Here is a 251980-nt window from a genome sequence, read left to right as displayed (position 1 = left end):
AACAATCCCTGTGCCTGTAGGTCACAGCTGGGAAAAGGACAACATAGTGCTCAGGGGCACTGGATTAAGACTTGGATGACTTGGAGCTGTGCCACAGACTTCCTGTGTGACCTTGGGCAAGTCACTTAGGCCGGAGTCCTCAGAGGTGTTTAGGTGCCTTGGATTCCAATGGGAGTCTTGGACCTAAATACCATTGAGGCTCTGGTCCTTTGTTCCCTGTTGGTACTGCACGACCTCAGGGGCTCATTTGTTTGCTGAAGGGGCCATTACATTAATTTAACAAGAAAAAAACAGCCCCAAAGACTGAAAATTGTTAGCACAGCCCAGTCACATGCTGGCATTAAGCAGTGTTAGGCTGTCCAGAGCTAAGTGCCCTCTAGCAGGTACCTATGCTACCTGTGGCAGCTCCATGCTGGGTCCAAGGGAGGGGACAACTCCTTGCCCAGCCATTGTACCCAACCCAGCGCCCTCCTTGGCCCTCACCCAGCCTAACCTAACCTGACTGGGGAAACAGGCATCCCACCCACCCCCGGCTGTGCCGCGGCTGCTGTGAAGCTCCACTCCCCTGTCTTCTAGCTGCCGTGTTGAGAGAGGGGTGGGGGTCCTGCACACTGAACCCCTCACTTCCCACCTCATCCCAGAGCCTACATCCCCAGCCAGAGCCCTCACCCTGCACCCTGACCGCTGGCCCTGGCCTGAGCCGCCCCCCACTCTCAGAACCCCACTCCCACCACAGGAATTTTGTTAAGGGCACCAGGCTGAAGGGGCTGCGTCACCCATCCCCCTCCATGTCAAACAGCACCTCCCCATTGGCGCACATCAGGGAATTGAGTCTGCTCAGGGATGGAAACATTACAGGCACATGGGCCTGGAAGGAGCTGCTGCAGCTGAACCTGAGGCCGGGCCAGAACAGCCGCTGCGCCGATATTAATAACCTCAGCTGGGGCCGGGGGGCAGCAGGACCGCCTGTTTGACCGTCCCATCTGATTGGCTGAGAGGAGTCAGTTGGCCTGCTTTTAAGCTCAGCACCAGCAAGTCACTGGCTGCTCAAGGTGTGTATCTGGTGCTGGAGCCACTCCTGCACCTGCTTTCTTGCAGCCCCGTGCCACCTGGCCCCGCCCCTCCAGCCCTGCCCTGCTCCAGGCTAGGCTAGGCTAGGCTAGGCTAGACTGAAGAAGGTCCAAGATCCTAACTCCTAGGAGATGGTAGCCATGGAGACCACAGTGACGATGTTTACTCCTTTCTCTTCTTTTGATCAGCTCCTTATTACCCCACCCTCCCCAGATCACTGCCTGAAGACCCAACAGGGGAGGAAATAGCACATCCTCTCATTATTTTTCTGATGCACCGATTTTGGTTACTTGCTGTCCACACCCACACATCTCTTGCTTAGCAGCTGTGCTCTTACACAGCCCTTGAGGTCTACATGGAGGCCTCTTTCTTTTGCCTCTTTCTGTCTCCCTTTTCTGGCCACCTTTTCCCATCTACATCCCTTGTTTCAGGTCATTGTGAGCCTGAATGACCGTTCCCTCACTTTTCACAGCTGAGCTCACAGTTAGAGCACATCTGGAGGTCCAGGTATAGAACAGAGCCTATACATTCCTTAGATGGGTAGATGGAAAACTGAGGTGGGGATGGGGGAGTGAGTTGCCAGCTTTATGAAGGGATCCCTGCCCCCAGTGAGGTTGACAAAGGTACCTAAGCACTACACACCACCGAGCTCATAAAGGCGGAAGAATAAAAAGAGTGTTTCAAAGACTTAAAAATGTCCCTGCATTTGTAAACTCTTCCCCATGTGTTATGTGGGCAATTTGGAATGACCTCAAGCCCCTGTGTGGGAAAGGGGCTGAGCCCTGGGATATAATCACAGAATCAATCATAGGGCTGGAAGGGACCTCAGGAGGTCATCTAGTCCAGCCCCCTGCTTCAAGCAGGATCAACCCCCACTAAGTCATCCCAGCCAGGACCTTGTCCAGCCGAGACTTAAAAACCTCAAGGGATGGAGAATCCACCACCTCTCTAGGCAACGCATTCCAGTGCTTCACCAAGCTCCTGGTGAAATAGTTTTTCCTAATATCTAACCTACACCTTTCCCTCTTCAACTTCACACCATTACTCCTTGTTCTGCCATCTGACACCACTGAGAACAGTTTCTCACCCTCCTCTTTAGAGCTGCCCTTCAGGAAGTTGAAGGCTGCTATTAAATCACCTCTCAGTCTTCTCTTCTGTAAACTAAACAAGCCCAAATCCCTCAGCCTTTCCTCATAGGTCTTGTGCTCCAGCCCCTTCATCATTTTTGTTGCCCTCCTCTGAACCTGCTCCAGAACATGCACAACGCAGGGCTGTCCTTTCTCAGCCTGCCCTAGAAAGGGCAGAGAGGACTCCAGCAATGGACGTCAGCAGAAATAGCCTAGATCCGCAATCCAGATCCAAACACAGGCATCTGTAGGATGCTGGTGGCTCCAGATCAGCTATTTCTCAAATGCTGCAGGTGTCGGTGCCAGGTCGGATTATTCTGTAGTTTGAGGTTGTGGGCTGCTAGGTGAACGCAAATGCAGAAGAACAGGATGAGGAAGGCGAAAAGCTTCCTCTTGCCTTGTTTCTCATTGGTAAGCTCCCTCTTAATTACACATAGTTGGTGTTTATGGGCTTGATCCAGACTATGTGATTCTCATGCATTCTAAGGGGCATCAGATCAGGTTCTCTAAACTTCCGTATCCACTGGCTAGTTAGGAGAGATGGGCATCTCTGTGGGGCTGGTCGCACGTAGCTCCCCGGGAGAGTTCAAGGAACCTCCACAGCAGCTGTGTGATGTGCTGGGGTAGCAGTGTCTATAATGAAAGTGAGGCCCTGGAGGTGGAATTACTCAGCATGTCGGAGGCCAGTACTAGAAACTCCCCCTCCAGCTCCACCTCCCTCGAGTACCTCCTCCCTCCTGGGACTCTATAAATGTCGGGGCTTCCTAAGTTTGGTGACATTCAGAGCCAGTTGAGGCTGTCCTTGGGTCGCCTGCATCCCAGGCTGCTTCCATCCGCCCAGCCCTCCTCGGCCAAAAAGGTAAGCGTGCACCTTCTCTTTTTCTAGTCCGTTACCTCTTTGGATGTGAGCAGTGAGCCGAATGGGGGGGACAGAGGGGGAGGTGCACATAATGCCAGTTAAAAAGCAAAAGCAGTGATGGAATCAGGTCTTCTCTTTGCTGCAGTCTTGTTTATTTATGGGGAACGGGCAGGCGGTGGGACACAAAGTCCTGTTTCCCTGCACACAGAAGGCACCGAACAGGAGACAGGTGCTTGGCTTACAGATCCAAGCCCCTTCTCTAGGCTGCTCTCAGGTTCACCTACTGTGCTTGTCCATACTACATCTGGCTCTGTGCGCAGTCACCTGCTGCTCTTACATGTACACCCTCCCCTCCCCTGCTCAAACAATGACCAGAGAGTCCCCCCAACCCAGCTCATTCAGATGTCTGGCCAGCCCTGTCTTTGCCTCTGTTTTGGGAGCAGCGTGTGCCTGCATTTTGGGGTTTGGAGGCAGCTTTTATTTCAGGCCGCTCCTCACATTCATCGCAAACAGAGGCTGATGTTGATGTCTATGACTTTTGGGGGTGAAGGGAGAAATGGGAGGCTATTGCAAACTCCTGGGGAGAATCCATGTGGAAGAGATTCACACTGGTCCCTGGGGCCAGTGGGAAGGTCCTAGCCATTGCTCCCACTCTGCACTTGTTTCAAATCACACCCCAACAGAGAAAAAAACAAAGCAGCCAATTACCAGCCACGTCCCCCTGCCCACCAACTCTGGTGCACTCACTGCCCTAATGCACTGATGTCGTCACGTGGAGCTCAAAAGGACCATATGATGTACCCGCTGGTCCTGTGATAGCTGTACGGGTTGGGTACAAAGAGTTACAGATGCATGCCAGACACACTTCGTTAACATGTTGCTTGGGAGGCAGTGCACAAAGGGGTGGGTATTTACCTGGCTGACCAGCTAGCCTTCAGGCAGAGGACAATGAAAGTACAATTACATGGAAGGTAAATGAAGCCATCCAGTTAAGCCAATGGAGAAGAAGGTTTACCAGTCGTCCTGGGAGACAGAATATGCCCCTCTAGGAAGTCTTCCTGGCCCTAGTGGCAGAGAGAGTGGACTTTGGATAGTCCAAGGGGAGCACAAAGACGTTCTAGTGATCCATCACTGCGGGGACATAGGGTATGGAAGCCTGTGTATGTTGGGTGCCCTAGTCAGTAAGGAAGACCACTGCTTTGGCAGAGATGGAAACATGCTACAATTAGCTACTATCAAATGCATTTTGTTCTGTTTGCAACCATTCCTCTCCTTTGTACTAGCTTGTGTCCCGTAAATCTCTGTTCTTGTTAGTTAACTTTTCCCTAGTTTCACTATACACCATCTCACTGCCATCATATTGCAGTGTGAGTCTTCAGCCCACCTCGCCAGCTGGTGAGCACACTGGCTCTTGAGTAGCAGCAGTGGACTTGATAATTTCTTGGCACATCCAGCGAGAGGGACTGGAGGCTGTGGGGAGGTGTCTCTGCAGAGCTGCCATTCACTGATGTTACCTGCATGGTCAGGCTTAGGCTGGCAGAGTTTCAAGGGGCTGTGGGTGAAACCCAGGTGTTGAAGAGAGGTGACACACAGCTTCCTCTCCACACAGTTCTCCCTTGCGGAGGCAGAGGGGTAAGATGGAGTCTTAAGGTTCTGGCTGTCCTGAGCAGAAAGTCCCGGTAACATAGAGAACTGAAACATGTCAGGAACAAGAACCACTTTGTGTAGTCCCAGACCTTCTCTGGAACAGGAAGGTAGGGTAGGTGAAAGTCCCAGGAGAACCCAGCAACGGGAAGTGTAATTTATCAGGGCCAATTCCCTGCCCATGAGATCTGGTTAATTACGGCAAGCCCATGACCTGGCTCACGTTGAACCCAACTCGCTCAGGGAATGAACATGCAGGGGAGTGGTCCTGCTTGGCTGCAGGAAACAATGGCTCTGACTAGACAACAGGCTCTCTGTTGTCTGTTTTGCGTGATTCACTAGGTACACACACGGCTAATCCCCCGGTAGGACTGAGAGCTCTTCACCTCAAAGTGTTTATTAATTGTGCTGCAAGGGTGTTTGCTTCCTGAGGCCCTCTGATCTCATTTCTGCCCCTCCAGCTTTGGGAGCTGCAAGTGAAAAGACAATCAGTGCTAATACAGTATTATTCATAGAGCCCTGCAAATCCACAGCTAACCACTTTATCTCCACGGGAATCCACATTGGCTGATGTCAGTGTGGAGATCTGCAGCTCATTTCTGCGGCTAGAAATGCAGCTGCAAATGCAATAACCAGGGGGCTGGCTTCTAATTAGAGCCCTGGCCATGCAGTACCAGGCACTGGAATTTCAATGTAGGGTTCTTGATGTTTCAAAATGGCTGGATTGCTCTGATCCAGAAGCATGTGTGTTTTGCTGTTTGCTGTGGGTGCTGGTAACTCTGTCTCCTCCTTTGGGGACAGAACACATGCAGGGTGGGACAGATAAGTGACCAGTAAGGGAACTTCTGCTCTCAGTTGTAGCGATAGATGAGCTCTGTTGAAATCAGCCAGCCTCATTCTGACCTCACAGGGGTATCAGGATAGACTAAATTGAATCAATAGGTCTGATTCTGAGCCCAGTATGCATTTATTGTGGTCGCATCTGGTGCCCACACTCTTGTGCTCGCAGTGGCTGCACAATCTCCAGCCAGTGGGGTATTGTCTCCCTCAGGTGGCTGGCTCACATGAGAAGTTTGGCAAAAAAAAAAAAAATAAAACAAAACCAAAAAAGCAGGCAGACCAGTAGCACCTTAAAGACTAACACTTTCATTTATTAGGTAATGAGCTTTCGTGGGTAAGACCTGCAAAACCACATTACCTAATAAATGAAGTTGTTAGTCTTTAAGGCGTTTTTTTTTCTGAAGCTACAGATTAACGAGACTATGAGAAGTTTGAGTCTCCAGAAGCTGCTGGCTTGTGGACTTTGGGCAATAGTTTTAAAGGTAATTAGGTACCTGAGGATGCAGACAGGTACCTCATGGAGTTTTCAGAAACACCAAGGTGCAGCTCCTCTGTTGATTTCAATCTTCACCACCTCAATGCCTTTTAAATGCTGGCCCTGTGTCCTCCAGCTCTTTGGGTAACTGCCCAAGCCTTTTGCTCTGAAGGATGTGGGTGCAAGTCCCACTGCTGCTGAAGTGGCCTTGGTTATGGGGTCCTGAACAGAAGGATGCTCTGTGTGGAATGCAGGAGTGCACAGCTGTCTGTCACCCCCTCTGCTTCCAAGCAGCCTCCATGCAGTCCAGTAGGGATGGCTCCATGCATACAAAATAATACTATAGGGAGATAGAGCTGGAAGGGACCTTCAAAGATCATTAAGTCCAGTCCCCTGACCTCTTGGCAGAGCTGAGCACCAGCCTAGACAGCTTCTTTTAAATCTTTTTGTTCCAGATGCCTGGATGGCCTCTTCAAGGATTGAGCCCACAGCCCTGAGCTTAGCAGTGCACTGCTCCACTCGCTGGGCTATCCCTGCCCCTGTAAGCTACCTGTCACCTGGCCATTGAGGTTCCCTGGTACAGAACAGCAGTGCATGCAAGGGTGAAAGTACCTTAAATTTTGCTATGGGTGCTGTCCTCAACTAAAAGAATGAAAGGCCTAGAAAATAAGACCTATGAAAGAAGATTAAAAGAATTGGGTTTGTTTAGCTTGGAAAAGAGAAGGCCAAGAGGGGACATGACAGCAGCTTTCAAGTACCTAAAAGAGCGTTACAAGGAGGAGGGAGACAAACGTTCTCCTTGGCCTCTGAGGATAGGACAGGAAGCAAAGGGCTTGAATTGCCACAAGGGAGGTTTTGATTGGAGATTAGGAAAGATTTCTTACCTGTCAGGGTGGTCAGACACTGGAATAAATTGCCTAGGGAGGTTGTAGAACTTCCATCACTGGAGATATTTAAGAGCAGGTTAGATAAATATAAACAGGGATGCCCTAGGTGGTGCTTAGTCCTGCTGAGAGGGCAGGGGCTGGGCTGAATGACCCCTTAAGTTCCCTTCCAGTTCTTGCCTTCTATTGCAGCCCAGGGGCTGGTCAGCTCTTTAACTAGCTCCTGGCCGACTTTTCCCAGAGCACCTACTTCCTTTCACCTCCGTGTGTGGGCTTGGTGGGACAAGGAGAGGCAAGGCCAGGGCCTACTGAGGAGGAGGGTTCCTGGATTTCCATTGTGTTCTTCCTGCATAGTACAGGATGGAAAGCTGCCCCCTCCCTCCCAAAATAAACAGGTGGGACTGAGGGGAAGGGGAGAAGAGCCAGAGGGAGGGCCTTGCTGTAAGGACTGGGTGCTTGGCTGTACTGCACTGGGTGATGAGAAGCCAGCCCCCCAATAACCCAGCGAGGGGGCCATTTGCGTGCACCATCCTCAGGAACCCAGTCACGTCCCTGCAAGGCCAGGAAATGGCGATGATGCCCTCGCTGACTGCTTTGCCAACCTCCCCCCACCCCAAGCCTCTCGAGCTGCCGTGGATTGGTTCAGCAGCTCAGAGAGATGGGCTCGCTTCAGTCCCGCCTTGTGCCCTCTCTCCTGCTGCTCTGCTGTGCTCCAGCCCTGCCAACAAGCCCTAATCATCACCGCTCACAGCGATAGCGGTGGCACAGTGGCTGTGATCTCTCTGCCACGGGTCCTCTGACCACAGGGCACTGGGAACAGAACCGCACAAGAATCAAGCCAGCGGGTTCAGTGGGGTCGCCCTGCCAGGGAGGCGGTGCCAGGGGAGTAAGAAAGAAGCCAGCGCAATGCCCTGCTCGCTGCAGTCAGGAAAGCGCTTGCTGGCATTGTTCGGGCTGGTGGGCTGCCACTGAGCTGAACAGCATCCTGTCAGAACCACGCGGCCTGAGCAGGAGCCTGGGAGCCAGGAGTGCCTGAACCAGGCTTCGGAGTCTGACACGGTCTCCCTCTGCGAGTCCCTAAGGGTGTCCAAAAGCTGCCTCCCTCCACAAGTCCCACAGCATGTCCAAAAGCAGAGCGGCTTCAGCCTTCTCCTCAGCTCTCATCACGGGGCACTGGGAACAGAACAGCGCAACAATCAAGCCAGTGGATGCAGCGGTGAGATCTGCCTGGTGGGGTGAAGTAGCCTCGTCCCACTCCAGGGGCAGCCCAGTAGGGCCCGGTTTCCCCAGGAGCTCCCCGGTGGGCGCGAGGAGAAGGCTGACTCTCTTCCTTGGCCAGGAGGGTTTGCTGGTGAAGAGAAGGAGAGGCAGCTCGCTGCACGTGGGGATGTGGGTGCTGCTTTATAATGGACTTGGGCACCTGTTCTTTGGCAGGAGCTATGGGCTGCCAGCTCCAGTGCCCTGGAGACTCGAAGGAGAAACGTATAACATGGCAGCCTGTTGTGCTTTCCATCCCAAGCCCCAAAGCAGCCCTGGGCTCCTGGGAAACGTGGTCCCTGGACAGCCCACCAGGAGCTGCTGCAGAGCCCTTGCATCCCCTGCCAAGACCCTTCTCCCCTTGAGCCTGGCTTTCAGGGTCACAAGTGGTGGGGGTTTCCTCAGGAAACATCTCCCCAGCCTGAGCTCTCAAGGGGCACAAGGCTCAGCCCCCTCAGCCTCAGGTATGGGCTTGTCACGAAGCGGGCAGCAAGGTGGACGCTTGGCTGCAAATTGGCTAGTCAAGCGCTTCACTCAGCTGCCAACAAGGGCCTGACAGTGCCCGCCATCCTCCACCATGCTGAGAGCTCCCATTGTTGCCAAGGAAGACCCCTCACAGAGCAGCAGAGGAGCTGGGCCCTTATCTTTGCAAGCCAAGCCAGGCTTGCTGCTGGGGTGGATGAGGGGCACCTGTAGCTGACCCACTAATCGCCTGCTGCTCCATGCAGTGCAGAGGACTGAGCCTCAGGCACAAAGCCCAGGGCCTGGTGGCTGTGTGGCTCTGCCAGCCTGAACAACGGGGGCTTTTCCCCAGGGAGAAACCAGCCAGGGAAGCACCTCCTGGCTGCACATTTCCAGGGGCACCTCTACCAGCAAGCAGAGCCTTTGTGCTCACACAGATTAATCACACACTCATTAACCAACCCTCAGCGCCAAGGGAGCTGCCTCTCCTGGCTTCCCTGCTGTATGGGATGTTGTGGAACTTCAACACAGCCCAGGCGGAATTCCTCAGCGGCGGCAGAACCCTGCTTCTTCCCCGGCTCGGTCAAAGAGGAGCAGCCCAGCCCCAGCTCTGGCAAAAGTACCCGGCTGGTGTGAATGGGAGCAGCTCGGTCACATCCATGAAGCTAGGCCTGCTGACGGCCTGGCCCAGATATGCCCGTGAGCAATTGTACATTAAATGCTTCACAGTTGTTTAGCCCAGCTGGACTTGCTACATCCAAAGCCCCAGATTCATTCTCTCAAGCCCTGGGCCTGCATGCGCTGTACGGCACCCGTCACTGCCGGGGCTGCTGCCAGAGCACGCGGTGTACTCTGTGACTAGGGTCACGAGCTCTCATTAGTGCCAACTGGACAGCATGATACCCAGAGTGTTAAATCAGCCACCCCTGTCGGAGCACGGCCCCCATGCAAACCACCCCCTGCGCAAACACCCCCACAGCTCTTGTCCTCCAGGCCAGCAGGTCTCACCTTTTCTGGACTCAGGAACAGCTTTCCCTGTAAGCTGAGCAGTTGGGCAACCACCCAGGAGATCCGGCAGAGTGTGTTTCTCATGCCGGTGCACTTCTGCACAGAACAACATTTATTCTGCACATGGATGGAAACATTAGAGCCAAGCTCGCTCTGGCCCCATTGGTAACAATTGATGGCCTGACCCCGCATGAGCAATAGGGGTGGAGGCCTGGGATGGCTTTGGGTGGAGCCTGGACCCCCATCCCCCACCCCCACAACACCCGAGGGGTTGGGTCCTGACTGACGCTCACCCCACAGTGTCAGCACCTGCAGCTCCTGTGGCAGGGGCTGGCTGGGCTAAGCACTCCGATCCGGGCATCCCACCCTGTGGGGGTGGCAGCCGTCCCCCGCATACTCCTGACTGTGTGTGAGTGACCTGCCACTGGGGGTGGCAGAGCCACTCACTCAGCTCTGGCCTAGCTCGGCTCCTGTTGTCATGGTAACAGGGCCAAGCCTGAGTGGTTCTGGGCCCCTCCACAGGTTATGGTGCCAGGAGGTGAGTCCACCCAGCCATGGGGGGCAGGAGCCAAGGGAACCACTCTTTGAACCTTTCTGGCCACTCAGTTTCAGGTCCGGCTAATGTGGTGAGAAGCCTTGTTCTCGGCAATGGAAGAGCATCAGCACCGGGCTGGAGCAATGCCCCATTAGCTGAGTGAAATACGTAGGACTGTGAACATTGGCTCAAGTTGTGCTGAAGCCCTTTGGGCCAGATCCTCTGCTGGTATCAGTCAGCCTAACTCCACTGCAGAGCTAGGCTGACTGACACCAGGGGAGTTGTAGTTGCTAATACCATGATGGATCTTAATGTCCCAGGTCCCGACTCTGCCCAGCCCATGGGGTTGCTTGGGGAAAAGGTGCAAATACGGGCAGAATTCTCTGCCTGTCTGTAGATCTGGGCTCTGACTCGCTACTGCGGGTTTCTGCTTGCCATGTTGCTAGATCGACAGGTTCTCAGGAGCCCTTAAAACAATTGCCCAGGCTCTGCTCCACAGCTATCCTGCTGTGTGGGGGGTGTCCCAAGCTGTACAGAACTGTCCCTGCACAGAACTCAGCGGGGAGTCCTTTGCAAAACTCATGTGCTGCCCAAAGTGAACCTCTGAGTCAGTGTTAACGGGAGCTGGGCTGCTGCAAGTTTGTACCCCACAAGGTGGTTTCTCCCAGCCTGGTACATCTGAACTAGATGCTGCCTCCCAGCTGGAGGAACTTGGCAAAGGCTTTCGGAAGCTCTGAAGAGTCATGTCACACATGGGGCTCCCTTCCCCTCCCCCCAAATGAAGAGGGGCTGCTAAGCTGTAACAGGTGAGATTTCTGAGTGCTCAGCACCCTAACTGGGGCCAGCTTTTCCAAGCTGTGACATTTTGGGTCATGTCTTTAAGTGAGCTCTGCACCCAAAGTCCTGCATTCTTGCAGAGCTAGCCCTGAGTGCCTAAGAGTTCAGCGCAAAAGATATAGCTGACTAGCACAGTGCAGTAAAAGACTTTATTGGCCATGTATTTACAATTCTCTGAAAGGGATGTTCCCTTACATCTCGTAAGGATCTTCCAAAGAGCTGCAGAAAGCAAGCAATGTACTTGCTGTTAGATTCATCTCTGACATTGCTCTCTTCCTTCAGTAGAACTGGTGTCTCCCCTGGTGCTGCCTGTTTGCCAGATGCATCAGCTTGAGCAGGAAGTCACTCGCTGAGCCATCCAGCACAGTCAGGTTCTTCTCCAAGGGCTCTTGACTTCTGTCACTATCATCATCCAGGCAAATGGTATCCATGGTGCAGCTCTCTTTAAAAAAGGAAATCAAAGTACCATCAGTGATGTTACGTATACCAGGGGATTCCAGGGATGGGCATGATTGCCTGTGATCCCATGCACTTTCTTAAACAGGCGGGACTTATCAAACAAGAAAGCTACAACTACAGCCACAAAAAGACTTCCACATGGTTTACGTTCTAGTTTAGTCTCCTTTGTTTACCAGGGATTACCACTTGTCAGGAACTCACAGCAGCAGAGACTTCTATTGGGTGTACACCATATTTCTAGCAACTACACTACCAATAGAGGTTAGGAGAGGGGAATCTGGAATTCGTAAGTTGTAATCATAGGTCTCACATTGACATATAGTAAACTCTTTCATATCCTGCACTCTATAATCCAGAACTCTCAAGTAACCAGCACTTTAACTATAAGTAAATTTTAGTTATGTTTGTAATAAGTACAGTATAGTGAAAGTAAATACAGATAAATACAATATAAGTTTACACTGTACAATACTACTGTTAGTAAATGAAGTACTCTGCATACTCTTTAGTTTGTTTCTTAATATCTAATCTTGGTGTTTTTTTCAGTGTTATGCATTGCTAGGTATTCCTCTCTATTATCCAGAATGCTTGACTATCTGGCAACCTCCCAGTTCTGGGGCTGCTGGAAATGGAAGAGTTTACTGTACTGTGTAGACTTGGGCAAATCGAGTCACCTCTTTTTTCTTTCCAAATGGGGAAACTGAAGCTAGGGTTAATAGCAATACATTTACAATTCTATCTTTGAGTCTGGCAGGCTCTTTAGAAAAGCAGTTTGAAGATATAAAGTGTATATAAGCCACAAATATTTGGGTTGGGTCAAATCCTGAAATCCTGACATGGAATATGGCCACTGAGGTCACTTACTCCACCCGGGGAATTGCACAAGTAACGACGAAGTCAGTAGAAATTTGTTTGGATTCCTGACTGAGCAAAAGCTAAAGATTTCAGGCAGGTTTGGTCCAAATTGTTACTTGTAGTTCCCAAAAATGGGCCAACCCGAGAGCACAGCAGTTGTGCTCGCAACATACCACCTCATCCATTATTCTGCGTCCAAGGGTGGCCAATTTCTGCCCCTTTCCCACTTCCCTACATCACAAGGTGTTAGGAGGTGAAGCATGTGAGGGGCTCGGCTACTACAGAAATGGGGGTGGCTAGGTACCCAGGAGAGGAGATGCGCTATGAGGCAAAGGCTGTCCCTACTGAGGTGCCCCCGCCCCGGCTGTACTTGCCCTGGATCAGGGGTGCCCTTCCATTACCATCATTGCAGCAAATGCCAGGAGCAGCGCATCTCCCTCCTGCACTGCAAGCTTTCCTGCCGGCCACGCAAGGGGAAGGCAGGTAGTTTTCTTCCACGCAGCGCAGGGCTTCCTCAGTGCCCATGTAGCAGCCAAACTCCTCTCCGCAGCAGATGCTGGGGCCGAAGCAGTTCCCTCTGTTCCCGGGGCCACAGGCTATGCACTGGGAAGACAGAGACAGTTCAGCATGTTGGGGCTGCCAGGCAGATAGGTCATGCTCAGTGGACAGGCACAGTATAACTGTGGGACCAGACCTGACCAGTGGGAATCAGAGGTGAGGCTGTTGGAGTTTGTGGACTAACCAGCCTGGAGAATCAGGTGCACAAATGGGAAACTTTATACCCCAGAGACAGGTCTGAAGGATGTGGGCCAAGTGCTGCTCCTCTTTGAAATAAATGGCAAAATTCCCATTGTTGAAGGGGATTTGATTTAGTTGATTTATGGGCCAACTCCTGCAGCCCATGCTCAGGTAAAACTCCCATGGACTTCCACAGGCATGAACTCGAACTAGGAGGCAGGGTTAGGTCTCTGAGATCACCCCTAAAACCAGCTGCCTGGTCACTCCTCTCCCCCTTTCTTCTCCACCCATTCGAGGTGATGCCCCAAGCTAGGCCTCCATGCTGTGGAACAGCCCATATAAGAGGCTGTGTCCCAGATGAACTGCACCCAGGTAACTACATCCTGTTCTCATCTGTAACTTCCCTTGAAGCTGATATTCTCCAGGAGCTGTGCAGTGTAGCTATGTGCTGTTAACTAGCTCCCTCCGCTCCTTCTTATTTGTACCCCACGCCCATCACTGTACTATCTGGGCATCTATTCCGTTTACTTAGACAGCTGCATTTCAGTGGGGGTGAATCGGCCCATTACATACACCTTCCTCATTGGGTGTATATACAGCTGACACCTACTTGTTTCATATTCATGCTCCCCTGGAGCAATATGGAGCTTTCTCAATGGACACATCCCTGTAAGGTTACCAATGTTGGGGACAATTGTTTTCAGTTGATACAACAACTGGGATCAGATCTTTTTATGCCAAGCAGATGGCATAAGTTACATTATATTATTGAGCAAGAGGACGAGCTCATTCATTCTCTCAACTCCTGGAAGTAAGTGCAGGGTTGAAATGTTTTGTGGCTCCCAGTTGCTTTAGATAAGCATTAGCAGTCAAAGCTTTCAGCCAAACACCAGGAGATAGAAATGGTCTACTGGATTGTCTGCGCTCTTGCTTAAGGCCATCGGAAAATTATGATTCCACTTCATCCAGTCTTCTTTTAAATGTCTCATATAATTTGGCTCCCACTGTAGAACATAGAAACCAATGTCATTAATACAGGTTGGATCTCTCTCTCATCTTGGGAACCTGACTGTTGCCAGGCAAGAGAATTTGCTGGACGATGGGAGGTCATTTTCTAGCACATTACCCACGCTTCCACTATTTACTGGGCCCTTAAAAGGCATTTAGAGGTAAATCACAGCTAAATAGCAGCACAGAACACTGAGAACCAGGACTGATGGCTGCAAACAAACTTTATGGGACCACAGGAAACTTGGCCACACCCATGATAAGTGGTCATCCAGCTAACTAAACTCATGCTGGATTATGGATGTTGCCGGTTGAGAGAGTTCCAGATTAGAGAGGTTGACCATGTAGATGGCAGTACATCTCCTGCAACGATGCCTTACAGCCTTAAAGGAATTACAGCCAAGCTGTAGAATGATGTTGCTTTCAGAGCTACATCATTTCCTCTCCCATGTTTAGAATGTCCCAGTCAATAGCATTTCCTCCCTACCAGGCTTTTCAGTTTATTGGGTTACTGCATTATAGGAAGTACAAGTGCTCTCCACATTACAGCTCTGCTCAGACGCAAGTAAAAGTCTGGCCTCTGGGCAGGACCTGAGAGGGGTTACCCTTCCTCAAAAGGAGGATGTGAATTTCCCCATTTCTCTGTCACTGTGTCTTGTTGTGTGCTCTTGTTCCAAGACTTTCTATCACCAAGCTATCAATGGAATGGAGCATTCAGTTCTGGGCGCTTTATTAACAGAATGGTATGCCTTCATTAGAAGCAGCTCAAAGAAGAGCAGCAGAAATGATCAGGAGCTGACAGGATAGTCTTGCAAAGAAAAAGGGAAAGGGTTAACTTTTGGGTTGGTTGGCTAAGTGGTGACTAGCAGTGGGAGGAGAGGCACGACTCTATGAACACTGAAAGAGGTCAGTGTAACCAAGCCTGGCCCAGTGCATTTTGTGTGTGTGAGACCACCCACTGGAGGTAACAGCCTACTGCTATTAACAGTAAGGGGTTTAGCTCAAGTGCCAGAGGTCAGCATTGCAGTGCTGAGGGTCTGGCTGATGACCCTTTGGGAGGGAAGGGGTGTGTGTCACACCATCAACTGGAAGAGGCTGAAAGGAAGTGCTTAGGGGTAATAGCTAGAGGGGATGGGGTCACCTGAAGAAAGGGCAGGAATTGCCAGCCTGGATCAGACCAATGGTCCATCCAGCCCAGCATCCAGTCTCTGCCAGTGGCCAGTACCAGGTGTTTCAGAGGAAGGTGCAAGAGCCCCACCATAGGCAGCTGCAGGGCAAAATGTCCCCACATCAGGTCACCTCTGAGTCTCTACACAGATTGGCTGAGCCCCTGCAGTGGGGATGGGGGGAAGAGTATCCCTTCCACAGTGTACCTCATTAACTCTTTTAGTACTAGGTGTTCCTGTCAGCCACAGGAGAGAGAGAGGACATGAGAGTTACAGCAAATAAAACAACCTAACAGCAAGCTCACTTTGGCTCTGCAGTGGCCCCTAAAGGAAGGGGGAGCCTCTCCATCCCCCAGATTTAGCCAAGGGTGAATGCTGGGCTGTGGTCAGTAAGGAATGAGCCTGTGTGGGCTGGAAGAAATCACTAGTGGACTAGAGCACTGGACAGGACCTCTGGACTCCTCCATTCAGTTCCTAACTCTACTACTGGCCTAGTAGATAACCTTGAGTGGGTCAGGTTGCCCCTTTCTGTGCCTCAGTTTCCCCATCTGTAAAATGGGAATAATGACACCAGCCTCCTTTGTAAAACAGTTTGAGCTCTGCTGATGACAACGGACACACAATTATTAAGCCCTGCACTCTGCATAGTGCCAACTCTCAGTTACTGTAGGATGTTTACTGTGGATCATTGCATGGGGGGGGGGCTAGGTTTTGCATATACCCTTCAGAATAGTTGGGAAAGGCTACTCTGTGACTGGTGGCAATACATACACAAGTTCCCCCATTTAATCACTGCCCACCTGCAGTGGGACCAAGGCTGCTACACAAACCGCAGGATAGTAACGACTAAGGAAGTTTTTGTCACGGAGGTCAATGATTCTGAGCTGCTCAGAGATTTCTCTGACATTTTCTGCTTCAGCTTCTGCCCCATACCTTGAGGGCTTTGCACCTCTTAGCTGCCACCACAGGTAGCTGGGGCTGGAGCTGTTTTTAATCACCCCCACAGCCCACTCCCCGCCCCCTTATTTTCAGTGAAAGTCACAGACAGGTCACAGGCATCTGTGAATTCTTGCTTATTGTCTATGACTTGTCCATCATTTTTAATAAAAATAATCGTGATGAAATCGTAACCTTTAGTCATTACCCTTACAAGCCCACCAGTCTAAAGTCAAGCACTGGGGATCCTATTGAAATGGAAAATTTAACGGTGGTCTAAAGATGCTTGCATTCAAACATGATGTTTTCTTCTTTTTGGTGACAGTGGACACTGAAATTCTGATCAGAAGCAACTGGTTTAAAATGCTGATCCCTGGCTCCAATTAATGAGGGCATGGCTCTGTCCATGGTGCTTAATTTGTCAGCTTCTTTAAGAGCCCCAAAACATTTGGCAGCAAATTTCCAAAGGTGCCCTAACTGGGGTAGAACAGAGACGCTATCTAAAAATCAAGTCGGTCATGATAGTAGGAGTCTATTGCATTAACGGGGTCTTTTAAAACCTTTCCTGCAACCTGCCTGTCTATAAATTGATATATAACTTCTCAGGCAGCTCTTAAGTTCAAATCCGCTCAAAAGGAGGCAGAACCCAAATGCAAGGGTGTAAACCACTTTGCTTTGACCGACATGGTTTAAATAATGAGCCAGCCGAGTTAGCCAGTGTTGACCACTTTTTTGTTTCGATGGTTTAAATAAGTATTAGCCTTGCTTCATGTAAAGCAAGGTGTGTTCAAAATGCTCTGGTACTGCTCCTTTTATGCCATAGCTTTTCTTTCCGACATTACTTTAAATACCTGAGTACTACTTTACATGCACGTTAAGGGGGACATCTAGATTGCAGTGAAGTCAAAAACAAAATTCCCGTTGACCGGTATGGTACCCATCCTCAATACCGCTAGAGAGCGGTAATATTTTTTTGCCTGTCGGCGTCACACAGACACTACGAACACTGGGGGCTTTTGGGAGGTGGGACAGAACCTTAGCTGGTGTTGTCATAGATGAGGATTGAAGATGATTTACACCAGCTGAGGATTTGGCTCTTCCAACTGGGCTCAGTTGTCCTCTGCAAGGGTGTGACTGCTAGTAACAGAGCCAATGTGCCAGTCTTTAGTAACAAGCCAAATAACTGTTGTAGAGCATGGCTGCACTACAAGGGTGGGAGGTGGCTGGAGGAAACCGGGCGTGCCAGCTGTTCCTCTTGGGAGGTGCAGCTCCTGTTTTAGCAGAGTGCCCATCATTTTACAAGTACCAGAGAGGCGGCCGTGTTAGTCTGTCACTTCGAGAACAACAAGAAGTCCTGGGTCACCTTATAGACTAACAGATATTTTGGAGCATAAGCTCTCATGGGCAAAGACCCACTTCATCAGACGCATCAGTGGGGGGGTGGTTTCAGAGGGGTGTTTAAAGAGTGGGGTCCCAGTAAGAGGGAGGGCCAGAGCTGACAAGGTCTATTCAGCAAGGTGGAAATGGCCCTTTATCAACAGTACTGATCAAAAGAGGAAAAAAGTCAGATCAGACAGGGAGATGTGAGCCTTTCTCAGAGTCTAATCATTTTAGAACTTCTCCCCGTCCTCCACTGTTTCCCAGTCCAAAGAATTACAATAGGTTTAAGTGTTGGCTCCCTGTTCTTCCCCCTTGCTTTTCTCTCAGCAGCTTTCACCGAAGGGACAAGGGGCAACCTTAGAGGCACCTTTCTAAATCAAGATTTTTTTTTCTCCCTTTGTCTCCGCACTAGCCTCAGCGCAAGGCTCCTTGGCTCTGAGCCGCGTAGTTTCATTTCTGCTGAGAAAGCTGGCACAAGCTTTAGAAAATGCCTGGCTGAGCTTCAGGCCAAGAGCTACCTCTGCCGGCCAGCCAGGGAGGAGTCTGTCGCTCACACCCCAACCTGGAATCAGCCTCTGACAGGAGTTTGTCTGACACACCCGGGTGTGGAGAAGACACCCTCATGCACGCCCCTCACCTAGTGGTGGTGGGGGGATTTTTATACACACAACACAGAGTACAAACCACCACTTAGTGAAGAACTAGCATCCTCCCACCAGGCACACTGCAAGCAGCCCCCTCCCAGGCTGTACCTGTCGGAGCTCTGCGTCGGGCAAGGCTCTCTTGCCTCCTCGAGGGCAGTTCTGGATGTAGCAGGCTGAGGACAAGGCGAGAAGGCAGAGGAAGTGGACTGGCAGAGAGGCTTCGGGCATCTTGCAGGGCAGTGCCAGACTCTCACGCACAGAGAGAAGCGTTGCTGCTTTCCAGCCTCCTGTTTGCATCTGGCTCCTCTCTGGACCAGGGGCTATTTATACCCCTCCCGGTGTCGACGGAACGCCTTTCTTGGCCTTTGTCACCACTTCCATCGGGGGAGGGGAGCTTTTTTTTTAAAAACAAAACAAAAACAAAAACAACCTCTTTGCCCAAACCAGAGTCGCAGTGGAGACTGTAATTTAGGTGATTCAGTGCAGAGGCACAAGCAGCCAGTCTGGGCACGGCAGCTCTTCTGAGCCTTAGCTGGGTGCTGATGAGTAATTCTTCCTTCCGGCCTAAGGTGAAATCCCAGCAGGAGGACGTGAACGGGAGATGGGGAGGCTGGGGTGTGTGCGTGTGTCTGGGTCAGATTCTAATCTCGCTCAGCCCTGTGCCATTCCAGAGGGACCCCACTGATGTCAATGGAACATGCTGGTGTGACCCCGAACCCAGCCCTTTCCTCCCATTTGGCACGAGGGGCCAAATCTGCTGCTGGGGCACTGGAAATAGTTGGCCCTGTGTTGAGCTCACACAGCTTATTGAAGCCTTTCCCCTCCCTGGGCTGCGCCGCTGGCTGCAGTCCAGCACTGACCCTGCCTAGGAACAGAGCGGGCAGCAGTAGCAGGCAGCTGAGGTCCCGTGTTTGGGGTTCATGGGGCTGCTTACACTATGAGGTGGGAGGCTGGGGCCTTGCCCTGTGAGTGCTGCCAGACTCCCTGAGCTTGGGCTGCTTTCCCTCCCACGCCGGCAAGCTGAGAATCAGATGCTCCGGGTTTTATGCTCCAGGGCCGAGCAGCTTCCCCAGGCGCAGCCCTTCCCAGCGGTGCCTGTTGAACACTTTGCACTCCCACTGCACAGATGTAAATGGCAGCGTGAGGTGCAAGGCAGTGGAGAATCGGGCCCATTGCTTTCCCACCTGCCTCCGGAGCGCTGGGCGAATACTGGACTATCAAAGGCATCCATAACTGAGCTTAAATATGAACCACGTGAAACTAAACCTGGCATGAATCACCCCTTTATCCAATACTGCTAGCTTATACTGTTTATGATTGCTGGGCTCAGGATATAGGGTCTCTGCTGTGCTAGGCGCTGTACAAACATAACTAGTGCGCACATAAGAGTTTAGGATCAAAATAAACAAGCCAGAGAGAGAAGCAGAGACACACAAACTTGTCCAACACACCAACAGTAGGCATAGAAGCCAGAATACCTGAGTCCTGCTCCAGTCACTTAACGAGCGGATCAGCCTCTTGCTCCTTCTGGGCCTTTGCTGTCCAGGGAGCATTTAACCACGGTGCATTGGGCTTTTGGTTCTGCCTGGTGGTAGAGTTGTAGCCCGGAGGGGAGGGAGTAGCCAGAACAATTACCTCATCAAGGTACAGCCCCAAATCATCAGTCAGGAAAAATTAAAGAGTCGGGTCCCACTGACTTATATGAATAAGGCCCTTAATAGTTTGTGTGCTGGTCATGAGCTCTAAAAGTCGACTAACTCCCTAGCCCCAAAGGATGTATTGGTCTCCTACTGGCCACAGGGAGAGCAAAGAGAAAGGCCACTGGATTAGAAACTTCCTTTGGCGTGGGTCCCAAACTTTTCACTAGTGTAGACCCCTAACCACCTCCAAACTGTTTGTGGATCCCAACCACCCCCCCCAAACCATTCACAGACCCCCAATCACTCCCAAACCATTCACAGACCCCCTAATCACCTCCAAACTGTTTGCAGACCCCCCCATCAAAGTCAATTCTAGCCACTACATACACTTCATTAAATGAAAAAGGAGATGTAAATAATGAACATTTAGAATGACACATGCTCATTTCCAACATCACAACGCTTCGGTTGCACAGCACCTCACAACAAATTACCACAACTGGGCCTACGTAGCAACAAATAATACGCTTTTGGCTCACCTAGTGAAAGCCCTGGTGTTGTTTAATTGAGTGCAACTTTGCAATTTATTTAAAATGTGTTTTCTATGATCATTTTATTCATTTTTTATTTTTCTCACAGAGCCCCTGAAATACCCTTGCGGACGCCCAGGGAGCCACGGACCCCAGGTTGGGCACCACTACTCTATTGTATGTTAATGTTCTATGTGTATAGTTCGCTAGTATAATTACAGGCAAATTATATTGCAGCTATTAAAATTCCAAAGTCAAGCAATCAAATCTTAGGAAATTGCAACATTTAAGGTTGCTCGTGCAAGGTTAATTTGGCTCTCGTGCCTATGCATTGTGACACAAGCTGTAAGTATGAGAACATTTATTATTTTTCCTCATTCACTACCCAATCAGAGCTCAGGCAATGCGCAGCCAGTTAGTATTTTAATTTTTCTTCATTGGTCAAGGAGTTGCCATGGTCCTTATTCACTGCACATGATTCAAACCCAGCCCAGCACACTGAATTATTCATTAACTTACAGGGTTGTCTGTGGGGTGGATCAGTTCAGTAGCTGAGTGCTTCTGGTTGTTTTTGCAACACCCTGGTGAAATCGGGTGGTTGCTGTAAAAGCAGGAGGATGGGAAACTGAGGCACTGGGAGACTGAGGTCAAAAGGGTCCACTAATTTTGGATGCCAAGTGCCAGACTTTTCAGAGTACTTAGCAATGGAGAGGGCTGTGTATGTTCAAAGCCCAGCTCCTACTGATTTCAGCTGCGGTCAGTCCTTGGCAAATTAGATCCCGGGTTCCCCAATTGGGCACCCAGACAATAAGGGACACACTATTAGTGAAATTTGGGTTAAGCGATCCGCCAGGAGCTCAGTGGCAGAGGCCAGGCTAGAATCTAATTCCCCAGGGCAGTATTTAACTCCTTGAACCATGCATGCATCCTCTTTTCCTACAATCCCTGCCTCATTCACCACATGCCGTCCAGCTTCTACAGCAAACGAGGCAGGGGACCTACAGACAAGACTCCCCACCCCTTGAGTACACAACAGGGATTCTGCCGCTGAGCAGGTCTGGCTTCTTCACTTGTGAGACAGGGGCCCTGTGAAAACCTGCTATGTGGTCATGCGATTAAAGACTGTGTCACCAGGCAGCTGAATTAAGGGTGCCCAGGCATTGCCTAAGTTTTGAGTTCTTGACTTTGCAACCTTACCAGGCTTTTCATGTGTATAATGTGTAATATTTGCAAAAAAAAGCAATCTGAGGAAACAAATTCCAGTGGGTGACATCCAATTGACACCCACATGGGTCATCAATGGAGTTGGAAACCTTAGTTCCACTACACAGACTGCTGGCCACTTTAGTTAAGTGAATGACTGGCAGCAGTAGTAGGTTGTCATCTTCCACATGGCCCAGCATTATGGGGTGGGGAGGGGGTGTGAGCCACATGCTTTGCTAGTAGGGGAATGGTGATACTCAGTAATTCTGGGTGATCCCCCAAGGCTGTGGAAGTGAATACACTCCCCTGGGAACAGACTCCTCTGCACAGACTCCTTCCCTCTGCGTAGCTTCTTCTTTCCCACCCCCTCCACCCTGTCCCTGCCTCACTCTTGTCTCTGTCCCAATACTGGCTTCTTAGCTCACCCCCAGTCTGCTTGCCCAGGCACCAGGCCTAGTTTCCCTCTCTCAGTTCCCAGTTTCCCCATGACCTTCTGTCTGTGTGCCTCCAAGCCCATCCCCCCGCCCAGGGTTCTCAGGGTTTCCTGCCTTCATTTGAATCAGGCAGCTTTCTCCTGCACCACGCAGCAAGGGTACCCTGAGGGTATGGCTAAACAGCAAAGTTATTTTGAAATAATGACCGCTATGTTGAAATAACTTCATGAGCATCTCCATGATGCAACTGCTATTTTGAAATAATTTCCAAATAGCAGACATCTTATTTCGAATTTGGTAAACTTCATTATAGGAGGAATATTGTCTATTTCGAAATAGGTATTTCAGAATAGGAGCCGCGTTTACAGGGAATAGGGTCTATTTCAAAATAAACTGTTCCAGAATAGCTTATTCCAAAATAATTCTGCTGTGTAGACATGGTATTTCAAATGAGAGCACCTTAAAGCAGTGCTTCCAGGGGCTCTGATCTCACATAGGCTCTATCATGTGCAGACACACTATTTCGGAATAAGTGTTGTATATTCGGGGGCTTCCCTGTAGTGGAGATGCATTATTCTGGAATAGCTGATTTTGGAATAATAACTCTGGAATAAACTATTCTGGAATAACCTTTCTGTGTAGACATACCCTGAGAGGCCCCTTGCCATCAGATCAGGTGCCTGAAGCAGACAGCGTGAGGCAGACAAGGAACATGGAAATTTCAGCTCAAGCAGTAAAAGTTTGGCAGAGTTTTAAGCAACTGAAAACAGGGCCTGTCCCTAGGAAGTCAAAGATAATCTGAATGTCAGCTGGTGCCAGTTGTAAATCGCGTCTTAACCTGCCACTTCCAAGCCAGGAGGTTAAGAAATAAATTATGAGCGCCAAGGGTGGTTTAACTACTATTGTGGACAAGGTTGAATCGCCAGTGGTCCCAGCAATATTCTGGAGTCCAGCTGTGTGGAGAGACCGAGGGATGGAGCCGGTTCAGTGTTATCAATGTGTGCTGTGAAGACCATCTTGGAATGATGGGGTCCAGTCGATGGGGGTCCAGTCGTTGCTCTCCTGTGTGTGAGGAGGCAGCTACCATGGTGATGGATGCAACAGGAGACTGAGCTACCTCCATGCTCTGGGGGAGGTCAAAAGAGGGCCTGAGGGAGGGGAGCTCTTGGCTTGCGCCTTGGCCTGACCCAAGATGTGACCAGGCCAGAAGTCCTTTCTCTGCCCATCAGCTGTGGGCTGCACCAGGCAACATGTGTGTGTGTGTGTGCATGAAGCAGATTCCTGCAGACGCTGTTGCTTTTTTTTTTTTTTTTTTTACAGAGCCGTCTGTGAGCTGCTGATGGTCCCTCCTGGTGGGGCAGGGCTGGGTTGGAGAGGGCAGAACACCACCACCTGGAGCCAACCCTGCTGTGTGGACGCAGCGTGGTAAAGGAACCCTCTGTGCCCGGCGTCTCAGAGGGCTGCATGACGAACACCGCTGGCAGCTGAATGCCTCGGGTGGCACTCACGACAGGCACGTGGGGCTTTTAGCGGCCGGTTTGACGAAGACGCCAGTTTCTGAGGAGGAGCAGCGTGAGTCTTGCAGGGAACAGGGTGGGTGGGTGTGTGGTTAAAGAGCTGGCTGGGGACTGGAGAGGCTCTCGGTTCATTTGGCAGTGCTGCCTTGTAGGCTCCTCCGTCCCCATCTGTCCAATGAGTGCACCCCTCCCTTTGCCTGTGTTGGCAGCAAGGTCCCGGGGACCCAGACGGCTGTAGTGCTACATCACCCCTGCAGTGGGGCCCTGAGCTCTGCTGGGCCCGCCAGGTCCTGCTGTAATAGAGGGGACCTAACAGCAGCACCGCTTCAGCCCTGGCAAGGAAAGAGGTGCTAGTTCTCTCCCTCCCTCCTCACAGCCTCTCGCCGAGCCCTGCTCAGCCCTCCCCTCTCCCTGCTCGCAGGGTCTGAGCCAGCCACGGATGGCGTCGCCCCTCTGAAGGCAGCGATGTGACGCTGTCACTCCTCACCAAAGCCAGCAGCCGCCCCCGCTTGGCTGGCTGAGCCGCTAGCTCATCCTCTTCTCACACATTCACCCCCTGCCTTGGCCAGGCTCGGGGGGATGAGGGGGCTGGAGAGCTCGGTGGGAGATGGAGAGCATCTGGGCCCAGTTGGAGACAGACCTTCTCCTGGCCTCACTCACACCGCCCTCCCATCGGCTAGCGGGAGGGAACACCGTGGCCACACCTCGGCGATGGGCCATAATGCTGCCTCCCCAGGCCAGGGCCCCGGGCTGTCACACTGCAGCACCGCACAACCCTGCTTTAGCCCAGCAATGGAGCCTCTGGAGAGGGGGAGCCACGTGCTGGAGGAGAGGGGCTTGGTCGTGGAGCATATAGAGAAGCCACCCCCTGCCGTAGGGGAGGGGCCCTGTCAGGGCAGCTGGGGCAAGACACTGCTGTGCCAGAGAAATGCCTCTCAGCCCCAGACAGTGAATCTCTGTGGGCAAAGCATGATGGACAATCCCATTTCCCCATCACGCTGAAGAAGGAGGGGATGAAAGTGAGGGGCCCTGTCCCACGAGTGAAGAGCCCTGAGTTTAACAGCTGCCTTTTCTGTAAGCGTTCTGTGTGACTGCGGCCAGTCACTGAGGCTCAGGTTGTTTTTACATGAATTTCCACACTGCCAGTCAACAGGATTCAGGTGCCTAAGTTCCTAAATCTGTTTTACAAAATGAGGCGGTTTTATCAGGGTTAGCTGTGCCAACCTTGAGCGTGGCACCACCAAAATACAGGAGGAGGAACTGCTCAGGGCTTAGCACACTGGTCTTGTAAGTGAGCGGGTGTGAGTTTGGCCCTGTGGGACCTCAAATGCATTTCATGAAAACAGCTTTCACGTACTGGGGACAGGTTAAATTAACATCTCTCAGGGATGATGTTGACGGTGCTCGGTCCTGCAGTGAGGGCAGAATGGACAGGACCATATGACACCTTCTATGATTCTGGTCTGTGCAAAAACACCTTTAAAGGGCTAAGCCTTGGGCTGTCTCTGGGGCGTAACACCCCACGTGTATGATGAGTGGAATAGTCCTGCCTTGGTGTACAATGGTGCGAGGCAGCTCACTGGGTACAGCCTGTGGGATGCTCAGAAAGTACAGGGGTGAGCTGTGGAGCCTAGGACTAGGTAAGACAAGGACAAACAGACAAGTAGGTCCTGGGCTGCCTAGCAACCTGCTGTCCTTTCTAACCCTGTTTCCTGCAGCAAGCTCCCCCACTTGATCGGTGTGTCTCTACCCCAGGAGATCGCTGTGAGGTGCTGGGTCAGGACCGCAAAGGGCTCTAAGAATGGACACAAGCAGGCAAGCTGAGCCCAGGGGTAAGGCCTGAAGTGAGGCATCAGGAAACCACCCTATAGCTCCAGCTGTGGCCATTCCATGCTGTGACAGCTCTGTGCCTCAGTTTCCCTGCTGTTGAACCGACGTAACACCAACATCTCCACAAAGCCTTTGGAACATCTGCAAGTGAAACACACCACATATGTTCTATCTGCAATTACAAATACCTATCATGCACCTGCCAGTGCTCTCCTGCTTGGTTGGCATGCATGCCTGTCGCTCGCCGTTACCATGTGTGGTGTGAATCCAACAGAGAATCACAGGAGAGACCTCAGGAGGTCGTCAAGGTCAACGCCGTCTTCAAAGCAGGACCAGTCCCAACTAAATCACCATGGGCTCTGAAGCCTCCACTGGCTAGGTCATAGAATCAGAATCCTAGGGCTGGAAGAGGCCTCAGGAGATCATCGAGTCCAGCCCCCTGCCCAAAGCAGGATCAACCGCCACTAAATCATCCCAGCCAGGACCAGTGCCTTTTTTGCTAAAAAAAAACCATGAGGTGCTGGTACTCAGCCAGCTCCCCTCTCCCACGTGTCCAACCTAGCCGTCCTGCACTGCAACTTGAGACCATTCCTCTTTGTTCTGCCAGCTGTCACTACTGAGAACAGCCCCTCTCCATCCTCCTTACAGCCCCCCCTTCAGGACGTTGAAGGCTGCTATCAAATCACCCCTCACTCTTTTCCAAACTAAAAACGCCCAAATCCCTCGGCCTCTCCTGACAGGCCATGTGCTCCAGCCCCCAACTCATTTGGTTACCCGCTGCTGGATCCGCTCCAATGCATCTCCAGGTAGCATCATCTGAAGCTCTTCCCCACTCATATAAAAAATTAGCCCACCCCCTAGGTATTTGCAATGGCTGTGGTGTGCAACCAGCAGTACAAGTACATCCAGGTCTTCACAAAGCCCTTCTGGGGTGGAAGGGATACGCAATGCATGTCGATCAGGGCTTCTCAACCTGGCTCATTGCAACTCCCAGGAGAAGTGTCACGTTCAGGTTTAGGGGGCCTGTAAGTGCATGGCTGGCCATGGGACCAGCACGAAGGGCAATTGCCTGGGGCTCTATGCCACAGGGAACTCAAGAAAACTAAGCTCCAGGCTTCAGCCCTTCTGCCCTGGGCCTGGCTGTCAGGCCTGTCGCCGGGCTTTAGCCAAGGCTCAGAAATGAAAAACAGGCTGGAGTTGCACCTGGAGATGTCAGTCTCTATAGCTACGTCTACACGTGAAGCCTACATTGAAGTAGCCTATTTCGATGTGGAGACATCGAAATAGGCTATTTCAATGAATAACGTCTACACGTCCTCCAGGGCTGGCAACGTCAATGTTCAACATCGACGTTGCGCAGCACCACATCGAAATAGGCGCAGCGAGGGAACGTCTACACGCCAAAGTAGCACACATCGAAATAAGGGTGCCAGGCACAGCTGCAGACAGGGTCACAGGGCAGACTCAACAGCAAGCCGCTCCCTTAAAGGGCCCCTCCCAGACACACTTGCACTAAACAGCACAAGATCCACAGAGCCGACAACTGGTTGCAGACCCTGTGCATGCAGCACGGACCCCCAGCTGCAGCAGCAGCAGCCAGAAGCCCTGGGCTAAGGGCTGCTGCACACGGTGACCATAGTTCCCCGCAGGGGCTGGAGAGAGAGCGTCTCTCACCCCCTCAGCTGATGGTCGCCATGGAGGACCCTGCAATTTCGAAGTTGCGGGACGCGCAACGACTACACGGTCCCTACCTCGACGCTGAACGTCGAAGTAGGGCGCTATTCCCATCCCCTCATGGGGTTAGCGACTTCGACGTCTCGCTGCCTAACGTCGATGTTAACATCGAAATAGCGCCCAACACGTGTAGCCGTGACGGGCACTATTTCGAAGTTAGTGCCGCTACTTCGAAGTAGCGTGCACGTGTAGACACGGCTTATGTGTATTCCAAGTGACTGATTTTTACAATTTTACGCGGAGTCACTCAGGTCTGTAACTTGATTCATTTTTGTTTTTTGGCATGTAAAAGGCAACCGAACATCATGTAAATCATCGCTCAGGCGTGAAGCTGGTGGGGAGGGGTTCAGTACACAGGCTGCCCCGGGGGGGAGGACTACCCCAGCCCTCTCGCACCATAGCAGCTGAGGTCCTCTCTATGGCCACTACCGCTCCATCAGAGCCAGCCAGGGCAGGGGTGCCCAGCTGGGCAGTCCAGGTTCATTTGCCGCCAGTGCCCCCCAATGAGTGAGGAAGGCAGCAAACTGCACTGTTCACTGACAGAGGGAAACAGCCAGCAATATTCCCCTATGAATTGTGGGGGGAAGGGACAGGAAGAGCTTCATAACCCCTGCCTCCCTAAAGGGCACCTGGAGGAGGGGAGGCCCAGAGCTGGGGCAGTCCTGGTGGGGGTGGGAGGTGGAGCCCCTCCCAGCCAGCCCCTTTCCCTTGACTGGTGAGTCTGTCTCTTTGCTGTTTGGTTTGAAGGGAAGCAATCCCATTCCAGGCACATCCCATTTCCCTGGCCCCACCCTACCCTGACCTGGCTTTAAGTTACGGCAAGAGGCAGTTGTTTACCGAATTTGATGTTCCTCCCTCTTACCATTTAGGACGAGATCTTGAACAAACAGACACACTCTCAGATATATCGTACAGGTCGAACCTCGCTAACCCGGCACCCTCGGGATCTGACTGGTGCTGAATGAGAGAATTTGCCAGACCACAGGAAGTCAATATTGTCTCGCAACATTACCAACACTTCCACTGGTTAGTGGGCTCTTAGAAGACATTTGGGATAAAGTACAGCACTGAGAGCCAGGACTGGTGGCTGGAAACAAACTTCATGGGACCGTGGGACTCTTGGCCACGCTCATGCTAAGTGGTTGTCCAGCTAACTGACACCATGCCTGATTACAGATGTTGTTGGCCAAGAGAGTTCCGGATTAGAGAGGTTCAACCCATAGATGGTCAAAATGAGCGTGCGCCTCCGTAGTTTTTCAGTGACTGTGTCCTGGGCCACACTTGTTTGGTTGAGGGCTGCTTTTGTATGCAGGTAGTTTGATAGTGAGGTGACATTTGGGACATGCAAGACAAATCCACCTCCTTGAAGGGCTGCGGACCTTGGGAAAGGCTGTGCACCACCCTGCCATGTGGCTGCCAGTGCTTTAAAAAGCTTTCGGTACCAAAACGAGAGTCAAGGCTTTGTGCTTCCTGAAGAAGGCAGCAGGGCTGACGGCAGAGCCAGCCCTCCTCCAGGACCCAGGCCATCTGCTGAATGAGTCACACCACGTGGTTCTTGGCCCTGACTTCTGCTCCGCACAGATTTGTTTTCAGGGGACTCAGGCTGGTTCCCTGGCAGCCTGAGCTTCTAAGCCCTTGAACCTGTGACACATTCCTGGCTGGGTGGAGGTGATGCTAGATGAATCGCTCAGTGGTGCTGCTGCAGCTCCCAACACCTGTATTGGGGTGGCACCTGGGTGTTATATGGGGTGGGCTACAAGTGCAAAAGGAGCCCTTGTGCTGAAGCGTTTGCAGCGTTGGCCAGGTAAAGAACAGCTGCAGTGTAACAGGTTTCCGTAACAGAATTGGAGCAGAGTAGCTTTGGTCGTAAAGAAACTAAAAACCTCAGCAAAGCACAAACCCACCAGAGAAGGTGACATTCTTGCCCTGGGGAGAGGCTGACCCCCGGCACTGACATCACTTGTGGCACTACTGGAAGGCTCTCAGCAGCTACTGAAAGGAGGCCGCATTAAGAATGAGCACTAAGACTCTCTGCGAAGATGACAGGTTCGTAGCCAGCCTTGTTCCCAGGTTTGCTCTTCTTTTCCCAGCTGATCAACTCCTCCCACCTCCCTACCAATGCCTCCTATCCACCCAGGTGCTGGGCAGGGAAAGGGGAGGAGCAGGGCTGGAGCATACTCAGGGAAGGGGTGCAACTGGGCAGGGAATGGTGGGAGGAGGGTGGTGGCTTAGGGGAAGGGAGGTATGGGCTCAAACTGAAGGCAGACCCTAAGCATACTCTGCAGTGTAGACAGAACCTAAGTCTTTGCCTGGGAGTCCTCCATAGACCATCCAGCACCAGGAGAACTGGTTCTGGAGATGCAGCACAGGACACTGATGAAAACAATGCTCCTGCAGGGTGCACAGAGGTGCTGTGAGCCAGCCAAAGCAGAAATCACAGCTCCTCAGCACCCCCGGGATTGGGGAGATGTGGTGAACAATTTGCAACCAGACATTTCCTTGGTGGGCAGGGTCTCAGTTTCCTCCCCTACCTGCCCGTCCGTTAACAGAAGTGTGGCAGCGTTCGCTTGTCCTTCGCAGCTGTCCAGTTAATGTTGTTTGGCAAATGGATTTGCCTCTGCACTGCTCACCGCTCTTCCATTTCTGATCGCCCCACCAACACCCCACCCCACTGCACTGGTCACTGTGAACTCAGGCCGACTGCTGACCTGGAAGCTCCTGCCCTTAGGAACTAGCTGTGAGGCTGTCTCCAAGGTCACTCTGGCTCAAATCCCTTTCACCTGAAGGCTGGTTCTGGTTACCCCCTTCCTTGGAGGCAATAGACCGGATGCTCCCCTCGCCAATGAGAATTAGGGGTGATCTCAGTGAAGCCTTGATGGGACAGAAGCGAAGGCCCAGTCGTTGTCAGAGGCCCACCCTTTCCATCCACCTCCCCGCTCACCGCCAATGACATTAATTACAGCCCCAGCCGAAATCTCTCTCCCTTGGCACGAGTTTTTTGTTTGGTTTTTGGAGGGGGAGGAAATGAGACATGGTTTATCTGGCTTGTTGGACCCATTTGTTTTTGTCCCAGTCCTCTTCCAGCCCCTGAGCCAGGCAATCCCTGTGGTGTGGGTCCCGGAGGGCCGGGCCCAGGGCAGGCTCCAGCAGAGGGTGACCTTAGCAACGTGAAATTAATATGCAGAGGGGAATCAACAGCTTAATGAGCACGTCAGCAGCCCCCCTTGGCGAGCGGCTGAGGGCCCCAGTGGACTGGCACAGCAGCCGCTTCTCATCCTTTAGAGGTAATTAGTAAAGGTCATTGTCAGAGTCTAATTAAGGGGGAGGGGGCCCCAAGTGCTAACAACACAGTTTGCAAGCCAGCAGCACCGAAGTAACAGCTGCATTTCGCTTGTGACCTGGGGGTGTGATGGGGGCGTTTTAGTTGGTGGGAAAAAGTTCTGGCAAATGGATGAGGTGCGGGGCGGGACTGGAGAGGCACCGGGTGGTCACTGACGGGCAGGAGGATGGAAAGAAGCAGGGACAGGCGCTTGGAAGAGGCTGAGAACCAGCTGGCTGGGGAGGCAGGGCCTGTGCGGGGGGAGAAGCCCGGGCAGGGGGCTGGAGGAAAGGGGCAGCTGGTGCAGGAGGGTTTGGTACAAAGGCCAGAGGTGTCTAGCTGTTTACTGGGGGGTCGTGGGGGAGGGAGAGTTACCCAGCAAGGCAGGGGGCTTGACCCGGGCCCTGACACACCTACAGCCTAGCAGAGGCAGCGATCACATGGGTCAGACTGTGAGCAGGCAGCAGGGCCTCTTGCAACAGGCAGGAGGAGGCATTTTGGGCTGAATTCTGGTGAAATCCTGGTGGCGCGGTGGGGCCAGGTGTTCTAGGCACTGAAACAAACAGCCAGGTGCCTTCCTCCAAGTAGGCGCCACTTTCGTTTCCAAAGCAGCCGCACAGGCACCACCTCCCCGTGTAGGTGCCTAACGCCCCTAGGGGGCCTCCATTTCCTACAGTCACTAGTTACAGACGCTGCCGCCACCCTGCAGCTACTGAGCCAAAGCAAAACCCCCGACGTTTCACAATGGGCCGTTAAAACAGTGTGCTTGTTGGGGGTGGGGGGGGGGTGCCAGCAAAGCCTGACTCTGCAGGACAGCGCTGAGCATTTCTAGGACCTGCTACCTGTCAGCCCCTGCAGCGGGCGAGCCAGTACAGCGCCCAGGTAAGTTTCAGAGGGGTGGCCATGTTAAGTCTGTAGCCGAGCTGAAGGAGTGGGGCTGACGCACGAACGCTCATTACCTAATACATAAATGTGTTGGTCTTTAAGGTGCTGCAGGACTGCTTGTTTGCCTCAGCAGCCAGCACAGCACCTGCATAAACAACAGCCGGGGCACAGGGCCGAGTGAGTGAGGGAGAGCCTAGTTCCAGCAGTTATGAGCTACCCAGGGGGCTGCGAAGGGTTAGGCACCGAACTCCGGAGAGGGTTTGCAGCTGGCCCATCAGCCAAGCGCTCCGACTGGGTCACCTGAGCCTGCACCCCTCTCCCATCCCCTCTCAGCAGGTCCCTGCTCAGCATGCTGCCTTCAGACCATGCCACCCCCCAGGGCCTAAGCTCTTGCCAGGCACTGGAGTGCCACCACTGGGGCTGGGCCAGCCACTGGGCAACAGGGCAGTTCAGTGTTACAACACCTACGTCCCTTTGTGCGCCTGCATTCGTTTGCCAGGGAAAGAACGGTTGTGAGATCAAATGCACACGCATCCTTAGGCATCTCTCCCCAGCCACAGCTGCAAACAGTGTGATGAGCCCAGAGCAAGGCCCACCTCACCTGCATGGCCGTTCCTCCGCCAGGTGGGCGTGCCCGGCTCGGCAAATGCCTTCGCAAGGCAGGTGCACGAGAACAGAATCCAGCCTCTCTGAGCCCCTGGCCCCAGAGCAGGGCCCCCGGCTCAGAGGATGATGTACCCTGGGGTGCCTGCCCCGCCATGCTGAGCAAAGCCACCAAGGGAAGCTGTTCTGCACTGAAGCAGGAAATAGCATAACCCTTGCAAGCAGCAGGCGCCTTTCCAGCAGTCAAGCCACCCCGCACGGCTAGGGAGGGGAAACAAGCAGCAGCACCGACAGCTGGCGTGGGCCCTGGGGCAAGGAGGGAGGGGGACCGGGCTCTGTGCCCCAGAAGGAGCGGAGCCAAGAGCCCAGACCGCAGCGCTGGGCCCCTTCCATCCATGCCATGCAGAGCGGAGCTACCGGGGCACTTGGAAGAGGCACACAGCCGCCAAAGCATCAGCCAGAGCTTCAGGGCCCTTTGAAATGCCGGGCCTGGACGCAGGCAGAGAACGCAGCGCCAGGCGAGGAGCAAAGCCTCGCCCCAGCTTCTCCAGCTGTTGAAACGTGCCTCCGCCGCCTGCGGTCAAGGGAGCTGGGAGAAGTCGCAGAGCCATGCTCCTTGCCGGGGAGTGGTCACCGGAGGCCAGTGTTGCACAGGTAGCACCAGGGTCTGAGACATCGCCAAGCAGCAGGTCAAGGCCCAGACGGTGAAGTGAACAAATGCCATGGCAAGGTGACAGTGGAGCCTCCTTCATCTCTCCTCCTCGCTGATACCTGGCTGGGCCGGGCCCATGTAGTTTGCCAGCACTGGGCTGAGTTTTGTTACACTCGTTCAGATTACCCTGCGCCTCATCCCCTCCGCAACAACACCAGCCAGCAGCAGCTGCTCACACGGTTTTTTTTTGACCCACTAAAAGGCCCCAGCTCATTAGCTCACATGCCAGTAGAGACCCCAGGCTGTTGGCTGCAGCATTACAGAGTCCTGGCTTCCAGCCAGCTTCCGGCCCCAGCCCTTTACACTAAGCTAGAACCAATGACACCCACAGTGCGGGGCTAGGGAAGTAGCTCCTCAGCCGAATGGTTGGGGCAAGGGAGCAGGTGTCACAATACCTGTGTTTGGTCCAGTGCTTTGCCAGCCATGCATGTCAGGACTCTAGCCCAGCTCCTCAGCCTAGTTAGGGGCCTAGCGCACCCCCACCCCTTATGTCAGTGGAGTTTGGTGCTCAAGTACCTTCAGAGAACTGGGCCTCAGATTCCCCATGGGGATGAGGCTGGATAGTCCCTGGAGGCTTATGACTTTTCATTCATTAACCTTTGTAAGGTGCTGTGGGATCCTACGGTAAGCGGGGCTGGAAACTGGCAAAAGGCTGGTCCTAATGTCAGCCCAGACATAGCCCAACTACCTGCCCCAAACCTACATGGCCTGGGCCAAACCCTAGTGCCACAAGCCCCATAGCCCATCCCTTGGTGCGGGGCCCCAACCCCCACTCAGCCCACCTAGGCTAGGTCTGGTCTTGGTGTTCCCCTCCATCAGATTCTATGTCAGCTTGGCCTTGTGATTAAAGCGCCGGTGTGGTACACTGGAGAGTGCGGGGGGGGGGGGGGGGGGGGTTCAGTCATGGTTCTGCTACAGACTCTTGGGGCCAAGACACTTGAATCTTCAGCTGCAAAGTAGGGCTCTCGTCCCTCCCTCTCACCCTTGGTTTCATCGACTCGGCTTGGAGGTGCTGCAGGGCTGGTCTCTTGGCACAACTGCCTTGAGGTGCTGCTATGGGACCATAGTCTGCGTAACGCTGCAGATAAGAACAAGGACAGCCATACTGAGTGAGACCAGAGGTCCATCAAGCCCAGGATCCTGTCTTCTGGGAGTGGCCAATGCCAGATGCCCAAAGGGAATGAACAGAGCAGGCAGTCATTGAGTGATCCCTGTCCTGTCATCCATTTCCAGCCGCTGACACGCAGAGGCCAGGGACACCATCCCTAACCAGCCTGGCTCACAGCCATTCATGGGCCTAACCTTCAGGAATTTATCTAGCTGTGTTTTGAACCTTGTTAAAGTGCTGCCCTTCACAACCTCCTCTGGCGAGGAGTTCCACAGGCCGACCGTGCGCTGCGTGAAGAAAAACTTCCTTCTCTTAGTTGGAAAGCTGCCACCCATTAATTTTATTTGGTGACCCCCTGAGTCTTCTATTATGGGAACTAATAACATTTCCTTGGTCATTTTTCCCCACACATTATGGTTTTATAGACCTCTACCATAGCCCCCCTTTGTTTCCCTTTTTCCAAGCTGAAAAGTCCCAGTCTTTTTAAATTCTCTTCGTACGACACCCTTCCCAAACCCTTAATTATTTTTGTTGTCCTTTTCTGAATCTTTTCCAGTGGCAAGATATCTTTATATATATATGCAGAATCCCAAGGGTGAGGAGCAGGGCCGTGCCCTCAAGCAGTATAGCTCACCCTAGGTCTGTGGAATTATGTTACTTTATACCAGCTGAAGAGTTGATCCGTGGTGTGTCTGGTTATCTGCACACCACTGGAGCTTAAATAATATTACTACATTGTGTTACAGTCCCTTTTGGGTTCTCTTCCTCTTAAAGCACCACAAATGGTAAAAAGCTGGCAGAACCTGAGCTTCAAGAACAGGTTAAAAAAACAGGGCAGGTTTAGTCTTGAGAAAACACGGCGGAAGGAGCACCTGAGAACAGTCCTCAGCTATGCTAAGGAGTATGATAAAGCTGTGCTTCATAGCCACTGAAGGCAGGAGAAGAGGCAATCAGGTTAAGCTTTACCAGGGGTGACTTAAGACAGTAGGTAAAACCTTCTAATGCTAAGGGGAGTTAAGCTCTGGGATGGGCTTCAAGGCAGGCTGTGGAATCCTCTTTGGAGACTTATCAGAACAAGTTGGAGAAACTCCTCTCAGGGATGGTCCAGGATCACTTGGCCCTGCCTCAGCTCAGCGGGCTGGACTTGATGACCTAACAAGGTCCCTTCCAGCCCTAAATTTCCATAATTCTAAATCTACCCTATTCCCCTTTTTGCCTCCTTGGAAGATTGGCCTCTGGTTGAAATGGTCATAGGGCGAAACAGACAATGGTGCTAAGGCAATTTATGCTAACTGTGGTCCTGTCTCTTGTGGGGTAAGTTACTTACAGCTGCCAGATGACCCTCTGACTCCACCACGAACACTCTCACTGAACTTCCCGCACAGCTCTGCATCTATGTGCATGAATTTCTGTGCTAGACCTGCACCTTTGGGGCAAGGCTGACATCCCTGGAGGCAGTGCAGCTGTGGAGTGACCTGGTCTGCTCAGCTCACTCAGCTGAATTTGACTCCTGGTGTGTAATGCTTTCCCAATGGAGGAAAGCTTTTCTTGTGCTGTATTCAGGGTCTTATACCCAAGCCTATCTTGGTGGCATCTGATCTTGTAGACACACTGCTAAGTCTGCATCCTGGTTTCACACGTGGATGTTGGGCTCCTCTGCACTCAATTGTTGGAAGGCCCATGCCAACCCAGGCTGTGAAGATGGGGGCTGTATCCTGAACTGTGAGGCGGAAAGGTGATTAAAGTGGAGAATTTGCTTTTTCAGGGTGGTAAAACCAACACCCATCAGCTTCCCACGTCGGCTGTTAAGTGGCTGACCGAGACAGGCTTGCTGCTCACTTTGTTACCGGTTACACTTATTTTATTCAATTTTCCTGGAATGACATATATCAGAGGATCATCTAGCAGGTTTTACACTTAAACGGCAGTAAAATACACTCCCAAGCTTGCAGAGCGCGCCTCGGCGGATAGCGTGTGCTAGGATTAAGATGCAGGAAATGTATTAATGTCACTGTGACCCATTCCCTCCTCCCGCTCCATCTTCTGCCCCTCAAACAAGGGATGTGGCATCGTTAGCTTCATTCCCAGAGCCTGAGACCTACATTTCAGGTGGTTCAAGAAAAATAATCAAGCCCAGTGGGGGAGGTACCACCCTGGTTCACAGCTGGGAGAAACCAAGGACCAAACACTTCAGGAGGTTTTCCTCACCCACCAGCTTTTCGTTCTCAGTGGGGCAAGTGAATGTACCCTTTTCATATAGGACCCCAATGGGAGCTGCGCTCTCTAGGAGAAGACATTCCACAGCAGTGGGTGCGGAGTGCTTTATGGCTTCCTGGGACTTGCACCAGGCAACCGTCAGCGGTTTCAACAGCAAGGCAGGAACTAGGCCCTAGCTGGCCTGCTGCAAAAGTACTTTGCTCTCAGTGTACATGACACTTCCTCACTTATATGTTGATAATTTAGGAAGCAGCATCCGAGGAACTGGGCTTTTACGTGTTGCAAGACCTGCAGCCGGTAGATATTTTTGGGCACCTACTTAGGTACTATTAACACCTACGTTGTCCCTGTCCCAATGGGTTCAGCAGCTGAGTCCGAGAAGTAAGCAAAACACACGAAATCGGGGCAATAAACTTCTTGTCAAAGAAACTCAAAATGTCATCGCTAAATTGGGCACTGGTGTTACACAGTCACGCCCATCTCTTCATTACTGTATCTTAAAATTACATTAGCCGGAGTGATCGGCATTCAAACGACTGTGTGTCTGGAATGCCAATGTGGGAATAGCAGCTGAAAATGTAATCACGCACTTAAAAGTCAAGGTAGGTTAATCACATGTTTTCTGAGTTGCAGAGGATTCACAGCCACAGGGTGGAATCACTTAATGGAATCAAGCGGAGGCTCAGAGAGGGAGCTACGGAGGGCAGGGGAAGGAGAAGAAATTGGAAGAAGCATAAGCTGCAAAAGTTCACGTGGATGGAAAACTCCAGATCAGCTGAAGAAAATCAGGGGGCGTTTTCTTGGGTCCATACCCTACCTTTGCAAGGAAAAGCATGAGGTGGAGACATATGGAAGTCAAGGATTATGTGGCCACTGCATATAACAGAGATAAATAAACACGGCAGGGGTTCGTATACTGGCTGTCACGCTGGCCAGGACCAGATACTTCAGAGGAAAAGGCAAGTAACCCCACCCCTCACCCTGCCCTTCTCACTGGGGGATCACTATGGAATAACATGACCATAGGATCAGAGGGGTAGCCGTGTTAGTCTGGATCTGTAACAGCAACGAAGGGTCCTGCGGCACTTTATAGACTAACAGAAAAGTGAGTCTGTGCTCATGAAAGCTCATGCTCAAAACTTTTCTATTAGTCTATAAGGTGCCACAGGACCCTTCGTTGCTGTGACCATAGCAGAAGTCGCTTCTTGCTTCCAGGCAGGTCATGGCTGGTTTGTTTCCTCATTCATTGGGACGCTGGTGGCCAGCAGCAAAGGTGGAAGACACTTCATCCAACTATACACAAATGCAATGGTGGAGGCTGCTTGATCGCTCCACTAGGTGGGAATGTGGGTGGCAGTAACACCAGCTGTGCCATGGCAGACAATATACCAAGTCAGTTTTTGTAAATAAAGCTCTGCTTATGATACGCCCATGGCACCTAATTACCCCTTGGCCTGCCAAACAGTGGTGATTGGCAGGGCAAGTCTGCTATCTGTCCTTAGTGGCGCTTGAGATTGTAGTGGGTGGGGGGCATTGCTAGCTCGCCACATGGTCCCCATTGTGCAATGCTGCACATGTGGGGGGGGGGGTAATGGCCCTTCCAGCCTCTTCATCCTGAGCTCTTTTTATCCCCCTCCTGTGGCTCAGGTAGCATTAAAAACCCAGCAAGTCCCTTAGCCTGCTCTTTTAGAACTCTTAGATGAAAGTTGTCTGGGCCATCCAGCCTCCCTGCATTTCCCCTTCTGGAGATGTGGGGAAGTTGGAAGGTCCAGACAACTTTCATCCAAGAGTTTTAAAAGAACAGGCCAGGGGGCTTGTTGGGTTTTTAATGCTACTTTTCAGTGCATCTTGGAGCACAGTGGTAGTTCCAGAGGACAGGAGGAAGGTGACTCTTATGTCAGTCTTACTCAGAGTAACCTGAGGAATGATAAGGCTGTTGGTTGACAGAGGACTTGATTAATAAAGAATTAAAGGAAGGTAATGCAATTAATGACAATCAATGTGGGTTTATGGAAAATAGATCCTGTCAAACTAACATGATATCTTTTATGCTGAAATTACAAGTTTGGTTGGAAAAGGTAATACTGTTGCTCTAACAGACTTCTGCTAGGTGTTTGGCTTGATATATTATTTGATTAAAAAAATCCCTAGAACCAAAAAATTAACAGGGAACTCATTAACTAGATTTAAAGCTGGGTCACTGCTAGGGCTAAGTATGGAGAACTGTTGTCAAACGGGTGTGTTTCTAAAAGGGTCCCACATGATTGGTTCTTGGCCCTATGATATTTAACATGCTTTTTAATGACCCCCCTAACAGCATCATTGATAGCACTGGTGACATTTCTGTAAAAAACGAAGAGCCAGTACTTGGCTGGTTTCCCACCCCCACCCAATCCCATGGCAGGGGCTGCTGAGGTGCCAGTACTCAGTACTGGCACAAAAAAAGCACTGGATAGCACCCTGAGTCCCCCATGCCCTCCAGCCCCCCCCCACACACCCAGCCACTGCCCCGACTCCTGAACCTCCTCCACACACCAACCCCCAGGTCCGAAGTCCCCCACACTCAAATTTCTTACAGGTACTGCTGTATTACAACTCCTCCACCCATGTCCTGAGGTCCCCCACCTCCAAGGAGGGTGAGTTGTGATAGGACGGTACCTGTAAGAATATGTTACTTTCACCACTGGGCAGGCATAACATGATCCCATGGCTGAACGTTGACACTAGACAAATTCAGACTGGGAATTAGGTGTCCATTTGTCACAGCAAAAGCAGTTCACTAGTGGAACAACTTACCAAGAGTCATGGTGGAATCTCCATCGCTGACCATTTTTAAATCAGGACTGGATGTTTTTCTACAAGATCAGCTCTGGGAATTACCTGGGAGAAGTCCTCTGGCCTGGGTTACGCAGGAGGTTAAAATAGAGCATAAATTAGTGGGCCTTTCCGGCCTTGGAACCTACGAATCTTTGAAAGAAACAAAGCCACGTCTGTCAATGATCCTCTACATCCCAAGTCCCCACTTCGTAATACTTCTCCCCATAGTTTGAACCCAGCCAGCTGAGCATTCATGGCAGATATTGAGTCACTGGCAGTTCCTGGTAGAAGGTGGGACACAGGTGTGTATGGCTGATGAGTCGTGTTACGAATATTTCTACCTGTGACGGATACCACACCACGTTGTATGGAAAATGGGGTATGAATATCAATATGCATAACTCAGAAATGCATTGGACAAGATGGGGCTTGTGACCTATCATTTTAATGCTATAACCTGCTGGGCTGTAAAGCCTCTTTTTTGTGCCTGTATCTTTTGTAATTGAAGTTATAATTGTCTCCGCATTTGTGTCCCCAGTGTTTCTCTCTAGGAAGACCTCCATAGGAGGTGTGGCTCCCCCTTTGTGAGAGTATGGCTTGTGAGGGGACAGCAATGCTTAGTCAACTTGAAGGCTGCCAAGGCGCATCAGAACTACTTGACTGTAAATGTGCAATCCAGAAGACAGGCAATGGCTGATTGCCGAAAAAGAACTTGGACAGGTGACCTGCTTATGTGACAGGCTCCATCTTGGAGTATAGTCTCATACCAAGAGCCCAATGAAATTCCTTCCACAGGGGAAAGGTATAAAGCGGACCCTGGAGTTCCTCCATCTTTTGTCTTCAGCCTGTCTTAGAAATTGCTGGACATACCCTAATCCAGACAGAGAACTTTACTGGAGACCCAGGACAGAATAACTTCATTTCTGGCACGAACCTGTCACTTGAGATAAGGACTCACAAGTAACTAGACTTCTAGGAGAGCAGAATTAGCGATGCGTTTGCTTTTTTATTTGATTTGGTAACTCACTTTGCTCTCCTTGTTCTGGTAACCCGAGTTTATAATCAAACCCGGTGTAAATTGTTATTAGCTGAACAAAAAAGCCGTCAAGTAGCACTTTAAAGACTAACAAAATAATTTATTAGGTGATGAGCTTTTGTGGGACAGACCCACTTCTTCAGACCATAGCCAGACCAGAACAGACTCAATATGTAAGGCACAGAAAACCAAAAATAGTAATCAAGGTTGCCAAATCAGAAAAAAATTATCAAGGTGAGCAAATCAGAGAGTAGAGGGGTGGGGTGGGGGGAGTCAAGAATTAGATTAAGCCAAGTATGCCAAAGAGCCCCTATAGTGTCCCAGAAAATTTGCATCCTGGTTCAAACTACGTGTTAGTGTGTTGAATTTGAATATGAAAGAGTTCAGCAGCCTCTCTTTCCAAAGCAGAGTGAAAATTCTTCTGCAATAAGACGCAAGCTCTTAAGTCATGAACAGAATGGCCCACTCCATTAAAATGTAGGCTGACTGGTTTGGGGATCAGGAGTGTTTTGATGTCTGTTTTGTGCCCATTAACTCTTTGTCTGAGAGTTTGAAGTCTGTCCAATGGAAGAGCTACCACTGTGCATGGCTCCCTTTCACTGAGTAAGGGGGCTTATCTCACATGCGCACACCGTGCAAAACTTTTCACAGAGAGACAGTTTTTGGAGGTGTTGAGCCCTTCTGGGGGTTGATTCCCTGGGTGCTGTACCTTACAGCTGCATCCACCCAAAGCTGTGGCTAAGCAGTGTCTGCATTGCTCTGCGGGATTGGGGGGATAACTCCAACTCTGTGCCTCAGCTGGGGGAGACCGCAGCACCTGGCTCAGCAGGACAGGGTGGTGGGGAGCCCCAGAAAGCAAGCAGGGGGTTGTCAGTGACCAGATCAGCACAATGGGGACCATCCCAAGGGGTCATCAGTGACTGCCCCCATCACACTACCCCACGGGCTGCCTTTTGCGCACGATGGACTTGCCGAAACAGACATCTACGGCAGGTAGACGGATCCAGATGTCTACAGGGGATGGAGTCCTTGGGAAGGCTGAAAGGGGAGACAGATGCTGATGCAGAAGGGTTGGCTGGGCCCTTCACCAGGAGATGGCAGCGGCAGGTGCCGGGTGAAAGCCAAGGGCATCCATTCTGGCATGGGAAGTGATCGCTGCTGCCCATTCCTGAGGCCTAGACCCACACAGGGAACTTAGACTGAGTGTCACGGTTATGCCACAGTCACGTGTTAGATCACGAGGCTCCCTAGCTAATGCACCAGGCGAGCGAGCCAGTGGGAGGCAACACGGTGGGTGGCAAGCTGCCTAAGATAGCCAGTCGGAAACGTCAAGGAGTCGGGCCTATGCCCCGCCCAGTTAGGGCCTAGGAACCTAACGCTGGGCAGAAGCAAGAAGCCCGTCTCCTGTCGCTGCTCGCCCACCTCATACGAAATCAACATCCATTGGGCCAGCATGACCCTAGCCCAGTGGGAGCCCCCAGGTCCCTCCTCTGCACTGAAGCACAAGCCGGCCACTTGCCAGGAGCCACCTGAGGTAAGTGCCACCTTCGCCCCCAGCCCAGTGCCCTTCTGCAGCCCTGAGCCTCCTCCCATGCCCAAACCCTCCCCAAAGCCCAAACCCCCCATTCTTGCCTTAGTCCTGAGCCTGCTCCTGCACCTCAACTGCCTCCCTCAGTTCAGAATCCCCCGTCCTGAACTCCTGCCTCTCAGCCCCACCCTGCGCCCCGCCCCAGCTTGGTGAAAATGAGCCAGTGACGGAGAGGCTGGGCCAGCAACAGAGGAAATGGGAACGGCGTGAGTGGGAACAGGGTTCAGAGATGGGGTGGGCAATAGCAGGGCCGAGGGATGAAGTGGGACAAGGAGGTTCAGTTTGGGTGCGGTTAGAAAGCTGGCAGCCCTATTCAGCTGGTTTGGCGCATGCCCACTGGCCTTAATTTAGGTGCCTAGGGGACAGCACCAGAGAAAATTTAGGGGCCATGGGGCTAGGTGGCAGCTGAGCTGGGATTTGGAACAGCTAAAATTGGATTTAGGTGCTTAAAATGTCACTTTGTACTAAATCCCTTTGTGAATCTAGTCTAAAGGGTAACCTTTCCAGAGGGGACTTAGGCACTCACCCCCCTAAAATGCTGTTCTCTTAATCTCAAATCTGATTCCTTGTCCTGCCTCCAGCAGCTAATCTGAGCAGGCCTAACCCTGGAATGGGGCAGGCCACATGAATCCCCCCTCTAACAGCGAATAGACAGCAGCCCTGTGGCTCAGCTGTGGAGGGGCCAGAGGGCAGCGACTGGGTCCCATTTGCTACTTTCTGCCACTTCCCCCTGCGGGTATTACTAGGCCACCGCACATGTGGCATGACACACTTGTTTACGTTCTTTTCAGCGGCTACTCTCGCCCCAGAGGGGCCCTGTGCTTCCGCTAATATTGTAACGACATGCAAGGCATTCGTTAAACACAGGGCAGCATGTAATTGGCGGAGTTAATTTGCCGGGGGGTGCTTTTGGTAAAGCAGTTCTTTGCACCACAGTGGGTCATCAGCGGCTCTGAAAGAAAAACCCGAAAGATTTGTGACGAGCTGAGCATTCGTTAGCTCGGGGAAGCGTACGGTTTATTTCTGTGTGCTGCAAACATTAACTAATCAGCAATCACATCACTCTTATGTAGATGGGGAAGTGAAGTGCAGAAAAGTAACTCAGCCAAGACTTTCAAGAACTGGGTCTGTGTCCAGCTTGGCCTGGGCTCCAAGACTCTGTCGGGTTTATTTTAAACTTCAAATGAATAAACCAGGCACCAAGAAGAGCGGTTGTCATGAGCCTCATGAAAAAACAGTTATTGACTCAAGAAGGGTAAACTGAGGCAGAGTCCCAGTGATACCCCCAGCCATGTGGGAGCACCATGTGACACCTGGAAAGGATGAAATTGACCATAGTGCAAACTATACTGTTCAAAACACAACTGCTAAAATAAGGACAGTGATTTTTTCTCATCTTGTTAACTGAATGGCTACAAGCCTCAGCACCTTCAGAGCAAAACATAACCCCGTCTTCCCTCGGTGGGAAGAATGGCTCATTATAGTAATACCAGCTTGGATGCTGCAGCACTTTGAAAGGTAATAGGCAAAAAACGTTTTCAGATTGAAGTGTCATTGATAAATTGCCCCCTGAAACGTAACTGGTCTGTAGTCACCCAGCAGGTCATGATGCCAAAGGCGAGATCCATTGTACTTGATAGGTGAACTAATGCTTCTTAATAGGACTGAGTCTCACCAGTACTTAGCCAGGGCTCAAGGTGCTTTTATGCCCCTCACAAGCGGGTCATTCAGTCACCACAAACTAAGCGTAGGCCACCAGTTAACCCTAAAGTGACATTCCACGCTGCCTGCTGAGACCCATTCTGTTGAGGGGCTTGTATGGAACTCCCGCCATCCTGCCAAGGGGCTCAGCGAAAGGCACCTGACCCGCGTACGGTAAACTCTTTTAACCGATATTCGATCTACTGGAACTCTCAAACAAGTGGTACCAGGTGCCATCCCAGCACCTAGGTCTCCTCTTCCAGGGGGTTGCACTGCTCACAGCCACCGCCCCATCCCACTCCTCTCCCGCCCATGGGTCACACAGGGAGCACAATCCAGCTGCCACCCAGGGAGCGGTGCATGCCTGGCAGCCCCCAGCGATCGGGCACCCCTGGGCTGGTGGCCCAGGACAAGGCATCCATGCTGAGGGGACGAACTGCATAAGCTGGGTGTGGTGGGCTGCTCTGGCTGTTGCAGGGCCCCAGAGGCCCCTATAATCACCGCTGAGCGTGTGGCTGAGCTGAAGCCGGAGGCGGCTGGAGAGCAGTGAGCTGACTTCAGGGGAGGGGAAGAACCCCTCTCTTCAGGGCAAGTGTGACAGGAGCAGGTGTGGCATAGCGATGCCCTGCCGGGCGCCAACCAGGAGAAAGCAGTGCTAGTGAAGGAGAAGGGCCGCCTGGCGGTGCAGCTGGTGGTGAGAGGAGCTGCCACACTGGATGAGCCAAGAGCAGAGCAGCTGCTGGCCCGCCCTGAGGCAAAGAAGAAAGAGCTGAGCGAGACCACTGCACTGCAGCAGGAATGGGACAGGCAGGCAGGCATGGAGCTGTGCCAGGGACTCAGGGAAGACACTTCTCCCCCATCCAGCACATTTGAATATCCAGCAACCTCCCGGTGCCGGGGTGCTGGATACAAAAGAGTTTACTGGATTTGCTCAATTGCCAAGATTACAAAGAAGACAAAAGTGGTTCCCTGCTGCTGTATTTTGTTTGGATTTGACCCACATCAGAGACTCCAGCCCCACATAACATTAACAACTGAGACAGCAGCTCCCAAAGAGTTTACAATTAAGCAAGTACAGTGTAGGGAGAGGGGTTCACAGCAACGTTCCCTCTAATTCTATCTATCCATGTGCCGAATAAGTTTTGTTATATGCCACCTGTGCAGATGTGCACCACCCAGAGAAACACATGTTGCCTGCTGTAGGTGCTCCACAGCAACTGCATCTCCCCTGGGTGGCTGCCCAAGTGCTCAGCTCACAGGGAACACTGGGCTGCAGTGAAAATGACTGCAGATGAGTCGTTTAACAAGGTGCTAGTGGGAAAGATGAGTGTGACACAGGAATCGGAGTTACCCGAGGCCAAGGAACAATACAGACATTAAGGACTGTAAATTCAAATGGAAGGTTACCATCCTCTGATCACACTTTCAGTGATGTGGCTATTGCAGAGAGGCTCTGTGCCGAAATGTGCCTAAAAATGGTGCCTGCTTCCTCAGGCCTTCTGCTTGGCCGCCTTCTGGCTGATCTTTTGACTTTACTGCCAAAAGTGACTTATGTGCCCCAGAGCCAACACAGCTAAGGATGAGGGTGCTGGATTCTGTGCCTCCAATGCTCTACCCCACTCCTCACACGTACAGCCTGGCACAGCTGTGTAAGCTGACAGGGATGGAGGGACAGGATTTGAGGACTATGCACTTGCAGAAATACAATTAAGAACGTCCTTGAACCTGCTGAAATCATCAGTCGTGGTGCTCTGGGATGAGGAAAAATCTCAACTTGACTCAGTTCCCAGGCTGAGTTCTCTGAGCTGCCAGGTGGGAGTAAAAAGGCCACCATCATCTTATTTATTAACTGACCTCAGTGAGAAACAATGAATACAGCAGCTCACCATGTCATGGGGAGCATCATTTTCTGAGCCGAGTCCCATTTACACATGCTTCATGAATGCAGTCTGGTTCAACAGGCAGAGCCTGGAAAGTGGGAGTGGGAGGTCCAGACTTCCAGGTTCCTTTCCCAGATCTGCCAATAATTCAGTTAGACTTTGGAGAAGTCCCATAGAACCCTAATGTTTCGATAAAGCTCCATGGGTTCTTTTGGTCAAAAGCACAGAGAGCCTTGGTGTGTTGGTCTCCTCTTAAAACCAAATCAAACCATCACATGCCCATTGCTTTGCTGGGAAGCAGGTCCTGAGCTGACCTGAAAGGGAAAGCCCCACTGATTAAAACACAACAGTCATCCCTTCCTGCAGCATGCAGGGGTGTTGCTTCAGGGCTGCAGCGCCTCCTGCTGGTCACACCAGGAATTAGCTCTGTCCATCAGAGCGCATCACCTCCTGGCTGGTGCCTCGCCCCGTGTTGTGCTGCAGTCTCCATCTTCCGGTGCTGGACCCTGCATCACTCCCTGGACCTTTGTGTTCTTTTCAGGACAGGACGCTGCCCTCTGGCAGTGCCTGGCATACGGTTCTCATGTGCTTCTAGTGGTATCAGCAGTCCTCACATCTGCCTGAGCAGCCAACGACAGCCCCAGACTCCAACCCTTTGCCTCAGGGGTAAGTCACACTCTGTATGAGCCGTGCTCCACTGTAGCCAGGTGTGATGCGAGGGGGTGTGGGAGATCCAGGCCCACCCACTACTCTGGGTCCAGGGAGCTTCTGGCAGCAGCCTCGTCTTGCCCTTCTTCACTCTCCTTGACTGCTCTTGTTCCCTGGGAGCCACTTCTCCATCACCCTTGCACCTTGTGGGCCCTGGTATTGACACTCACAGCCTGGCAGATATTATGGAGCAGCTTCTCTCCAGCTCCCCTGAGCCTGTAAAGCACTGCTCCACCTAAGGTGCTTCTTCCCAGGAACCAGTCCCTCCCCTGGGCTGGTCATGACTCACTTGCTCTCTCCTCTGATGGAGCAGTAACTTATAAACAGGGCTGCCCCAGCAAGTGCCCCTTTGATTGGCTCCCTAGAAGCCTCTCTCTCATTGGCTGTGTCTGCACAGGCTTCCTTTGCACTACTTTTAACCCCTCCTTTGTCACATGGGGCACTCATTGCACTATACAGCACTTAAAGCTTACCTAAAGGTCTCTCATCCAAAGCCTGGGCTTCCCAAGCATGGCACCTAGATATCAGTGGGTAACAAACAGGGGGTAGGGAAGAGTTCATGGGATCAGATCACCAGCCGGTCAGCTGTAGAGAGAAGTCAGACTCTATTCCCAGACCCAGCCACGCGCACAATTTGTGTAAAGAGATGGAAAACCTCCTTTGGCAAAGTAAAGAGCAGGTGTGACTATCTCTGAAAGAAATCCCCTTCTTGGGACCTGAGCTATTGGAAAACCTTGAAGGTTGGGCTGGTGCCTAATCTTATTAATGGCACAGAAACAGGAGATATTGAGAGCGTGCAAAGATATTTCCCATTTCCAGCAGGAAAATAGAAGAGACACTCCCTGGTCCTGGAAACATAGGCCTGCCCTGGAATATGCACACCTGGCACCTCTGTACCAGCAAATAATATTCAGTTATTGCTCTTCATTTCAGAAGGCTATTGAGTACATGATGCATGGGCCCAGGGCAGCAGGTGCTTCAGATTCCTGTGCTCCTTCGGGGAAATCCTTGGGTATGTGAACAAGCAGGGAAATAGGAACCAAGATCCAAATGAGCAGTCCCTGGGCCAGGATCCTGAGAGAGGGGCCCCTAACAAAGTGTGTGTGTGGGGAGGGGCTAGGAGCAGCTAAGTGGATTTGGGGGTCGGTTTGCTCTCAGAGAAGCAGGAACCACCCTCATCTCTTCATGGAAAGAGACTGGGGACAGACCCCACTCAGTGGACACGTTCTTTCAGCTGGCAAACCTGCTCCTGTGCCTTCTTGCCATTTCAAGGCAACATCTTGCTCCTGCAGTGAGTCACCATGTGGGTGCAGGGGGTTGCCCACCAGAGTTCATGCCTTGGATGATATCCATACAGCGCTTCAGGGAAAGTACAGGAACATGCTCAGTGGGCTTCATCTTTTGCAGACAGAACTGCGAACTTCTACTAATTTTGTCTGATGATTAAAATGAGCAATTTTAAAATGACATTCTACTTTAACATTGCTTTGCTGTTTGGTCTTCGGTGATGTAATTTAAGTGAAAATCCAGGATTATAAATGAAATGCCAGGTACCGATTACCAAGTATCTGTAAATTAATTTTCATGTGTTTAGGTTTAGGAAATGCTGAATAGCTACTGAAACTTTTATGTATTGTCGTTGAAATGAATTATGGCAGAGTTCTGTATTAATATGCCTAGTAAGTACTGTATTTGTCAAAAAATAGTTCCTGATTTTTTTTTTGTCTGTATTGTTACAGACATCTGTTGACAGCTATTTTGAAACAAACTACTGAAACTGAAACTGGTGTGAGTGTGTTATATGCAAAGTTTTATCGCATAAATTATTATATGCAGAATTTTATTGTATTTACACAGAATTTTGATGCTGAATTCCCTCAGGAGTAATATTAACTAAACCCTTTAATAGCTACTTGTTCCAACACATTCAGGGTAACCCACTGTCAGTGGCAATCTGGGTAATTTTCCCGAGTGCCTTTTCTCAGCAGATATCTGCAAGAAACCATAGATTCACACATTTGAATTTCAATTTGTAAAGTCTAGATCGACTGCAGAGTAAGATATTGTGATTCCTCCTGATCCCCCTTGAAAATATATGGCTCCAAAGAGAATACTCCTTTGTATTGTCTTGGGTTTTTCCTTCAGTTTTAGACTGAGGTCTGAAAAGAAACTCACTAGGCGAGATCATTAGGAAGACTCACAAAGAGACCCATTACAAGACAGAAGAAAGAAAGTAACTGACTTTAACCATAATTTTATTAAGGCTTACATGTCTACCAGCCAGACGGGAGCTGGTTCTGTCACATGACAAACAGAGTGACACTTGTGTAATGCAATGGCTTTTCTAGTTTGAATGAGCAGAATGAGATCGTCAGTGTTACTTATGTACTAACTCCAGCCGCTCTCCCTGTTAATTAATAATCTTCAGAGCAGGTGACCTGTGTGCTCTTAGCACTGCTGGGAAATTGCAGGGAGAGGGGGCAGTAAAGAGACATCAGATAGCTTGCATGGATTCAATCACAAGGACTTCACATGGCCCAGGATTGAACAGCTGCGTGTTAGATACTGAAATGGTTTTAAATGACAGGGAAGCTAAACTCACAGTTCAAAAGGCACCTATGCTAACCACTGAGCCATTGGAATGCTGGAGCGAAGGTGCATGACTGGATGGACGTCAGTTTCACATGACTACATTTTCCTTGTTAAAGAAGCGTATGGCTTTATTATCCTCGTAACGCTTTGCTCTGGGGCGATGCTCTAACCTCCCTGCTACTTTAAGCAGAAGACGACACAGTCCTCTCCAGCGAGCTCATTAATGGACTGTGTCCTTGTACTATTCAGTACAGGCAAGGAGAACAGCAGTGGCTCCAGCTCGCTTTGGGGCCTTGCAGCCAGCCATTTCGAGAGCCGCAGGCAAGAAGTTAAAAGTGGACCCTCAGCACATCATGAGCGGAGACTGACCTTTTACAATTCATGCACAGTATCGACAAAGACTTCTGCTTCTCAGCTAAGCAAGGACGACACAAGAGGTGGCCGCATGGAAGCTGGTAAACGGGCTCCGTTTTGAAATAAGATGAAAATGTTCTATTACAGGAAGCGCATCCTTGAACTGGGCTGGTATTGTGCTCTGGAGAGTTGAGAGAAGAAAGTTTTGTTAATGTTCATGCAAATCAGAGGATACTACAGCAACCTTGGCCAAATGGTACTTATTCCATACTGGAAACTCGGGCACAAGAGATTACATGCAAGCTACAAACCCAGTTTTGAGAGGTAAGGTTCATCTACAAGAAGCTAGAGCTGTGCACGTTATCTTGGGCACAGGCCCCGTTTTCCTCATAACAAGCTACCATGTCAAAACTCCAAACACATTTCTCTTGGGCTGTGTCTATAAGAGTCCCCTCCTTTTGGAAGGGGCATGTTAATGAGAAGAAGAAAGAAAAGAAGAAGAAAAGATCAATAAGAAGTGGATTACCCAGGAGACACTGAAGTTGGTTCAAGAGACGATAGCATTGAAGATCAGAAGAGATGTCTCTGAGACGGAACAACAGCTAAATAGGGTGAAATGCAACGAGGTAAGGAAAGCAGCCAGAGGGGATAAGGAGAAATGGTTAGAGGAGCAATGTGAAGAAGACAGAGAGGTATTACGGCAAATGTAAGACAGGGAGATGTATAAGACAATTAGGAATATTAATAGGAAAGGGCAACCAAAGCAGATGGCAATCAAAGATGAGAAAGAAGTGCTCATGAACAGGGAGAAGATCGTGCAGCGACAGATGAGATATTGCACCAACCTATACAGAGCACACTTGGACCCGAGCGTCTCAGAGAGACTGACTGAAGAACTGAAAGATATGTACACCAACCATCGAGATCGAGACCGATATTTTGAAGGAGGAAGTAGAAAAAGCAGTGAAACGAATAAAGAACAAGAGCCCTGGAAATAAGATCACAGGAGAGATGATCAAATACAGCAGAGAAAGCATGATTCAGGAAATACACCAACTATGTAATATAGCATGGAAAGAAGGGAAGGCCCCTAAGGAATGGACAAGATCTGTGCTAGTGACAATACCCAAGAAAGGAAGTCCATTGGAGTGCAAGAACTACAGAACGATTGCCCAAAAGAGTCATCTAGGTAAGGTGCTGATGATGATACCGACAGAGACTAAGATGGCAGAAAGAAGAACATACAGCAGATGAGCAAGTGGGGTTCAGAAAAGATAGAAGTACCATACAGCAGATATTGGCACTAAGACTGATAGCAAAAAAAGCTTGACAAAAGAACAAGAATGTACATCAAAACAAAAAAGCAGTCAAGTAGCACTTTAAAGACTAGCTACTTGACTGCTTTTTGTTTTGATAGCGTATAGACTAGCACGGCTTCCTCTGTTACTATTCAAGAATACATATGTGTGCTTCGTCGATTTTCAAAAGGCATTTGACAATATAGATAAGAAAGTGACTTGGGGGGTGTTGGAGTCATATGGAGTGGATAGCAGACTGATATGGTTGTTGAAGGATATCAATGACAATACGGAGGTAGTGGTGAGAACATGTGAGGAGTTGGGACGTTGGTTTAAAACAAGTAGAGGTATGAGACAAGTAGATCCAATATCACCAAGTATCTTCATCGCACATCCAGAGGGAGCGATGGACAAGATCAAGAAAGAGGTAGAAGGGGTATTTGTGCACGGGAAAAGAATTAACAACTTGAGGTTTGCAGAAGATATAACTATCATGGAAGAAGAGGAGGAGATGCTAGCAAAAATGGTGCAGGTGTTAAACGAAGAAGGGAAGCGGTACAGACTGATTATGAACAATCGATAAAACAAAAACAATGGTATTTGGAGATAAGGAAATAGGAAGGAAGATCAGGGTTGATGGTATTGAACTAGAAAATGTAGAGAAGTTCACATATCTGGGGAGCAACATAACGAATGATCTAGACTGTAAGAAGGAAAAAGCGACTAGAATAGCGAAAGCAAGAGCAAGTTAGAAGGTGATGGATAAGATCTGGAAATACAAAGTGATTAGCTTAGGAATTAAGCTGAGCGTCTTGAAAACATATGTATTCAGCAGCATGTTGTATGGCTGTGAGACATGGGTGATAACAAAAGATTTGAAAAGAAAAATATTGGTGTTCAAAAAGAGTTGCTATAGAAAGATTCTGAGAACAGGATGGATGCAGAAGGTCACCAATGAGAAATTATACAGAAAGATACAGCCAAAAGAGAACCTGCTGCAGAAGGTTATAAAACAGAAGCTACAACTATTTGGACATATTTGCAGAATGAACGACAAATGAAAAATCAAGACCCTGGTATTTGGCATAATGGACGGTTCAAATAGGAGGCAGACTGCACAGAGAATGGATAGATGATATAGTAGATGGGTGCGGAGCTAGTCTACAAAAACTAAGCCACTCCACACTGGACAGGGAAAGTTGGAAGGAAATAGTGAGAGGCATCAGACACCAATGGGCGCTGAGCCCATGGTTATTGATGATGATGTTAATGAGGGAGTTCAAAAGATGCTAATGAGGTGCTTCCATAAATATGCAACACCTCATTAACATAACAGCAGCAACAGCAATTTGAAAGGGCTGCTTTCGAATCGCATACCGCCCCTGCAGCTGGGGGCCTTTTGAAACGACCCCCCCCCCCCATCTTTGAAAGCCTCTTCTTCCCAAAACAAACGAGAAGGTGCTTTCAAAGTCCTTGAGGTTGATTCGAAAGGCCCCTGGTTACATGGGTGGTGCACAGTTCAAAAGCCGCACTTCCGAATCACAGTGGCTGCCATTATGCTAATGAGGCGCTGCATATTCCTGGTAATGCCTCATTAGCATCTTTCAAACTCCCTCATTAAGATACCCCTTCCAAAAGGAGGGGACTCGTGTACACACAGCCTTGCTTCCCAGCATTACCGCTTGGGAAGACTACATCAAGGTGATTTTTACTGAAGACAAAAGAATTCTCACTTTTGTCCGAGTTAAAATCGCCCCCTTTCCAAGGGCTAGAATCTGAGTACTAAACTCAGTCCCTGTCAGACATTTGCACAAGTTTCGTACTTCACTGTATAAAGAAGTCACACATTTCCCTAATATCACTTGGCTTTCAGGCCGACAATCCCTAGGGTGGGCTCATCAGATGCCATCTCAAAGGTGGTAGCTTTAAAAAAAAAAAAAAAACACACACCTGGTGTCCAATCAGTTCTGAAACAGTAGCCACTGTAGGGGCTACTGCTAAAGTGAACGAGCCACATTATTCTAAAAACATATTTATTGTTCAAGCCAAGTAGCTTCACTCAACTGGCCAAATAGCCATATATGGCTTGCGTGTTGGACACCATGGCTTTAAAGGGTCAACTAAAAAGCTTAACAGTACAACCCACTGCTGGTAAAACCAGCTCAGGTATATGAACTTGGTGAGAGTTGCACATGGCCTGCATCCCCTCTGAAGGCATAAGCAGCTGATTTCTCATGCAGAAATTAGCTAGCAGCCTTGTTCAGCTGGTGAGGAAGGATGGTCTAGTGGTTAGAGCAGTGACCGGTGATGCAAGTTCAATTCTCTACTCTGACAGACTTCCTGCGTAATGCTGGGCAGATCAACTAGCCTCTCGGTGCCTTGGCTCCCCAGATCTACAATGGAGGTAATATGGAGGTCCTGTGCCAGGGGCTTGGTGGAACAGACTCCGAGGTACTCAGAGGGTCACTGCTAGCTAAGGCTTTTGACAAGACACTTTGGGTAGACTTACCCTTCAGGTCAAAAGAAGAGGAAAGCATGTAAAAAGCCGTTGTTGTACAATCCAGCCTGTGGGACTCAGTGTTCTTACTACAGTAATGTGAAACCTGGAGCCCACAATTGCCGTATCCTTTTCTAGGGCTTCTTCATGCTCAAAGTGAAACCCCTCGCTGCCTTGCTGCTTACCAGTTAGGGCATTTGCATTCCACGAACTGCTGCAGCCCCCCTCACTATGCAGCTGCTGCTGGCCTTTTATCAACCTAGTTGTAAAGGACGGCCTAGAGCTGAGCGCAGAGGTCAAGGCAACATCCAAACTTTCCGACAGCTTCTGTTCATGCGAGACTGGACCTGCAGAGAGAAGCATGAGCTCTAGAAATAGCCATTTCGGAGGGAATGGGCAGGAAGGCACCAAATAAATGTTGCTTCACTGCTAATTATATTATTATTATTATTATTATTATTTTTTTTTTTGGAGATATTTAAGAACAGGTTAGATAGGTGTCTATCAGGGATGGTTGAGACAGTACTTGGTCCTGCCATTGGGGCAGGGGGCTGGACTCGATGGCCTCTCGAGGTCCCTTCCAGTCCTAGTATTCTGTGATTCTATGATTAAAGGGAGGGCCGTGGCATAAGACAAAAGCCCTTTTACTTCTCCTCTAAAGCTGTGCCTTAGGGCTATCGCATGGCAGGCCAGCTGGGAATCTAGTGCACCTGCGTGCTGCACACTAACATCCCACAGTGCAGCAAAAGGACCAGGCTGAGACACAAAAAAGGACTTTTCAGCTCCAATTTTCCTTTTTACGGTGTTATGGGATGAGCAGGTTTGCAGCCAGGTGATCTTGGTTCTGACTCTGGCACTGCGAAGGACTGACCCAGATACTTTAACTCAGTGTTTCTCAACCTTTTCCTTTTTTTAAAACAGTACCCTCTAAAAATATATAAATACCTCCAGACTTCTGTCATGTGTCCCTAAGGGTATGTGTACCACCGGTTGAGAAACAGGGACCTAAAATAATCTGAGGTCTTGAAACAAAGTGCCATTCAACCTTTCCAGATTACCGTACCTTTTTCAGCAGTCATTTTGTTTTGCACCCCACCAAGTTACACCTTACTTAAAACTACTTACAAAAACATGCAAAAGCATCACAGAAGACTATTACTGAAAACTTGCTGTCTACCATATTATTGTAAACGCTCATATTGGGCATGCTATCAGCTCAAATAACCTGCATTTTACCAGTATTAAATTTTAGTTACATTTTCGGTAAGTGCAGTAGAGTGAAAGTAGCAAATACAGTATACGTTTACAGTAAACGATACTTCTGTTGTTGGTAAATAAAGTGCTCTGTATATATTTTTGTTTTTTAGTATCGAAACTGGTTTTTCTTTAGTGCAGGGGTTCTTAACCTGTGGGATGCATCTCCCCAGGGGAGGTGCAGAGGGGATACAGGGCAGGCATGAGGTGTCTCCCAGAAGATTTGTTGCAATTGCTTTCTCACTGTATAAAATTCTAAAGTTTAGAATTCTTTATAATTAATATTATTAATTAAAATTAACATTAAATGCTTATTAATTAAATATAGGGGCACTTGGGGCGAGATCGGATACTTAAGAGAATAATGTCTATTTTCACCATTAGAGCTATTTGATCGTATTCCACCAAACTGCTTTAAACTGGTTACGACAGAAACTAACATCTTGCTAACTTACATTTTGATTGGCTGATGCAACACGAGGTGATATTTCTTCCTCAAGGCTGACACTTCTAAAAAATTAGGTCAGACACAATACTGCAACTTTGTAGAATTACGGCCATCTACACACATCCGGCACCTCGATAACGTCTGTTCAAGGTCAGGCGTATCACTTTCTCTTGCATTGCACCGTATTATCATGTACTTTGCCCACACACACACTGGTTCAGTTAGCAGTCTGTCTTCGGCACGGTTAGTTGTTTTTGCGTTTAACTCTACCACAATTAATAGTTTAGTTTACATTTTTGTACCCCCTCAAGAGGATGAGAAAATGTCAAAGAAAAGGAAATACAGTGAGGATTATGGGAAATTTGGGTTCACGTGCTGTCTTGACTGTGATAGAACTGAAAAACCTCAGTGCTTTTTATGTGTAAAAGTTCTCTGTAATGGTAACATGAGGCCTGCCAAACTCCAAGAGCATTTCACAAATGTGCACCCAGGAAATTCTGAAGACTCGCTGGAGTTGCTGAAGCAAAAAGAAAGCTCAATTCCACTCATCAGGCACTTTACCCAAGTTGGGTTTTAGATCTACTCAAAAGCCACTCCTTGAGGCCTCCTACAAAGTGGCATATCTCACTGCAAACAAAAAAAAAGCCTCACACCATCAGTGAGACTCTGGTCAAGCCTTGTGCCCTTCAAATGGTCAAAGGAGTCCTCAGAAAGCAACAGAGGAAACAGATTGCTGAAATACCTCTGTCAAATGATGTCATCAGTTGTCAAATTTTGGATATGTCATCTGATATTTTGGATCAACTCATGGAGGAACTCGAGAAAGTGACCCTGCCCTTTGGACTTCAATTGGATGAAACTACCGATGAGGCTCAACACATCAACTCTTGGTTTTTGTGAGATATACCACCAAAACGTGCAATCAAAATAGAGTTTTTGTTCTGTGAACCCCTGCTGGCTACCACAAAAGCTGCTGATGCGTATCAGCTAACTTAAGAGTTCTTTTAAAAAAAAAAAATGGACTGGACTGGAAAGCAAAATTGGGCTTCATATGCACTGATGCTGCTGCTTCCATGCTAGGGAAGAAATCTGGCTTTGGAGCTTTGGTGCAGGTGGAGGCCATCCACTGTTTTCTATATCATCATGCACTGGTGTCAAAAACTCTTTCTCCAAGACTGAAATCAGCCATGGATACCGCTGTTCAAGCAGTGAACTTCAGCTGGTCTCAAGCTTTGAGCCAGACTCTTCAAAATATTCTGCCAAGAAGTTGGAGCTGCTCATGAAGTACTGTTATATCACACAGAAGTATGGTGGCTTTCACATGAAAGAGTCTTCACTCGTGTTGTGGAAGTGAGCACTGAGATAGCCATGTTTCTTCAAGAAAAGGAAAACAAACTGTGTGAAGAGTTTGAAACCCAAGGTTTCACTGTGTCGTTGGCCTATCTTGCAGACGTATTCTCACAATTAAATGACCTCAACATTTCACTTCAAGCATCAGAAGTGACTGTTCTGGATGCAAATGAGAAGACTGCTGCCTTCCAGCAAAAACTGGCTCTTTGGAAGGGACGTGTGGCACAGAACAATTATGCAAATTTTCCTACTCTGGAAAATGTTCTTCTCTCTGGGGAGGGTTTGTTAGAGACTGTCCCAGATTGAATTCAAGGCAATATTTTGAGGCGTCTGGAAAATCTCATGGACTCTTTTGATAATTACTTTAATAAAGATGAATTCAAAAATGAGGAGTGGATTTGAAACCCTTTCACCTTTAATTTGGACTTGATGGATGATGCAGAGTCCATGCAGAAGCAGAACTTCATCAATTTGCAGATCAAAGCTCTGCTGAAGCAAGGATTCTCCAAATCAAAATCTTGATGAATTTTGGTGCCCTCAAATAGCTGCCTACCCAGTGTTGGCAAAGAAAACCCTTTCAGCCTTGATGCCATTTGCTACAACCTATCTCCGTGAATCTGGATTTTCAACATTGGTCAGTGTGAAGATAAAGGCTAGAAATCACTTGGATGCCAAGCATGACATGCGCCTAGCATTGTCCAAGACTGTCCTTTGAATTTCTGTCCCTACTGATCGAAAGCAGCAACAGCCGTCTCATTAAGGTGGTCCTGAAGAACTTTATTTATTTATTTTTATATTTTTTGTGTATGTGAGGAATTGGCTAGAAATAAAATCCCTTTATCATCTTAATTATGTCTTGATTGGTTCATTGATTAATTTGGGGAAGGGCGGGAGGTGTAAACATTAAGTTCTCTTTCAGGGGAGGTGTGAGGGCAAAAAGATTAAGCACCCCTGCTTTTGTGTTATGCATTGCTAGATGTAACTCTATTATCCAGAATATTTGAATATCGAGCAACGTCCCAGTCCCAGGGCTGCTGGATATGAATGAGTTTACTGTATTAGCAAATGAATTGGAATATAAATTTTGTACTTACATTTCAAAGTAAGGCAGATGAAGCAGTAGCAACAAATCATTGTCTGAATGACTATTAGACTGTACTGACTTTACAAGTGTTTTTATGTAGCCTGTTGTAAAACTAGTTAAATATCTAGATGAGTTGATGTACCCCCTGGAAGACCTCGGTGCACCCCCAAGAGTACACATACCCCTGGTTAAGAAACACTATTCTAACCCTCTGTGCCTTGGCTTCCCTATCTGGGAAGTTGGGATGCTGAGACCTCACCAAGCTAGATGCAAGGGCTTTGAGAGCTAGAGGACAAGCCCAATACATAAGCTAAGAGAGAACTAAGGGAGTTAGGTGCCAGAATGCCATTGAAGTGTAGGCCCTGATCTTGTACATGCTAATATGACTGCTTAAAGGCTACACTTCAATGGCATTCCAGCACATAACTCCTTTGGCCCCTTTTGAAAATCCCAGTTAGTCCCTCATCCCTTACTTCTGCATTTCGCTTAGTTTGGCCAGCTGAAGCTGGACTGGTCAGTTTCATTTTTTGATCAGTGAGCAATAGCTCAGTGCCATTGGTTTGGTTTCTAACGTTGCTGGGAAATGTTTAAGCCAAAAAGAGAATGCTGTTTTCATTTTCAGATGCAAACCCCTCCATTTACATTGAGTTTTGTACTGTCTGTTTTGGAAACAGTAATCTGAACTGGGGACCTACACTAGGTGGCAACATCCTGCCATCAGGGACTTGAACCCACTGGCTGCTTTGCAACATACGGCAGCATTTCTGCCCCCCCCAACATGGCCTCAAAGACCTACTTTTGCTAAAGACCATGTCTGGCATTCATACTGTGTGACTGGTCTGTAGCAGGAATTCTGTTTCACAACTCTCACAGGGGATATCCTTTGACTGTGGGAGCTCAGAAACAGAGACAAAGGCTACAGAAACACAACAGATGTGGAAATAAGGTCTTTGGGACAAAGATTTATTTACTGTGTACAGAGCCTCTAGAACAAAGGGTACAAAATATCAGTAAAGGCCTCTAAGTGCTACTGTAATACAAAATAAATCATCATGTTTTCTGCAGACTGACCTGAATCAACAACCCAGTATCTGTGAGAGCTCAGAGTTGACGTTTGGGACTTTGGCTCACCTGTGACATTTTCATGCACCGGCTGGGTGGAGGTACTTTCCTCATGTCACCTGCAGCTCAAACCCTGCTTATTTCACATTAAGCCACCGCAGAACATACGAAAGAAAATTTAACTTGGCTGTTCAGGGCAACAATTCCTCTGTGTTTGACAGACGTGCTGTGTGCCAGACTTCCTAGGCTTCACTGTGTCAGTGATGCTTCACTTCTCTTCATTTTCCTCCTGTCTATGTAGTCTCTTCCCCCTTTGCTATTCAACTCCACTTACCTCTCCTGTGTTATTAAATAACTCAGTTAACTACAATTATGGCACACAACTGGGGAGAAAGCTGTGCAGCCAAATGGAGTTGTATGCCTAGAAAAAGCTGAGTGTGTTCTGTAGCAAAGCCTGCGTGAGCTCATGTTCAATACATTTCAGGTATTTCTGCACAAACAAGAAAGGCGAGACATATACCAAGAAAAATTAATTCTTGTGCTAAGCTGCTCAACATAGCACAGAGAGAATCTGTCATTTGTTAGCGAATGAAAGAGCAGGAGCAGGTGGTCTCATTCTGGAGCAGCAAATGCATTTGTCTTCTGCTTTAATTACAAAGCTAGGCTTCCTCCCCAATTAGCGAACCTCAGCTGTCAAAAAGCTGAAGAGTGCTATCAATCCCCCATCACTGTTCAAGAGCTCCAGCACTCCATGCTCAACTATACAGGGCCAGGGAGCCTGTGAAGCTGCCTGTGTTACAGCCAGGACACCCCAGCCAGAGAACCAGATTACAACATGGCTATTTCCTGACCTGCCCGACAGTGACAGGCTGTAACACAGAAGGGAGCTAACCTGTGTGTTAAAGCCATGGCTGGTCATTGGGATGGCTCATCGCTCCAGGATGTGAGACTGGGCCCACCACTGGTGACATGACAATGGGCAAATGATTCATGAAAAGGAGCTCAAGCCCAAGCGGGGAAGATACCAGTGGTATCCGGCTCCTCCCACCCCCACATACTTGGAGCAGCCCGTTTTAGAGACTTTAAGGGCTTCTCCTTTGGGAATGCCCTTGTTGCTTTAATCACCCACAGCCCACGTGCAGGACCTTTCCCTCCAGGCTTTCACTCTCCTTGCCCTCACACGTTTGACTCTGACTGGATACAAACTCCATGCTCTTTCAGCTAACCATTGGTTCCAAGGCTTTGTGCTCCCTTGGCAGTGGTGGCCATCAACACAAGCCATTAGTGTAACTGGCAAGGGTTTGAGAAGCACGTCTAAAGCTGTGCTGAGGAAATGCCACTCAGGGGAGAACCGTTAGGAACATAAAAGAGGAGGAGTCATTAGGAGAACATCTGTGATTGCAGTGACCTGTGGGGGCAGCCCACATATGAGTCTACTAACCAGTTCACTTGCCATAGAGAAGATATTTGAAGATTTTCCCCTAGTATGGGCCAAGGATTGTGAGCCTGGGCTAGTAAAAGCTCTGTAGTCATCTTTTTGGACAGGCTGCAAGAGAGAGGAGTTTCCAGCACAGCAAAACTTGTTAATGAACTGAAGATGGGGGCAAAGGCAATAAAGGCTAATAGAAAACATTAAGTGACCTGACCCAATTATGCCCATGTAAAATGGGTGGTATAGAACAACAGAGGCAAAATAATGAAAACAAAACCAACATACAGAGACAGAATGTCTTGAGTAGAGGGAAAGAGCGGGGGTGGGGGCGGGGCAGGGAGGGGAATCAGATATGAGCGACAGGCTAAAGACATTTGCATTATGATGGGCAGGAGCAAGAGACAACAGCCTTGAAATGCACCACTACAGTCTGGTGTGACAATCTACTGGAGATGTGAGGATTAAGTGAAAACACATTTGGGATGGTGTATGCGATGCTGGTCCTGGACAACGGGGAAGGTGAAGAAACAATGAGAAGTAGAGAGGTGAGATACCTGTTGAGCAGTCCATCTGAGCCAAAGGGGAGTCACTCCCGGTTTTCATTTTTTTAGCACTGCTCTCTGAGGTAGACATGGCTAGAAAGTTTGTGGTAGAAAAATAGGAGGGTTCTACGTGGTTGCTGTGCTCAGGGCTTTGCTCCATGCAGTCCAGTTTCCTTTTCAAGGAGGACATGGTTATGGAAGAAGGTGCGACCATCCCTGAGGCCTGAGCCCTCCCAAGGAGGTTGGTGCCCGGGATGCTGTGCTGCAATAGGAAGTGGTCTATCCTCGCCTTTAGCGACGGGTGAGGGAGGGGTTGGGAGTGCTGGCTAAAGGCAACTCCAGTGAAAGGATCACTGGGCACCCTACCCCAGGAAGCCTCACTCCGGTTGCACTTCTCCAGAGTGCTCTGGTCTATCACCTTGCCAGAAGGCAGCAGCATGGGGAAGGGCATTATCTCCAGAGTGATAGGATCCAAGAACTCTTCTGGGATATCCTGAACCACATCGATCAGCCTCTGAAGACTCTGTTGTTCATTGTCAGAGCTGCTTAACGGCACACACTCACTTTCCATTGGCAACATGAAGCCAGTGCTCTGGATGCCCAAGCTCTGTGCCAGGCACTCAGAGGCCACTCGGAACACGCTTTCCGTCACTTCCTGTGGGCACGACTTGGCTGGCTGCCCCCAGACCTCCAGTTTTTTAATGCAAGGGAGGCCACCTCCTGCTACATGGGAGATGCAGATTTTTAAGTGCGATACATTGCTCAGTGAGGCAGGGCCTTTATTCCATAGGTCCTGAGATACAGAACCAGGATTGAAGGCAGCTTCCATCTGATGGAAAGGAGGCCGTGGCTTGAAGCCCCTGTGGCTGAACGTTACTTTACTTTGATTTTTTAGAACAGCTTTGCCCACCAGCGTGAAAATGTCTTTGTCCGACACAGGCTGACCAGCCAGACCCGAGAACTGAGGCTCGGGGCTGTTCCAAGAACTCTTGTTCAATGAGGTAGATGTATAAATGTCCAGTCCTGTGAAATTTTGACACCCGCCTGCTGAAATGTCTATGTTAATCCTGCAGATTTCTATGTTGAAGGGAAAAGAGAGAGTAACGTGAACTGGAGGCTTGATGAAATATTCACTGCGAAAGCCACGGTTCCTCTTTGCAAGGTCTTCGGAGATGAGGTTCTCAACTTCATAACCATCAGCAGAAATCTGTGTTTAAAGAGAAAAGAGAAGCTATTAGAAGCTGTTAGGAAGAAGTCTGTTAGAAGAACAGGTCTGTTCTGGTCTGGCTATGGTCTGAAGAAGTGGGTCTGTCTCACGAAAGCTCACCTAATAAACCATTTTGCTAGTCTTTAAAGTGCTACTTGACTGCTTTTTGTTTTGATTGTGTTCCTGAGTTGTTATTCTAAGTCTGCTGGGCTCTACACACCGATTTAGTACAATAGCATTTCTCAAGGTGTCAGAAGCATTTACCAGGGATGACCACGTCTCTTTAATTTAAGAGAATAAGAATTTAACAGAAAAGACTTACTTTATAGGATTTTGCGATAAATTCATTCAGGCTAAAAGATGGAGGAGAGGCTAAATTCAGCACTGATGTAAGAGGCAGGCAACTCCACATCATTGGAATCACCCTGTTTATATAGGCCAACAATGTATTCAGCTCTGTCTGGCAAGGGTTTTAAATATTGTATAAAAAAATGCTGACTTTCCACAGGAGAAAACCATGCTGCATTATTATTTTTAAGATGAAGGGGGGTGGGGGGAGGAGCGGAGGAGGGCTAACTATTCAAAATAGGCTTTGAATTAAGAACCAGGCAATCTATGGATTCCTAGGACCCAAAGGAAAACATGAAAGCTCAACTCCATATTATAATTAGTTTGGCACCTTACAGAGAAAAGTGGGAAGTTTTCACAGGGAATTTGGCATGGCAGAGAGAAGAAAGTATCTTATTTTGTAATTCTAAGTAAGTAGTTGAATACCCAGCTCTTACTATGAGGGGAGCGGGGGGGGGGGGGGGGGGGGGGGGGAAGGATAGCTCAGCGGTTAGAGCACTGGCCTTGTAAACCCAGGTTATGAGTTCAGCCCTTGAGTGGGCCTTTCAAGGATCTGGGACAGGTTACGTTAAATAAAAAAAACCTGTCAGGGATAGGTCCTGCTGCGAGTGCAGGGGACTGAACTCAATGACCTATCAAGGTTCCTTCCAGCTCTATGAGACGTGCATCTCCATGTTACAAGACTTTGCAAGCGTTACCTTTCATTTGAGGATCTCAGAACTAATCAATCCTCACAACTCCTCTAGGCGGTGGAACACTATTATAACATCATGTTACAGAGAGGAGCTTAAATGAAGCAGGGAAAGGATAAGGGCAATTTTTCAGAGCGACTGCCTAACGAGGGGGTTTAACCTGAAATATCAGCACGCTGATTTTTAGCAAAGGAGCACCCGCAAGTCCAGACAAAGTCAACAGGCACTGCAGGTGCCCATCACCCCAAATTAGCAGATGCAGAAAAAGAGGTCTTAACTCACCATCACACACCGCCTCTAAGCATGGCAATAAGATTGATGATTACTGAAAACCTGAGGGGCTTGCACACATAGTTATCAATTAAAAACAAATTTAACACCCCCACCCCCAGAAATTCCATCCAGTTTTGCAAAATTAAAAATTCCTCTTACGCTGTTGCTGTAACCTACCTGCCCATGCTCCTTTAAGTGTGATACCACAAAAGCACCCCTCTACACACTACACTGGATAATTCTAGAAGACATTGCTCAAGTGTTTCCTGAGGGATTTCGCCACAGAGCCTGGTGAGTAAAACTGGTTGTGTTTTCTTACAACAGGTTTGCTGGAGCATCTGAGAGAGCACTCCTACAGAGCAGAAAGAAGGATTCATTCTCTCCACCTAACCCAGGGATACCAGAGCCAACGCTCCATGATTTCAGTCACAGAAAACAATATGCATTCTTACTTTACCTTGTTACAGTGAATTCTTGGCTTGAACTGTGGGAGGCAGACGTTTATTACCATCCTTGCAATCTAAGGGCTCAATTTTCAAGCATCAAAATCGCTGGTAAAACTAAAAGCAAAACATAAATGTTAACAGTGGAAGATCGGAGACTTTGATGCAAACAGTTTCTGAATCAAAAAGTGAATTGCAAGTCTGACTGCTTACAAAATGCAGTTCAAATTCAAGTGAGGAAGGCTTTTGGCAACATAAGAGAAATCTATGCGAGTGTATCATGGAGATTCTGGGTTCAGATACAATTTAAAATAATTCATGATGCAAAAGAGGATAAAAACCACTTGAGAAGGAAGCACAGGGGATGAGTGTTTTTATGAAAAGTTCTCATTTGTAAGTAAACCAGTGCTGAGATCCCAGCTTTATCAAACAGGAATGTGTTCTGGAGAGCAGGGTTTGGAAGGGTCCCTGCTGTGACATCCATTCAACTTTGGGGAGATTTTCCAAAGTGCCTAATTCTCAGCAGCCTAATTCCCCTTTGTATCTTTGCAAGTAATCCCTGCTGAGAACTTGGTCAAATCACCTCAACTACTCTGTACTATGGCTTACACTTAGAAGCAGTGCAGCTTAGGGCGCTGGTCTAGGAGCCAGAAGACATTCTCGTCTTTGCCGAGTGACCTTGGGCAAATCATTTCACATCTTTGTCCTTGTTTCCTCTTCCATCCTGTGTTTGTCTTGTCTATGTAAGTTGCAAGCAAGCTGGGGCAGCAGTACAAAGCCCAGCACAATAGGGATCTGAGATCTGAGAGCTCAACTCTTTTGAAAAATGACCAGAAAACGAAGCCAGGAGAACACACAATCTTTCGCATTCAAAGAGCTGAGCAAGCTGGTTAGACCTGAATCTTTTTAAAAATAAGATCCGCTGTAAAGTAAGAATTTTAACCTTTTAAACTGGGCGTAAATGTAATTGTTTGAACAATCTTGTAATTACATACTTGCAACTTCTACCAAATAAAAAGGAACCCTTTAAATGATTTCCAATAAAGAGTATTCGCTCAGCCTAACTAGATTTTTGAAAGCTATTTTAGGTGCATAATGTTATTGTAAAATTAACTAAAATCAGGTGCTTCCTACACCTGTCTAGTAAACATGAAGACATAACACAGCCTGAACATCGATTAAGTGCAGATGTCAGAATACAGATAAATGGCAACATTGGCTCTAACGTCCAAATCGAACATAAAAAGTATCTCAAACCATGCACGGAAGAGTGACTTTGAATTGTATGTTACCTGCCTGATTGTTTTTGGTGGATCAGGCTTCGTGTGCTAAAAGGAAACCAGTGTATTCACATGTAATAAATGTCAATTTTGCATAAGGTAAACAGAGAGGCATTTTCAAGTCTCTATTTTTGAAATTTCTGATCTGTGATTTATAGCGGTGATTTGCTTGCTGCTGGAAATCAAATTTCTCAAGACGTATAACACTCTGTTTATCTGTCCATTCCTGAATGTTAAAGATCTCATGGAACTTCTAGTACACATCCAGCCCAGCAGTCCTACCTGGCAGTGACCTATATTAAATTATCAAGAGGAAAGCACAAGTCATTCCACAGTGCAGAATTACTTTAGGGGTCAGCTCATAAAGGAAGTTTCTTCCTAACCCCAGGCAATTTCTGGCTGGCTTACCTTTCAGGTTTACATCCATTTTACAATATTTTTTAGCCTATTCGCTGAGAATATCCATCGTACAATGTAAGTGCATCAGCCTTTTTTGAATTCTAATCAAGTTCTTGGCCTCAACTGTGTCTTGAACCAATTAGTTGTACAGGTTAATGATACACTGCATATAGAAGTTCTCTTGTTCAGTTAGCTGCCTTTCACTTCAATTGTTCCCTTGTTTTTATGATCACAGGATGTATATGTATATGACTGCCCAATTTGTCTTTGATCCGATTTACTAGAGCACTGGTTTCCAACTGGTGTTCCACGTCACCTTGGTGTGCTACTAGAACAATCCAAGTGTACCGTGAAATTTGGTTAATTTCCCCTCAGCGTATCTCTGCAAAGGATATAGTAGATTGGTGCAGAGCTGGTCTACAGAAACTAAGCCACTCCGCACTGGACAGGGAAAGACAGAAGGAAACAGTGAGGGAGGCATTGGACACCAACGGGCCCTGAGCCGCTGGCTGTTGTTGATGATGCAGGTCTGCAAAGAGCCATTGGAGGGGTGGGAGGGAGAACTGACAACTGCCAGCCAGCTGGGGCTCAGCAGCAGGTCATGTCCCGCTTCAGTGGTCTGGCAGGGAGGGGACCCCGCTATCTGGAGCTGCTGCTGCTACTGCCTCCCCTCCCCCGAGCAATTTTTAACATCCCATTTGATCCTTGTCTAGTTCGTTGTGTGCACCGTGTTGTCAACCTCTCTAGCAAAACCGTAACCATAGTAAATGTAAGTAAATGTGACGTTTATGAGCAACGGGTTGAGTTGAAAAAATTGGGTGTGCCATGGAATTGTTTGTCCGATTGAAGCGTGCTGTGTTACTGAAAAGCTTGGGAACCGTTGCATTAGTGTGTAGCTCTCTGCACAAATTGCTCTCTCGGAGAATAGTGCTGGCACAAGGAGACCACTATTTATCATGCTGACTAGTAACATCTCAATTGTTTCCTTATATTCCTCCATCTGTCAGCATGGAAGAAAAATCCTGTAAGGTTGAATTAATTTGTTTGTGCCTTTATAAAGCAGATAAATATAAAGTTAATTTGATTTTTAATTAGTATTTTCTTTAAACCACTGGGCTGACTATAATTTACATGCAGTGTAACAAATAAAATCCACCTTGGTATCAGCATAATGGCTCAAACTCAGATTGTAAATTCCACAGCATAAGGACCATCTCTTTGTGCTGTGTTTGAACAGTACCTAACACAGCAGTGCCATAGACCATGCCCGAGGCTCTTACACCCTATGGCAAAACAAATACATCTTGTCTGCCTGTTTCTGATGCTTCTTGCATATGAGAATTTCTTTGTGAATCTTGTCAGGGAGAAAACAGATCTACAAAAAACCAAGACCAATCTGTTTATTGAGCCAGGTCCTTATGCCGATGCCCAGCACTGAAGTGTGAGCTTTGGGCCAATATGATCATAGCAGCTTTTAAAGAGAACTCAGACTGGACATTACCAATGGTGATAATACGAAGAGGGTCCAGAAAAGAGCCATAAGCATGATAAAAGGGTAAGAACCTGCCTTAGAGCGACAGGCTCAATCAGCTCAAAGAGAGAGAGAGAGAAGGGATGATTTGATCACAGTTTGTGAGAGCAGGTTGAACCTCTCTAGTCCAGCAACATCTGCAATCGGCATGATTTTAGTTAGTCGGAGGACCACTTAGCATGGGTGTGGCCACGTTTCCCCATGGTCCCACAAAGTTTGTTTACATTCAACTAATCCCGACTCTCAGTGTTCTGTGCTGTTATTTAGCTCTAACTTACTCCTAAATGTCGTCTAAGAACCCAGTGAGCAGTGGAAGTGTTGGTGATGTGGTAGACAATATTGACCACCCATGGTCTGGCAAATTCTCTCACCTGGCACTGGTTAGGTCCTGAGGGTGCTGGACTAGAGAAGTTCAATCTGTACTTCCAGGGGAAACAAGTATTTACTAATGAGCTCATCCAGCTCACCGGCAAAAGTGTTACGCAATCCAAAGACCAGCAATTAAAGATAGACAAATTCAGACTGGAAATAAGGTGTAAATTTTTAACAGACGAAAAACTAACTGGAACAACTTACCATGTTGCCAAGGTTATGGTGGATTCTCCATCACAGGCAACATTTTAAATCAATACTGAATGCTTTTCTAAGAAGATCCGCTCAAGGAATTATTTTGGAGAAATTTTCTGAACTATGTGTTGCAGGAGCACAGATCAGATAATCACAGTGGACTCTTCTGCTTTCAGAATGTATGCTATTGCAGACCAGAACGTGTGCAGCTCTCAGTTTACTACAAAACGAACTGTTTCCAATGGAAAGATTCTGGACTGAGGAATAAAGAGCCCCTTTAGTAATTTTGAAAAAAGGGTGTGGGTCCCATCAGACACACAACAACAGAAATGCTATGTCATTTTGTGTGCTCTTCTTCTATTGAGAGCTATAAGGAACATTCTGGCTGAGGAGCTACCCATTGTGAGGCAAGTGCATGGATAGAGCCATGTGGGCTACTCATGTTCTGCGCAGTGTAAGGACTGATTTCCTTTGAGCTGAAACACTAGAGATTTAAAGTAAACTGTGTTGGGCCTACTGTTTGAGATAAATGTTATTCAGCTCAATAGGGCTGCAGTAAGCTTCTCAGGCCTCTTAGCATGCACTGCACCTTTTGTACACAAACGTGAACTATACCATCGAATAAGGCACCGGGGGGGGGGGGGGTAAGCGGGGAAAATCACAAAAGTAGTAGGATGAAGGGGGGAAAATCATATGCTCACCAATCCTTTCAACCCCCAAAATAATGATAAAAAAATAAGTGGGGCTAGGAACACGAGCTACTGTTAAGGTTGCCCAGCATTTTGCATTCAAGACCCTTTTTTCAGTTGCTCATAACCTTTACAAACTTTAGAAAATGTTTTTCTATTCAGAGAGTCTGCTTCATGCTGAATGTTTTCTGGTTCAGACTTAACACACAAGCAAACAGTTCAGCTGTTTTGCAGAGCAAGGCCAGGAAAAACTACCTTTTGCACATGTTAAAGGTTCTGGCTAGATTTTCTTTGAAAACCTCTGGTGCCCCCAAGCTTTGGAGCAACTGGAATTTGATGGAATTAAGTTTGGTGGGGGAGTGGCCTTTAGGCCAGGGATATGTTTTTTTGCTGTTCTTGTGAGAATCTGCCCAAATTGTAGCCAAATAAAAGGATTTTTAAAAGAACTGCAGTTTGCCTATGCTCAACAGAGCCTATTTTAGCAGCTAGATTCCACAAAGATTCCCTCTGCATTTTCCATGCTCCAGCCCAGGCATGGGCGGGATTTTCCCTGCTACTGCAGCTCTGGTCTGCTGTACACTGTGCTATGCCCAGGGACCTGAAGTGAGAGCAGGAAGACAGTCTCTCCTGCACTCTCAATGCTCCTTCTGCTGGGCCGAGGGAACCCAGAAAGGAACAATACTTGATTCAAATGCAGAGGGAACAAGAGCTAAACTTGGACTGTACGAGAAGAGTGAACACATTAGAACAAGGAGCATATTGGGATGGAGTGGGAGGAGAAGACTTGAACAGGAAATTGGCAATGGGGAAAAAGGGAAAACTGGAATTGTCTGGGTACTTATAAACCAATAGGTGGGGGGAACTGGAATCAATTGAGGAGGTGGGAGGAGACTGGGACTATTTGAGAGACAAAGGGCACATGCACAATTACCAGAAGGGCGATGCAGTGAGATCTTCTGTGTTCGATCTAGTGCGACTAGCCGGGCTGTGCTGTGCTAAAGCAAATGATCACCATCAACCCTGATACTCCTCACAGTCATGAGGAGTAAGAGAGGTCGATGGGAGAGTGTCTCCCATCGACCTCTCTCTGTGGGGTGTCAAGAAAAATTGATTTAGGATAGGTCAGCTCCAACTCACTATTAACATATCTTAAATCAATGTTTTTCCCTGTTGTGTAGACCTGGCGAGACACCTGATGAGGATTCAGGATTTGGGGGGAGAACTAGGTTTGGCGGTCCAAAAAAATCTGGAACAAGAAGGGAAGTGAACACAGACTGGAATGAGCCCAGGGAGGGACGCTGGAACTGGGATCCAGTGGGGACACAGAACACGGGCAGCATGAGGGACCCCATGCCCACCCTGTCGGCCATCCCATAAAATCAGAACAGGAGCCTGATGTGAGGTGAACTGGGAATGGTTGAGCAAAGAGGCTGGGAGGAGGAGCAAGGAGGGGTGAGTCTAGGGACTTGCTGGGCCTAAGAAGTGGCGACTGGAGTTAGCCGGGTGAAAACACTGGGACACAGTGAGGTTGGAGGGGATGGGAGAGAAAGGGCTGCACTTTGCGGGGTGGGGGAAGAGAATGAGTTACACTGGCAACCTTAATTTGGACACTGAAAGTTTTGTGTGTGGAATATTACAGTAGGATCTACTTCTACTCCACTAAAATATCACTATTATTACAGGATTATCACTCCAAAACTTAGGATACCTGATAAGTCAGCATGAAGTGATGGAAACCCATACAAGCACAGCACAGAGGAGAGCTCTTTCTTCAGAATATCTCCCTGCTCAATCATTGCTATGATTCATATCCTGCTGCCATCCAAATTTAAGTTCCAAGCCTTTCTGCCTTTAAAAATGACATTCGTTTGATGTACAAATACAGTAAGGCACATATCTATGCTATGTCAAAAGGTCCTACACCACTGGGATGTCAAAGGTCCTTCAACTAATTACCACCTTTACACAACAGCTCCTTTGCCAGCCACAATTCATGGTTGTAGGAGAGAGATTGTAGATATCGTGGAATACTTGGTCCAACTGTCACAGCTAAGCCCCTAAACAGCCATCCACGCAAACTGTCCAGCACCCTGCTCCAGCCAACATATTCCACCCATTCGGCATGCACAGTAACCTTAGACCCTCCCCTCAGCATATAAACCTCATTAACTATGCACTCAAATTAATACGTCTTCCCAGACAGTTACTCGGAAGCCTAGAATATCTGCTGAGTCAGTGGGAAGACAAAGAAACAGGGATAAGCACAGATAAAATCTCATTTTGTGCAGCATGTTGCCAGGTTCAACCATCCCTGGGCCCTGTGAGAACCTGGTGGAGTGCTGGAGCCCAAAGATTTGGGTGTAGTTGGATCTTGACAGCTGATGACAGGAAGAGGGAGTAACAAAGAGCTGGTTGTGCCTGCAGTCAGTGGGCAGCTCTGGGCACAAAATTTGGGGAACACGTACAAAGGACAACATTGTAGTACATGGAAATAAGAGTTACCTTCTTCGCTCTGTTAACTTTACCAACCGCATCCGGTGTCAGCACAGGCATTCTGCTACTAAAACAATTTATTAATATGGGATCTGAAGTATAACACGGCATAAAATAAGAGGAATCTGATAATTTGCACACTGCTCCAAAATGTGCTACGACCATTACAAAGACCTGTTCCCTACCCCTAAAGATTTTACCATCTAATTTTAAATGTGCCACAATATGTACACCAAGATAGAGTGTGTGCATTTGAGTGTGAGAGAGAGAAGATATGCTAGACAGTAGCAATACAAAGCTTCTGCAACACTGCCTGGTTTATGTGATTCAACCCCAATTTGAAAGAATCACTGTAAGAAGGATACATATATTTCTAGGCCAGGGGTCTGCAACCAAAATTGCAAGATGAGCCATTTTTTCAAATTCAATTCAACAATTCTTCTTCAGTTCTACAACAGAAAGGGATCTAGGGGTTATAGTGGACCACAATCTAAATATGAGTCAACAGTGCAATGCTGTTGCAAAAAAAGCAAACATGATTCTGGGATGCATTAGCAGATGTGTTGTGAACAAGACACAAGAAGTCATTCTTCCGCTCTACTCTGCACTGGTTAGGCCTCAGCTGGAGTATTGTGTCCAGTTCTGGGCACCGCAGTTCAAGAAAGACATGGAGAAATTAGAGAGGGTCCAGAAAAGAGTGACAAGAATGATTAAAGGTCTAGAGAATGTGACCTACGAAGAAAGGGTGAAAGAATTGGGCTTGTTTAGTTTGGAAAAGAGAAGATTGAGGGGCAACATGATAGCAGTTTTCAGGTATCTAAAAGAGTGTCGTAAGGAAGAGGGAGAAAACCTGTTCTTCTTGGCCTCTGATTACAGAACAAGAGGCAATGGACTTAAACTACAGCAAGGAAGGTTTAGGTTGGACATTAGGAAAAAGTTCCTAACGGTCAGGGTGGTCAAACAGTGGAATAAATTGCCAAGGGAGGTTGTGGAATCTCCATTGCTGGAGATATTTAAGAACAGGTTAGATAGGTGTCTATCAGGGATGGTTTAGACAGTACTTGGTTCTGCCATTTGGGCAGGGGGCTTCCAGTCCTAGTATTCTATGATTCTATGAATTATAAAAATCAACCTTTCAAGAGCAACGATGCATGTGAACAGGACACAGTCCTTAATAAGTGACATCAAACTGTGCTTTTTCTCACCCCTATTTTAAGGGCCATGCACACAATGATTTGTAACAGTTACAAAGTTGTTACGCCTATCACCAGACTTTCCCCACCTCAGCCCCCAAATCCTCTGCCTATCATCAGGCTTTACCTTTGCATGCCACAAACCTGCCCCCCCCCCCCCCCATCACCAGGATTAACTCCTCCGACCTGTAACCTTCCCCCCCGCCCCTAGGCTTAACTCCTCTGAGCCCCAACCTCCCTCCCCCCACCTCCAGGCTTAACCCTTCTGAGCCCCAACGTCCCTCCACTAAGCGTGACCCAAGATCTATGCTCCTTCTAAAGGTTTTGGTGTGTACACACATGCACGAGAAACCAATGGCCCACATCCATCCCACTCCGTTCCTACAGCAACCTCATCCATGCCACTCACCATCTTTGCTATGAGCCCAAGAAAGTGGAAGCCCAGGAAACCTTCCCATATCACCCAAACTAGAAGCAACCAGGACACAAGGGAGCCCGTTTTTCCTGATTCCTAGACCAGTGGTTCTGGAAATGGCAGCTGAAGGCAGACTTGTATAGCAAGGAGCAGGTGTACAGCTATGAATTCACAAGGATTCTTCTGCGAGTGTCCCAACTGCACTGATACATCATCTTGAAGGAGGAGCTGGGTTTTCACAAACTGAGCAAGCAAATGCACCAGCTCCTGTATGAAAGCAAAAGGTGTTGCGGATGAAAGAGCGTTACCAGAAATTTTATTTGTAACCAAATCACTCTGGTTCCTGTTTACCAAACAGAACAAAATTGGGATTTACAGCTGTAGATGAAGCACCAGGATAAACCTGCTAACATGGATGCCAAGGCAGCTCTGGCTACATAGCAGCCACCAAGGTTTAAAGTATATAACTCTAATATAGGGACCAGAAACAACAGAGAGAAGCATTTTTATGGCTATTTCAGTCTGTATAGCCAGGCAGATTCTCCTGCAGAATGTGGCTCAAGCATTAATTTGTCAAATGGCATTTGATAACACTGTCAGTCTTAAAGAACTGAGTTAAACACTTTGTGGCGCAGGTAGCTCAGCTTCTCTGAATGAGTCTGTCTCAAAGGTAACCATTCCCAGAAGGGCAGCTCGACTACCACATACCCCAGTTTCTGCAGCTGCCTCCTTTTCAAGCTGTGCAGTCCCAACAATCGTTTAGTGCCATAGCAGTAGTGGTTCTTGTTCGACACCTGAATAGCTAGCTTCACCTCTCTGGGTTGCGGCCTCAGCTGGGAGGGATAACCTTCAGGAGAGGTTTTTGGCTTACTCAAAACACTTAAAATGAGGTCAGTCAGAGTAACCTCATATGAGGACGCAGAATGATTCTCAATGCACTGAGTCTGCTTCTGTTCTGCTGCCTCCTTCTGGCTACCAGTCTCTGTCTGAGTTTTATTACCTACAAGTGACTTGCTGCTGGACTTTCCCTTCAGCAGCTGATCCATTAAATTATCTGTGAGACTAACTCCAATGTCTTGCATTTCTCCTTTAGCAGCCAGGGTAGCTTCTAAGTTAAAAGGTAATGGTTTTCGGTCTATGCCCAAGTGGATCTCCACATCCTCTGATCTAGTGTGAGGCAAAATCATGTGGTGTTTGACATACTGGGGCCCACCTAACATTGCTTCAAGTAGAGAGACAACTTCTGTCACGTCCGGCCTCGTGCAGGTTTCATTCATTATTAAATTCCACAGCATCTCAGTCAACTCTTGCCGAAGCTGTGGTGTAAGGCGATTACCTTTGTAATCTGGGCACTCTATCTCCACAGTGCCATCAAGAGTGAACAGGTCCTTTCCCAGATTAAACTTACTGTCCCTAGTTAAGTGAATAAATTTGGGACTCAGTGCAAAATCTATCAGGTCATCTGGGAAGCGCCCAGCAAATGCCAGTGCCAACAAACAGGTGAGGAGATGTTCAGGGAAATTCTCAAATTCGTGCATCTTTCTGTACATTTGCTCTATGAGGCTGGAATAAAACCGCTCCGCATTTGGTGGCTTGTAATTCAGGCATCCGTATGACCACAAGAATTTGGCAATATCTTTGCTTCGACAGTACATCACCCTGGAGGGCAATGAAGAGGCTACTGCATTCATAATACCTTCATCAAGGTAACGCAGGGCTGCACAGGCAAGAGTTATGTGCATGACACCCTGGATGCCTATAGTACCAATTCGAGGAGGAACAACTTTCCCAAGTTGTTTTAAGAATTCTACATGATCAACATGGGTATAGCGGAACATCTTAAGTACATTCACTAAAGCATAATTGCTCATGTCTGCCATCTGGGCTGACACCTTGTCTCCAATTTTTCTCATGAGATCCACTGAAAGGGCACTGTTGGACTTGAAGAATCCTAAGCAAATGGTTCCCACTTCCTCCAAGTTGAAGGAATCCAAGTACTTCAACACTAAGATCTCCAATTTCTGCATTAAATCTTGAGGCACTCGCCGGCTTTCGCCTATGATATAAATCAGCTGAACCAGCTGGGGCAAGGTGAGGTCTTTCTTATGCACAGTAACATAACTGAATAAGATCTGTAAATAGCGAGGCACGCTGCGCCCCAAGCAACGCCAAAGGTCAGCCACCAGCAACACTTGATCCAGGCTCATGTCCCAGACCCGACAGCAAAACTGAGTCTCGTACACCTTCAGCATGGTGTGGTTTGATGGAATGGCTAAACGGACAAAGGACTTTAAAATATCAGTGAGTTCTAAGGTGCTAAACAGCTGGATGTTTTCAACTCCATAACGACACAGCATTGAAAACCTAGTATTGGATCTCACAGTCACGTGCTGCTCCACCGGCAAACAGCTCAGCTTGCAAAAATATTCAACAATGGTTCCTGGGACCAGGCCACTCTTCAGCATAGTTATTTTGTGTAAGATTGAGTCACCTTCTTCTAGAGGAATAACCTGTAAGATCTCAGGCTTGTCATAACTTAGAGATTGGTATTCAGGCCTGTGCTTCTGAAACATTCTGGGGTCTTCCTTAGTGTCGTAGGCCTCCACATCAGTGTCAAGCAATAGGTCTTGTTTAGGCTCCAAAGTGATTAGTTGCGCTGACTTGGCCTGTGTGGGAAGAGTTTTATAGCCCTTCAGATCCAGCAATGTGGTTTTTGTGCTTGACAAGCTTCGAGAACAGGCAATGCTGTATCCGTTCTGGACCTGATTAGCATTAATGTTGGAGAATTCATTTTTAAGTGGTTCTTCACTGTTACTGGCAGCATACTGATGGGATGCAGTTTTGGTTCTCGTGTAGGCTGATGGACAATAAGGTACTCTGTACTCCAGAGGGTTCAACAACCTGATAGTAGCTGCAGCTGTAGCACCCGAGTTGTTCACTTCAGAGTTCTCATCCTCCTTTCGTTTTTTATTAGGAATTCTGCTCCTGGCCCCCGACTTAGTTGTAGTTGAAAATGCAACCATGCCACGAACTCCTCCTGGAAATCTTCGGCATATTATCACTGTAGCCATGGATCACAATTTACTGGGTTCAGAACTGCCTCCAGGTACTGAAAAAAGGGCAGATGAAGAATGAGTGGCTGCCATCCGTCATGATGCATTTTTAAAAACATAACCTTTAACCCTCTAGTAAGTTAGATGGCAAGAGAGAGACTTGGTTTCCCAGAAGGTTCACAAAGAGTTACTCAATCTCAGGTGTTTTCCTGCAAGTCAGCAGTTAAGAGTACTGTGCAAAACTACCACACACAAAATCTACTCAAGGTCAACTACTCAAGTTATTTTGCAAAACTGAAGACCTGTTGCGTGACTTAATTGATAGGATTGACAATGTAATGGTTATAAGTAGCTTAGAAAATGGCTGTCAGATTAGGGGGAAAAAATCTATTTCTTAAAATCATTAGATTTCTAGCCTTCAACATTTTAATAACTATGTTCAAAACACTAATAATTCCATTAGATTGTGTTTCAGATGACTCAATTCTATCAAGCAGCGCCAGCCAGAACCCCAATAGTTCTAAAAATGAGGCCCGTGGATGACCATTGCTCCACTGATGGACATATTTAGAGACTGTAAGGTTGGAGTATTAGGAAGGGCTGGGAATACAGGAGACAGACTCCCTTTTACTCAGCAACACTCAGAAAGAAAGCTGGAACAAAAACAGCCTGCCAGAAGAATAGGCACCCTAAGGCCTAAGCAAAAGCAAGTGGCTGTTGTTAGTGACTTAACACAGGGTGGGAAGAAAAGCAGAGGTAGAATGAAGAGAGGGCAATGAAAAGCACGAGCAAAAACCCCCAAAGCCAAAAGCTGCTGTCCCACTATCACACACTGGAAATTAATACTTAAAAGACTTGTAAAGATCCCAGAGAGAGAGCTCTATTCTTTAGATGTTTTCTGGGGCCTTGACTAGATGAGTGCTCTCACCACTGCTACTGCAGAAGGCAGGCAAGGCTGGGAAAATCGGCCAACGCAAAGATCTAGTGTAGGCAGCTTGGGCCAGCAGCCAATTTAGCCTGTTTAGGATGAATCAGAAGAATGGTGATTCTTTGCAGCATCAGGTCACTGTTCTTTGTAACATACACTTCCCACAAGGCGTGTGGTTGCAACCCCTGAGGAAGCATTAGGCTGCCATCTTCCAGCCTTAGAAGAAAAATGTGGTGGAACTACCAAAGCTCAGTGAAGACACTACAACAGCAATTTATTTCAGCTTTTTAATGCGCTCCTTAGCACAAAAGCCTCCAGCCATGGGGACAGTGATTCATTATAGATGCCTTTATGAACTCTGACTGAAAATACAGGAGAAAGCAAAAGGAGGAGGGAAACGCTTAGCATGAGAGAAATCAAAGCTGCAAAGAACAAAAATAAAAACAAAAAAAATTCTAGAGAAAGAATTAAGGAAAAGATTGCTAAAAATAGAGAGGGCAATTTATTTTTGCAAATATTAAAGGTTTGAGAAAACTAGCTTGCAGCTACCCCCGTCTCAAGCCTTATCTTTGTCTAAACTACACTGCTTGGGGTAGTAACTGTGCTCATCCCTGTCAGCACTGCACAAAATTTGGTAGCAGGGTGCCGAACCCCATACCGCCTCCTTACAGCAATTCATATATTCAGTACCCCAGGAGCAGATCTGCGCAATGCAGAGATCAGGTGAGACCATAATGGTTCCTTCAGCCATGACAGAGTCACTGCAACACACAGTTTCAGACCTCAGATAATGCTGCAAAAAGCAAACAGGTAATCCCTACGTGTGAAAATGCCATACTACTCTTGTAATCTCTCAGATGCTCTGATAAAACAAACAATTATAAAAGCCCATCTTCCACTATATGTACACTAGAAATAGAGCAAATAGCAATAACATACTGACACAAAGCAAGCCCAAGCAAATCCACTGTCAGCAGCAAGTAGGAATCTTTCCTCCAGCCTTCCCTATCAATGTCTGCAGAACCCCAGATTTTCATTAAACACATTTTTAGTTCTTAGGGTTGTCAGGGCAACCTTGAGCTGAGCATAACTGAAAGTGCCACCCTCCCAGGCCTTCAGATAGATATGGTAAAGTATGATCTGTGAAAAGCCCCAAAACTGGCTCCCGGGCACAGCCTGAGCAGTCAGCTCATATGCTGAGAATCACCTTCTCAATGGAAAAACAATGAGAAGTCCTGTGGTACCTTATAGACTAACAGATTCGTTGGAGCATAAGCTTTTGTGGTCAAAGACCAACTTAGTCAGATGTAAGGAGTGGAAATTCCAGAGGCAGGTATAAAGATAAAGGCACACGAAAAGAAGGGAGTACCAATCACAAGGAGGGCCAGACCTAACAAGGTCAATTCAGTCCAGAAGGATGTCGCCCTCTTCCAGCAGCTGGTGTGGAGGTGTGAGCACCCAGAGAGTAGAAACTGCTTTTGTAGTTGGCTAGCCATTGCCAGTCTTTGTTCAATCCTAAATTGATGGTGTTAAATTTGCAAATGAATTGTAGCTCTGCAGTTTTTCTTTGCAGTCTGTTTTTGATTTTTTTTTTTTTGCTGCAGAATGGCTACTTGTAAATCTGCTACAGAGTGTCCAGGGAGACTGAAGTGTTCTACAGATTTTTGTATGTTACCATTCCTGATACCTGATTTGTTTCCATTTATTCTTTACACAGAGACAGTCCAGTTTGGCCAATGATACAACACAGGGGCGCTGCTGGCCCATGATGGCATATACTACATTAGTAGATGTGCAGGTGAATGAGCCCTGATGGTGTGGCTGATGTGCTTGTGTCCTATGATAGTGTCACTGGTGTAGATGTGTGGGTTGAGTAGGCACTGAAGATTTTTTGGAGGGATTCGTTCCTGAATTGGAGTTACCTTGGTGCAGTGTATAGTTGGTGGTGAGAACTGACTTCAGGATGGCAGGCTGTCTGTAGGCAAGGACTGGCCTCATGCATCTGAAGAAGTGGGTCTTGGCAGATAAGCTTTTGTGGGCTAATAAATTTGTTAGTCTATAAGGCACCACATAGCTTCTCGTTGTTTTTGTGGATACAGATGAACACAGCTACCCTCTGATACTTTTCAGTGGAGGCTCACCTAACTCTGAAACCAGCTCCTCTCCCAGCAGTCTGCAGGCTTCAATCAGGCCTGGTCCAAGACAGCCTCTGACTGTCAGATCACTTTACGTGCAGGACAGAGTTTTCTCCACAATCCTTTCTGGTCTACTCTCTATGCTTTACATTAATTATTCCAGTAATAACACACACATTCAATAATGCAAGGGATGCTCATTAATAAAGACAAATTATTCTGCTTTGCCCTTCTACCCAAAGATCTCAAAGTGCTTTTCTACCATTAGTGAGCTAACCTTCAAAACATCCTTTTGAGATAACTATCTCCATTTTACCCAGGGGAAAGTGAGTCACAGAACCAATCAGAGATGTGAATATGGATCACAGCTCACCCGAATGATTAAGACTCCTGTTAGAAACAGGATTAACTGATTAACTATTTTAACTCAGGGGTTACTGCCCAGCCCCACTGTGGACAGAGTTCACCAGAATAGGCCAGTTAACCAGTAAGTGTCATGTTTACTAGTTAACTGTTATAACATCCCTAGTAGAATGGTTTGGTATGAAGTTTTGTAAAACAAATCAGAAGTGCTTTGGGAAGAGCTAGGTAGAATTAAGAGTTTATTCACCTATCCCTTGATTTCAAATCCATTGAACTATTCCTCCTGAGAGCTAACAGAAGAACAAGAAGAAAAAGAAAGAGGCGGGAAAGGGACAGAGGACAAAAAAATGCCAAGTCTTGAGAGAAACTCTAAAGTATCTTCCTTGCTTGTCACTTAGTTTGTGTTACTCCAGTCTTTGGAGCTCCACTACAACCCAAATGAACTTGCAAATTAAGAGGCATCCTGCATTTCCTCCTTCACCTCCAAATGTGTTTTTTTACAGGTCCCTCTTCCCACCACGAGTGAAATGCCAGCGGCAGTAGCCCCTTTTGTTTCCTTCTGCTGCTTAACCTTTGTATGTTTTCCTATGCTCCTCTCCATATGTGAGCATGCTGCCAACATCTCCTCTTCTCTCCATCCATTCCTCCTGGAAACTCACTTCTGCTATGTCATGTATGAGACAAAAATTAAGCAGCAAACATAACTAGACCCTCATTATGACACTCACTTTGCGGGTTATGCCTAATACTGGCTCCAGTCCTGCAAGTGGATCTGGATGGATGGACCCTAACGGAACGCCAGGGAAGAAAATGGTTCCTATTGTACTGATTCAATTGCAGAGGAACCTCACACTATATCGCCTATGGGACAAAAATCATACCATTCCTGGATTTAAAGCATCTAATACGCTCTTGGACACTCAAAAGTTACAAGTGTATAATCAAAGATCTCAATTGCCTTATACATTACAAGGGTAATTTCCCCAACTTGATATTTGCTGGAACAGTACACATCCTCCTTAATTAATCACTGGTTAATCACTGGTCCTACCAGTGGCAGGTAGCCCCTTTTTCCTCTCCTTCCAGCCCACACCCTGCTATACAAATCCTAGATTCTACCTGTGTACTCCAATAATGTGATGAAGGGGGTCTTACCCACAAAAACTCATGCCCTAATAAATTTGTTAGTCTTTAAGGTGCTACAGGACTGCTTGTTATTTATGAAGCTACAGACTGACACAACTACTATCCCTCTGAGCCCATGAAAAAAAATTGGTGTGTCATCCCCATCACAGGCTCATTGCTACATATCAAATACACTATGTATTAAACACTATGCCAGTCTCACAGCTTAAAAATGGAAGGGAATATATTCTCTTCCCAACAAAATACTAGGAAATCTAGAACGAAATATTAAAGTTGGGTGTGAATCGGCATGTTTCCAATGTGCCTCAGGTTTGGCTACGCTGCACGCCTGTAAAGCATCAACGACAAAAGAAGAACAAAAAAAAAAAATAAAAAAAAGGCAATTTTGCTCAGCAGAGCTGCTACAGTTGGGTGCTCAGAGCGTGCGGCGCGGTGGCAGCTCCCCGGGGCGTTGCGGACCCAGGGCCGGGGAGAATTAGACACAGGGGCCTGCTGCCACCTGGTGCCGAACAACGCAGACACGTGTGGGAACCTGCAGGCTCTGGGCTGGAGAGAGGCGCTCGGGACACGCACGACGCGGGGTCACCCCACGGGCAGCGGGCTCGCCCTACAGAAGGGAGCGAGGCGCCTCCGCACTGGCACCGATCTCCAGCAGGTGGGAGGACACGGGCCACGGCGGGCCCGAGAGCGAGGGACGTGTGCACGGCTCACTGTGCGCGCCAGGAACGCCTGCCCCGGCCCAGCGCACACGCAGCCCCGGGGGGCGGCGGCACGGCACGCGCAGCGCTGGGCGCGCGCACACACGCACGCTCAACGTCCGTGCGGGGGGCGCGGCGCAGAGCACGACACGGGCCGCGCGCTGTGCCCGGGCGGAGGGAGGCGGGGGGGTCAGCCCGCGGCAGCCCGGCGCTGACAAGGCCCGGAGGCAGGAAACGATGGGTGTCGCCCCACCCCCGGCCGGTCGGTCGGTCGGTCGGGATCCCCCCGCACTCACCGGGGCCCGAGCCGCTGGCTGCCTCTCCGCCGCCGAGTCTCGCCCTCCTGTCAGCAATCGCCCAGCCCCGTCGCTGCTGAGCGCTTCCGGTCACCTGACTCCTCTTACGCACTTCCGCCGCGACGGAACGAGAGAGGCGCCAGCCGCGCCTGTAATCAGAGCGGGAGGTGCAGCGCCTGCGGCGTAGGTGGGCGCCCGCCAGAGAGCGCTAGCTCCCCGCACGGTCGGCTGCGCCCCGCCCCTACGCCGGCGGGCTTCTGCCGCCCGCCCGGGGCGGAGACGTCGTGAAGGCCACGTGGTGCCACACTTAGTTGTGGCTTCCTGTAGCACCAAGCCAGTGTCATCCCATTGCCACGGCAGCACCCTGCTTAGTTGTCTGTTCCCCCCAGCACCACGCCAGTGTCATGCCATTGTCACACTTTGTCATGCTTCCCCTGCGTGCAACACCACATCATGCCAGCGCCATGTTTAGTTGTTGCTTCCCCGTGGCCTCACGCCACGTCACAACAGTCACACCTTTGTTTCTACCATGTGGTCACGCTGTATCACACTAGTGTCACACCATTGCCACACTTTGTCATGTCACTGCCACATGGTGTCATGCCAATGTCATACCAATCTCACACTTTCCCATGTGTTTCCTATGTGGGGTCATGTCACATCACATCATTGCCGTTCTTTGTCATGTGTCTGCCACATGGAGTCATGGTCATCAGACCAGTATCATGCCATTGCCATGCTTTGTCATGTCCGTCCGCCCCAAGTATCAGGCCAACATCAGAAAGACGTGTGGCTTTTTGCAGGGCTAGTACAGGCCTCATCATCTGAGCCCTGTGCAGACGCTGCGCTGGCCAGCAGCAATGTCGGGAGGAAACATGTAACAGCAGCTCCTGCTGGGTCCAAGGCAATCACAGGTTGGGGATTTTAAAGGGCAGCTACAGGCCTGCTCAGTGCACCGTCCCTTCAGCAGCATCCCCCTGCTCCCGTCCTGGCCAGTGGGAGCAGAAGGGGCCCTGTGGAATAACTGTGAGGAAGCAGATGTAATGTGACTGGGTTGGACGATGGCTGACGTGCTCAGGTTGCTGGGAATGTGGTGATGCTGAACAGTGTAATATACCAGCACGGGGTGTGTGTGTGTGTGTGTGTGTATGTGTGTGTGTGAGAGAGAGAGAGAGAATCAGACCTGCTCTTGTCTGGGTGTTGCAATGAACCGGCTTGGTGTCACTGACTGAGCCTGCCAGCCCCCACACTCTGTCAGGGCTGGGGCTCGGCTAGGGGAGTTTACCCATTTGTGCTTGGGGTGTGAAGCCCACTTCCTGTGTGTGAGATTTTCCCAGTCGGGTTCCAGAACACAGGGAGGGCAAATGGCCCAACACTTCAATTAATTTCAGGGAGACTCAGGGCTCTCCCTGATCAGCCCCTCCAACAGCCTCTGCACCCTGTCCCTCGGGCTTTATCTGATGCAGCCCTCAGCCTGTGCTCCCCCTCCCACTGGTGCTTGCTGATCTGACCCTTCTTCAAGCCTGTGGTCCTCCGTCTGACCCTCAGCTATCTGACACCCAGCCTATTGTCTTCTCCCAAACCCTCAGCACCCAACCTCCCAGCCTGTGCACTTCCTCTTAGATCCCTCCTGACCCAGCTCCCCATCCCCTGATCTGAAACACTCCCCTGCGATCTCCCACCCTGATCTGACTCTCCCCAACGTGTGCATCCCATCCCCTTGACCTTCACCCTCTGCCTGTAACTCACCATCACCTATCTGACTCCCCCCAGCATATGCTCTTCATTCCTCTACCTCTCCCTCCCCCTGCCCCACCTGTGCTCCCCACCCAGGAGACTTGCTCAGTTTGGGGCTGGGCAGTTCAGGTGTATGTGGGGCTGCCCTCTGCAGGATAGAACGGGCCCTGCCCCAGAACAGGTGTTGGGATTGGAGGCCTGGGGGCTGGACCTAGACCTGCAGTCACGCTATGACCCCTAGAGTGGTGCTGTTGACCTTAGTGTATCTCTGTGAGTTTTTGGGGACATCTCCAGCCTAGGCTTGAGTGAGCTTAGCTGAGCACTGGCACCAACCGCTTGCTAGTCGGTGCCGAGAGCTCTGCTGGGAATCTGTCACCTCTTCTGGGTGCAATCTGTGGTGTCACCAGTTACAGCTAACAGCACTGTTTCTAATTGTACTGCCCCTCACAGCAATAGATAGGGCTGAGCTCAGAGCCTGCAATTCTCCAATGCTGGAACTCACAGAGACTCGCCCTCAGCCATTACCAGTATAGGGGTTAGGAACTTACATCCATGGGGTTCTCCTCTAGGAGTGGAGCCCAGGAGTGTCTCCATCTTGTGTGCAGCACTGTGCACATTTCCCAAAGCCCTTAGCCATGAGACTAGGTGGGGGCCGCTGCTGCTTGCCAACAGGTTTCTGCTGACCTCTGGGTCTGGCACAACTGGCTCAGGAAAGGCTGCCAAAGCTATAACCATTGGTGGAGCCTGGTTTGTAGGGTCCCACCCCTCCAGGGGCAGGGTGAAGTGCTGTGTGGGGGTGGGGGGCTGTTCCCAGCCCACATTCAAGAGCTGTAGCCATAACATGGGTCCCTGGCAAAATGGAGGGGGTCTCTTCAGCTAGCTTTGCTCTGGTTGGGTACGTTGCAGGTTTCTCCCTTCCTCCCCTGCTCCTAAACCTCCCCTCCTTGTTGCTGTGGTTGTGCTCTCCATGTACCTGTCCTGCTTTAGGTCCGTCTTCATCCAAGCTGTGTGAGGCAGAGAACTGTCCAGTAGTGAATCTAACATCATCGTTATATTCACCCCACAGCATTTCCAAATGATGTTGATGGAGGCTGCAAGCTCTAAGCACCCTTAAAAAATCAGGGCTAAACTCACCAATAAACACTGACAGCGAGTTAAGTGTGAGCCAGGACTTCTACCCCACACTGCCGAGCCCTGTGATGTAGTACCAAGCTCATCCTTCCCGAGTCAGCACAGTATAAAACCACATAAACAGAACAAGGTATCAGGAACTCGCCCACAGAGGAGATGCATTAGTCAGAGGCTGGAGCACAGACAACTGTATTTAGCAGCAGTTACACCTGTCCTTAATCTGTATTCCATGTTAATGTCCTTTTGCATTGATTTCTTCATGTAAACCTGTTAGTATTTCGTTTCACCGTTGGCAACTTAGAAAAATCTTGTCTTTAAAAGACTGAATTAAGTTTACTAGAGAAACAGGTTAAATTTAAAAAAAAATGTTCTCCCTGTGTGGTTAATAAGCCCTTAGATTATTAAAACGGTGTTTTTGAAAAATGCAATCATTGGATGCACAGAGGACTCTCACGTAGGCATAGAGAAGTTATTTTCATTAGCCCTGTATTAGAGGGTTAGCTGTGTTCATCTGTATCCACAAAAACAATGAGAAGTCCTGTGGCACCTTATAGATGAACAGTTATTAGAGCATAAGCTATCATGGGTAAAGGACCACTTTATCAGATGCGTCCTACAGCATGGGTCTTTGCCCATGAAAACTTAAATGGTCCAATGAACCTGTTTGTCTATAAGGTGTCACAGGACTTCTCATTGGTTTTAGTTAGCACTAGTGTCCACAGTTCAAGAGACTGTTGATAGAGAGTTCACAGACACATCAGGAGAATAAGTCACAAATGAGAAACTGTGCCTTATAGTGATAGATTCAGTGAATTCTAATTCAGGGTTGGGCAAATACCAGCCTGCGGCTGGATCTGGTCCTCCCAGGACTAACCCCCATCTCTCTATTTACCTGCACCCATGCACGTATCAGGCAAACACAGCTTGGGTTGGCCACAGATTGCCATTCCCAGCCCATGGGAAGTGGTTCCCTACTTTGTCACTTTCTGCTGGTCCCACTGGCCATGAATGGCAATCTGCAGCCAAACAGCGTTGTGATCGCCTAAAACCTGCAGAGGTGCAGGTGAATATAGTGGCAGTAGCCTGCCAGGGACTAACCCTGGTGGGCCACTTCTTCTTCATCACCCATCCCAATCTAGTTTCACAAAGCGACAGATAAAAGGTAACTTGATTCCAGTCTATGAATATATGCATGGAGAACAGCTGTTTAGTAATGGGTGCCTCAGTCTAGCAGACAAAGGTAGAACCTAATCCTATGGCTGGAAGTTGAAGCCAAACAAGTGCAAAGTGGGAATAAGATGTAACTTTTAAAACAGAGAGTAATTAACCAAAAGACCAACCTACCACAGTTCATGATAGATTCTCCAACACTGATGATTTTTACATCAAGACTGGATGTTTTTCTAAAATATATCTGTCCTAGGAATTATTTTGAAGACATTCTCTGGCCTGGGCTGTACAGGAGGTGAAATGGTAACAGTGATCCCTGGTGGCCTTGGGCTCTATGAAAATCTAAGTTCTTCTCACAAGCCCTTTATCTACTTTTGAAATGTCACAGGACTTTAGTAATGGAAAGAGATGATCCATGTTCATGTTTGTTTTTAGTCAGTTTAATTTTCAGGCTCTCATGCACTTACACAAACTTGAACATCTGCATTGCAAGGAGACATGTCAATTCTTTCAGGAAAAAGAAATCTACTATTTCTACTTAATGTTTTGGGGAAGACATATCCATGGAAATATTTCTATTGATGTTAGGCCCTGGAAAAGTTTGTTTTTATAAAACCTAAACTGAGTTGGTTGCCAGCTCACCAGTATGTAACATTTATGAAATGTGCCTTCCATCTGCAAAATGATTTATGAGCAAAACCTTCCTGCAAGTAAGGGAAGTATTATTATTGTTCCCATTTCACAGATGGAGAAACTGAAGCATAGAAGTCACATTGCTATAACCACTCATGGAGTCAGTGTTACAATTCAGGGATTCCTATAGCCCATCCTTATACTCTGGCCACCACTTCTGGTAATTGCTTTGTTTGATGCAATGCATTCATTGATGTAATAGTTGCTTTGTGCTTAAAACGCTGTGCCCCTCCCCACCCCCGACTTTGCATTTCTTATGATGCTGCCAGCCCCACATCCTAGGCCACCCTGGGGATACAGCTCAGCACCTCCAGTTCAAGGAGCATAAGCCCCAGTGACTTGTGCACCATAAAGGAGGGTCCTCAGAAGCATTATTGGGCCTATGACACACAGTGGAGTGGTTTTTATAACCAACAGAAGCCCATTAATTCTCAGCCTTTCCCATAGAGGGGATACCTTTGCCATCTAGTTGGGAATCTAGCCAGGCTCCACTTTCCATTTAGCAATAGAGGAAGGGCACAATGATTGTGGTCCCCAATACCTTTTCCTGCAGCTGTGTCGATAGTGATGGTGATACGGGCTAACAACCACCTGCTAATGCCATGGATAGGGTGAGGCTATTTACTGGTGCCTCTTGGTGACTCTGGAAAACCCCTTATCACTCTTGCCTGTCTCTGTGGATTGGGATTTGAAAGCTCTTTCCTAAGTGCCATGTTTGAACCCTGGCAGTAGCCCAGGTGCAAGAACCCATTGGCTATAGTGACTTATCGCTTACTAAAACCCAGCCTTTCCCAGAGCACCATTATTCATCATATGCCCAACTAGCCTGTATGTCTGGGCAGTGCCAGCATAGACTGTGTAAGGCTGACATGACAAGCTGCCCCTTGGAGTTTCTATTCAGCTTCTGGCATAACCAGTGTTCATGCCACGTTCAAGCACAGGGCTCCCTCTGGCCCAATCCGAGCAGAACAGGACCTGCTTCCAGCTGAGGAGGGGAGGAATTTTTCAAAGACATTCCAGGGTTTTTGGAGGCCGGGTGCCATTGACAGCAGCCAAGGGGACATGTGGCCTGGAATTTCAAAGGTGCTTGTGTAAATCACTTCCTTAAAAACCCGACCCTCTCTCACCCTCCTCGTCCCTCCTATTGTTTCATTCATGAAATCGCACCATTTTGGGGGTTTTAATCATTGCACTTACATGTGCAATTGTTCTCCCCTGCCTCCTGCAGCCAGCCGGGAACCTCCATAGGTCCTGATCCTGCCGCCGGACCCCTGCAGGGGGGACAGGGAAACACACTGAACCGCTGGGATCCTTTCGCCCAATGACCATGATCCCAGCAGGTTGTGAGTGTAAAGCGAATCGACGCAGGTCATCATCAGCCCCTCTGGGCTACACTAGTAAACCTGTCAGGCAGAAACATGCCTTGAAGCCCATGGACTCCCTTCGAGCCTGGCTGGCGCGTATCAAAGGACGGAAGCTAATAAATAACCTCATTGAAATAACAAGCAGGTGGAACCGCTCCAGAGCAAACATTCCAAGGCCCTCCCAGAATTCACCACCCCAGTGGCGCGAGTGGAACAATGATCACTTTGTTCATCGTAGAAAATCCAGCCACTTTGACCCTGTCCGCTGCGCCTTATCCACCTTATGGAGACATTGCCCGGGGGCCTAGCATGCTACTTCCTCACTAGATGGGTGGCCAGCCTCCGAAAGAAGGATGGTAGCACACATCTGACATGCCAGTAAGGGCGGAAGGTGGAACTAGCGGTGATTAGCATTGTATCTCCCTGGTCCAGCTGAGCATCCTCCTTGCTACAGTGCCCCTGTCCATCAATCTGGGAAGTACAGGATAGAGGGACACAGATGGGACTTAGGGGTGCCTCTTTTAGTAGCAACTGGGCGCCTGACATCCAGTCATGCTTTGAAAATCTTTCCCTTAAGATCTACCTGGTAACCCAGTAGTTAATAATATACTCTCCCAGTGCATGAAAACCCCTGGACAAATCCATCACTGAATCAAAGCCTGCAAAGCCCAGACTGCAACAAGCTTGCAACAAGTCGAGGCAAGAGTTTATTTCCTGTGTGGTTTGTTTGTAAAACCTCTGTGACCTTCCCCACCAGCTTGGTCACAGCAGCAGAGATTGGAACAACAGAGGCTTCTGCCCATTCACTCCCACTGTCCCTTTCCAGTAGCAAAAATACAGACCAGCCAGAAATGCAGATTCTTAAAAGGGGTCTTTCTCCATTTTATTTTGCTGGAATAAAAATCTTTCACAGTCAGATAGCGATAGAGAGATAGCTAGAGATACGTATACATATACATCTTTACATATATATATATACACCTATCTCTATATGGACATTTTATATATGTACACTGTAAAAAATCCAAAAGGCAGTGACTCTTCACAATGTTATAACCTGATGGAGATGTACAATAGACTAGTCACTGATTGTGAAATGTGCTAGAGGGGTAACAATCATTTTCTAAATGGATACATCTTTGCTGTACAAAAAGTCCAGGTTTTTTAAAATGTCTTCTCTTTAAACACATTTACTAGAGGCACAGTTAATACAATGGTATCTGGACGCGGACAGAAGCCACACCTGGGTTTGTTTTTATTAATATTTATTCTTTTTAGAGCATTTGTTTTTATGGATTTTTTTCCCCCAAGTCTTGCTAGGCAGCGTTCGGAGAGACCCATGAACGGTCAACGTGGAACACAGGGGACCAGTTTAAACTTCTGGTTTGAATTCACAGTAAGAGCAGAGAGCAAGTGGGACTTTAAGAAACAAAACACACACGGTCAGGACTTACTTTACACTAGGGCTGTCCCAAATGTTGCCTGCAGGTCTATGCAGACTTCAATAATAAAGCCTGCGGCTAACCCATTCCCTACCACTGGCAGGGCCAGGCTCCAACCTGTTCACCTGCAGGGGTTTCTATTACCGGTGAACTCAGACAACATGCCAGGCCAGATCTCTGAATGTCCTAAATTGGCACCTTTCCACTGAAGTCAACAGAGCGATGGGGATTTCCAGCAGCTGAAGATCTGGTTCATTGTTCCTGTAAAGGAACACAGACAAGACAGAGACAAGCAAATACACCATGGAAGTTTAGTTTTGATTTCAAAACTCAACGTAAATTTCAAACTAGGTTGGACACACTCCTGGCGAGTCACTTGTCAGGGTCTCCCACTGGTTCATGGCTGTCAGAGGAGAAAATGTCCACCTCTGAGAAGAGCTGAGCCAGTGCAAATTAAAACACCCTTCAGAGGTTCCAGTTCACAAACTGACTCTGTCGTTATATGGCAAGAAACTGCACAGGCATTTGGTGTGCTCAGTGCATGAGCAGGATGCAGCATGTTGCACCAGTGAGATAGAGCTGCTCATGCGGTTGTATTCCTCCCTCCAGTCACTGGAACGGCACCCAGGTGCCATACCAGTAGACTAGCGAAATACTGTGTCTTCCTAAGACATGGGCCCAAAAAGCTGCCCATACCTGGATTGTGACCTAGTCAAAAATCCAGAGCTGCTCTGGTCTCAGTTTGGATTTGAATGTAGCAAACTACAGCTGTGTAAGTACAGACACAATGGTTGCTGGGGGCATCAAGCCATCAAGCCTTCACTGCCAGAAACATAAGCCCTACCACCTGAGGTAAAGGACTCCTCCTTCTGTCAAGAAGCAGAAAGCAGCTAAAGTTGCAGGGACCAGCCGCTACATGGAGACATGATCATGGATATGGGGGCCTGATTCACAGCCAAAGGCCCTGGGAGGCAATGGAAACGCCCCCCCTTACTCAGGTGGAGTTTGAACTAGGCTTGGGCCAATATATTGCACAAATTCTGGGGAAGCACCAATCAGGAGTCAGTGTGGGTAGGCTGGATCCATCCCTTGGCTGAGTATCATAATCATGACTCCAGCAGGAGAAAGCTGTGGGTTTCTTAAGCACGTCTGCAACAAGGGACATTTAAAGAAAGACCCCAATGGAATGGATGGCTCTGGAGCAGGGAACAGCTCCAGCTGGATCTTGCTGGAAAATTAAATACTTTTGTAAGGGAAAGCCAAGACTGATTGCATTAAAATCCAGAAAAGGATGATCCTTGCTCTTCTGCCTGATGCTGGGCCATGCCATGGATTCTAGTGTAATCTCTTCTGATCTGATTCAATGTTTATGAACTAAATGAACAACCTCACCTACCAATTTGAGCCACATCCCCAATGGCACCAATGAACCCCTGCACGTCAGACTTAACTCCGGAGCCCTGTATTCTATTTGGTCTGCTAAGAGAGGCTTCTGTGAACCAGCTGGGCTCTGTTAACAGCTCCTACACTGCCCCAGCCAAGATTGTCAATACAGAATCACAGAAGAGTAGGAGTGGAAGGGACCTCGAGGGACCATTGATTCTAGTCCTCTGCCCTCACAGCAGGGGTCATGAAACTTCTCCTGCGAAAACACATTGAGATCTTCACCTGCACCCCCATGGTGAGGTTATTAAACTGCCTTCTGCCAAACAAAGGCTCAGGTTTAGCACTCATGAGCCGTGTCTACACGTGCACGCTACTTCGAAGTAGCGGCACTAACTTCGAAATAGCGCCCGTCACGGCTACACGTGTTGGGCGCTATTTCGATGTTAACATCGACGTTAGGCGGCGAGACGTCGAAGCCGCTAACCCCATGAGGGGATGGGAATAGCGCCCTACTTCGACGTTCAACGTCGAAGTAGGAACCGTGTAGTCGTTGCGCGTCCCGCAACTTCGAAATTGCGGGGTCCGCCATGGCGGCCATCAGCTGAGGGGTTGAGAGACGCTCTCTCTCCAGCCCCTGTGGGGCTTTATGGTCACCGTGGGCAGCAGCCCTTAGCCCAGGGCTTCTGGCTGCTGCTGCTGCAGCTGGGGATCCATGCTGCATGCACAGGGTCTGCAACCAGTTGTCGGCTCTGTGGATCTTGTGTTGTTTAGTGCAACTGTGTCTGGGAGGGGCCCTTTAAGGGAGAGGCTTGCTGTTGAGTCCGCCCTGTGACCCTGGCTGCAGCTGTGCCTGGCACCCTTATTTCGATGTGTGCTACTTTGGCGTGTAGACGTTCCCTCGCAGCGCCTATTTCGATGTGGTGCTGCGCAACGTCGATGTTGAACATCGACGTTGCCAGCCCTGGAGGACGTGTAGACGTTATTCATTGAAATAGCCTATTTCGATGTCGCCACATCGAAATAGGCTACTTCGATGTAGGCTTCACGTGTAGACGTAGCCATGGACTCCAGGGACAACCTCAACTACCAAGTACCATCTAGACCAGCCCTGATGGATGTCTGTCTAACCTGCTCTTAAATATCTCCTGTGAGGGAGATTCCACAACCTTGCAAGGCCATTTGTTCCAGTGTTTAACCACCCCAACAGTTAGGAATTATTCCTTAATGACCAACCTAAATGTACCTTGCTGCAGTTTAAGCCCATTGCTTCTTGTCCTACCCTCAGAGGCCAAGGAGAACAATTTTTCTCTCTCCTCATTGTAAACCTCTTTTAGATACTTGTAAACTGCTAACCTATCCCCTGTCAGTCTCTCTCTTTTCCAAGCTAAACAAGCCCAGTTCTTTCAGTCTTCCCTCATAGCTCATGTTCTCTAGACCTTTACTCATTCTTGTTGCTCTTCTCTGGACCTTCTCCAATTACTCCACATCTTTCTTGAAATGTGGTGCCCAAAACTGGACACAGTACTCCAAATGAGGCCTAATCGGTGCAGAGTTGAGTGGAAGACTGACTTTTTGGTTCCTTCCTCTGCTCAGATCTAGAGCGATGTGTGGGACCTGTGCGGGGGCATGCCAACACCTGCATGTCTATGTAACAGCTGGCATATGAAGGTCTAATGGGTCCCTCCCGCACTCTCTGCTCTGCAGCGTGGTGGAGCTGTTGAGTCTGCACTGTGGCTTGCTGCTCAGACTGAAATGGTTTTCCAGCATGGTTGCAGCCAGCTGCAGCTGTAACACTGAGTACCCAGCTAATATGGTGACAAGTCTTGTGACAACTGTATAGGCTGGGTGACTATAGGCATAGTCAGGGAACTATCTGGCGTGGGAGCTAGCCCGGAGTGTGTTATTGGCTGGCATAAATTGTTCCAAGAACTACTAGGACATGGGAATTGTGGGGAGCTATAACTGTTGGAAAACAGGTGTCCACTAGAGCTCTGAAAGAGGCAATCATGACCTGGCTGGTTGCTGGCATAGCTCAAGCTCTGTCTAAGTGCAGACAGGAATGACAAAGGCAGATCCTGCTTGTCACTGCCTGGCTCGGCAGCAGATTGCTAGCAGAAGGTGGTTCCTGAAAAAAGATGGGAGATAATTCCTTAAGAGGCTGATCCAGGCCTTGCCGCCACCCGCTGTACAGAAGGTTCTGAGATGCAGGGGCTGACTCTGGCTGGCTTGCCAGGCCAGTCGCTAGACCTTCCAAAGGCAAGGGAAACAGAGTGACTTTTCTCAGTGGTGCCTGCATGCTCCCAGGCAGGGGTGTTTGGAGAAGAGCCCTGGGGCAGATGTCTTGGAAGGGCAGAAGTGTTTATGGGTGTGTTATGTCTCAGGCTGCAGGGGTAAAAACAGGAGCATTCTTAGCACTGCATCAAATGTGGGGTCAACCAGGCCATCACTGGTCTTACAGTGCTGAGCATCATGGCTATTGGAACCAGCCCTGGCTCGATTCCGCACTGCTTGAGCTGACAGCCACTCGCCACCAGGTGTGGACAGCACAAGTCCTCTCAGGCACTTAAGCCACTCCAGTTCCACCCAGCAGTGGGCAGTTGATTACACACAGTAGCCTGATCACTACAGGATGCACCAAGATGCTCCTCATGCCAACCTCTTGGCCTGTTCTGGCCCATGGCCCTCGGTCAGTGAGATGTGTCTACCTCCAAGAAGTTTATTCTTTGCTAGGGACATTGAATAAGTTCCCTCCAGGGGGGTGAGAGGCACAAGGGAGCAGGCAATGGCTGGTCTCTTTCTCCCACAGCTCATTCAAAAACAGGTCTAGCCAAGGGAGCACTTTACATGTTTTTTTAACTCCTTTCAGCTGGAAATCTCAAAGCATCTTACAAACAGCAAATAATTAACATCCTTCTGAGGCAGGATGGATATTCCCATTCTACAGCTGGGCACACTGAGGCACAGAGCCATGACGGAACTTACCCAAGATCAGCTGGCAAGTGAGCAGCCATGTTGGGAACTGAATCCCCAATTGCCTTCCTGCCAGTCCCAATTGCTAATCACTCAACTGTGCTTTCTAGGGCTGATGACAATAACGAGTTGGAAGAGAAATACACAAAGTGGAGACCTACATGTCTCATTTTGCTGCATACTGCAATTTTGCCTTTAAGGTGCCCAAGTTGGGGACCTTTGGTGGGAAGGTCCATCGTGCCTTAGCTAAGACAGGCTGAATGTGTGCAGATGTGCCAAGCTGGGCTTGTGAACAAAATGGTCTGATGTTAAGTTTTGCCTCTTTTATTCCCAAATAATCCTGGCATTAAAGAACTCCCAAATGTAAGCTGTAGAGAGACAGAGACAGTAACACTCACAGGACCCTGTGCTACTGCCAGCTCTTAGCCTGTGATAAACAGAATGAATTAGATTCCCAACCCACCCCTAGTGAAGTCCATGGACTCCATAGGTGCTAAAGGGGAGCCTTTGATGGCAGAGGCCAGTTTTATAACCTCAACATGCAGGGGTGCAGGTGAAGATCTCAATGTGTTTTTGCAGGAGAACTTTCATGACCCTCATTTTACAGCTGGAGAAACCGAGGCAGAGAGCTGAAAAGACTTGTCCAAGTCAGCACCAGCACTAGGAAAAGCACAGAGATCTCTCAACTCCCTCTCTCCAGTGCAGAGGAAGTTGTGATCAACACTTGTTTCCTTAATAGAGTGTGAGTTCTATCCCAGGTCACAGATTCTCCTCCATAAGCCAATGCCCTGGCAGCATTGTTTACTATTTGAAATAAAGAAAACAGTTCCAAATCCATAATTCAGACACCCTAACGAGGTCTTTGGTCATGATGGCCCAGAGGTCATCAGCTCAAACAAGCTATAAAGTGCCATCAGCAGAAGGAAATCCTGGAGCACACTGGTTGGGTAGCCAGGTTCATGGCCATGCAGCCAGGAAGATGGGGCAATAGAGCTGGAGCTAGGTTTAAATGGGGGTTTCAGAAGAGGCATTTCTTCTGAGCCTCAGAAGAGGAATGAAGGGAGATTCATGGCCTGGTCTAGGTGGCTTTGTGGAAGCATGTGCCAAAGCAACAACAGAACACCAACATCCCATGTTCCCCACAGGACTATCAAGGGGCAGGAGGAACATACAGACAAACCGGACAGCCAGGGCCTGGCGCAAGGAAATAGAGAACACCTCCTGTAACTACTGGAGAACACGGGGGTGAGAAGGTGCTGAGCACCTCATGGAATCAGGCCAGTCATCCTGAATTAGCTCTTGACAATGACTTCTGCTCTTACTGCCAATCCCAGTCGCCCACGTAGGTAATCCAGAGGTTTCTTTCTTGTTTTGTTTAATAATCATACACATAGAACTAAACCATTATTTATACCCAAGTACACTTCTCTCTGTATAACTCAGCAGCATATAGTACACAGTTCAGTTTCTATTTCAGTTAATGAGCACTTCACACACTGAAAATCCTCAGTGACTTTCCTACCTTTTAATGCTAGCAACGATAAGGTGAGCTCGTCCGTTGGCGGCGATGTGGTTAATCGCCAGTCAGTCGATTGGTTGAAGCTGAGCAATAGGGGGCGCGCAATAACATCAGTGTTTTTCTCTCTAACCCTTTCCCAGATGGCTGTGAAGCCATTACACGCCTGCTGATCTGGAGTCAAGCCAAAGTCATGCAGGTGTGACGTCTTAAAGCAAATCAGAGAAGAAACCAAACACACAAAGGCATAAAGGAGCCGATTCTTCCTTCCCTTACATCAGTGTAACTCACTTGAGCCACTTCTTCAGCTAATATAAGTCCGTGGCTCTGAGGCAACGAAGTTATGCTGGTGCCCACTAGCCAAAGATCTGCCCTATTGACTTCATGACAAATTCCTTTGCTTTTCCACTCACCAGCAAGAGGCACCTCCAGCAGTATGCTGGGGCATTAGCTCTGTATTGAACTGGGAGGGACGGGCCTCCTTTACAGACACCAGCATAACTTCTGAGTGCACAGGGGGTATTCGGTGCAGCTCTCCCACTGAATGGCAGGCTCATCACAGCTTAGGGCAAGGGATCTGAGTAGATCCCAATCCAAAGTAGTAACATATCTGCAGGAAGAACGGTAATAATACACAACTAGAGGGGTGAGACTAGGCATCTTTTGCCTGTAAAGTGGAAACTCTCTGCACAACACCTTCTCCTGTCCTTGAGTGGCTCTCTGGTCCTTAAAATCAGCAGCGTAATGAGTATCACTCAGGGCAAGGAACTGTGCACCTACTGGCATTTGGCAACACATTTGCCTATAGAATTCACGGGATTAATAACCTTAACCCAGGCCCCCAACCATCCTCTTGGAATGGCAACACCTGGGGCAGCCATCATCCACATAGGCAGCCCACAAAAGTGGTGACTTAGCCGAGCATTGCTTGTTACAGCAGCTGGCTAATTTGCATAGAAAATGGGTCCCGTTAAGGAATGGTGGGGCATTCCAGGGTCAGCTTCTTCTCGGACTTCCCTTTGCGATGGCTGATCCTGTCACTTTAACATCTCCAGGTCCTCCACTGGTCTCACTCAGATTTCAGTGGAGCGACACAGATTTACAGGAGCTTAGGTTTTGGCCCAGAATCTTTTCCCCACCTGTCTAAATGGTGTGTGTTAGACATTAAGGGTATGCCTACACAGCAAAGTTATTCCAGGACAGCTTACTCCTGAGTTCTTATTCCAAAGCAAGCTATTCCAGAATAATGCGTCTACACTACAGGGAAGCCCTGGAATAAGCAAAACTTATTCTGAAATAGTGCGTCTACGCACAATAGAGCCTCTTGGCTTCCAGGGGCTCTAATCCGAAATACCACGTCTACACAGCAGAATTATTTTGGAATAAGATATTCTGGAATATTTTATTTCAAAATAGCCCTTATTTCCTGTCTACACAGCCCCTATTCTGAAATATCTATTTTGGAATAGAGGCTATTCCTCGTACGATGAGGTTTACCAAATTCAAAATAAACCATCTGCTATTTCAAAATTATTTCAAAATAGTGGTTGAGTTGTGTAGGAGACTCTCGCAGAGTTATTTTGAAGTAACTCTGCTGTGTAGACATACCCTAAGGGAGGTCTTAAAAACTCCCCCAGACTTTTAACTGCAAAGGTCTAGGATGCTACAGTGTAGTAAATAAATATGTATGTAGGGGGCTTTAAATGCATGGATTGTTGGTCTTCTGACTCTGTGACACACTTAGGGGTTGTCTGTAGGGCAGCTGGACCATGTGCAGCTGTGCCAGCCAACACGGACTTGACAGCGGGGCCCTTTCATTGCTGTGGGTTCTTTCTGGAACCCTCGAGAGGGACCCAGAACCAGGGCCTGGAATTCAACTCAGCCTTGAAAGAGCCACACAACCTGAGCCCAAATCAGCTGGCACAGGTCAGCTGAGGGGTTTTCTTTGCTGTTTAGCCATATCCTTCAGGAATTTTCCAGGGGCTCATCTGATTAGATCGCTTTTTCTTTAGGGAACGTTTCAAGCCTGCAGAACACAAGCGTGTGTAATTGAGGTCTGTTCTGTACTTGTGAGGCACCAGGAGGACCCCCAAATATGTCCTGGGAGGGTGGAGTGGGCCCCTCTGGATGGTAGGAGAACTGGCAGTGATGGTAACATCAGGGGTGTGAATATTCTCGGAGGCTGACTGGGACCTTTTAGAACAAGAGGGGGAAATCTTGGCCCCACTGAATTCAGTGGGAGTTTTGCCACTAGCTTCATTGGAACCAGAATTTTAGCCTATAATGGAAGTGATTGACTGAGTCATGGGCTCATCCCATGTCAGAGGACAGATGCTGTTCCCTGAAACATGTGCTCTTTCACTGATGGCCTGAAAAACTATGTCAAGTTGATTGGAAACCTGTTAAAACTATATGTTTCGTGGCTCAGCACCTTTCCCTTCCAGCTACAGATCTCAAAGCCCTTTGTGATCAGGAATCTATTCACCCCTGTGAGGTTTAATTCAGGGGAAAACTGAGGCACCGCGAGGCAACTTACCCAGGGTCACACAAATAGAAATCAGATCTCTCACCATCTTGTAACTTATTAAGAAGATTAAGGGTGAGTGTCTAGGGCACCCAGCCAGCCACATGGATTGATGGGGACTCAGGCTGCTTAGCCTTCAGAGAGTAGACGATTAGCAGCTCCCTTCAAGTCACAGTTGCTGTTCTGTTTGCCCGCTGAGGAACTGGCCCAGCTAACTTACAAGTGATGACAATAATAGGGCCCAAGCTTACACACTTAATCAGCCTTCGCATACAAACTACGCATGTGCAGACCACGAGGACCAGCAATGCCTCCCACAGGCTGTTTGTGTAGCAACTACCTGCCACTGCGTGTGAACCACTGGGCATGCAAATTAGACATCCCTCCACCGCCAGTGCACAGAATGTACGCCTATGGAACTGTACCTGCCCGCTGCTGAAAGCCAGTTGGCAGCGCGGCAGGAATTGTAGCTGCGGGCACTGCGGGGGGAGACCAAGGCAGTGGAACGGACTCAGCTGGTTGAACAGCAGCAGATCTGTCAAGTTCCAATCAAGTCCCACTCTTGGGTGTCTGCCTGCTGCTTTGTGCACACAGCCCCAGCCCTTTGCACCTCACACACTTCTTCTTATTGGTAAACCTCCTACTGACTTCACTAGTTTAGGCTGTAAGACAAGTAACAATGAGACAGGATACCACAAAGCTTTGAACTGCACCGTCCTTCTGATCCCAGAACTTTGCTTGATTAGCCAATGTGGCTAAAATGCCCTGAAAAACCCTGCGGCTCTGCACTGTTTTGCTGCATGCATTGACGGGGGGAAAAAAACCCCAACCAGCCCTCAAAGGGAAGGGGAGCTGATGATGGTGGAGGAGGTGTCAGCATGTATTGAAATAACAGTCACGGCAGATTCCAAAAGGACCACAAGACCCTCCTTAGCTGTACTAGGAGACACCAATGTAGCATCACCAGTCGTATAACAATGTACATCCACGGTTAGTTACCTACAGAGTCCTGCGGAACAGAATAAGGGTGTGTGTGGGGGGGGCGTGGGCGTTGGTTGGTGCATTCACACCTCTGGTAAAAGAGCATATTCTCCTTAGGAAGATCGCTGGCTGGAGTAGGTAGTACATGCACAGTAATAAAAATGAGTTTTATTGAGTTGGTCCCTTGTTAGATCTCAGTGGACTCTATTCGCTCTAGCCTGGAGGGAGTCCATGTTTTTTTCTCCTCAGTGTAAGGCGGGCTGGTGGCCTTGGTTGTCATCTCATTCACTCTGTGCTCCAGGAGCTGGTTCTTTTGGTACATCTCCACGTAGTTCAGCTGTAACTGTTTCTGGTATTTGATCACCTTCTCCTTCTCTTCCTGCCACGTACGCCGCTCCTCCTCAAAGTCCATAACTTGCTGCTCCCGCTGCTGGCGCTCCAGGTTCAGCTCCGTCTGGAGCCGCTCCACCTCCTTCTTCAGGGCATTCACACTGTCCTCATTCTGGCGCTTCATCTTGGCCTCGTCACTCTCACAGACCAAGGGGTCCCTTAGTTTCTCGGTGATCTCTGCACTGAAGTGGCCATGGTGCCCTATGTCTGCCAGTGTCTGCTTCAGGCTTGAGACTTCCAGCTCACAGTGGTTGAGTTTTTCCCTTAGCATCTGCACTTCGTTCATCTTTCGCTGCAACTCATTCTCACAGATCTCCAGGTTGACCGTCTTGGAGCTGTAGGAGTCTTTCAGGGTGATGATCTGCTCTTCCTTCTCTCTCAGGAAGTTCTTACCTTCTTTGATCTGGGTCCGCAGCCCAACTATCTCGTTCAGTTTCTGAGAGACGTCAGCTTGAGAATCCTTCAGCTGTTGCTTGAGGAGTGAGATCTCACCAGCCTTCTGGCACACCTGGAAGAGCAAGGGAGAGATATTTAGGAGGGTGCAACCTGAGAAACAGTGCATGTGGCCAGAGAGACACATTCACCTGGTGAACCATGGGCTGGTACTTCTCTCCAATACCATCCACCTTAAGCCTAGGAAACCATGCAGAATTCAGTCAAGTTACACCAGCATGCAGCCAGTGTCATGGAATGGAGATGTTTGCATATGACTATACTATAGCTCTGGTAACCCAGAACATGATCATTATATTGTGTGTATTCAGTCACTACGAATTAGTGAAAGAGAACACCCTATGGTTAAGGGTTGACTTGGAGACAGGCTTTCAGAAGCAAGGTTGTTTTTAGTTACAATTTCTGCTAAACAGGATGGAAGGAGGGGCCAGGCAAGTAAACAAGAGTAAAAACCTTGGTGGATGGAAACCTTGAATCTAGATGCTATGAGGCTGCAAGCGTATTGAAAGTTAGAAAAGTGATGTTCCAATAGGGTCTGTGTGACCTATGTGTTTTGTGGACGTCAGCTATAAAAGATTAGCTAATAGAGTGTGCTCTGGGACCTTCCTCGGACGCCATCTTGAGAGATGTTTTTCATGACACTTTTTCTTCCCGGCAGGTGAACAATTGGCCACTGCAAACCTTCTGTTAATTACTCAGTACCATTCCAAATGTTAGGTAAATATCCAGGATCACAGCAGCCAACGGGGGTTGGGGGTGGCGGGGGGGGGGAGGCAAAAGGGGTAACTGCTGCAGGGCTTGGCGATTTCAAAGGACCAAGGGCTCCTGACTGCTGTCACCTCTACCTCAGCAGTGGCAGCAGCCAGAGCCCTGGGCCCTTTAAATTGCCACAGGACCTCTGCTCCCCTGGCAATGCACACCCTGTGGTGCCAGAGGGCTATCTCCCAGCCCTTTCTGTCTAAGGTGATGTGCCTTCGGGGGTGGGCATAGATTCTTCTCAGCCCTGCCTGGGATGTTCCAAACCCATTGCTTATGTTTGCTGGTGCTTAAAGTTAATCAAGTGTTGGGTGAGAGCAGTGCTTGTTTGCATTACTCCTTGATCAGACAGACTTGCTGAGTTCCTGCCGACTTATGCCTTTCACCGCCCGGAGCGAAGTAGTTAAGCTGTCCCTTTTGGGGCTTCTGAAAACCCAGCATCACAGAACTACCAGACACTGGCGCAGCCAGAAACGCATCTAGTTTACTGAAGATTCTCCCATTAACAAACCTAACCCGAATACTAGCCCAGGGCCTGGTCCAAAGGCCACTGGAGAGTTAATGAGAGTTTTTTCAACAACAGTGTCATCTCAGGATCACCATTCCTTCTGCCTCCCACCAGCACTGAACAAGAACCACATAGCATAGGAGTTGGGAGTAGATATTTACATAATCATGGTGAGTAACTAACTCTGATATAGTACTACAGGTTGAACCTCTCTAATCTGGAACTCTGTCACCCGGCAATATCTGTAACCCAGCACGATTACAGTTAGCTGGACAACCACTTATCCTAGGGGTGACCAAAATTCCTATGATCCCATAAAGTTTGTTTCCAGCCACTAGTCCTGGCTCTCACTGTTGTGTGCTGTTATTTAGCTGTAATCTACCCCTAAATGTCATCTAAGAGCCCAGTAAGCAGTGGAAGTGTTAGCCATGCTGCTAGACAACACAGACCCCCTCTGGCCTGGCAAATTCTCTTGTCCGGCACCAATCACGTCCTGAGGGCGCTGGATTAGAGAGGTTCAACCTTAGGTTGACCACATTGCCCTACGGCAAATATGGGAAACTGGTCTCCAGGGATGCGGGGGCTGCTGTTCCATGTCAGGACTTCTCAGTGATGGGTGTGGCTTCCCCACACTGAGGCACTGAGTAGATGGGGGCTCCATAGCCTCCTGATGAGGGGGAGCAGAGGGTGAGGGCTACACAACCTCCCAGCAGTGTGGCTCCAGGCAACAAAGGGGGTACCCTGTGGCAGAGCTGCCTCTGTGTGGTGCCAGGGAATGGGGCAGCCGCTCAGCGGAGGAGCTCCCTGGCAACGATGGTTGCTGCCATGAGACACTGGGTGCCAGGGAACAGGAACCCCACAAAATATGGGACCACTTGCCCATTTTCTTAAAAGAGCTGGGATGCCTGTGAGACAGCTTAAATAAGGGACTGTCCTGGGAAAATGGAATGGATGGTCACCCTACTCAACCTGTAATAACTAACCTTTATATAATTCTTTCCTTCATGAAAGATCCTAGAGTACCCTATAAACTGAATTTTAGGGATCACCTTCTACACTGTTTTGATCCCCTTCCAGTTCATGAAGGTGATAGAGCAGTTCAAAGAAAGCACTGCCAGTTCTGTCTGGACGTATTCCGGAGGTTTCATCACACGTTGCATCTTTAATTAAAGTTAATCTTCAATTCCTGGAAACTCCAGGACAATCCTGGAGGCCTGATGACCCTAATTATGGCAAACATGTTAAAAATGACAAAACAACTTCCTTTGGGCTAACATTGTTCTTGGAAATGCTAACTCATGTTTTATGAAACTTGCTTAAAAACAAAAAAACAACCTGAGACAGAGACCAACCAGCAATGGAAAATTACACTTGAATTGTTAAAGTCTGGTAAACATTTTAGCAATTGAAAACAGGGTCTGATAATGGAAAATGTTAGGAAGCCTTAATTATAGGGCATCACTACCAGCTGTCTCATATAAATAAATGCATATCACATGAGCTATGAATTCAAGAGCTTGCTTAAAAACAGAAGTTCCACCAGTTTAATTTAGTTGGCTTAAAAGCTGATTTACTTAAACTGGTGCAAACTCCTATGTGGACACACACCTGCTGAAGTTTGACTTACCTCAGTTTGGCTGCCACCTGTCAGCTGAACCAATATAAACCAGGTTTAAACCAAACGAAGAGGGTGCACGTACAAAGCTGCACTGGTTTAACTAAAACCAGGTTAAAAAGAAGCTGCTGCTTTATTTAACCCAGAGCAGCGGGATGGGTGGACAAAGCCTCGGCTGTCGTACTTCATGCCAGAAAACAGATCAGAAGCAGCTTCCAAAACTGGATGTAACAAGGATTATAATGATTTTCAGCAGCTACTAATGGTGGTTGTGCCACCCCTCAGCCTCTCTGTCACCGGTTGGAATAATGTAAAAGACACCGACAGATGTAAAAGGCAAATGGGCACAATGAGAATCCCCATCTCTCTTCTCGCCAGTTCACACATTTTTAAAATGAGAGGACCTCAAAATGCTTCAAGAACACTGACTCACAACCAGAGGTGGGAAAAGTACCCACAGTTACTCAAGTAAAAGTGCAGCCGCTCTCACTTTTGGATACTTGAGTACAATAAAGATGTGATGTGTGTTTGTGTGTGTGTGTGTTTGCACTTTTACTCAAGTAGCTTTCCAAAGGGACACTAGTGACTTGTACTTAAGCACACCCCCAAAAGCAGCTGTTCTTTTATTCAAATAACTTTTTGGGTACTTTTTCCACCTCTGCTCACAACCTCTCTAAGGGGAAAATAAGATGCAAAGAACAGTTCCGTGACTGATGAGCATGGAGGCTGTGATGAGAACCCTGTAGGCCAGGGTTCAACTGTTCTGCTGTGGTCACAAACCAACAGTCCTACTAATCATAAGTGTTTTACAATTATGCATACATGCCCAGCTTGCTAAGATGTGGGGGCAAGATCCCCGTCAGTGCATTCTACACGGAGGGCTTTATTTGAGAGTCTGTCCCTGTTGCTGTAATTCACTAATTAACTGTTTTACTGCGTGGGCCTTCATCTAGCAAAGTTCACCCATCCCTTGTTTTATGAGTACTCGCTAAAACAAGGGACACGTATACCCACCTATGTTCACTAAATGAGTGAACTTGCCCTGCTAATATGAGCGAGCCACAGGGTCCCTGGCTGGGAAATGGGGAGACCTGCAGCCCCACGGCTGGCTCTGCTCCAGCTGCGGGGTCCCTGGCCAGGGGACAGGGACACCCATGCCCCCTCAGCAGCCCCAAACTGACCCCAGACTTACAAGCTCCCTGAAGCCCCAAACTTCCCCCAGTCTTAGATCCCACCGCATCCCTAAACCGCCCCCAGCCTTAGATTCTGCCCCGGCCCCACCACAGCCCTAAACGGCCCCATCCTTAGACACTCTTCCTCCTCCCACAGCCTCTTCACTGGGGCTGCTGGGCTGGGTGTCTCCTCCAGCCCTCCTGCTGCCAGCAGGTAACAGTTATTAAAACTAATTAACTCCAGTGTTAAGCTTTCAGCACCTAGGCATAAGGTAATTGCTATCCTTATCGATAGATATCTGCCCAAGGCAGCAGTGTTAGGAACCTGCAAATGGCTTCTTTATCAGCCACATGCAGCTTGGAACTGCCCAGCTGGTGACCCTTAACAAATCTAATGGTGACCCGTGTTTGGGTCCCAACCCATAGGCTGGGAATCACTGCTCTGCATACATACACTATATCCTATTTCTGGTGCCAAACTATTCAAATACATCAGAAAAGTACCTAATCTCAACTGGTTTATGTTAAGTTACAAGCACCTGGGACAAATTGGAGACTTTTACATGTATTTTAATGGGAATTTAGTGTCACTCTTATGAGTTTTCACCTACGAGCAGAAATTTGGGAACCAATTGTGCTCATATAGCAAGGGATGAGTATATTGATCATGGGTTTGGCTGTAGACAAGTGAGAAGCCCCATTAATGTTAGTGTTCCTGTGCTTTGCTGGATGGGAATCTCTGCTAGCATGGATTGATTCATTCACTCCCCACTGGTGTAACTCTAATATAATTCCGTGATGCTTGCTAAGCCCTTACCTCCCATTTGGTCTCTTCAATCTTTGGAAGAAACTCAGCTTGTTCTTTCTTGAAAGCCACAAATTTTTTCTCCAGTTCTTCTCGCTGCTGGAGAAGTTGCCCCACATCATCCTGGAGCTTTTTTTTCTCTTGCTGGAGCTTGAAGATCTGAAGCTGCAAGGCCTGTTGAGCCCTCTGGGCTTTCTTGGAGACCTGTTGCAGTTTATTTGCATAATTTTGCCTCAGGTCCTCCATTTCACGCTCCCAGACCTTTTGTTTCTCCTCAAACACTTGGAAGATGGCTGCCTCGCTTTTGTCCAGGTTTCTTCGCATCTGGAGGACTTCCTGCTCCTTCTCCCACAGCCTATCTTCCAGGTCCTGGATAACATCATCTGTTGAGGGTGAATGGAAAGGCATTGTTTCGTTCAGATGGTTGAGTCTATTGAAAGAAGAAGTACTCTTGCTTGAAGACCGTCCGCTGTCTGAGGTAGATATTCCATTGTATCCCACTATGTTCTTATCTACGTAGGTTGTACCAATGCGGTTTATGTGACTCGTTGATGCACTCATTGGGCCAACATGCTGACTGTAGCCTGTCCCATAAGTGGGCAAGCTCGTCAAAGAGTTACGGCCAGAATCAGAAAGACCTCCCCCTTGGTTTGTAGTCCTATTAAGGCTGGTCTTCTCCAGTCCACTTTTGACTGCGGACGGGCTATTGCTGTTGGTGTTATTCAAGCTCTTTCTGTTCTCTGTTACTCCGTTGTTCTGTGGCGGGCAGAGATTCTGCATGGAATGGAAATTTTTAGGAACTACTGGTTTAAAGGCTGACGGTCTAACTAAGGGCTCGTTGCTCTGCAAAAGAAAAAGGAATGAGACATCAAAAGCAGCCAGGAGGCTTTGTGACAATACACAGAAGATCGTGGGCTTGAACCAGAGCTGGGGTAAATCAGTGTAAGTCTATAGGCGCCATTAAAAGTCAATGGAGCAAGGCTGGTTTATCACAGACCAGAATCAGACCCCAGATTTTAATACTGCTTGACTTTAAAAGTCACTAAACTTTTGGAGTTCATATATGAAGGCCCTCAGGAGCAATTACTGTCAGGGCTGTGCTTAAAGCACTTCACTCCACCCCTGCATCTCTCTTGTTTTGTGACTGAAGTGAATCAGGACTTGTTCTGAGACCCTATCATCATCCTTAGTGCCCCACAGTCCATTTTGGTCAACTTCACGTACAATTTACAAAAAAAAAAGCTAAAATTATGTGATTTCAGCTATTTAAATATGAAATTTCATGGTCTGGAATTGTCTGGGTCCTGCCTGAAAAGGAGTTTGGGGGGAGGGGAGCGATATTGCAAGGTTATTCGAGGGCAGCGGTTCCCAAACTTTTCCAGATGGGGACCCATTTTGACAATTCAGGAAGACTTGGTGACCCAAGACAATTCAAAACCGGGGTGGGAGGAGAAGACCAGTGCTATAACTAGCTAATTTTGTGCCTGAGGCAAGAATATAAAATTGTGCCCCCTCATGTTTATATATTCATAGTAGTTATTTAATAGAAAAAGGGAAAATACATTAATAATAAACAACAAGAAGTCCTGTGGCACCATATACACTAACAGATATTTTGAGGCATAAGCTTTCATGGCAAAGACAGTCTTTGTCAGATGCACTAATAATAAAATAACAACACTACGTTTATTATAGTTAATTATTTTATTATAATAGCTGGTCTGAGTTGTGGTGGTGGAAAGACCCTCATCCCCAACCTGCTCCCTGCCAGCTTAAACCCTGCATTCAGAGACTGGAGGGGTTGGGGGGAATCACATTCGGGGCTGGGGGAGTTGGGAGGCCACACTCGGGCTGAGGGGAGTCACACAAAGGCTGGGGGGTTGAGGAATTTGGGGGGAGTTGCAATCAAGAGCTGGTGCAGCCACACTTAGGGGCTGGGGGGGGGGCTTGGAGCGTCACACTCAAGGGCTGGGGGGGATACAAACAGATAAAGAAAACTGACAAATCAGCTACATAGAACAGAAGGGGCAAAAGGGCAGGGAGGAGGGGAGGCGAAAATTACTTACTGCAAGAGTTTAGTAAGTGGCTTGCCTGGGATGGCTATGAATATCAAAGGTGGAGAAGCTCTCTTTGTAATGAGCAATTGCTTCTCTGTTGATAGAGATAGCCGCTGGATGTGGCAGCATTTAGGTGGTGCAAATGGCTCCTTTAAGAACCACATGCAGCTCTGTGCTGCTGGTGACCCTTATCAAATGTAATTGTGACTCATGTTTGGCCCCGACCCATAGGCTGGGAATCTCTGTTCTAGGGGGTTTGCAGTCCTGTTACCCTGACTTCTGAGCAGTTGCTGGCAACAGTGATGCCTTCAGAGCTGGGCTGCTGGAAAGCAGCAGCTGCTGGCCAGAATCCTAGCTCTAAAGGCAGAGCCACTGCCAGTAGTATTTCCATCTTTACTTCTATGTTGCTCCCTGCAAAGCTGGGCCCTTAGTTAGCAGCTGCCACTTTCTGGCCAGCAAATTCTGAAGGCTGTGCAGAAGTAAGGGCGGCAGCACTGCATCCCCCTTAAAATAACCTTGTGACACCGCACCCCACACGCAACTCCGTTTTGGGCCAGGACCCCCAACTGGAGAAACACTGGTTTCTCCTCTGAAATCTATATAGCAGAGGGTAAAAGCATACAAAAGATCAGATTTCAGGCTTTGTGATATGTTCTTCACGGCTGTGAATTTTATAGGGCCCTAATCACCCTTTAACGCTCTGTTTAGATGATCAGAGGTTTCTTCTCTGTAACAGAGAAAGGTGTAACCCTCCCCTGGTTTAGGCATTGTCTGACAGCCTGGAGTGAGAAGGCTGTTTGTTCAACATTATCTTCCACCTTCATAGGGCTATTTATTGCATCAGACTGTGTTTCGAAAGACTTTCCTTTGTCAATCAGGGCGCGCTTTTAAAAGGAAGATAGTCCCTTTTATTGAAAACTAAAGGAAACCCTTGCACTAGTAAGGAATAAATGTTAGCGATGGCAATAAATTGCTCTGATAAGGCCCAGTCCAAAGCTCAATGAAGTTAAGGGGAATATCTTGACTAACTTCAATAGGCTTTGGACTAGAGCCCCACAGAGCCTTTGCAATGGAGGATCTCAAAGCACCTCAAACAACAGTTCAGTATAGCCAGATGAAGTTTCACAGCTAGGCCTGACTCAGGAGAGTCCAACTTCCATGTTGCAACAAGCCAACTCTCTTTGCATGGAGGCATACATATCTGACCTCTGTATAAGACTCCTAAGTGACCAAATCCCTTTTGAAAATCATATTTTGGCTCCTAACTCCCAGAGGGTTGTAATGCTAAGAACAACTAAATATCTTTAAAAATCTGAGTCTTACCATGACTTGGGTGTGTTTCATTACCAACCTTATCAGTTCCCAGAGTGATGGGATGGAATGAGACGGTAGAGTTTTACTCTGCTCAGCCTCCTGAGACCACTGAGAAAGAGAGACCAAAACCTGCCCTACTCCTCTGCCTGGATTTGCATCACTGGCATTATGTCTTGCAAGCAATACAGGGTACCAAGATACAAACAGATAAGTAAATTCAGGGAGGACAGATCCATTAAAGGCTATTAGCCAGGATGGGCAGGAATGGTGTCCCTAGCTTCTATTTGTCAGAAACTGGAAATGGGCAACAGGATGGACCACTTGTTCTGTTCATGCCCTCTGGGGCACCTGGCACGGGCCACTGTCAGAAGACAGGACACTGGGCTGGATGGTCTGACCAAGTACAGCCATTCTTATGTGGTTTAAATGGAATCTTACCTGGTCCAATTTGCCAGAGACCGGCAATATCTTTGGTGGGTTACTGGGTTCTCTGTACTGTGGAGGAGGTGGCAGGTTCTTCTCGTTGTTGGTGGCAACGTTCCCACAAAGGTCTGTCTTCACCTTCTCACTCTTGCGTAGGTCCCCGTTGATGTAGAGGGAATTGGATATCTTTTCCGACTTGTAGGTCTTCTCCTCCCCAGAGTAGCGGTTCGTGATCTCCCGCGTGGAATAGCCATTCCGTGAGCCATCCGCCTGCCTACTGCTGCTCTGAGTCCTGGTTCCCACGCTCTTCATGGCAAACTCTTGCTCATTGGCGACTCCGCTGCCCACACTTCCCATAGTGTTTTGGGAGGCAGGTTCAGAGGGCCTGGGGGCAAATGAGGGGAAGGTCTCCTGGCTCTGGTAGTTTGGGTCACTCAGAACAGACAGGGTCTCTAACTTGGCCATGGCAAGTCAGAGGTGAAGCTGAGGCACGAGTCAGTGGCACTAAAAGAGAGGAAAGGGAGAGTGTTACTGTACAGCCTTTATATACGATTTTGCCTGTGCTCGTTACCGACCAGCACTAAAGACAGAGGAGCCAATGTATTTCTGCGTGCACTGGCTGTATGTGCTGGGGCCTGCAGAACAGGACAGCAGATGCTCTTTACTTGTGTTAACTCCCAGGGCAGCTGAGACCTTGATCCTCCTGTGGGAGGCAATGGCTGGTGGATTCCATTAGCAGCAGATCCATCAACTCTACCTCTCACCAAACCTGTCCTGGCCCTGTTCTGCAGGTCTCTCCGTGTAAGAGCATGCAGGATGCTCCTAATCCTGCCTAGGCCCATGCAGCAGAATTGCTTTGGCTCCTGTCCCTCTGGGAGCATTCCATGGAGGGCTGACAGCTCTGAGGTGGCCCAGCTACCGAGACACTGCTACAATACCTCTTGGGTCCAAGTAACCTCCTACAGTCACTGGGGGTGGAACACTCCTCCCTGTGGGTCCATCACAGGGCCTGGGCAGATATTGCCTCCAGTAAACTCTCCAGTATGGTTTTAAAATATCTTAAGCAATGGTGCTTTCCCCACCTCTCTGGAAAGACTAAACAAAAGCTGGAGCAGGCTGTGGAATACAAATTTCCTTTACCATTTTTTTACTTACTTTATCCCTAAACAGCCAGCCTTGATCACGCTAAACAAGGCCTGTCCCCATTGGTTGTTTATGCCTCACAGGCTTGTAGATGCTTATCATGTTCCCTCTCCCTGATGAAGTCAAGCTATTCATATGTAATTCTCATCCTCTCTCCTCCTGCATCAGTCTCACCAGCCCGGTAAAGGGTTGTATGGCTTTCCTGGGAATTCCCTCATTTCTATTAGCATCTGACATAGCCAGAGAGGTCTGGGTGTGGCTGCACCAGTCCTGAACCCCCAGCCCAAGGAGGCCATCTCTATCCTCTCTCCACTGCAGGCACCTCACTTGGAACATCTTCCTACCAAGTGATTGGCCGAAGAGGTGACTTCTTGGCTACAGCCAAAATCACAGGAGAATTCTCTAAGTCCTGGCATGAGCCTCTGAATGATGAACTCCGGCCTGTATTTTCAAAAACAGCCAGTGATTTTGGACGCCTCACTTTTTGGGTCCTCAACATGAGGGACATTAAATGGGGCGCGTTTTCAGAGGGCAGCTGGTCAGCACTTTCTGGAAATCAGGACCTTTTCAAAAGGGTCTCAAGTTGGGCAGCCAAAATGACTAGCCATTTCAAACGTTAGGCTTATGGCCTTGATTGGTCATGGCTCACTAAACTCCCAAAGTTCTCCCCCATCTTGCAAGAGGGTGTTGATGTAAACACTGGGATGCATTCACTAGCTTCAGTCTCCGGCATGGCCCTGCTCAGACATCTCGATGGATGTCCACAGGACATCACAACCCATGCTCAACCAGATACTCGAGACATGGCCAAGCCTTAAAATACAAGGCCCCAAAACAGGTCACTCTAGATCAGCAAGGGACAGTGATCAGCAAATGGTGAAGCTACCTGAGGATGCAAACTGCCTGACTTGTGCCCTGTCCTGCTCCTCCTCCTCCCTCCCAGAGCTGGAATGCTGTATCAGAGAAGATGGGCGAAAAGGCTGAAGAAGGGGCTCATTAATCAAGAAAACAAGCTGCACCACTTATCAAAGTAACAGAGGGAGCTGTGCTAGTCTATACACTATCAAAACAAAAAAGCAGTCAAGTAGCACTTTAAAGACTAACGAAATAATTCATTAGGTGATGAGCTTTCGTGGGACAGACCCACTTCTTCAGACCATAGCCATACCAGAACAGATATTGAGTATTAATAAATATTGAGTCTGGTCTGGTATGGCTATGGTCTGAAGAAGTGGGTCTGTCCCATGAAAGCTCACCTAATAAATTATTTTGTTAGTCTTTAAAGTGCTACTTGACTGCTTTTTGTTTTCACTTATCAGAGATGCTTCTATGAAATGCAACTTGCTGGGAATGTTAGTGCTTCCATCTGGAAGGGTAACCCAGCGCTATCAATTGTTTAAGCCAAGGGTTCATCTTGTGCCACGTGAAAGGCACCCAAGCTCTAGGGACCCAAGAAATCCTCCCAGGGAAATTATTATTTTAATGTGTCAGATAACAGTGCAACCTAGTCCACTGGAAAGACAAAACACTTGCTAGGAGTCCCAAGGGACAAGTTATTTTGGGCAGGAATGGCGTAGCAATATCCAGAGAGGGGCCAGTTCTAGCAGAAGCAGAGAGTTCACTCCAAACTTCAGTCTGTTGAAGGGGCCCCTTTCTTGGACTATGTCACCACTGAACCTTCCAGCCCAGCCTGCTGTAAATCATATTGCACATGGTTCTTTTTAACACTGGGAAATAAATTAGCACGGGGACCAGCCAGAACATGCACCTGGCCCCTTCAAAATGACCATTAAGTTAGTGGCTGGTCAAACACCAAAGATTAAGTTTACTGTGGGTGGCCAGCTATGAGACCCTCCCTTATGCACAAACACTACAGTTTGGAGTGAATAAAGAAGGGCACACCCATTATCAGTGTTTAAATCTGCCTACAGGGGTTGACAGTAGGGATTGCTCAGTCTACGAAGAGTCTTTGGGAATTTCAGAGTTATGCTCCAGAACCCGATGGGTTTAATCTCCACTAAAACCCCTTTTTTTCCTGAAAGCACACTAAGGAAGAGTGTGAGCAAATGCTATTTGCAACCTGCTGTACAATGTTGTCCCCACACTGGGAAGACTCCAAAGCTCACTCTCTTCCTGGGGCTTAACTTTAACAACGACAAAATTAACAATGATACAACAAACTTCTACTAAAACCTTCTTCCCTGGCTTTGCTGCTCCTGTGGTTCCTCCCTCAGGACTGTCCAGCCCAGTCCCTAAGTCCTCTCTGTGAAGGCAGTTGATCCCATTTCCTTAATAAGTAAGGTAAGTCACTAGCTTCAGTGAGTCAGCAAAATGCACTTCAGGCAAGCAAAGGTCAAGGGGGTGTAACAGCTACAATGTGCACATCCATTGGAAGGTGGTAAACTCCAAAGAGTGCAGTTATTTAGGGAGAACTGGACTGGGGACAGGGGCTGGTATTCAGTGTAATGAAACTGAGCTATGGAAAATTTAGACTGAAGAGCACCAAAACCAAAATGTGTCCAAGGTGCGAGGTGCATTTGACTGTAGATAGCTTCCCAAGGCACAAGGGAACCTCTGTTGTTTGAGACATGACATAGCGCTATAGACCACGGAGTCGGGACCAGCCCTGTACTAGCAAGGAGAGAGACCTAGTGACCTATTGTCACAGGGCTTCTCCATTCCAATGGTGGGATTTTCATACACACGCCGCTGAGCACTGGCCTGACCCTACTGCCGCTGAAGGCAAATGGATTTCCTCCTCAAGCTAGATATCAGAGCAGATCTTTATCCATTCACTTTCACACCCACAGCATTAAGGATTGGGGTCTACTTTTTCCAGCTAGTGTAGCCAGACAAACCCCCCCGCCACACACACCTTGGATACCTCGGAGCACAGTCTTTGATGCCAGGGAGCACAGATGTGCTAATCTCAAGCACAGTCTTTGATGCCTCAGAGCACAAATGTGCTACCTCATCAAGACCCTGGACAACGGAAGAAACAAGATAACAGGGCAAGCAGGACAACTGGTAACTAGGGCCTCTGGCTGCCCTTGGCTGGTACTGATAATTGATACACCTACACATTGTCCCAGGAGAGGAATCTCGCACCCATATGAAAAGAATGCCCTGTCTTAATGATTTAGTTATCTCTGTCTTACAAGTGTAAATTAAGTTTGCAACTCCCTTGTAAGAACTGACCTCACAAAGGCAAACCAGTACAATTGGCATCTTTAGATCAGGAAGAGTGTACATGACTCAAGGGGTATAAAGAAGGGTCCGGCAGCCCACTTTAACCGAGCTCCAATTACCTAAACCTGCTGGTCAGGAAGGTCTTTGCCTCCCGAGGTCTCAGGGGACGCCCTCCTCGTACTCGTCTTCCCGAGGGATTGAGCGACAGACACGGGTATGCCGAAGTCGGATGATGCGGGGGTGAGAATTATACCTGCAATGTATTTTGTGCACATTCAATAATAGCTCTGTAAGCTAAGGTGCTGTTGTTATGTTTAAGTCACTTGTAATCAAGAAGTAGAGCAATAACCTTGTGACCGCTAAGATTCTTATTTCTGCCTTTTAATAAATAGTAACCATTTAAGTTTTAAACTGACTTCTCCAGTTGCTGTGCTAAACCGAACACAAAAAAAGAACTCCAGCCAGTTTTGGCTGCATTAGTGTGGTCCTTGGTAAAAGTGCACTGAGAGCTGAGCGTTGAGTCATGTCGCCTCCAAGGGACAGACTCCTGGGGCATCCGTCAACCACCCTGGCTGCCCGCTGTGAAGGGACTGTCTGTCCTAGCAGTTAAAGACTCAGATGAAGTGAGGCATACGTGACACCCTTACCAGGCCATCGGCTAACAGCTAGTCATTCTGGTTTTGCCCTGGGCTGAAATGGAATCACAGGAGAGGCTTAGAGCTCAGGGTTAGAGCTCCCTGGATGACACATTCAGCAGATGGGAAGAGGGGTGGAGGGGATCAGAGTGCCCCCGGATTTTTTCATCCATTTGCAGAATAATTTTTATTTTATGCACTAAGGCATGCATGGATGTGCACCACCAATAGAAGCACATGCTGCTGGCTGCAGGTGGCTGTGGGTGCTTTGCTATTCAGGTGCTGCTCAACTGATTCTCTCCTGGGCAGCCACCCAAAGCACACAGCTTACGGAGAACTCTGCAAGGGAGAAGGTGTCAGAGGGGTTTGCAAGCCAGCAATTGCCACACAGTCAGCTGTGCAAAGCCCAGTATGACATGTGAATGGAACAGAGCTGCAACTCTTTTCTGAACTGAGCTGCATACGGCAACATGCGCCTGGACTGGCAAAGCTCCAAGATGCCTCTACCTCTTTGTTTGTTCTTTTGATGAGCCCAGCAGTAGCAAAGTGCCAGCCAAGCCCTGCTGGGAAATCATGGGTATCAGCTGCTGCTGCAACAGACTCCTACAGATGAGATCATCGTCATGCGAGGGACCGACAAACCATTGCCTCATTTCTGTCCTGCTAGAGCTCTCGGCTGACTGAGCAAGGAAGAGCTATGCAGGGTGGGTGCAGGGACAGGAAGCCTTTCAGCCATGGGTTTGCCAGGGATTTTACGTGGTAACTGTGGGGTGCAATGTTGGTGACCTGTGACAAAGGAGCTGGTAGCTTCAGGCCAGTGGACAGCTACCCACATCACAAAGGAGCTCCAGTGTGATCAGAACACTGGCCTCCTGGGCTGTCCCAGGTTAGCAACCAAACATTGAGGGTACTGAGGTGTAGTAAGAAACCCATGGCTAGCCCATGCCAGCTGACTCAGGCTAAAGGGCTATTTAATTGCAATGTAACCATGAGGGGACCGTCTCACCCTGCAGGGTCCTACAGCCCGGGGTGCATTCCATGCATGATAATTTACACTGCATATAAAACAGCCTCTTAGCCAGAGCCAGCTGGGATAGGTCAGCCACAGGGTTTTAACCTCAGCGTAGACACACCTGAGGTGACCCGGCCAGTTCAGGGTACAGACACAGCAGGGTTAAGGCACAAAACATCATATAAATGAACTGAGAGAGGGCAGTTGTGGTCCCGTTTGCCTTCTCCCCCCTGCCGGAGCCAACTGTGCCCAAGGGCAGCGACGAGTTAGCAGTGATGAAGATGGGCAGTGCTGGGAACCCCAAACCTGCATCACTGAGAGCACTGCTAGAAAGACACCAACTTATTCCAGCCCAGTGGCAGAAGCCCAGATAAGAGGGATGCTACACCATGCGCCCTCTAATCGTCTCCACCGCTGTGCAGAATAAATTTTTGCACCGAGGCAGGAGTGAATGTGCACCACTAATAGAAACACAAGAGCTAGCTATGTGAGTCCCGCTCATTAGCTGGGAGGCTTTGGCATTGCTCCAGGGTGGCCACACAAATGCACGACTTACAGGGAGCACCAATGCCACATTCTCATGACAAGGACCACACCCAAGCCAGTGTCGCCTCCGAGACTTCCATTCTATGGACCTTTTTTCACCCTGTGTACGTGTCTGACCCCTTGGCTGTGGGGTGAGACACTTGCTGCCTCCCACAGCAAACTGGCCTCGCACCCGTGCGGGTGTAAACCTTGCCCAGGCTGACTTGCTGTAGAGCAAGAACTCAAGACCTCTGGGTTCCAAAGCACGAGCTTCTCCTATTGGAGCACAGCTGAGCTCAGGCAGTTGCTGACGCAAACGCCTCTGCAGATTGAGTAGCCACCAGAGGGGGACAAACAGCCGTGATATACAGAACAACAAGAAGTCTTGTGGCACCTTATAGACTAACAGATATTTTGGAGCATAAGCTTTTGTGGGCAAAGACCTGCTTCATCCGATGAAATGGGTCTTTGCCCACGAAAGCTCATGCTCCAAAATATCTGTTAGTCTATAAGGTGCCACAAGACTTCTTGTTGTTCTCGAAGCTCCAGACTAACACGGCCACCTCTCTGACACTTGTCAGCCATGATATATTTACCCAGCTGTGCAACAGCTGCACCCACAAAAGGCCTCAAGGAAGAACATGATAGGAACTCCAGGACGGAGCTCTGCCTGACATTAAATCCAGCTGCTTCCTAGACACACAGAGACTTGGAGTGTCTCTAGCACACAGCAAAGTGATGTTAAAAAAACAAAAAAACAACTCATCCCATTCTGTGCCTGAGGATTATGCTAATCAGGGAAGATTTTTCAGTCAGTCAATTACATGTGTGTTTCGGAGTAATCCTTATTTCAATGACTTTGGAGGATTTTTGGTCTTTATAGGACACTTGTCCTTTACCGTATCCCAGCTGCCTCCAGCTGATATCACAGAGTGACTGTAAGGTCCCGTGCCAGGCAGGGCAGAGAACGTTAGAGGCTTACGTGCAAAGTTCTCTACCTAATGAGCAGGGTGGGGGAGAAGGAATGCAGTTGACTGTTCTCATCTTTGTAAGTTTCATGCTGACACTCACCCTGACTTTTTTGAGGGCAAGATGAAGTAAGTGGAGAGATGCTTTTATCCTCAAAAGAAAAAAAAAAAGCCTCAATTTAGTGTTTGTGAAAGGAGCAGATTGTTAACACTCCCCTAGGCCGCTCTCTCACACCAGGCAATGTCTTACACGGAGACATGGAAGCAGCCCCATGCTGACCTGCAAGGACCACTTTCACAGCCCCATGGGCCACTCGCAACTTCTCCATCCAGGTATCTATCTGCCACTCTGCCTCATAGCATCTGAGCTCTGCCCTGGCGTTTCTACCAAGACTGCTAATGCTGGGTGTTGGTAGTCATTCGCCCAATGAGAATTATCTTGCAACTCACGCACCACCCAACCCATCTAATGGCAACCACTTTCCATTACCATCCTTCTGTGCTGGCTTCCAACTGGCATCACAGACAAGGGACAGCTCCTCAGCTGGTGTAAAAATCACCCTTGCATTAAGTTCAAAGAGCCCCGGCCACTTACACCAGCTGAGGAGCTAACCCCAAAGGTGGCATGTCCTTGAAGCAGCTCCTTGAGCTTGTCCACCATGGCCATCAACAAAAGAAACCGGTCTTGGCTCAGGCTAAGCCCCAGAAATCAAATAACAGGCCTCTGTAGACACTCCTGGCCTCCCTCTTTCCACTGAGTCCAATGGGCAGGCTACTTGACTTGGCCTTCAGCCTCCACCCCTACATTGCGTCTCTGCCCTGTCTAGCTGGGAGAGGTCTAAGCCAAGGGTTAACTCTTGTCTGCTGGGATTCAGGTAGGAGCACGGCACCGTTTACATTTGCTTCACAATGCAGATCATAGATGGGCAGCTGGAACTCTGGGAGCTGCACCCAGCCTGCCACAACCAAGCTTGGGTCCGGGAGGTGGCAGCGCCAGGGGCAGAAGAGAGCAGGGTGGGGTGTCCTGGCAGGAGGACCTGCCCCTGCCATGTCGTGCTGTGGTGAGAGCCAAAGAGGACAGAGCAGGAAGCTGGGCCCCACCCAATTCTGGGGCCCAAACTGCCGCAAATGTTGTGGTGGCCTAGGCAGATGTGTGCTGCGTATGGGGCAGTGGCCCAGGGCACCCTCTCCAGCCATCCTCATCCTGCCCCTGCTTCACCCCACACTTTGCACCTTCTCCCAGGGAACGGAGTGGGCTAGAGGCAGATTGCCCCACTTCCCACCCCTGCCAGGGAGTATGGGGTGGATCTGACCCCTTCTACCTCCTTGCCCTGCCTCCCACAGATCTGGGCCTACCGCCCGAAGCTCCTGCACCTGCAGCGCTGAGTACAGCCCTCCACACCAAAACTCTTAGGAAAGGGCCCGCCTGGCTGGGATACAACCCAACATGAGGCACCACCCCCCGGGGCAGGAGCCAACCCACCAAAGCCTCTTTGTGGATTTTGCGTAGGGCGCCCATATCTCCATGTCCCTAATAGAGGACAGGGAGATATCGGGGGAGAGGCAGCTCCTCCTGCCTCCACCAAGTCCTGGGGAAGCAGCAGCCCCCAGTGCTCCCCGGTAGCCCTGGGGAAATGGCAGGGACATGGCAGCCACCCACGGCCCCCTGCTGTGTGGGAAATCTGCTGTGTGGAGCTTTGCGACCGGGGTGCGTGCTAACAGGAGGGAGTTTGGAGAGGCTCTCCTGGAGGAGGAGAAGGAAGGAGCAAACTAAAGCACCTTGGGGTAAGTGGCTGCTTATATTTGGAGGTTTTGGGCTTGTGTGTTTGTTTGGAGTTTGTTTGGAGTGCTGAGCTGAGTGTTTGTTTGTTTGTTTGAAAGGCCGTGTGCGCAGGCAGGCAGGCAGGCAGGCAGTTGGAAGCTGATTAGGTTTGAATTGAAACACCGTGTGCTGATTGGCTGAGCTGTAGGCAGAGGGAGGAGCTATCAGGGAGGCCGAGCACTTAAACCCTGCTAGTAAGCGACCAGGGAGCTTTGCGACCGGGTGCTCGCGAACAGGGTGCGTGCTAACAGGAGGGAGTTTGGAGAGGGGAGTTTGGAGGGAGACAGTGACTTCTGTTGCCCTTAAACAAAATCCTTTATAACAACCTCTATCTGAAACATTTAATTAACCCTCATACATAACTAGAGTAGGAAATGGAGGCAGAAGCCCAGCAGCAGAGTGGGGGCTATCCTGTTTATTGTGTCGAGTGCAGTATGTATGACTACCTGCCCTGTGGGCAGGTGGCGTATGTGTGCGCTCGATGCAAGGAGCTCCTGGCCCTCAGAGACCGAGTGCGTGCTTTGGAGGCCAGGGTGGCTGAACTGGAGGAGCTAAGGAAGGCAGAGGTGTTTGTGGATGAGACTTTCCGGGACATAGTAGGGCTGTCCCACCTCCAATCTGACAGTCCTGATGCTGTTACAGAGGATGAAAGGCTCAGGGAAGGAGAGCAGTCAAGGGGAGCAGAGGGAAACCATCCCATAGTTGGGACCCTCCTTCCAGAGGGTGATGTTGTATCCTCTCGTGCCGAGGATACTTCTCCGGGGGAGGGAGCGCCAGCTGTTAGGAAGAAGCAGGTTTTAGTAGTGGGGGATTCGATCATTAGAAATATAGATAGTTGGGTTTGTGATGACCGGGAGAACCGTATGGTGACTTGCCTGCCTGGTGCGAAGGTTGCGGATCTCTCGAGGCATCTAGACAGACTTATGGGCAGTGCTGGGGAGGAGCCGGTCGTTGTGGTACATGTTGGTACCAATGACATAGGGAAGGGTAGAAGAGATGTTCTGGAGGCCAAATTTAGGTTACTAGGAAAGAGACTGAAATCCAGAACATCTTTGGTGGCATTCTCTGAAATGCTTCCAGTTCCACGCGCAGGGCCAGATAGACAGGCAGAACTTCAGAGTCTCAATGCGTGGATGAGACGATGGTGTAGGGAAGAGGGGTTTAGATTTATTAGGAACTGGGGACACTTTTGGGGTAGGGGGAGCCTATACAGGAATGATGGGCTCCACATAAATCAAGGTGGATCCAGACTGCTGGCATTAAACATTAAAAAGGTCATAGAGCAGTTTTTAAACTAAGAGGTGGGGGAAAGCCGATTGGTGCGGGGGAGCACCTGGATCGGACGGAGACTTCTCTTACACGAGGCTCCATAGACAGGGATTCCCTAGAAGTTAGTCAGATAGGGAACGTGGGAAATAATATATGGGCAAGATCAGATGTGAAACAATCATGCATAAAAAAATCCACCGCGTCTGTGAAAGGCGGACATATAAATAGTGGTAGTTTTCTAACATGCTTTTACACTAATGCTAGGAGTCTGTCTAATAAGATGGGTGAACTGGAGTACCTCATATCAAAGGAGGAAGTTGACATAATAGGCATCTCAGAAACATGGTGGAATGAGGACAATCAGTGGGACACTATCATACCGGGATATAAATTATATCGGAAAGACAGAACAGGTCGTGCGGGTGGCGGAGTGGTACTATATGTGAAGGATAATATAGAATCAAATGAAGTAAAAATCCTAAAGGAATCAAAATGTTCCATAGAATCATTATGGATAACAATTCATTCCTCTAATATGAATATGGCATTAGGAATATATTACCGACCACCTAACCAGGACAGTGATAGTGATGCTGAAATGATGAGGGAGATTAGAGAGGCTATCAAAATAAAAAACACAGTAATAATAGGAGATTTCAATTATCCCCATATTGATTGGGTGCATGTCACCTCAGGACGGGATTCAGAGATTAAATTTCTTGATGCCTTAAATGACTGCTTCTTGGAGCAGCTAGTACAGGAACCCACAAGGGGAGAGTCGATTCTCGATCTAGTCTTGACTGGAACGCAGGATCTGGTCCAAGAGGTAACTGTTACTGGACCGCTTGGAAATAGTGACCACAATATAATAACTTTTAATATTCCTGTGTTGGGAAGAACACCGCAGCGGTCAAACACTCTGGCATTTAATTTCAAAAAGGGGAATTACACTAAAATGAGAGAGCTAGTTAAACAGAAACTAAAAGGTAGAGTAATTAAACTAAAATCCCTGGAAGCTGCATGGAAACTGTTTAAAGACACCATACTAGAGGCCCAACTTAAATGTATACCCCAAATAAAAAAACACAGCAAGAGACCTAACAAAGAACCACCATGGCTAAACAGCCATGTTAAAAAGGCAGTGAGAGAGAAAAGGGCAGCTTTTAAAAAGTGGAAGTCAAATCCTAGTGAGGAAAATAGAAAGGAACATAAACACTCCCAAATTAACTGTCATAATATAGTAAGAAAAGCCAAAAAAGAGTTTGAGGAACAGCTAGCCAAAAATTCAAAAAACAATAGTAAAATGTTTTTTAAATACATTAGAAGCAGGAAGCCTGCTAAAAAAGCAGTGGGGCCCTTGGATGATAAAGATATAAAAGGAGCGATCAAGGAAGACAGTGCCATTGCGGAGCGATTAAATGATTTCTTTGCTTCAGTCTTCACGGCTGAAGATGTTACAGAGGTTCCTAAATCTGAGCCAGCCTTTTTAGGCAACAAATCTGAGGAACTCACTCAGATTGAAGTGACATTAGAGGAGGTTTTGGAATTAATTGATAAACTGAATAGTAACAAGTCTCCAGGACCAGATGGCATTCACCCAAGGGTTCTGAAAGAACTCAAATGTGAAATTGCGGAGTTATTAACAGTGGTTTGTAACCTATCCTTTAAATCCACTTTGGTACCAAATGACTGGAAGACGGCCAATATAACACCAATATTTAAAAAAGGCTCTAGAGGAGATCCTGGCAATTATAGACCGATAAGTTTAACATCAGTACCAGGTAAATTAGTAGAAACACTAGTAAAGAGTAAAATTGCAAGGCACATAGAAGAGCACGAATTGTTGGGCAAAAGTCAGCATGGTTTCTGCAGAGGGAAGTCGTGTCTGTCTAATCTATTAGAATTCTTTGAAGGGGTTAATAAACATGCGGACAAGGGGCACCCAGTGGACATAATATACCTAGATTTCCAGAAAGCCTTTGACACGGTCCCACACCAAAGGCTTTTATGTAAATTAGGTGGTCATGGGATAGGAGGAAAGGTCCTTTCATGGATCGGGAATTGGTTAAAAGACAGAAAACAAAGGGTTGGAATAAATGGTAAATTTTCACAATGGAGGGGGGTAACTAGTGGTGTTCCCCAGGACTCAGTCCTGGGACCGATCCTGTTCAACTTGTTCATCAATGATCTAGAAAATGAGGTAAGCAGTGAGGTGGCCAAGTTTGCAGATGACACCAAGTTGTTCAGGACAGTCAAAAGCAAAAGGGATTGTGAAGAACTACAAAAAGATCTCAGCAAACTGAGTGATTGGGCAGCAAAATGGCAAATGAAATTTAATGTGGGTAAGTGTAAGGTAATGCATGTTGGAAAAAATAACCCAAATTACACGTACTACATGATGGGGTCAAATTTAGCTACGACAGATCAGGAAAGGGATCTTGGAGTTATAGTGGATAGTTCTCTGAAGACATCCACGCAGTGTGCAGCGGCAGTTAGTAAGGCAAATAGGATGTTAGGAATTATTAAAAAAGGGATCGATAATAAGACAAAAGATATCATACTTCCCCTATATAAAACTATGGTACGCCCACATCTCGAGTACTGCGTGCAGATGTGGTCTCCTCACCTCAAAAAAGATATATTGGCATTAGAAAAGGTTCAGAAAAGGGCGACTAAGATGATTAGGGGCTTGGAAAGGGTCCCATATGGGGAGAGGCTAGAGAGACTGGGACTTTTCAGTTTGGAAAAAAGGCGATTGAGGGGCGATATGATAGAGGTATATAAAATCATGAATGGTGTGGAGAAAGTGAATATAGAAAAATTATTTACCTTTTCCCATAATACAAGAACTAGGGGACACCAAATGAAATTGATGGGTAGTAGGTTCAAAACTAATAAAAGGAAATTTTTCTTCACACAGCGCACAGTCAACCTGTGGAACTCCTTGCCCGAGGAGGCTGTGAAGGCCAGGACTCTATTAGGGTTTAAAAAAGAGCTTGATAAATTTTTGCAGGTCAGGTCCATAAATGGCTATTAGCCAGGGATAAAGTATGGTGCCCTAGCCTTCATAACAAGGGCAGGAGATGGATGGCAGGAGATAAATCACTTGTCTTCTGTTCTCCTTCTCTGGGGCACCTGGCATTGGCCACCGTCGGCAGATGGGATGCTGGGCTTGATGGACCTTTGGTCTGACCCAGTATGGCCATTCTTATGTTCTTATGTAAATCGCTGCTGGAGGACAAGGACAGCGGAGGGAGGGCCCAAATATGGGACAATTAGTCCCTTTTAAAAAATAAGTAGAGACGCCTTTTTGCTGCCCCACCAAATATGGGATGGACGGTCACCCTAATTTTGCGACCTTCTCCTGTCTTATAGCCAGCCAGCCATGCCTGTCATGGAGGAAAAACCACAGGCCTTGTCAACACATGGGCAAACGGCAGACCTCCGGCTCGTAACATGCAGCTGAACGACATCCAAAGTGACTCCCCCAACTGCTCTCCCCCACAGGCACTTCAAAAGAAGCCAATGCAGCCAGCCCCCTTTCAGAGCCAGATTTTGTGCCCTTCCTTCGGCTGGGAGCACCTTGCTCTACAAGCAAGCCTGCTGACTGCTTCTGACGAAAAGCTCTTTTCACCCCGGCTCTGTCTACGTGACAGCCATCTGTCGCCAGACGTTACGAACTTCTGTTGATAGAACACAGCCAGACTGCCAAGCACATAGAAAAAGTGATCTGCATCTGTCAACAGAGAGTGGCTACACTGCCCAGCCGCTCTCTCCACAGAACGGCCGACGGGAAGCACAGCTGACAAGGACGCCCAGTGACCTGGAAGCACTGTCTGTTGACGGAGGACCCCCCTGGAGCATCTACACAGCCTTTTTGTCAGCGGATTCTATTGAAAACGAAGTTCTGCCTCATGGGGGAGAGGCAGAAGGCCGTTGAGAAAAGTGCTGCGTTTTGTCGATTTACTGTCGACAGAAGGCATTTTGAGTGCGGATGTTCCATGAGGTTTGTCGACAAAACTGGCGTTGTGTCGACAAAACTCTCTAGTGTAGGTGTAGCTCACAAGTAAAGACACTCGCATTCTCTGATTGGAATAAACCTCAAATCCTACCAGCTGAAACATTACTAAAGGGCAAAGATAGTTTTGGTTCGAAAGGGACCTCTTCACACACATCCTTTTTTTTTTTTAAATGTACATTTTCCATCTGGAATGAAACCATGAAGCCTGGGCTCAACATGGCTTTTGACCGATTTGGTTACTGAAAAAGCTATGTTTTGGTAAATGAAGCATTTTGAATATTCTCTTGGTAATGCTTTGAATAAAAAGAAAAAAAAGAGTATACAAAGCACATCATTTTTCATAGAGAAATTGAAACGCTCCAGACATGATGCATATTTTTGCAAAGCATTGTTTTGGAAACAATTTTTAAGGGATAATTTGTTTTGGAAAAAAAATAAAATTACCAACTTTACCTCAGCCCATCCTCAGACAACTCCCCCTAAATGGAGGACGGAGGTGAAAACTAATTATCTCACTCTTTGGTCCCATTTGGCTGATTTGTCTCCTTCTGGGATCACAGATGAGTGTATAACTGTCCTTCCCAGAGCACACACTGCTCATTAAATACCACAACAGATGCTGTTCTCACAGCGTTCCCTATCTAGCTTGTAAAAAACAGAAACCCAGTTCACATGAGGTTCCCAACCTGATATCTTAAGCAGACAGACTCTGATCAGCCCACGGGTCTTGGGATGGTTAGCTCAGCTATCCCAAACCTCCATGCAACACAGCTTCAATGTTAGTAACTAGGAAGACAAGTTTTCCCTTCATCTCAAATATTTTCAGGATTAAAAAAGGAAGGATTTTAATGAGGCTAATGGCTTTTTAATGAACTCAGTGTTGGCTGCAGTGGAGTTTGCTCAAACCTGCTGAGAACAGTGGACCGAATGCTTTTTTGTCTATGGTATTTCCACACAGTAACGTCTTAAATATGCTCAGGGAATACAGAACAGAGTTTCCCAAAGTGTGGTCTGCAGCTCAGTATGTGTCCTTGGAAAAAAAATACCCATCCTTAGAAAATATACAAATTATCACTCTGCACTATTATTATCATGAATAAAAAATAAACAGTGAAAATTTATTCATTTTTCATTCTTTTTTAATATGTGTTTATATTTTTGGGTTGCAAAGAAAGGTACTGAAAAAAAAATGGGTCCCAACTATATAAAATTTGGGAAACCTTGCTCTAGAGGATGGAATAAGAACTGCTCAGCCAGGGGTCATGGGCCTTATATTGTTAATAGCAGAAGATTCTCTTTAAGTATTAGTGGGACTGTGTTACTGGAATAGGAAGGTGAGGGCTCTGTCTCTGCAATCATTATCATACTCCATGGTTGCATACCAAGAAGTTCTTGGATGGAAGGAGAGGTCACAATTAACCAACCCAAAACTTGAATAATTTATGGTGTAGTGCTTCAAAAGAAGCACCATTAATCACAGCCTCAAAAAAAAACACCCCAGGATTCAAAAATGGAACTCACAAGGTTATATGAACAATTTGCACATCAGGCTTAACACTCAATTCAGGCAAACAGACGGTTACATTCAAAAAACCTCAGTCCTCAGCGCCCAAGTAACCAAACTCTGTCCCTTCAATAAGGATGATGAGTCTGATGTGAAATTCAGTCTAGCAGAGATACTCAGCTGGCATAAACTGGTGTAGCTCTAAGTGAGGAACTGGCCCTGTAATTCAGTTTTTTTTTTTGTTATTTCTCATATAAAAATTGTAAAAAGTTAGAGTTGTCATCCAACCGTACGCAGTCTACAAAATGAACAAGTTACCACAACTGTTAAAGGCTACCTGGATATCATCTATTTAATCCCAGGTTTCTTCCCAGAACACACTCAGAAATAATCTGCTATATATAAGCGTGTCAGTCTGTCTGCCTCTCAGTGCTACATTTGTTCAAGAACTCCTCTTAAATTGTAAGAGCTACAACCATGACATTTGGTGTGCAGCCTCCTCTTACCCTAACTTAAACCAAGGTCAGGGTTCGGTTGTGCCTGGAAAGTAGGAAATGCCTGAAATCCCAGGATTTCCCAGAACATGGAAAGGGAAGGGCACCAAAAGGAGGGGTGATGTACTCCAGACTCGCCACTGGGGGCAGCGAGTGCAGGGAACAGTCATACTGCAGAGTGACCACCAGGAGGCAGCCACAGCAACGAAACAGTAGCCACAAGGAGATGGCTCTCCAGCCTGCCAGAGAGGTAAGTGCCCCTCTCTCCACCACTACCACTGTGCTGGGGCTGTGGATCTTTTACATGGCCCCAGCCCCCAACCCCCATGCACACACAGGGCTGGGGCTGGGAAACAAGCCCCATCCCCCTGCTCCTAAAGCCCTGGCATCTTCTTCCTGCAGGGCTGGGGCCGAGAAAGAAGCCATGGATGTCTGCCCTGCCCCTGCTTTCACTGGGGATGGGCCCAGTGCCGCAGCCAGGTCTAAACCCCACCACCCCACCTCAGTGAACTGGGGCTGGGGCCAGGGAGGACCCGTGCAATGCCAAGTACTTGTGCTAGTATATAAACCTATCTATAAGGGGTGATCTCACTTGCTGAGTGTGAGTATCCCACTCTGTCACTATGTTTCTGGTGGCTCTTTGGCAACTCAACCCTCCAGACGAGTCACACACAATCTGTATATGAAACAAAGCAAACCCCTTTTGGAGAACAAGCCAAACAAGTGGCCTCTCTGTGCCCTGGGTAATGTCTCTTTTTGTCCCTGCTCTGGACTAGAATGGTGTCCTGGGGGCCTTCAATGTCTTTACTCTCTCAGCGCCTTTCTGGCCCCACTCCTACAGCTGGGCCACTATTGTTCAGTTCCCCACTATGTGGTGTAGGAATGTGAGGTTGGGGGAAACCCACTCTTGCCCTCTACTCCAGGTCCCAACCTAGACATCCTGTAGCAAGCAGCTGTATGCAACGTCTCTTTGAATAAGTGTATTGCTGCTATAATTCCCTGGGCCACTTCCCCTTGGCCCCGGCACTTGCTTCACTCTTACTTCAGCGCCTTGTTCGGGTGAAGTCTCAGCAGCCAGCCCAGAGCACCATCTGCTCTCCTCAAGCTCCAGCAAAGAACTGCCCTGGCTGTGGCTCTGCACCTGCCTTTATACCACTATACATGCTGGACTCTAATTGGTTGCGTTCCAAACTGTCACTCTAGGCAGCTCGGATGACCTCTCTACTACCCTTTTCTGGGGCAAGATGTGGCAGGACCACAAGGCCTCCAGCAGGGGGCCTCAGGACCCAGTCCATCCCATCACAATACCCAAACAATGTTTTGTTTTGTTTTTCTACTGTGCAAAATAATTATAAGGTAAACATAATTAAAGACACGGCTACCATATGACCAAACTAAATTCTTTCAAATCATTAAGAGATGTGAGTGTTACATTAAAACAGGAACTGGCCAGGCCATAACAAGCTCTTGGACTTGATAATACACTCATCTAAACAGTCTCTGTGTGACTGAGTCAACTATTACATCTCAGACACCAGCCACTTAATTGCATGAGGACTCAGGGTGCGAGGGACTTGGATTCACTCCACTGAAAAAATTCAAAAAGGGTAATTTATTATGGATTACAAATTCAACCAAGTAACTGAGTTACTTGTAAATCTATTCTGTAGTGATTCCACATCCCCCAAAGTCCAGGAAAAGACTCCTGTTGACTTAACCGGAGCTGGATCAGGCCCTCTGTATTGTAAGACTCTGAGCCTACAAAGACTTTTTCTCATGCTTGACTTTACTCTGGTGAGACAGTCTACTGGTCGCATTGGGGCTACTCACACAAATAGAGTTAAGCTTATGCTTAAATCTGTGCAAGGATGGGGCCTCTGTGCTGAAGGTTCAGAGAAGTTACACTGACTTATTCAAAGAAATGTCAAGCCTCCTTTCAGTGTATGTTTCTAGACAACCCCTAACCCTGGAGGCAGTGTGCCGCCTCCATAATTTATACAACCTACTGTGTTCATCTAGCCAAGCTCTCACATACATTAACATATTTCTGCTAGCAAAACTGCTCCACTGACATGAAAAAGCCTCTTGTGCCGTTTAACATCAAGACTGCAGATCTAGAGGCAAATCTGGCTCCATATTTAAATGAATACAAGGAAAAAACCCAAGGAGTCATGGAGGAGAGATGGAACACAGAGGGTCCAACGTCCGCTGGCAGCAGGTCAAACTATGCTATGGCCAGAAAGAGTGTCACAAGGCTCCCTGGGGCCTTCCCCTACTCCCTCCCTACCCCTACACATTGAGAGGTGTGTGCAGTTTATGAGACTCTACAGTCAGTGAGAGCTCTGTGGACTGACATTCCCCACTCAAGGCCTAGCTGTGCAAAAGCTGTGTAACCGTACTGGTGCAGTTACAGTGGTACACTCCCCCAGGTCCAGAACATATGAAGTGTTTATGCAGGGGCAGTATATTACCCAAAGCATAAGACACCTTTTGCATCATTGTAACTACCCCCCTGCCCTTGCATGGGATGTACAGGTATAACTCAGGGATGGGCAACCAGGAATAGTGGGTGGGTGGGTCACAGCAGTGGGCCACAGCAGCCTGCTGCCCACTGGAGCTCCTCTGTTGTATCCCACCCCCTCACCTCTCATGCACCAGAGTCGCACAGTAACCTGCTCCTCCCTGTCCCGCCCTGCACTTTCAGAGCATGTGAAGGTGGGAGCAGTGAAGCACGATCGTCCCTTATAGCAGATGGGGAACTGAGGCACAGAGATCCCTCTGGAAGCCTGTTCAGGGCCAGGAGCTAAGCCCAAGCCTCCAGAGTCTCAGCTTCTTGCCTTTCTACTTCACTCGTCTCCTCTCTAAAGAGCGGGGCGTATAGCATGTCGGCTACATACTTACTGCTCCTATACCAGTGCCTGAACCCCAAGAGCATCCATCCTTCTCTGAGCACCTCTGTTATTTTGTAATCCCATCTTTAAAATGCTAATGGGTGTTTGAAGCCACTTTTGGAAATGTTGGTCTTGATTGGAGGCGCCCATGAGACCCCTTCCATCCGCCAATCCTGTTCTGAACTAGGCTGTGCTGAACGGGCTCTCAACAAGAGTGGACAGAAAGATGTTTTTCCTCAGAGATTTGCTCTAGGAATTAGTGTGGGGAACTTCTCTGGCCTGTGTTGGAGCAGATGAGATGATCACAGTGGTCCCTTTCTGGCCTTGGAGTCTTCAAATCTGTTTGTATGTTCAGATTGTCCCTTCTGTCTGATAGGTTTTAAGCTTGGACAGTTTTGGACTAGACTTTTCTCCCATGGTGGCTACCATCTGGGCAGCCTGAAATAGTCTGGAGATACCCTACTGTGTGGCTGCGGAGATCCAGGGAGAGGCATCAGAACATACCAGGCAGAAGTCATCTCAGAATGGGAATCAAAACAAGGAGAGCAGAGCAACCTGTTAGCAACTGCCCTGTCTCTGTGTTGTATCATCTGCAGCAGACCAAACATGAGGGAGAGGGAAGGTTTTCCATTCATTGCTATCCTCTCTACTGTGTTTGGTTTATCCTAACAGTAATTTTTGCTGGGTGCATCCTGCTAAGCCCCAAATCAATATTTAACCAGCTCTACATACCCCTCCTGCTTCCTACCAAAGGACTTTGGTTTCCATGAGGCTTTAAATGAAAACCTGGAGTCAGAGGCTTTATGCAAACATAAAAGGAGGACAAGGGGACCTTTCCAGAACGAATGTTGCTCTAACTTTCCGTTTCCGAGTATTTCAATCTGAACCCTGTGTGTGTGTCTAATAAAAGCAGAAGAGAAATTCCTTTGTCTGGATGGATTATAGTGAAGCCGGCTCCCCAGCAAATCTCTTTGCAAAAGCGCGCAGATGCCCAAATTAACTCTCTAATGGTGGGATAGAAAAGATGGTTCTGACAACCTCCTACCAGCCCGGTATCTAATTAATACAATCACCCTTCTATCTGCCTGAGAATGTATCACATGCTCGTCGCTGCAGCACGAACTCCCTGCATTCTGAAAGTGGCCAGGAAATCTCTTTTTGTGGTTAAGATGCTAGATGGGGACATGAAAGATCTGGGTTCAATTTCTGGCCCTGCCACTGACTCACCATGGGACTATAGGCAAGTTACTTAAACTCTTTGTGCCTCGGGTTCCTAACTGTGCATTAAAGAGGATCAGACTTCTTGGTGCCAAACTCTCGGTTATTTAGCTTGTAAACTCTTTAGGGCAGCCATGGTCTCACTTCGTTTCTGTGCAGTGCATGGTGCTACGGAGCTCTGTGCAGTTGCAGCTTCTAGGTGCTAGAGTGGTAATAATGTGGATTAGATAACTCTTGTAGATACAGACCTGCTTTAGCCAAATTAGTTTGCAAAGTCTTTAATTATTTGAAATTTTTTTTGGAAAAAAAAAAAAAAAAGGCTTTTAGATAAGCAGTTCAACAGTTAACGAGGACGGATTACAGTCATACCCCGAGATAAGCCCATTCGAGTTATGAGAATTCGACTTTACAAGGAGTTTCATTTAATACTCCTACTTCAGCTTACGGGGCATTTCTTATTTATGAGGACCGGTTTGGAGGCTGGCGGCTCTGGTAGGCAAGCGCTGAGGGGATGGAGTCGGCTGCGTTGGTCTTGATGAAGAGGCCGTGCAGGGGGGCGGTGGCACCCTGCGAGAGGGCAGCGGTTTGGTGCTGGGAGGTAGACTCGTCCGAGTCCCGGCAGTAGGTCACGCCGCTCTGCGAGACATGGATGCTGGGCGTGCAGCCCATCCCAGCCCTGCCGCTGCCGCTCACCCCCTGGGCAGCTGGGGGCCACCGCTGCCTGCCCTGCACAGCTGTGCCTCGGGCGCTGCTCACTTTCTGTGGCGCTCCCTCCCATTTAGCGCCTGGCTCGCCCGCCGCTGCTGCCTCGGCTGTCGCCGGTGGGGCCTCTCCACCACGCAGCCCCACACGAGCGAGGCATCGCCCCTTGCCAGCCAGGTTGCAGAACCAATTGCTTGTGTTACACATTCTTAAGGAAGGTTAAGTAATCCAGCCAACAGCTTGTGGCTTTCCTGGGCCAGCCTTCCACCACTTTAATTAAAGAAAAAGGACAGAAGCACCAGAAGACTGTGTCGTGAAAGCTGGATACCGAAACCTTACGGGGTAAACTCGTGACGCTGCAGTAAAAATAGACCTTCTGGTTGTGCGGCCTCACAGGTCATCTGCAAGACTCCTCCACGTCACCCCATCCGGGACGAAACTTCTAGATGACCCCGGAAATATCCCCGTTGTTGTCGTTCCTCCTCGGCAGATCTTCTCCACGTTGTCCAAGGCCTTCCTCTTTTAAGGTTTCCTCGTGGGTTCTGTGTGATAGCTTGACAGACTCTGCTGGAGGATGGTTTTCTGAGAGTGTGGCCCAGCCATCTCCACTTTCTGCTCTTGATCTGAATGTCAAGTGGTTCTTTTCCTGCGCTGTTCCAAAGCTCCTCATCGGAGCATTGCAGGCGTGCCTGGGACTGAGACAGGTGTTACGGCGAAGCCAATCTACCAGCAACAGCGCGCCAGATGAGGAGTGCTGATAGCAGGACTTCCCTGCTGTGACACCAACAGCAACCAGCAGGAGACTACAGCTGCAAAATTCTCGGGACACATCTTTTACTCTCTGTGAAGTCAGTGGAGCTGCACCAGTGGACGAGCTGCTCTCTGGAGAGTCTAAAGAAATAATCTTACCCAGCGGCTTAATTTTGTGCCAGGCGTCTATTCCAAAGCATTCAAAGAAACAAGCAAAAGTCATGATGTCTTGAATCTGTAAAGCCCCTAGTGAGACAGGCTCCGAGTCCAAAGCTCTGCTTCACCTCAGCGACAGTGGAGCAGTAAGTGAACTGTCAGCATGCCTCTGCCCTTACAAAGGCATGGGCGCGGGCTTGACCTGTTTGAGGAACTGGCCAGTAAGGAGCAGCCCAAGTGCAGTGATGGGTGAGGTTAGAGGCGAGTCCCCGTGAATTGCTATGGATTCAGCGAACTGCTATGGATTCAACTTTGTCGGTGGGGCCGACTCCATCTCATTTACACCAATAAATCCAAAGCAACTCCCCTGGCGTCTGTGAAATCGCACAGGGGGATCCATTACCTTGTTTTTGGTTTGCTGGACTCCAGCCCACAAAGGCCTTGCCTCCCGGACCGCAGATCCCCACCCGGCTGCGTGGCTAGGAGGGGAACTGCAGGTGAGGAGACCCAGTGAACAGCCATTATCCTGTTTTGCCACAGCCCAGGCTTTCAGTCAGGCAGCCTGTCCATCCCAGGAGAGAGGAGATGGCTTTGCGCCTCCTGCCGCGCCTCAAACCAGGGAAGGGAAGGGGCCAAAACTGGCAGCCACCACCCCCTTCCCCCATGCAGATGCGTAGCCCTAACTGATACCTGGTGACGCAGGGCGGATGCGGATGGGGTGCCTCTTTCCTCCACGTCCCAAATCTGTTGGGATGGGAGGTCAGGGCCTGTGGAGAAGGCGGGATCAATTCCCCTCACCGGGGCAACATCCTCAGAAGGCAGGAAGCGGAGTTTCTTTTACCTCTCCTCCCCGGATTGCCAACCTCAAAATGAGGTGTTCAGCCGGGCTCGCCGATGGAGTAGAGCCAGCTGTAACCAACCCAGTTAACCAATGGCGCCAGAACGCCCACTAGCCGTGCCGGAGCAGAATAAGCACAGCCTCCCTCAACTCCCCCCATCCTGGCTAGGGCCCCGCTGGCTGGCCCCTTGCCCCTCCTGCCCATGGCTTTTGGGTGCATGGGACCCCTCATGTCCCCCCACCTGGGACCTCTCTAACCTCTCTAACCACCTCAAGCCACAATCCCTACCCCTACTCCCCTGAGCCGTAGGTAGCTGAGAGCCGGGGGAGAGTGCAGCTCAGGGGAGTGAGGGGGCAGTCCTGCTGGCCCCCGGACCACCCTGGACCTCTCTGTGCACAGCCTCTCTCGATATTGAAGCACATGGCGGTCTCTGCGTCCAGCCAGGGTCTAAGAGAGGCTTATGAGCTCTTCCCCACGGAAGAGCCAGGCAGAGAGAGCATGTGGGCATGGGCAGAGTGCGCGCAGCAAGGCTATTCCCATGACAGGATCCTGACGCCAGCACTCCTCCGCAGCAGAGGCAGAATCCCTTGCCCTGGATTTAAGGCAGAAGTGACTTAGGGGCAGGTGCCTGAGCGAGGCTCAAAGGTGGGTCAGGTGGTTCCTGAGCTGCAGAGCCTGCATAGGGATTTGGACCCTGGCTTTTAGGGGAGTTCAGTGCCGGGATTTTGATGTGGCCACCTCTCTGCTTTCAGAGGGTTTCATCCTGCTAGATGCTGAGTGCCTTTCATGCTACAAAAAGAGAACCGAAGGGGGTCAGGACCTTGCAGAATTGGGCACTATGTTTGTAGGGGGATTTCCATCCTCCCAGGGGTTTACTCAGGCATGTTGCCCAGTTAGGGTTAATGAACTGGCCCTACTCTGCCCTCACTTAGATAAGCATCTCTCACTGGATGTCCATGCAACTTACGCCCATGAGCTACATCCACACTGTATTTCAGTGCAGTTTTGTTAGGGCCCTGAGCAGCCTGGAAGGGCGAGGTTCTACCTTTCCATCCAGGCGCTGGGTATTAAACCTCACGCTGCTAGAAACCGGGACTGGACGAGAGGGGAGGGAGAGCCTGATAACGGTCCTCGGCTTTGTCTGCACCTCCAGGTTTAACGTGCTACGGGGGCAGTGGTGTAATGCGGCTGTGAGATCACAGCGCCCGCGCCAGGAGAGAGGTGTCCCAGTGCGCTAGGTAAACCACCTCCACGAGGAACGTAGCTCCCAGGGCTTGAACTCTGTTTACACTGGCACCGTACAATGCTGTAACTTGCTGTGGGGGCGGGGTGTTTTCACAGAGTGACAGAGCAGCAGTGCTGTTCTTGTGCCGGTACTTGCTGGTACTAAGTACCGGCACCTCAACAGCCCTAGCCATGGGATTAGCTGAGGGGAGGGGATCAGGAGCTGGCTGAGTACTGGCACCTCTTTTTTATGTTTTGGTTACAGAAAAGGCACTGCAGAGCAGTAACTTGCCAGGGTAGACAAGCCCCAAGTTTGTCCTCCGGAAGCATCTCACACTGGGCGAGACAGACCCAGCGGAGCTGTTCTCGTGTTCTAAATCAGCGGCTCTCAACCTCTCCAGACCCCCAGCAGTCTGATTCGTCTCACATACCCCCAAGTTTCACCTCACTTCTAAGCTACTCGCTTATAAACTTAAACACAAAACCGTCACAGTGCACTAGGACAGGTCAAACCTCTGGAACCCGGGACTCTCTGGACCGTGGACGTTGCTGAACCAGAGAGCCCTGGCAGCCTGGAGTGGGGGCCCGCTGGGAATCCTGCAGCTGGGAGCTGAGGAGCCCCAGATGGGTTGGTGGCAGAGGGGCTGGCAGTGGCCAGGGAGTCACAACTGGGGCCGGGCCAGCGGCGTGGAAGCTGGTGGTGGCTGGGGAGCATGGCCAGATGCAATGGGGGTGGGGTGGTGGCGGTGGCTGGCAGCAGCTGGGGAGCTGCAGCCAGAAGCCCCTGCTGAGGCTGGGCTGGTGGAAGGGAACAGGTCAATGGCCCAGGAGGAGCCCAGTTGCCAGCAGGGGTCACTGACCTCCCCTGGGCCGACAACCTCCCTGGTTCATGACTGCTCAGGTCCTAAGGGAGCCGGACCAGGAGGTCCAACCAGTACTGAAAAAATTCTGACTTTCTACCATGCAAGTACAAAATAAACCAACTGGAATAATAATAACGTACACACAGGTCAGTGTGTAGTAGACAGAGCCATATAAACGAGTCATTGGAGGAAATTTTCGGTTGTACCGAGTTTGCTAGGGCTGTTTATGCCATTTGTTGTAAAACGAGGCCAAGATCTAGACGGGCTGATGGTCCCCTGGAAATCCCCTTACGTATCCCAGCAGAACATGCACCCAGCCTGAGACCCCAGATATGAATTATCCTGTTGGAATGCAGTGAGGTGTTCATGAAGCCAGTGAGTTGAGCCAAGCTCTGGGAGTACCTGCTCCGGAGATGTGAATTACTGTAGCTCCACCGAGGATCAAAGCCCGGCTCCTGTTCCACAATGGGACACGCGTACAATGCCAGCTGATGCCTCTGGCGCCTCCAGGCTCCGGTGACCACCTCTCACTCCCACCTCCCCAACGCGCTCATGGGCAGAGGATGAAAAATCCAAGATGTGTTTACAAACCCTGCCTGTTTTCAGTTCATACCGCGGCCGCCTCCCTCTGTATTGGGAATCCAGCCTTGATTTATAATTAACCTGGCATGAGGAATTTCAAGGGCAGTGAAGCAGCTCCCACCTCCACTCCTGCAACACACTCCCGCCAAAGGAAACAGGTTTGTTATTTGGCTCCCGCCTACCCCTCCCTGGATGGGAGCAGCCAGGCTGGAGAATAAACCAGTTCCTACATGGCTTAAAAATTCCTGGAACGAGCTGCCATAAACATTAGGCCTTATGGTTTGTACTGGGGTTGCCTGAACTGGTAGCATTGTCAGTAAGTATGGGACAATCAATGCAAACCAAAGGTATGACACAGGAATGGAAGAGAATATTATCAAAGCCTCATACAATACTTTAGAAGCAGAAGGATCCTGATGGACTTTACAGAGCACATGCTACATCTTCAGTTGCAAACTTGCAACTCAATTGCTCTCTGTGTGCAGCACTGTCATATCAGACGCCTGTCTGAGCCGTGTTCTCAAAACTTTACTGCTTCAGTGCCAACAACAGATCCTAATATACTCATCCCTTCTTAAATGAGCCCTTTACTTACAAATACACGCTAAAACGAGGGACACATATACCTACATTTGTTCACTAGACGAGTGAATTCCCCCCGCTAATACAACCCTTATCCCACACCCTGCAGACCCAACCCGTAGCAGCCTGAACCCCCCACCCTCCCCACAGACCCAACCCACCTCAGGCTGAACCCCCTGCCAGCTCCACAGCCCCAACCTGCTGCAGCCTGCAACCCCCCCACCACCATCTACCCCGTAGCCCCAGTCTGCAGCAGCCTGAACCCACCACTCTCCCTGCAGCCCCAGCCCACTGCAGCCTGAACCCCCTCCCCCGCCTTCCCTGTGGCCCCAACCGGTTGCAGCCTGAACCCAGCCACCCTCCCCGTGGATCCAACCCGCTGCAGTCTTAACCCACCCCCTGCCTGCCCCATGAATCCAACCTGCCACCAGGTTTTAACCCTCCCTCCAGCTCATGGCCCCAAAGTGCCCCCAGCCTTTAACCCTCTCCAACTCCCCCCCAACCCAGGTTCACTTACTTTTCAAAAGCAGCACCACATGCTGCCAGTCCTTCGCTGAGTTACAAGTACTTGGAACCGATCAGAGACTTTTACTTGTATTTTAATGGGAATTTAGTGTCCCTCTTATGAGTTTTTGCCTACGAGCAGAAATTTGGGAACCCATTGTGCTTGTATAGTGAGGGATGAATGTTAGCATTTCTCTACCTTCTTTTATAAAGTATCCCTTAAAAATATTACATACCCCCAGCACCTACAATTTTCACACCATCAGACCCACACAAATTTTTGTTCTACCACTGTAACACATTTGTTTAAACCGGTGGTTCTCATCCTTGCCAGATCAGCGTAGCCGTTCAGCAACCTGACAGGTGCATGCAAGACCAAAGTTCCACCTCACTTTTAAAAACTACGTGCTTCCGAAACCAGACCTTAAAATACAAAAGACCTTAAAATACTACACACTATTACTGACAAATTGCTTCCCTTCTCCTGTTTACCATAACATTATAAACTACATGAATTACAATATAAATATTGTACTTAAGCCTGGGTGTGTGAAACACAGAGCTGTACAAACACGTCGTTATAGGAAATTCAGTTGTACCAACTAGGATGATGCTTTTTATGTCAATCTGTTGTAAAACTAGGCAAATAGCTAGATGAGTTGATATATCCTCTGGAAGACTTTTGAGTAACCCAAGGGGTTCAGGTACCCCGATTGAGAAGCACTGCTAATAGTCCCCATCCCAGTCCCTTACCACTTGTGCTGAAGGGGAATATCCATAAGCTACATAGGCCCCATGCTACACAATAGAGCCGTTTTGATTCTCTCCAGCAGAGGGCAGTGGTGTACACACACAAACACCCAGTTCAGTGCAGTATAAACACACACACCTCCCCCTGCAAAAGCAGCCACTTCTGGAGTGAAAGGCAGGCACTGTTAACAGCACGAAACAGTTTAGGCAGGAAACGAAAGCAATACCATACCTGACCTTTCCAACTCCTCCACCACACAAACGGTCTGAACAGCTGTGAACCCGGGCAAGGTGTTTTCTCTCTGTCCATCACAGGGTGGCACGGCTGCTCTTGGTTCATGCAATCCACTGAGCTGCTGGATAGATGTTCTTCTCCTGTACGCACAAGAGGGTAAGGCTTCGCAAGCCTTGTCCAAACAGGCTGCCGTCTGCTGTTTCCATCCTTCCCGGGAAGTGTGCTCTCTAACAAAGGAACGCCACAGTTTCACCCTACCCAGAGCCCCCTCTGAGAGACTGAAGCAAAAGATATGCCAGCTGGACAGGCACCTCAGCATCAAGGTTTTTTTTTTCTCCCAGCCCCTGCCCCTGGTAGGGCTTCAAGAGTTTTCTTTACCTGCCCAGGGCACTACCTGTTGTAAACAACAAATCACCTGTTGCCTTAGTGCAGGCACAGAGCTGAAGCTTTGTTCCCTCTGATTGGCTAATACCCAGGAACTGCTCTCTCCAAGCACTTGAAGTTTCATTAACTCTTTCTTTGCAGGTTACAAGCTTTGGGAAAAGAACTCAGTGTGGAATTACACCAAGCCCTGCTCAGCAGTTAATGCCAAGCTTTTACACTGTGATTTTGGGTGCTTACTTTTTGGGGGACTCAGTCTGAGACCCTTTACAGGGATTGATTGTAAGTGCTCACATACAGCCTCTGAAAATCAGGCACCTGACCTTGCTAATCACTTTAAGAAAACTGGATCCAAACCCATCCACATAGAAGCCATTCCTTTTCTACCCCTCATTGTACAATATATTCCACCTGGACCAATATAAGATGCCTTGAATATCCTGCGACCAGCATGGCTACAACACCGCATCTATAATGGCATATACATATCCAGTGGCAGGCCCACCAGAAAGGATGAAAGATGGCTGAAATATGTAACAGGGATGATATAGATGGTGGTTGGACCTGCCATGAGGGCAGAGAACTGGACTTGATGACCTCTTGAGGTCCCTTCCAGTGCTAGGATTTGATGAATCTTTGAAAAAATTTTGGCCATTCATTCATGGGTAGTGTAAAAATGCTACTGTTTACTTTGGCAGAAAATTTCATATATGCCAAAGGATCACGAACCAACATACGTAAAAATAATCAGAACTTTCTAATCTTAATGGCGCCCCAAATTTCAACTTTGAGCTCTTAAAATTTGCAGACACCTACTGTAAGTTACATACAATCGAAACAAAAAAGCAGTCCAGTAGCACTTTAAAGTGCTACTGGACTGCTTTTTTGGTTTGATCGCATATAGACTAGCACGGCTTTCTCTCTGTTACTATTCTACTGCAAGGTCTGATTTTGAAGCAGCTTAAGCAAACATAGCTTTGAAACTGCCTAATTTTACTGCCAGTGTGACTTCAATGAGATCTATAAATGAAACCAAGTTTGACATTGGAGGAATATTATATTTCCCCCCTACGCTCCAATAACTAAAAAGCAGGTCTACCGATTTAGCTCAAATTTACTTCCTTTAAAAAAAAAAAAAAGATCCTGCCCTTTGGGCACAGACCGGGTATAGAACATTGCAACCCGAAAAGGAATTGGAGAAAGTACGGAATAATGGGGTGACAAAAAAAGAAGAGTTCAAATGAAAACTGGAACTTACGCTCATTTATACGGGTCACCAGCTATAATGACCACTTGCTCAGCTTGTGAACAAATGCCCAGGGCCTTTTTCTTCCTTTACAGAATGTGCAAATGGGTGGTAACTTGCAAAGTGCTGTGATTTCCTCCATCAGTCACAAGAAGGTTTGATGCAGCAGTAAAACAAAAGCAAAAAACAACACCCTCTCTCAAAAAAAAAAAATCCAAACCCTGATCATCTTTGATTGATGCTAGTTAAAAATTATTAAAATACAGGCTTCTCTTCTGAAACCCATGGAGCTGGTCGAAGATGGCCCTTCTCGTCTCTCTCCACCTCAGAAAGAACACAAAATAGATGAAAACAGCAGCTGCCACAGGAGCACCATTTGCAATGCCAGATACAGATCATAGAATCATAGAAATGCAGGGCTGGAAAGAACCACCAGAAGTCATCTAGTCCAGGATCATGTGCTGAGGCACAACCAAATAACTGTAGACCAACCCTGACTTGTGTTTATCCAAACTGTTCTTAAAAACCACCAGTGATGGGAATTCCATAACCTCACTTGGAAGCCTGTGCCAGAGCTTAACTACCCTTAGCCTTAGAAATTTTTTCCTAACCTAAATCTCTACTCCAGGTTCAGGTGATGACTTTTACCTTACCTTCAGTGAACATGGACAACAATTCTCACCATCCTCTTTATAACAAAGATATCAGCCCCCCGGTCGTCTTCTCTCAAGACTAAATACTCCTAGCTTGTTTTACTTAAAAAACCTTTCCTCACCTGTGAGGTTTTCTAAACTTTTTATCACTTTTGTTGCTCTCCTCTGAACTCTCCCCAATTTCTCTACATCTTTCTGCAAGCACAGGGCTGCAAACTGGACAAAGTGCTGCAGCTGAGGCCTCACCCATGCTAAGGAGAGCTGGACAATTACCTCCTGTGTTTGCCATATGACATTCCTGTTAATGTGCATCACGCTGCTGACTCACACTCAATTTCTCATCCACAACAAGCCCCAGATCCTTTCCAGCAGTCCTGCTGTCTAACTTACGCGCCTGCATTTGTCATTACCAAACTAAATCTTGTTTATTCCAGACCAAAGCCTCTCCAGTTTGCCAACGCCATTTTGAACTCTACTCCTGTCCTCCAAAGTGCTAGCAATTCCTGCCAGCTGGGGGGGCATCCCCAAATTTAGAAAGCGTACCCTCCACTCCATTATCCAAGTCATTAGTGAACGTAGTGACTAGTGCTGGACCCAGGATAGACTACATAGGCTTAACAATTCGCTGTCAAACCGAGAACCACCCTAAGTCTGATTTTTTATGACCATTTGTGCACCCACCTTTCTTCAAGACCACATCCCCCTAGCTTGCTTATGACCATGTCCTATGGTACTTGGGTGGAAAAGCTCTATTAAAATAAAAGCAGATCACATTTACAGCTTCCTCCAAGCCAATAACTCAGCAGCGAGGTTGGTGTGGCCTGATTCGTTCTTGAAAAATTCCCCTTTATTGTTATTTATAACCCTATTATCAGCGAGGTGATTACAAGTTGATTGATTAATTTGTTCCAGGGCCTTTTGGAGGCATAGAAAGTCACCTAACTATGAGCGCTGGAATGAGGTTGGGTCATCAACAAGCTCTTCAGGGAGCCACAGTGCCTCTTACTAGTCTATCTCTTCTTCCCATCAGGCTTATTAGCTGTTACACCTTCAATATTACAGGGGGTTACAAGGAGGAGGGAGCAAAATTAATTCTCCTTGGCCTCTGAAAATAGGACAAGAAGCAAGGGGCGTAAATTGCAGCAAGGGTGGTTCAGGCTGTACTTTAGGAAGAATTTCCTACCTGTCAGGGTGATTAATTACTGGCATAAGCTGCATAGGGTGGCTGCAGAATCTCCAACACTGGAGATATTTAAGAATTGGCTGTATAAATATCTAACAGAGATGATATAGATGGTCCTTGGTCCTGCTGTGAGGGCAGGGGATGGGACGTGATGACTCCTTGAGGTCCCTTCCAGTTCCAGTGTTCTATGATTCTATTATCTCTGAGAAGCTGCCGGCCATCTTCTTTCCCAGGGACCTTACCTAGCACTACTCTGAGTTTGAGAAACCCTGCTTTTTTCAAGTCCATTGTCCTTATTTTGCTGCTCTTACCCCTTCCGCGGAATCACAACACCTCCATGTCATGACCGTTTTCACACAGGAGCCTTCAGTCTTAAGATTGACAACCACTTCCTACCTGTTAGTCAGAACCAACTCTAAAATGGCTGCCCCCTGCTTACTTCCGCCACGTGGAAACAAGAAGCTGTTCCCAAGCACTTCAAGAACTTTTTGGACACTGTGTTTTGCCATGCTGCTTTACTATCCCCATTACTAACTCCCAGGTCTTGTGTGTGGGATCTTTATTTGGTCTAGAAGTAATGCCCCATTCACCTTCTTTTCACTGACTCCAATAGCGCCACAGTATTATGTCCTACGTGCCGCCCCGTAACCTTGCTGTCTGGGGCGTGAGCACAGGGGCTTCATGACCTCCTCTCACTCTGCTGCACTGTGCACAGGACCTATAAAGCCACACCATGAATTAATACATAAATTGCTTCCCAAAGGGCTGACAAAAGGCCCATTATGTATTGTCACATGTTACTGACCTATAATCTGAAAGTGGTAGAGTGAAGCTGTTTAGAAACTACCCTACTAAGGCTGGTAGCAACAGCAGCAACTCCCCAGGGAGACAGCAAATGAGACATTTTGCTTCTGTATATTTATTCCTAGAGGTGAATCCTGGGTCAATTTTGGACTCAGTTTGTCTTCCTGAATAAAACACGTCCTGGTAAAAATAGTTGCTCTTTGCAAAGAGCAGCACTTCTTGCAAAGGCAAGTTCTGGTCACATTCACGGAGGCTGGAGATGTCACAAAGCCTGTGTCGTTCATACAGAACAAATCATGTCGAGCCAAGCTGACAGCTTTCTTTGATTGGATAGCAAGCCTTGTGGATAAGGGGGAAGCAGTAGATGTTATTTATCTAGACTTTAGTACAGCATTTGGTACAATCTTGCATGACCATCTTATTAATAAACATGGGAAATACAAGTGTTGTAGATGGGGCACTATAAGGTGGGTCCACAACTGGTGAGATAACAATACTCAGAGAGTAGTTACCCATGTTGCACAGTCATGCTGAAAGGGGCATAACAAGTGAGGTTCCACCGGGATCAGTTCTGGGACTGGTTCTGATCAATATCTTCATCAACAATGTAGTTAATGGCATAGAGAGTATGCTTATGAAATGTGCAGAGGATACCAAGATGTGAGAGGTAGCATGTGCTTTGGAGGGTGGACTCAAAGTGATCTGGTCAAACTGGAGAAACGGTCTGAGGTAAATTCAACCAGGACAAATCCAAAGTACTCCATTTAGGAAGGAGCAATCAGTTTCACATATTTAAAACTGGAAATGATTGTCTAAAAGTACCGCAGAAAAAGATCTAGGAGTCAGAGTGTACCACAAGCTAAATATGAGTGAACAGTATGAAGCTCTTGCAAACAAAAAAACAAGACCATCGTTCTCGGATGCAGGAACAGGAGTCTTGTAGCAAGACACCAGAAGCCACTCTTCTGATCTCACCCAGGATACGGTGTCAGTTCTGCGAGTCAGATTTCAGGAAAGAGGTGGAGAAACTGGAGAAGGTCCAGAGAAGAGCAACAAAAATGACTGAAGGTCTAGAAAACACGTCCTCTGAGGGCAGACTGAAAGAATTGGGGTTTAGTTGGGAAAAGAGAAGACAGAGGGGACATGATCACAGTTTGCAAGTACCTAGAAGTGTGTTACAAGTTGGAGGGAGAAAAATTATTTTTCTTAATTACTGGGGATAGGACAAGGAGCAATGGATTCAAAATGCAGCAAGGGAAGTACAGTAAACTCTTTCATACACAGCAGCCCTGAGACCGAGATGTTGCTGGATGCTCAAATGTTCTAGATGGTGGAGGATCGCCTTCCCCCAGTCCCTGACGTGGCTCTGTGCCTTCCTGCAGGGGGCTCTCATCCACTCCTGCTGCAGCGAGATGGTCCCTTGCTCAGCTCCTCCTTCTCCTCCTCGTGGCAGGCTGGCAGCTCTCCCTGCTCATGGCGCAGCTGGTGCCACAGCTCCTCCTGCCGCCAGCTGCACCACCGGGCTGCCCTTCTCCTTCCCCAGCACCTCCTTCTCCCACGTGGCCCACAGCGGGGCCTCGCCACGCTGCTCCTGCTCCCATCACGCCTGCCCCAAATGGTGGGGCTTCCCCTCCCATGAGGTCGGCACACTGCTCTCCAGCGGCTGGATCGCCGCCTCCAGCTTCAGCTTGGTGGCAGACACGTGTTTGGGGGTACTCATGTGGGTCTCTGCCCTGCCCAGCTAACACAGTGTCCCCCCCGCACCGCCCGGCTAGGGCTACCTTGTCCTGGGCTGCCGGCTCAGGGGCACCCCTTCGTCCTCCCAGTGGCTGGATTCAAAGTGTGCCCTCTGCTCCCTGTGTGACCAACGGGTAGAAGAGTGAGAGGGGGAGGTGGCTGCAAGCTGTGCAGCCCCCTGGAGGAGGAGGCCTGGGGGCCGGGATGGCACCTGCTACCCTTTGTTTGAGAATTCCGGTTGATTGCATACGAGTTAAAACTGAGTTTACTGTATTGGTTGGACATCAGGAAAAACTTCCCAACTGTCCAGGTGGTTAGGTATGGAATAAATTGCCTGCGGAGGGTATGGAGTCCCCCTCACTGACGATTTTTAAGAGCAGCTTACACAAACATGGGGCAGGGATGGTCTAGATGATGCCTGGCCCTGCCATGAGTGCAGGAGACTGAACTTGATGACCTTTTGAGGTCCCCTCCAGTTCTATGGCACACGGACAACACCGAGACGTTACAATGCAGACGTGGCTGCAGTGGAGCCATCAGCCCCTCTCCTCATAGCTAAAGCCAGGCCAGACTTCAAGGAGACACAAGAGAGCAGAATGCTTCCCAGGGACAGTAGTAGTAGGCATCCTTCAGTCTGCACAGACTATGGATCGCGCCCTTCAAAGTTCCAACTGAGGACTTCATTTACAGCGTCTGTTGTGACTATAAAGACCCACACGACAGTGACAGTCCTTGCTGCATCTCTTGCAGATGTGGTGGGTGTCTGGCAAGTCCTTAGTGTGCTTTCTGTGCGCTCGCTTCTCCTCTGCTAGCTGTCTGATCTTCAACTCGCCCTTCTGAAGGCCCTTGTGTAACCCCTGCCTCCATCTGCTGCGGTCGTCTGCTAGATCTTCCCAGTTGTCCAGCTCGATGTCTACCTCTCTGAGGTCTCTCTTGCAGACATCTTTGTAACGCAACTGGGGGCGTCCGGGAGGTCTTTTGCCAGAGGCTAGCTCACCATACAGGATGTCTTTTGGAATCCTTCCATCATTCATCCTGTGGACGTGGCCAAGCCAGCGGAGTCGACGCTGCCTGAGGAGGGTGTGCATGGTTGGGATTCCAGCTTGCTCAAGGACGACAGTGTTGGTCACTCTGTCCTTCCATGATATTCCAAGGATGCGCCTGAGGCAGCGCAAATGGAAGACGTTCAGCCTCTTTTCCTGGAGGGCATACAGGGTCCAAGTCTCGCTGCCATAAAGGAGGGTGCTGAGGATGCAGGCTCTGTAGACTTGCATTTTGGTGTGAGTGTACAGCTTGTTGTTATTCCACACTCTCTTGCTGAGTCTGGACAGAGTTGTGGCTGCTTTTCCGATCCTCCTATTTAGCTCAGTGTCCAACGACAGGGTGTCAGTGATGGTGGAACCGAGGTAAACGAACTCATGGACAACCTCTAACGTATAGTTGTCAATGCCGATTGATGGGGATTCAGCAACATCCTGACCGACTACTTTTGTCTTCTTTAGGCTGATGGTAAGCCCAAAGTCCTTGCATGCTTTGGAGAACTGATCCAGCAGTTTTTGAAGCTGGTCTTCTGTGTGAGACACTACAGCAACATCGTCTGCGAACAGCATGTCTCTGATGAGGACTTCTCGCACCTTAGACTTAGCTTTCAGCCTTGCAAGGTTAAACAGTTTCCCATCGGATCTTGTGTGCAGACTTCCCAGGGACAGCCTGGGAGCAAACAAACCAGAATGCATCAAAGGGTCTGTGTCCAGCTGCCTCAAGAATGAATCTTCCATATTCATTTCTACACAGCCCTGCCTCTTCTCTAATCTGCACCGAAGATATTTGAGATGTGCTGGTTTTGTCCAGGAAGACAGACAGGCGACTGCTCCGCGTATGAACGGAAAACTGCTTTGAACAATAACCTCAACACAGTGCCCGTCTGTTGTGCTGCAACCTCTTTAACATGTATTTCTTCCAAAGGTGCATGTTGCACTTCCATGCATTTCCTGGCAGTTTCCTTCCTATTGTTTTGTGACTAACTCCTAAACCCCTTTATTGGCTTATTTTCCCTCCTTCTCCTTCGCTTTGCAGCCTCACTATTTTCAGTCATATCATCAATGCCTCTTGTCGGATTGTAAATGCCATCCAAGCTGCAAGACACAAAGGTGGAAACATGCCCAAGGTCTCTAGGACTCTTGGGAGTAATAACACCAACGGCTTTTGCTTCTGCTGTTACAGCAAGTATAAGGCACATTTGTTCCTTGTGAAAGGTGGGTTTCATGTCTCAAGTTCAGAACATGTGTGGTGATGGCACTTTGTTTCAAAAAGGCTCCAGTTTCCAAACCAAATCCCAATGAGGGGAACTATGTTCTACCAAAGTCCTCTGCAATTTCCCTGGGGCCTGGTACAGGTTGAACCGCTCTCATCCAGCACCCCTTGGGACCTGACTGGTGCCAAACAGGAGAATTTGCCGGACTACAGAAGGTCAGTATTATCTAGCACATTACCATCACTTCCGCTGCTTACTGGGCTCTTAGAAGACATTTAGGGGTAAATTACAGCTAAATAGCAGCACAGAACACCAAGAGCCAGGACTGGTGGCTGGAAACAAACTTTGTGGGACCATGGGAAGCTTGGTCACACTCATGATAAGGGGTCATTGGGCTAACCAGAATCATGCCAGGTTATGGATGTTGGCGGACAAGAGAGTTCCATATTAGAGAGGTTCAACTTATATTTTTCTTTCCTTTGTCCCATTCCCAGGCCCTTGGGTAGTGTCGGTGTTATGCTATTAAGCAGATACTGCCCTAACTCCTCTGTTGTGGTAGGCAGTGAGGGGCTTCCAAGGGAATCAGTTGTGGCTTCCTGATCCTCTGCTGGGCTCATTCCCTACATAGCTTGAAGCAGCCTTGCGGCTGCTCTCAATTATGCAGGGCCCATACATCTGGTGAGAATTACTGAAGCACTATGGCTCTCCAGCCCCTGGCAGACCTATTATGCTGTGCTCAGGAGCTGGCACTGGAGCAAGCTAAATTTGGCCTGTTGTGTATGCCCTCAGGTCTGGCTGCTTTTCAGCAGTGAGTGAAGGGATTCCTGGAATTGATCAAATAAAGCTGGGAGGTCTTCATCTATGCAGATTAGCTGGGAAAAGGCGGCTCTCTCTCCCAGGTATCTCTAGTGCTTGGATACAGTGGTAATAGGTGCCCTAAACACAGCTAATTAACACTAAGGCTATCCCCAAATGCTCTGAGATTTCTGCCCCGCCTCAATGCCAGAATGTTATTCTCCCCACCCCCTTCACCTCTCTCTCTTCGTGGTCTCCTGTCTGCCCTGTAGCATGCTCCATCATGCACTGGCTGCAGGAGAGTTTTAGTATTTAGGGAGGGGGTGGCTTAGCAAAATGAGATATTGCAGCTGTCTCGTAAGAGTCGGATTTGAGCTCACTGTGATCTCCCTTAGCAAGGTCAGGTACCACCTGCTGAGAGTGCTATGGTGGATGTATTAGCAGGCTCCCCTCTGGGGACTCCCTGCCTTGTAGGAATATATTAACTAATCCATTTCTGACCTTGAAGAGGAACAAGCCTAGAGAACCAATCCTACACGGGAACACAGCTCATGTGGCGCTGTGCTCTCACACGCATTTCCTATCAGAGTTAATGCTACTGTAATAATAATAAGTAATGGGCTGAGTTTAAGGAAATCTAAGGGAGTCTAAATGAATTTAAGGTGATGCACTACATACCCAAGGAGCCAGAAGGAAGGTGTAATTAATGTTCAATTAGGTTCATAGAATCATAGAACACTAGGACCGGAAGGGGCCTCGAGAGGCCATCGAGTCCAGTCCCCTGCCCCGACGGCAGGACCGACCACTATCTACACCATCCCTGATAGACATCTATCTAATCTGTTCTTAAATATCTCCAGCGAGGGAGATCCCACAACCTCCCTTGGCAACTTATTCCAGTACTTGACCACCCTGACAGTTAGGAACTTTTTCCTAATGTCCAACCTAAACTTCCCTTGCTGCAGCTTAAGTCCATTGCCTCTTGCTCTCTCCTCAGAGGCCAAGAAGAACAAGTTTTCTCCCTCCTCCTTATGACACCCTTTAAGATATCTGAAAACCGCTATCATGTCCCCCCTCAATCTTCTCTTTTCCAAGCTAAACAAGCCCAATTCTTTCAGCCTTTCTTCATAAGTCATGTTCTCCAGACCTTTTATCATTCTAGTTGCTCTTCTCTGGACCTTCTCTAATTTCTCCACATCTTTCTTGAATTGGGGTGCCCAGAACTGGACACAATACTCCAGCTGAGGCCTAACCAGCGCAGAGTAGAGCGGTAGAATGACTTCTTGTGTCTTGTTCACAACACACCTGCTAATGCATCTCAGAATCATGTTTGCTTTTTTTGCAACAGCATCACACTGTTGACTCATATTTAACTTGTGATCTACTAGAACCCCTAGATCCCTTTCTGCTGTACTCCTTCCTAGACAGTCTTTTCCCATTCTGTATGTGTGAAACAGATTATTCCTTCCTAAGTGCAACACCTTACATTTATCTTTATCTTCACCTAAAGGATGTTGATACATGGGGAAGGGTCCAAGTAAGAGCCACATGGATGATTAAAAAGATTAGAAAACCTGCCTTGTAGTAATAGACTCAAGGAGTTCAATCGATTTGCCTGAAACAGAAGGTTCAGGAGTGCCTTGATCACAGTCTGTTAAGTACTTACGGAAGGACCAAATATTTAAAAATGGGCTCTTCTAGCACAGAACCACTGAACTCAGTTCTGTGGTTGTGATTTGGAGCAAAGACAAAGTCAGGCTGAAAATAAAGGCCTGTGTTTTTGATAGTGAGTGTAGTTCATCTTTGGAACAATTTACCCTGGGGCACAGTGAATTCTCCATCGCTGACAACTTTTAAATCAAAGCTGGATGTTCTTCTAGGAGATCAGCTCCAGGAATTACTGCGGGAAATTATCTCGTCAGTGTTGCAGAGGAGGCCAGACTAGATAGTCCCACTGGTCCCTTCTGGCCTTGGAATTTATTGATTTAGTCCATAGATTTTAGGAGCACATCATTTTAAAAAATCTATTATTCCCTGTATGGCTGGCATATGTGGAAACACTATTGATCATGTGAGCAGAATGTTTAGCAAAGGCCCATGCTGTTGCTGTGAGCTGTTAAACAGCTGATGCTCCACCTCAGAGGCAGTTGCATTTCAACACTAGGTGAAGTAATTCTCCTATTGGTTTCTTACCCACTCAACCCCGCAGGATACCATGTGGCTTTCTGAGTGTAAAGCTCTCTGAGATCCTCAGATAAGAGACAGTAAGGAAGTGCAAAGCATCCATTCCTACAATAAACATGGTTTGTAAGTTGTAATGTGGCCAGGGCTTAATTGTAACCTCTAATATGTAGGCATAGCAGCTACCCCATGTTAAGCTGCTTTAGGAACATCCATTTCTCTCCTCGGGAGTTCGATTGTGTCTTAGTGCTTTCCAGCTGGAAATAAATCCTAGTGAAAGATGCTTCAGAGCACAATGAAGACAGCAGGGGAAATCCCCAGACTCCTTTCCCACATGGGTGAAAGGCACAAACTTTGGACACTGAGTGGAAAGACTCCCAGCATTCCCAGCACAGCACCTCTAGGCAGCAGTTCCCAGCGTTTTCTAACAGGGCACACTTCAATGAGACAAACAATTCCACCGCACACCTACTTTTTTCAGTTGATTTGATTGCTCAGAAACGTCACATTTACTTAGGTTATAGTCTTGCTAGAGAGGTTTGCAGCACAGCAGTGTACAAAGACCAAATGCATTAATGTTTCAAATCCACCACAGAGTACACCGTCTTAGACAGTGAGCACAGGCATATTTTCAAAATCTGCTCAGTGGCATGCTAGGGATGTTGAGTAAATGAATAACCACTGAAAATAGGCTCCCCTCCCTGCCTCCCCCGTTCCACAGCAGGGAATAGGGGCATTTAAACTGCGTCCTAGCTCCAACAGGTATCCCCTCCTCCTCCCTGCCAGCTTGTTAAGGCCGGGAAGCAGCATTTCAGCTGCCTCCTGGTGTGAATGGGGTTCTGCAGGGTCAGCATTTCCCCTCATGGTGGCTCTGCAAAGAGCCACCTTGTGTGTGTGGTGGTGGAGAACTGACCAACCCCATACCAGCTGAGACTCAGGCAGCCTTGCTGTTTGAGCCCCAACTGACGTGGAGTCGTCAATTCCCCTCTTCCTCCACAGTGGTTCTGCAAAGAGCCACAGCGAGGGGAAATTGATGAAATTTCATGGCACACTTGGACAGTTCTCACAGCACGCTGGTTGAAAACCACTGGTCTAACAAGTCCTTGATCACTGGATTGATACCCTCTTTGCTAGAGCTGCACTGACTGCACTCATTCAAACTCTGCTTCCCTTTCATGAGAAATCTCATGGAGTTGGAAGGCTGAAGGGAGGAGGGGGGAATTTTTAGGACAAACTGTTGCAGACCCAGCCAGTTAAGATCAAAACTCATCACCCCCTGTGTTCCCTGTAAGCTGGGTGCTTGTGCAGCCACTCAGGAGGGATTCAGATGCCGTCCAGCTAACTAGTTGAGCACCCATAGCCAGGTGTTGTGTTTCTTCTGATGGTGCCCATTCGCACACACCTTGGTGCACATAAAAATTTTATTCCACACATGGATGGCAAAGATTAGAGGGAATACTGGTCAACTCCACCTCCTTCCCCATCTCTTCCTTTTCCTGCAAGGTCAATTTGCACTATGGTCCACATAGTCCCAGTTTCAGCCAAGGCTAACCCAGACCTGAAGCGAGCTGTGGGAAGAGGATTCCTTGGCTTAAGCAAAGCCATGCTAGTGGATGTGAACTCGAGGAGCAGAGATGCTAGCTGGCAAAAAGCAACAGCCTAAGGGCACAGTGGCGACGCCTCTTGGGCATTCGTAAAAGCTGCCTTCATGGGGCCATGAAATATAAATCAAAGCTCTCTCTGCAGAGGAGAGGTTTGAATTATGCAAGATCATTGTTTTTAAACACAACTGGTTGGTACTGTTGCTCCTGAGATGCAGTCAGGTCCCTCCTCTCACCCAGGCCTTGTTTACTTGCTGCTCCGTTGGAAGAGTGTAAGGCTCGGTCTACAATAGGAAGGTAAGTCGATTGCAGATGAGTCAATTCTAGTACCTGAAATCGACTTACCTGGATGTCTTTACTAAGGAAGGTCGACAGGAGAGAGTTTCTCCTGTTGACCTCCCTTACTTGTGATATTGAGGTGGGCGGGGGCTGACTGCCGACCCCGATAGGTCATTTTCACACATCTCCACTAGGCATGTGAAATCAAACCCTGGAATATCGATTGTGAGCGGGTTGATCTTCCAGGTAATGTGGATGTAGCCAAAGTGGGAGTTCCTGCCATATCAGTTCCTAGAAGCCCTTCCATGAAAAGGGTGTCATAAGGAGGAGGGAGAAAACTTATTCTTCTTGGCCTCTGAGGACAGAACAAGAGGAATGGACTTAAACTGCAGCAAGGGAGGTTTAGGTTGAATATTAGGAAAAAGTTCCTAACTGTCAGGGAGGTCAAACAGTGGAATAAATTGCCAAGGGAGGTTGTGGAATCTCCATCGCTGGAGATATTTAAGAACAGGTTAGATAGGTGTCTATCAGGGATGGTTTAGACAGTACTTGGTCCTGCCATTGGGGAAGGGGGCTGGACTCAATGGCCTCTCGAGGTCCCCTCCAGTCCTAGTATTCTATGATTCTATGAAAGAGGGTTTTGCCGCATCCCCCAGAGCATTCAGTCATCCACCTAAGGCCTGGTCTACACTTCACTGAGAGCAAAGTTGCCATATTGTCCAGGGCTGTGAAAAAAACATACACACCTGAGCACCGTAGTTAAGCCAGCCTGGGCCTTGGTGTAGGTGTGGCTAGGCCAATGCGGCAGAACCACTGCTTGGGCAGGGGGGTGCTTGATGGCAAACCCTTCCATGGATATCTAAAATGCCCATGCTATGCTACTGCAGCAGTGTAACTGTAGGACACAAAGAAGAGACGCAGCCACAGCCCATGCAGCGAGAAGGAAAATAAGCTCACGGCGATACGTCGCTTGACGGAAAGTAACTCTGCTTGCTGCTCTTCAGTGCTAAGGGGAAATGGTCTCATGCCACAGGAGAATGGGCACCCAGCCAAGCAAAGAATGTGGATATGTAGCCTCAGAATATCTGCTATCCCACAGGCTGGACCCTGCAAGGTGCTGTGTGCTCTGGCCCTCACCCAGCAACATGCTCAAGCTGGTGCGGAACTCTTAAACATTTGACTAGTGCCACTGCTTGCCATGGAGGGGATGGGTCACGTCTTCAGCCTGGATTAACTCAGAACTGAATCCCCACTTTCTCTTTGATCCAGCCAGTTAAGCCACACACTGAACATGCCACCTGATCACCGCTACCCAGCACGTCAGCCCAGCTTCTTTGGGAGAGGCAGAGAACGATGGTTAGTGCTATTTGTATTGCAGCACTGCCTAGGAACGCCACTCTGGGACCAGGAGCCCATCACACTGGGTATCGTCTACACACGGAACAAAGTCCCTGCCCCAGAGACCTCACAATGCTAAACCCTCCCGTCCACCCACCACAAAAGAAGCATTTCCCACTTTCACGTGCTCTGCACTTCTTGTCTGGGAGGAGATGCAGGGGTGCTAAAACAGGACACAGTCGTACTTTACTGTTTCCAGCCCAGCTATTATCATAAGTGGATACCCGGCTCAATTTTGCAAACTCAAGAGGTTTGGCTAAGCCTCTGATTTGCCTCCAATCTTTCAGCTCACCTGAACCGAGCTATGTTACAAAGATAACCCACACTACAAATTCGGATTATGCACATGGTCCCAAATTATAGCATAGCCGTGGCCGCGGCACGTTTTCCAACGGGGCTCTAGCCTTGATGCCTCCCTGAATACTATCCTGCAACATGATGCATTTCAAAACCCCAACATTCATGAATTTGCACATCTTTCCTTGTGGCTAGCTCATTTTTTTGTGTGTAAATTTGTTTACAGAGATGCAACTGCTTTCACACAAGGGATTATTCTAGTACAGGTTGCACCTCTCTAATCCAGAACTCTCTCATCCAGCAACATCCGTAACCCAGCATGATTTTAGTTAGCTGGATGACCACTTATCATGGGTGTGGCCAAATTTCTCATGGTCCCGTACAGCTACCAGTCCTAGCTCTCAGCATTCTGTGCAGTTATTTAGCTGTAATTTACCCCTAATTGTCTTCTAAGAGCCCAGTACGCAGTGGAAGTGTTAGCCATGTGCTAGACAATATTGACCACCAGTGGTCTGGCAAATTCTCTCATCCGGCGCCGTTCAGATCCTCAGGGTGCCGGATTTGAGAGGTTCAACCTGTACAGCTGTTCAGGTAAACAAGAAATACATCCTTAGTGGAAGCTGTTCTGTTATATCAGTACAAATTGTGTACGTGGACCAGGCCTCCGTGTGAATGATAACTTGTCCCCTGCATGTCCTGCAACAGGGTAATAAAACAATTGTATATGTGCTGCAGTGTGCTGAAGTTATTCTTCAGTCATGCAACGTAGGTCAGGTTTGAGTTGTAGAAGAATAATTGTGGTGTGAAACTGCTGGCTCCAGCAGTCTGCGTGTAGAGCTCTGCTACTCATAATTTTCTTCAGCAACAGAGGGAAGAAGCATTAAGTCTCTCATCTTTTTCCTTCAACGAATTAACCAAAAAAAAAAAAAAATCCACTGGGGTTTCCACTGCTTACTTATCACCCATGGGAAAAGCCTCCAGGCAGACACCACTAAGAGGAGAGAATGTGTCTGGATTAAATTAAAATTGACCAAGATTTTCATCCAAAATTTATGTCAGAGTAGAAGCAGTTGAGGTAGCTTCCTCTTATTCTCTCCTTCCCTAGTCCCTGATGTGGGTCCCCAGGAAGAACCAAAATATCCCAGGAGGGGCTGACCAGGCTTCAGACAGGAAGTAACAAGCAACTCTTGGGAACACCTGATCTCACCAGACTTCCTGCTCATTTCCCTGCCCAGAGAGACTTGGACAAGCCCCCCACTTTGGGGATACTTATCTGGAACAAATGGAGCCAACCTCCCCAGGTATGACGGGAGAGGAAAAGACTAATCAGTTCCGTATGTGAGCATTGCCCACAATCCCTAAAGATCAGCAGTGAAACAGTTAATGGTAAACATTAAATTAGCAGCAGCTATGATGATCTCTTTGCCTCCTGGGAGGCAGATTAAACCTCACTCCAAGCTACCATTTTTTGGCGTGCAAGCTCAGAAATAGAGGAGCCCATTGGCGCAGGGACGGAAGATTGACTCTGCAGCCATAAAAGCTGGCAAGATAGAGCCAGCACCTCTTACTTAGGTCCGCCTGTGCATCTGGGCACATTGGGCAACAAGTGCTCGCCAGCGATTTTGGTCGGCTGCAAATAATTCCACCTCCTCCCATGATATACCAATGTTTAATAAGTCTTCCTTAAATGTGGTGCGCCAGGTCTTGAGTGGCCTGCCTCTCTTCCTGCTTCCCTCTGCCGGTATCCATCTCATTGCAGTCGATCTGGCAGACGCAGAATGTGTCCAGCAAACCGCACTCTGCGCTCTGTCACGATATCCTGCAGTGCCCGTGACCCGCATCTTTGTAGTATCTCCTCATTGGTAACGCGATCGCCCACCCATAAATCAATGCAGCTCTATCCTGATACAGGTAACTGACAGGATAGCACAGAGCAGTGGTTCCCAGCCTGGGGTTCTGTGAGGGCACCGCAGGGGGTCCGTGGAAAAAAAAAAAGATAAATAAAACAGATCACAAAAAATAAGTTGTAAATAAATTGCAAAGTTATAACCTATTATTATTTTTAAATTAAATACCTTCCAATAATGTCATTAATGTTGTGGTTTCCTTTTTCAGTTGATGAAATATACACAGCATCTAGAATTGGCTTTGCTGGGGGTTTGCGAATGGTTTGGGGGTGTTAGTTGGGGTCCACACTAGTGAAAAGGTTGGGAACTATTGTTAAAGAGCCAACCACCAGCACTGCCCAGCTCCTGAGACATCCTAGACTTTTGCCAGGAAGCAGTAAAATAAAAAGAAACTTACAGCAATTTTTACTGTCCTTCAGAGAAACTATAGCCCAGACCACCTTTCAAAAGAATGTGAAACCGCCATTCCTGGAGCTGCTGCTGGACTTTAACTGGAGTGCTGGGCACAGGGTACTTTTAGAACTGGATCTTTAAGGGACAGATGCAGGAGGAACCGAGTTGGAGGGAGAAAAAGAGGGGCTGGGCCCTGGGGGGCAGTGGGAACTGTGGAGGTTTTTTTCAGATGCAGTTTGAGAAGAGTTGCAGAGCTGATGGAAAGGCCTGAAAGGCTGTTCCACACAAAAGCGACTGCAGAGCAGAAAGCTTTTGCACCAACAGCACAAAGGCCGAGAGTGATCAGAAGGGACATATGTAAGAGGGAGCACAGGGGCATTTTTAAAAGCCTTTGTCTCCAGACACCCACACGCTAAGACCTCTGCAAAACTCTTCCACACCCGAGTGGTCCCATTCACCACCTAGGCTCAACACACAAGAGCAGTCACGTCCAACTCAATGGGACTACTCATGTGCACAGTAAGTGTTTGCAAGATCAGGAATGAAGCGCGCCCGAGTTAGCTCCATCCATTTGACCTGTGAATTAAAGACTATGCACATTAACCAAAGGCTCCACCGGTCGTGTTTCGTCTGTCAGTGACAAGAGCAAGATGCACACAGAGTCCATTGAGTTTGTCTCTCCTGAACGAGGAACAAAGAGTTCAGGAAGTTACATGGTGACAGAACAGAGACAGAACTGCCCACACACATGCGTCATTAAAAAGGAACATCTTCCCACATGGCCTTGTAAATACCCAATGTCCTTTCTTCCATCACACCATTCCCTGGTTAGAAGGGCTCTCTGGTGCCATTGAAACCACATCTCGAGCGAGCCCTGGGCTGTTCTGTCATGCAGGAAGATACAGATCCTGTCTCAAGAGCTGAGGGTCTACAAAGTTCTTTACAAATAAAACAGTCTGTCTGCTCCCATCCAGTTCCGTTCCTCAAGCACTGAAGAAGGCCTGGGAGCAGGTTTAAAACAAACAAAAGGAAGTATTTCTGCACACAAAACACAGTCAACCTGTAGAACTCCATGCTGGAGGATGTTGTGAAGTTCAAGAGACAGCAGCCGCCTGGACTAACAGAGCTCTGCTAGCCAAGGGCTCCCGCCCCTGGCCCAGTGAAGCTCCTGGTTGTGAGAGACAAGCAGCCCTCCCCTTGGCTCAGATGTACTACTTCAGCTAGGAAATGGCACAGGAAGATGTCTGCGCAATTGAGTGAAGCCTTGTCTGGTTGCCACTTAGGACCCCACTCTGAGCCCCGTCTTCCTGCTTATTTCTGTCACCCTTATCCCAGATCCTCACCTGCTCCTGGGTCCTGCTCCTCTGTCCTACCTCTGATCCTTGGAATGACTCCTGACTCAGGCTCTGACCCCCAGCTCTGGTTCCTGGCTCCTAATTCCAACCACTAGGCATAAATCATAGAACCATAGAATCCTAGAGCTGGAAGGGACCTCAGGAGATCATAGAGTCCAGCCCCCTGCCCAAAGCAGGATCAACCCCAACTAAATCATCCCAGCCAGGGCTTTGTCCCATTCAGGACTTAGAAACCTCTAGGGATGGAGATTCCAACACTGCTCTCGGTAACACAGTCTAGTGCTTCACTACCCTCCTGGTGAAATAGTTTTTCCTAGTATCCAGCCAAGACCTCTCCTTCCATGACTTGAGACCATTGCTCCTTGTTCTGACACCCATTACCACCGAGAAGAACCCCTCTCCATTCTCTTTAGAACCCCCTCTTCAGGAAGTTGAAGGCTTCTATCAAATCATCTCTCACTCTTCTCTTCTGCACACTAAATAAGTCCAAATCCCTCAGCCTCTCCTTGCGGCTCACATGCTTCAGCCCTCTAATTGTTTTGGTTGCCCTCCACTGAATGCTCTTCAATGCATCCACATCCTTTCTCTATGGGGAGCCCAGAACTGGACACAATACTCAGATGTGGGCTCACCAGTGCCAAATAAAGGGGAATAATAACAGCCCCTCTCACACCATCATACACACCCACTTCTGCCTGTGCCTTAGCTGGCCCTTCCTCATAGTAAGCTCTGTGCAGAGCTAAACTAAGGTACTTCTTTGCCTCTTTTCCAGAAACCGGGGGGATCGATTCTTATCTCAGTCACACTAGTGTAAATCAACAGTAAATACATGGATATAAATGGAGTCACTCCAGACTTACTCAACTGAACCCTCCACTTATGCTGATACATACTGACTTTAGCCAAGTCTACAACAACGAACATCCAATAGGCAAAACTCCAGCCTCTTTGTGTGAGATTTCACCCCACCCCATAATTTCTATGGAAATATGTTCTTGAACATGAGTCTGCGTAACTCAAATATATACTTCATGTTGTACAGGGCACGTAACCCACCCATCACATAGATATGCAATTCCAGTTGTCGTGAGTGCATCGCCAGAATCAACTCACCTACAATCAATTTATCAGGCCATCCACATGGAGGGAGGTCGATGGGAGAAACTCTCCCATCGACCTGCCTTGCTCTTTGTGAGAATGAGGAGCACAAGGGTCCACTGTCGAGCCCTGATGGTTCAATTTAGTGCGTCCTCACTATGTGTACTAAACTGAATCTCAGAAGATCAACCCTGAACAGGTCAAGGTTCTGGTAAGTGTAGACATACCTTAAGGAATGAAGAATACAGGCCATACTCAGAGGATGGGGGGGTCCCTATGTTGGAAAATAGGAGCTACGAAAGAAATTTGGTAGCTGTAGTGGCTAATCACTGAACAAAACCCCCCAGTGTGATGCTGTGACCAGAAGAGTTAATGCACAGATGGGACCCTCAAATAAGGATACAGAGCTTTTACCTTTAGATTTGGCACTGGTGTGACCACTCGTGGAATACCATGTCTGGTTCTGGTACCCGCAACTCAAGAAGGATGTTGGTAAATTAGAGGAGATTCAGAGAAGAGCTAGCAGAATGATTAACATGCCCAACAGTGACCAATTCAGGAAGTTCAATCCATTTAACATATCAAAGAGCAGATCAATGGGGTGAATTGGTGACAGTCTATAAGGACTTTTACAGAGAACAATTATTTAACAACGTGCTCTTCAGCCGAGCAGAGAAAGGTTTAAAGGATCCCAGGATGGGAAATTAAAGCTAGACAAACTCAGAATGTAATAAGGTGTCCATTTTTCATAATGAGGGTAATTAACCACCAGAACAATTTACTAACAGTCAGGAGAGAGTCTCCATAATTTTTATATCAAGGTTGGGTAGTTTTCTAAGAGACCTACTCTAGAAATTATTTTGGGAAGTTCTCTGGCCAGTGCTATGCAGGGGGTCATAAGAGGTAGTCACATTGGCTCCTTTGTACTTAATGTATCTTTCCATGACTCTTCAGAGCAAGAAAACCTGATGACAAAGCAAGATGTTAAATGCTGCAATTTTCTGAGAACTCTGGTTACATAATTCATGGCATCAATAAATTATACATGTGAAATCTGTTGACACAGACAAATTAGGATCTGAGATGCGGAGCTGTCCTATATTACCTGGGTCAGTGGAAAGTTCGGATTGAGGAGGGGAATAAGGTCAATGAAATGAAAACTAGGACGTTACACATGGGTGATTTACAGAAACACCATCTCTGGCTGGTCAGGTCACAAAGAGATAAGCTCAACTCTAGGCACAGCTGTTCTGTTTGTATAGCTGAACCCACTGAATGGCTGTGGCTACTACCTGTATTGGACAGTGGCTATGCATCTCCAGTGCACTCTGACAGTGGTATTTAATGAATCCTGCCAATACCCCCAGTGATGTGGGTAAGGATTATCCTCATTTTACAGCTAGGGAAACTCAGGCAAGGAGCTAAGGGGCCTGATTCAAATCTCAATGAAGTCAATAGGAGGGTTTCCTACTGACTTCAACAAGGTTTGGATGAGGCTGTGTGTGACTTGCCAAGGTCACAGTCCCTTCGATAAGAGTTTGTGAGTGGCTGGATCCCAGGCCTGTGCCCAGTGCAGTAAATCAGTGGTTTTCAAATCCCTTCATATTATAGATCTGTTCTTAACGTATCTGTAGAAACACCCGTGTGAACACATCCTTTCCTAGCTTTTCCCTCCAGCTTGACATTTCTCCTGCAGTGCTTGGTTACAGAAGATAAAAAAAAGGATGAAGAGAGAATGACTGGCAAATGAATCTGCTTTGAAACAATGGATCTGGTTCTGTGGTTCCACCCTCATGTTTCAGACCTAGGCTGTGCATTTCCAGGTGTGGGACTTTATGGTCTTCTGTACCAGGTCTCCTCCTGTGGCCCTGGTTGCTCTGGTTTCTCCAGGTCACTTTGCAGTTTGATTCCCTTCTCCTGGGCATTTGCAACGCTCCCAACTTGACCACTCTCTGTTACTCTGATCGGAGTTGCATTTTCACCCACTGAAAAGAGGTGAAGCTGCAGAGAGAGGCAGCTGTATTGGGCTAAAAAGTCCTCCTTGCCTGAGAAGGACCAGAAACTGGACTACAACTAGTCTGCTTGGAAGCACCTTGGTTTACAGGCTGACAGACACTCGGTCATTGTATTGACAGAAGCAGCTCTAGGGACCTCTAGTGGGCACGACAGATCACAGCCTGACACATACTGAACTACAGGGAGTAAAGGGGGAAAAGCAACCTGCAATGGTGCCTCGGGCGGGTTGGATTTTTGGCTATAGTCGCAGGATGATAGCTAGGCTGGGAGTCAGCAGAAGCCAGGCTAGCAGTATTCCTAGTGGACAGTGAGATGGGGCCAGACTCCAATCCCATTGACATCAACAGATCAGGCCCAGAGAACGGGGAGAAACAATACCCTACTCCCAGCCAGTGGGAACAGATGGAGGCCCTTTAACGGCCACAAGCTGTTCAGGCAGCTGCCTGTGATTAAAGCTGGCTCTGCCGCTGACCCACCAGACTCAGCCAGATCCCATTACAAGAGACAAGTTAGCGCCGGTGTTGAGTTTAGGATGGGAAGGGTGTGGCTGAGGGGGAAGGAAGGTGATGAGATTAAGGATGTAAGCGTCTGTCTGCAGTGGCCCAGCCTGGGAGCACCACAGACGGGGGCACTCCAGCCTGACCAGAGCAGCTCCTGTCTGCAGAGGCCCTGGGCACACTGTGGGTGGGGGTGGAGAAGCTCCAATCTGAAGGGAGCAGACCCTGTCCACGGCAGGGAGGGCTGCTCCAGCCTGGTTGGGCTAGAGTGGCCTTCCTAGCACTCCTGCCCAGCTGCTGAAAACAGGGGCTGTTCCGTCTGCACTGGAGTGCCCCCTGCCTTGTAGCAGCTCCCTGGGGCTGGAGCAACCCCCTGCCCCACTTCCCCGTGCCAGGCAGGGGGCTGCTCCAACCCCTAGGGATTAACTGGGTAATCACTAACATCCTGAGACCAGAGAATGCAAGTTTTCACAGCAGTACAATAACAGAAGATTACATAATAGCATCTTGCCTCATCCTCTTCAGCGGCTGGCATCTCCGGAGGAGTAATTACATCTACGCCACACACTGAAGTAAAACATTATCACATTAGCTTGAAAATGCTATAATTAGCTCTTTGCCAAGCATGTGCCAGGGTCCTTATTACACGCTTTTTGCCCACAAGGAAAATATTTTGAAGTTTTTGGTCTGACCGACAGCTCTAGGAAAACAAAAAGGGGATGGGGGACTGCTACCAACACTGAAAACCCCTCAAAAGAGTCGTGAATGGACCCATCCATACGGAGTGAGCAAGGGCCAGTGGGAAGAGACCACCATGCTAGTCATTTCCATTACATGTGGCGATGCCTTGCAGGGCTGGGGATGATCCCATTTACATGTGCCAACATGGGATTTTCAGAGGATGCACAACCAGGGTTCCCTCTAATTTTTAACTTCCATGGGTGGAATAAATTTTATTGTGTGCACCAAGGCATGAGAAGATGTGCACCACCTATAGAAACACACGCTGCCAGCTGTGGGCACCTGAATCTCCCCTGGGTGGCCACCCAAGCACTCAGCCTACAGGGAACACTGCCCTTAGCCTCCCATTCTGCAGCTGCCTGCCTGTAGTGCAACTCTCATACTGAAGCTGCTTAATAAGTGATCTGATTTGCCAAGATGCTGGTCTCCTGGTGTCCCATTGACAGCACAGAGCTCTGTAGTCTGCTCAGGCCTATGAAGCCACTCACCTAAGTATGGATTTAGGTACCTAAAGCTGGACTATTTTGCTCTAAGGTCCTTTACAAATGGTACTCATGCTTTTTAAGTTGACAAGCGTGCGGTGATGGATTTAACTTGAATGATGCTTTTGAATCAGACCCCCTGACAGTCAGGTGATGGATGCATTAAAAACGCCTAAAATAGACCCATTAGAATCACTTCACCTGCTTTTAAAGTGCAGCCACTTTTAACGCGGGACATAAGGGCTGGTCTGAGAGCACACAGCAGCACAGTGCTACAGCCTCAGACAGGAAGTCAGGAAGACAACTGTGTTCAGTTGTAACCTCAAGGGAAGACCTTCGGGGTGAGCTGAACAGGACTATCTCAGCTAGAATATGGGCAGCTCAATGCCCCAGCATCGCCTCAGAAAGCACCATGAGAATGAGCAGACACGGTCAGGACTTCGGTTCTGCCACTGATTCAAAAGAGGTGCTTCCAGCAGTGTCCCACGGTGCCTCAGTCAGGCCTTTGCACCAACACCACTTCCTGGAGCAGGGTCAATGCGTGGGGAAGCACAAGGGGCCACATGCACCCCCAGAATGTCTCTATACAGCAAAGTTTTTTCAAAATAACTTTGCAAATGTCTGCACAATGCAACCGCAATTTTGAAGTAAATAAGGAAGAGCGGCCACCTTATTTCGAGTTCAGTAAACCCCATTCCACGAGGAATAGCACCTATTCCAAAAGAGCTGTTTTGGAACAGGGGCTGTGTAGACAAGGAATGGGGCTATTTTGAAATAAGCTATTCTGGAATAGTTTACAGTAAACTCTCAACATGTGCAATTTCGAGTTGCGCTTCACTTGCATTAATGCGAATTAAGCGCAACTCAAAATCCTGGTTCAACTCCTCTTGCCCCCGCATTTGGCTCCAGCTCAACACCTCCTGTGGCCCGGCTCTGGCTCAGCTCCCCCTGTGCGGCTCCGGCTCACCTCCCCACAGCCTGGCTCTGGCTCAACTCCATCCTCTCACCCCACCTACAGCCCTAACCCACCCCAGGCATAACCCCACTGCCCCCCTCCCACAGCTCCAATCCACTGCCAAGCTTAACTCTCCCCAAATGCCCCCCAACCCCAGGTTTTATCTTTCAAAAGGAGCTCCGGGTGCTCCTGCTGCTTCCCCAGCTGCAGAATGTGCCTTCTGCCAGAGAAAAAGCCGCCCCCCGACTCATGTGAAATTTGAGTTACACAAAGGTGCATGGGAACAGAACCCTTGCTAACTCGAGGGATTACTGTATTCTGAAATAACTCTGCTGTGTGGACTTGTTATTTCAGATTAGAGCCCCTGGAAGCACTAAGCCAAAACAGGCTCTGTGGTGTGTGGACAAACTGCTTCAGAAGGAGTTTTGCTTATTTTGGGGCTTCCCTGTAGTGTAGACATGTTATTCCAGAGTAGCTTATTTTGGAACAACTCCAGCACAAGCTATGCCGGAATAACTCCGTAGTGTAGACATACCCCCAGTGTCCACCCTCCCAGCCCCACGTGCTGTGCTGCTCCGTGGGAAGCACAGGACCATCCCCGCACTCAGTGGAAGCAGTGGGGAGGGAAGGGGACAGGAGGAGAGGGGCAGGAACAGGAGGGGAGGGGCTTGGCACTGAGAGTGGGGAGGGAGGGGCACAAAACCATCCGGTCATGGAGCACCTTGCGGTTCCTGACAGACTCACTTTCCAGCCAGAAGGGACCCTCGTGATGATTCTGTCTGACCTCCTGCACAGGGCAGGAACCTCACCCACCTCAGCCATCCCCAGAACCTCAGCCACCCGCTCCTACCATAGGCTACTCACCTCTGGCTGGGTTACTGAAGTCCTCACATCTTGATTTGAAGCCTTCCAGTTACCGAAACTCCACAATTCACCCTAGTTTAAACCTTCAGGTGACCTGCAGAGCAAGGCACCTTCCCACCTCAGGGCCTCTGCCAATCAGACCTCGGGGGACATTCCAGATAGGGGGGTCAGGTGAACAGTGAGCATGTGGGAAACAAGCACCTGGGATCGAATTCTCTATAGCAATGCAGAGCACTCCCCAACTGGGCTCCATCACAGGCCACCAGAGAGATCTGCTACACACTGCTCCCTCCTCACAGCAGCCGCCCGATTACTTCTCAAGCTCAGTTAGGTTTTCTGCCTACTTTGCTCCCCTTCGGCAGCTGTTCCAGAGCTTCCTTCCTTTGCTGCTTCGAAACCTTCCTCGGATTTCCAGTCTAAACTTACTGACGGCCAGTTTATAGCCATTTGTTCTTGCATCCACGTTGGCACTTAACTTAAACAACTCCTCCTTCAACCCGTCTGCCCTGCAAGCTGAGCGCTTGGGCAGCCGCCCCAGAGAGATTCAGGTGCCTCCCAGCTAATTAGCAGACTGCCCACAGCCACCCACAGTGGGAAGCGTGTGTTTCTATTGGCGGTGCACAGGGCCACATGACTTGGTGCACAAAACAAAATTTACTCCACCCATGGAATTTGGAAAAGAAATTTGGAAAAAATTTGGAAAAAAATTAAGGGAACATGCCCCCAACCATGGTATTTGTCCCTGTGAGGAATTTATAGCCAGCACTTCTAGCTCCTGTCAGCCTTCCTTTCATTAGGCTAAAGAAGCTAAGCTCCTTAACTCTCCTCATAAAGTAGGTTTTCCATTCTGTGGATCATCCTAGTAGACCGTTTCTGCATCTATTCCATTTCATCTTTCTTAGGCGCGCGAGACCAGAATTGTACGTGATATTCCAGATGATGAGGACTCACCAGCGTCTTGTATAACGGTACCAACACATCCCTATCTCTACTGGAAATACCTTGTGTGTTAGATCCTAGGACTGTACTAGCCTGGGAAGTCCTCCATCCCAAATCTTGAATCCAGTTTCACAGGTCTGTAGAATTGGAACACCTTCCTAATCATTTAAGACTGTGACCTGGAACAAAAGGCTCCGCTGGCCTCTTGCCAAAAGAGACATTCCTTTTATGACATTGGCATGTTAGCAAAGCGCTCAGGGGCAAATGGTGTGACACATTCCTCCTGCCATCTTGATGTTATGCTGATTCAGCCGGCAGAGAACAAACTTGATGAGTGATATTAAGGGCCAACTTTCCATGTGCACATGCGTGCCCTGTGAAAGGTGCTATGGAGAAACCTTTTGTTGACCTGGAGTCAGGACTCTGGCTAACACATTACTGCTAAAATGGGATAGAACAGTGAAAGGTGGAGGGAAATAGCACACAATAGCAGCAAGAATAAGATATATAATACAGGCTAACAATCTTTATAGGCTACACTGCTTCTCCTGTGAGTGGTTACAGCAAGGTGACCTCGGAGCCGGTCGGGCAGGTTACTTAATCACAACATTCCCCTCTGGCCTTGGAATCTCTGCAAAGCTTTGTCCCATTCCCTGCCAGCACTTTTTGACCCTGAGCTGCTGAGACCACCTCTTAGGACTGGGGAAGTCTGTTTCAGTCTCCAGAGGCCATTTCCTTGGCCTCTCCGCTAGGGCTTCCAACAGTAACGTGCACATTGCACACTGGGAATTACACTATCACCGGCAAACAAACTTCCCATTGGTAGGGCCCTACCAAATTCACAGCTGTGCAAAACGTGTCACGGACCGTGAAATATGGTGTCCTCCTGTGAAATCTGGGCTTATGGCCTGTACTATACAGATTTCACAGGGGGAGGCCAGAGTTTCTCAAATCGGGGGTCTTGACCCAAAAGGGAATTGCAAGTGGACCACAAGGGTATTTTAGGAGGATCACAGTATTGCCACCCTCATTTCTGTGCTGCCTTCAGAGCTGGGCAACTAGAAAGCGGCAACTGTAATGTGAGCTGGGTGCCCAGCTATAAAGGCAGCACGGTGCCAGCAGCAACGCAGAAGTAAGGGTGGTAAAACCATACCCATGTCACTCTTACTTCCATACTGCTGCTTGCAGAGCTGGGAGGCCAGAGAGTGGCAGCTGCTCAGTAAGGGCCCAGCTCTGCAGGCAGCAGCACAGACGTAAGGGCAGCAACACCATACAAGGCCATCCTTACTTCTGCACTGCTGCTGCTCGCGGTAGCTCCGCCTTCAGGGCTGGATTTCTGGCCAGCAGCAGCCACTGTCCACCTGCCCAGCTCTGAAGGCAATGCTGCTGCCAGCAGCAGTGCAGAAGATGGACAGCAATACCACAACCCCCATACAATAATGTTGCAACACCCACATAACTGCTTTTTGGGTCAGGACCCCTACCAATTACACCACCATGAAATTTCAGATTTAAATAGCTGAGATAATGAAATTTACCATGCATTTGACCAAAATAGATGGCGAATTTGGTAGGGCCCTACCAGGGTTCCCTTCAGTTTTTTCTATTCATGTGCAGAATAAATTTTGTTATGTGCACCAAGGCATGTGCAGATGTGCACCATCATAGAAAAACCTGCTGTTAGTGGGGGGCTGTCTGGTAAACAGCTGGGCCACATCTGAATCTCTCCTGGGTGGCCCCCCAGGCACTCAGCTTACAGGGAAAACTGGGTCCTACCTATCGGGCACTGAATAATCAACAGACAGTGATAACTTCTGGTCATTTCTACCTTCTTGGAAAGGAGATAAGAACATAAGAATGGCCACACTGGGTCAGACCTGTGACCCAGCCAGCCCAGTATCCTATCTTCCAGCACTGGCCAAAGCCCAATGCTTCAGAGGGAACGAATAGAACAGGTAATCATCAATTGATCCATCACTGGTTACCCATTCCCACCTTCCAGCAAGCTTATGAAGCTGAATCTTAGGTTTGAGGGTCTCTGCCCCTTTACCAATATGGTTACAAGGGCTAAGTTCCCAGGAACAGTCCCCCCAAGATCTGTGCTTAAAACAAGTACATGCACCTGTGATGTGACCAGCAGGAAGCTGAACGTGCAATGACTTGTTTTGTAAAGTACACATTTTACAGGTGGATTTTGATGCCTGTTCTAGCAAGCTCCACCACCATGCTTGTAAACATTCAACGTGCTCTGGGCTGCAAGCCCAGCCGTCCAGCAGCACCGCCACTGCCAGCCTTTCCTGTGACCACTGATGTCATTGTGAATGGCTTTTTCTTTCAGTGGGATGAGTCACCACCAGCAGCTGAAACTTGCTTTCCATGAACAACACTGACCACCACAAACAAATACTCCCACAGAAAAGGAACACAACAGGGACACATGCAAAAGGACCAAAATGAATTGCATGAGAAATCCAAATGAATGCGGACATATTTTTTGCATTATTCACTAAGGTTCTCTCCAACCCTTTTTCGTTCACGTGCAGATTTTTTTCCATCCCTGTGCAGAATGAATTTCCCATGTGCACTGAGGCATGTCTGAAGACGCACCATCCCTAAAAACAAACACCGAGCTGTGGATGCTCTGCTAATCAGCTGGGCGGCATGATTCTCTCCCGAGTGGCTGTACAAGAGCACAGCGTACAGAGGACACTGTTATTCACCTATTCCTACAACCTGCTCCAGGATCTGCTGTTCTCCCCGCTTCAATCTTTATTGAAGGAACAGAGTTAAAAACAGCAGGGGAGTTCAAGTACCTTGGCAGTGTGAGAGCCAGTGATGGCTCCCATGACAAGGAAATCAATGCCAGAATCTGCCAGGCCAGCCGGGCACTGGGACGTCTGAGAGCGCGAGTGTTGAATCAGCACAATATCCGACAGTCCACTAAACTGGAAGCGTACAAGGCTGCAGTCCTGACCAGTCTCCTGTATGGCTGTGAAACCTGGACCTTGTACAGAAAACATATAAAACTGCTGGAGCGCTGCCAGACACGCAGCCTGAGGTCAATACTGCACATTCGATGGCAGGACAGAGTTATGAACCTGGAAGTCCTGGACAGAGCAGGAACCACGAGTATCGAAGCCATGATTCTGAAAGCCCAGCTTCACTGGACACGGCATGTCATACGAATGGAGGAGTCAAGAATCCCTAAGCAACTCCTCTACAGTGAACTCTCCCAGGGCAAAAGGAATCAAGGTGGGCCTCGCAAGAGGTACAAAGACTGTGTGAAGGCCAACATTGCTCATGCTGGTTTAAAACCAGACCAGCTAGAGCAGCGTGCAAAAGACCGAACAGGCTGGCGTGCTCTCGTATGACATGCGTATGACAACTTTGAAGAGCTGCAATGCGTACGCCTCATTGATGCTCGTGAGAGGAAGAAAGCAACAGCAGCAGCCGCACCAACAGAGCCAGGACAATTCCCTTGCCCCCACTGTGAATGCCCATGCCGTTCAAAGCTTGCTGTCCTCAACCACATGCGAGTCCACAACCGATGAGCCTGTGCAAACTCAAGACGTCATCGTTGGACACGGCGGACTATCTACTACTAAAAAGCATCTCTAGCACTCGTGCGTCTGACTTCTTTTCCTTCCTTTCTTGCTCCTCTCTTCCCTCCTGAACTCAGTCTGGCTGGTGCAAGAGCCTTCTCCTCTGTAATGCTGGCCATCTGGAACAGACTTCCTGTAACTCTTCCTATCATTGATTTTCCACCTCTTTACAAATCCCATATAAATGCAAGATCTGCCCTAGTCAAAATGCAGGATATGAGCAGCTACCAGCTTTGGGGGAATCTCAACCCATCCCTGTAGAAAACATCTCAAATTCCCTCCTCTCCTATTAATAGTTTTAACTCTGACAGCGCTGATTTATTCTCCAGGCAATGGCTTACGCTGCTGTTTCCTGTAACTCATGCTCTGGATTGTCCATTCTCTTGTACTAAATTCAACTCTGTAAAGCAGCTGAGGGACTGAGTTTGTGTGAAACATGCTGAGCCAAGTCAAGTTGCACCGTACTGTCTTTGGTGCATGCAAGAACGGAGAAAGCCGCTCGTGTTACACGTGTTATCCAGCGTTGCTTATGTTTGTTTTCAATTCATTGGGTGCCAAAGGAGTATTCAGTTACAACAGTGCAAAAAGCCTTCAATTTCATTTATGGGAGAATGGAGGAAATTAACTGCACAGCTATCCTGCTATGCAGCCAACTCCTTGAGCTATTCCTGGACTAGATTGCCCTCATCACTTACTGCTACTGACAGGGCTAGGTGGCTTTCCTCAGTCACCAAGATAGCTGGATATAGCTCACAGACTCCCTCTCCAAATCATTAACTGCACAGCAATGGCAACAGAGGGTGATGGCTGTGTTGGTTACTAGAGACCCAGCAGTGACAAGTGTTCAGAGCCCCTGTTGATTTGTGTGGAAACTGAGGAGGATCAGCACCTTGCAGGCAGGATTTGTGGAAGTTCATTATTATAGAATCATAGAATCCTAGGGTTGGAGGGACCTCAGGAGGTCATTGAGTCCAGCCCCCTGCCCAAAGCAGGATCAACTCAACTAAATAACCCCAGCCAGGACTTTGTCATGCCAGGATTTAAAAACCTCCAGGGACGGAGATTCCACCACCTCTCTCGGTAACGTGTTCCAGTGCTTCACCACCCTCCCAGCGAAATAGTTTTTCCTAATATCCAACCTACACCTCTCACTCTGTAACTTGCTATCATCAGCAGCAATGTATAATGCAGTACACGTTGAGCCTCTCCTGTCCGGCACCCTTGGACTTGACCAGTGCCTAACAAGAGAATCTGCTGGACCATAGGAAGTCAGTATTGTCCACACATTATCAACACTTCCACTGCTTACTGGGCTCTTAAATTACAGCTAAGTAACAGCACACAACACTGAGAGCCAGGACTAGGGGCTGTAATCACATGTTATGGGATTGAGGGATACTTGGCTACACCCATGATAAGTGGTGATCCGGCTAACTAAAGTCACGCTGGATTATGGACATTGCCAGACAAGACAGTTCCAAATTATAGAGGTTCAACCTGTAGTTCCTGGCAGGCATCCAGAGTAACGACTAGCTGTGCTAGGCACTGTGCAAACGACAGTCCCTGTCCCAAGGGGGACAATATCGAGCATTCAGGCCTGTTCCTTCAGGGGCACATGAAGGATCGAGCATTTGAATTTCTTCTGAAGTCCTGTAGCTGGTCTGTTTTCTCAAGGGGCTTTTTACAGATGACTTCTGAGGCCAAAGTGAACAAGAGTGGCTGTTTTCCGCTGCCACAGAGCACCTCGACGGTGGAAAACACCAGGAGAAGATCAGGGCTCAGGTTGATTTGTCTTCATAAATGATGCCCTGGGGGACCAGGGAAGTGAAGCCTGGGAAAACCAAACGCTGAGATACTTCCATGTACTGAGTGAAACAGAGCTATTGATCATTATCTGAACTCGTCACAGTACTCAGCCCTAGCCCTGGCGAGCACTGGTCATCCAAACACATTTCTCAATGAAAAATGGCCTTTCCCACCTACCCCCAATATTCCATATGTCCTCTTTTCTCGCAGAAGTTTCAGATTTACGGATTTAAACCCCCCTGCAAAAAAAAAAAAGAAAAAACAACAACACTTTGTTGTTCGGTTTCTTCCCTTCTCTCCCTGCTGGATTTTGCTATGGGAGTGGAGGCAAGAACATGGGGGAAGGGGAAGTGAAAAAACAATCAAACCTTTTTTGCAGAAGATTTTTTTTAAAAAAATCAGAAGTCTGTTGACATGTCCCACAAAAAGCTATTCCCAGTTTTCAAGCAGTTCTACCAAGCAGGAGAGGGGCAGTGATTTGCCCCAGGTGACTGACAGAGATGGGAACAGAACCCGGGTCTCTAATCCCCAATCCAGTGCTCCACTCATTGGGCCCTCCTACACAAGTCTTTGATACACTGTCCCATGCCCAAGAACTAATTTGCATAACATTTGCAGACTCCTTCTTGTCTCCCTGTGTGAGTCTGCCTCCCACCCTCCCCGATGCCCCCACCAGCACTGTCTTTTGTAGGCTCCTACCTCCCTGTTCTGCAGTGCAACCTCCCAGTAATTAATCCACTCCCCAGCTAACACACAAACTCACTGTTCCCTCAATTGGCTCTTAGGGCTTAGGCTCCTCTTCCCTGCATCCAGGACCACCCCCTCCCAGGGGCTTGACCTGCTGCCTCAGGAGGGGACCCTTATAGGACGCTCTCCTGGTCCCTTGTCTCTGTCACCAGCCTGGCAGGTAGCCAGAAAGCTGGAGGAAGGCAGCAGTGTCTTTTGGCTGGGAGCTGGAATCTAGGCTAGTCTGCATATAACCCAAATGCAAACCAACATGGAGCTGAGGTGACCAGTGTTACCCAGAAATCAAATCTGCACCCTGGGCTGCAGTTGGGTTCACCGTAGCACCAGCTATGTTCCACCTTTCCCCCCCCTGAATTCTACCTCCTGATTTTTTCAGTCTCTACCCCATTTGCTGCTGATTTCCTGGGGGCTCCTTCCCTGTGGTCCCTCTAAGATTTTCCACCAGTGGGCCAAATGAATTTTGTTATGTGCACCACCAGCAAAGACACATGTTGCCAACTGTGGAGGATGCTGATCAGCTGGGCAGCACCCGAATCTCTCCAGGGTGGCCACCCAAGCGCTCAGCATACAGGGAGCAAGGCTCCTTCCCCTCCCGTTCTCACCTGAGAAACCAGCATCACCCATCTCCAAGCTGCCCTCGCCTCATTCCCCTCATGGTACCTATCGGACAGGGAGTTGAGGCAGAGTTTTGAGTGAGCAACTGGATTTTGCATGGCTCTGGGCGGCACCGGATTTAGTGCTGGATTGTCTGCCCCGGGAATCAAGTCCTCTGTGTACCCACAGACCAGGCAGAGCACAAGCCACAGCCGTTCAAGCTCCCCTTGCCCTGCTACCCCTCCCAAGAGCCTCAAGCCTGAACTGGATGAGAGGGGAGGCTGACGGCCGTGGCTAACTCTGTCTTTGACAACCAGCAAAGCTGCCAACCTGCCCCACTTCCGTGCCCAGTCGATAGTCGGCCATTAGGAATCAGAATGGGTTTGCCAACCCAGGCAGCTCTCTGAGCCGCCGTGCTACTGCTAGCGGGAGCTGGATTTGAACTGAGAGCCAAGAGAGGAAAACATCCACACCTCGTTCCTATCCCCACCCCACTGTCCCCAAAACAGCCTTCCCCGCCACAATGGGGGCTCCTATGTCAGCTACGTAACTAGTGCAGCGGTCCCTAACCCATGTGAGGCACCGCCTGGGCGGGATGGAGGAATGTGGGATGTGGATGTGGTAGGCCCAGGCTAGACCCCACAAAAGGGGCCCGGAAGGGATGGTACCCGGTCCTGCTCTGTCTTCATCTCTACTCTGGCAGCATCCCACCCCCAGCCACAGCTTCAGCACCACTTCTGCTGCTGGGCCCTGGGGCAGGGGACAGATAAGGGGGACGAGCAACAGCAGACGTCTGGGGACCACTCAACTCGTGACTGAAGTTGCTCATTTATGCCACTATCAGCAAAAGCTCAAAATATACACATTCCAGAACTATACGCAGATACAAGCACTTGGGAAGACAGGTCAAGCCTGCCGGCATCTCTCAGAGCTGCAGTAAGTAATTTTTCATGAATCTGTCTCTTTACTCACCGAGTTCCCTGTCTCTCCTATTCCCAAAGCTCCACAGCTACTTTGTGAGAGACTTTTAACCTCTCGCTAGCTGGCATTTCAAACATGCGTAGGTGGTGAAGCCAGCGCAACATGAGACACCGACAGCTTCTCAGCGCAGTGAGCATGCTGAAAGAAACAGGTTAGAAAGGAAGACTACAGATCACTGAGCTTCCCTTGCCAGATGTCTCTTCTTCTTTGACTCAAATGCTCTGGAACAGTTGTACTACACAGCTCCCTGGAGTGGTGGGGTTGGGGCAAATACTTTCTGAAATATACCATTATATTCATGGTATATAAGCAGAAGTTAGATAAAACTAGTACTCTTTCCAGAGGGCTGCAACTTATTACTAGTTCAATACACACACACACACACACACACACACTCTCTCTCTCTCTCTCTCTCTCTCTCTCTCTCTCTCAAACCAGGGACAGACAAAACAGACTGCTCCTTAAGGCAGAGGCACAACTCAAGCCACCTTGCTCTGGCCTCGTCCTTTGCAAACTGGAGATGGAAGGCACAGATGGAAGAAACAGATGTCATGCTTCCTTATAGAGACTCCTACCCTGCAGGCAGGCTCAGGAACCCCTTTAAACCTATAAGCTATTGCCTTAAGTGTTCAATACACCAGAGTACTTCCCCCTCACCTCCATCTGAGAAATCACAGGCTGGGGTCAAAGTAATTCAACTCTGGAATTTACTGCAGGTAAATTCAAACAGATAACTGCTAGTCCTCTAGACACAAGTGCAGGAAAACATTATGGGCTTTGGACATTTGTTTTTAACAACAGACACAGACAGCCACACCATGGCTCAGGGGTTTGGTAATGGGAGATGAGGCCTTTCAAACCCAGCTGAAGTCAGTAATGAACGAGAGTTGTTACAAAGGGATCACTGCTCAGAGGTCCATGTGAACTGAATTTGGGATGAGCCTCAGTCCAGTTCCCAAGTCCCAAACACCATCACCGCTCACTGATGCCCTCACACCCAGGCTCAACCAAGGGGACAAATGGTCCTTGGGCCCAGTGATTTAAAGGGGCCTGCAGCTCCGGCCACTGCAGCAGCAGCAGCGGTGGTGCCCAAAGCCCTGGGCCCTTTAAATCGCTGCCAGAGCACTGCCATGGCACACCTGGTGGCTCCGAGGGCTGCCTGGGGAGGTGGGGCACCACGTGGTATGCTCAGGCAGGGGTGAGGGGGTGCTGTATTCCAGAAGGGCCCTTCTGCCCTCTCCCCTCCCGCACCTTACCCAGGGGTCAGCGTGGCTGTTGGCTCCACTGGTTCGGCAATTTGCGAGATGCCTGCCAGCTGGCCTTTAGCTCACGTGGTAGAGTGCAGGGCTCTAGACCCTATGCTCGCAGGTTCTACCCCTGGGGCCGGCCACCCGGGTCTGTCGGTGTTTCACCTAAACAGCCCCCTCCAGGAGTGAACTCACAACCCTGGGGGTTAGGAGGCCAATGCGTAAACCACCACACTCCCCCCACTTTGCAGCTTTGAGGGGGGGAGGGATAGCTCAGCAGTTTGAGCATTGGACTGCTAAACCCAGTGTTGTGAGCTCAATCCTTGAGGAGGCATTTAGGGATGGGGCAAATAGATGTCAGGGATGGTGCTTGGTCTTGCCAAGAGGGCAGGGGACTGGACTAGGTAACCTCCTGAGGCCCCTTCCAGCCCTAGCAGGTGTATGTGTATGTTGCCTGTCATGCTCTAGGGTAATTGCACCTGAATTGCCCGCTCTCAGCCCAGCAAGGGAAGCCACTTCCAGGCAGTCACCTCTCTTGGGCAGACACAGGCATTTCTCTCCCTCCTTCCTGAGGTTTTCCCAGGCTCCACTGTTCTCTGCAAGTCACCCAAAATACAAACTGCCCTGGCAGACCTGCTGGTGCACAGCATGTAACTGCCAGTGATTACAAAGTATCACACAGCCCTTTCTAAGCAAGCACATTTATTCCCAAAGTAAAAGCATTACCGAGGAAATATGAAATGCCATAAAAGAACCAATGTGCATACCAATAAAGCACGCCAGAGATCACTCTGTCCCCACAAGGCTCTGGCTAGTGAACAGCTCTTCAAAGACCATCCAGGAGCTTTTCATAGTTACAAGTTCACAACCATTTTGGCTCAGAGTAAAAGCATACCCACAAGTCCAAGAGTCAATTTTTAATCCACTGTGGGACTTTTGGGTCTGTCCTCATCTAACAGGGGACCAGCAGATAAAAGGCCGCCTCCTCCTTGAGGAACATCGAAGGCTTAATTCTTGCATACCCAGAGGAGTTGGCATTTGAAGGTACTTCCTCCTTGAAATGTCCAAGGAAACCCACTTGGTTTTAAAAAGCTCCCACATAGTTCCAAAGTGTCCTTCGGAACTCCTAACACTTTGCTGGGTTTACATTAGTTTATGTTTCCTCCTTAAGGAAGTTACGTGCAACCCCACAATAACACACACGTGTTTGCATTTTTAATACAATGAATTCCTAAAATACTTAAAGGTAATTAAAAAAAACAAGTTCAAGCTAATTCAATAAGGTTTGTCCACAATGTCCCACTGCCTTTCAGATAAGAGTAAGGGCATTAGCACTGGTGTTCCAGCCAAATTTAAAACCAGATAATTACACTTGACTTCCTGTAGCTAAAATATTCCCTTCAGTTTCAATTAGATACAATATGTGCCATTTCCTGTTGTGTGCTGTCAAACACTCACCACTTTCCACCACAGAATCGGCTGCCTTTCAACAGCTGTAAAAGTGATCCCAGGCTTATAGGAAAGCTGCATGTAAACCTTACACAGTGTTTTGTGTTACAAATGGATGATGTGAGTCACATGAAATGTGAGTGGCTATGTTATCAAAATTAGTCCCTATTTGAGCATGTCTATCTTATGTTTAGGTAATGATGAAAGGCCGTTTCCCAGACTGACTAGAGAAGCTTTGTTTTTTCCTTCCCCAGCCCTGCCCCCCCAGCCCCTCACACTTCTCTTACAAAAAAGTTTGAAATCAGTAAGGAGTTGCACAACGCTTCACCCCCACCACCAAACATCAGGTTTCTTCTTATAGTGCACCTAGATTCTCTGGAGCAAATTGTGATTTAGATCCAGGGTGGAAAAATTTATTGTCCCCCTGCCCCGGCATACTGCCAGTCACCTTATGTTCGTACTGATATTCTACAATGTTGTGGCCAAGGAGCAAATGGATAAGTGTTTAATGATTAATGCTGCCCTGCGTTTGTCCCCAAAATCGGTCCATCTGCTTAAGAACAGCAACTCTTTGTTTTGAGAAGTTTTTGATTTTACTTCATCTTGTTTTACCTCAGCCCAATTTGATTCAACAAACTTGCAGAAATGCCAGGTCTGACTGCAGCCAGATGACATTCTGTTTCGGAGGTCTTGGCCTGGTAGGCACAGGGACATCATCAGTGGTTACAACCTCGTGAAAAATAGCCAGGTGATGATTTCTGCAGAGGCAAACAGCACAGTTTAGTTTAATACATCATAAAAAATCTTGGGTTAACTGGGACTTCATGGAACTGCACATCACAGCCACTGGGAACTCCAAGTGACTGTTGAGATAGTTCTTCCTGCTCTAAAAGGCACATGCTTCTGACACCTAAGAATCTTCATCAGTTGATAGCAGTATAGGGCCTATGTGACACACAACTGAGTACTATGAATTCCACTCAGTAGAACACACATACATACACAAGCCAGTTCATTGCAGTAGTCCCAAGGCCTGCTTTTCTGAAAACCTCAATGTCCGGTTCAGGTCAACGGATGCTGCAGGGGATCAGCAATTTCAAAAATCAGGCTCTCATTATCTTCATGTGAAACATCTGCCTACTGCTTTACCCTAGCCATGTATTTCTTAAGTGGCTCAGTAGCTTGTTTATCTGCTTGGAATGTTCTACAGAGGCCATGAACCCAGAGGTCCTGAAAAATCATATTCACACCTGAGAAGCCAATCAGGAAGCACAGACTGGCACATGCACAGGTATTCATTTAACATCGTCTCAGAGCTCAGTAACTTCCTGACTCATCCCTCATCTGCTTTCAGTTATTTACAAGCTAGGATTTTCTTCCTTTGGAACAGAATGTAATAGCACCAAGCTGTAGCTATCAGTCACCATTTACCTCTCCTTGACACCCAGAAAACATTCCGGCTTAGTGCAATAGTAACAGAGAGACAGCCAAGTTAGTCTGTACTCCAACAAAACAAAGCAGCAGAAATGTAGCACTAACAAAATGTAGAAATGTAGACTAACAAAATGATTTATTCGGTGATGAGCTTTCGTGGGACAGACCCACTTCATCAGATCAATCTCATTTCCAATACAGACTGACATTTATAAGTACACATGACCAAAAAAAAAAAATTGCAATTAAAAACTGACAAATCAAGAACATAGGACTGAAGAAGTGGGGATGAGGGGAGGGGGATGTTAAATGTCCTGCCTGAGATAATTACAAGCATCTAAGGAAGGGAAACTGTCCTTGTAATGCATGAGTTAATTGAAGTCTCTGTTCATACCATGTATTAATGTGTCAAATTTTAATATGAATTCCAACTCACAAATTTCTTACTGTAATCGAGTCCAAGCCCTTCTCTACCTGCCCCCTTGCCACAAAGGGCAGAGAAAACACCTTCACCTTTCTACTGGTTTCTAATGCATCCATCACCGGAGCGTTCAGCTGATACTGACAAGGATAAGCACACAAGGACCATATTCTCTGCCCTTCTCGCTTTGTTTCTGAAGATCATTCTGGTCAATTGCATACCTGGCAAAGGATGATGCGGTTGCTCCAGCTGAGCACTCTGGCACAGAGTCGGCCTCACCTCCCAGGGTAGGGAGCCAAGAATGCTGCATCAAAAATGCTCTAACCCCAGGAGAATTGTGCCCTGGTCCACCAGCAACATCCTCCTTCCTGACTGTGGTCCTCTTGGAGTGAGGCGGCAGCTTACGAGTGATTGAAACCACTTGTCTTCACCTATCCATCTCCATGGGGATATGGCCATTTCCTATCATTCCATTCCACACCTAGGGGACCTTTGGAGAGCCAGGCAGCAGAGGACAGATTCTGAAGTTGCTGGGTGAAATTTAATCACATAACTGCCTTTCCCATACACATCAATGTCTGAGGAACTGCCCTTGTTAACGCTGTACTCTACGCTAGCGAGACAGAGATAAGGCACCTTTGTTCTCTAGTGCTGGGGGCCTTCAAACTTTGCAACTCTAAGCTCCATGTCAGCACCTTGTGTTGATCCAGAGTCCTATCACTGTGCACAACTACTCTCAGAGGGGTAGCCATGTTAGCCTGCAGCTTCCCAGAAAACAAGCAGTCCTGTAGCACCTTAAAGACTAGCATGTTTATTTATTAGGTCATGAGCTTTCCTGGGTCTTACAGGGTTTAATAAAGCAGTAAGTCTTGAACGAGCTCTCCATGCTTTTAGTCCTTCGCTAGAGACAGGCACTTTCTGCAACTTCACAAGCTCTCAAAATTAGCTGCGCACTGGTGAGCTCTTAGTGCTGGCCACTGGGTGGGGATTAGGAAGGTGATTTGGGCCTGCTTAAAGAACTGGTTTAACCTCCCTGCTAGGTAAGGTGGACTATGTTTTGGCCATCGAGCTTATTGTAGAGCGCGTGTGCACTGGAGACGCTGCAGAAAGGCTGAAGTATAGAGAGAGGGTGAATCCTCAGTCCTGATCATTCTCCACTTCTCAAGCCCTCGCTCCCTCCCCTCTTTGTAGCAAGCTCCTGCTTACAGAGGAGCAGGGCGTGGACTCTTTGGGAAGGAGCTCCTCCACACCCCTGTGGCAGCGCTCGATGAGGCTGAACAGTTTGTTACACCACCGAACAATTTATATGGCTCTGCATGGGCGCTCTTGGCAGCGAATGCTTAGAACTGAATGATCTAGGGCACGGGGTCAGCAACCTTTCCGAGGCGGAGTGCCGAAATTTGACCTTTTGACCTCTGTGGACGGCCCAAGTCCCGCGGATATGCAAGACCCACCCCACCCCCCACACGGGTGTGTGGGGAGGGGCAGATGCGAGACATACCCGCCCTTCAGACTCCAGGGTGGGTGCAGGGCAGGACTGGGCCATACCCCATGAGGGTCCCTCTGTACCCAGCGCTCCCCTCCCACACACGGGCTCTGGGGGCTACGCCAGAGCTGGGCGGCCAGATGGCTGAGCAGGGGAGGGAAGGAGGGAGGGGGCAGCGCAGGCGCACAGCCCAGGTGTGTGCCCCTCCATCGGCCAGCTTGCGGGCAGGGCACTGTATGGGGAGGAGGGGCGGGGCTGAGCTCCTGCCACGTGTTGCTGAAAAGCAGCATGTGCTGGGGGTTGCTGACTCCTGCTCTAGGGATTAGGGTATGCGCTGGAGACCTGTGATCAAGTCCCTGCTCCACCACACACTCCCTGAGTGGTCTTGGCCACATCACTTAGTCATTCCGTGCCTCAGTTTCCCTGCCTTTACAATGGAGTCAGTAGCACTTTCCTCTCAAGAGCATGGGACAGCACACACGTAAAGGTTGTGGGGGTTCAGCTATTATTGTAACAGGCACCCAACAGATGGAATGAGAAGGTGGGGGTGGGAGCTGCAACATGGTCACTAAAAGCCAAAAACATTTATGAGATCTATGAGGTGGGAAAGCGTATGGGACTCTCAGCCACAGTTCAATTCCTACCCAGCACAGTGTGCTGGCCTAATTTTCTTGTTTTGATTTAACACCTCTTGGCACAGTTCATGCCTAAACGCCCAGAAAAATCCGGAGTTAATCTATAATGAATTAATTCTCAGCTACAGCCTCCAAAACGAAAAGCGTTCTTTCCCCAACTCTAAGTGAGGTGAGGTGACTCAGGCGCTTTCTAGCCATGTTAATGGTTTAAGTCATATGTCTAACTGTCAAAAACGAGCGGCTCACAATGATTAACAGCCAGTTCTTCTCTCGGACTTACTATCGTCCTAGTGTGGACAAAAGTCATTTGTCCTCATTGTTGTGAGAAGGGTGGGAGATTGGGACGTTTAGCCCCCATTTTAGCAAAAAGATAAATGACTTGGCCAAAGCCAGGAACCAATTTACTGACCATGCTGGAATTAGCATTGAAGGCTTTCGAACGCTCCAGCCAGTCACCGGTGCCCTAGGCAACTCTGCCTACGCCGTGGCTGCCCCATTCGATGGCTACAGAAGTCAGTGGGAAGATGCCCACAAAAACCCCTGGGAAGCCATTGGACTGGGCCCTTTTTGATTTTAATTAGGACTACGCAAATTAAATTCAAGCAATGCAGAGGCCTACCAGATTGGGCACTGTTTTAAGACTCAAAAGTCCTGCGTTCTATTCCTAACTACCACAGCTATGCTGAGTAGATCCCTTTACTGATCTCTGCCTCACTGACCCAACTGTAAAATGGGCGTGGAGATATTTACTTCCTTTGTGGTCTCCTGCTGGAAAGGACAAGATTTCTCTCTCTTCATCACACTTCAGGTCTTCTACATCCATAGTAGAATTTCACTAAGTCCAAGGAGTTCATCAGGGAAGAATTTGGCTCATGCAGGTTTTGTTTTGACTTAGATCCACCAGCGTGGGCTGGCATGTTACCACCTTACTGAACAAATATTAAAAATATTGACGTTCAGATTTTTAACTACATCCACCACCCTTTGCAGGTTGCTTACCTTCTTAGAGCACCAAGAGAATCTCCATCAACTTTATTAAGCTGAACTGCTCAGTAACAGTGACCACAGTGTAATTAAATTTAACATTCACGTAGGGAAATACCAGAAGAAACCCACCACAGTAGCATTTAACTTTAGAAAAGGGAACTGCACAAAAATGACAAACACTAATTAAACAGAAATTACAAGAACAGTCACAAAAGTAAAATGCCTGCAAGTGTCATAGAACCTATTTAAAAATACCCCACTAAAGATTTAATCTAAATGCATAACCCCAATTCACCCTCCCACAAAAGGAAAAACAGCAAGAGGACCAAGAGAAAACAGAGAAAAAGAGGAGGTTAGAGGCAAAAAGGCTCCCTTTAAAAAAACTGAACGACAAACTTTTTGTAGGAAAACAAAAAGGAACTCGAACCCTGACAAGTGAAGTGTAAATGTTATTAGCCAGGTCGAACAAGAATCTGAAGAGCAACTAGCCACAAGATACAAAACTAACAGCAAGATTTTGTTAAGAGCTTCAGAAGCAGGAAGCCTGCCAAATAAGCCATCAGCGGGTCTACCAAGATGCCCAAAGCGCTAAAAGAACACTCAGGGGATGACAAGGCTATTGCAGAGAAGCTAAATGATTTTTTTGCATCAGTCTTACAGTAGAGGATGTGAGGACCCTTCTCACACCAGAGCCATGAACAGAACAGGTCTTCCATTCCCTGTCACTAGGGACACCATCCCCACCCATCCTGGTTAATAGTCACTGATGGACCTATCTTCCATGAATGTATCTAGTTCTTTTTTTTAAACCCTGCTATAGTCTTGACCTTCATAACATCCTCTGGTAAGGTGCTCCACATGTTGACTGTGAATTGTCTGTGGAAAAAAAATAGAGGTTGAAATTCCCTCTAAAGGGTGCTGGGCGAGAGAATTTGCTGAACCACAGAAGGTCAATATTGTCTAGCAGCATTACTGACACTTCCATTGCTTACTGGGCTCTTAGAAAACATTTAGGGGTAAATTACAGCTAAATAAAAGCACAGAACACTGACAGCCAGGACCGATGGCTGGAAATCAACTTTGTGGGACCATGGGAAACTTGGCCACACTCATTCAGCTAACTAAAATCATGTCAGATTATAGGTGTTGCTGGATGAGAGAGTGACAGATTGGAGAGGTTCAAACTGTACTTCCTTTTGTTTGCTTTAAATAAGTATGTGGACAAGGGGGAATCCAGTGAATTTAATGTACTTAGACTTCCACAAAACCTTTGACAAGGTCCCTCACCAAAGGCTCTTAACAAAAGTAATCTGTCACGGGACGAAAGGGAAGGCTCTTTCATGGTTAAAAATAGGAAACAATAGGTAGGAATAAATAGTCACTCTTTGGCATGGAGTGCTGCTCAGCATACCCATAAGTGATCTAGAAAAGGGCTTGAACAGTGAGGTGGCAAAATCTGCAGACAATACAGAATTATTCAAGATAGTTAAGACCAAAGCAAACCATGGAGTGGTACAAAGGGATCTTACACAACTGGGTGACTAGGCCAAAAATGGTTGTGAAATTCAATATTAATAAATGCAAAGTAACACACATCGGAAAATATAATTCCATCTATGGACATAAAATTATGGGGTCTAAATTAGTTGTTACCCCGCAAGAAAAATTTTGGCGTCATTATGGATAGTTCTCTGCAAACATCTGCTCAATGTGCAGCAGCAGTCAGGAAAGCTAACAATGTTAGGTACTATTAGGAAAGTGATACAGAAGACAGAAAATATAATGACAAGCATCGGAGGGGTAGCTGTGTTAGTCTGTATATGCAAAATAACCAAGAAGGCCCGTGGCAACTTATGAGCTAATGCATTTTTTGGAGCATAAGCTTTCATGGCTGAAGACCCACTTCGTCAGATGCATGACACGCTCCCAAAAATCTGTCAGTCTACAAGGTGCCACAGGACTTCTCGTTTTTTTAGAAAATATAATGCCACTATATAAATCCATCTTATACCCACACCTTGAATACCGCACGCTGTTCTGGTCACCACAGCTCAAAAAAGGCATTTGAGAACTGGAAAAGGTGCAGACAAAACAAGTAAGGTTTGAAGCAGTCTCCATATAAGGAGAGATTTTAAAAGGCTTTCATAATTCAGCGTAAAAAAGAGACAGCTCAGGCAGGATATCGTGGTGGTCTGTGTCATTATGAGTGGTGTTGAGAAAGTGAATAGGGAAGTGTTAGTTACTCCCTCACACAACAGAAGAACAACAGGTCACCAAATAACGCAAAATAGGCATCATGTTTGAAGTTAAGTTTTAAGGAAGTACTTTTTTCACACAGCACGTAGTCAATCCTTGCAACTTGTTGCCAGAGCGTGATGCGACCGCCAAAAGTATAAATGCGTTCACAGGAGAATTACACATGTTCAAAGAGGACAGGTCTATCAATGACTATTAGCCAAGACAGTCAAGAATACAGACCCATGTTCTGGGTGTCCCTAAACCTCTGGCTGCCAGAAGGTGAGACTGGGTGACTGGGGATGGATCACTTGCAATTATCCTTTTCTATTCATTCCCTCTGTAGCTCCTGGCAATGGCTGGTTTTCGAAGACAGAATACAGACTAGATATACCATTGATCAGGGACCATTGCTGTTGGCAGGGGGCTGGACTCTACAACCTCCTGAGGTCTCTTCCAGCTGCAGGATTCTGTAGTTCTATGAACCAGTATGGCCACTCCTAGGGTTTCATGGTTCCTAAACCCTCCCTTGTATCTCACTGGCTGATGATGTTACCTCCTATTTTACATATCAAAAAACTGTTATGAGTAGCCATAATATCACCTGATGCTTCCTAAAGTTCCGTCAATTGACACCGTCCCCTGAGGCAGCAAATTCTAGAAGCGTACTAGACGCTGCATGTAACAGCATTGCCTTTCCCTGGTTCCCCATTGACTAACCTAGGGATCAGCAACCCCCGGCATGGGTGCCAAGAGCGGAACATGAACCAATTTTCTCTAGCATGTGAGGCAGAAGCCGAGCCCCGCCGCTTCTCCCCCTGCACCTGGGAGCTTTCTCAAAACCATGCTTGTGCATTAACAAAAGACCAGCTAGCGTGACCAACCACCACCTGAATGGTCAAGCTCCGCATCTTTATTTATTTATTAACGAAGCTGTTGTAAGTAGGACTATTAGTGACTTTTAAAAGTATCACCAGCACTTGCCCTGTATGCAGAGGTCAAAAGGTCAAATTTCGGCACTCTGACAAGGAAAGGTTGCCGCCCCCTGAATTAACTCTTAGTTTCAGTGAGTGACCTTTTGTTCTTTTATCATGGACCACCCAAAAAAGAGATCAGTCAGCACTCATGTTTATCACCATCACTAACCATGGATTCCTCAATGGGCAGGAACCCTGATGTTGCACTGGCTGGCATCCATATGGGAAAGACCCCTGGCTTGTGGTCCTAGGAGTGCGCTGAGGTGGCACTAACCACGAGGAAATGTTCAGGCAAAGGATGTGCAGAGTCTGATGGCTAGAGAGAAACTCCAGAGGCACCCCTTCTGGGGAACAACACAGCTAACTAGACACAGTCCCTCCAGAAAGCCCTACTTTCAGTCATACCTTGCAGCCGCACTAGCAAATTAATCTGCCTTGTTTGGTTATTCAGTGCCCATGATCCTTTGCTCATTCCCACCCCAGCACTGCTATTCTTGCGACAATGCTCAAAACTCAATACAGGGTCAGAGCTCCGTTTTGCCCGGCGACCTGAACCCGCCTGTAATGGCTGAACTGGGTGGCTTGGGGACGGTCAGCTCTCCACCTCACGCCTGCTGGGTTGGCACAGTCGCGGCTGTGGGCCCCACTCCAAGCTGCCGCCATCTTGTTGTGTTGTGCGTGTTGTGGAACGACTGCGCTGTGCCTCTCTGTGGTGCGCACACTGCACAGATGGCAAGAGCAGGCGATGCAGCCTTTGCAACGCGCGGCTGCTGCTGCGCCAACCGCACAGGCAAAGGCGGCGAGCCAGGCCCAGGATGGGAGACAGCCCTGAGTCAGGCTGGTGGGGAAAGGGCAGGGTGGTAGGCATCAGGTCAGAAAATGACTCCATCCCCTTGGGCTCAGGCCCAGTTTGAGCCTAAAAGTTAGGCCTAAGCAGAAATCTGCATCGCTGGAGATATTTTAGAGCAGGTTCAACGACACCTCTCAGGGACGGTCTAGACAGTGCTTGGTTCTGCTCTGAGTGTAGGGACTGGACTTGAACACCTCTCAAGGTTCCTTCCACACTATGATTCCATGACCTCTACCAGGCCCAACCCCGACACGCCCCAGTGAAGACGGTCCCTGACTCAGAGCTCACGTGCTCGTTCCCAGCCAGGATGATGGGACTGAAGGGGACAAATGGGATGGGATGGGCACAATGAGCTGAGAGGAGCCGCAGCTCCATGCCTGCCTCCCCACTGCCAAATGGGAGGGATGCGGCAGCATCATGGCAGAGGTAAGTTCTGAAGGAGGAGTTTAAGAGAACTCCTAGTTCTCGTTTATGGGTGCCCAGAATTCATGGAGGTGGGCGAGACCAATACCTGGACTGGGACTAGGACTTCTCCCCTCCCAGCCTAGGGACTTCTGTCTTGTCCATTCGCACAACGTCTGGTCACCCGTAAACCTTTTGGGCCCCTCTATCAAATTCCTCCCCCTTTGTTGTATTTGTGTAGGTTTGCTGTACCCTGGGAGTTGTGAGGTTGCCCCTCAAACTCACTTCATTGGCAACTGACAGGATCTCACCCATGCAGCCAACACTTCTGTGCTCTGCCAAGTCCTCCCATCCCACTGTATGAACCCCCTAAGAACATAGAATCATAGAACACTAGGACTGGAAGGGACCTCGAGAGGCCATCAAGTCCAGCCCCCTACACCAATGGCAGGACCAAGTACTATCTAAACCATCCCTGATAGATGTCTACCTAACCTGTTCTTAAATATCTCCAGCAATGGAGATTCCACAACTTCCCTTGGCAATTTATTCCACTGTTTGACCGCCCTGACAGTTAGGAACTTTTTCCTAATGTCCAACCTAAACCTCCCTTGTGATGGTTCCTTTTGCTTTCAAGCCACAGGACCCCAAACCCGGTTAGAAACATCTCCATTGGGCACAAAACTACAGCTCCGTGCCCTGGGCGAGCGAGGAGCATGAACGAACCCGCATGAGGGAACACAAGGAAGACAAAACCCAAATGATTTCTGACATCCCGGCTCGCGCACCACAAGAATTCCACTTGGCCATCTTCCAGAATGTGCTCCTGCCTAGACAGTCTCCTATCAAAGCCCCGGCGCGCCTGACAGCCTCATGATGTTGGTGATGCACATGGGCACTGGGTGAAACTGTGAGCTCGATCGGTCTCATCTGAAATTGGTTGGGGTGGGGGCAAACAAAATCAGTGGTGGTTATTCCAGTCAGTTTGGATGCCTGTGGCCAACACCCTAAGCCTTCTAGGCTGATAGCTGCGCTCGCTGGCTTCAGTGGAGCCCCACGGTGAGATTAGAACCCAGACACTGGCGCAACGCCTAGGTCTCCATCTCACTAGCCCAGCACTGGCCAACCTGTGGCTCCTGAGCTACATGTGGCTCTTCAGAAGTTAATACGTGGCTCTTTACATAGGGGCCAACTCTGGGGCTGGACCCACAGGCCCCAACTTTCCAATGTGCCAGGGGTTCCCGCTGCTCAGCTCCTAGCTCTGCCCAGGCCCTGCCCACATTTCACTGCTTATGGTCTAGATCCGTGGTGTCCAACACCCTCACCACGTGCGTCTGTCTGGCACTCTGAGTGTGGCTAGTTGGCTTGGACAATAAGTATATTTTCAGAATAACGTGGCTAGTTCTCTATAGCCATAGCCACTATAGGGGTTATTGCTTCAGAACTGGTTGGACACCACAGGCCTAGATGGTGCTTGGTCTTGTCATGAGTGCAGGGCACTGGCCTTGATGACTTTTTGATGTTCCTTTCCGTTTGATGATTCTATAATCCCGGCACCTAAGTGTCTTCCCAGGTTAGTTTCCTTTTGATGAGCACCATGTTCTCATCTATCACGCTACCCACACATCATTCTCTGCAAAGCCATTCAGCAATACGCTCTACAAGAAAAGCAAATGGTGTCTGTGCTGCTGTGAAACCGTGATGTGTCCAGATCCACTGTGGACTAGAAACACCTCTGGGCCGAGACTGACATATAGTACCCCCCACACCCCACACACATGACAAATCACAAGCTGGCTGTTTCCCACAGGAGACCACATCTGCTCATGGCCTGAGCCTGTGTTTCTGGTACATCCAAACTCAGCTGTTTTTAAATATGCAAAGAATGTGACATCCAAACGCTGCCCAATTTTCACCTTCACCCATTACTCACAGCAGCGTGGGGTCCACAGGGTTCGGAAAACGTCAGACTGGCACTTATCTGCAAGCCTGACTTCTCCAGGTAAGGCAGGTGATGTCAGATGAGTCTCTCCTGCCATATTGCAGGTTTCTAACAAGCACTTGCATGGTGTGTAGACACTAGCCCTAAAAAACACTCTCCTAAGAGCAGCCCTGCAAGAAGTTGAGCCTGTATGGAAGCAGTGTGACAGGATATTTCCAAGCACTGCTGAGCCAGAGTTACACCAGGGAAAAATCAAATGCAGGGGATTTGAGAAGGCATTAGTGACTCATGCTATCTCCGACCTTGCTGCACTCACTCAGAGCTATTTTCAGCTTACGCTGGCTTCGATTCCCACACATGAAGCTTCAAGACTCAAGATCTGCACTGATGCCTGCGTGGTTTGTTTGTTTTTTTTTTTTTTGATTCCCAGCATTTAAAGAGACACCTAAACAAACTCTTCGTTTCCATCAGTGCCAGAGCAGGCCAGTAACGGGCAGGGAATGTTGTTGGGTTTTTGAATAGGGGAAAGTAAGGCGCCAGCCAAGTGGGGGTAAATATCTCAGAGGAGATTGGTAGTGGGTAAGGGGCTTTTCAGTTACAAGTCACCGGATCAAATCCCGGCCAGCTCTTAGTGACCTAGAATGGTTAGCTTTGCATGGTGGCACAAGTGAAAGGTAGTTGGTGGGCTCTGCCCAGTGGGGCTGACTGACTCCTAGCAAATTTGTCAAACAGCAGTTTTGACAGAAGAGCCTCAGAAAGGGTAGCCAGGTTAGCCTGTAGCCGCAACAACAATCAGAACTCCTGTGGCACTTCAGAGATGACGGTTTCACTTGAGCATAAACCTTTGTGGACTGAGGGCCAAACAGAGCTGTTAGTCTCTAAGGTGCCACAGGAGGCCTTGTTCACTTTGACGGAGGGGCCAAGGATGAATGGCCTGGAAGGAGCACGCTAGCCTGTCACTCGCGGCGTGGTGGCTGTCTCACACTACAGAGAATTAGACACTGGACCGCACTGCCACGGTGTATCAAGCCGAAGAATTTAGCAGGATCGAAGGAGGAGACAAGCCAGAGTTCTCAGCCATGCTAGTGGGACCACTGCTCCCGTTTCAGAGTTTAATCCAGTCTCTGACTTTTGGGAATGAAGAGGCGAGCTCCCCAGCATGCACGTTATCCCACAGCTCCCTACTGCTGGGTTCTTACACAGGCTTCAGAAGCACTGGGGGCTGGCCCCCGCTGGAGACAGCCCATTGGGATGGACAGCCCATGGCTCTGAGTCACTCAGATAATCTCTGAATTCCACTCAGCAATGGGCTCTGAGCAGGTCCAGGCGGGGGCTGTGTGCAGATGTCCATGTTGCTGCATCTCACCTGCGGATGAAGTCCTTGGGAGCTGCTCTTCACCGCTCAGGCAGTAGGTTCCTACCGGGAGTCTCTCTTCTCCTCCAAGGCTACCTCAGCCCTCTCTCTGGGTCTCCACAGGCTTCCCTCATCTGTCCCACGGACCCAGGCCTGATGTGGCCACATCCCTCACCTCCTCAGGTGGAGAGAATGAGTAATGCCAGGGGAGGGGGGAGTTACGCGCATCACAAGGAGAAATAGCATCCACTGGGGAACCTTCCTTTGCTCAGGGGAACCTCCTTCCTTCAAGCACATGCAGCAGGTGTCCCATACCCCTTCCCCTGGAAAGCTCCCGAAATGTTCCATCTTCTCTCTTCAAAGCTGGAGGAGCCATCACCCGTCCTCCTTAGGTCTCCTGGCTGTGCCGCTCACTGGCACTCCACCTCGCCTCCAGGATCTCAGTGCACTTTGTTAGCTTTACTCCCTCAGGCCAAACCCACAAGCAAGAGAAGGGGCAATAGCCCCTTTTTACAGATGGGGGAAATCCACTGTGACAAGGTGAGGCTGCAGTTTCCAAAGCTGGCCTCCTCAGGCCAGGTCAGGGCACTTCAATAATCACCTGCAGCTTGTCCCTCAGTTGAACGCCCCATCTCCCTTTGAACTCGGTGGAAGTTGAGGGTGTCCAGGTCCTAAGAGGTCATATTTTATGGAGGAAGGATGATTTTGGCACCAGACTAGGATGCCTGAGATCTGAGACACGTTCCCTCTCTCTGTGCCTCCGCTCTACAATGGGGATAATTCGTCTTCTATTACCAGAGCCCATTGGTGACCGGCTCATGTACCAGGATCCCACTGTGCCAGCACTAGGGTCAGAACATGCTGCAGTGTGAGTGGCACTTAGGACTGGCTGCCCTTCCCCTTTCACCCAAGGCCCCGCCCCTTCCGAAGAGCAGGGCTCCCCCAACACCTTGTTGTGGGGACCAGCCAGTCTGTCAGTCCCTCTAGCCTCCATCTCGGTGGGCTGCAAGAGTGTTGCAACCGAGACCGTCTCCTGGGCTAAGGTCGCTTTTGTAATGGCGTTCGCGTACCTAGAATGTGCGGGGTCCACCGACTGAACCGTAGCAGCGCTTTGATTGGCTCTCACAGAGTGTGTTGTGTGCTATCAGCAGGCCCCTCGCTTCACATGCCCTGGCTTTACCTGTGTCTCTCTCTAGTAATACCAGTGAGAAAAAAAACTACTCGGACTCAAACCAGCGGAATCTGGCAACCCTGAGCATGGGCAGGCAGTGGACAAAATGTCTTGGAACCATACAGAACACCACAGAACTAAACACTTTGAAATCAAGGGGAGTTCTATCCCTGAATTCAATAGCAGCAGGGTCACACCCTTAATACGTGTTAGAATCAGATCCCAGGCAAGACCCAAATGTATATTAATTACCTGAATTGCTGTATTTTTGCAGCCGTTCGCAATGCTGTATGACAAACGCTGCAGTGCATGGGCAGGGAAGGATGTTTTCAGTAACTGTCCGCCTCGAGGTTTAGCAGATTAGTATAAAATTGAACATGTTTGCGTTATTGTGCAGCAAAACTATGTGCATTATATAAAGTTCACTTGCCAATATCTCTACAAACCTTTACAAACTAACAAGAGCAGCATTTGTTTTCCGTTTGTAATACTTCCTTTAGGATGCACAGTTCAATGTACACTTCAAAGCCCACTTTCAGCAAATTACTGCGAGACACACATGAAATCTGCCATAATTTAGAGACTGCCAACATGGGCATTCCTCATTACAAACTTATGATATATACATTGTGTGCAGCATTGCTGTAGTCACAGGAGTCCCAGGAGACAAGAGAGACAAGGTCAGTGAGATACGATCTTTTATTGGACCAATTTCTCCTGGTAAAGAGACCAAGAAAAGATATTACCTCATCTGCCTTTTCTCTGTGATACATGGAATCATGGATTTACTGTTCTAATTACACAGACACAGATACAAGCACGGACACAAAGACAGGTTTCCACACAACTTCAGTCCCAGCTTTGTTTCCCTTATTTGCCAAGGGCCACACCTTGATTGGAACTCTATACAACCCACAGAGACATCTAGTGGCTGAATAAGCCCCTCTTGTTACGGAGATCCAGCATCAGCTAGCTCAGCAGGACCTGTAGTCATAAAGGGTCACATTTTCAAACACATCTGACTGACTCGGGAACCTCAGTAACATTTTTGAAGGTTATCAGGCTCCAGGACTGGTGCCAGGGGCATGTGCGGGAGGTATCAGGGGAGATACCGGATGACTGGAAGAAGGCAAACATAGTACCCATCTTTAAAAAAGGAAAGAAGGACAATCCAGGGAACTACAGCCTTACCTCAATCCCTGGGAAAATAATGGAGGGAATCCTCAAGGAATCTGTTTTGGACCACTTGGAAGGGGGGAAAGTGATCAAAAGTAGCCAACATGGATTTACCAGGGGCAAGTCCTGCCTGACTAATCTGATTAGCTTCTATGATGACGTAACAAGCTCTGTGGACATGGGGAAGTCAGTGGATGTGATATACCTTGACTTCAGCAAGGCTTTTCACACAGTCTCCCACAATATTCTTGTCCACAAGTTCAGGAAATATGGATTGGATCCTTGGACTATAAGATGGATAGAAAACTGGCTTGATGGTCGGGCCCAACGGGTAGTGGTCAATGGCTCAATATCTGGATGGCGGTCTGTTTCAAGCAGAGTGCCGCAAGGCTTGGTTCTGGGGCCAGTGTTATTCAACATCTGTATTAATGACCTGGATGAGGGACTGGATTGCACCCTCAGCAAGTTTACGGATGACACAAAACCAGGGGGAGAGGTAGATTCATTGGAGGGTAGAAAGAGAATCCAGAGGGACCTAGATAAATTGGAGGACTGGGCCAACAGAAATCTGATGCGGTTCAATAAGGAGAAGTGTAGAGTCCTGCACCTGGGGCGGAAGAATCCCAAGCATTGTTATAGTCTAGGGACCGACTGGCTCAGCAGCAGTATGATGGAAAGGGACCTAGGGGTTATGGTGGATGAAAGGCTGGATATGAGTAAACAGTGTGCCCTTGTAGCCAAGAAGGCTAATGACATACTGGGGTGCATTAGGAGGAGCATTTTGAGCACATCTAGAGAAGTAATTATTCCTCTTTATTCAGCGCTGGTGAGGCCACATCTGGAATATTGTGTCCAGTTTTGGGCCCCGCAGTATAAAAAGGATGTGGATTTGCTGGAGCAGGTTCAGCGGAGGGCAACAAAAATGATTAAGGGTCTGGAGCACAAGACCTATGAGGAGAGGCTGAGGGATTTGGGCTTGGTTAGTTTACAGAAGAGAAGACTGAGAGGTGATTTAATAGCAGGCTTCAACTTCCTGAAGGGGAGCTCTAAAAAGGAGGGTGAGAAACTGTTCTCAGTGGTGTCAGATGGCAGAACAAGGAGCAATGGTCAGAAGTTGAAGAGGGAGAGGTGTAGGTTAGATATTAGGAAAAACTACCTCACCAGGCAGGTGGTGAAGCATTGGAATGTGTTGCCTACAGAGGTGGTGGATTCTCCATCCCTTAAGGTTTTTAAGCCCCGCCTGGACAAGGTCCTGGCTGGGATGACTTTGTGGGGGTTGATCCTGCTTGAAGCAGGGGGCTGGACTCGATGACCTCCTGAGGTCCCTTCCAGCCCTGTGATTCTGTATCTAGGGGCAGCTGCCACAGGCACACTGATTTAAGCCGCTACAGTGGAAACAACAGTGGTCGGAGCCCAAGGTCCTTAAATTGCTACTAGAGACTTGGACAGCACATATGAAATGATGCAGAATGGCTGCCTGGAGGAAGCTAGCTCCCAGCCTGCTCCTTCTGCCTGAGATCCCATCTCTCTTGGGATGAGGCGCGGCAGGGGCACATGGCTGATGCCCTCCTGGGAACCACCCTCACCAGTCACCACTGACCATCTTATTCATCCCTGGTTTGATATTTAACGAACCCCAAGATCATTGTAATGTTCCTGTCTTTGCAACTAGCCTGCTGCATGGCCTTGGGGAAGTCCCACACCCACTCCGTGCCTCAGCTTCCTCATCTGTAAAATGGGGATAATGATACTGCCCTCTGTGGTAAGATGGCCTGCTGCAACCACTAGCTACCACGTAGGTAGTCATAACTCAGTTCCTCAAGCCCCTGACTGCTTTCAGTGCCCTTCTTGTTCTGCACAGGTCACAACACAACTACTCCACTGGGGTATTGGCTAGGCCTCCCCATTGAATTATTTTGTGGTAGTATGTTAACACCACAGGGTCTCATCTGGCCAGGTGCTGTACATGCAATTCCTGTCCTTAAGTGTTTACCCTTCAACAGGGCCATCCCTCGGGCAGGGCAAATGGGGGCAGGTGTCCAGGGCTCCACACTTTGCTGGGCGGTGGGGCGGGGGGAGATGATTCAATCAAATCATGACTATCCCAGTAGTTAGCCCTTTTCCTGCCATCCTGACCCGTCACCTGGGAACCTCATGGGCACAGCTGGTGCTGACAGAAGTTGTTTTATTAACTCAGTCACCTGCTTAGCTGCTGTCATCAACAGGCTGATATTTAAGCTTAGTAGCAGCAGCACTGCAGGGGCTGATCGACAAGCTCCTTGCCTGCAGCTGTGCTTGGCCCTGTCTTTGGCTCCCTGGCTCTACCTCTGCCTGCACGTGATCCTGTCCCAGTACCCCATCCCATCCTGGTTCTGACCTTTAGCTTGGCTCCAGAACCACACCCCAGCTGGACTCCTCTTTCTCCGACCAGCAGGCAGCCTCTGTCTCTCCCTGCAGAGCGAACAGCGGAGAGCTGAAGGAAAGGGCGTGTGTGTCGGGGTGGGGGCATCTGACTGAAGCTTTTGGGGGCTGAACCTTTAAATTGTGCCCTCCACCCCCCGCCCAGCCCGCACCAGTCATCTTTGGCAGCAGTCCTTAGCCTCACTACCCTGCCACAGGGCAGAAGCCCAGAGTCCCCCACTCCAGCGTGGCAGTCAAATAATTGCAGCAGCTGCACTTCAATTGTAAGAGAACTGCACAGAGCTCACGAGGCAGGGTTTGGCCAGCCTTGGTATCAACTGTCTCACACAGAACACGACTGCTACCCTTTCCGTCTCCCCATCATCCTTATCATGGAGCCAGAGGCCACCGGAGACCCGCTGGTATTTATAATAACCCAGGGAATTCATTCCCATGGCTGAAGTCAACTAACGAGCCAACAAGATCGATTCACACCAAGTTGCTGCAGCAACAGCGATTGGGAGAAGCGGCAGCCCAGGGAAAAAACAGTATCAATGTGCTGCGAAAGAGAGATCATGTAGAAAGAGCTCCCCCCCTGCCCGGCCGCCCCTCCAGCTTCAATACAGGGCTAAGCAAAGAAAGCGATGGATGCGGAGGTATGTAGTGGAACGCAGATGACACAGGACAAGATGTGGTAACTGCCTGCAAATATGCAAAGGCTCTTAGGAATCAATGATCCTCCTGAGTCCATGAGGCTGGAACAAGCAGCAACAAGTCAGACCGGCAGCACGGTAAACAGAAGCCCATCCCAAGACCTCCCCTCCCCAACCACAGCTGCACAAAGCATTTTTCAGGGAACAGACTCAGTTGCAGAGGCACCAGATTCCCGGGGCTGGGCCCAGTACAAGAAGCTAAGTGGCACAGAAGGCAGGAGCGCAAGCACCAGCATAGGAGCGAGATACGCTAAGATCAGGCACCCCTTGATTATGGCTTGGCAGTTGATCCTGCTGCAGGGTGGAATGGCCTGGATGGCTAACTAGACACCACCCCCACACCCCCAATCTCGTGGTCCAGTCCAGTGGCCAGGAGAAATTCCATAATTAGGGTGTTAGCTGCTCCCAGAATAAAAGCGTTTTACACGTAAATGGTGTTCGGGGCCTGGAGCTGCTTTAGGCTAAACCAGTTAAGTCAGCAGGGACTCTGGATTTGTACCGAGGGCAGAATCTCGCCCAAAGGGCTCAGGGCTCAGAGCCCGATGGGACTGAACACCAGCTGGCCCCAAGCTGCACCTGAGTGTCGCTCACTCATCATTGCATTAACCCTCCTGTGCTGTTACACCCCGCGGTGTCCCGTGAGGAGCACTGACGGGTCAATGCCACAGGAGGGGACCGAAAATCCCAGCAGGCATTAACAACCCCTCATTCCCATGGCTCACGCAGAGCGTGGCCTCTCTGGCAGCAAAGAGGACGGGTGACCACGGTTGTAACCGCGCCTTTGAGGACCTGGGCCCTTCTCCACAAGGAACCAAGAACAATTTACGCACTGGGCGTCAAATGGTAACACCGGCCAGTCACTCTCAGCGTGGCATGGAAGTCAAACCAGGAGCAAGAGGTGTCAGCCAGCAGCTCAGGAGACTGGGCTACCAGCCCCAAACCCTCCTTCTGCCTGAGGTGGAAAAATTACCCAAAAAATTACTGGAGTAAAAGCACAGCAGCTTTAGGAGAAATGTAATTAAGCGCAAGTAAAAAACCTCATCCCCCTGGGAAAACTACTTGAGTAAAAGAACACAGGTGTGGTTTCTTAACTGTCCTCAAGTAGCCAGAAATAAAGAGCGACCATCTTATGGACATCCCTGGATACCTCCGGATACGGGAGGACAAATCAGGCGCAACACTTTTTCTCTTTGATTCAAGTGGTTTTCCAGACATCACAGCATCCTTTTACATAATCATATCTTCCACCCCCAAAGCAGCTGCATTTCTACTCAAGTAACTTGTTTGGGTACTTTTCCCACCTCTGCCTTCTGCTCCGTGAGGCGACGTGACAGTGACAAGCCATTTCCTTCTCCTGAGAGGGAAGGGCACTGTGCGCCCCCATCCTCCGATCCCTTCTACTCAAGACTGATGCACTCAGGCCCCCCATTACTCCTCTCAGAGCAACAGAGGTTTGCTGTGCCTGCCGCTGCCACCCCGCCAAGCCCCTTCCCCTGCTTGGAATCACGATGTGACTCTCCAAAGACTCTCAGTGAAGCGATTTTAAAAGCAAACGAACCTGAAATAAAAGCGTAGGTGCTGGGCCCCAGGCAAAGAGCAAGGAGAGGGTTTACTCTTTGTGTCACTGGGGTGACACAACCGAGACCATGAACCGACTAAAGAGCTTGAGCCTTTGTCTCCCCTTCCCCCATGCCCACCACCAGAGTGGCTAATGAAAGAACTGGAGAAATGAGCTGGGACAGTCACCGAGAAGAGGAAGAAACCCACCCGAGAGAGAGAGAGAGAGAATGTTGGCCATTCAACTACCCTGCCCCTCTGCTCTGCTCTTGCCAGAACCACCCCAAACGCTGGAATACCAGGGAACTCTCTTTCTAGCCGTGATCTTATCTGGTCCCCTTCAAGCTATCTGTGAGGCAGAATCCCAGTGGTTAGAGCACTAGCTTATGACCCAGGTTCAAAGCTCTTAGCTGCACTGTCAGCTTGTGTCCATTGGAGAAGTAGCATTAGCAGTGTGCCTCAGCTTCCCCTGCTGTACAATGGGGATAATAACAAGAAGTCCTGTGGCACCTTACGGACTAACACATTTTGGAGCATAAGCTTTCCTGGGCTTTCGTGGGCAAAGACCTGATTCATCAGATGCATGCAGGGGGGCAGTGTCCAGAGGAGGATTTCAGAGGGGGTCCCAGTAAAGGGGAGGGCCAGAGCTGACAAGGTCTATTCAGTCAGGGTGGAAATGGCCCATTATCAGCACTTAGTGGGGAGTAGTGAACATCAAGAGAGAAGAAAACAAGTCAGTTCAGTCAGGGGGATGTGGCCCATGGGTGTGCAACTGTCAGAACTGAAACTGCGTATCTGCAATCGAGTTTAAAGTCTAGTGCAGACCTGGCCTCAGTCAGGAGTGGACAGGCAGCGATGGGCCAGGAAAAGGACAAACATTTGGGTTTGATGTTTCTGGGAAGGTGGGGGCCAGGCATGACGCCCAGAGAGGAGTGATGTGGCCAGACTGATGTGCTAGAGGAACGACCTTTGCAGCAGCAAAGATAGAGAGGAAGTCAGATGGGATTTCTCCTGGCAAAAGAGGAAGAAGTGGCAGTAGCTGAGACGAGGGAGGGAGGGCCCAGATGACACATGAAGCTGAAAGCACTGTGTCAGTCCTGAAAACGAATACTCAGGCCTTGAGCAGATTCACCTCACCTATCAGTATTTACCAGCTTCGGGTGCATCTGAGGCACTTAGCCCCTACACAGCTAAGCGCTGGATTTGTGGGACACGAGAAACGGACAGATCAGCCCTGTGCGAAATGGTGCAGGAGAGTTCTCTGACCACTGGTGTTGCCAGCAACTGGCAGGATGGGGCTGACTTTCATACAGGTGCTGCCCACTTAGAAATCAGCTAACTTGACCTGAGCAGGGCCAGGGCAGGATTACAGCAGATCAGGCGTATGGAAGGGAGCCAGCCCCCCTCGGGTGGCGAGGAACGCAGAGCGCTCCGACCTGGGGCTCCTTTTCACTACTGCCTGGCGCCAAACAACGGAACGGAAGTCAGCCATGGAATGGAATCCACAGGACGCCTCCTTGCGATTACGCGCCAGTTGCTTTGCTTTTGATGAGCAAGAAATCCCGCCAGTTGGGAAAGGCGAGCACAAAGCAGAGGCGTGCGGCAGCAATCACCCCCCACCTGGGTGGAGGGGAGGGAAAGTACCCACAGGGGGATCCAGTTTCAGGGGGAGGGAAAGGGGCCACATGCAACACCGGCTTGTGGGGAGCAGTGAGCACGATGCAACGTGCAGTGATGCGCCGGGGGCCCAGGCTGCCGAAAGCCCAGGATGAAGGGATTAATCTCCCAGTCACATAACACTTCCTTCACCAGACCCCATGACACAGGTGCTCACCACAGGGCCGGGACTAGGTAAACGCGAACTCTTGCCCCCTCTGGCTGAGGGTAACTGAAATCGAATCACAACCGGTGAAATCCCCTCGGCTGTTGGCAGCCAAGCTGGCAGGAGGCCTAACCTCTCTAGTCTGCTTCCTGTGCTCTGCACAAAAGCCTGCTTTCAGCTGGAGAGGCTGCCTCTTCAGTCCCATCCTCCAGCCCGTTCCCTGGGGCAAAGGCCAGCCAAGAGCCTCTGCTTTCCTCCCAAAGACAGTTTCAAGGCTTCCCACCAAGATGTCAGCTCCCTGTAACCTCATCTCCCTTCACAAAGGCCTGCCTGTTCCAGTCCCCTCCCAGAGCTGGGCTTCCAGGGGCAGATCCGAGCACCCAAGGGAGGGAACTAGGGTGGCAGTGGGGAATGTTAATAAACCTCTGTGCGAGTAAGTCGGGGAAGGGGAGACACAACGCAAAGGGTTATCCAAACAAGGGAAAGAGGGATGAAATTCGGAGGTGGGAAGTGTGATGAGTAGCAGGATTCCTGGATAGAATTCACACCCGTGCTGGAGGCCAGCACAAGAAATGTAGAGAGACATAACTTGATCCCAGAGGTGGAAAAAGTCCCCAGAAAGTTAGAGTGAAGGTGCAGGTGCTGAGTGGTGGTGGCGGGTGTATGTCAGTACAAGCCCCTGGTTTCCCCCCCAGAAAACTACTTCACTAAAAGTACACACACACACACACACACACACACACACACACACACACACACAGAGAGAGCATCTTGATTGTACTCAAGTATCCAGAAGTCAAAGCAGCGACACTTTTACCCAAGTAACGTTCTGGGGACTTTCCCCACCTCTGCTTGATCTTCACCTAAATACTCTTTTAACAACTTAAAGTGGTGCCCAGGACTTGTGACTAAGGTCAGGTCTACAGCAGGGGTCAAAATCATGAATTACGGAGCTGGAGACAATGTACTTTGTATTGTCATTCTGCACCATTCCCTCAGTGGGAGGTTGATGGGAGAAACTCCCACGCTGACTTCCCTTACTGCTCGCAACTGCAGGGAGTGTCAGGAGTGATGGACGCACCCTGAACATTCAATTTAGTGCAGCACTACCAAACGCGCTAACTTGAACCCCATAAGATTGACTGCTACTGCGTCAACCTGGCGGTAAGTACAGACAAGTCCCCAGCGCCACAAAGATCAATTCCCAAAAGAAGGCAAGGAATGTTCCTTCCCGGGGTCATGCAAAAGAGCATCTTATGAACACAGGAGGGTTTTTGCTGGCCTCCCCCAGGATGGGCTACATCAGGGTGCACAAAGGGGCGGGGTGGGCCCCCGTGGTGTGCGGGGGGGTGAAAGTTCATGGGGTGCAGCAAAATTGGCTGCTGGGTCTCAGGCTCATCCATCTCATTAAAACTGTTGAAATATGTTGCTGTTTTTCTGTCTGTGTAGTCACAGTTATATACCTAGTAACGCACTTTAGACGGTCGACACATTTTCTTACACACGGTGAAAGGTTTTTTTTTTTCTCCCTCATATGAGCATAACAGAAATTTCCATCGGTTTGGAGAACTGTAGGTAGGTTGTGAGGGCGGGCAGGGCACTGATTGCAGGGGCGAACAGGGCAGCCTGGCGTAAAAAGTTTGCTCACCCCGGCCTGGATGATCCAATGTAGTTTTTGTTTTTTTTTTTTTACTATTCTTCAAGGGAAGAGTCTGGCAGTTGTAGCTTTTTGCTGCACATGGCTAACGACACAACTAGGGTTGGTCAGTTTTACCTCCTGGCTCTCATGCAGGGGCAGCTCACAGCGCTGTTTCTCTTGGCTGACTCAGGAGACACTGCAGGGCAGCGGTATCCTTCTTAGGTCACTGACTCATGTATTCCTATTTGCCTTGGTAAACGAACATCGTGGAATGTTAGCCTTCGGAAAGCATTGTTTGGAAGAGGAACCAGATTTTGGCAGCTCACCTTGCTGGAGCCACTGCGTAGCAACCTATGAGTACAGTTACACAAACCAGAGAGCAAGCAAACAGCTTTCTCCTCCAAGAGACCAAGTGCACACAGCATGGTGGCTTTTTGCCATTAGTTTCTTCTGAGCTGCAAACCGAATTGAGGAGCTCTTAGGTAAAAGGCCAACGAAAATATTGCTTGTATTATTCCTATGGCATACGGGGAATTTTTCAGAGCATCTCAGCACCCAATGCTTATTCATCTGAAAGGGAATCAAGCAGCTTTGAGATCTCAGCCCCAGCATCTTTAAAATGACAGCTAGCTTCTAAGCAGCGCCTTCATTACGTAACACCAGCAGGGAGTAAATGCCTGTTAAACAAATTATGTGCCAACAAAGGGCCCTATTCTTAGCATTTCACTGTCTCTCTGCATCCCACATTTGAACAGAAAGGAGCAGATTTACAGCTGGCTCAAGGGGTAAATTCACTGTCTTTCCTCAGAGCTACATCTTCGACACCTTCTTACCACTCAACGATTAGCAGTCGTGACTCATAGTAGCTGGGAGCACTAGGCTATAAGGTATTCTACCCTGATGAACTCTCTATTCATCCCTGGGAGCAGGTTACAGACTGACCCCACAGAGGAAGAAGTCTGGTTCGCCCTGCTCACTGACTCTTCTCTTTTGCTCAGCATCTGCAACTGTCCATACTCAAGACCCTTATTTGTGCATGAAATGCTTTTCGGTGGTTTGGTTTTTGTTTTGGGGTTTTTTAATGCCCTTCAGAGATGACAGATTGTATCTGTTACAGCCTGGCTCCTATGCTGGGACTGCATGCTTATGTTTTGGAGGTTGCCAGTTCAATCCCTGGTGGGTTGGCCAAGATGACAGCTGTTAGACATGTTTCTGCCATGCTGGCCCCTTCCCAAAACAGGTCTTGCCTCTGAACCGGTGGCGACGTTCCCTCCAATTTTCTTTCATTCAGGTGCAGAATAAATTTTGTTATGTGCACCAAGGGGTGTGCAGATGCGCACCACCAATAGGAATATGCACTTCCCACTGTGGGTGGCTGTGTGTGCTCTGGTAGTCACCTGGGCAGCATCTGAATCTCTCCTGGATGGCTGCCCAAGTGATCAGGTTACAGGGAATGCTGCCTGGAGGGTGCCTTGTAAAAATGATGTAACACCAACAGACCCAGGTTGCCGGCACCAGGGATTGAACCTGTGATCATAGGGGCTAAAGCCCTGTGCTCTACCGAATAAGCTAAAGGCCAGCTGCCTCTCAGCTGAGGCCGTAGAGCAGAGACTTCAGTCACCCTAGAATAAGGTCCCAGTGCCTCTGGGTACTACAATGAGAAAGGAGTTCAGTCTCCAAGTGCCATTCAATTGTTTGCCTCTCCTGCTACTGCCAGCCCTAAGTGTTCAAAAACCATGAGCCAAACTGCAAAAAATAGTGAGATTTTTTTAAAAAACAGCCAACTTCAATGCACATCAGTTTTTCTGACTTAAGAGCCCCTAGAGCCCACCTGGGTCATGTTCTTAATCTTTTCTCTGCAGCCATGAAGGCTAGAAACCCAATTTTAAAAAAATGAAAGTGGAGATTCTCCTCTGCTCACATGACTCCTGGAGCTGGGGCTTTAAGAAAATAAACCTGCTATCCTGAGATCCGTGATAAAAATGACAAGGATTGGCTGTGACTGCCAACAAAGGACCCAAGGAACATCCTCACCAGAGGTGGGTCTGGTGACATGGATGCATTCTAATAAGAATCTGATGGAGTGCTTAGGAGTCACTGAACCACCATTACCAGGAATTAGTTATTTTACACCTCACAAGCCTGGGATGGATTCAGAGAGAAGACCCAAAAGGAAAAGACCCTATATCCGCTTAGACAGGGAGCTAGTGGGAATACCAATCTATTTTACATGCATTCTCTTAAAGATAAGAAATAGCAACACCTCCCCCTCATGCATTCCTGAGGATGGGAAGAAAGGAATACCAAAGAGAATGAGAAGATAACTTTCTTTTTTTAATGTGGTGATTTTCAAAAATAACTGCAGCTTTAACAAGCAACTAACTGGGAATCAGGTCCTTTAAATGCTTTAAACCAATTAAACCAATGCACATGCAATAAAATATATTTGACAAATATCTAAAGTACATAAACAAAGAGGAGGGAGAAAAATTATTTAGGATGGTCAATACGGTATGGAACTTCGTCCTTTAATCTACAGGCCTCAGAGTGAGTATAAACAGAGGTGGAAAAGGTACCCCAAAAAGTAACTTGAGTAAAAGTACTGTGGGGGGGGGCACATATACTCAAGTACAAGTCACTCGTGTTCTTCTGGAAAACTACTTGCATAAAAGTACCCCCCCACACCTTTATTGTACTGAAGTACCCAGAAATGAAAGCAGCTGCATTTTTACTCAAGTATCTTTTTGAGCACTTTTTCCACCTCTGCTTACAAACACTGAGTTCTGCCTTACAGTGCCCTGAAGATGTATTTCAGTATTATTCACTTCATTTTGGTGGTTGGGGAAACTGATTCAGGGAGTGATTAAGTTACTGGCCCAAGAATGCCTAGCAAGCCTGTCATAGGAAGCAAGGGCCCTAACACCCAGTCCCCTTTTCTGACCAGTCCTCCCTAAAGGGAAGAGCTTCAGCTGGAGCAAAGTGGGGGGTAAAGCCATTTAAAATCAGCATAGCAACTTCAATTTAGGCCCACTGTGGCCGGCCATTCAGGTGACTCGTGAAATCCCCTGAGAGGCTCACCCAATAGCCTGCAAAGCAAGAGCAAACCAGGAAAAGAAACACTGGGCCAAATTCTATTGTTAGGGCAGGTCTCCACTTTCTGGGAGATCGGTACTGTGGCGATCGATCAAGCAGTCTAGTAAAGACCCACTAAATCAACCACCAATCGCTCTTTTGTCAACTCTGGTTCTCCACTGGAATGAGAAGTGTCAGGGAAGATGATGTGAGAGTTCCCTCCACACATAGCAGAAACCCTGCACCAACTCGACCTAAGGTACGTTGACACCCATGTACCATAGGTCGACACTCTCCCATAGTGTAAACCTGCCTTTAGTTTTAGAGGAGTAAACCCCGAGTCCATGGGCTCTGCATCAGAATCCGAGAAAGGGGAAGAAATTCTCACTGAACCTGTGGGTCCTTCCTGCCACGCCAGGGAGAGGAAAACATTGTTAAAAACAGAGCAATGGAGCTGGGGCCGGCTTAGCCTGATGATACAGCTCTGCTGTCCAGCACACAATTAACCAGAAATTAACCAGCATTTCGGATATCCCCCCAATACAAATCTTCACTCTAGTAACCAGGACTCATATGCTGCCCAGTACATTATGCGATTGCACATTCTGCACTCTATTTTTATGCAAAAGAGGGAGAAGACACATAAGCAAGCTGAAATCAGGGATTTATTAAATAAAGCAGCTTCCAGGGTGTTTCTTAGGGTCATTACAGATTCAGCCCAATCTCCTACACCTTCTAGACCTGCAATGATAATTGACATGGATAATGATCAGCCTGAGGCACTGCAAGATCCTAAGTGCCTTCTGAACCATCACAGAAAGATTAAATTATGTTCAGTATAGTTTTAGTGTTAAACGTATTGTTAGCAATCTGGGTGTACGCCATGCACTGCCTGTAGTGATATGTACAGCCCTAAACGGATACAAAATTGATATCTGCCTCTGCAAAAAGGATCCGCAGATATCCACATCCACCAATGCAGATACCCCTGAACATAAAGCAGACATCCACAACTTTGCAGAATTCTAGATACAAATTTGATACATGCATCTGAATCCTTATTCACAAAACCGAACTGCCAATAGCCACATCCACAGGTGTGCATGCAGATATCAGTGGTTCATTTTTGCAGATACTGGACGAGTGTGTGTGGATACTTGTGGAGATCTGGGGATTTGCAGGCCTCTAGTGATCAGTAGTGTCATAAAAGAACCTACCGTACAGAAAACTTAACCTGTACACCAAAGTGCTTCAAGAAACCAACCACTCTGGAGCACAGTACTGCTACTGGATTGGTGAGCATCTGCATACTAGTTTATACTTGATTCATTTTGTTGTATTCCAGTTCACTGAAAATTGGTATTCCATTGCTAAAAGTGTAATTCATAGTTAACAAGAACAGTCGATTAACCAACACCTCCCATTTCAACAGGCCGGATAACAGAGCTTTTACTGAACTCTGTAGCCATGCAAGGAACAGGCGTGCACCCCATAAGGACTCATCCACAATAACTCCCCTCCTCCCATTACTCTAACCTACACAACTCCAGGTACACAAGGAGCGTAGATGAAATTAATGTACTTACCGTGGTGTCTTGCATGCAGTAAAGGTCAGCAGGGGCTGCTCTCCTGTCAATGCCGGCTACTCTTCTCATCCTGGTGGAGTACCGGAGTTGATGGGAGAGCACTTGGAGATCGATTAATTGTGTCTAAACAGACATGATAAAAATTGACTGCAAGTGGATCAATGTAGCATCACACAGTGGAAACAAGGCCTAAGATAATGGCTTAAGCAAGTCGGCATAAGAGAAGCACGGGCCTGTGACCATGAGCACACATAGAGTGGCCAAGTAGTCACCCTAGATCTGTGGTGGACAGCCGAAAGCCTGTGGCCCATCAGAGTTCTAGGTGTGGCCCATGAGACCTTTTGTTTATTGTTGCTCACATGCAGGCTTGCCAGATTTCACTGGTTTCCATCCAAACAGGTTTTTTCCTACAGGTCAAAACAAAACATCATGTAGCATTTTAAAGACTAGCAAAATAATATATCAGCTGATGAGCTTTCATGGGACAGACCCACCTACCTAATAAATTATTTTGTAAGGCTTTAAGGTCTTACATGACTGCTTTTTTGTTTTGATAGAATACAGAATAACATGGCTATCTCTCTGTCACTTTTCCTACAGGTATTACTCAAGTGACATACATGTAAAGCAGTGACACCCTGCAAGTTCTAGGAAATCACCCTATCCTGGGAGACCATCTCAGTAATACCAAGCTTGAGGCCTGCTAAGGAGAGCCACTCTGGCAGCCCACTCACTGGCCCATTCCTGCCCTAGATGGTAGAGAACTGAAAACAGTTTACTTTAGAGGAAAGCTGGCATAAAAATCAGACTAAGCTACCGCAGGGTATTGGATATTTAGTCTAGGATCGTTGCCAGGTGTCTCACCACTAACTAGCTTCAGCAATATGGCAATGAGTACGTAGGGATTAATATTCTAACCCATCAGCAAAAGGCACCCCAGTATTGAGAGTGAGGAAGCTGGATACAGACAGGGGAGGTTAGGTGTTTGTATGAATATTCACAGCACTTTCCAGGCCCAGGAACAAAGCTAGCTAGCCCTCTACTCTTCAATATTTTAGAGCTACAACCTATCATGAGATAGTCCTATAGCATCTTAAAGACTAACCATTTTATTGATTAGTTAGTCTTTAAGGTGCTACAGGACGGGTTGGTTCTTTTATGAAGTTACAGACTAGCACAGCTACCCCTCTGAAGCACGAGGTAGTGAACTTGTCAGTTCTGAGTCTGTTCAAGGGCAGGAACCACAATACATTTCTCTCATTAGCTGAATACTAGTTGGGGTTGTTTATAGGTTACACAGGGGAACCCCAGACTGTCAGGGAGACTAAGGAGCAAGACCTGAAACTATCTTTGTTGTTAGTCCCAGAGGTGTAGCCACTAGAGCTAACCACATCAGCCACACCATCGGGGCTCATACACCTGCACGTCCACGAATGTGATATATGTTGTCATGTGCCAACAATGTCCCTCTGCCATGTACATTGGACAAGTTGGACAATCCCTAAGCCAAAGGATGAATGGACATAAATCCGACATTAGGAACTGGAATACGTATAAACCTGCAGGAGAACACTTCAACTTTCCAGGACACCCAATAATTGACCTTAAAGCAGCCACTCTGTTATAAAAGGACTTCATCACTAGATTACAAAGGAAGACATCTGAATGGGAATTCATTTGCAAGTTTGACACATTTAACCTGGGGCTTACCGGAGATCTCAATTATCTTACACCTTACAAGGGCAATTTCCGCACCTTTGATATCAGCAAGAATGGCCCCCATCCCATTTAACTTAATTGCCTTCTTCCAGGTCCTATTAATGCCAGGAGACCCCCACCCTCTCTTTTTTCCCCTTTTCTTCCTCTCTCCCTTCCCCCCGACCACTATTATATATAGAGAGGGTTTTACACACACACACCCCGGATTTTTATTTCTGCTCCAAAGCTGAAGAAGTCTTTCCCACAAAAGCTCATTACGTAATAAACAAACATTTGTCTCTAAGGCCCTACAAGACTGCTTGTTGATATGTGTGTGTGCATGTGAAGTGTAGCCCTGTTAGTTTGTAACTTCACAAATAACAAGCAATTCTGTGGCACTTTAGACACACAGACACTTATTAAGTGCGCAAAAGCCAGTTCCTCACATGCTGTTGTAAGTGAGCAGATTTCACCCCTTACACACCCAAACGGTGCAGGGGTGCTGATGGAAGGCCACTCTCAACAGAGCTCTCCAGCAAGGAGAGACCCGCACCTCTCCACTGGGCCTGAGGGTGTGCAAGTGTGAGATGAGCTATTAGCGACAGTGGCTCTTTGCCATCATGCCTCAGGCTGTGAAGTTGATGATTTGTTGTTTGCAGTGTAACAGCTAGTTCTCCCCGCGCGGGAGCCAGGTCTCACTAGGGTTAGTGCTTCAAATATCCTACATGAGGCTGCCCCTGCCTTGACAGCTTTACTTTAAGGTCCTGATCCTGGAGAGCCTTACACACGTACTTTACGTAACTTTCACGAGTAGCACTACAGGCTCCAATGCAGCTGCTCAAGTACGGGAGGCGAAGCCCGTGCATGAGACTTAGCCTACATCTACACTACCTGGGACAGCGACTTGCTCAGGGTTTGATTTCGCTGGTGGGACGCACAAAATCCAACTATCAAGGATTAACAGTCGACCCCCGTACTCCTCAGTCTCACGAGGAGTAAGTGAGGTCGATGGGACAGTTTCTCCCGAAGACCTCCCTCGGTGAGGACAGCCAGCTAAGTCCATCGTAGAGAAGTTGATTCCAGCTATGCAACTGCCATTGTGTCTCTATGACTGACTTTAAGATCTAGCATAGGCCTGGACTTAGCAAGCTCCGAGCTAGCCAGGGTTCCAGCCCTCCAAACACTGATGCACACTCAGGAACTTCATTCACACAGGCAGACCCAGTGAAGACCGAGGAAGGGTTGTCCCAGGGCCAAGCTATGCAAGAGCCACAGCATTTGCAGGATGGGTTCCTAGTCCTGGCAGCAGCAAGAAGAGGAAATGTTTTACATACTCTCAGTAACTCAAAATGTAGTGACAGCCAAAACCAGCCCAGATCCATACATCAGGCAGAAGTGACAGGTTTGATCACTGAGCTTTTCCATAAACATTCATCCCCTAATATTTTGTTTTCAAGTACCCATAAATCTCCTGCCACGCAAAATTCCTTGTGAGACACATTAGCACACAAGAGCACATGCTTAGCTGCCTCAAGACACTCTTTAGGGTCCCCATTCAGAAAAGCACTTAAGTACATATTTAAATTTAAGCATGTGCTTAAGTCCCATTGAAATTAAGCAGGTGCTCAAGTTCTTTCCCTGAATGAGGGCACAAACACGAATCCAAAACTCACTCTCTCTGTTAAGTGTTTGGGACAGAGATTGTGTTTCATGGTGTATGTTTGTACAGCTCTGAGCACAAGGAGCATCTGATACTTAATAGGGGCATCCTGAGACCACTGTGATACAAATATAGAACAATACTGTTATGGCGCCCATCACCATGAAATCTGGGCGGTTAATTAACAGCAGAACCCCCCTTCCCACATCAGTACAAAGAGTTCACAGAGGCATTTGTCAGGTCCTAACTGGAGTACTTTGCATTTGCCCATATTGAATTTCATCCTATTTACCTCAGACCATTGCTCCAGTTTGTCCAGATCATTTTGAATTATAATCCTACCCTCCAAAGTAGTGGCAACCCTTCCCAGTTTGGTGTCACCTGCACACTTCATAAGTGTCCTCTCTATGCCATTATCTAAATTGTTGATGAAGCTATCGAACAGAACCGGACCCACAACTGGTCCCTACAGAAACCCCACTTATTATGCTTTCTGCATGCCTGTGAACCACTGATAAATACTCTCTGAGCATGGTTGTTCAACCAGTTATGCACCCACCTTGTACTGACCTGTCTAGGTTATAGTTCCCTAGCTTATCAGTAAAGTCACACAAGACTATCAAATGCTTACTAAAAAGTCTATGTATACTACATCTACTGCTTCCCCCTTACCAACAAGCCTCTGACCTTCAGGGAAGAAGGCTGGCAATGCATGAGCCATTTAGTTAAAGAACTGCTTCCTAAGCTAACTGGTGGTGGTGGTGGCAGACTACTGGGTCCCAGACTATGGTGAGGTCTCCCTCTCTCCCCAGCAGAACACTCCATATCCTTGGCTGCCAATAAAAGACACATGGAAAGCAACAGTACTGCTCCCCAAAAAGAGAAATCCCAATGCCCAGTGCATCTGGGACCTGCTCTACACCTGCCACAAACTAGAAGCTCCATTGCTATGGTTACCTTCCCCCCCCCCCACATTCCAGAGATGCCACATGGCTGTGGCACATCTGCCCAGGAACAGCTCCGTTTTCAGGGGCCAGCCCAGCACCCTGGTTGGTGTTACAGAATCAGATGTGACAGCCTGGGTTTTTTCACCATTGCAATGGCCAGCTGAGGCAGTGATAATGCATGGGTTTCTCTGGCTCCAACCCCTACCAAGCATGCATGACCAGCCCTTCTCCAGGGAGCCAGGCAACCAGATGCCCCAATCACACCAGGAATCTCTCATGCCATTCAAGCCTAAAACCCATTCTGCTTTCCTCTCCTGCCTCAGGGGTTCTGTGTGAGAGAACCTGCTGCAGGACCACCTCCAGTCCTGCTGAATTACTGAAGGAAGGGCCTGGACCCTCTTCCTGCTCCCAGACCTGCTAAACCCCACCCGCATGCACCCCTCTAATTGCCCACCCACACCTCTCACCTCTTTCCCACACTGTTCTTGCTCTGAAAATCCACTTGCCTCTCCCTGGAAGGGGCCACAGCTTGGGGAGAACTTCTGCAGGGGCTGGGAGCTGCCTGTGGGACTGAGCCAAGTTCAGTGGAGCTCCACCAGGGATGAGCTTGGCTCAGTAACTCAGACAGAAGCAGCTGGAGATTTAATGGTTCATTCCAGTCCAATGTGGGCAGCCAAGAAGAGTGAAAACAGCTGAAGATTTCCCACCTCTTTCAGAAATGCCATAGTGGGACCAATCCAGACTCCTGGGCTTATTCCTGATTCGCGCCGGTGAGAGAACAGATTCACGTCCAACAGGTCTACAGCCAGACGGGATGGGCGGGCTGCCAGCAAGGACTGTAGAGTGCGAGACCCAGAGGAGGCTGCGCTGTCTCCAGGGAAGCCGACTTCCCCTTTTGCATGGACATGCGCCCTGCAAATGCAGCTTCTCAAAGGCAATTGCCCCATCACCTTGGAAATTGTACTGTAGGAGCCGGCCAGGGGAAACTGCCCTGCAGCTCTCCTGAACAGGAGGCACCAGCCTGCAGAGCTTGCCACGTGCCCTGTGTTTGAAGGGGAGGGAACGTTACTACTCAAGCAGCTGTGCCTGAACGGTGGAGCAGAGCTGGTTACAACGGAGCAGCTGGCTGAAAGCAAACTCCTGAGCACAAAACCCCCCCAAACCTGCAGCAAACCACCTTCTGGGGAGAAAAATGGACCAGCTCCAGCAGCCAGAGATTAATATTAGACAGCAGGAATTTTGATGTTAGCTTTCATTAAGATCACATAGAACTGGAAGGGACCATCAAGACCAGTTCCCTGCCCTGACAGCTGGACCTATCACCATCCCTGACAGGTTTTCATTTTTTTATTGTTTTTAAATCTAAACCTTTCGCAGACCCCTGAAGACCCCCTCAGGGGCTGAGCTCACAACCCCGGGTTTACAAGGCCAAAGCTCTAACCACTGAACTATCCCTCCCCACAGCCAAGAACCCACCATCTGGGCATCCACAGGCAAGCAGGCACTCCACTTCCTCCACGCTGGGTTTACAAGTGCACGACCTACTTGAGGATGCAGAACCAGGAAGAGGCATCACAATTACTAGCTGGCTGCTCTAACCCCTAGACAAGGCTAGACCCCAATGCTGGGAATAGTACCTGCAGTGTTCCATCCTGCCAGGGCACTAGCAGATGTGGAGTGGGGCCTGCTCGAACACACCAATGGACTGACGAATGGAAAGCCCTAACTCGGGGCGCAGGGAACGCCATTGACTTGGAAATTCATTTACTGTGTGCACTGTATTCCCAATCAGAAATCAGGGCCCAGTTTGCTAGGCACTGTACAGAATGGGCACTAAAAGGGAGACTGTTCCTGTTCCAAGAGCTTGCAACCCTATCATGTGTCAACAGACAAGGGGCTCCCAACAACATCCGTGGGGGTTGCAGTGAGAGACAAGGTGACAGTGGTGGAAATCTGGAAACCTCTGCAACTTACTGTGTGACCTATCAGATAATCTCCTAGCAGTACAGGGCCTGTGACACACAGAGTCCCACACAGCTGAGTCTATCCGGCAAAGTACAGCAGCAGCATATACATATGAGCTAGCCAGCTCACCACAATATGAAATTGTGTCTATTACATCAGGGCTTCTTCTATCACGTCTCTTGCAAAACTAAAACCACTCCTGGCGGTTTACATCCTAGATGAGGACTGTGCAAAGACTGGTCTGTTTGCCTCACCTGCCCCATGGAGCCAATTTCCACTGGCATTCACTGGGTGACAGGCACAAAAGAGAAGAAATTGCTCATCCCTGTTTTTCTAGGCCTGGATCATTATTTCTGCTGTTTTGATTCCCCAGGAGAACATGTCACTCGGCCACGCACCAATGGAATGGGGTAATTCATGACATCTATTTAAAGGCGTCTAGCGTTACACAAACTGGCTTTGGCACTGCCAAGTAATTTCTCCCGCTAATAAATATTTGTGACAGTGTTTGTGGGAAGAGCAGAGTGTGGTAATAATATGATCACATTTCTTCTCAGCTGGGTACAAAGTATGACAAAGGAGTTTTGCTAGATTAGTGACAGAATTACTTCAGATTTGCACGAGCGTAATCCAGATCAGGATTTGGCCTTCAGGATCTCAGAGAAACTGGGGCTACTTATGCGTTTCTATAGGCTGTACCGTCAGCAAGAGCAGTGAAAGCTTTAGCTTTCTGCCAGTGGTTCTCAAATGCACAGTGCAGTTCAGGCTATCTGCTGGCCTCTGCCAGAAGCAGGCTTGGGGAATTGTCCTGTTGATGTGAAAAAGAAGTCAGCTCCTTGGCAGTGCCACTCAGTTCAGTTAGCCAGGACAATATAATGAACCTGTGGCTGCATCTCTACAGGCCTCCCTGTTTTCAGCTCTATTGCATCCGTGCCTCACAGGATGTACAACCCAAAGTATTCCGCGTTGCTCTTTCAGGGCTCTGCTATGAGATTCCTGGGTAGCTAGCAGTAGTAGTGGGGTATGAGATTCCTTGTACACCTCCAAACACTGGAGGGTAAGGCAGATAAGATCTGATGTTCCATGAGGTGGAGAAGCCTGGAGCATGTGAAGGCAGAGATCAGCCTTTACAAGAAAATTCAGTCTTATTCTCCACCCTCAGTCTAGAAGACATGTCCCCCACTCCATCTGCTATTCCAGGGTGTCTCGAGCTATGGTCCATAGACCAGCAAATGCTGGCCAGCCACATGGTGCTAAGGTCCTTTTTATTTACTGCTTTATCCCATTAAAAGGCAACTACAAATATCTCCTTTTACTATCACGGTGTTGCCAACTCTTGCAATTTGATCCTAAGGCTCATGATTTTTAATGCTTTTCTTAAAGCCCCAACTGTTTCCAGTGGGGCTGGAGAGATTTTTGTTGTGGAGGTGCTGGGCACCACTGAACCCGATCCATTGAACCCACAGCACCACCCCCGCCCACACCTCTAGGTCCAACACCTATGCCTGTTTCCAGGTGCTAGCAGTATAGCAATGTGGATTGATTTAAATCACCAAAAACAATAGCTGATTTCAATAAGCTTACCAAAAAACTAAGACCGACTGTGCTTAGAGTACACTCACTTTTGGAATAAGCCCCAAAGAACTCCCTGGCATGCCTGTTTTTTGGGGAAAACAAGTATAGACTGGGATTTTCTTGGAAAAACTGAGTGATGCTGAAGTAAAACAGTGATGCCATAAGCCTATTCCCTATTAGGGTCTGTGGCCATAATGTTCCAAAATAAGGGACATGTATTACATAACAAGAAAATGACAGTGGCAACTGGCAACTCCAGATTTCTCTTACTGCAGCTTTCTGTATGGTATACTTGAGTGATAGATTCTAAATCTAGTTAACTAATTAAACAGGGCACAAGGATTAGCTAAGCAACACTTTTCTAGCAACAGCCAACTTAGCAAACAGCTTGGGAATTTACTGACACTCACGCGCTTACATTAAAAGGCTCAGAGAGAGCCGGGAAGACTGATGCATTGTAGAGTGAATTAAGTTACTAACCAGCTGACCCACTTGGCCTAACCCATGTTTTCATCTACGTAATTTTCTCCCAATCAGCAGTTTTCCTTATGACGTTTCATTCTTGCAGCTAGGGCTTGGATTTTCTCCTGGCACTGCTTACACTTGACACATTTTCCTTTAGCATTCAGGGAACAAATGTCTTCCAAATATTCCCAAACAGAGCCTCTCTTACGCCCAGAAGCCACTACAGTTTTTCTGTGGCAAAAGTGCAGGAGAATACAGGAAGTTGTGTGTGCGTGCTGACTAATGTCTTCCCTTTTTCTTTTGAGTTCATTTCACTGTTGTTTTCTGTGCAGCCTCTGTCCTTTCCTATATATTGTCTCTCTGCCTTAAGAGAGCATCTCAACTAACTACTCTGCCGGGCTTGGCTCAGGAACACCACCACATAAGCACAGAACAGAAACGGTCCTATCCAGCTTGTCTCTCTTTTTCAAGTGCTGCTGTTTAGTGTGCTGAGAAACAGAAATCGAAAGCCCAGCATTTTCAAGAAGAGCTGGTAGTTAAGCTGGACCAGGGTCCGCCAACCAAAATAGCAAGAACAGCCATTTTTTTCAAATTTGGTCAAAAAAAAAAAAACCCTCAGTAATTCAAGAACTGTAATGCATGTGACTATGAGACATCAATAAATAACGTCAAGCCTTACTTTTTGCAACCCCCATTTTAAGAGTGGCGCGTACACAATGATTTGTAATGAATACATTTACTGCAAGATGTTCACAAACTTTTACGTATTCTGGTTCCTCACACTTTACGTGTGTTTGTACCACTGTCTTCCTGACTTTCACTCCTGAACCTATTTTAATTCTGCCAATTTTACTTCATGTTTAATTTCAGTTTTCTCTCTTGACATGCGTGTTGCCCTTCGCAGCGGGAATGCCACAAGTTTCCTTTTCCTTCTCAAAGTCAAGGCTTTATTAGCAACACGATCAATACAGATACAGGATCATATCCCACAATGCACAGCACATATTTTAGGGGGAGTTATCCAACATTTCGCCATCACACTTTGTTTGTTATTTAGATAGAGTTGTTCATTGTTGGGCTTTTAGACGCTCACCGTAGGAGTTTTTTTCTTCTTCTTTTTTTTTTTTAAACTTTGCAGTTATAGCATCTTTAAGCACAAAGAAGTCCTTAAAGAGCTGCATGCAGCTCCCAAGCCACAGGTCGCAGATCCCTGGGCTGTACAGACTAGAGCCATTCGCTCATTTTAATGAGTCTGCAAGCATGTGTGTAGCATGTTTGTGATGAGATTTTATTGCAACTTATTTTTAAATGAGTTTAATTTTTATTTATTTTAAAAAAATCTCATTTAATTCAAGAAAATCTAATTTAAAGTAAAAAATCCAATTATTTTGACTTTTTAAAGATCAATTTTTATTCACCCTGTAGGATAATCACAAGGACTAGTATCAGAGAGGTAACCCGTGTTAGTCTGTATCTTCTTGTTTATGAAGAAGTCCTGTGGCACCTTATAGACTAACAGATATTTTGGAGCATCAGTGTTTGTGGGCAAAGACCGGCTTCATCAGATGCAAAGACTAGTAAGTACAGAAAGAAAAACCCCTTAAAAACATGACACAAGCAGATTCTAAAGGCGGAGAACAAGAAGAGTTAGCTCATGAACAGAGCGAACAGGGGATAATCTCTTGTCTCGATGGCCTCACATCAGAGGCCCACTGAACCCCAGCTCAGGCGTGCCTGTGCTTTCCTCCTCCTGCAGCACAGAGCCACTGCCACCACAGTTCTCCACCAGAGCAACAATCTTCTCATCTGCATCCAGAAGTCCCCACCCAAGGCTCCTTTGAGCACACCTGTCTGTCAGCTACACACAACTGCCTGGGCTCACCCTACAGGGCATGAATTACTTCTGGGCTCACGGCCATTCTACCTTGCGCGCAGCAGCCTGTGGCCCCAACAGGCCATTTCATCAGCAGGGACTAGCCAAAGGGAGCACCCTACGCTTCCCCCCTGTGCTAGAAAGCCAGTGAGCATGGAGCTGCAGGGCTGCTCTGCCCAGCTGTAGGCTACAAAGAATTCCCCCGCCCTGAGGAGGCATTGCCTGGTGGCTGGTTACGCCAGCAAAGGTGCTAAGGAGACAGAGCAGAGTGGGCTGAACTCAGAGCCTCGACTGCTCCCCGATTCCACTCTGAGCAGAGGACAAACAGCTTGGGATGCAGTTCTGTATTTGAGGGGCATGAGCAGGGCTCCTGGGATGGGTTCGCGCCCAAGCTACACTACCCAGCCTGCTTTGACTGATAGAGCCAGACAGGACCAGAGAGCTCGTCTCATCTGATCTCCTGTGTATACACACGGGCCACAGAACTCCCCAAAATACTGCCTAGAGCCAATCTCTTGCTTTAGGCAAACTATCCGGTCTTAATTTAAACACTGCCACTGATGGGGAAGCCACCGTGATCCTGGGTAAATTAACCCTTGGAACAATTACCCTGAATATTAACCAAAAAAACCTTATTTATCATTTGAATTTGCCTAGAGTGGAGGCCGATTGGCTGGGATTGGCCCTATGGGTTCCAGTACAAGTACAGGACAACAGAGTCTTACCAGGCTGCTTCGTGCCTGTGGGTCATGTCATGTCACAGAACTACAGCACTGGCAGGGACGTTGAAAAGTCATGAAGTCCCGTCCGAGCACCACCTAGATCCTCCCAGACGGGCGTTTCTCTGACCTGCTCTTAAAAATCTCCACGGCTCTAATTTCACTCCTCTGAGCCTCAGTTTACCCTCAGAGAGGTGTGGGAATTGAAGGGACCCCAGGTCAGAACTGACACGTCCCTCAGAGGAATGCAACACGCCTGTGGTGGGGAGAGCGCTCTGGCTGGGGTTTGCAGGAGATGTCAGTTTGGTTTAATCATTTGGGACGGGGCACCCAGAGTCTCAGAGAAATGCACCTTTTCATAGTTTGGATCCATCTGATGTTAACGATAGTGCAACGAGTAACACTCAGTAACTGAGAACGATTAGAGGGTAATAAATACCCTCTTCTTTCTTCCCACCTGTTTGTTCCCTGGATGACTCTGGTAGCTCTTTGCAGGTGGTCACTGTGTCTCTACCTCCCTCTGGACTGTCCATGCTCCTTTTGCTTACCAAGCTAAAGCTGGTAGGATTCAGCCTTCTTACAGTTCCAACAGCATCATTTCAGAGGGTGTTTTATTTATAGTAACTCCCTCAAATGACTCCCAATAAGAGTAAAGTATCGGAGGGGTAGCCGTGTTAGTCTGGATCTGTAACAGCAACGAAGGGTCCTGTGGTACCTTACAGATTAACAGAAAAGTTTTGAGCATGAGCTTTTGTGAGCACAGACTCACTTCATCAGATGCTGGTGAGTAAGTTTCAAAGTGCTTCATAAGCTCACATGTATTCACCCTCACAAGACTCCTGTGAGGTAGGGCAGTGCTATCACCCCATTTTACATGGGGGAAACTGAGGCACAGGAAGGCAAAGTGACTGACCCAAGCTCATGCAGGACATCCATGGCAGAGCAGAATTGAACCCCCTCCTGCTGATATAGCAAGTATCCCAACCACTGTCCCATCACACCCAATCTTTGCAACCGTGCACTTGGATAATATATTTGTGAATTTGCAGGGGCTGAAAGCATGAGCGTGATCCTGCACAATGCAAGTAAACCTTTCATGGGGCTCTGGGGCATTGATCAAGAATTACTTTCCTGAAAGAGGGCTGCAGGACTGTGGCCTGTTCCCATCCCCTCGCTTTTCCAAAGAACAATCCTCCAGTGTTTCAAGAAAACACTTCCACAAGGAAGCTGACCTTAGATGATATTGTCACATTCTATACAGGGACACATGAAATCGTATTGCCACTAGCAGGGTGTGCGTATACAAACGAGCAAAACCACGACACTGCGCACAGAATTCTCCCCCTGGGGAAAGGACAAGAGAGAGACTGAACTGCATGTGACAGATGTTAGTCACATCGCTTAATGCGCTCCTGGAAGGGCCTCGGATACCGTGGTGATGAAAGCAGAAGAACCTACACTGAATAGATTCCCCCTAATATCTACAGCATTCCACTGCTTGCAGGGGTAGGGGGAGTTGGTCATCCTTTCATTAATAAATATTTCATACCCCTCAAAAGCAACTCTTAATTGCAGTGCCTAGTGTAACAGATCCTTGAGTTAGGCCCCTTGAGATTTCTGCAATATAAATAAATCAATAGTAACATTACATTCAGATGAGACAGGGAAATATGTTATGGGTGAGGCAACTGAGGCAAGGAAAAGCTGAGTGACTTACTTTAAGTCGGGGCAGACCTTGGAACAGAGCTCCCCACAAGCTGAGCATGTGGATAGCCACCCAGGAGAGATACAGGAGCTGCCCAGTGCCCACAGTTGGCAGCTCGTGTGGTGCACATCTATGCATGCCTCTGTGCATGTAACAAAATTTATTCCACCCTCAGATGGAAAATATTAGCAGGAACCCTGCTCAGGAGCTCCGATTCCCAGGCTATGCTCAAATTTAGCTGCCGATATTAAATAAAACACATTGCTATCATAATTTCCTCCCTGATTAACGGCGATCAGATTGCGTGCAAATTCAGGGTAGCCCCACTCACGGCAATTGGGACTGGGAACACAACTTGCCTGTTCTTTTCTATCTACTTATAATAGAAGGTTAACCCCTCCCCCTCTCCCCACCAGACCCTGTAACTGGCCCATGATGATGGCTAACACTCCCAGCCTAGAGCACACCCTCCCCGCCCCAGCAGCACTCACCCTGTTCTTACAGCCCTCTACCTTCCAACAGCTCTAAGCACAGCGAGCAGGCTCCTCCTCAGCGCCTGGGATTCTTTAAACACACCAGCTTGTGATCTGCACCTACACCCCATGTACATGCCAGGCTCGGGCTTCTGAACCTTTTCTAGTCACTGCCAGTGCGCACAGCACTGTGCCGGACCCAGAGCATGGCCAGATGGACCATGATCCATGCGATACGGTGGGAGGCCTTTCCATGATCAACACCTGCCCACAGTCAGGCGAGATGGGGAGCTGAGCACAGAGGATGCCGGCTCTCTTTCTGGATCTAACTTCTGCTCCTGGGCAGGAGAACAAGCCACTTGAGATGGTTTAAATTAAAATCTGTCAGGTTTTCCTCCTCCCCCCACCCTGGCACTGATCCTGGCCATGAGTGGCTGTGTGTGTGGGGCGGGGGGGAATCAATTTCTGCTGCTGCTTTACACAGCCCAGCTGTGCTAGATGTGGGGCGAGAGGCTGGCTGCAGCTACCTTGTATATTGACAGGTTGATCCCCGGTTCCTCCCTCATAGCTAGAGATCACAGCCCTGCAGGCAGGCATTCAGACCCATCCCTCCTCGCACCAACACACACACGCTCCTAGCAAGGCGAATGCCAGCAGAGGGGTCTCCTCTCTGCTCATCTGTAGCTGACCTAGGGGGCCCCCCAGCCAGGGCTGACATCATACAGGGAGCCGGCGGTGGTGTGAAAGCCAGCCTGATCAAGCCCTAGTCTCCCTGCCTGCTGCACTGCAGTAAGGCCATTGCCCTGCTCTCTCCTGGGCAGATCAGCTCTGAAAACAAGCTGGCAATATCGCCCTCAGGCCAACCCCAAGCACCTGCCCAGATCAAGGAAAGCAGCGGAGACCTGCAAGGGGCACGTTCCCTCCAGCCTGCAGCCTATTCCCTTTTCTCCAGGACGTGCCAGGGGTGCAAGGCAGGGGTGTTGGAATTAGGGGCGCAGCTGCAGCAGCCCCCCCCACCTCAATGCAAGAGGAGCAAGCCAATGCAGGGCTCCCATCAGGGTGCATGTCAGCACCAGCCACTCTGCAAATTGTTCCACTGCGCCCCCTCCGCCACATGGAGCCAGGCTCTCTGCATCACCCCATGGACAGACTCCAGCCCAGGGGCCAGCTGGGGGTTCCAAGCTGGGATCGAAATGAACCAGCAGCACCGGCACCCAGGCCACTAACTGGACTAGTGGGGCAGGCAGGAGAGAGGTTTGGGGTCCTGCCCCCAGATCTTCATTCTGGAGCCTCCCTGATGCTGCCTGCCCAGCGGGGTGGAAATCACCTCCCTTAAGGAGCAGGCACGGAGCTGCCCCCCCCCCGCACCCCAAGTCTCACCCGGCGCACGGGAGCAGATGACATCATCCCTCCCAGGCTGGCCCGAGCCCCACGCGTGACATCACCGCCCCGCAGGGGCTCCTGCCCCCCAGGCAAGCGCCCCCCCCTTCATTTTCGGGGCTGTGCTGGTTTCCCAACGGACCCAGTGGGGGGGGGAATAACCCCCACCATGGCACCAATTCCTCCAAAGCTGCCCCCCCACATTCTCCCACTCCCCCAACCCTGCCCCCCAAGTGCATCGGCCCCCAAATCCCCCACCCAGGCATGCGCCAGACGCCGCCCCAGCCTTCCCGTGCAATGACCGAAGGGCGCCGCTATAGCCGGCCCACGCCCCCCGGCGAGGTGCACGCGTGGGGGACAGGCAGGACCCCCCCCCCGTACCCCCAGCCTTACTCTTGGCGGGGACGCGGGGCGCTGCGTGGATCCCGCCGCCCGCGGGGCGAGTCCCTCCCGGGCCGAGCGCGGAGCACCAGCCCGCCACGCAGGGAGCAGCCGCCTCCAACCCCGCCGCTCCGGGCAGGGCTGCGCCGATCCCGCGGGCTCCGATCCCCCCTTCCTGCGGCAAAGCGCGGCCAGCCCCTGGCGGCGGCAGCCTAACAGCGCGGAGGGTGGGACCGGCCTGGCGTCTTCCCTTTAACTCTTCCCTCTCCGGCGAGCCGCGGCCCCGCCTGCCTCCCGAGCCCCCCCGCAGCAGGGCCGGGGAGGCGGCGGCCTCCTGGAGCCCCGAGGGTCGGGTTAATTGCACGCAGCGCCGCCCAGCGGAGGAGGGTTGGGCACAAGGAGGCGGCGGGCCACCTACCCTCCGACCCTGGCGCTGCAGGAGCCTTGGCCGAGTCCCGGGGGGGGTGACCAGACTGCCCTGTGTCCCCGGGTTGGGACCCAGGCTGGCAGACTTTGCTCCTGTTCTACATTGTACACCTGCGGTCCCCTCGCTGGATCAGGGACTCACCCATCCCTGCACAGATCTTCTGACTCCACGCTGGGGCGTGTCCTCCCTGCAAGAGGCCAGGGCTCAGAGGGGGGGACCAACGAGGCCTGGACTCCGGGCCGGCCTTCCAGTTAGGCCCTGCATGATTGCTGATGCGCAACAGACAGGTCCGTATGTGGAGGATGGGGTTGGGCTCAAATCTAAGCCCACATTTATAATGGACGTATTCTTAGCACCCAAGTTTTACTGAGGAGCTCAGAGATGCAGATAGGTACCCACAGGGATCTCCCAAGAACACCTGGATTCTCAGCTCCAGTTGATTTGCCCTTAGTTACCCTCCGCCTCAGTTTCACAATAGGCAGCTGTAGAATGGGGACAAGACTTCCACCCTGCCTCACAGGCATGAATTAAGTGCATCCAGGCCCACTGGCACATTTAGCGTATACAAGTGCACCCAACTCATGGCACATTTGACATGCACTGAAAATTGACCAGAGAGGAAAAGGCCCACACAACGCTGTTTTGAAAAAATCAGCTGTTTAGGGATGCCACCAAATTCAAGGCAGGCTTGGCTAGTAATTAGAGCTGAGAACTGGGATTCTGTCCCTCAGGTTAATGGTTCGCTTGGGTTAATCTGTCAGTTTCCAGTGCACCACTCACACACATGTATAGGCAAAGCCGGGGCTTGGACTGCGAAGAAACGTCATGGGATAGAAGACAATGTTTATGCCACATGTTCAGTGCTCCAGAGTTGCTCATCAGGATGTAAATGGTGTAGAAAAACATACTAACTCTCTCCACAGATGTGAATTTCACTCCCCTCACCCACCGTCTTTTAACTATGCCATTTGCAATACTTGCTGAGTCGTCTGACAGCAGCTTCACCAACAGAGCAAAGGACCTCCAGGCCTCAATGAAATCCAGTTACTGGACACTCGTGGTCAACATGCCCCATTGCCTGATGGAGGCTGAAGTAACAAAGTGGGTCAACGTGCAGGCCTTCAATACAGGATAGACGAGCATATTCCTTGGCCTGTTTGGAACCTGTCAAATGAGGCCAGGTCAACACTGTGGGGGAAAAGATCAATTTAAGATACACAACTCCAGCTACATGAATTGTGTAGCTGCAATCAACTGATGTGTCCTAATTCTACAGTGGGAGGTCAATGGGAGAAACTTGCCCATCGACTTCCCTGTCTCCTTGTGACTGTGAGGAGTGCAAGGGGTTGAAAGTGGACCCTGAAGGTTCAATTCAGCACAGCCCCACTAGGAGTGCTAAATCAACCACTCAGAAGATCCACCACCACCATGTTGATCTTCCAGTATGCATCAATGTACCCTGAGTCCGAAGCCAACGTGGAAGGTCAGATCCTGGTGGTCGAGCAATCACCTCAGCAATGAGGAAACCATTCCAAATGTCTTTAGCCAAGTCCCCATTGCTGCTCACAGATTCCAAGTGGGCAGCTGAGCCCGCAGTTAAATCAAAATGGATATTTTTTCCCACAAGCCATTGCAAGGCCAATGGATGAAAAAACAGCTCCCTGCCTGGTTTTATGAATCTGAAGTGATGCTAGCACGCTAAGGGGCGCAACTTTTTCAAAGTAAAAATTTTGGTATAAGTGGCTCTGTCATTGCCTCCCCGCTGAAAAATGTTTGTACATCAGGAAAAAAGAGTCAGCCAGTGACAGACACCCAACTCAAAAGTCTGGGCCTCACCTTTTTCAAGAATTATAACCAGTTATTTAAAGGGGCATTAGAATGGAAACTTCTGGGTACAGGTTGAACTTCAGCTCCTTCAGGATCTGACTGGTGCCGAATGAGAGAATTTGCTGGACCAGGGGAGGTCAGAATTGTCTAGCAGCATTGTCAACACTTCCCCCGCTTACTAGGCTCTCAGAAGATACTTGGCGTAAATTACAGCACAGAACACAGCGAACCAGGACTGGTAGCTGTGAACAAATTTTATGAGACCTTGAGAAATTTGGCCACGCCTATGGCTGAGAGAGCTTTAGGTTCACCGTATACTGACGGGAGTTAGAGATGGTGCATGCTGCAACACAAGGAAGAAGACCACACAATTTCAATGCAGTGTCATTGTCCACCATGCGACAAGCAGCTGTGTGTATACTGATTGCTGTATCCTGGTAGGTGCACAAATAGTGGGTTTTCAATGTACCAATGCAGTAGTTATCTCCACAGGCAGCCACCCCTGCATCTTTCAGTGAACATAACCTCATGTGTGGATAAAACCTCTAATTTATTAATAACAATACTAGGCAGATTGATCAAGCTCCTTCCAGAGGCTTTAAACTCCTTCGCAGAATTACAGATTGCACAATATACCTCTTATTACCACTCAGGTCTTAGATGGAACCTCTCCTCCTCGGATTTTGAAGGGTTCTGCCAAGCTATCATCATCTTAATTTTACAGATGGGACAACTAAGATAATTATCTGCTAAGGTCACACAGCAAACCCACCCAAACCCAATGTCCTGGCCGAATTCCACCTCCCCACCAAGCAACAGGCATCTCTAGGGCAGCGGAAGGGAATCACAGGAGTCTGTATGAGGGCACACACAGGAACTTCTATGGATCATGATGCTCAGCAGGTGAGACTAGAGGATCTTATGGTCCATTCCAGCCTTAGCATTAATGGATGCAGCGAGACTGCACAAGAGTTTAGGACTGGAAGTGAAGAACATCACACCCAATTAAGTAAACAGTGCAACTGTTTTCTCTCTGCAGGAATTCGGCCAGGTTTTTATGAGACAAGCCATGGGAACTGGAGGGGGCAAATCACCCTTTTTGATGGAAAGACAGGGAAGCCAGCAGGTTGCCTTTTCCATATTATCCCCTTGCTTTAGGTGGGGAACAACAAATTCATGGACGCACCAAGAGTGAATCTACAGGGCATGAATATACAGGTAACGCAAAGCTCATCTTGCCTTTGACCTAGTACATGCAGCCCAAGTTTCACTGTGTTCTGTTCCTAAACCCCCTCCTTTCTCCCCGCATCGCCAAAGAAATTGCAAGCCATCCTGCCATTGGTTCCTCCACAACAGCCGTATCTCCCGTCCACGTCACAAGGAGTTCATACCACAGGGAGAATTAAAGCATCCCCCGGCTATTTTAGCTGGAGTAAAACTGGTCTAGAAGATATTATGTAGCCCTGCCTCATGCAGAGGGCTGGACTAGATGACCTCTCAAGGTCCTTGCCAGCCCTACATGTCTATGGAGAAGAGGGCACACTTGCAAGGAGAGGAAAGAGGTTGGGATGAGGAGGTTTTGCCCAAAAATTGAGCAATTCTATGACAGCAAGTATCACCAATGACCAAAGGTGGGACACTGGAGGAAGAGAGGGCTCTGAGTTAATAGGGAGAAAGCTTTCTCTGCTGTCTGGCCGATGGGTCTTCTCCACATGATGAGGGTCTAACTGATCACCATCCTGAGGAGCAAAGGAATTTTCCTGTGGGCCAGATTAGCAGTGAGGCTGGGGCTTTGTTGTTGTTGTTGAGGGTTTTTGCCGCCTTCTGCAGCATGGGGCATAGGCCACTTGCTGGTTTGAACGGTGGCTTTTCTCTAACTTCATGTCTTTAAATTGAGATTTGAGTACAGTGCTTCAGTAACTCAGCCAGAAGTTATGAGGCTACTACAGGCAGTGCTGGATTAGCCACTGGGCCAACAAGGCTCATGCCAAGGGGCCAAGGCCAAATGGGGGCTCCCAGAGAAATGGGCCTCCCAGCACGCTGACTGCACTCCTGCTGGGGAGTGGGGTTGGGGTGTGAGTGCTACCCAGCAGGATCCCCACATAAGTCTAATGCCCCGACCCCATTCCCTGACACCAACGGGAGTGAAGAACATCACAACCAATTAAGTCAACGGTGGAACTGTTTACTTTCTACCCCCCTGAATTGGCCATGGCCCCTGGGCATGAGCCCCCCTGGCCCAGCGGCTAATCCAAAGAGAAAACAGTTCCACCCTTGACTTAATTGGTTGTGATATTCCCTTCTGTGAGCTACTCAGATTTCTCTGGCCCCAGGTACAGAACAGCAGGATGCTTGGGTTAGTGTTATCTCTGGTCTCAGTGGAGTGAAGGCCCTCAAAAGACAGTGAGTCAAGTGAGTGTTTCCTGCTCTGTAGCCTAGACGGGAAGAGAATAATTACACCCCTCCAGTTGCCCCCTCTTCCTGCTCTCTGAATCTAGTGATGCGTACAGCTCCCCCAAAGCAGCCTCAGGCTTCATACAGTATTGTGGCAGGCACAGCCCTTCAGGCAGGGAGCACTGACCATATATGACTTTCCCCATGTTGCACGGTCTGACGCTAGCACTCCAGGTGAGGGGGTTAAAAGTGCCCCCTTGATTATACGGTGCGTTCCGCCTTTGACAATGCTGTTATTGAAAGGCAGCAGAGGCAGTGCAAATGGATACTTCCAGATGCTGTTTACCCAGGGAAATTGTTTACAGCGCAGTGCAAGAGGTTTTGTGCGTAGGCAGTGTTATGCCACAGCTCATTACCTATGGACAAAGGTCTCTCCAGCCAGCATGGCCAGGGAGGAGTCCAATAATGCACTGCAGCTTATCCATGGAAGTCACGCACTAAGACAGTCTAACTGAGGTGGAGGTGTGAGCAGCAAAGAGCTTGATCATGTGAGGTGCAGAGTGCTCTGAGTATCCATTCAGCACCTCACAAGCCTCAAAGCCTTGTGTCTGCCTTTGTTTTCATAATGGTTTTGGCCTGTTGTGAACATACAGTACAATGCACCAAGTGTTTTGGACTCTTCAGCAGTGTGACCGTGTGGGACTCCCCCTGCTAGCATCCCCCTGCTGGTCACTTTGTGGATCAGTTCAATGACAATTGTGGCTGTCTTGACCACCATCACTTCCACTCCCAAACCCATGTCATTCCAAGGACTGTGATGTCCTCTTCAGGACATAGTCCTCTGGCTGTGCCACTCAGTGCTTCCCCCTTCCAGGGAACAGTACTGTGGTCCAATGGTCCAGTCACTTTCCCAGAGATGGAAGGGGAGATAGGGCTCACCCACTACTCCTAGTCCTGGCCCAGGCACCCAGTAGATGGCAGCATGTGCTGTGTCTGCTCCAGGCTTACAGTCTATTCTCCTGGGTCACTTCCCAGCAATCACAGCACCTTCTTCACTCCTACCTCAGGGTCTCAGCCTGCAGCTCCCAGCCAGGAGCTCCTCCTCCTAGCTCCTGCTAACAGCACTGCTCTGTCTAGTGTGCTGGCTTTCACCTGTCTTCATGGCAGTCAGTTTTAATTCCTTGATCTCCAAAGAGCAATTGAACCTACTCAGCCCTGTAAGTCTTCTTATATGGGCCTGCCCAGCCCTGATTGGCTGCTCCTCAGAATCCTCTTCTACATTGGTTGCTTTCTGCACAGCCTCCCTCTGACTCCATTAACCTCTTCCAGACCAGCATGTGGCAGACACCCCATCACAAACAGGAAATGCCTGCAATCGAGCTGCCAATGTAAAGCAACTGACTGCGGTGAAGACAGCTAAGTGTCCTTATTGTTCATTTGCGTTATTTTACCAGTTTCCTGGTGTGAACTTAACTGCCTACATTTTGAATATCCTAAAATTGATCACGGAACGGTTAGCCATGCAGAGTCTTTAAAACTCTAGTTTGTGAGGGCTTGGCATTTTACAGATCAGGCATTTTAAACATCTAAGCCCTGGACTATATGATAGTCTTAGGTTGAGGTAAGGCAGCTTATGTCAACCTGACACTGTAAGCATCTATACCAGGAATGGACAATAATTTTCACGGGGGGATGCTCCAAGCATTTGATAAGTGGTCAGAGGCTGATCTTTTCTGCGATGTTAATGGAGGGAGTGCAGTGTCTGGGAAGAGTGTGGGGGTGCAGGAGGAGGTCTGGTAGGGGATTAGGGTGTGGGGGGAAGTCTCTGGAAGGGAGGGTGAGTGCAGGAGGAGCTCTGGGCAGGGAATTGGGGTGTGGAGGTGTGAATAGAAGGGCGTTCTGGTACAGGAGTGGGTTCTGACCTGGGACAAGGGACAGAGAGGGAGTTTGGGGGTAGGAGCTCTGGGTAGGGGATTGAGGTGGGGGCAGTGGAGGCCTGGGCAGGTCAGATCCAAATGTTTGGCAGGCCAGATGCAGCCCGTGGGATGTACTTTGCCCACCCCGATCGCTACTAAAATATCTCCCTCACTGATGTAACTCGCCCACAACACTGACATTGCTTACATCAGCTGTTGCTGCCTTTCAGAAACTGTCCCGCCAGAGATGCCAATTTCCTGGGTGCACCAAACCTGGAACACCAATGGAAGAAAAATAGTGGGTGCTATATCTTGACTTCAGTAAAGCTTTTGATACCGTCTCACATGACCTTCTCAGCTGGGGAAAGAAAACCTAGAAGATGGTGCTACTATAAGGTGAGTGCAAAACTGGTTGAAAAACCATTTCCATGAATTATTTATCAATGAGTCACAGTCATGCTGGAAGGGCAAAATGAGTGGGGTCCTGCAGGGATTTCTTCTGTTCAATATCTTCATCAATGATTTAGCTAATGGCATAGAGGGTATCATCAATGCTGACTCGGGGAATCCTAAATATCTCTTGGGAGGATAGGCGCACGAACACTACTGTCCTGGAAGAGTTGAACAGGACCAGAATTGAACCCATTATCATTCACCACCAACTCCTGCTCCAGCTTCAAAGGCTCCTGCTAAAAAGGTGACGAAAGCAGCAGGAGGATTGAAAGCTAACAAATTTATTAGGTCATGAGCTTTTGGGGGTAAGACCCACTTCCTCAGATGGGTGGAAATAACACAATCCAGGGTAAAGCTCATGATCTAATAGAGGTATTAGTCTCTAAGGTGCCACAGGATGGCTTGTCATTCCTAAAGTGGTCTGTCTGGCTTAACAGGAGATAAAAGGCCTGCCTATCCCATGGGGATGGCTCTTCCTTTTCATTTCCAGTTGCTATGCTGGAAGCGCATCAAATGCTCCCCTAATACAGTTTGGGACTCCTCATCATCAGGGCCTGCTCGAATCCCAGCGGCCCCTCCACATCGCCCCAGCTTTCTGCCAGACTTCTGTCCTTAGGAAAGGATCTCCTGGCCAACTCTCCTCCTGGGCTTCCTCCTTGGCTCTCTCGTTAGGTCTCTCTAGTCCCAGAGAAGTAACAGAGAGGAAGCTGTGCTAGTCTATACACTAGCAAAACAAAAAGCAGTCAAGTAGCACTTTAAAGACTAGCAAAATGGTTTATTAGGTGAGTTTTCGTGGGACATGGGTCTGTCCCACGAAAGCTCACCTAATAAACCATTTTGCTAGTCTTTAAAGTGCTACTTAACTGCTTTTTGTTTTGCTAGTCCCAGAGAGTCACTGCAGAATTCCCCCCATAGCCAGCGCTCCCTGTAAGCTGTTTGTTTGCCTGGTCCCTCAGGAGAGAGTCAAATGCTGCGAAGCTGATGAGCAGAGCTCCCACAGTTGGGTGTTGTATTTCCACCGGTCGTGCACATTTACACCACACATGGAGTGAAGCAATCCATCTATAGATGGAAGAGGTTAGAGGGAACAATTAGCTCTTCCAATTTCAATCCAAATGCCTCTTGGGCATCCCCACCCCCAGATTAGGACAACTCATGTCAGTCCCTAGCTTCACCACCCTGAGCTTCCCCAGCTTCCTCCTGGCCCTAGGACCCTCTGGCTTGGCTCTAGGCCTTCCCTGCTTCCTTGAGCCTTTAGGCCAGAGAGGGAAACTCCCAGCTGTCTCCCACCTAGGTCCTCTCCCTGCCCTTTTCTCCATTGCCCTGTGCTCCTTCCCTTATGGAAACCCAGCTCCTCCCCAGCCAGGTTTAGGCCTCAGTTATACCTCAGACCCTGGCAAGGGCCCCTCAGTGGCTTACCTGGCCTCAGGCGCCTGTTAGCCCCTGGCTAGCCAGTGTGGAGTTTATACAGCCCATCTCGATGAGTATTCGGACAGTGGGTGGATTTCATGGACACATTCACAAGTCCTGGAAGTTCCATGGGTCAGGATCTCAGACGCTTATTGCTCCATTACACGGCTCTGCCTATGGGGTAGGGACTTGGTAGTGGGTGTAATATTTGCAGCCACACTGAGGTCCCTTTGCTGTGCTGGTGAATGTTAGCACTGCTCTCTAAGAAGTGATTCTGGATTTGCACTGGGGTAGCTGGGATCAGAAACTGAAGCCAGGAGCTTTGCAGAGTTACTCACCCTTCGATAAAGAGATCTAGCCATTCTGTTTCTGAAAGACGAAGCAGCTGGGAGCTGCGACGCTGGTATACTCTTCAGCTCAGCACAACATGTGAGTCAAGGCTCTTCTTACCAGACTCAGTAGAATCTCTAATGGACTGTGTTTTCTTTTATTTGTTTAATGTTCTCATGTTCCAGCAGGCAGATCTTAGCAAGCTCCCGGGAAGATGCCAGCTTTAACATATGCCCCAACCGTTCTTTTCAAACATATACGAACTGGAATAGTGCCTGGCTAAGAACACACATGGTCTGGTTTACCAAATCTGCTCTTTTCAGCAAGGGACTGAGCAGCCAGCACTAAAAATACAAGGGAGCCTTTTGGATTTATGTCCACATTTAGAACTGAGCTCAACATCTTAAGACCTCCAGAGCCTTCTCCTTCCATGCTGCTTCCTGCTTGGTGACTGTGCACAGTGCTGGAGCTAGGACTGCTGAAAAACCACAAGCCAAACTGTTCTCTCCAGTACCAGCTGCATCAGCCTTAGGCCAAACTCTCCCTTCAAATGACACCATTCCAGTTCTGCCCTGTTGCACCATCATCTCCCCTCACTCTCATTTCTCATCACTCTCTCACTTGCCGTCTGTGTCCACCTCAGTCATTTTTGCACCGTCACTCACAGTCATCTTTGGGCCTCTTCCCATGACTTGACTTACTTAACTTAAAGCCTTGTACTCCACGTGGAAGCACAAGTCTCCTCCACTTCACTTTGCCTTGGGAGAAAACTTCTAGATGACCCCAGAAGTACCCCAATTGTTGTCCTTCAGTCTCAGTAGATCTTCTCCCCATTGTCCGAGGACATCATCTTTTGCGTCTTCCTTGCAGGTTCCATGTGAGAGTTTGACAGACTCTGCTGGATGATGGTTTTCTGAGAGTGTGGCCCAGCCATCCCCACTTTCTTCTCTTGATTTGAACGTCAAGTGGTTCCTGTCCTGTCCTGTTGCAGACCTCCTCATTTGTGACCAAGTTTTGCCATTTGATGCGAAGGATGTACCTCAGGCATCTGTTTATGAATGTCTGTAGCTTGTGATTTGAACACTTTTTAGTATGCCAGGTCTCGCATCCATTCAAGAGCACGCTCTTTACACTTGTGTTGAAGATCCGCAGTTTCCTCTTGGCAGATATTATTTGCAAACTCCATATGGGACGAAGAGTCTCGAATGCAGCTGTTGCTTTCCTTGTCCATGAGCTCTGATTTAAAAAGGTAAATACTGAAGTGAAACATTGTGTCCAGCTAATCCCACCTCTGGGAAATGTGCAGCAGCTCTGCTCATTTCTAGGTAGGTTAGAGATGACTCCAGGTGGCTCTCCAGAGGTTTGAGCCCCCCGTTCAGCAAAATGATTAAGTACAAGGGTGAATTCCGCTGAGCTCCAGAGGACTTGAGTAGTAAAGCATGTAAGCACCTTTTGGGCGTGCATACCCCCTGGTTCGCTCATCTCTCCTCTCACCTCCACTTGGATCCACAAACCAACTCTTCCTCTCACAGCATCTCTTCCCCCTAAAGGTTCAGAGTGTCTGTGTCTTACCTTTTAGTCTTTGCAGGAGCAAAAGAAAACCACAGGATTTGTCTGCATCCGGCAGCCTCCATTAAGACACAGGTCTATAACAGTCTGATCTCTTCGGTGCCGTGAGAGAAATGGCAGATGCTGCAGGGCGGCGTAGGGGTGAAGGTGACTTCTGCCTATCCCACGGATACACACTCACGGACATTTCCACCTGTGAGCTGCTGATCTCAGGGCAGCATGTCCTGGGCCCAAGCCCTGCTGGAAGCAGGAACTATTGACACTATGTAACTAAGCGCCTGGTTCTGCTTTCCCTGGGTGTCATAACACCCAATGCTGGGCCAGGTAGTGCATATCCCAGGAGACAGTCAGATATCCCAGGACATGTTGCAGCCTCCAGACTTTCCCAGCCCAGGACGATCAGGACACATAAAGCTCATGCATTTATCATGCTGTTCCAGACAGTTGCACTACAGTCATCTCCCAGCTGCACCTCTTCATGGCCCCTCACATCCCTCCTGCCTCATTGGTCCCAGGTGTTAAAGCCTCCCACAAGCACAGTCATGTTCTCTGCCGAGCTGACCCTCACAGCTGGGAGGAGCTTCCTCTGACTGTCCTTAGAGTCACATCATTATCCTCCAAACGGTGCTTGTGGGAGTCTTTAACATGGGGTGATGAAGGCTGGCCTCCCTGGTGAAGCAGCAGCAGGAGCTGTTATGTCACTGCTTTCATTAGGAGAGTGTTCCCTGTGGCCTTGGATGGCAGACCCTTTGGGGCAGGGACCTGTGTTCCCTGTAAGCTGAGTGCTTGGGTGGCTGCCCAGGAGAGATAGCCGAGTGCCCCCATCTGACAGTCTGTGTTTCTACTGGTGGTGCGCATCCGTACATGCCTCGGGGCACAGAACAAAATTTATTCTGCACACGGGTGGAAAACTTTAGAGAGAACGTTGGCAGAGACTGTGATGTGCTGTGCATTTGTGAGGTGCCATGTGAGTTTTACGGGGTCATGCAGAGATGCCAATTTAGAATAAAATACAATAATAAGCATGTCCGTTGGAGCATTGGCACTTGCCCCTCTGTTTTCCTTGGTGGGTCCCCAAACTCTCATGTGGTTAATATAGCAAACAAATGAGCTAGCTGTGAGCGCTGGGCTCCAGTTTGGCAGTGGGTCTCCAGCAGAAGTGGGCGATCTCATGCTTTCTCAGCAGGAACCTCCTCCTCACAGGACCCGACCAATGAAAAAAGCTCAAGCAGATGGCTTGAGGGTGCTCAGAGATTTCTGCCAGGGGCTGCTTCATTTCTTGCTACCCATAAGAGACACCCACAGAATATGAGGGAGGCTGAGCCTGGCAAATGTGCCCCCACCATGGAGGTTGTAGCAGACCTGGGGTGAACGGTCACCGCCCTGGGTAAGGTAGATGGTTTCATCAATGACCGGTGAAGTGCTGAGGAGAAACCGTAGAGGCTGGGTGGTACATTCAAAGCACAGAACCTAACTGAGTGGATGACAAGGGGAGCAGTAAGCAATGCTGACTGCTTTCCAGAGAAGTCAGGATGGAGGATGGATGGTAGCTGCTGAATTAGGGGACTAGTGGCCAAGGGGGTTCAGCAGAACCAGTCGGCAGAAGATTTAAGGCTTCCTTCGAAATCGTCACCTTCACTCTGCACACCCTGAAGTCGTGTCATTTATTCTGAGCCCCTTTGGGTGTTTTGTTTTCTCACTGCCGAGGCTGTATGAATCTGCTAGAATCCCACGCAGGGAAACGGTCTCCCACACAGCAAGAATCTGGAGGAGAAATGCTTCCCACCCAGCGTCTTTCACCTGATCACACGTCTTCCCGCTGAGCTTGCCTCCCCCAGCTGCGCCCGCCTCCAGTAGAGTCCCATCATGGTTTTTGCTTTCCCAGTTCTTTGCAGTCCACATGAGCCTTTTTTGAACAGTGCTGTGGTAAGGGGAGTGCAGGTTAGGTCCCCATGGGGCCAGGCCTATGCCCTGAGGAGGCAACTCCCATTGTAACTGGTCGGATCCTCAGGCAGACTTATCCCCACTCTGGTTACTCATAGGCACTTACTGGATCTTGGTATCTGGAGGCCCTGCACCACAGAAGCCGACGGCAGAGCTCTCACTGACTGTAGAGGGTAGAAGAACTTCTAGTGGCTAGAGAAAGGAAGATGGTTTGATGGGTCAATGGGAACGAGGGGTGCCCGATTTCCTTAATACTTATGTGAAACTCAAGCCCGAGCTGCAGGAACCCTGGCTGGGGGCGTGGGACTTCCATGACAAGTCCTGCATCTGCGTGTATGCAAAAATGTCCTGAGGGGTTGCCGAGGTGCTCCCGCCCCTGGAGACGGGGGACCTCAGCACCCCTGCGGGGCATTTTTGTGTAAATGTGGGATGTGGGACTTGTCATGGAAATTAGGGACTGTCCCACATACTGCGGGACATCTGGAAACCCTGGTGGGGACCTCTGCAGGGCTGTCCTTCCAGTGCTTTGCCTGGTTCACCTTTAGACAGCCCAAACCACAGGGTGTGCACTGCTTCTCTTCCGAGACACCTCCGCCGTCCAGCACACCCCTCTAGCCAGCAGGTTTGCCTCCTAGCTTGCAGTGTCCTTTCCACAGCTTCCGCCAGTTACACTGAGAGACAGGGATCTCTGCCTGCAGAAAAGGACGTTTCCCCACCCCAGCTCGCCACAGGGACGTGACTGTTCTTTGTCCAGCAGGACAGGAGCACGCAAAGGGAAGAAGGGGTGAAAGGAAAGGCAGCCAGTGCCTAGGTCTCTCAGTCCCAAGCCACCAGTGTAGGACAAATGAGCCAACGCAGGCAGCTGCAGGCAGGCAGCAGCTGATGCTGATGAACATTCACGCGTAGGGGTCCCATTTCAGGAAGGCTCTTCAGGTGCACATGCAAGTCCACCTCTGCCCGTGCTTTGCTAAATCAGAGTTGGAAGCAGCCAGCTAGCAAAGGGAAGCCTGAGGGAGGCATAGAAAAAAATGGAATTTTACCCACCCCGCCACCTCCGAAACCAGAATGAGCAGCCAAGGGATGCTGACAGGGGTAGATAGACCCCCTGGGGTAGGAAGAGGCTGAGCTGGGGGTTGCTCCAATGTCCAGCCCCTTTCCCGCAGGAGAGAGCAACAAATAAATGAAGTGTGTTTGGCCCTGACTGAGGCAGTGGCCTACCCCTGGCTCAGCCCCTCCATGAGCTCCCGGCCACTCGGGCGGGTGGTTCAATTGCTTATTGGGAGATGAGTGGAGAAGCGTGTACTCGCCAGGCCCCCAGGCAGAGGTTTCTCTTGCAACTGTTCATTATCCCTGTCATCTGAGAGCCTGCGCACCCATCCCTCTCCCACGCCTCCCCCTCTGGTTTGGGAGCTGTTGTTATGTAGCGATGGGCAGCAGAGGTAACACAGAAGCCTGAAGTACGCTGAGCAGTCTGCGAAGGCAGGTGTAGTAAGATGCCCATAGAGCACAGGCCTGGGTTGAGGCCTAGCAACAATGAACGAAACACGGCGCAAAGCAGTGCTGAGCTGTGAGCGAGAGGCAGGGCTCTGCTGACAGAACTTGGCTCCCATGGGGCTGAGAGTACAAAGCACTCATTGGTAATTAGTCCAGGTCATAAGTTGAAATCACAGGGTACCACCAGCTCATTGAAAAAGACCTTGGTACATACGCCTCTCAGACACAGAGCAAGGGCCGGGAAGGGGTCTAAAATGACACCACGATGGATGAGAGCTGATCCAACCAAACCACGAGGCCCAGGGTGATGGGTGGTAACCTGAAAATGTCAGCAGTGAGGTGTGTTTTGGTTGTACCTGTATATACCTTGATGTCATGGGGGGACCGTCTTTGTCACCAAGAGGGGCAGTGGAATTCCCTGTCTGTGTCAGTCCATAGCGGCAGGCAGGCTTGCCAACTGTCAGTAAAATTTACGGCCAGTCTGTAAAAAAATGAGCCAAAATTGGACGTGTCCGTAAAGTCTGTAAAGAACATAGTGCCTGTAAATTTCGTAAAAGTGCAATAAAATCTCCAAAAACAGCAATTATTCTATATCAATTAAGAATATAAGAACATAAGAATGGCCATACTGGGTCAGACCAAAGGTCCATCCAGCCCAGTATCCTGTCTGCCAACAGTGGCCAGAGCCAGGTGCCCCAGAGGAGGTGAACCGAAGACAATGATCAAGCGATTTGTCTCCTGCCATCTGTCTCCAGCCTTTGACTAAAGGCCAGGGGCACCATACTTTACCCTTGGCTAATAGCCATTAGTGGACCTAACCTCCAAAAATTTATCAAGCTCTTTTTTAAACTCTGTTAGAGTGCTGGCCTTCACAGCCTCCTCCGGCAAGGAGTTCCACAGGTTGACTCTGCGCTGTGTGAAGAAAAATTTTCTTTTATTATTTTTGAACCTACTACCCATTAATTTCATTTGGTGTCCTCTAGTTCTTATATTATGGGAACAAGTACATAACTTCTCAATATTCACTTTCTCCACACCATTCATGATTTTATATACCTCTATCATATCGCCCCTCAATCTCCTCTTTTCTAGACTGAAAAGTCCCAGTCTCTCTAGCCTCTCCTTATATGGGACCCTTTCCAAACCCTTAATCATTTTAGTTGCCCTTTTCTGAACCTTTTCTAATGCCAATATATCTTTTTTGAGGTGAGGAGACCACATCTGCATGCAGTACTCAAGATGTGGATGTACCATAGTTTTATATAGGGGAAATATGATATTCTTCATCTTATTCTCTATCCCTTTTTTAATAATTCTTAACATCCTATTTGCTTTACTGACTGCCGCTGCACACTGCGTGGATGTTTTCAGAGAACTATCCACTATAATTCCAAGATCCCTTTCCTGATCAGTTGTATCTAAATTTGCCCCCATCACATTGTATGTATAATTGGGGTTATTTTTCCCAATGTGCATTACCTTACACTTACCCACATTAAATTTCATTTGCCATTTTGCTGCCCAATCACTCAGTTTGCTGTGATCTTTTTGGAGTTCTTCACAACCTACTTTGGTTTTGACTGTCCTGAACAGCGCGGTATCATCTGCAAACTTTGCCACCTCACTGCTTACCCCTTTCTCTAGATCATTGATGAACAAGTTCAACAGGATTGGTCCCAGGACTGATCCTTGGGGAACACCACTAGTTACCCCCCTCCATTGTGAAAATTTACCATTTATTCCAACCCTTTGTTTCCTGTCTTTTAACCAGTTTCCAATCCATGAAAGGACCTTCCTCCTATCCCATGACCACCTAATTTACATAAGACCCTTTGGTGAGGGACCTTGTCAAAGGCTTTCCGGAAATCTAAGTATATTATGTCCACTGGATCCCCCGTCTGCATGTTTGTTAACCCCTTCAAAGAACTCTAATAGATTAATAAGACATGACTTCCCTCTACAGAAGTCCCTCTACTATGCTGACTTTTGCCCAACAAATCATGTTCTTCTACGTGTCTGACAATTTTATTCTTTACTATTGTTTCTACTAATTTGCCCGGTACTGACGTTAGACTTACCAGTCTATAATTGCCAGGGTCTCCTCTAGAGCCCTTTTTAAATATTGGTGTTATATTAGCTGTCTTCCAGTCATTGGGTACCGAAGCTGATTTAAAGGATAGGTTACAAACCACCATTAATAGCTCTGCAATTTCACATTTGAGTTCTTTCAGAACCCTTGGGTGAATGCCATCTGGTCCTGGAGACTTGTTACTGTTTAGCTTATCAATTAGTTCCAAAACCTCTTCTACTGACACTTCAATCTGGGACAGTTCCTCAGATTTGTCACCTACAAAGGACGGCTCAGATTTGGGAACCTCTGTAATATCCTCAGCCGTGAAGACTGAAGCAAATAAATCATTTAGTTTCTCTGCAATGGCGTTATCTTCCTTGATTGCTCCTTTTATATCTGTATCGTCCAGGGGTCCCATTGCTTTTTTAGCGGGCTTCCTGCTTCTAATGTACTTAAACATTTTACTATTGTTTTTTGACTTTATGGTTAACTGTTCCTCAAAATCTTTTTTGGCTTTTCTTATTACATTTTTACACTTAATTTGGCAGTGTTTGTGTTCCTTTCTATTTTCCTCACTAGGATTTGACTTCCACTTTTTAAAGGATGCCTTCTTATCTCTCAATTAAGTTTCTTGTGCTGCTTCCGGCATTTTACTGTGGAGCCACAGAAGTTGGAGGTTTTAGTTGTTTATTTAGCTCAATGGTTGAGGTACTGTAATGCGAATCACGTGATCCACGTGATGTTATCATCCTCATGATCCCGCCAAGTTAGTGTCAGCACATTGGCAACATGACTGACTGAACAAAAGTGAGCTAAACAGCACGTTGGTCTCATGATGTATGAATGACAAGGATTACTCTTCACTTTTGGCCAGTTATGTTGTCTTAATATAGTATAAAAATTCTGTCTGTAAAATAATTTGTGTGTAAATTTGTCCCATTTTGTCCCTAAATGAAATTCCTGTGGGTTGGTAACCACGGCGGCAGGTTCATCTGTACACTGCATCAGTGCAGCATATTACAGCTAACAACTGTTATTTGTACCTTGCTTGATGATAAATCTTGGCTAGGCACCTTCGATCCTTGCCTGGTCTGTGGGCCCTCATCATTAAATACACACACACATGCACTCGCCCCAACACGTGATCACCTACACACACAAGCAGCCTTCTAGTTACCATTACGGATAGAGCCAAAGACCCACGAGGATGCCATGGTAGTAAATCCGCTGGACTACAGCTGGTTTGATTTCCCAGCTATTTGATGGCAACACAGTTGTAATTTTCAACTCTCTGCACTTTGTGGACCGCTCCTTACACCCAATAAGTCCACTGCAGAACTCTCCCAGAGTGCAGCAGGAGCAGAGCCAGCCACAGCTTTGGGATCTTCAGGCAAATCTCTCGTAACTCTGGCGTGGAATGTGCTACACACTGAGGTCAAAACAAGGCACCATGCTCCAGGGCTGGGGCAGCCACAGAAAAAATTAGCAAGTGCTTAGCACCGCCCCCCCAGCAGCCAAGCACCTTTCCTACCCCCACCCCTCAATTCCCCTTCACCAGCAGCCCTCTGCTGATGGACTTCCTGCCCCTCCTTCTGAGGGTCTCTCCCTGCAGGAGATGCTGGAAGAGAGGTGGCAGAGCAGGGATGGGGCATGCTAGGGAGAAGGGGTGGAAAGAGGCAGGAAGAGGGGAGGTAGGGGGTTTGGGGGGAAGGGAAGGAGGGAATGGGGCTGGGGCAGAGTAGAGGTGTGAAGAGACAGGCTGGGAGTTTGTAGATGGGGTGGGGCCAGGGAGCAGGGACAGGAAGAGGTGGGAGGGTGTGGCCATAAGGGAAGGGGTGGAGGTGGGGTGGGAAGAGATGGAGTAGTGAGGGCTTAGGGGGAGGGCTGGAGTGTGGGTTGGGGCAAGAAGGGCAAGCAGTGGGGGCTCAGGTGGAGCAGGGGCTAGACCTGGGGCTGAGCACCCCGGGGGAAATTCGAAGCCAACACCTGTGGTGGGACCCCACTCCCACAAGTAATCACTGCAGGGGCTTAGTGGACTTAAGTTTCCAGTGTCGACATACTCTTAGTCCTAAGGAATGCCTATTTCCTGGTCAGCTGTCAGTGCTGGGGGTAACCTGTGCCCAAGAACACCTTCAGTCCCTGCTGGGCCAGCTGCAAAAGGAGGAGGAAACTCCAGGCAGCACAAAGAGCATGAAAGAAATTTCTGTGCAGTGACTGAATCTGAGAGCTCCCAGCAATGGGAACAGCCTCCCTGGGCCCCACCCACACCGCTAGGGCAAGCGCTGAGCCCATGGGAGTCAAAGGCAAAACTCCCATTCAAGTCGCTGGAGCCAAGTTGCTTAGCTTGCCTGTGCCTCAGTTTCTCTCTTGCGATAGGTTCATTTAGCCATCCTACCAAACCCAAAATCTTTTCCTCCCTGGGTAAGGGAAGTCCCACAACAGCAGAGCCAGCCCTTAGCTTCCGGAGCCCCAGCTCAGCACTTCACAGTAGCTCAGCTGAGGCACAGCCAATGGCCACCTACTACCTCAGGTTTCAGCCACAAACTCTTCAAAAGCATGGCCACCTTCTGCTCCACACTTTTACTAAGCTAGCTACTCCCCAGGCCAGCTTACCTGGCTTTTCCTGGGCCACTCTCAGCTGACATCCTCACTGGAGAGGCCCACAGGGAGCAGAGGGTTGGCCTTTATATCATTTCCACTCCCAGCAGGCCTTGCTCTCAGGTCTACAACTCTACTGGTGCCTGAACTACGAGTTCCAGAGTTCAACAGCATGGAGGGAAGCACAGGCCAGAACTGGGATTTGAATCCTTTTTAGCACCCCAGCTCACCCTGTGTCAATCCTCCTCATCCCACCGCAGAAGCAGGGGCCTCTGGACATCTTCCCACCTGCGAGGAAAGCGGGATGGGAGTCCCCTTCCTAGCCATTCACATTCGCTGCAAAGCAGCAGCATGCATTGTCCTCCTCTGAGGGCTGAGCCCACAAATTCCTCTTGACGGCCAGGTGAAGAAGACTCCAGACTTCCAAGTCAGACCCAGGTGCAAAGCTCCAGTCCCACAATCTCCCATCACATTTCTCCAGGCAGGCCTCAACCAGCTTCTCAGCCTGGGTGAGGAGCAGAACACTTGTTAGTTTGTTCTTTAAAGTGAGCTGGCTGCCTTGGTGAGATGGGCTGCTGGGAAAAAACATGTTAAATACAGCGCTGTCCTATAGGCAGGAGCAAAGAATTCAGGTCACACTCCAAGAGTGGAGGAATATCTTGGAATGCAACAACGTTCTTATCTGACAGTATCTGTACACAGAGTAGATGCCCTTGGCTATGCCAGCTGGGGAACTAGCTTCACTCCTAGAGAGGGCGCTGTGTTAGTCTGTATCTTCACAACAGGAAAAAGCAGCCCTGTAGCATTTTAAAGTCTAACAAAGTAACTGATTTCGTGTCTAGGAAGTAGTACTGTGAAAAGGGATTCAGGGTCTTAGTGCACCACAAGTTAAGTGTGAGTCAACAGTGTGACGCTGTTGCAAAAAAAGGAAACAAGATTCTGGGATGCGTTAACAGCAGTGTACTGAGCGAGACACAAGAGGCAATTCTTCTGCTCTACTCTGCACTGACTAGGCCTCAGTTGGAGTCCAATGTCCAGTTCTGGGCACCACATTTCAAGACTGATGTGGAGAAATTGGAGAAGGTCCAGAGAAGAGCAACAAGAATGTTTAAGGGTCTAGAGAACATGAGCTGTGAGGGAGGACTGAAAGAACTGGGCTTGTTCAGTTTAGAAAAGAGAAGACTTGGGGCCGGGGGGATATGATAGTAGTGTTCAAGTAAAAGAGGGTTACAAGGAGGAGGGAGAAAAATTGTTCTCCTTGACCTCTGAGGATAGGACAAGGGGCAATGGGCTTAAACTGTAACTAGGGAGGTTTAGGTTGGACATTAGGAAAAACTTCCTAACTGTCAGGGTGCTTAAACACTGGAATAAATTGTCCAGGGAGGTTGTGGAATCTCCATATCTGGAGCTATTTAAGAGCAGGTTAAATAAACATCAGTTGGGGATGGTGTTTGGTTCTGCTCTGAGGGCAGGGAATTGGACTTGACTTCTCAAGGTCCCTTCCAGTTCTAGTGTCCTCGGATTCTATTATTATTTTGTTAGTCTTTAAAGTTTTAGTTTTACTCCTGCATGTAAACAGAAAAAACATACAGAGGGCCTTGTAATTCCGATCAGCATAAAATAACGTTCTGCTGGGTTTTAAGGGGTACCCTCTAGTGGTGACAATGTTGTTTTACTTGTTGCTTAACTCACAGCTCAGTGAAGGTCTGGCACTTCTGGCTGCCTGCTGGATGCGGTATCAGCGGAGGCTGAAAACACAAGGCAAATGGAGAAATGGAATGTTTCTTGAAGCACAGCCTGGTAGGGAATGTTGCAGAACACCACAGGGACTGCAGCCTGCGATGGCTGGAGAGTCAGACGAAAATCATGGTTGACGAAAAGGCCGATGTCCCTGCATGTGGTTGGAGGTGGAGCACTGGTGGTTAATAATTAGAGAGAAACTAGGAGATGGCCTTGTGGATACAGCACTTGAGTAGGCTGCAGAAGATTCCCATTCAGTTCCTAGCGATGTGTGACCCTTGGACAATCCTGACAGCAGGAGCACGATACCGGTATAGGAACACCCATATATAGTACCAGCAAAGCTGTGCTTTGTGCTGCTGTCGTAACCCCTCTTCTCCCCACAAGCAACACTTTTACCAATATAACTGTGCCTACCTGCAAGGCTTCTCCCAGCACAGCCACGGTGGCTACCAATCACACTTGACTGATAACTATGCTGGCAGAAGTCCACAGAGTCAACCTGGCCTTAGTCCCTATGCATCTGAGGGTTTTACACTGTTGTCCATCACCCTAGCAGCTCAGCTCCTTCTGTGTAAAATTGATAGCAGAAACCAGGTCTGTAGGAAACTCTGTAGAATAGGTGCCTCAGTTTTCCACCTACCAGCTGGTGATGATAACAGTTCCTTCCACCTACTTCATGTCTATCCTCTCTATTCCTATGTGTTCTTCCCAGCACAGTGGGTTTCTGATCTCGGTTCTGTCCTGTAGGTGCTACTGTAATGCAAATAATAAATCGCATGTGCCCCAAAATAACGTAACGTCTGGGAGGCATCAGTTAGGAAACCGTGAGAATCCAGACAAGCTGCTGTGGAATGGAATGGAAAAGCAACACAGCACTGGATTATTTCTGAGCTGCCAGGAGATGCCTTACACAGCTGTGGGGCTGCGTGATGACAGTTTAGGGTGGTGGAACTGAACTGGCCCCTAAAGGGAAGAAGACCCAGGCTGTCATGGTCATTCGGTAGAGACTTAAACCAATGCCATGATAGTAAACTATTTGGGACAGAAGCAAATCATAAAACCCTCTGACGCCATTAGTAAGAAGTCTTTGGATTAGAGAGGAGTTCTCAACCTTTACCGTAGCCCCGTAACCCTGCCATCTCACCGGTATTCCCCTCCTATTCCAGGCTATCTGGGACATTGGATTAAGAACCCCTGGGGTGCAGCATTACCTAGAATGGAAACCAAGCAATCCTGTAGCACCTTAAAGGCTCACAATTTTCTTTATTAGGTAATGAGGTTTTGTGGGTAATACCTTCTTCAGCAGGAAAGCTGATGAAGTGGGTCTTACCCACAAAAGCTCATTACCCAATAAATACAATTGTTAGTCTTTAAGGTACTACAGGACTGCTTGTTTCCTGTGAAGCTACAATCTAACAGTTACCCCTCTGAGACTAGAATGGAAAGGCTGCTGTTGAGATTCAGAAGGTGGCTGTTTAATCTAGGCCATGTGCCGCCTTACCTAGGTCAAACACAGATACAACAGTTAAGACACATTGCCAAGGCATGCAGTCTGACATAGAAGGTGATGTTAAACACAGCTGGGCCTATGATTACTGCAAATTTAAGCAGCTGTTTATCCACAAAGATGTGTATCTTCTTGAGATAGTTAAAGGGCTGCTTTGATGTACAGGCTAGCTGAGCAAATTCATGATTCATAAATGCTTTTAGCAGCTGGGTGGTCCTCAGGGTGTTTGTAGATCTAGTTACCTCTTAGAGGCAGTGGCAGGGTACCCTTGGGTCTTGTCAGGGTCCCACACATCTCTCTTCTTGCTAGAGGAGTTAGGGGGCACCCACCTCTGTCAGTCTGGGCCAGCTGGTGAGTCCTTTCCCCTTTCCCATGGACGGGGCTTCAGTCTCACTCGGGGAGGGGAGCCCAGACACTCTCCCACTGAGCTCCTCCCTTTCCCTCTACTGGCTTTTGTAGATGTTGCTTGCTCTCCTTATGTCTTCTCTCCACATCCCTACCTTGCTCACCTCCTCCCTCACTCTCTCCCTTGACTGTGAGGGCTTTTTCTGCCTTGCCAGCACCCTGGCAATGAGATCAGCTGGCCCTTGTTGATTAACTGCTGCCTCTCCCTATGGCCTCCACCTGGGAGCCTAACTAGCTTTGTCTGTTCTTCCCGGAGCCCAGGCTGCATCCTGAGCTGCCGTTCACCCTTCCAGCTGGGATCTACTGGCTTGGCCCTGTTACAGGGCCTAGAGATTTTTGCATGGGCATTAGTATCTCTTATTTAAGTCTATAAGACTAAAGAGAAGGGACTGGAACCAAAAACTCACGTGATGACAGAATTGCACAGTCTGGGTTCAGAGGCAAATTGAGAAATCTCCTGGTTAGTTTAATGTTCTGGGTCTGTCTGTGATTAGTTAATGGCTGTTGATAATGTCATTCTTAACACAGAAAAAAAGGAATCAGTGATTCCATCCAGCCTGCAGAAAATTAATGTTTGCCTTGTCCTTGAAGGACATCTAGGAGGGTAGAAATATGCAGAGAGAGGAAAATCTTTACTGGCCTCATGTCACCGCTCAGATTGCTGATCCAGTATTGAATTGTTCTGAGTGTTTTGCTCACAATGGGCTAAACAAATCAGGACATGCTTGGCAGTGCCAGAAATGCTAGATGAGCAAATAACAGAGCAAATTCTTTCTTTGTTGCATTGCACTTTCTCCTCCTTTTGTGAGCAGCAGCCCCGGTGCCCTCCAGTTAGTTTAGGCAGTTGAAACGACACATGGATTTTTGCAGAATCGGTTTCCTATGATTCCAGGCCATCTCCAGTTCCATATAGAAATCACTCCTGGAACAGAAGGAAGCACCTTGCTGTGACAATGGTCCTGCAATTGGCTCCATTGCCTAGCTTGCTGTAACTTACACCTGGGCTGGGGGTGAGGCCAGCAGTGATTCATGGGGGCAGAAGGTACTCCCTGATGCTCCATCCTATCTTTGTTGAGCTTTTCATGGTGGTGTACCGCATCTGACTTCACATTGCCATGGAGAGAAGAGCTAGGAGGATCAAATCTCAGAAGCAAGGGAGGAAAATCAGGATCTCTGCTCGATTATAAAGAAATACAACCCCACAAGACCCATCTGGAAACACCTTCATGATTACTTAGGAGCAGGTGCAAAGAAGGATCCAGAATTTTGCTCCATTAGGCCAGGGCCCAGATGGAATAATTCCACTTACACCTGCTCCTTAGCAGTCTAAAACAAGATTGCTACTTGCATCTAAGACAAGTCCTTAATGAAGTCACAGCGAATCAGCTCACCCTGGCTACGTCTACACGTGAAGCCTACATCGAAGTAGCCTATTTCGATGTGGCGACATCGAAATAGGCTATTTCGATGAATAACGTCTACACGTCCTCCAGGGCTGGCAACGTCGATGTTCAACATCGACGTTGCGCAGCACCACATCGAAATAGGCGCTGCGAGGGAATGTCTACACGCCACAGTAGCACACATCGAAATAAGGGTGCCAGGCACAGCTGCAGACAGGGTCACAGGGCGGACTCAACAGCCAGCCGCTCCCTTAAAGGGCCCCTCCCAGACACACTTGCACTAAACAGCACAAGATCCACAGAGCCGACAACGAGTTGCAGACCCTGTGCCTGCAGCTTGAATCCCCTGCTGCAGCAGCAGCAGCCAGAAGCCCTGGGCTAAAGGCTGCTGCACACGGTGACCATAGAGCCCTGCACGGGCTGGAGAGACAGCGTCTCTCAACCCCCCAGCTGATGGCTGCCATGGAGGACCCCACAATTTCGACGTTGCGGGACGCAGATCGTCTACACGGTCCCTACTTCGACGTTCAATGTCGACGTAGGGCGCTATTCCGATCCCCTCATGAGGTTAGCGACTTCAACGTCTCGCCGCCTAACGTCGAAGTTAACTTCGAAATAGCGCCCGACGCGTGTAGACGTGACGGGCGCTATTTCGAAGTTAGTGCCGCTACTTTGAAGTAGCGTGCACGTGTAGACACAGCCCACGTCACTGACAAGTCAGAAATGGAGAGCAAAGCCCTTCCTTTCCTGGAAGGCTGGTGCAGTTCATTGGCTTTGATCAGGTGTCCAAAGGAGGGACTCCAAGTGTGTAATTTATGCAGGCAGTTAAGAACCTCACACCCAGGAGTCAGATTGCTAAATACCTGCATGAATGCCACCCCTCAATCCTCAGCAAAGCAACTGCCTCATGGGCATGTTTTTGGAAGGGAATTGGAAAGATGTTCTGAAGGAGCCCATAGATTCCAAGTTGGATTATCCCAGTTGACGATGGAATACACTACAATGGACATTGTTCGACATGATACAAACGAAAAGACAATTGCTGGGAGGGGTGAAGAAATGAAACCAGATGTTCTGGAGCATACCTAAACACGTGCGTTCAGCTGCTGGAGCTACCTACCATGGTCTGATAATTAGAAGGCTTTTTAGGCCTTATAAGCATCAGGAGGTAGGCAGAGCGCCAGCAGTAATGTAAAGTAGATATAGCTAATGAGATGAATCTAGACTGGGGTGGTCAACCTGCAGCTCTTTGCTCGATGCAATGTGGCTCCTGCTTGGAGCCGTGCACCCAGAGTGCTCTGGAGGAAGAAGCTTGTGGTGGTGGCTCTGGTGAGACCTAGGCATTGGGTTGTGGGCTGGTGCCTGGCTCTAGGGGAATGGAGGGGGATTGGGTTAGAGCTGGGGTCTGGGGGTGGCTGGCTCTGGCAGAGGGGCAGGGATTGGGTTAGAGCGGGGTGGGGGTGAGGACTGGCTCTGAAGGAGTGGCTGAGGATTGTTTAGAGCCAGGGGCTGGAGGAATAGCTAGTCAGATAGCTAAAAATAAGTACATAATACATGGTTCTTTGCACTCTATCCACAGCTATTTTGGCCACCCCTGATCTAGACTATATTGAATTGGTAACCTAGGGACAGGTAAGCTCCCAATCAGCTGATCTGTCTTTACTCCAGCTCCATTCCCATGCCTGCCACCAGCCCCTCTGTTGGACACATTCTTTTGGGGGCCACTTTTGACACGATATGACCCTCTTATTCCTACTAGTGCTGGCTTGTAGCAAAGTGCTCTCTTTCCAAGAGCCCAGCAATGGATTTCCTAGGACTCCCAGCCGGGAGACCCTGGCATGTTGTGTCACTGAATTCACAGAGCTCATGAGCAACAGACAGTTTCTTTCCCCTGTCCTGGTGCCTTTGGGAGCTGGTGCAGTTCAGTTTGACCTCGCTGAGCGAGCGTGAGAAAGGAAGGCATCCAGGAAGCCCCACAGACTTGTAGATTCCAAAGCCAGAAGAGGCCACTGTGTTCATCTCACCTGACCCTGTCTAGCAGAGGCCAGGCAACTGCCCCTCAATAATTCTCAGAGCAGAGCATTTAGAAAAACATTCCACCTTGGCTCGAAAATTGTCCTTTATGGAGAACCTAGCACGGCCCTCAGGAAATTCTTCCAATGCTTAATGACTCTGTGTTTAAATATTTACATCTTATTTCCTGTTGGAATGTGTCTCACTTCAGCTATTCGGACACTGGAAAATGTTACATGTTTCACACCCAATGTCACCCCTCTACTCCCTGTTTTTTCAGAGCGCAAACAAGCGTTCTCCCTATAATGATGATTCAGCCAACAGAGCCAGATTTCATGCAGCAGCAGGTGGTAAATGCTGTTCAGGTTGTTGCCTTGGTGAGCCCAAGGCTTGAAGGCTGTCACTCATCCTACAACACCCTCCTGGATTCCACATTCAAACTTTGGTAGTTCCCAATGCCTGGTCCTGTCTTCAGAAGGAAATGACAAGCTCTCTGGAAAGGTTCTGGAAACCAGGGATGTCTGAACCTTTACCACTCTCTTATGTACTTCTGGCTTCAGTTTTTCCATCATGTCTTGAATAGTCTTTCTCTCCAAACGGATTGAATTGACTGTTTCTGGTTGCTGTATTACAAGTCTCTACCATGCTGTGTCTGTCAACTAATAAACCTTCTGTTCCACCTGCTGAGTGTGAGTCACATCTGACACATGGGGCTATCTGTGATCAAGCTGGTTCAAATGACAATTGCAGTGAAGCCGTGGCAGCCTGGGCTCACTGCATGAGTATATACCCCGGGCCTCAGGCGGGCTTGTAGAACCCACTTGTGACTAATCAGCTGTGGCCATAGGTGATGTGTGAGAAGCCAGGAATCAGTGCATAGCTGCAGGTTCTCTAGGCCTGCAGGGCTCAGCAAGGACAGAGAAATGCCCGGGTGCTCCTTGGATTGAGGGCCAAGTTTACCTGTTTTGCCCAGCCCTAGAGAAAGGAGCTGAAATTCCTCCCCTTAGAGGGACCTTGAGAAGATGCACTAGTCAGCAAGTTGGCCCACACCCTAACAGAGCGTGTGCTAGGAACTTGCAGACAGGTTGTGAATGCCATGCTGGCAGGAGGGGAGGCTGATATACAAGGTCACGAGTACTTCCTGCAAAGTCCTGAACGCTCTCAACTCACATTCACATCTGTGGGAAGAAAGCCCTGATCCAGCAAGGCATTTACCCATGCTTTTCTTCAAAGGCAGGGCTTGTGCTTAGACTTAGGCCATGTCTACATTACCTGGAAGATCAACTGGCTCAGAGTAGATCTTCTGGGGTTCTATTTTGCACACCTGGTAGGGACACCCAAAATTGACCTATTGACCCCTGTACTCCTTGCTATCCCGAGGAGTAAGGGAGGTGAATGGGAGAAATTCAGCTGGTGACCTTCCTCAGTGAGGATGGCCTGGTAAGTTGATTGCAGATAAGTTGATTCTAACTAAACAATTACCATAGCTAGCCTTGCATATCTGCAATCAACTTACCTGCCTAGTGCAGACCAAGCTTCAAGCAGGTACTTAAGCAGGTGCTTGGCTAGATGGTGGCCTAAGGGCAGTGGACACTGGACCAGTCCTGACCCTGTGGGCACAGACGGGCTCATGACATTTTGCCGCCTGTGCTTCAAGGTAAATCCTGAGAGCTCCAAGGTACAAGCTCCCTAGTGCAGACAGCCAGTTCCAAGTGAATTGTCTGGACACATGAGCACAGCCAGGGACCAACCACCATGTTCAAAAGTTAAGTCAGGCCAGGTCTACACTAGACCTTAAAGTCAATTGTAGAGACTCAATGCCAGCAACGGCAATTGCGTAACTGAAATGGACTTACCTGCAATCGACTCCTTGGGCCATCCTCGCTGAGGGAGGTTGACAGGAGAAACTCCTCACGGGATTGAGGAGGACAGGGGTCACCTGTTGATCCCCTGATTGTTTGATTTTATGCGTCCTCACTAGGTGCACAAAATCAAACCCTGGAAGATCGACCCTGACTGGGTCGATCTTGCAGGTAGTGAAGACAAACCCTGAGTTTTCAACCGTGTAAAGGAGCAGGTTCACCCATCTTTTGTCCCTGCTGCCCCAAGACAGGGTATAAAACCTCAGACTGCTTCCTAACTCCGCGTCTGCTTTATTACTGTGATCGTTAGCCTCTTCCTACCCGTCACAACCTTCCCAACTGGAGACAACAAATTTCTCTTTTTGCCTGAGCGCCTGACGTGTCATGTTCCCCCCAAAGTTGTCTGCATCAGTCAAACTGGCCCATACCCAAGAAATCCCCAGCTGGGAGAAAGGTTGTGCGGCAGGAGTGGGGATGAAGAATCCCGATAAGATAATTAACCTCCTCATTTGCGGAGTCATTTTGCTAGTAGCTGAGCACCCAGCCTGACTTGTCAGCGTCTAGGAGGGGGTCTTGCCCTGGTGAATGGAGGTCAGAGTAATTTGAAACGCCTTGCTGCCTCCTCATCTGAAACCGTGTCGGACGCTCTGCTGGGGCTTCGGAGCACAGGAACAACCCACTGTGGTCCTCCAGGCACATGCATCCAGCAGCCAAGGATGGAGACGAGCTGCCAGCAGTTGTGGGAGTCTGTATTGTACAGAAAGTGCTTTGTTTCCAGAGCCAGTTGCCCCCCACGATGATCCAGAATTTTCGGGTATTAACTACTGAGGCTCAGCAATAAAAATGGCTTTGCATCCTGCAACTGGCACCCTTGTTTGCAATACCTCCTCTTCTGGGACATCTCTAGGCTGGGCTCTAACTCAGCTTGCTGTGGCAGTGGGGTTCAGATGGAGGTCCAGACTGTGAGCTCTGAGGCCAAGGTTCCCCAGGGAGGTTTGGATCCATGATTTTAGCTCAGGCACAGGCTTGCTAAAAAGTCTAGTCCAAAGGAGCACCGAGAAAGGCCAGGCAATATTCTGGATGATGGGGATAATAATGCTGGCTGTGCCTAGTTCAGAGTGGGACCAAGCCTTGAACAGCTGGTGTGGGGGACAAGAAAATCTCCCCCTAAAGTCACCAGTTCCAGCCTTGTATTCAGTCAAAAGCAGGCAAAGCCATCCAGTTTTGAACTGTTCTGATACCATCACTCAGAGACCCGGGTCACTTTCCAGTCTGTTACATGCTCTGTTCTTGCATTTATTATTCAAGAAAAGTGATCTCCTGTGATCTGGACTTCCTCCAGTGCTTGTTTTTGAGTCAAAGTTCTGGATAGGACAGCCTGTAATGTGGCTGACAGAAGTGAGACTGTGCTGACCGATGCTGGACAGGTGGTGAGGCACAGCTCAGCTGAGAGGTGGACCTGAGCCTGAGCTAAGATGTTCGGATCCAAAATGCCCCACAGCTGGAAGGGATGTTGGGTCCCTCAGGTTGATGACAGACTTTCATCAACTGTGCAACCTCTGTTCTCCTGGGATATGCCCAGCCGCCTGCTGTGGCTGGATTCTCTCCAGCTGTCATCCAGTACCACCATCCCTGAGACAAAAGGTCTGAAAATGGAGCTGGCTGGGGGGAAAAGACCTTACAGAAAGTTCCATAAACATCAATTTTGGGTCAAAATTCAGAGGACGTTTTTCAAAATACAAAACAAACTTCAACCCCTTTGTACAGCTTGTAAAAAAAAAAATCAGTTCCTCCCACCCCGTCCCCACCAAAAATTGTCAGTTTGGGGCAAAATTTGAAATGTTGATGAAAAAATTAGTTAAAATATTGAATCTGGGAAATTTTCAAACAGGGTAAGTTCATGGAGGTGAGGTACATCAATGGCTATTAGCCAGGCTGGGCAGGGATGTTGTCCCTAGCCTCTGTTTGTCCGAAGCTGGGAATGGGCAACAAGGGATGGACCACTTAGCAATCACCTGGTCTGTTCATTTCCCCCCCGGGACGCTTGGCATTGGCCACTGTTGGAAGATGGAATATGGGGCTAGATGAATCTTTGGTCTGACCAGTATGGCCATTCCTATATCTAGTAGTAGACTGCCCTAGAGACTGTGTCTGCAAACCTTTGCATTCCGTCCCCTTGAGGATTCACCTCCCAGATGAGAAACCCACATGCACTGAGAGAATTTTTATCTCCGTTTCCCTTCACATGGTCATAGTTGCTTGAGTCTCTTCTCATTCATTCTCTCCCTGAAGGACTCACTCTTGTAAGCCCACAAGCAATAACCCATGTCAGTCCCATTGCCCAAAGACCAAAGCAGGGGTTCCCAACCTTTACAGGAACGCGGCACGCTTCGATGGCTCAAACAATTCCACGCCACACACGCTTTTCTCAGCTGAGTCGATGGCTCATAAACATCACATTTACTTACGTTTACTCTGGTTACAGTCTTACTAGAGAGGTCTGCAACATGATAGTGCGTTCAACAAGCTAGACAAGGATCAAATGCCTTAATGTTTCAAATCCACCACAGAATACACGTCTTAGACAGCGAGCACAGACACCTTCTCAAAGTCTGCCCAACGTTATGCTAGGGATGTGGAGTGAATAAGCAACTGCTGAAAACAGGCTCCCCTCCCCGCCAGCCTGTTGGTGCCAGGATACGGCTTTCAAACTGGATCACAATTCCAACAGGTGCCCACCCTCCTTCCCTTCCCCTTGCCCCAGCAGGGCAGGGGGGGCAGGCTCCCTGCCAGCTTGTTTGCGCTGGGAAGCTGCATTTCAGCTGCTTCCTGGCACAAGTGGGGTCCTGCAGGGTCAGCATTTCCCCTCACAGTGGCTCTGCAAAGAGCCACAGTGAGGGGAAATTGATGAAATTTCACAGCACACTTAGACAGTTCTCGCACTGGTCGCAACACACCCGCTGAAAGCCACTGGCTTGAGGAATCCAATCTCCAATATTCTCAGATGACACCACCCTCATGCTGCTGGCTGGTGAGCCTTTTGAGGCCAGGGCTGTCTGCAAGTGGTCATTGCACAGGGAGCAGCTCATGAACCCCGTAACAACTCTCCAATGAAGATCAGCGAGTCAGCTCCTGGCTGTGGCCAGTTCCAGATGTGTCAGAGGGAGAAGCTCTACAATAGGCATGTCCAGAGCCAAGCTGCTCCCAGTTGAATTCATTGCATAACCTCCATTCTGTGGAGGGAAACAGGGTTCAGTGAACCATCCTCCCCACCTGTGCCAGGGCCCTAGCACCCTTGAGCACCAGAAGAATTCTTGCCCCAACTCAGCACCACCCCGAACGCTGCAGCTCAGTTCTCTCCCGAAGAGAAAGCTGGCACTGGCAGCTGAGTGGAATAACAGAGGCCCAGGTAATACTTATACTGAATCTTGGAGACGTGACACCTATTGCTCCCTGGGGCTAGGTGTGACAGGCATAGCCACTAGAAGGACCCAATGAAGCCTGACAAGTCATGGCGGACACTAGTGTTTGAGAAGCTGAACCATGGCTCCCACAGAGCTCCTACCAGGAGGTGGACTCAGCAGGGAGTTTCGGCTGGGCGATACAGCACTCTGAAACGCCTGTGACAAAACCCAAACAGATGAGGCATTCATGCCTCCCCAAGGAACCAGAGCTAGTGGCATAAGTAGGGCTGCCAGTGGTCGAGGAAAGACATGAATCAAAATAGGAGACCTTCATCCTCCTCCTCACCCAAACTCTGCTCCAGGGGCCCTGAATGGACACACCTCATGGGCCTCAAAGAATCATAGAATACTAGGACTGGAAGGGACCTCGAGAGGCCATCGAGTCCAGCCCCCTGCCCCAATGGCAGGACCAAGTACTGTCTAAACCATCCCTGATAGACATCTATCTAACCTGTTCTTAAATATCTCCAGCGATGGAGATTCCACAACCTCCCTTGGCAATTTATTCCAGTGTTTGACCGCCCTGACAGTTAGGAACTTTTTCCTAATGTCCAACCTGAACCTCCCTTGCTGCAGTTTAAGTCCATTGCCTCTTGTTCTGTCCTCAGAGGCCAAAAAGAACAAGTTTTCTCCCTCCTCCTTCTGACACCCTTTTAGATACCTGAAAACTACTATCATTTAGAGCTGGTAGCAGAACTCGAACTGCTGGGATCCCTCTCTGAACCCTGGAGTAGTTCACTGGGAGGCAGCAGCTCTCTGGATCATAACGGCAGGGCCTGCCAGCTGAGGGAAGTCCCTGCCGAAAGGCAGATCTAATGAGAAGTGAGTGAGTCCCCTCCACTGTGATGCAATAGAGCAAAGTAAAAGAAACAAGAGAATCCAAAGCAGGAGGGGACATGCTCTGCCCAGGCTAGACAGAGGTGGCAGCACAAGCTGCTCATTGTTCTGAATGCATTGGTCTAAAAATCAGAAGGGCATAGTAAGGTGATGAGCTAAATTCTATGAGTGTCCTTCATTCAAAGAGCATGTTCCAGCTAAGAAGGAATGAAAATGCCTGGCCCCCTCAGGAGCGAGCACTGAGTTATTTATTATCTCACTTCCTTTAGCTGGGGAAGTGGGAGCAGAAAGAGAGGGAGGCTTGGCAAAGGCCACCCAGTCAGTCAGTGTCAGAGCCAGGAAGAGAAGGTGTATTACCTGGTCCTCAATCCAGAGCCTTGGCCACACTCCTAGCTTTCCTCCCCTGGGCCCCTTGCAACCCTGCAGAAACAGAAGTCAATGGAAGTCTTTCCACCAGCCTCTATGGGGGTTGTTTGGGGTACAGGTTAGAAGGAAGGGTTGGGGAGCCCCAGCTCTGTGGCAAGCTCCCTCTTCTCTCTGCCCAAGCAGGGCCCCTCCTCTGGGGGGAGCCATGCCACCTGGAGGGAGTAGGGGACAGAGCAGGACAGCCAACTGGGCTCCTTTGGATTGACTTTGCTCCTGCCCAGAGCAGTGTATGCCATTGACCAGAGCCTGAGAATGCATGAACTTGTCCCGGGACAGCCAAAATCCAACTCAAAAAATTCCTTCAAACCCAAACATCCTTCTGCCCTTGGGGGGTGTTTCTTCAACCCCTGTTTAGTCCCCGTACCCAACTCCAGTGAGTCTTTATGGTTCAGGGTAGAGGCCTCAGCCCTCAGGCTGGTCCTCCAGGAGTACTCACATGCTCAGCCCTATTCCATGGTCAGGTATGGAGCACTGGACCCCAAAGATGGCTCCCCTGGAGGACCCTGCCTCCTACAGACCCTGGCTCAAGAGCTTCCACAGAAACCCCCCGCACACCCATTCACTCTCACTCTTTTTATAAGGTCCTGGTGTCCACTGAGCTGTAACCCCGGACCTGCCTTAGCCCCATGCTTTCAGGCCAGGGAAGCTGCAAATTGTTCAAGGCATAGTTGTAATTGGCTCCATCTCCCGTTAAAGGGGCCAGTCACCCTGTGGCAGCCCTCGTAACCATAGCATCTGAACCAAATACAATGTCTTTATCCTCCCAACACGCGGGGCAGTTCCATTATCCCCAAGATACAGGTGGGGAACTGAGGCACAGGAAGCCTGAGAGCCAGACTTTTAAAGGTATTGAGGTGCCTAATACCCATTGACACCTAAAGGTCTGTATGAGAGCAAGAAATTAAACACAGATTTCACATAACCCAGGCAAATACTCTAACCACTGCACCACACTGCCTCTCTAGGCAGAGCCCTTGAAAGATAATGAGTTGGAAACCTACATTTTGTGAAGCATGGTAAAATATCATCTATCTATTCATTCTTTTTTGTATCTTCCAGAGCAGAATCTTTTGGGGACAGGGACTGTCCCTTTGTTCTAGTGTTGTGTGTAATGCCCAAGCGCACTGTCACCGCTAAACAAATAAACACAATAATTATGCCATGCCATTTCTCTAAGCCCCACAAAAATCACCATGTTGAGTCTGGTCTAGATACCTATATAGACACAACAGCCCCTCTGGGCTCCGTAATTGCACAAGTGAGTTATTTCTATCAACTGCACTTTAAACACATTACATTTAAATAGCATCATTTGTGAGCTAAGCTATAATTACTGACTGCTTCTAATTCGGGAGAACTGTTTTAATTCGCTGCAGTCTACGGGTTATTATTATAATAATCTTTTATTACCACACCTCCTTGGTTACAAATTCCCCATTTCTCCATTAGAAGCAAAAACATTCCCATAAATCACCCTTGCTTTGTGCTTGTGGTGTGTCGATTTCAGAGCATACGGCCAACAAGTCGAGTAGCGTGCGTGCAAACTGCTGCCCTCTACTGGACGGAATCAGAACTGTTCTGCTGCGCCTTGTTGGGCCCTATACTGCTCAACAATGGACGCTCTGCTGGAAACAGGATGGAATAAGCTCTGGCCCTGCTGTCACCATGAAGCGTATGTGGTGAGAATCACCAGGTTCCTAGACTGCCAAGAGCTTCTTTCAATCTCAAGGCACTCGCCCTCCTCGCTTCCATTGATCTGAATGGGAATTAGGAGCTGAAATAGCTCTGTGCCTCTGAGAACTGGATTTGCACATAGACATGGTCGGGGGGATATAACACTGACCTGCTCGACAAAGCCTGCAGATTAGGGCCACAGCGACCCTCTGAATGTCTCACTAGGACATAAGGACGGCCATACTGGGGCAGACCAAAGGTCCTTTTAGCCCAGCCTCCTGTCTTCTGACAGAGGCCAATGCCAAGTGCCCTGGAGGGAGTGAACAGAACAGAGAATCATCAAGTGATCCCTCCCCTGTCATCCATTTCCTGCCTCTGACAAAACAGAGCCTAGGGACACTGTTCCTGCCCATTCTGGCTAACTGCCATTGATGAGCCTCACCTATGTGAACTCTTTTTTTGAACACTGTTAGGCTACGAAATAGCTTATTTCGATGTAGCAACTAGGCTATTTCGATGAATAACGTCTACACGTCCTCCAGAGCTGGCAACGTCGACGTTCAACTTCGACGTTGCGCAGCACCACATCGAAATAGGCGCTGCGAGGGTACGTCTACACGCCAAAGTAGCACACATCGAAATAAGGGTGCCAGGCACAGCTGCAGACAGGGTCACAGGGCGGACTCAACAGCAAGCCGCTCCCTTAAAGGGCCCCTCCCAGACACAGTTGCACTAGACAACACAAGATCCACAGAGCCAACAACTGGTTGCAGACCCTGTGCCTGCAGCATGGATCCCCAGCTGCCGCAGCAGCAGCCAGAAGCCCTGGTCTAAGGGCTGCTGCCCACGGTGACCATAGAGCCCCGCAGGGGCTGGAGAGAGAGCATCTCTCAACCCCCCAGCTGATGGCCGCCATGGAGGACCCGGCAATTTCGACGTTGCGGGACGCGGATCGTCTACACGGTCCCTACTTCGACGTTGAACGTCGAAGTAGGGCGCTATTCCTATCCCCTCATGGGGTTAGCGGCTTCGACGTCTCGCCGCCTAACGTCAAAGTTAACTTCGAAATAGCGCCCGATGCGTGTAGCCGTGACGGGCGCTATTTCGAAGTTAGTGCCGCTACTTCGAAGTAGCGTGCATGTGTAGACACAGCTATAAAGTCCTGGTCTTCACAGCCTCCTCTGGTGAGGAGTTCCACAGGCCGAATGTGCGCTGTGTGAAGAAGTACTTCCTTGTGTTAGTTTTAAAACTCCTACCCATTAACTTCAATTGGTGACCCCCTAGTTCTTATGGGAACAAGTAACTTTTCCTTAACAACAAGAAGTCTTGTGGCACCTTAGAGACTAACAGATATTTTGGAGCATAAGCTTTTGTGGGCAAAGACCTGCTTCATCAGATGCATGAGTAGGGGGGGCGGTTCTAGAGGGCACCCAAAGAGTGAGGTCCCAGCAAGAGGGAGGTCCAGAGCTGACAAGGTCCACTCAGCAAGGTGGAAATGGCCCAGCACCAACAGCACTCATCAAAGAGGAAAAAACAAGTTAGATCAGACAGGGGGATGTGAGCCCCCATCAGAGTCCAGTGGGGAGACACCAGCACCCAGAGCAGAGAAACTGCCCCTGTAAGCCACGAGCCACCCCCAGTCTCCGTCCAATCCCTGGTCAATGGAGTCAAACCCACAAACAAATTGCAGCTTTTCCTTATTTACTTTTTCCACGCCTGTCCTGATTTTATAGGCCTCTGTCATATCCCCCCTTCGTCTCCTCTTTTCTAAGCTGAAAAGTCTTACTCTTTTTAACCTCTCTTCCCATGGGATCCTTTCCAACCCCCTAATAATTTTGTTGCCCTTTTCTGAACCCTTTCCAATGCTAAGATATCTTTTTCGAGATGAGGTGACCGCATCAATACGTAGTATTTAAGATGTGGGCATACCATGGATTTATATAGAGGCAATAAGATATTCTTCATGTTCTCTGGCACTTGACTGGTGAAGTCATCACTGACAAAGCCAAACAGAGGGAGCGCTGGGTTGAGCACGACTCCGAGCTGTACTCACACGAGAACGTTGTGGTTGATGCAGCCCTCGATGCCGTCGAGCTCCTACCAGTAATGGACGAACTGGATCAGGAAACGACTGTGGATGAACTGAAGAGAGCCATCGACAGCATTGCAGCAGGAAAGGCCCCTGGCCAGGATGGTATACCACCAGAGGTAATCAAATGTGCCACGGACACACTCCTGGAACCCCTACATGAGCTACTGTGCCTGTGCTGGAAAGAGGGTGAGGTTCCACAGGATATGTGCGACGCTAACTTTGTAACGTAGTATAAGAACAAAGGAGACAGAAGCAACTGCAACAACTACCGTGGAATCTCCCTCCTCAGCATCACTGGTAAACTGTTCACTCGCGTCATCCTTGGCAGACTCCAGAAGATTGCTGAGAGGGTGTACCCCGAATCGCAGTGCGGATTCCACGCAGAGGTCTACCATTGACATGGTCTTCTCTCTAAGGCAGCTTCAGGAGAAGTGCAGGGAGCAGAGGAAGCCACTCTACATAGCCTTCATCGACCTGACCAAGGCCTTTGACTTGGTCAGCAGGGATGGTCTGTTCAAACTGCTCCACAAGATAGGCTGTCCTCCATGGTTACTCGAGATGATCCAGTTGTTCCACGAAGACATGAGAGGAACCATCCAATATGATGGCGCATTATCGGATGCTTTCAGAATCAGGAGCAGCGTCAAACAAGGATGCTTGCTTGCTCTGACATTGTTCAGGATCTTCTTTGCACTCCTCCTGAAGCATGCCTTTGGATCTTCAACAGAGGGCATCTTGCTGCACACAAGATCTGATGGGAAACTGTTTAACCTTGCAAGGCTGAAGCTAAGTCTAAGGTGTGGGACGTCCTCATCAGAGACATGCTGTTTGCAGACGATGCTGCTGTAGTGTCTCACACAGAAGACCAGCTTCAAAAACTGCTGGATCAGTTCTCCAAAGCGTGCAAGGACTTTGGGCTTACCATCAGCCTAAAGAAGACAAACATACTCGGTCAGGATGTTCCTGAATCCCCATCAATCAGCATTGACAACTATACGTTAGAGGTCGTCCATGAGTTCATTCACCTCGGGTCCACCATCACTGAGACCCTGTCGTTGGACACTGAGCTAAATAGGAGGATCGGAAAAGCAGCCACAACTTTGTCCAGACTCAGCAAGAGAGTGTGGAATAACAACAAGCTGTACACTCACACCAAAATGCAAGTCTACAGAGCCTGCATCATCGGCACCCTCCTTTATGGCAGCGAGACTTGGACCCTGTATGTCCGCCAGGAAAAGAGGCTGAATGTCTTCCACTTGTGTTGCCTCAGGCGCATCCTTGGAATATCGTGGAAGGACAGAGTGACCAACACTACCGTCCTCGAGCAAGCTGGAATCCCAGCCATGCACGCCCTCCTCAGGCAGTGGCAGCTCCTCTGGCTTGGCCATGTCCACAGGATGAATGATGGAAGGATCCCGAAAGACATCCTGTATGGTGAGCTAGCCTCTGGCAAAAGACCTCCCGGACGCCCCCAGCTGCGCTACAAAAATGTCTGCAAGAGAGACCTCAGGGAAGTAAACATCAAGCCAGACAGCTGGGAGGAGCTGGCAGACGATCGCAGCAGATGGAGGCAGGAACTATACAAGGGCCTTCAGAAGGGTGAGTTGAGGATCAGACAGCTAGCAAAGGAGAATCGAGCGCACAGAAAGCACAGCAAGGACCTGCCAGACACCCATGACATATGCAACAGGTGCAGCAAGGACTGTCACTCTTGTGTGGGTCTTCACAGTCACAGCCGATGCTGGAAATGAGGATGCCGAACGGAATCACAAAGGGCGCATTCCATAGTCTACGTAGACTGAATGATGCTACTACTAGTCGAGAGAGAGGGTTTGACCAGGGTGGACTCACATCACTGATCTGTGAAGGAGGCTGATGTGGGGCTCTGCATCTCTACTGTGGAAGCTGTTCATTTTGGATCAGTTGACATTGGACCAGACAGACAGAGTGACTCATGAAGCCAGTGGCGAGGGCCCTCACAGAGGTGGGAGACCTAGAGTACCCTGGCTCCAGGGATCATTTAATTATGGCTACAATTGAAACCCCTTTGGCAGCAGTGAGAGAGGGAGCCCTACATCAGAATACCCCACAGTCAGGCAGAACTGACGAGAGACTTCGCCAGACCCTGTGGGAGTCACCTGTGGGCGCCTGAGAAGTGTCTGGTCCTCAGGTGGAAAGGTCCCGAGGGATGGAGATTCCACCAACTCTCTAGGTAACGCAATCCTGTGTTTCACCACCCTCCTGATGAAATAGATTTTCCCTAATATCCAACCTATACCTCCTACTCTGTAACTTTTGACCATTGCTCCTTGTTCTGCCATCCGTCACCACTGAGAGCAGTCCCTCTCCATCCTCTTTAGAGCCCCGCTTCAGGAAGTCGAAGGCTGCTAACAAATCACCCCTCACTCTTCCATTCTGTAAACTAAATGAGCCCAGATCCCTCAAGCTCTCCTCATACATCATGTGCTCCAGCCCCCTAATAATTTTTGTTGCCCTCCACTCTTTTTCTACTGGGGGCCCCAGTACTGGATGCAATACTCCAGATGTGGCCTCACCAGAAGGGAATTATAACTTCTCTAGATCTTCTGGAAATGCTCCTCCTAATGCACCCCAATATGCCACTAGCTTTCTTGGCTACAAGGGCACACTGCTGACTCATATCCAGCCTCTTATCCACTGTAATCCTCAGGTCCTTTTCTGCTGTACTGTTACATAACCAGTCAGTTCCCCAGCCTGTAACAATACTTGGCATTCTTCCATCCCAAGTGCAAAGCTCTGCACTTGTCTTTGTTGAACTTCATCAGATTACTTTTGGCTCAATCCTCCAATTTATCTAGGTCACTCTGGACCCTATCCCTGCCCTCCAGTGTATCTACCCATCCCCCCAGCTTACTGTCATCTGCAAATTTGCTGAGGGTGCAATCGATTCCCTCATCCAGGTCATT

The 251980-nt window shown here is 48.7% G+C and overlaps 4 protein-coding genes across 11 annotated transcripts; all 4 read right to left on the bottom strand.

The window, feature by feature from the left end:
• Positions 1-11277: 11277 nt before the first annotated feature.
• LOC142011927 (vasotocin-neurophysin VT-like) lies at positions 11278-18413 on the bottom strand. The gene is made up of 3 exons (XM_074991663.1): positions 18294-18413; positions 12715-12916; positions 11278-11441 (listed from the first exon to the last, which is right to left on the bottom strand). Exons 1-3 carry the CDS (start codon positions 18411-18413, stop codon positions 11278-11280), a joined length of 486 nt encoding a protein of 161 aa, XP_074847764.1.
• Positions 18414-47763: 29350 nt separating this feature from the next.
• On the bottom strand, positions 47764-79789 carry UBOX5 (U-box domain containing 5). 4 transcript variants are annotated; one of them, XM_074992236.1, is made up of 5 exons: positions 66310-66414; positions 62538-62640; positions 59573-60767; positions 52574-52735; positions 47780-48774 (listed from the first exon to the last, which is right to left on the bottom strand). In XM_074992236.1, exons 2-5 carry the CDS (start codon positions 62589-62591, stop codon positions 48569-48571), a joined length of 1617 nt encoding a protein of 538 aa, XP_074848337.1. In that variant the 5' UTR covers positions 62592-62640; positions 66310-66414; the 3' UTR covers positions 47780-48568. The 4 variants fall into 4 exon arrangements, with proteins under 4 accessions (XP_074848338.1, XP_074848337.1, XP_074848335.1 ...); XM_074992234.1 differs by lacking the exon at positions 66310-66414 and adding an exon at positions 79710-79789 and having other exon boundaries at positions 47795-48774; XM_074992237.1 differs by lacking the exons at positions 52574-52735; positions 66310-66414 and adding an exon at positions 79710-79789 and having other exon boundaries at positions 47764-48774.
• FASTKD5 (FAST kinase domains 5) lies at positions 60666-79771 on the bottom strand. Its single transcript, XM_074992232.1, has 5 exons — positions 79710-79771; positions 71085-74199; positions 62538-62640; positions 62258-62432; positions 60666-60767 (listed from the first exon to the last, which is right to left on the bottom strand). Exon 2 carries the CDS (start codon positions 74159-74161, stop codon positions 71693-71695), a length of 2469 nt encoding a protein of 822 aa, XP_074848333.1. The 5' UTR covers positions 74162-74199; positions 79710-79771; the 3' UTR covers positions 60666-60767; positions 62258-62432; positions 62538-62640; positions 71085-71692.
• A 6874-nt stretch (positions 79790-86663) lies between the features above and the next one.
• LZTS3 (leucine zipper tumor suppressor family member 3) lies at positions 86664-213341 on the bottom strand. Of its 5 annotated transcripts, none has more exons than XM_074992230.1 (7): positions 213189-213341; positions 198336-198458; positions 110568-110701; positions 106132-106620; positions 102335-103165; positions 96068-97521; positions 86664-87507 (listed from the first exon to the last, which is right to left on the bottom strand). In XM_074992230.1, the coding sequence occupies exons 4-6, from the start codon at positions 106579-106581 to the stop codon at positions 96811-96813; spliced, it is 1992 nt and encodes a 663-aa protein (XP_074848331.1). In that variant the 5' UTR covers positions 106582-106620; positions 110568-110701; positions 198336-198458; positions 213189-213341; the 3' UTR covers positions 86664-87507; positions 96068-96810. The 5 variants fall into 5 exon arrangements, with proteins under 5 accessions (XP_074848331.1, XP_074848332.1, XP_074848329.1 ...); XM_074992231.1 differs by having other exon boundaries at positions 198336-198482; positions 213189-213209; XM_074992228.1 differs by lacking the exons at positions 110568-110701; positions 198336-198458; positions 213189-213341 and adding exons at positions 133992-134221; positions 135634-135921.
• Positions 213342-251980: the final 38639 nt, after the last annotated feature.

This window comes from Carettochelys insculpta, chromosome 4, assembly GCF_033958435.1.
Source record: "Carettochelys insculpta isolate YL-2023 chromosome 4, ASM3395843v1, whole genome shotgun sequence".
Classification (NCBI taxonomy): domain Eukaryota; kingdom Metazoa; phylum Chordata; order Testudines; family Carettochelyidae; genus Carettochelys; species Carettochelys insculpta.
The sequence above is the reverse complement of the archived record's forward strand: the minus strand, read 5'-3'. Positions and strand labels throughout refer to the sequence as shown.

Bases quoted from the DNA above. Each gene is read 5' to 3' on its own strand.
- FASTKD5 (XM_074992232.1), bottom strand. From the start codon at position 74,161: ATGGCTACAGTGATAATATGCCGAAGATTTCCAGGAGGAGTTCGTGGC.
- UBOX5 (XM_074992234.1), bottom strand. From the start codon at position 62,591: ATGGTAATAAACGTCTGCCTCCCACAGTTCAAGCCAAGAATTCACTGT. The intron at 60,768-62,537 runs GTAAAGTAAGAA...CTTTAAACACAG, and splicing joins CAAGAATTCACTGTAACAAG to ATTTCTGCTGATGGTTATGA. The intron at 52,736-59,572 runs GTATCTCACCTC...TTCTCTCTGCAG, and splicing joins TCAGATGGACTGCTCAACAG to GTCCAGTCTCGCATGAACAG.
- LZTS3 (XM_074992230.1), bottom strand. From the start codon at position 106,581: ATGGCCAAGTTAGAGACCCTGTCTGTTCTGAGTGACCCAAACTACCAG. The intron at 103,166-106,131 runs GTAAGATTCCAT...TTTCTTTTGCAG, and splicing joins TCTCTGGCAAATTGGACCAG to AGCAACGAGCCCTTAGTTAG. The intron at 97,522-102,334 runs GTAAGGGCTTAG...TTGCTCTTCCAG, and splicing joins TTGAAGAGACCAAATGGGAG to GTGTGCCAGAAGGCTGGTGA.
- LOC142011927 (XM_074991663.1), bottom strand. From the start codon at position 18,413: ATGCCCGAAGCCTCTCTGCCAGTCCACTTCCTCTGCCTTCTCGCCTTG. The intron at 12,917-18,293 runs GTACAGCCTGGG...CTGTCTTCCCAG, and splicing joins CCGACGCAGAGCTCCGACAG to TGCATAGCCTGTGGCCCCGG. The intron at 11,442-12,714 runs GTAATGGAAGGG...CCTTTTTTAAAG, and splicing joins TGGCATTTGCTGCAATGATG to AGAGCTGCACCATGGATACC.